Genomic DNA, 222794 nt, shown 5'->3' with positions numbered 1-222794 from the left:
GATGAGGTAGGAAATAATCGGGGCTTCCCTGATGGTTCAGATGGTAAAGAATCTGCCTGCAATGTGGGAGACCTGAGTTCAATCCTTGGGTCAGGAAGATGCCCTGGGGAAGGAACTGGGAACCCGCTCCAATATTCTTGACTGAAGAATCCCATGGACAGAGACATAGTGGTCTAGAGTCCCTGGGGTGGCAAAGGGTTGGACACGACTGAGCGACTAACACACACACAGAAGAAACAATTATTTGTTCCTTCCTGGAACCAATATGGATGAAGTACCTTCCACAGGCCAGGAATGTATAGGTGGCCTTAGTAAGAGCGTTCTGTCTTTTTCTGAAGAAAGGAGGCAGGAGGGAATGGAATAGGTATTAACTGCATAGCTACATCCGCTTGAGTTTGCACACATGCTGTAAGTTACTTCCAACGTGATTCCCACGAGGGAGGTCTTTTCCCTGCTCTACAATGAAGACACTAAGGGACACCCACGGTAACTTGCCCAATGACATCCGGCTGATGAGTAAAGATCCAGATTGGGAGGCCAAGGTCCACACCAGCTTTCCCCACCGACTCGAGGCACTGGGAGGCACTTGTGTTTCTTCCACAGCGTTTTTCTCCTCAAAGCTACCCCGGGCTTCTTGGCATCCACGTAACACCCCTTGGCTCTCCTGACATGCTTTTCCGGATTATTCAGCTGTGATGGATCAATCCACAGTTTTGAGCCCCAGGCTGCCTCTCTAGCCCCCAGGTTCCCCTCGCCCACCCAGCCAGACTTGCGGCTTCCATGGGCGTCCTTGTCTCTGGAGGATTCTTGTGAGTCACCATTTGGTCACTCCCTCTTAATTGCTCACAATTACTCAAGTTCCTAGTCTTATAATAAGCAAGGAAGAGGGTAGCATTTTCTAAGACATATGTGTTTAGTGTTGCTGGCAGATTTGTAAACTTATTACTGCCTCTACATACCATATAATTAAGATTGAATTATCCAAGGCTTTAAAATAGTGCCTGCTGCTATTGTGCTGCTTAAAATGTTAAAGAAAAGATCTTTGCCTTAAGAAAAAAATATGCAGCTCACCTCTCCTCCCCCTTCTTTGAAATTCTCATGCTCTTTAGGGCTATGGGACTGAGTTTAGCAGGCCTGAGGCAGGGGGCTCACTAGGCTGAAATGCTTTGCTTGTGGAAATGCTGCCACATCAGAAGAAAAGGGGCACATTCTAAGATATATGCTGTGCCCCTTCTGGAAGTCACCTGCAGTGCCAGGCAGGTGGACTAATAGGAGGATGGAGGGGTATTCACACAAAGGCAGAGGCTCAGATGTGGCCCATGTCTTGGTGTGCGTACATGCTGAGTTGGTTTGTTTGTGTCTGACTCTTTGCAACCTGTGGACTGTAGCCCACCAGGCTCCTCCATCCATGCAATTTTCCAGGTGAGAATACTGGAGTGGGTTGCCATGCCCTCCTCCAGGGGATCTTCCTGACCCAGGGATTGAACCTGCTTCTGTCTCCTGCATTGGCAGGTGGGTTCTGTACCATAGTGCCACCTGGGAAGTCCCATGTCTTGACAAGACTAGACCAAAAATGTCTCGAGGCTTATACTTAAGAAGAAGAGTGGAGCACGTCTGTGTAGGTTACCAATACTTGATGCCCTGGAGAAACAGATAAACACAAGAGTAACTGCACTGTGGGAGCCTGGAGAGAAAGATGGGACAGAAAAGGACTAATCTGGGCATGTGTACGAAGCGCCCACTGCAAGGAGAAGACTATAGGGCTCTTCCCTGTCCTTGGAGCTTCAAGTGGGAGAGGCAGACAGAAAGGCAAGCACAGACACCAGTGCAGTACATAAAAGACACAGGTTAGATCCCTGGGTAGGGAAGATCCCCTAGAGAAGGAAATGGCAACCCACTCCAGTATTGTCACCTGGAAAATCCCATGGACAGAGGAGCCTGGTGGGCTACAGCCCGTGGGGTGGCAGAGTTGGACACAACTTAGAATGTACCAGGTGATGCTGTTGTGGTGCAGGAGGCTCTTGCAGTAAACCAGGTACACAGGATCCAGGTGAACAAGAGACCAAGGCAGTGGGGTAAGAATGTAGAAAAGGCAACAGATGAAGAAAGTGTCTGGGTGAATCGCTCTGTACCTCTTTCGTAACATTTTCCCACTTTTTAAAATGTCTCCTCCCCTCCCTGAGTTGTGTCCCTGATGTCTTGGGGGCAGAGATCTCATTTTGCCTCAGGCTCTTGCACGGTCCCTGAACCCAAGTGGAGCTCAGGTGAGGGATGGCTGAGTAATTTCACACTGTCTCCCTCAAGACCAGTCCTGGGGCCCAGGGGTGGGGCTGAAACTGTGAAGAGTCCTCCCAGGGGAGGGAGCTAGGGAGGCATGATCCCAGGAACCCAGACCTCCAAGGACACCCAGCCAAAGAGTCAGAGGAGAGGAGATCAAAGGAAAGTGGGAAAAGGGAAGGCAGGGGCTGAAGAAGGAAGAAGATAGAGGAAATGGAGGGGGGCAGGGAAGAGCCAGGAGGGGAGAAGAGAGGAAGGAAGAAAAAGAGGAGTTTAGGGACGGTGGACGGATTTGAACACGAACTCCGTTCTCTCCTGAATCCCAGGACTTCCAGCTCTGCAGGGAGTTGTTCCTGCTGCTCCTGGTCTTGCCATCCACCAGAGTGGCCCCTGGTCACACCTCGACACCCACAGGATGCCCTCTGCAGGCCCACAAGGCCCTGTCTGCATCCTCTGGGATGCCAGCACCAGCCCCGCACGATGAAGCCCCCTTTCCACCTGCACCCTCTGGCCTATCATTGTAGTGGGTTGGTCAAAAAGTTCATTTGGGTTTTCCATAACAAGGAATGGAAAAACTGGAACGAACCTTTTCCCAACCCGATACACAGCCTCCGCTGTCTATAAGCTATCTGAGCAGTATTTAGGAAGAATAAGAACATGGGCTCGGAGTTGAGCTCATATGCTTGCTCTGCCACCTGCTGGCCCCTGGAACAGTGCCGATCATATGGAGGTGCAGAAATGAATGAGTCAGTGAATGGCTGAGTACTCGTTGTGACATCTGGAGCAAGTGAATGATTCTGAGCCTCAGTTTTCCCACCTGTGAAATGGGGATAATACTACTACCTATTACTTAGGGTTGCTGGGATAGTGAACCGCTATGTCTAAGACCAGTTGCTCTTGGGCAGTGGAAACAGGCTGGTTGCATGGGGGGCGGAGTCCCGTAGCGTTTCCACAGCCACCACGGCATTGCTTCTCAGTGCGGTGCTGGAACCACCTTTTTCAAAACCATCTGGGAGAAGGGCTGAGTGTAAGATGCCAGAAAGGGAGATTTTTTGGCTTTATTCCTAACCTACTAAAGGGCTCTTTAAAAGTGAAGCCTTAAACCCTGTATTTCCTCGAGCTCTCCAAGTGATTGTCAGTCAACTCACGCTAATGTTTTAAGAGCTCTGTATTCAGGTTTCCCTTTATAAATTAAAATACAGAGTCAACGCATGAATATAACCATTCATAGCTGAGGACATCAGGCCACAGGGTGGACCTCTCTAGAGTCAAATTTATATATAATGAAAGATTGGAAGTTTTGTAATGGAGTGATAAATGCAGGCTCCTAACACCTGGCACCAGATTTCAAGCCTGTTGGCCCTGGACACTTATATCCAGGGGGCATCAAAGACATAAACAAAACCCAGAAAACAAAACAGAAAAGTAATTGCTAAAACTGTTCTGCATTTAAAACAGATAAGGGAGACAGACAGCAAGAAGGAACAGAAGGCAGGGCTGCAGAGAAACAAGGACGGAGGCTAAGCCATGGTTGAGAAACAACTCAGAAGAACCGGGCTATGTAAACTTGAATTTCAAACTGTTTACATTGTTTTAACTTAAAACCCTTGTCTTCCCAAACGCACTGCAAGGGCTCCCACACCTAGAAAACTAAAGTGTAGGTACATCTGTGTCCTTTCCCCAGCAAAGTACTGTGTCAGAAAAATAGTACAACCTTTACGCAGGGTTTGGTCATTGTGTGTGTGTGTGAGAGTCACTCAGTCACGTCTGACTCTCTGTGACCCCATGGACTATATATAGCCCACCAGGCTCATCTGTCCATGGAATTCTCCAGGCAAGAATATTGGGGTGGGTTGCCATGGTCATTAGTTGCCCTTTTTTCCTCTTCCTCTTGCCTGTCTCTTAACTCAAATGAACCACCAAATCTTGCCAAAGGAATATTTCTACTGGCTCAGATGGTAAAGAATCTGCCTGCCATGCAGGAGACCCAGGTTCAATCCCTGGGTGGGGAAGATGCCCGGAAAAAAGAGAATGGCTACCCACTCCAGTATTCTTGCCTGGAGAATTCCATGAACAGAGAAGCCTGGCTGGCTATAGTCCATAGGGTCGCAAAGAATAAGATAGTGAGTACCTATATTATTATATAGTTTTTAACGTAGAACCCTATATCTAGTTGATAGACTTTTTTTTTTAGACTTTTTAAATGTGGGGCATTTTTAAAGTCTTTATTGAGTTTGTTATAATATTGCTTCCGTCTTACGTTTTGGTTTTTTGGCCACAAGGCATGTGGATCTTAGTTCCCCAACCAGGGATAGAACCCGTACCCTGAGCGCTAGAAGGTGAAGTCTTAACCACTGGACCACCAGGAACATAAAATAAATATACCTACCATGTTATCTGAAGATAATACCAGTTGTCTTTCTTCCTTCCCAGTCCCTATTCCTTCTTCCCCCTTGCCTTATTGCATGGCCTACAGCTGCCAGGACAATGTTGAGTGGACGTGATGATAGTGGATAACCTCACCTGGCTCCTCATTTGTAGGGGGTAGTTTCCAAAAAACTGGGGGACTTACACTGTCAGTATTAAGACCTATTGAAATATGTAATAGTTAAGACAAATATGGTATTCATTCAAGCACAGACAAGAAGACCACTGGTACAGAATAGAGTGTCCAGAGATAATCTCATATATGTATGGTTACCTGGACTACAATAAAGGCATTTTAGTGGATATTGAAGGCGGACTGGAGAAAAATGATCTTTTTCCTTTTTAAAATTTTATTTTGACTGATTTATTGGTATAGTTGACTTACAAAGTTGCATTAGTTTAAGGTGTACAACACAGTGATCCACTTACATATAGCTTATATAACTGAAAGCAAGTGTGCTTACCGCTTCAGTCGTGTCCAGCTCTTTCCGATCCTATGGATTGTAGCTGACCAGGCTCCTCTGTCCATGGAATTCTCCAGGCAAGAATACTAGATCCAGGCAAGATCTTCCTGACCCAGGGATGGGACCTACATCTCTTACATCTCCTGCATTGGCAGGCAAGTTCTTTACCACTGGGAAGCCCTTCAATAGATCATGCTGGATCAGCTTGACATCCACATGGGAGAAAATTAATCATGACTTTTACACCAAACGAAACAACCATCTCCAATGGATCGTATACCCAAGCATGAAAAGTAAAACAACACAGATTTTAGGGAGGCAGAACATTTTCATGACTTTGAAGGAAATATAAAAACAAGATGCAAAAAACAATAGCCATAAAGGAAAAAAATAGATAAATTTAGATTATATTAAAATTAAGAACTGTTCATCAAACATTACCATAGAGAATCAAACGTGACCCACAGAATGAGGGAGGACATTTGTAATATATACCAAACAAAAATTCATATCTAGAATATATAGAAAAAAAATCCTACAAACCTACAAGAAAAAGGAATGCCACTCAATAGAAAAATGGACAAAAGACGTGAACAGTCACTTCAAAAGGACACCCAAATGACCTATAAGCCCATGGAAGGGGCTACACTTCATTTGTCATCAGGGAAATACAAATTAAAACCAAAATGAGATGCTGCCCCATCCCAACCAGAATGGATAAAATGAAAAAGACAGAACATATTAAGTAGATGTAGAACTGAAATGCTCATAGACTGTCGACAGGAGTGTATATTTGTACAACCACTTTCAAAAACTGCTTCACAGCATCTACAAAGCTGCATGTGTATATAATCTATAGTCCAACATTTCTACTCCTAGGTGTAAGTGCCACGTAAAAACGTACATATATTCACCAAAAGACACAAGAATGTTCGTAACAGCACAAGTCATAGTAGCCAAACACTGAAACACCGTAGAATGGGTATTTTACTCTAGGAACTACTTTATGATGATGGGAATGAACAAATACAGCTGCATAACACTGGGAACTCTTTCTAGAGCATACAGTTGAGTAAAAAGAAGCCACACACAAATGATTACATATTGTATGATTTCAATTATAGGAACAATGTATATCAGATCTCTAGAGCTAACTTACCTTGCATAATTGAAATTTTATACATGTTAATTAGCAACTTATTTCCTCTTCCCCCAGGCATCTACTTTTATATTTTCTGCTTCTATGTGTTTGAATGTTTTATTTGTATTTATTTATTTGGCCACACTGCTTGGCTTGTGGGATCTTAGTTCCCTGACCAGGGATCAAACCCACGCCCCCAGCAGTGAGAGCTCGGAGCTCCAACCAGTGGACCACCAGGGAATTCCCCAGTTTGACTATTTCAGAAACTTAATATAAATGGAATTATGCATATTTTTGAAACTCCCTAGAGTTGGCTGTATAGCCATGTTGAGGACACCTGGCACAGTACTTTGCTCCTACCCACAGTATAGTAACAATCATTTAGTATCAGAAGTATTCCTTGCTAGTCTTCTTTCATCAACTAGTGTGCGCTGTCCTTAGTCACTTAGTCATGTCCAGCTCTTTGTGACCCCATGGACTGTAGCCCACCATGCTCCTCTGTCCAAAATACTGGAGTGGGTTGCCATACTCTCCTCCAGGGGAAGCCAACCCAGGGATTGAACCCAGGTCTACCTCCTTGCGGGCAGATGCTTTACCGTCTGAGCCACCAGGGAAGCCTTTCATCAACTATGGGGTCATTAACTGAAGAAATGATGTTCTGTTTATCTGGGTGTCCTCATTGCACAGAAGAACACCCAGCACAGACTGAAAGAGTCCATATATATTTGTTGAACTGGAGTGACCCTTCTAGTAATCATAAAGGGTATAATTTACCATTGCCACCAGCCAGTCAAACTTCTTCAACATAGCTTTTCAATTCTACACACATTTTTAAAGAGTCTGCTTTAAGTCAAACACTGGACTAGTGTTGAAGTTGCAAAGAAGAGGAAGATCAGTCCTCATAGGTAGGTACTCAGTCAGGCAGGGAAAATCCTCGGGAGCACATGCCAGGCTTGATGGAAGAGCCTCATAAGCAGTGATCAGCTCAACTTGAATGGACTTGAGACATTTCCAAGAGTAAGTGATGCCTGAGAGACTAGGAATTTGCCAGTTGGGCAAGAAGAGCAAAGGCATTTCGGGAAGATAGAAAAGCCATGAACCTGAGTAGAACAGCTTGATACCATGTGGAGTGATGGAGGAGGGAGAAGACTGAGAGGTGAATGGCTTGGTATGGAGGCTGGGTACATCCTGCAACCAATGGGAAGGCAGTAAAGGGTGAAACAGGAGGGCAGCAGGACCCAGTGTGCAGTTTCAGAGAGATTACCCTTTTTGCAATGGAAGGCAAATTGGAAGATCACAGACCCACCAGGAGAGGGTGAACGTGAAAAGTGGAAGTCTCAGTAGCTCAGTCAGGTTCAACTTTTTGCAACTCCGTGGACTCTAGCCGATCTTGGAATTCTCCAGGCAAGAATACTGGAGGGCGTAGCCATTCCTTTCTCGAGGGGTTCTTCCCGACTCAGGGATCAAATCCAGGTCTCCTGTAACACAGGCAGATTCTCTTTACCATCTGAGCCACCAGGGAAGCCCAGGAGAGGGTAGGGGTACTGTAATGATCCAGGCAGGAGAAGGCAAGGGCTTGACTTGGGCAAAGACCATGGGGATGGAGAGGCAGGAATGGGTAAGGACCAGGGTAGGAAGATTCCCCACTGTCTCCTGTAAAATGGTTGGGGAAAGAAAGATAAGTAAGAGCTATGTTATACAGGTAATATTCTCTTTTCAAATTTTCCTTCTTGGCACCAGAAAAAGACAGAAAAGCAAAAAGAGAAAGAGGGGGTGGGATTCTGGAAGGAAAGTTAGCCCATATGTTAATGTCACTGGGGAAATGGAACCAGCTCACAACTTCCTTCTATTATGTTACGTGAAGATACATTTTCAGCTGAAAGGAATTATTTTAGAACACGGGTGTGAAATAAATGAGCACATGAGACCATGTTGTCCACAAGGCCTCAGCAGAATGTTTTCCTTAGATAGCAGCCTCGGGCTATCACTGCCAGCGTTCTGCAGTCCCAGCAAGAATCTGTGCTTTGGTCACTCAGGGATTTGTAACAAGAAAAAAGAAAACCAAAAACCCTCTGCTTATTGAAAAAATGTCTCTGAATCTCCATGGCTGGCAGGTGCTTGAGATGGTTGAGCAGATGTCTTTCTGAAGCGCCCAAAGTCAGATATGTACATTGGGAAGCACACCTGCACCAGCTCAATGCTGTTGTCCTGGAAGAAATATTCTAGACATTCAACAAGGGGGTTCTATGCCTCTCCTCCCTGACTTCTCTTCTGCAGAATATGAGCCCAGGTGAGTGGCTGTTCACTGGCATTTGGGAGGGTCTTAGCTAATTCCACCTATGTGGTCACCTCTGAGCAAGACTGAAGCCAGCTAACAAAGGATCCCTGTGCAGCTTCTGGAGCTCTCGACAAGCCTCGGGAGCTTTCCTGGTATTAGTGCTATGTCCTGGATGCCTGCCCCCCTACACTCCCTCTCTTTTGCGGCAGCTGCCTGTCACTTCCCCTTGTCTATCAAGCTCCTTTCCCCATGATGATGGTGATGGTGTAGTTGCTAAGTCGTGTCCAGTTCTTGCAACCGCATGGACTGTAGCCTGCCGGGTTCCTTTGTCCGTGGAATTCTCCAGGCAAGAATAATGGAGTGGGCTGCCATTTCCTCCTCGAGGGGATCTCCCCAACCCAGGGATCGAACCCATATCTCCTGCATCTCCTGCACTGGCAGACAGATTCTTTACCACTGAGCCAGCAGGGAAGTGATGGGACCTTTACATTCTTTCTCAAGCTGACTATACCACCTGATCCCCCTTCCCTTTGACAAGTGGATGGCACCTCTCCCTCCAGGGGAAAAGGAAGAAAAAGGACAGGCACACATTCCTACTCTGCATGGGGTTGTGTTTGGAGCAGCCCCATACGAGGATAGATTAGGAAGGTGGCCATCTGCAAGCCAGGAAGAGTGTTCTCATGCGGACCTGAAGTGGCCAACACCTTGACCAGGGGCTTCCAGGCTCCAGAACTGAGAAAATATATCTCTGCAGTTTAAATCCCACAGTCTGTGACATTTTGTGATGGAAAGTTGAGCAGACTAATAGAGGGGCTTTCCCAAAGGGAGTTCCTTCTGTTACTTGACTTGGTGGTTGGTGGGGCCTCTGTGACCCAGTGGTCAGTGACCCCTCATTTGGGTAAGCACAGCCAGCCTGGCTCTACCTCCTGACGCCTGTCCCTCCAGAGGTGGACACAGAGCCATTCCTCAAGGAGACCATCCTCACTGATAGTGATAGAGGGAAGAACAAGACCCACCCCAACCCCACCCCAGGAGACTGGTATTGGGTAGAGAGGGCCAACAACTGTGGGGAGGGGGAGCTAAGATTAACCCTACTAACAAGCTGGGGAGTTAGCCTGTCAGGTTCCTGCTTGCTGACAGAAGACACGAGACTTCTGGGTCAGAGACAAAGGATGCTATTACTTGGAGCAACAGCAGTACCCAGGGTACCAGCCTGTTCCCCCCACCCCAGTTCCCCGCAGGTGCTGTGATAGGAACCAGCTGCCTGCACAGGCACAGCTGGCTTCACAGGGAAGAAGCTTCATGAACCCAGCTGTTTCCAGTGGGCTGGAGGCTGGTCTGAATTTTGCTCCATGGGGAGGCGTCATCTCTCTCACATCAGATAGCAAACACCTGCCCTTGGTTGCAAAGGACCACACCCCTGTCTCTGCAGGCAGTTCGCCATACCAGCACCCTGGTAGAACATACCATGTCATATAGACTCCAGTGGCTCTGCCGCACTGATCCAGCCCTGCCTGGGCCTGACACCTACACAGCTTCCATTAGCAGCACTATTTCTGAACCACAGTAGATACTCTTTCTTAAGTTAACAGTGCAGAGAAACAGAGGAAAACAATCTCTTCCAGAATGTTAGAGATACCAAGAGAACATTTCATGCAAAGGTAAGGACCTAACAGAAGCAGAAGAGATTAAGAAGAGGAGGCAAGAATACACAGAAGAATTGTACCAAAAAAGGTCTTAATGACTCAGATAACCAAGGTGGTGTGGTCACTCACCTATAGCCAGACATCCTGGAATGTGAAGTCTAGTGGGTCTCAGGAAGCATTAGTGCATACAAAGCTAGTGGAGGTGATGGGACTCCAACTGAGCTATTTCAACTCCTAAAAGTCGATGCTGTTAAAGTGCTGTGCTCAATATGCCAGATACTCCCAGATAGTGGAAATTGCCCAGGAACCTACACTTGAACATACATGGGTCTGACATCCTGAAACTTCACAATATGTCTGCTTTTAAAATGTGGGCATTTATTATGATTCAGGTATGGTAAGGCCAACAGGTCAAGAGAAGACTCACAGTGAAAGAATAGTTTATGACTCACAGGTCTCAAGAGGAGGGAGCACATGACGCTAAGGGGAGCCGCATGGGGAAGCACTAGGGTTGGTCGGGATGCAGCGGGAGAAAGGGGAAGCTGTGGTTTACACGAGGAGAAGCAGGCTGAGGTGGGCTAGTCTGAATAATTTTGGGGGGCACAGGGCGGTCCCTAGTTGTCTGGTACCTGGGCCTGGGGTGATTAGGACAAGGAGACAGTGGCCCAGAGTGTCAGAGCCCAATAAAGGAGGTGGTCTGGGAAGTGGCTGGACGGGTTGGTTTGCACAGGAAAGGAGAGCGCCTGGCCAAGTGGTTTTGTAACCCAGTTGGAGCATGTCCCCACGGGGCCTTGGCAGATTGGGGGCCTGTGGGAACTTCCCCCACATCCTCTGCTTTAGCTCCTCTCTGACCAACCTAGACAGCATATTAAAAAGCAGAGACATTACTTTGCCAACAAAGGTCCATCTAGTCCAGGCTATGATTTTTCCTGTGGTCATGTATGGATGTGAGACTTGGACTATAAAGAAAGCTGAGCGCCAAAGAATTGATGCTTTTGAACTGTGGTGTTGGAGAAGACTCTTGAGAGTCTCTTGGACTGTAAGGAGATTCAACCAATCCATCCTAAAGGAGACCAGTCCTGGCTGTTCATTGGAAGGACTGATGTTGAAGCTGAAACTCCAATACTTTGGGCACCTGATGCGAAGAGCTGACTCATTTGAAAAGACCCTGATGCTGGGAAAGATTAAGGGTAGGAGGAGAAAGGGATGACAGAGGATGAGATGGTTGGATGGCATCACTGACTCAATGGACATGAGTTTGGGTAAACTCCAGGAGTTGGTGATGGACAGGGAGGCCTGGCATGCTGCAGTTCATGGGGTCACAAAGAGTTGGACATGAGTGAGCGACTGAACTGAAGTACCTAGATAACAGTAATTGATGCGCACTTCCTGAGCTGTTTGGCAGACATAAAAAAAAAGACAAAAAAAAAAAAAAAAAAAAAAAAACCTCTCCCTCTCCAACAAAAAGAGGACATTAACTACCTGGTGACCAGGACACAGCGCCAGGCTTCCTGGAGCCTAAGGATTGATACTGTTCAACCCTGGGACACTGCCCTGTTACCTCACCATCAGCCAACCAGAGAAATGTGCATAAGCTGATCACAGACCCTGCAACGCCATCCCCCGACCCCCACACCTGGCTTTAAAAGTGCTTTGCCAAAACTTCAGGGAACGTGGGGCTCTTTTAGGGCCACCTTGCATGGCCCTGCAATAAACCCTCTTCTACACCAAACCCCAACATTTCAGTCTGTTTGGCCTCACTGTGCGTCAGTCACATGAACTTGTGTTAAGTTTACTCCATCCATGAACTGGGTCAGCAAGGCCCCAGATGTTAAAGCATCAGAATAAAAAGACATACTTAAGACAAAGTCAAATAAAGGCAATGCCTCATTCTGAAGGCAACTCCAGAAGAATGTGGAAATGAGGCGGTGTATCAGCTAAGGTACTGAGCAGCCCTGTACCAAGGTCATAGGATGAAAATCTCCAGAATTAACCAAGTCCCACAGTAACAGAGGACAAGATGGTTGGATGGCATCACCGACCCAATGGACACGAGTCTGAGCAAGCTCCAAGAGGACAGGGAAGTGTAGCGTATGGCAGTCCATGGGGTCACAATGAATCAGACACAAATTAGCAACTGAACAACTTTGTAATTGTTGCCATGAGCCTCTGGATCTAAATCGGCCAGTTTCCTGACCTCATTTTAGATAAAATACCCATCGTATAACATCCTAACCAATCAACTAATGCTACCTAGGTGTTCCAGTAGGAATCTTCTCTGTCTTGAGGTCATAAAAATTGGCTACCAGCCCGCGAAAGGGGTCAGCTCTCCCTTGAGCCAGCTCACTGTTCTAACGGTGTCTCCCACTCTAATAAACTTAATTCTCCTCACATTTTGCCTCACATCTGGAAATTCTTTTCTAACCCACACACAGATTATGACAGAACACAAAGGAATAGTCAAGAATTTTCAAGCGTACATTAAGCCCCCCTCCCCACCCCTCCACAACTTTATTTGGATGTTACTCTCATCATGTTATGCAAGCTCTCCTCATCTATCTGCTGAAGAGGAAGAGCCTTAGGCATTTGGGGAGGAATTTTAGAAGCTGTACCAGGAGGATGGAAATTCTGCTGTGTCTGGCCCTGTATCTGGAAATACCACATAAACGTGAACACAGAGAAGGAAAGAAAATGCTTGGAAAATTTTTCATTTGCTGTTTGTTTTCTGGGAGCAGCCGATCTCTTATAGACCTTGAATCAAGAGCCTAGAATCATAAAACTATGTCGGATGACTTCAAGAAAACATTGATATGCCTCCAGAAAATCAGCTCGGCCTAGAGCCTAGACTCCCAGAATTGGTTTTGTTTTGTTTTTCCACCTGCTGCTTCTCCTTGGGAGGGAGGTTTCCCAGGTTTGCTGTTAATTGTTTGTGGTCCAATTATGATTTCCAAAAAAGATAAAGTAAAACACACAAATGGATGGGATGAATGGAGAGGGTAACACAGAAGCATATACACTGCCTACCATGTGTAAAATAGACAACCAATGGGAATTTGCTGTATGACTCAGGGAATGCAAACCAGGGCTCTGTAACAACCCAGAGGAGAGGGAAGAGGTGAGAGGTGGGAGGGATGTTCAAGAGGGAGGAGACACATGTATACCTACGGCTGGCTCACGTTGATGTATGGCAGAGGCCAACACAATATTCTGAGGCAATTTTCTTTCAATTAAAAATAAATAAATTTGGAAAAAATAAATAAAACAACTTCAGGCTCTGCTAGGTTTAGCCCGAGAAAGTGACTCTCCAAGGGGTACCTCTGTGCCTGCCACTGCAGCCCCAACTCCCTTCACTGCTGGAGCCTTCCAAATGCCCTTTCTAAATATCAGGTAAGAGTGAAAGAGCAACGAATACCTTTGCAAACAGCCAGGCTCCCACACTCTGGACTCCTCACCACATTCTCCAAGTGACCTGAGCTATTTCAGCTCTGGTCCCAGTGGACTAGCATATGTCAGCCCTTGCTAACCAAGTCAGCCCTTCCTCCTTCATCATCCAACTCCCACTCTGTGTCTCTTGGTTCCCTTTGCAGGCATCTCCCTGAACCTACTCCTACACCTTTCCTCCCCACCACCTGTAGTCCTAAAACTATCTCAAGAGAAAGAAACTAAAGTGTTATCGTTTTGCTCAAAGGCCAGAGAAGGCTCACCTAAGACAGTAAAGAAAACAATCATAAGGCAGTCAAAAAAATCAGATTTGATCTCTGGACACAATTTTCCATTGTTGAGATTCACAGATTTAGTGGACACTAAAGCTTGAAGTCCTCTTGGGCGCAGGAGGACGGAGAGGAGCTACTCCACCTTCAAGGTCAGGAAAGGCAGCTGTGAGGAGATGCCCTTCATCCAAGGTAAGGAGCAGCAGGGTTGTGCTTTCTGGAGCAACTGTGAAGAGATACCCCAGGTCCAAGGGAAGAGAAACCCAAGTAAGATGGTAGGTGTTGCAAGAGGGCATCAGAGGGCAGATGCACTGAAACCATAATCACGGAAAACCAGCCAATCTGATCACATGGACCCCAGCCTTGTCTAACTTAATGAAACTAAGCCATGCCATGTGGGGCCACCCAAGACAGGAGGGTCATAGTGGAGAGGTCTGACAGAATGTGTTCCACTGGAGAAGGGAATGGCAAACCACTTCAGTATTCTTGCCTTGGGAACCCCATGAAAAGTATGAAAAGGCAAAATGATAGGATACTGAAAGAGGAACTTCCTGGGTCGGTAGTGTCCAATATGCTACTGGAGATCAGTGGAGAAATAACTCCAGAAAGAATAAAGAAACAGAGCCAAGCAAAAACAACACCCAGTTGTGGATGTGACTGGTGAAAGAAGCAAGGTCCAATGCTGTAAAGAGCAATATTGCATAAGAACCTGGAATGTTAGGTCCATGAATCAAGGCAAATTGGAAGTGGTCAAACAAGAGATGGCAAGAGTGAACATCAACATTCTAGGAATCAGCAAACTAAAATGGACTGAATGGGTGAATTTAACTCAGATGACCATTATATCTACTACTGTGGGCAGGAATCCCTTAGAAGAAATGGAGTAGCCATCATGGTCAACAAAAGAGTCCGAAATGCGGTATTTGGATGCAATCTCAAAAATGACAGAATGATCTCTGTTCGTTTCTAAGGCAAACCATTCAATATCATAGTAATCCAAGTTTATGCCCCAACCAGTAATGCTGAAAAAGCTGAAGTTGAACGGTTCTATGAAGACCTACAAGACCTTTTAGAACTAACACCCCAAAAATATGTCTTTTTCATTATAGGGGACTGGAATGCAAAAGTAGGAAGTCAAGAAACACCTGGAGTAACAGACAAATTTGGCCTTGGAATACGGAATGAAGCAGGGCAAAGGCTAATAGAGTTTTGCCAAGAAAATGCACTGGTCATAGCAAACACTCTCTTCCAACAACACAATAGAAGACTCTACAAATGGACATCACCAGATGGTCAACACCGAAATCAGATTGATTATATTCTTTGCAGCCAAGGATAGAGAAACTCTACACAGTCAGCAAAAACAAGACCGGGAGCTGACTGTGGTTCAGATCATGAACTCCTTATTGCCAAATTCAGACTTAAATTGAAGAAAGTAGGGAAAACCACTAGACCACTCAGGTATGACCTAAATCAAATCCCTTATGATTAGACAGTGGAAGTGAGAAATAGATTTAAGGGACTAGATCTGATAGAGTGCCTGATGAACTATGGAAGGAGGTTCATGACATTGTACAGGAGACAGGGATCAAGACCATCCCCATGGAAAAGAAATGCAAAAAAGCAAAATGGCTGTCTGGGGAGGCCTTACAAATACCTGTGAAAAGAAGAGAAGTGAAAAGCAAAGGAGAAAAGGAAAGATATAAGCATCTGAATGCAGAGTTCCAAAGAATAGCAAGGAGAGATAAGAAAGCCTTCCTCAGCGATGAGTGCAAAGAAATATAGGAAAACAATAGAATGGGAAAGACTAGAGATCTCTTCAAGAAAATTAGAGATACCAAGGGAACATTTCATGCAAAGATGGGCTCGATAAAGGACAGAAATTGTATGGACCTAACAGAAGAAGAAGACATTAAGAAGAGGTGGCAAGAATACACAGAAGAACTGTACAAAAAATAGCTACACAACCAAGATAATCACGATGGTGTGATCACTGACCTAGAGCCAGATATCCAGGAATGTGAAGTCAAGTGGGCCTTAGAAAGCATCACTATGAACAAAGCTAGTGGAGGTGATGGAATTCCAGTTGAGCTATTTCAAATTCTGGAAGATGATGCTGTGAAAGTGCTGCACTCAATATGTCAGCAAATTTGGAAAACTCAGCAGTGGCCACAGGACTGGAAAAGGTCAGTTTTCATTCCAATCCCAAAGAAAGACAATGCCAAAGAATGCTCAAACTACAGCACAACTGCACCCATCTCACACTCTAGAAAAGTAATGCTCAAAATTCTCCAAGCCAGGCTTCAGCAATACGTGAACCGTGAACTTCCAGATGTTCAAGCTGGTTTTAGAAAAGGCAGAGGAACGAGAGATCAAATTGCCAACATCCGCTGGATCATTGAGAAAGCAAGAGAGTTGCAGAAAAACATCTATTTCTGCTTTATTGACTATGCCAAAGCCTTTGACTGTGTGGATCACAATAAACTGTGGAAAATTCTGAAAGAGATGGGAATACCAGACCACCTTACCTGCCTCTTGAGAAACCTATATGCAGGTCAGGAAGCAACCATTAGAACTGGACATGGAACAACAGACTGGTTCCAAATAGGAAAAGGAGTAAGTCAAGGCTGTATATTGTCACCCTGCTTATTTCACTTATATGTAGAGTACATCATGAGAAACACTGGGCTGGAAGAAGCACAAGCTGGAATCAAAAGATTGCCGGGAGAAATATCACTAACCTCAGATATGCAGATGACACCACCCTTATGGCAGAAAGTGAAGAGGAACTAAAAGGCCTCCTGATGAAATTGAAAGAAGAGAGTGAAGATGTTGGCTTAAAGCTCAACATTCAAAAAATGAAGATCATGGATCTGGTCCCATCACTTCATGGGAAATAGATGGGGAAACAGTGGAAACAGTGTCAGACTTTATTTTGGGGGGCTCCAAAATCACTGCAGATGATGACTGCAGCCATGAAATTAAAAGACGTTTACTCCTTGGAAGGAAAGTTATGACCAACCTAGATAGCATATTGTAAAGCAGAGACATTATTTGCCAACAAAGGTCAAAGCTATGGTTTTTCCAGTGATCATGTATGGATGTGAGAGTTGGACTGTGAAGAAAGCTGAGTGCCAAAGAATTGATGCTTTTGAACTGTGGTGTTGGAGAAGACTCTTGAGAGTCCCTTGGACTGCAGGGAGATCCAACCAGTCCATCCTAAAGGAGATCAGTCCTGGCTGTTCATTGGAAGGACTGATGTTGAAGCTGAAACTCTAATACTTTGGCCACCTGATGGGAAGAATTGACTCATTGGAAAAGACTCTGATGAGTGATTGGGGGCAGGAGGAGAAGGGGACGACAGAGGATGCGATGGCTGGATGGCATCACCGACTCAATGGACATGAGTTTGAGTGAACTCTGGGAGTTGGTGATGGACAGGGAGGCCTGGAATGCTGTTATTCATGGGGTTGCAAAGAGTCGGACATGACTGGGCGACTGAACTGAACTGAACTGAACTTAAAGCTTGAAGTCACAACATTTTGATAGGCAGGATTAACAGAGGAGGGATGGCAGGCCAGAACTGCTTCTGGGGAGCCAGAAGTCATTTCTGGAGTGGGATCAAGAAAGAGGGTACTCTGCCCACAACAGTCGGCTAGGGCCAGGAACATGAGGGCCGCTAGTTGGTATTTACTGGGCTTGTTGACTTGAAAAAAAAAACACTCTCAGGGACTTCCCTAGCATCCAGTGGTGAGAACTTCCCCTTCCAATGCAGGGGGGTAGGTTCCATCTGTGGTTGGGGAGCTGAGATCCCACATGCCTCCAGGTCTAAAAACAAAACAAAACTAAAAGGTTAAAAAAAAGAAGCAATATTGTAACAAATTCACCAAAGACTTAAAAATTGTCCACATTAAAAAAAAAAATCTTAAAAAAACCCCAACAACCCAGTATGACTGACACATTCTCCTACTCAGTATAAGCAACTGAAATGGGATGGAATTTAAAGCAGATTGAAGGGGGAGGAACCCAGCAAAACCAGACAGTCCCCATCTCCCACAATGGGTAAATAAATCTCATCAAGCAACCATTTCCAGTGGATTGGATCTCAGGGTGGGTAGATGCTTCTTAACTTGTGTTCCTCGTGGGGACTAAGGAAGACATGGCCAGGACTGCAGGAGAAATCCTCCAGGAGCAATGAGCCTTTCATTCTTTGGGCAACAGCAACTAGATCCGATTAAAGCAATTCTCTGAAAATCTTTCAGATTTTGGAAATGATCCCAGAGATCACCCTTTTTTTCATAGATTGGAAGGAGATAGCAAAAGAGGTGAAATGACTTGCCCAAGGGCTCATCCCAAGCTGGCAGCAGAACTTGGGCTTTGTCAGTGTTCTCTGACTGCTCCGTATCCCCCAGCCCTGCATTGTATCCCTCTAGTGCTGCTTAGCAATGAGCTAAATTAAACTGGCAAGATTCAGCTTTATTTCCTATAGATACAATGTTAGTGATATATCTGGAATAGAAAATAAAGATGTAACGCAACACATAATCCTTTTTTGTGATTGTACAGAAATGTGTAGCTAGTTTTTACAACTGTGTGTAATGGGGGGGGGGGCGGTGGGGGGGGGAGCAAGGATGGTATGAGACTTGCCAGAGGTGTAGAAAAGAAGTTGTGACCTTCAGTCCCTGATACTGGTCTTTACTTGCCTGAAGGTAGGGGGATAGCACAGACGACTTACCTAAACCATCTGGGTTCAGTTCTTTGAAGTGTTTTGAAAGTGTTTAATGGCACCCCACTCCAGCACTCTTGCCTGGAAAATCCCATGGACGGAGGAGCCTGGTGGGCTGCAGTCTATGGGGTCGCTAAGAGTCGGACACGACTGAGCGACTTCACTTTCACTTTTCACTTTCATGCATTGGAGAAAGAAATGGCAACCCACTCCAGTGTTCTTGCCTGGAGAATCCCAGGGATGGCGGAGCCTGGTGGGCTGCTGTCTATGGGGTCGCACAGAGTTGGACACGACTGAAGCGACTTAGCAGTAGCAGCAGCATCACCATCATCTAAAGTGTTCTTCATAAAGTATTTTTCTTGAACAGGTAAAAAAGAAAAAAGTATACCTTAACCCTGAGTTCCTTCCTGCCTTTGGTTGTTCCATGGCCTGCTATACAAAGTAAGGCCATCATCAGCCACATCCTTGGAAGCTTGTTAGAAATACAGAATCTCTGGCCCCATTCAACCTGCTGAGCCAGAAACTGCATTTCAACAAGATTCCCAGGTGATTTACTTGCACTTTAAAGTTTGGGAAGCCCTGCTCTAAGCAAGTCTGCAATGAGACTAAAGAATAGAATGGAATGTCTCACACTGTCACCTTCTTTTTACTTATTTATTTATATTTTTTAGTATAAATTTATTTATTTTAATTGGAGGTTAATTACTTTACAATATTGTATTGGTTTTGCCATACATTGACATGAATCCGCCACGGGTGTACACGTGTTCCCCATCCTGAACCCCCCTCCCGCCTCCCTCCCCATCCCATCCCTCTGGGTCATCCCAGTGCACCAGCCCCAAGCATCCTGTGTCATGCATCAAACCTGGACTGGCGATTCGTTTCACATATGATAATATACATATTTCAATGCCATTCCTCCAAATCATCCCCCCTCTCCCTCTCCCACAGAGTCCAAAAGACTGTTCTATACATCTGTGTCTCTTTTGCTGTCTCGCATACAGGGTTATCTTTACCATCTTTCTAAATTCCATATATATGTGTTAGTATACTGTATTGGTATTTTTCTTTCTGGCTTACTACACTCTGTATAATAGGCTCCAGTTTCATCCACCTCATTAGAACTGATTCAAATGTATTCTTTTTATTGGCTGAGTAATACTCCATTGTGTATATGTACCACAGCTTTCTTATCCATTCATCTGCTGGTGGACAGCTAGGTTGCTTCCATGTCCTGGCTATTACAAACAGTGCTGCAATGAACATTGCGGTACATGTGTCTCTTTCAATTCTGGTTTCCTCAGTGTGTATGCCCAGCAACAAGTGGTGCTGGGAAAACTGGTCAACCACTTGTAAAAGAATGAAACTAGAACACTTTCTAACACCATACACAAAAATAAACTCAAAACGGATTAAAGATCTAAACGTAAGACCAGAAACTATAAAACTCCTAGAGGAAAACATAGGCAAAACACTCTCCGACATAAATCACAGCAGGATCCTCTATGACTCACCTCCCAGAATATTGGAAATAAAAGGAAAAATAAACAAATGGGACCTAATTAAAATTAAAAGCTTCTGCACAACAAAGGAAACTATAAGCAAGGTGAAAAGACAGCCTTCGGAATGGGAGAAAATAATAGCAAATGAAGCAACAAAGAATTAAGCTCAAAAATATACAAGCAACTCCTGCAGCTCAATTCCAGAAAAATAAACGACCCAATCAAAAAATGGGCCAAAGAACTAAACAGATATTTCTCCAAAGAAGACATACAGATGGCTAACAAACACATGAAAAGATGCTCAACATCACTCATTATCAGAGAAATGCAAATCAAAACCACAATGAGGTACCATTTCTCACCAAAATGGCTGCGATCCAAAAGTCTACAAGAAATAAATGCTGGAGAGGGTGTGGAGAAAATCGAACCCTCTTATACTGTTGGTGGAAATGCAAACTAGTACAGCCACTATGGGGAACAGTATAGAGATTTCTTAAAAAACTGGAACTAGAACTGCCACCTTCTTTTTAAAAGTGCAGTATCTACTGAAAAATAGTTAAAGTGTTACTTTCTCAGTCGAGTCCAACTCTTCGCGACTCCATGCCCTGACTATAGCCCACCTCTGTTCATGGAATTCTCTAGGCAAGAATATTGGAATGGGTAGCCATTCCCTTCTCCAGAGGATCTTCCCCACAGAGGGATGAAGTCGAGTCTTCTGCCTTGTAGGCATTTTCTTTACCGTCTGAACCACCAGAACTTCCAGCTGACAATTTAAAAATATCAAGATTCTGTAATAAAAAAAAAAAACACCCAAACTTATAACGGTTCTTTTTAGTGGATGTTCCTCATAGATATATCACAGACACACGGAACGCTGAAGTTGAAACAAGCCTTGGAAACCATTAGCCTACCCAGTATCCTCCCAAAGGCAGAGTGCTATGCTGCCCGCACCCCGCCCACTCGCAGCCGCGCGGTTCAGGAGCCAGTCGCGCCTCGCTTACGTCATCAGAGCGCGCCCCCCGCCGCTGGCGTGCGAGTCCGGTAGTTTCAGCTTCTCCTCTTATCAGCCCTGCGGTAATTGCTGTCGTTCAGGTCCCGAGATCCGCAGCGTCACAGGCTCGGCGACATGTCGATGCTGGCTGAGCGTGAGTGTTGGGCGCGGAGGTTTGATCGGGCCCGAGGGTGAAGGTTCCGGGTGACCCGGTGGCCCGCGGCGCGCAGTGGGCTGGAGGGGGCCGGGGGACGGCGTCCTGGAAGCCCATCTCGGCTCTTCCTGGCTGCCGCGGAGATTTCCCAGCTCAGCCTTCCTCCAAAGTTAGCTACAGGTCTGCTGATGAGACCGAGTGTCCACTTGGGACGCTTGTCTTCGCTCTCAAACCTGCACACGTGGGCGGTGGGTTCCAGTGAGGGGTCAGGACTCTGGTTTTGGGAACCTGAACTCTTACTTCCCCAGGCCTCAGCGTCCTCTGGCTAAAAAGAAGTTGTTGGGCCAGCAGTGAAACCCCGTCTTTGAAGATGTATTGAATCAAGAAAATAGAAAAGCCAAGAGCTTAGAAGCAGTAAACACTGGAAGTTCGTGTTTTTTAGGGGAGGCAGGGCTAATGAGTGATTCTAAATGTTATCGTGGTGGTTGTGACTTTGGTAGTTGGAATTAGTAACAGCCTTTTTTGAGAGGAGTGTTGGCCGCAACGCCCGCGGTGCTTGGGTTTGCCCTTGACATTCACTATTATTTTGTGAAGTTCGTCAATTTCCTTCCTTTGGACCGGCTTTTTAACTTTTGAATGGGACCTGTAGTTAAGGCTACCGGCCACCAGAGGGCAGTCATGGTTTGGTCCTGAAAAGCCGGCCGGTCCCTTTGAAAGTGTTTGGTGAACAAGAACCAGAAACAGCTTAACAGACCAACAGCAACTACACAGGGACTCCATGAAATAAATGCTGTCGGCATCCTCTCATCTAAAGAGGTGGAGGAATGGGAGCACGAAACTAAGTGGGTAAGACACCATTCAAATTTTACAGGGGCAGAAGTTGAGATTCAGAGGAAAATAATTCACCCCAAGTCATTGAGGTAGAAAGTGACAAAATCGATCTAGTTGTCGCTGTTTCTTTACATTCTTGTCACTAGGGTCAGCAGACTACTATTGTTTTTTAAATAAGGACTTACGGAACGGAGTATGTATGTGTTCGTGTGACCCTGTGGGCCCTGTTTCTTCATCTGTATAACCAGCGTGGCTAAATCTCTTCTGGTTTTAATATTCTCTGATGTACACTTAGTTCAGCATGTACATGGAAACATTAGTACTAGTTCTGCTGTTCATTTATGTCTCTTTCCGTGATCAGTTTCTCTGTGGCTATTAAAAACATCTTTGATTACGGTCATCACTAGGTTGTCTTAAAAAAGTCAATGAGATGGTGAATGTGAAATAGTTCAAAGTATGGATGCGTGGTGCCATCTGTGGACATCAGAAATTCAGACTGCAGGATTTCAAGAGAGTATTTTCAGTTCTCCCCCCAACCCCATGTCTCCAGATTTTCAAATCTTTGGCATAATAATAGATAACAGGGGGTTGGCCCAAAAGTTCACTCAAGTGTTTTCCACACCCTATACTTTGGCCAACCCAATATTTTGTGTTGCCTTTTAATATGATTTAGTAAATTAGTAGCATCCCCTGTGATTAGACACTTAGGACTGGTATTCTTGTTTTAGAAGTGAGAAAGCAGAAGCTTAGAGAAATCCCAGCCCGCCATTTCACTACCCAGCAATTATTTTCTCTGATCGTTTATACAATTGTAATAATTCTGTAGATACAGTTTTGTAACCTACTTTTTTCCGCTGATTAACCTTAATATTTTCACTTCAGTAAGTATGCTGTTTCCTTTGTTTTCCCTTGCCATATGGACTAGATTGTATTCTCTTTTATCTTCCCAGGCATCTATTCCTGTTTTAAAAATCTAGTAGTTTTCTTTATGTTTCTCAAAAACATCCTTTATCCTGCATTTCTCTAATTGTCAAATATATTTTATTGATTTTCCCCTATTTAAGGTAAGAAATCTAGCCTACCGAAACATAAGAGAAAAATTTCATTTATCATGCTCACTTCTCAGTCTTTAATTTGGAGTCTTAGACCCACTTTTTATTAGGACCAGTTTTTGACACTTGCAATTATTACATTTTCTAATCAAATGACAGTGCTATCATTAACAGATTTTAATGGTCATCGCATTACAGTTTTATACTGCTGTTTCCTTAATCTTGACTCTATGTCAAGATTAATCTATGCCTTAATCTATGTCTCAAAAAATGTTTTAATAAGAATACATGGATGGAGGATATATTTTTTGAGGTCTTGAATATCTGAAAGTGTCTTTGGGCGAAAAAAAAAAAAAAAGACAAAACTTTGCCCCTGGCTCTTGGCTCTCAACACACTTCTCAGGGTAAGCTGAATCCTGGCATAAACTTTGTGGTCCTGGGCGTGGAGTGATTAGACCTGGCACCTCTTGTGTGCAGGGTTGTTTGTTGGGGTTACCCTGAAAATGTCTGGCTAGATCTCCATGTAGGAGGAGTCCCTGCCAGAGGATGGTTACCCCCTTCACCCCAAAGAGTGATTCTGCAGATTCAGGACACTCTGTCCTGAGTCCTCCCCTGCATTTAACATCCTTACTTGGGAAACACTACCCTACTCCATTGCTTTCCAGGTGGTACACTGGTAAAGAATCTGCCTGAAGTGCAGGAGACACAAGAGATGCAGGTTTGATCCTTGGGTTGGGAAGATCGCCTGGAGAGGAAAATGGCAACCTACCCCAGTATTCTTGCCTGGGAAATCCACTGGACAGAGGAGCCTGGCAGGCTACAGTCCATGGGGTTGCACAGAATTGGACACGACTGAGCGCATATGTGTGCACTCTGTTGGTTGGAGATACCTGCCATTTCCCTGGGGAAGAAAAGCTGACCTCAGCCGACTCTCCAGTCTCTTGTGCCAGCATTATAGTATATGCGTTTGTGACATAAACTGTATGCCGTCTTTATTGCAGAGGGTGGGCACAGTCATTCTCAAAAATGTCTCTTTCACACAAGCCCCAGTCAGAGACCCCTGGCCGACGCTAGTTTGGAGACATGCGCTCCAACATGCACCCAGAAGCAGCCTTGCAGAGAGAGCCCTAGTTAGCCAGGCTCATCTCATATGCTGTTCACTAGCAGAGGCGACATGAGGCTGTGTATTTACTAAGATAAGTAAAGTGGTAACTAGTCACCTTAGTAGCATTTTGGGGTCCCCCTTTCCCTGTGAAACATGATACATCTGAGCCTAGCTCATTTTCCTTTTTAAGTGCTCTTTTTCTGCCTGCGTGCCTGTAAAGGTTTACCTGTTTTTGCTACAGTGTGGATGGTTAAGGATCTCTGTATTGGTTTTACCTGCAGTGAATCAATTAGGACACTGCTGAGGCATGAGCCGCTGTTGGTACTCTGCTTCCAGTGGTGCACCAGGCACGTGATGATGACATTTGACCTCCAGATTGCCCACTTGGCCACCGTTTACTTTTGGGTTTCATATGCTTGTGTAAGAAACTTCTGGAGTCCTTTTTCTCTGCTGTAATTTTCCTTAAAAGTGTAGTGGTAAGTTTGAGTTTCTAATGGTCAGTTAACTATATACATTAAAAAACAAAAACAACTTGTAGGGACTCAAAGCAGTTTCCTCAATTCAGTTATCTTCCTTGTTTCCTTTCCCCCTTTTCTTGTCGCCTTTCTTTTTCCTTCCCTCCTTTTTTTTTTTGTTTCTCAGTCATTCATATATTCGATTATATTTTTCCTGAATGCCTGCTATGGGCAAATGCAGTGAAGCATAAGAAAGAATAAGAACATGGGTGTGAGCATTAAAGAGCTTATGGCATAGCAGCATACATGAGAGAGGGATATAAACAACTGTAATACAGAGGAGTGTTAAATAAATGCCAAAGAAAAGAAACAGGGAATTTATCGTGTGAGTTCCGAGAAAGGGTCACATATGGCTGTAGGGAGTTTCAGTGAGATTAGTTATCTGTAGGTCTCGATTAGTATCTGTAGGTTGATTCTCCCCAAGGTCATGACAGTTGTGTGCTATGGATTAAGAATGTGAGCTTTGGAGTTGGTAGGACCTTGGTTTGTATAAAGACTCTGGTCCTTGCTTGGGGGTATTAGGCACATGCTTCCTGAAGGCCTCAGATTTTCTCATCTGAAAAGTACAGATCAGACTGCCTCCCCTCATTGGGTTACTGTGGAAGCTGAGAGTACATGGATGCATTTGGCACTTACCGTGTGTGTGATGACTGCTGATGGTGACCTTGGTGTCACGGGTGCCTTACATCGCTGCCAATCGCTGAATGGAAGGCCCAATTGATGGTACATCACGTATTTCGATTTGTCACATTTGAAACATTTTTATTTCACTTTTCCAAGATCAATTTGTATGTTCAGATTATAGAATGTTTGGGGACGCCAGGATAAATGATCCAAGCTGATACTGTGTTCCAGTGGATGACGAATCTGATGCTATGCTATGCTAAGTCACTTCAGTCGTGTCCGACTCTGTGTAACCCCATAGACGGCAGCTACCAGGCTCCCCCGTCCCTGGGATTCTCCAGGCAAGAACACTGGAGTGGGTTGCCATTTTCTTCTCCAATGCAGGAAAGTGAAAAGTGAAAGCGAAGTAGCTCAGTCGTGTCCGACTCTTAGCGACCCCATGGACTGCAGCCTACCAGGCTCCTCCATCCATGGGATTTTCCAGGCAAGAGTACTGGAGTGGGGTGCCATTGCCTTCTCTGGCCGAATCTGATATCTGTATCTAATAAAACAGTGTATGTTGCATCTATAGAAGTATCGTGTGTATGCCATAGGTATGTGTGTGTTTGTGAGGTGTTTTCTGGGTTTGAAAGATAAGCTGCTGATGCGATACTTTGTCATTGACAGGTCGGCGGAAGCAGAAGTGGGCTGTGGATCCAAGAAACACTGCGTGGAGTAATGATGACTCCAAGTTTGGCCAGAGGATGCTAGAGAAGATGGGGTGGTCTAAAGGAAAGGTATCTTGAAGAAGAGCAAAGGAATTGGAGCCATGCAGAGAGATTATAGATCAGGAAAATATATCTTTCTTAGGAGACTGGGAGAAATTTGTTTTGGATCAATAAGTGATTTTGGAAAAATAACTAACTTTTAAAGACATTGCGATAGTAAAATTAGAATTGAACATAAATGCCAGCTGTCTTTGTTTATTGTTTAACCTGCTCTGATTTTCGTAGATGGTGCCTTTTAGTTGGTTGCATTTGGAATCACACTTAATCATCAGAGTTTTATGTTGCTTAAAGTTTTATTCACCCTTATAACTGGACTACACATTTTCTCCTTTTCCTCACATTTCATTTATTCCTTACTCAAATAGGGCTTCTGCTGACATCTCTATACTTAAACAATTATTGCTAAGGTCTTTAAAGATCTTGTTTCCAAACCCAATGGATCCTTTTTTGGTTCTCACATCACTTTATCCCTTAGCAGCATTGAATGTCATCGACTACCCCTGCTTGGCTTCCACAATACTGCCCTCTGTCCTGGTTTTCCCCTCTGCTTTACCAACCACCCTGAAATGTGTTGCTGGCTTTTCCTCCTCTAGACTCTTGAGCTTTGGAATTCCTTGGGGTTCAGCCCCAGGCCCTTTTCTGTCCTCAGCTTGGGTGAGCTCATTCATTCCATGCCATGCTTTGAATTACCTAAATTCTGAGAGTTGTCACTTTTCTATATCTAGTCCAGATTCAGGTCTGTCCTTTGAGCTCCAAACTTATAAATTCATCAGCCTGCTTGGCATTTTTACTTGAGTTAGCATCTTAAGTCAATTATTTTTATTGTAAAACTTTTTGATCGCTCCCAAATCTTTTTCTTCTCAAGTTTTCCTCATTTTTGCCAATATGCCCCGTCAAGGGTTTATTTACTTAAGCCAGAAACCTGGCAGTGGTGCTTGGTTCCACCACCTCACTCACTTCCTGCCCCTCCGGTCATCGTTCCTCTCTACAGGCCCTGTCCTGGACCAGCCACCACCACTGCCTGTCCTCATCAGCACAGCAGCCTCTCGGCTGCTTCCCTGCCTCCCTTCTTTTCCTTCTCTGGGCCATTTGCCTTACAGCAGCCATTGTGAGCTTTTAGAATATAGAAATTAGATCATGTCATTCCTTTGCTTAAAAGCTCAGTGATTTCCCGTTGTTCTAAAGAAATAAAATCTGGAAATCCCATGGCAGTCCTTGATTAGGACTCGCACTTTCACTGTCAGGGGGCACGGGTTCAATCCCGGTCTGGGGAACTAAGATCCTGCAAGCCATGGGGCATGGCCAAAAAAACAACAACAGTAGAATCCAAATTCCTCCTATAATGTCCAAGATCCTTGAGATGTGGTCCCTTTATATCTCTTATTTTTTTTCTCCATCCACTGTATTAGAGCCACCTTGGGTGACTTTTAGTACACTAAGTGCTCAGGGACAAATGAGTGTTAATGATGCGGGGGACTTGGGATCCCCTTCCTCAGGGTTGTTTTGTAGAATTATTTAATGGCAAGTGCCACTTACTTGTAATGCCTCTGATGGGCTTCTGTTAGTTTGGTAGTAGCATTCTGCTTTTGCGCATCAAGAAAAGGCATGTTCTTTTTAGTTTTTCCATGGTCTTTAAAGTGAGCCTCAGGTTGAAGAATTGGCATTCCCTGGTGGCTCAGATGGAAAAGTGTCTGCTTGCAATGCAGGAGACCCGGGTTCAATCCCTGGGTTGGGAAGATCCCCTGGAGAAGGAAATGGCAACCCACTTCAGTACTCTTGCCTGGAAAATCCCATGGACAGAGGAGCCTGGCAGGCTGCAGTCCATGGGGTCGCAGAGAGTCGGACACGACTGAGCGACTTCACTTTCACTGTGAGTGCAGGGCTTCCCAGGTGGCACTAGTGGGAAAGAACTTGCCTGCCCATGCTGGTGACATAAGAGACACAGATCTGATATCTGGGTCAAAAGATCCCCTGGAGGAGGTCATGGCAACCCACTCCAGGATTCTTGCCTGGAGAATCCCACGGACAGAGGAGCCTGGGGGGCTACAGCCTACAGGTTCTCAAAGAGTTGGATGCGACTGAAGTGACTTAGCCCAGCACAACACTGTAAGTGCCTCCTTGGTGTTACAGACATATCTTGAAAGACTCCACCAGACTATCCTCTTTGAGCACAAGGGTAAAGCCTCCTAATGTGAGTGATGAATCAGTTAATGAAGGAAGAGAGAGGTAATTTCTTTTTCTACCTGATGAAAATGCTAACTCTGTTTATGTTTAATCTCCACAGGGTTTAGGGGCTCAGGAGCAAGGAGCCACTGATCATATTAAAGTTCAAGTCAAAAATAACCACCTGGGACTAGGAGCTACTATCAATAACGAAGTGAGCAACAGCGTGTCTGCTGGGGGGTTTCCTTGCATCGTTGTTACTTTTGTCAGTGTAAAAAAAAAAAAATTAATCCAGTCAAATTGATTGATCAGTTTTAAGCTATTCAAGAATGTACAGTCCATGTTTTGGATAACAAGCCAGTGACTAAGCTTCTGTGCATCATGTAACATGCAGTCATTTTGCCTTGTTGCTTATGCATAAAAGATTCCAAGTAGCCTTATTGCTGAACTTTGCAAAAAGTGTTGTGTGTTTTTTTTGCACTTCAGGACAGAGAGGAATTTTCTTCTTGACCTCTGTTGGAATATTAGATTATGTTGCTAAAATTGGTGGCATTTTGTTTCAGAAATACTGCAAGAGAGTACCGTTCTTTTCTTGTCCCATTGTCTGTTTCTGACTGTTGGTGTATAGCAGTTGAGATAAGTTACATTTCCTAGTAAACACTAACACTTTGCAAATATGACTCTGTAATTAAAAGTTCATGGCTTGCCCTGCCTTTCATTTTTAGTATCGTTGCTCACTTTAGAAAGCATCTGAACTGAAAGCCTTGTTCATACATTTTTGCAGCCAACAGAATCTGGTAGAAAATCTGAGGAATGACTTTAGGTGAACTGGATTACTTTGCTTTGTTCAGGTGCTCTGAGTGGTGGGCTGAGCAGCTAAGATTGTTTGGGCTAACAGCTGAAAGCTTAAACCAAAAGGAAGAGTTTATACATTCATCAAATCATCATGTTGTACACCTAAAACTAACACAATGTTTTTTGTCAGTTGTATCTCAATAAAACTGAAACAATTGCTGTAACCATCTGACAAAATCCAAGACCAGTACTTCAGAAGGTTCACAATGCACACACTTAGTAGTTGGAGTGCGTAGCAATATCTTCTGTATTTTCATCAATTAATAAACATACCGTGGACAATTTTTTAAAAAGAGTTTACATAATGTTGATTTTTGCAGGTAGCTTTTTAGAGGTGGATATACAGATATACTTAATTTTTTAGGAGAAGCATTGCCTATTCAATAGGCTTGAACATTTTCAAAGGTAAACATATTTAAGCATTCTTTGAAAAGTACCTATGAGGCAAATTCCTAAAGGGAAACCCTGCAAGTTGATATTATTCTGGAGATGCTCATTCTGTTTTAAAGTCAGATTCTCTTTATTATGATGAAGTTACTAACTGAGCACCTTATCAGTGGGTGCTAATTGATTTGGGGGACTTGGAGCCCTTCCCCCACCTTTCCCCAGTGGTGTTTTCTCAAATTGGGATGGGTGTAAGCAAATAGAATTGGCATATAGGCTCAAAAAAGCAAAGCAAAGAGCTCTCAAATCTATCCCTGTTTTTTTCCTTTAACCTACATAGTTTTCCCTTAGTGTGAAAAAAATCTTTGTTTTGCTTTATTTTAATATTTAACACAAAGGTTGCCTGCTGTTTATTTGACTATAAGTTGACTTGATAAGTTACCCACATTGGAAATCAGGGCTTAAGCTTCCAAGATGCTCAGGGGCTCAGTAGTAAGGGCAGGAGACTGAGATTTGATCCCTGGGCCGAGAAGATCGCCTGGAGAAGGAGATGGCAACCCACTCCAGTATGCTAGCCTGGGAAACCCCATGGACAGGGGAGCCTGGTGGTCTGCAGTCCATGGGGTCGAAAAAGAGTCGGACACAACAACAAATAGATAAATTAGAGTTCAAATTTATACTATTTCTTCTTCATTCAAATTTATAAAGTAATATTTTGGTGAAACATTTAAAAATTCACAGATTTCCTTGATTCCAATATATATCTTATCTCAGCATAGGTAGATAACAGGTTTGCCTCTAATTGATTTTTTGCTATTTTTCAGGATAACTGGATTGCTCATCAAGATGATTTTAACCAGCTTCTGGCCCAGTTGAACACTTGCCATGGGCAGGAAACAGCAGGTGGGGAAACCTTTGCTTTTTATCCATTAGACGCAACTGAGTGACTGAACTGAACTGAATCTCAATATAAAATATTTTTATCAACATTTTTTTTTTTTTTACTGTTAGTGTCATATCTGAAAGTTAACTGCTTGTAGCTATCACAGATAGTCACTTCTGTTTACATTTCTGGGTACTCGCATTGAATTAACATTAGTCGTAAGCGGAGGCTTTTTCTCCCCGTTAAGAGTTTGAGATGACAAGATCAGTTTACTTGGTTTGCATTTCTCTGCTGCAGTTCCCTTACCCGGCCTTACAGTGTCCGGGGTCCTGCAGTTCAGGCCTTTTGCATCTTCCATCTGCACTCTCTTATTACGCCATCCAGTCTCCCAGGGCAATGTGGTGACCATTGCCACACTTCTCTCTACTGCTTCACCCTCTCTCCTGAACCCCAGACTTGTATTGAGCCCGCTGCTCAGTATCTTCATCAGTTTCCTCAACTTCCAGACTTCAATTCTGCACCTCCCCAACTCCCGCCCTGTAAACTGTTGGACCCGCATACCCCACAACCTGTTTTATCCACCATCTTCCCCAGCTCAGTTGATGTCAGCTTCATGCTTCTAGTTGTTCCAGCGAAAGAACTGTTGTCGGTTCTGCCTCTAAAATATACGCAGACCCTGACTTCCTCTTGTCACCTACACTGTACCCAGCATGGTCTGAGCAGCTGGTATTTCCTGTGGATTATTGCAAGAGCCTGTAAAGCCTTTCTCAGGCATGGCACTGCTGATATTTTGGGCCAGATCATTCTTTGCTGTGAGGCACGTCCTCTGCATTTAGGATGATTAGCAGCATCCTTGACCGCTATCCACTGGACACCATTTGCACCCTCTCCCTAGTTGTGACAAAAATATCTCCTGATATCACCAAATGTCCCCTGGGCACAATGCCCCAACTCTAAACTCCGTCCCCCCGTGGACTTACCTCAAGACCACTAGAGGGTGCTGTCTCCCTGTGATAGTTCAGTCGCTCAGTCGTGTCCGACTCTGTGACCCCATGAACTGCAGCACGCCAGGCCTCCCTGTCCATCACCAACTCCAGGAGCTCACTCAGACTCACGTCCATCGAGTCAGTGATGCCATCCAGCCATCTCATCCTCTGTCGTCCCCTTTTCCTCCTGCCCCCAATCCCTCCCAGCATCAGAGTCTTTTCCAATGAGTCAATTCTTCGCATGAGGTGGCCAAAGTACTGGAGTTTCAGCTTTAGCATCATTCCTTCCAAAGAAATCCCAGGGCTGATCTCCTTCAGAATGGACTGGTTGGATCTCCTTGCAGTCCAAGGGACTCTCAAGAGTCTTCTCCAACACCACAGTTCAAAAGCATCAATTCTTCGGCGCTCAGACTTCTTCACAGTCCAACTCTCACATCCATACATGACCACAGGAAAAACCATAGCCTTGACTAGACGAACCTTTGTTGGCAAAGTAAAGTTTCTGCTTTTAAATATGCTATCTAGGTTGGTCATAACTTTTCTTCCAAGGAGTAAGCGTCTTTTAATTTCATGGCTGCAATCACCATCTGCACTGATTTTGGAGCCCAAAAAGATAAAGTCTGACACTGTTTCCACTGTTTCCCCATCTATTTCCCATGAAGTGATGGGACCAGATGCCATGATCTTTGTTTTCTGAATGTTGAGCTTTAAGCCAACATTTTCAGTCTCCACTTTCACCTTCATCAAGAGGCTTTTTAGTTCCTCTTCACTTTCTGCCATAAGGGTGGTGTCATCTGCATATCTGAGATTATTGATATTTCTCCCGGCAATCTTGATTCCAGCTTGTGCTTCTTCCAGCCCAGCGTTTCTCATGAGTACTCTGCATTTAAGTTAAATAAGCGGGGTGACAATACACAGCCTTGAAGTACTCCTTTTCCTATTTGGAACCAGTCTGTTGTTCCATGTCCAGTTCTAACTGTGGCTTCCTGACCTGCATATAGGTTTCTCAAGAGGCAGGTCAGGTGGTCTGGTATTCCCATCTCTTTCAGAATTTTCCACAGTTTATTGTGATCCATACAGTCAAAGGCTTTGGCATAGTCAATAAAGCAGAAATAGATGTTTTTCTGGCACTCTCTTGCTTTTTCCATGATCCAGTAGAAAATTGCCATTGGCAATTTTATCTCTCGTTCCTCTGCCTTTTCTAAAACCAGCTTGAACATCTGGAAGTTCATGATTCACGTATTGCTGAAGCCTGGCTTGGAGAATTTTCAGTGTTACTTCAGTAGCGTGTGAGATGAGTGCAATTGTGCAGTAGTTTGAGCATTCTTTGGCGTTGCCTTTCTTTGGGATTGGAATGAAAACTGACCTTTTCCAGTCCTGTGGCCACTGCTGAGTTTTCCAAATTTGCTGACATATTGAGTGCAGCACTTTCACAGCATCATCTTCCAGAATTTGAAATAGCTCAACTGGAATTCCATCACCTCCGCTAGCTTTGCTCGTAGTGATGCTTTCTAAGGCCCACTTGACTTCACATTCCAGGATGTCTGGCTCTAGGTGAGTGATCACACCATCATGATTATCTTGGTCATGAAGCTCTTTTTTGTACAGTTCTTCTGTGTATTATTGCCACCTCTTAATATCTTCTTCTTCTGTTAGGTCCATACCATTTCTGTCCTTTATCGAGCCCATCTTTGCATGAAATGTTCCCTTGGTATCTCTAATTTTCTTGAAGAGATCTCTAGTCTTTCTCATTCTGTTGTTTTCCTCTATTTCTTTGCATTGATCCCTGAGGAAAGCTTTCTTATCTCTCCTTGCTATTCTTTGGAACTCTGCATTCAGATGCTTATATCTTTCCTTTTCTCCTTTGTTTTTCACTTCTCTTCTTTTCACAGGTATTTGTAAGGCCTCCCCAGACAGCCATTTTGCTTTTTTGCATTTCTTTTATATGGGGATGGTCTTGATCCCTGTCTCCTGTACAATGTCACGAACCTCTGTCCATAGTTCATCAGGACCTCTGTCTATCAGATCTAGTCCCTTAAATCTATTTCTCACTTCCACTGTCTAATCATAAGGGATTTGATTTAGCTCATACCTGAATGGTCTAGTGGTTTTCCCTATTTTCTTCAATTTAAGTCTGAATTTGGCAATAAGGAGTTCATGATCTGAGCCACAGTCAGGTCCTGGTCTTGTTTTTGCTGACTGTACAGAGCTTCTCTATCTTTGGCTGCAAAGAATATAATCAGTCTGATTTTGGTGTTGACCATCTGGTGATGTCCATGTGTAGAGTCTTCTCTTGTGTTGTTGGAAGAGGGTGTTTGTTATGACCAGTGCGTTCTCTTGGCAAAATTCTATTAGCCTTTGCTCTGCTTCATTCCATATCCTAAGGCCAAATATGCCTGTTACTCTAGGTGTTTCTTGACTTCCTACTTTTGCATTCCAGTCCCCTATAATGAAAAGGACATCTTTTTTGGGTGTTAGTTCTAAAAGGTCTTGTAGGTCTTCATAGAACCGTTCAACTGCAGCTTCTTCAGCGTTACTGGTTGGGGTATAGACTTGGATTACTATGATATTGAATGGTTTGCCTTGGAAACGAACAGAGATCATTCTATCATTTTTGAGATTGCATCCAAGTACCGCATTTTGGACTCTTTTGTTGACCATGATGGCTACTCCATTTCTTCTAAGGGGTTCCTGCCCGCAGTAGTAGATACAATGGTCATCTGAGTTAAATTCACCTTTCCAGTCCATTTGAGTTCGCTGATACCTGTCACACCGTATCCTGTGATAGGTACAGTGCTATTAGCTCTGTCTCCGCGTTAGCTCAGTACAATTCAAACCAGGCCTTGCTAACTGCTAGTCTGAGTACTGAAAAGCCTTTAGAATATTCCTTTAAGGGAAAACTTGGCCAGGGCCCTGGAGAGCTGCGATCATTTTTCTGCCAAATCATCTTTGGTAAATACAGTATCTTCATCCAGATGAATTTTTGGTCATATTACTTGAATTAAAGCTGACAGGATAACCTGGTAACCTATTTTTCTGCTATAATATTTTTAGTTCTTTAAGATTGCTTACCTAATTACAGTTTGCCTTTCAACTAAACAGATTCCAAACTATTTTCTTCACAGAATCTTGCAAAAATTTTAGAAATAACCCTTACTTCTTTGTGGGACACAAGAAAACTCCATAGTCTTTACATTTTTATTTTTAAAAATTATCCTATCTCAAGTAGTTAACATATGACTCAGCTTGGCTTTTTGGTGGACTTACCTCATGGTTTTAAGAAATGCTTTTTACTTCTATCAGATATTTTGTTCCTTGTGATTTTAAATATTTTTGGAAATACATTGGGATGCTGATAGCCTGTCATCCACAAAGGTGGTTTAGGACAAGGATCTTCAAATTTTTTTGCTTCCAGAGCCTCTGAGGCAATTTGAAAACAGTAAAAGACACTTACTCCTTGGAAGGAAAGTTATGACCAACCTAGATAGCATATTAAAAAGCAGAGACATTACTTTGCCAACAAAGGTCCGTCTAGTCAAGGCTATGGTTTTTCCAGTGGTCATGTATGGATGTGAGAGTTGGACTGTGAAGAAAGCTGAGCACCAGAGAATTGATGCTTTTGAACTGTGGTGTTGGAGAAGACTCTTGAGAGTCCCTTGGACTGCAAGGAGATCCAACCAGTGCATCCTAAAGGAAATCAGTCCTGGGTGTTCATTGGAAGGAGTGATGTTGAAGCTGAAACTCCAATACATTGGCCACCTGATGCGAAGAACTGACTCATTTGAAAAGACCCTGATGTTGGGAAAGATTGAGGGCAGGAGGAGAAAGGGACGACAGAGGATGAGATGGTTGGATGGCACCACTGACTCAATGGATGTGAGTTTGAGTGAACTCTGGGAGTTGGTGATGGACAGGGAGGCCTGGTGTGCTGTGATTCATGGGGTTGCCAAGAGTCAGACACGACTGAGCGACTGAACTGAACTGAACTGATACTGTCTCACATTTTTAGATTGATGTCTATAATGTTTTTCATCGTAGTTTTAAATAGTTGCAAAGAATGTGTATCTGGCCTATTTGGGAAATATCGACTTTTGAAAATAAGAGCTTTTCATCAGTCCCAAATGTGTTCAGTAGGTATTTAATACTAGAGCAATTTGATATCCATGGTCTTCTGTTTAGACATAGAAAAGCAAGTTCTTTAATACTCAGCAATATTATATTTTCTAGTTTCTTTTCCTCTGAAATAATTCCATTGTATATACCCCATGATATTTTGTATTAATATATTTTTTGCTTGGATTTTAAAAAACTCATCATCTTGTCTTGTTTTTCTGCTACAAAACAAATACATGTAAATTTTTGGTTTATTTCTAGTAACCTCAAGGCCTATGTGTAAATATTTTTCCTTTGGATTCAGTTGTCATTACTAATTAGTAGGTTATAACTAGCAAACTAGTATTTTTGTCATCTGATGCAAACGGACACCTCATTGGAAAAGACCCTGATGCTAGGAAAGATTGAGGGCAGAAAGGAAAGAAGGCATCAGAGGATGAGACAGCTGGACAGTATCACCGATGCAATGAACTTGAACTTGGGTAAACTCCGGGAGATGGTGAGGGAGAAAGGCCCAGCGTGCTGTCGTCCATGGGGTCGCAAAGAGTTGGACGCGACTGGGTAACTGCACAACAATTAACAAAACCAGGAAATTCAAGTTTTGATAAATAGTTGTTAGAATGGTAAAACCTTTTTGGAACTGCCTCTCTTGATGAGATAGATAGGGTGGGGAGGGGACTGGCTTTGATGAAAGGACCCCTCCCTGACACCAGCTCTGCAGCTTGTTCCTTACTAATCCTGGTGCAAGGAGACCTGTGCTCCTCTGGTGTCAAGTGGGAGGAGGACCAGAGTGATGTATCTGCACAGGACAGAGCAGCTTTAGGTAAGCGTGCGTGTGGACAGGCAGGTAGAAACTGGTGCCCTAGGACGCGTCAGGGCTCAGGTTTGCTCTGGGAAGGTGGTGAGGCTCCCAGGAGGTTCTCCCCTCCCCTGAGTGTGAGCACAGCTCTGCGGCAACACAGTGCACAGGTTAAGGATGTGCACTGTCACACGTATCTGCCTGGCTCCCAGTTCCCTCATAGCCACCTCCTCAGTGGGTCTTACTTTACCCTCCATGCTTCAGTGTCTTGTGAGGTTGGTTTAATAATCATAGCAGCTATCTTCCAGGGTGGTTGTGAGATAAAATGCAGGAATGCATAGAAAGCTTAGCCCAACAGCTAGTACTTAAGAAGCTTTCCATTGGTAAAAACTACTTCAATCTGGTATGCTGCTTGGTGATTTGTGTTTGGAACATCCAAATTGAGAATGTAATGTGCTATATGAAGTTTTTTGCCTGCAAAAAGAGCAGGAGAAATTTACAGGTAGGATGTCTTTGAAAGAAGGTGCAAGTTGTTCTTGGAAAGTGATCATGGAGAATGTTTCAGGCTGTTGATGTGATTAAGCCGTGCTTAATCTGAAAGCTTGAAGCATCTACCTTTATGTTCGGAAACTGACTGTGTAATTTCCTGGGAAGAATTACAGTTAGTTAACATGTTTAATCATGTTAAACAAGCATGTGCTTGTTTTGCTTCAGTATTAAGGTGAAAATTTCTTTTTTTCTCCTTTCTCTAATCTCATCTTTATATATTTCCTTATGACATAACCATAGGAAAATTCAGTGTCTTTTCTACCTATGACATTCTCTTTCTGCTACTTGAATTTGACAAATAGATAAAGATAAGGGCATACAGGCAGCTCGTTAGAATCCTGTCACTGACTCTTACCCCAGATCTACTTGCTTTGATATTTCAGGTGAGGGACTACATTCTCCCCCACATTTTCCTCTTTCGTCAAAGGAATATAACCACATGACTTCATTCCTCAGCGATTTGTTTTTATTGTTGTTTTTACCCTGAAAGGTGAGCCTCCAGCTAAATCTGGAGTTTGAGGTGGTGGCTCAGACTCAGAGCATAGTACCAGCTCTGCTCCTCATCTCATCTCTGACCTGTTTTTGGATTATCAATCTGTCTTACCTTTACTCACTTTCTAAAAGAAGTTTTTATTTTGAAACAATTTTAGGCTTACAGGAAATTGCAAAAATAGTTGTAGAAAGAGTCCTGAATACCTTTCATCCAGTTTCTCCAACGATGACATCTAATAGAGCCATAGCATGATATCAAAACTAGGAAACTGACACTGGTGTTGACTGTTAACTAGACCACAGTTCTTATTCAGTTTTCACCGGTATTTTGGGTTTTTTAGCCTTCATTTAATTGTGTTTGTGTAGTTCCAGTGCAGTTTTATCACATGTATGGATTCGTGTAGCTACCACCACATTCAAGATACGGAACTGCTTTGTCACCACAAAAGAGCTGCCTCACGCTGCCTTTCTGTATTTGTACCCACCTTACCCCTCCAGCTTCCAAACTCCACTTTCATCTTTGTCCCCGTTAAACCTTTCACTGTTCTCTATCTCTGTAGTTTTTCCTTTCCAGAATGTCTGAGTGGATCATTTAGTATGTAGATTGACTTTTTTCACTTAAGCATAATGCCCGTCAGTCACCCGCCAGTGAAGTACATCCAGGTTGTCACACAGTATCAATATCTCCTTCCTCTTTATTGTGGAGTAATGTTCCCATAAAAGGGAGTACCAGAATTTGCTTAGCCATTCACCCATTGAAGGAATTTTGGTTTATTTCCAGTAACTTATTATCACAAATAAGACTGTCATGAACATTCATGCGGAGGTTTTGTGTGAACACAAATTTTCATTTCTCTTCCTCCAGGATGTTACAAATTTCTGGAGAATAGCCTTGCCTGATGGGTAGTACACAATTTAAGAATATTTCTAATCTTTGGTTACAGTTCAGTAATAAATGATAAAGCTCCTAAGGATTTTATTTAGACAAGACCGTGTCACTGTAGGGGATTGAGAATGGAATGCGGAGAGTTTAATGAAATACTTTTCATCCTTTTTTTTTTATAAGACTCCCCAGACAACAAGGAAAAGAAGTCTTTCAGTCTTGAAGAGAAGTCCAAAATCTCCAAAAACCGTGTTCACTATATGAAATTCACAAAAGGTAAAATCGCACATTTCTTTGTTTTAAATCTCTGTGTTCACATCTGGATTTCTTATAGTATTTTTAGCTCTTCACCAGCATCACTTGTCTTATGTACAAAATGGAAAAGGAGGGACTCACTGACCGGCTTGATCCACAGCAGTGCTGAGGTGTCCGCACCTGTGAGTCACCGGGGGTCTTGTTAGAGTGAGGCAGACGCAGCCTCACTCATGCCGAGGTGGGCCCCAGCTTTGCCCTTAGACTGCGTGCAAGTCCTCTGGCAAAGCTGAGCGTGGAAGTTAACATGCTATTAATATTTAGAGGAGAAGACAGACTTTTATGTGGCTAAATTTATCACTCAGTACTTTTAGTTACATTTCTCTTAGTTGCATTAAGCTTTTTTTAGAGTTTAATTTTGGTGTCGAAAAGCTTTTAAAATGGACCCATTTAGAGAATCACATAGAATCTATATGAGATTCATAAACATTCATGAAGTGCCCAATATTGAGTTCTCCAGTATGAAAGATCTCACTCCCGAGTTAACTCTTCTACTGTTCCACACCGTTTCTCTGGTTCATGGAGTGCAGACTTAACTGTTCCACGGTCACTGCAAAGGTAGTGTTAGAAAACTTGTCTTCCTCCATCGTCACCTCCCGACTCCGGTTCCAGGGCTGTACGTGGTCAGTCGTGGGTGCAGCTGTCCTCTATAACCAGGAGGTGGCAGTCTTGTATTGGAAAGAAACCATTTAACTTGACCTCATCAACTCCCCAGATATTTTCCCATTGTCATGTATTAAGCATACTTCCCAGGTATAAACCCCTGTTTATCATATTAATATACTTAAAGTATAAGTATGATGATAATTATGTTATCTAGTCACCTTGTGATGGTTCATCTATGGAAGACTGGATGTATATTTCTACCTCTATATGGCAGGAAAAGCATATCTTTGCTTTAGTCTTGTTGACGTGATTGGGAATTCCCTGATTCCTAGAACCGCCTGAACAGCAGTAGGGAGCTGGAGTTTCCACTGCTCTAAACTCTTCATGGTGGTTCTCATTTGGAGCAGGACCCCACAAGGTAGACTGGGCTCGGTGTGACGGAGGGCTCATGGCAGAGCTGATTAGTTTTGGGGACGTGTGCAGAGAGAGACTGGGGCTTCCCCCTTCCGTCTCCTAGCAGGCATAGTCATCTGGCTCATCACGTTAGCCCCTCGTCTTTCTCCCAGGGTAGAACCTTCTCTGTCATTCTCCGGTATGGCCCTAAGCAGAGCTTCTCTCCACTCCTGACCTGCTGCAGGACAGAAAACAGTCGTTGGTCGCCCATCAGTCCTTTCCAGGAGGGGCTAAATGGTCACTTCACCCCCATCCCTGAAATATCCTTCCTTTTCATTAGACCCTATAGGGGAAAAAAATAGATACAGGAGCAGGGTGCTTAGCAAACTAATGAAATTAAAAGTGCCCTGTGACTTTTGGATAGCATGGCAGCCTTTTAAGCTTTCACTTTTGCAACAGAATCTTCTTCTTATGGCAGCCTGCATGTGTGATTTCACCTGAAGCATTTGCTGAAGCCAGAATAAACCTCTTCGATCTACTTTAATCTGTGGATGCCGGGAGCGTCTTCTTTCTGTTTCTAGTTAAGCCATCCCCTTGCCAGTTCACCCTGTCAGCCTGCTTGGTGTGTTATTCCTTCTTTTTCTCTGTTTTGAAATGAAGTTTGTGGGACTTCCCTGGTGGACCAGTGGTTAAGACTTCGCTTTCCAATGCAGGGAGTGCAGGTTCATTCCCTGGTCAGGGAGTTAGGATCCCACATGCCTCAGGACCAAAAAACATAAAACCGAAGCAATATTGTAATGAGTTCAATTGAAGACTTAAAAAAAAATCTTAAAAATAAAATAATATGAGGTTTGCTTATTAATTAGCTTTGTTTGGGGAGAAGGGGGGCAATGGAATGCAGGGAAGATAATTCAAGATATATTACAAAGATAGAGAATGAGTGGGAAAACAGGGGAAAAGCAGAGTGGAAATCAGTAGAGAACACAGGAGGAGGCAGGAATCCAGGTAGTGAGGAAATAATCAGTTGCCATCTATTTTAACAGTCCACAGTGTAAGTTTATTTTAAAGTGCTTTAATTTATTGAAAGAAGTCTCCCTTGTAGAGCAACTGTTGTCATTGAATGTGAATGATAAACTGTGTCTCCTCCACGGCAGACTATCTTAGGCCACAGGAACCTGGCTTCTGGCTGTGACTCTCAGACAAATCACTTAACCTCTTGCCTTCTGTCAGCCTCAGTCTCCTTTTTTTGTGAAATGAAAGATCTTTTTAAGTCATTGTTGAGTTCTAAAATAGGTTCTTTTTCAGAATTTATCAGAAATGATGCCATTATATGGAAATCATGGGTGTTCAGCATAATGGATGATAAGGATTTTAGCTCAGGGATCTGCTTTTACAGTAACTCACTCATTGGATGAGGAGGGTTCATATTATAGCTCCATCAATGGTCCAGAAACCCCAAACACGAGAAGGCAGCATTTTATTTAGCTCGGTGAGAAAAATGAAGATAAAAATTTCACTGCAGAGAGATTACAGCAGCGAACAGTATTGTAAAATTTGTTACTGCTTAAATATTGGCTGTAGCATTTTAGTTCTGATACATAATTATTCCTTTCTCTCATCCTAAGTTTATCATTTAAAGTCGACGTAATTTATTACATAATTTCAAGATGTTAATTTCATCCATATTTGTTTAAGGGCCTAAACTCAGTGGTGGTTTCTTTTAATCTAAAAAACGTTTGGTGAGGCTGTACCCACAGAGAAAAGAAAATTAGGGAAGATGGCAATTTCTCCAAAGCCACTTTTGATGTTTTTAATATTTAACAGAGCGAGGTTGTCCAGAAAGCCTGGCTTTTTGCTCCCAGTCGTGCGGTGGCTGAGTGGGTGGAAGGTTGTGTAGACAGCACTTGTGCAGCTTCGTTGTATTTAGACTTCTTTTTCCTGTAACAATCTGTGATACTTCACTCCTTAAATAAGGAAAGTACTCGTACTCGTCTCGCGTGTCCTGGTGGTCAGCTGCTCGTCTGACACCGACTTTAGTGTCCTGGCAAGGCTGGCTCCCTGCAGCCAGACTCTGCTAGAGGTGGGTGTTCTCCTTCTTCTGGCTCTTTTGACATTTAAGTGTAAAGGAGCACCATTGCAGGCTTTAAAAAAATATTCCAACTGTCTTATTATCAGGTGTGAAGATCTCATTTCACCCCGTTTCGATTCTTTCAGGTTTCCTGATTTTCTCACATTATTACCCTTTCAGAGAAGTTTCCTCATCTTCCATTCCTCGGCTTATATCTGTTCTATATGTTTTCATTAAAAAACAAAGTCAAAATATAATATTGTCTGTTTTATCCTTCTTGATTGGGGTATGCAAATAAATTTTTGAAGCAAGTGAAGCTAGCTACCTATGTAACACTTCAGTGTTTTTTATTTAACTGGTGTATTTTTCAACCTGCATTTCCTTTCCCTTGTACCTTTACTACGAGTTAAAAAACTCAGTGTTTTGAGCTCTGGTTATAACACAGTGCTCCCTTGTTGGGCTCTGTATGACTTTTGCCCTTGAACTGAGAGAGGCTCTACATCTCCATGATTCTTAAGTTCTTGTGTTGGTTTTTTACAGTTTTACTTGCTTCCCATGTGGGCTTCTTGGTGTTATAAGTGAGTCTGGCTGTAGGGGACATGTTCTTCTCTCCAAATTGCTACACTGATTGAAGGGAACACCTGAAAGTCCTCATTATTAGAAAAACAGCTAAAATGATCATAAGTAAAGTGCTGTTCTCTGAAAGAATCAGGTCATCCTTTCATGACTTTGTTACATCAGCTTGGCTACTGGAATCTTTTTATCCTTGGTTCTTGGAGTATTGTGGCCAGTTGAAGACTAGTGAGTACAGAAACCAAATCCAGGCAGATGTCATATATTTCCTATTCTGTTCAATGATTTGATGTCCTTTTCTCTAAGAGAAGTTCATCAACAGTGTTTGCTGTGAGTTGACCATGATTGAGAATGGAGACCAGTAACTTTCAAACTCATTTTTAATATACATATTGTATTCAAAACTGGCCATAATTTTATAACATTTATAAACTAGTCAACCAGGACCATTAACTAATGACTATTTCAATATCACTTCCATCTTCACAGTTTCATCTGCCTTTAAGTTCCTTTCCTTTGGTCTCTGACTCTTAATTCTTCTCTGTGTTTTGTTTTCCAGATCAAATCCAGAGCAAGGCCTGTAACAGTCCTGGTTTCCACATTTGCTTAAGTGAACTTTGCTAAAGGATAAGCATTTCTGATACAAGAACCCGTCACCAAAACTTTAGAAACACTTGCACTTTCATTGGTACATTCTCTTATTAGCTTGACAGCTTCCCTTTGATTTTTAGCTTCATTTTTCATCTCCGTGTGTTCATGTTTTGACATCCTGTTTTAGAATTGTGATCTTGCATGTCCGTCCCCCCGCTTTCTAATCCCTCCAGCATTCTTTTTAGTTGAGTTGTTGTAAAAGTGATTGTCATTTGCATTTCTTTTAGGGTGTCTGTTCCATTTCAGAAGCTAGCTTAGGGGTGGGTGGCCAGTACGTATTTTGATCCCAGTACAACTCCTTTTTCTGAAATAGAAGCTGCCGCCCTGAATGTTCTCTGCAGTGTGGAACGGGTTACACTGAGGACTAAGCTCAGAACAGACCTCAGGCCTCCTGAGGGTTGCCCACGTCTCCCCTCAGTGGCCAGCTTTATCCTCCACTATTCCGGTTCATTGTCTGCGTTTCCATCTGGGAGGCTTCATTTTGCTCATGAGTAGGCTTCCTCTGGGATCATCTGTCTGGGCTCTATGGACTAAGCAGCTAGAACCAGGAAGCTTTCTTTATTTCCAGCTCAGGCAGAGGGGTGAGAGCAATGCAGAGCCTGCCCTCCAGGTGGTAACAGGTCACGCCGACTGGACTTAGGAGTCTGGTACGGCAGCCTCAGAGACTGGTTTGGGCACCTGGTTTTGCATTACATTGCAGGGTGTTTTTTTTTTTTTTTAATTTCATGGAGTCACTGAGCAATATCATATTTGAATGCCCCAGCGGTAGCCAGTGAACTGGAACCCTTCTGGGTCACGACAGTGCTGTGCCAAGTCAGGTTGCTGCAGGAAGCCAAGAAGATAACTGAATCCGTGACAGTGGAACTCAGGCTTCCAACTCAAAACAGATTCCTGTGTCTAAGCCAGAGCCTCACTCCCCCGGAGCTTCCAGACTTTATATATACATCTACCATGAAGTTGACAAATGGGACTAGATTTGGTTGGCTGCTCACACAGTATTGTCGGTAGAAGTGGAAATTCCATAGAAGTGAGTTTTAAATTAGTTGGTTTGTGGGTTTGAAATTAAGTTAAAGAGTTTAGTGTTTTTAATAAGAATCAAGGGTCCTTTGGATACCAGTTTGCCAGAAGCCATTTAATTTCCTACTTATTACTTATCCTTTTATTTAAAATGATAACACTATTACAGTGAAAAAAACAAACAGAAAAAGTCTGAAATCTTTTCACCCTAATGCAGCAATTTTAATTTGTATTTATAAAAAAATTTCATACATTCAATTAATTACTGAGCTTGTATGTGTCAATACAGAATGTTCTCTTTCCTGTGCACAGGTGGGGTTTTGGAGCTATGTATCTTAGCAGCATATTTTTATTCTGCATTTTGTAACCCTCATTGAGTATAACTCCTGTCTCCTTGAAGTAACAGAATTTTACTGTTTACTAAGGGAACCCAGAGGCCCAGAAATTATACCTTGAAAGTGTACCAGTAGTAGAGCTAGCTTGAGAATTTAGTTTTCCTCTCCACCTGCATGCTCAGGCTTGTTGGGTTCTGGTTCACTTGTTTAATTTTTAAGTTTAATTAATTGTATTTAGTGATTAAACAGTGTGACCCTGATGCTGGATAAGATTGAAGGCAAAAGGAGAAGGGGGCAGCAGAGGATGAGATGGTTGGAGGGCATCACTGACTCAATGGACATGAGTTTGAGCAAACTCTGGGAGATGGTGAGGGACAGGGAGGCCCAGCCTGCTACAGTCCATGGAGCTGCAAGGAGACAGGCAAGACTTGGCAACTGAAAAACAGCAAAAGTCAGTGAAAGGGAAAGAGAAAGTTGGTCATTTACAAAATTGTTTATTTATTTCCCAAACCCAGTTTTATAGTTTATATTTGTGCTTCTTATTCTAGAATGTATTACTGAAGGCATCATGTATTTCTAGGGAAGGATCTCTCATCTCGGAGCCAAACAGATCTTGACTGCATTTTTGGAAAAAGACAGAAGAGGACCCCTGAGGTATGAAACCACCTACGATTGATACGTTGTGTCTCAACACTGATTTTCAACTGTGTATAGAGCTATTTATGTTTATTACTAACAGTACTTTCCAGACAAAGTTACCAAAAAAAAAACTTTTAGAGGCTTCACACAAAGGCTAAATGTGATCCTCTTAGTAATGATTGATAGATGATAATAACAGTTGATAGATTACAAGGAGCCTTAAAAACAGTGTGTATTATCTGGGTTTTTTTTCCTCCTGGTGTGTGGACTAGACTAACCTCAGGGAAGAACACCCTTTGCCAAAAGCCTGAGCCAGAGGCGTGTTGTTTAGAGAAACAGAGCAGGAATGCTGGGGCACACTCTCGATCCTCTATGTGGTTTAGGAGTATTTTCTGTAGTGATAAGGCTGAAACAGGAAACAAGCTGGATAGCGGAAGGAAACTGGGAATGTGGGGGAGGGAAAAATTGAGAGAAGGAAAAAAAAAAAAAGGAGTATCAGGAAGTTCAACCAGATAGGAACTAATGGAAATAGTTTTTTAGTGTCTCCCATTTCTTGCTGATTGTGAAATCTGAAAACTAACTTCCAAGCAGACTTTTCTTTTTTGGTTGGTTAAATTTGAAAAAAAAGAATTATTGATTGATTAGTTGATTGATTTCACATGAGATCTTTAGTTGCAGCATGTGGGAGCTAGTTCCCTGACCAGGGATGGAAACCCGGGCCCCTGCATTGGAAGCCCAGAGTCTTAGCCACTGGACAACCACGGAAGTCCCTGGTTGGTTGGTTGTTTCTCATTAGTTTTGAATTTTCATGTTCTTTTTTGTGAATTGGGTTGAGTTTTGTAAGTGGTTTGCTAGATGTGCACTCTTGAATTTGAATTTCGCTTCCTCCTACAAGTCTCTGTCACTCTGCCTCCCTCTCCTCACCTGGACCTGGCATCACCATTCATGAATTGAGTTGCTTTCCCAGCCTAGAGTTTGCTAAGGTCATTTTACAAGGAAGCACCTTTTGGTTAGCAGTAAAATTAAACTAAGCCCACAAACAAGCTCATTATCACATTTTAGGTCTGTATTTTTTTGCCAGCAGTGATGACTTCAGTAATTTTTATCAGCGTGTTGACCATTGATTTTGAATCAAGATTCACAATACTCTCTCTGAGCTGGGGCATTTGACCAAAGCCAGATAGATCAAATTTGTGAAGATGTGTAAGATCTCATTGAATCTTTGAAAAGAACTCATCTGAATGAGAATTAACTTAGAGGCTGGGAACATGTAAACTGACCACAAGTTTGACCTAAGTCAAAATAAGAAATGCAGTATGGTAACTGTCCTGAGTTCAGGCTTGGGGTGCTTTAAGAGCAGCTGGAAGCAACAGATGTTGGGGGTGTTTTCTGCACTGGTGACTGTATTTGAACTGGGTGCTGTATAAGAATGTGTTTAGAGCGTGGCACTTGGGCCGAAGCGATCTGGAAAGCAAGTTTTGCACGGGGAATTAGCAGATGAGCAGTTAGGAAATTCTGCCTGGACTACAGAGAGACCCTGACTTTGAAGGTGTGAATGGTTTCAGGGGTCCTCTAGGAAAGGAACAGATTGGTTTGGTAAACTTCAGAGGACAGACTGGAACTGGTGGATGAAATTCATAGAAAGATTCCTCCTCAGAGAAAGGAAACAGCGTGGGCTGGCAGAGCGGGCCAGCCGTGCAGGATGCACCACGTGGCCAGCTTCCTGGAGGCCGTCTTGTAATAGGGGAGCGTGAACGCCGTGCATGTGAGCACTTCCGGGTCGAAGGTTCTCTGATTCTGGAGGAAAGCGAACACATGAAATACTCACATTTGAAACGGTACTTGACTTGAGGGTTTACATTTTCCTAGACTACAAAGGAGAGACCGTTACTGCGATTGCTCTTCCTTATCTTCAGGTATGTGGGCAATTTTGACTTTATCTACTTATGTCCTTTTTCCAGGAGATGAGTCTGAATTGTTTGATGTGTTTAAATAAGAAATCAAATAATGTTGAGGTGAAATAGCAGGTTTCCCTCCCAGGGGCCTGAAGTCCTGCGTGACGACACCTCCCAGCTCTCACACACTCATGGTCACTGCCATCCTCGGCTGGTTCTCCCTGCAGCTCGGCCCTTGTCGCTCTGGCCTCCAGTTCCTCCAGTACTTCAGGAGGGCTCCTGCCTTGACTCTCAGCACTTGGTGGCTCCTCTGCATGGAGTGCTTGTCCCCAGCTCACATTTTTGTGCAAATGTCGCCTCAGCTGGCCTTCCTTGACACCCTAATTTATAGCAGAAAATACAAACAATAACAACAAAAATCCCTGATACTCTTGTCCCCTCTCCTTTGCTTTATTTTTCTCCATAGCAGTTGTCACTATCTGAGGTACTAAATAGTTTGCTTGTACCGTCTGTCTTTCCTTAGTAGACTGGAACCTCCTAGAGGGCAGGAGTTTTGTACTCCATACCACCTAGAACCAGGCCTGCCATGGAGTAGGTTCTCAACAAAGGTTTTGTTGAATTGAACTCAGCTGTTGATATATACTTTAATCCTTGGGGGAACAACACAGACTAGGGCATTGTTAACACGACTACTGGAGAAGTTAGAAACAGCTGCAGAGAAAATTGATGCGCCCAAACCTAGAACCAAAGGGCAGGAGTCCCTGAATAGACAAAGCACAAAAAAGAATATGTACCGTGAGTAACAGCTCTTCCCAGGCCTCACACTCAAATGCCAGTGGATCCAGGCATGTGACTGGAAATGTGTGCGTAGTCTGACTTTAAGATGACAGGGAACCAGGGAAACTCATAGCCTGGTCTGAAAGTGTGCAAGATTCACAAAATAATAACCATGATGATGGAGTCAGTGATCTCACCAGACGCAGACTGCTAGTTTGTAATCCTTCACTTACCATCAAGTGAGAAAGCTGGGCAGTGTTATGTACGCAAGAGTGGAATTGCATAGTGGAGACTAGCTGCTTGGACTGTCTTGTTGAGTGTTTTGGCAGTATATACTGAGCGTGTCTAAGATGTGCTTCCTGTCTCCTGGATATGTGAATACTCATATCTGTCTTCTGTAGGAGCTTGTATTCCTCTGATACTCCAAGTTCTCCTTCTCCATGCTTTGCCTGTCAAGGGCACAGAGAAGGGTAAGAAGCTTAGAGCACGTGTAGCACAGTGGGTAGCTGCCTCTCTTCAGGTGTATAAATAGTGCCTTCAATCAGGTTCCTCGCTGGCCGTGTCTAATTCAGAGTGCGGGTGAAACCGTTCCAAGTGAGGAGGAAGCATTGCAGAGCGGGATTTTCTATTGAGCACAGCTTTTGATAAAAGCAAGAAGAGCTAGGTATTGACTTTTTGGTGCCTGTTCTATCAGTGGTCTGTTAATCAACAGAGGATAAATTATTGCTCTTCAGAAGCAGGAAAGGATCCCCGGGCTTGAAGGCATTTCCACCCTTCTTTTCTTTGTTTTTTCTCTTTATTGGTAGAGGATCTTTCCCCCAGCCATTTGCTCCTTGGGGGTTTTGTTAAGGACTGAAGGGAAACTGAAGGGAGCTCTTTTGATTTATCTTCTATCCTTTCCTTTTGGTCACTCCACGGGGCTAAAATAGCCGAGTTGGCTTTAATATGTTGCCATTAGAGACCAAACATTAGCTGGAATAAACCATCATGCCTCACAATGAAAAATGTCCCCTGATTGGCTAATTAATCAGTCAAAGGGGAATGACATGGCTCTCGGCTTGAGGGACTCTGCTGGAGAGAAACAGGCTGTTGATAAATGGTTTTCCAACAAATTCATATATCAAAGAAACTTAGTCATTTTTTAACTATAGTTTGTGTGACTGCAGTTTTTTCCAACTTTTCCTTTTCTGCTGCTCTTGCTGTTTAGGCTGTGTTTTCTCTTGTTGTTGATAGAAAAATATAGGATTTTAGATACGAGAAAATAAATGCTTTCTCCTTACTCGTGTCTGTTAGTCTGATTGCTTTTGATTGCCTAGGCTTATCAGGAGGTGAAAGACAATCAGATAGCTGTCTCCAAAATAATTGATGGATTATAAATTTTCCTGCCTTCTTTCAAAGTTAAGAGCTCCAGATTTGGGTCCACACTGTCTGAATTTGAATCCTGGTTCCAAAGTAATATATGCACATAGATTTAAAAAATTAAGCTGCACTGAACAGCACAAAAAACAACATTCCTCCGTCATACCCCCTCGCCTCTTTATCTCCTATGCCTGTTTCTTACAGCACCTTCATTTTTCACATGGTATCTTATACGGTATTTATCTTTACATTTAAAGCACAGATCTTACATTGACTTTCTTCATGTGTTAGTTCCTGACGTTATCTGGATTTTTATTTTGGTAGGTTAGAATTCAGGCCTTTTACCACTCAAAATACTGATGCATTATTCTTATTATTTATTATAGTGTTATTTTAGTGTTTGGTGTTTATATTTTTATGACTAAATAGTGTTCCCTGCTAAGCCAAGTAGTGTACTCTAACACGTTTGTGATGTTTTCTGGTGGGGGAGCGAGGTGTAACTGTAATTTTCCCCATACTCTCTACTAGGCACAGCATTTATGTCTGATGGTCTGTCAGCTCGGTGTTTTCCCCAGGACACTGCCCTCCTCAGACCCTCCCGGCCCGTTCACTCTGGACTGGCTGTTGGATTTGCCTTGTTCCTATCCCCGTCGATGGTCCACTCCACCTGGCTCCTGTTACCTGCTCTGGCCTGCATCCCGTGTCTGTCTCCTCACTCATCTTCCAGCAGCTTTTTAAGAAGGCCTGCAGTTCTGAAAATCTCTATCAGAATGTCATGGCAGATTGTGTGGGTATAGAATTCTGGACTGAATTTGCTTTCAGAATTTAGATGGTGTTGCTCTACTGTCTTCTGATATCCACTGGCACTCTTCTTATTTCTCTCCATGACACATATTTATTTTCTTTATTTTGTCTTCAAGAGTTTTTAGAATCTTCTTATCCTTGGATTTCGAAAATCTTGTGGAAATGTCAATTGTTGCATATTTTTATTCATCAGACTCTTGCTAGGCCTCCCAGTGTGAAGATTCATATTATTCTGTCAGTTCTGAAAAATTACTTTTTATTCTTTGTTTTTTTTTTTTTTTCTCTTTTGTTTTGTCTGGAATCATTAGGTAAGTGGTGGACATCGGGTTGTTCCTCAGATTTTTCTTATCTTTTGTCTCCTATTTTGTTCTTCTTTTGGGGAGATTTTCTTGATTTTTATCTTCCAATTTTTCTATTAAAATTTTGAGTTTTGCTCTCATATTTTTAATTTCCCTGAGCTATTTTTCATCACCTGATTGTCCCTTTTATTTATTTATCTTTATCTTTAAATAGCATCTTGTTCTTATTTCATGGATTCCGTACATACTCCCTTGTCTCTGAATGCATGATGTTATGAGATGTACAGGTTGTTTTTCTGTCTTTGACCCCCGGGCTCCTTCTCTCTCTTAGTTTTGCCTTGTTTCTTTCGTGTTGGAGGAGTTCCCCACTGTCTGATGTTCCTTTGCTCAGTGGTCTAAGAGTTAGTCAGTGAGCAGCAGATTGAGAGCTGTTTGCCTAGGCAGCACTTCTCAGCGGCTGAGTTGTGCTGTGGAGTGGTCATGGCGAGTTGGCATTTTCCTTAGGGAACCCCCAGAGGTCAGAATTCTTGCAGGTCTTTTCTTCGGTGGGTTCAGCTTCTCCAGAAAGGCGCTCTTGCCCCAGGGGGAACGTGGGGCAGGAGGTCACTGCGCCATGCTCTGTCTTCTCCGTGGCTGTCTCACCCTGCCCTCCAGCTGCGGCCTGGCGGAGCTTTTGTGTAGCTGAGCCACTCAAGCTCAGTCTCCCTGATAGAGTAAGCCTGGTGTCTCCTCACACATTTTTATTTTAAGGGGAAAAAATGTCTGTTCCTCATTCTGTAAGTGGATAGGGACATTCAGCTAATAGTTACTAAAGGAAAGAAGGTTAGAAACTGAGAGAAAGCCCTTTTGCCTCAAAAGAAAACCTTTGTTCAAAATTTAACAACCCTTTTCTTCATTTATCAGTTCCAAATTGTAAGCTGTTCTATCTCAAAAGACTTGGGTAGAGGTGTTGTTTTCATATCCTGGCCCCAGCATTTTTCCAATTCTAAAACAAAAAACCAAAAGCTTGCTTTATTTGCTACTCAGATTTTCTTCCTCATATGAAGTGTCTTTAAACAGGGTTGGTCTAGAAATAATCTGAACTACAGGTTGTCCCTGGCCTCTCCTGTGGACTTCCTCTTCCTGCTCCCCATCCTCTTGAGTATCTCCCACTCCTACCTTCAGAACATGAATCTGGTAAGACTGAAAAGCCCCCACTTCGAAGTGAAGGAGTTTGTGTATTTTTTGTTACTCTTCTCTCCCTCGGCTCTAATGAAAAGTGAAAATGAAAGTTGCTCGGTGTGTCCGACTCTTTGCAACCCCATGGACTGTAATTCTCTAGTCCAGAATACTGGAGTGGGTAGCCTTTCCCTTCTCCAGGGGATCTTCCAAACCCAGGGATCGAACCCAGGTCTCCCGCATTACTCAGTTGGTAAAGAACCCGCCTGCAATGCGGGAGACCCCGGTTGGATTCCTGGGTTGGGAAGATCCCCTGGAGAAGGGATAGGCTACCCACTCCAGTATTCTTGTGCTTGCCTCGTGGCTCTGCTGGTAAATAATCGGCTCTAATATTCACCTTTGTTATGAATTTTAGCACAACTCATTCGCCGAGCTCCTCGGTTGTCTACAGTGTGTCGTGGAAATGTGCAGTTCCCAACTCAGCCCGTAGCGGTGTGTGAGTAGGTGGCAGAAAGCACTCTGAGCAGTCAGAAGTACACTGTTGTTGCTGTGAGCCCGGCGCGGAAGACTCTTAGGCTGAGTCCTGGGGCTGGCCAGCCGCCTCTTGTGTGTTCTCCGTGCACACGTGGGAGGTCGTGGGTCATGTGTCTGCCCCTGGCTCCGGTTTCCTCTCCGGCAGAAAGAATGCACGGCGTTCTGCTGGAAGATAGGGGCCTCGCCTGCTGCAGGCGTGCCTTTCTCAGAATTATAATTGCTCTGTTGGGAAAGATGCGTGGACACTAGTCATGATGCTGAAGTGGAAAGGGTCATGAACTCAGTGACAAGAGTGTCTCCTCTTTAGTCTCAGGTCACTCTTATGACCCCAAGCCAAGCTTTTAACTTCTCTGGTCCTGAGTTTTAGATGGAGGCATTGGCGGGGTCACTCCAGGTGAGAACGACTATGAGTAGATGAAACAGGTACCCCAAGTTATAGGGGGCAAACCGAAGAGCACGAAGCATCTCTTTCATCATTGTGGATCTTATTTACCCTGCATAGTTGGATCATGAACTTGAGGATAATATTTGATTTGTTTCTTTCCTTTAACCTTCATATCCTGTCAGACATCACCAACTCTGTTGATTTTGTATGTTTAACATAGCTATTGCATTATTCCTGGTTTTCCATGTTTACTGATGTCCTGATCATTATTGTCCCTGAATTTCTCTCGGAACTGGAGAAATTCTCCCTGACCCCAGTTTTTCTTTTCAGAGTGTCCTGTTATCATCTGTTCTTTCAAAATCTCTCTCTTGTAGTATTAGTGTCTTTTCAGTCATCGCCTACATCCCCCCCCCACACACACTCACTCACTGACTCCCTTTGACCAGCGCACCAGACCCTCCACCAGCTCGCCCTGCTCTCTGTTCCTGGTGCAAATGCCTGCTTCTCCGAGCTGCAGAGCACCACGCCCCCCACCAAGGACGGTCCCCTACAGCCCCGGGCGGCTTCTGTCCTCACGTCTCCGTGTCCCCACCTCACTGCCTCCACCTTCATTGCCCTGGCCTGGTCTGCTCTGCCTGTCCGAGTCCTTCCCGTGCAGCTCTAGTCTTACTTCCTGCCATCGAGGAAGGAAGAGGGGACACACAGTTGCTCAGTTGAGCAAGCACTGGACTTAGAGTCCTGGCTCGTTCATGTGTTCTGCAGATTTTGACTAAATGCCTCTTTGCTGGGCACTAGTGATGCAGCCGTGGCAGAGCAGACAGGGAGTCCTGCCCTCGGGGGCCTGCGTCACAGCTGCACCTTCAGGAAGGGATTCCTCGCCGCGGCCTCTCTCTTCACCAACCTCTGCAGTTGTTTGAATTTGCTCTCCCCATGTGCTGCCTTAGTGCGTTAGCTCTTCATTTTCCTTTGCATCATGTCTGTCTCACTTCTCCCTTTAATTTTTTTTTTTAACTTTAAGATTTTTTTTTCATGCAGCCACATGGACCATTTTTGAAGTCTGTATTAAATTTGTTACAATATTGTTTCTGGGTTTGTTTTTTTTTTTACGTTTTGGTTTCTTGGCCGTGAGTCCCGTGGAGTCTCAGCTCCCCAGCCAGGGATAGAACCTGCACCCTTGCCCTGGAAGGCGATCTCACCCACTGGACCACCGGGAGAGTCCCTGTCTTCCGCATTCACCCATCAGACCGTGGCCACGGCTTCTGTTCATTCATAGGCCCTAGCCCACTGTCTCTAATAGTTGCTTACTAAGAAACTAGATAACTGTGAGTTAGTTGGTATAATTAAATGCTTAGATAGATTGAACTTTTTTTTTTTAATACTCATGGGAATCCAAATGTATTGTTTTAGTTACAGGTTAATTTTCCTGTTTCTTAATCGATAACTGTACCTAAGAATTGTTAAGCTTCTGGTTACTGCTTTAAAAATTACATTAGCAAAAAAAAAATTAATAAAATTACATTAGCAAAGAACAAAAGAATGAAGTAATATGTGGCAAAACCTTGCTAGTCATTGACAGAAATATTGGGAGTTCATCAATTTTGTATATATCTGAAAGTTTTCATAATATAAAATCTGTCAAAGAACCCGTTAGTTGTAATATTCTTTAATGTTTATTTCACTCTGCTCAAGGAATGGTTGAATTATTTCCTCGGTAGGTCACAATGTCATGGTCATTCTTCAAGTGCAAAGTCGTTAGTGCCTGGTTTATTTTTGTCATAATGTGTCCTAGTTTGCTCCTCCCTTAAATCCTTTCAATAAGTCTTCTTGTCATCTGTGTTAATATTAATAGAAATCAAGGATGGAAGCCAGAGGAGAGAGGGAATAATGGTGGATGAAGGATGCATGCCACCAGAGAATAGATATTTTGATTCTTTCACAGAACGTAATTTGCCTGTTCTCTGAGCACTTCCTTCCCCAGTACCTAGAGTTTGGCCATGGTCCTTACTTACAGTTCATCACCCTGATGGCATGGCACAGAGATGAGGTGTAGAGACAGCAGAGTCCTTGGTTTCTCCTGGGTCCACTCTCCTCTGTCTGTTCGTGCCTGCTTGGGAAATCTAGGTCTGGGAATGACAAGCAGGAAGAAAGATATAGGAGTACAAGGTAACTCATAGGTTTTTGTCATCATTTGGCTTCTGGCAAAGAGACTTTAGTCCCAGAATGGGAACAAGTTCGAAAAATGGTGGTTTTATCATCAGACTTAGGAGTGGAATGCAAAGCTTTTCCAGGCCTACAATATCCAGATTTGATTAGGGATCCACAAGTGCGGGAGACCCTGGCTCAATTCCTGGTTCGGGAAAATCCGCTGGAGAAGGGATAGGCTACCCACTCCAAGATTCTTGGGCTTCACTTGTGGCTCAGCTGGTAAAGATTCCACCTGGAATGCAGGAGACCTGGATTCAATCCCTGGGTTGGGAAGATCCCCTGGAGAAGGGAAAGGCTACCCACTCCAGTATTCTGACCTGGAAAATTCCATGCTCTGTACAGTCCATAGGGTCGCAAAGAGTTGGACACAACTGAGCAACTTTCACTTTCATTTTCCATGAGTGAAAGTTGTTTTCATGGTGAAGTTTACCCTTGTATGTGCAGTGAAAAATTCAGAGGGACTTGTCTTTGACTCGTGAGTTACTCACTGCGTGAAGTCTCAGAGGTTTGTCTCACCGGCCAGGGGACTCAGGTGTCGTTGGCTCCCTGAGCTTATTCCTGAAGCTGTTCCGTGTGCTCCTGGGGAGGGAGTTCCTCTGATTTATGACTTGTCCCTCTGCTCCCCCATCCCCCAAGCTCTTTATTTGCTCATTTCTCTGACATCTTTGGGTTCCTTTCCTTATCTTCACTGTGCGTTTTCAGCTTATTCATAGGACAGAGTCATGACTTGTCAGGCATTTAATACGTCTCTTACTTCCTTTTCATGTTGGAGGGACAGTGTTGTAAGTTGGCTGCATTTCAGTGGCTCCCTTGCAGGATGCAATGTTTTCTTTACCACTCTTACTCTATGACCAGCAGGGTCTCTTGTGGGGCTGTGATGAAATCCACGGTCTGTGATAGAAGTGCTTTTATCTTTTAGGCAAACTTGTTTGGCTGGTATTAGGATTCTTGAGTTACTGATCACAGGTTTATAACATCCAGGATCAGATTAGAAGGACAATGGATGCTGTATTTATTAGAAGGGACTTGGCATAGTTCAGTGAATATTGATTGTTTCAAAAGCCAGAAAACTTAGGTGCAAATCCCCGTTCTTTCATTCAACCCTCTGTGTGACTTTGAGCAGGTTGTAGGGTTTTAGAACAGAAAGGGACCATCTAGTTCTCCCCTTGACTTTCAGAAAAGGAAACTGAAGTCTGTAGAGGTTGGGCTCAACCACAGTCTAGGTAAGAGGATTCCATTCTTCACTTGTGGTTGAGGAACTACACTGTTATCTGGCTACTTAATTGTCCTATGGTTCTGCTTCCTCATCTGGACAGTATGGATAAGATTGTGTGTGTGTGTGTGTGTGTGTGTGTGTGTGTGTGAGAGAGAGAGAGAGAGAGAGAGCATTTTTGAGACTCATTCAGACAAAAAGCAAATGTAAAGAGTGTCATTATCTTTCAAATGATTGGAAAGAAGTACAAACAAATAACCTGGATCATATTCATTTTCTTCTACTTTAGCACATGAGAAATTGACTTTGAGGTGCAGTTGTGTGAGTCTTCAGTCTTTATTCCCACCTTACTTCTCTCTCTGTAGGATGAGGCCAGATTAATCCGTGATATTAGAAAGAATTCACTTAAGTTTTTGCGTGTTCTAGCATTCTATTTTTAGTAGCAGTATGTACATGAAATGTATTTGTCTCTATTTTGCTGAGCTTGTGATACTAAAATGTAGCAGACCTCTGCCACGGATCCAGCAGGGCCACTACGTCAGCATAGGCAGAGGGCAGAGAGGAGAGTTGGGCAGATTCATTGCCCACATGCTTTGTTACGTGGGTTCTGCTGAGCGCTCGCCTTGGTAAGTGTGTGACTGGAGGCTCTGGGGGCCAAGGACAAGAGAGTGGTGGCCTTTCTTTTTGAGGCTCGTGTCATCTTAAGAATTTGTACTTTATTCTCAACCGTCATGTGTAGATGAACTCCATTCTATTGTTTTAGTTAACCATGACCCAGAGAAATCCAGTTTACTCACAACAGTGCTTACAGTAAAAGAGCCAGAAAGTAATTCCCGTTGACATTGTATAATTGTCGGCACTGTATAGAACTCTGCAGTGACATCCGATCGCGTCAGTGTAGTTTAGTGACAGTGATGTGTGCCAGTCGCTCAGGCGTGTCTGGCTCTTTGCAGTCCATGCACTGCAGCCCGCCAGGCTCCTCTGCCCGGGATTCTCCAGGCAAGAACACTGGAGTGGGCCGCCACGCCCTTCTCCAGGGTGTCTTCCCAACCCAGGGATTGAACCCAGATCTCCTGCATTCCAGGCGGATTCTTTACTGTCTGAGCCACCAGGGAAGCCCAGTTTAGTGACAGGGTCACCCTCACATTGCCACTGTTTACATACATTTCCAGTGTCGAAGCAGCCCTGAAGCCCTAAGGCCCGTGCCAAATAACAGACTCTTACTAGGTAATGTACCTGCGCCCAGGTACTTTGTGGCAGTGACATTGTCAGTAGAAAATGCAATTTAAATTAAAACTGAGATGAACAGAAATCTTAAAGAACAGAGTAACAAATGGAAGAACGGTGTGGGGTAGTAGATGAGGTACGGGCTTACTGCAGACCTGGGTCCCAGTCCTAACTCAGCCCTGTGAGCTCTCCGACCTTCAGCAGGAATTTTGCCAGCTTTCCAGGAGGCAGGTGGTGACGATAGCCCAGCCAAGACTACCCAGACTCCAGTTTGGAACAGGTTCCCTCTTCAGCTTTGTTGGAAGTTACCCTAACTTGGAGAAAAAAAACCCCTACTTTTCCCAGTAACATTTCTAAGATCCATGTTCAAATCCATACTCCTTGAACACTGTCCTCTGACCGCTGTCCGCTGACTTCTCATCTCCCGGCCCCTGTGCGTGCTCAGGTGCGTGCGGACATCTTGTTCTGTTCCCTGTGCCCAAGCTGGGAGTGGCAGAGGGGGACTCCAGACCTCTGTGGGCCGCTTGCCCATTTGGCTTTGGCTCAAGTATTTGTGCTTCTTCCTGCATACTTCGTGTGGGCTAGCCACTCACCTGTGCATTTCAGATCCCATCACAGGTGGACTTCCACAAGCCAGGCAGATGTGGTGGGAATGACCTGGAACGCAGAGTAAGGTGAGTAGCAGAGCCAGACTGGAGAAAAGGAAAGCAAGAGCAGACAGGTCCATTTGTCTCCCCAGCAGCTGCCAGGCTTCTGGGGCCTGAAGGGAACTGTTTATCCTGTGACGTAAAAACAACACTGAAATGCTTCAGGCGTTTCGAAGTCCTGTCAGTTTTACTGAGACTATCTTACATAGATAACGTATTCAAATATAGTTAATAGTATAAAACATAAATACAGGTCTGTCATACATTTATCTAGGCCTACCATTTTCTGAAATTTTTTCTTCTGTCCAAATAGAATAGATTCCAAATGCACTGAAACTTAAAATATGGACAAATAGAAAACCTTTCTCAAATCCTGTAGTTTATTCAAATAAATCTGAAACATCATGCTGCACTTATTTTTCTAAGAAAATAGGAATAGTCCCCATCTCTAATTTCTTTTCTGTAAGTGTTTTTAGGTATAAGCTCTCACTTTCTTACAATACATGTGGATGGAAGGGGCAACTTTTCTTAGAGTAGAAAGTGAGGTGCAGGCAACATATGTAGCTCAGCACAGATAGTCCCTAACCAAACTAACAACTGAGGCGAGGGGAGGGTTTTCTCACTGAGGCAAGCCTTTGTGTGTGTGTGGGGGAGGTGATGGTTGTTTTCCTAATATCAAATAATTGTTTCTTGTGCATAATTTGGGAAAACCATTCAGTTCAGTTCAGTTCAGTTCAGTCGCTCAATCGTGTCTGTCTCTTCGCGACCCCATGAATCGCAGCACGCCAGGCCTCCCTGTCCATCACCAATTCCCGGAGTTCACTCAAGCTGACACTAGAGGGAGCTACTGAGCAGTGACTTATTTGCAGCCCCCAGACCCGCATCATATTAGTTGCAAAAGCAATTGATGATGATGTGGAAGGGTTTCAGTTTCCAGCAGCTTACTGCCAAAGGACCTCTAAATACCCACCCAGCACAGCTTTTGAATTTCCTGGTTGACTTTTCATAATCAGGAGTCCAGCTGCAAGCTTGAGCTATAATAAGAAATTTTATTTTTTCTCTTTAATAATTTCCATTTTATGGTTTTATTTTATAAATATATATCAACTCAAAGTATACCTTCATATTGACTTTTCCTTTTTGAAGCACCTGCTATTTAAAAGCTGGTAAAAAAAAAATATATACATATATATATGTAGCCACACCAGCTCATTCATCAGTTATGTTTGGGGCAAATGGATGTGGGAAGGCCTGAAAGTTATCTTTAAATAAGGTCTTGGTGCTGACCATTATGCTTCTCTCAGTATTCTAGTCCTACACACATGCACACACTTCAGTGGGCTTTGAAAGCTTTACCCAGATCACACACACTCTAGGAGAAGCTAATCAATATACAGAAACCTACATTTCTCTACACTAGTAATGAGCAATGAGAAAGAGAAATTAAGAAACAGTCCCACTTATAATTGCCTGAATAAGAATAAAATACCTAGGAACTTTATAACAAGAACAAATTTAACCAAGGAAGTGAAAGACGTATAGTCTAAAAACGAAAACACTGTTAAAAGAAGCTGAAGACAATGCAAATAAATGGGAAGATATCCTGTGCTCATGAATTGGAAGAATTAATATTGTTAGTCTTCATACCACCCAAAGCAATCTATAGATTGAATGCAACTGCTCTCAAAATACAGAACTGTAACTAGAAATCCTAAAATTTCTGTGTATCTACAAAAGACCTCAAATGGCTAAAACAATCTTAAAAAAAAAAAAGAATGAAGCATACTGCAAAACTGTAGTCCTGTAGTCATCAAAACCAGTATGGTGTTGGCACAAACACAGACACACAGACCAGAGGAACAGAATAGAGCCCAGAAGCAGACCCGGGCTTATATGGTCAATTTATCACAAAGGAGCCAAGATTATATTATACACCGAGGAAACGACAGTCTCATCAATAGTGCTGGGAAAATTGCTCAGCTGTATGCAAAGAATCAAACTGGACTACTTTCTTACACCAGATACAAAAATAAACTCAAAATTGATTAAAGACTTAAATGTAAGACCTAAAGATTAAGTAGAGTAGCAGTTGTTGTCTTAGCTTAATTCATCACTTATAGTTTTAACACATTTTAGGGTGACAGATTCTTCTGACATTGATGTGTTAATGCAGATTTCTTCTCTCCATCAGAAACTGAAAGGACATTAGTTACTATTGTACCATTTCGTAATTACCAAATAATTATGAATTTCTCTGTGACTGAAAGTATGCTACAAGTTCACTGTTTCTTTAGATTGTTAGAAATTACCAAAAGATGTCTTTGGAGCTTTTTATCATGATGATGAAGTGCTAGGAATAAAAGTGAATTTCAGATATCTTTGATCCCAGGCGTCTATGATTTAGATTTCTTTTCTGTATCTCTGACTCAGAGCTTCTCTTTTTATTTTTGATAAAATATTTGTGTGCTGATACTCTCAGACTGCAATAATCTACATGACTCAAACTTGTTTTTGTCTTTAGAAAGTTTCTGTTGTTGTTGTGAGTTTTACTGTTGTTGTCATTTGGATAGCAAATATATTGCCTACTATAACCAACCACAGGTTCAAAACTTTCATTGAGATCAGTAGAACTACTATTGACTGGTTCAGACTCTCCCTGGCAGGTCTGAGCTAAATACAGAAGGTCCAGGCTGTTAAACTGACAAGGAGTCGTTCTTGTCAACAGTAATAATAATGCCTTATTTTTTATGGCATTTTTGGGTTAGCGAGTACAGTCTCAATATTGTTTTATTTTACATCATGAGATACCAACTCTGAGAGGTGGGCAGGGCAGGTGTGGAATATGAGGAAGATTCAGAGATTTTATTACTTTGTTGAGGATTCAAACTAGTGTGAGGACCTGTGCCGTAAAACCGGGATTTTGATTTGAACTCAGGAGCATTCGTGCTGTAGTTCAGCCTCCCGGTGCTGCAGACTGACCTAGGGGAGCTGTGCAGAGGGTCAGAGAGACCGGATCAGCCTCAGTTCACACCGTGGTGCTGTTTCTCGTGGTTGGTTCTTACTGTCAACATTGGTGTAAGGGAGGGATCCCCCCAAAGATGTTCCTCAAACACGAGACGGTGTTAATAGATATTTGAGGGTGGAAGTTGATGATTGTCATGTCACATGTTTGAATACATTTGGGAAACACCTGATGAAAAATATGATTACATAACAAGTTTTTGTTTTTGTTTTTTAACTGCATTCTTAAAATTCTCTATGTGGTAATGAACATGGTATATCTTCAAAGCTTCTGTTACTTGTTTGACTGTGGACACCTCTTTTTGAAAAACCACCTGCTTATGCCTCTTCCAGAAAGTTGAGGAACACTGCTCTAGGTCACTAAAAGGAGAAATTACCCATAAAGAAATGTAGCAGAGCAACAGACTTTTATAATCTATCTGAAGTTAATAAGTTAATTTTCTAGGGCTTTCCTATGTCCTAAACATTGTATGCTTAGAGGAAAATTTATTACCAGGATAAAACTAAACAAATAGGACAGCAGTGGACGAGGCGTGCCTCACTCACTGGCTCTTCTGTATAACAGAGAACTACTGGCCTTTCTTTTCCTGTTCTCTTCTCTGGAGTATGATTTGATGGCCAAGTGCATATCAGAATGGAGGCTGTAATGTAAGTTTGAAAGGTTCTGACTCATCGGATTTCTTACAGATTGTCTTCACTCTGGTGGAAATTAACCAAATCAAAATTCCCGGCAGCTCCGTCTGGCCTGGGGGACAGCACCTGCGCCCTCAACCTGCCTGGGGTCCTCTGTCTTCAGATGCGAGCCCTCCTACACAGGCTGCCCAGTCCCTAGATTTTGCATACAGTTCCGTAGAAGTCTTTCTTATCAGTGCAAACAAGCTGCTTTGTGCATTCAGTGGTTATTAGATATGCTTTGCAGCATTAGAAACCTTCCATCTCATTCTTTTCTGAACCCGTTTCTCCATCTCTGAGCTCTTTTACCACTTGGCATCCCAAGTCATCAGCTAATTCTCTTCATGCAGTATCTTTACCTTTCTTCTGTGGGGATAATAGTTTTGCTTAAACTGCAACTGGCAATTAAAGGAGTCTTTATTTTATTCACCCATACAAATTCTATGTTCAGTTGAAAGGAAGGGATGGTAGGCAGTGTGAAAAGGATTCAAGTAATATTTGTGGATAGGGGCCTTTTTGGTTGTTTTTTATGACTGTCATAATATTTGAAACTCCCTATCATAAACTTGAATTTTAAAAACTGTGGGATCACCTTAAATTTAACTTTACCAATTTAGGTATGCTTTGGGAGTCTTGATTTTTTTTTTTTTTTTTTAAATAAGTAGTGACTATAAAGTGTGTCACGAAGTTACAAGGTAAAGACTTTCTTTCACTTAAGGTGACATTGATTGTTGAAAATTTTTGTTGGCACCTTTAGAAAGAACCCTTTCTACCTCATTGATTATAGCAGCTAAGAAAGACAGCATATGGGAGTGAACCAAGTTCTTTGTAACCAAGTCAGAGGAATTCTGCGAGCTTACTTGGCTGAGGAGGAAGCTTGATAACCCTTAGCGCTGTGGGTCTGGTGATATTTTTTTCCTCTGATATTAGCACTTTACCCCCGTCCAAGTGGTTGTTGTTGCTGTTGAGTGCATTAATCTTAGACTTTTTCACTTTTGAAATCAAGAAACTTCAATTTTCTGATTCTCTAAATGAATGCCCACTTTCTAAGTGGGCAGAACATGGACCCTCTGTAAATATTTGGAAATGCGTGGTGTGCTTTTTCTGACTTCCACCTCCTTTATCACTGTTTCTCTTCTACAGTGATGTTAAAGTTCCTGTTCTGACACACGCAAGGAAGCTTGCCCTGAATAAATACAATAAATAAATGGTCTTTCTCTTCCCGGGAAGAATTCAGAGCACTTTTTGTTTTTGATATCACAACACAAAAAATGCCATCTTAAAAATACTGGTGCAGTTGGATTTTAGTTTTAAATTCTAAAAGTCTAATTTGAAGGCATACATTATTTTCCCACTCATTTTAAAACTAATAATAGGGACTTCCCTGATGGTCCAGTTGTTACGACTCTGTACTTCCGCTGCAAGGGGCACAAATTCAATCCCTGGTCAGGAGCTAAGATCCCACATGTAGCACAGCTGAACAAAAGCAAAAGTAATAACAGGCAAAAGGTTTGATGCTTTTTACTTCGCCATATTGCTTCAGCCTTCAGCAGATATATAACAAAGCTACTTCTTGTGGGAAAACAAAAGTTCCTTTTCTTCTTGGTTAAAAGAGGTGTATGTGTGAATGTTTACAGAAGCTATATATTGGTAATTACACATTTTAATTAGTGACAAATTACCAGTCAGTGAGCATTGGTAACTTTGGTTCTTGTGAGACCGTTCCTAGAAATACCCCCTCACGGTTCCGTTGCATTCTTGTTTCTGAACGGAAAAGTCAGTGAAGAGAGTTGTTATATTAATTGACAAACAACTACTAGGCCACTAGCAAATCCCTTTTTTAACAGTTTACATTTGTTCAAATTCCTAAATCTTTGGATGTAGTTTCCTTGTACAAAAGCTATGCTGGTCAGCATAGCTTTCACACACCCTGTTTGAGTTATCTTGCTTCTTGTTTGAATATGTTAATGGATACTCATTGCAATAATATTTGTTTTAAGTTTATCTTAAGTCAGATCTCCACAGGTAATAAGGAAGACACTGAAATGACTCATGTTACCATGATTTGTTATAACAACATTCATTAACTGTATTCATGTTGCTGCTTTTTGACAGAGGTCCCTGAGGCTAAATGACTCGTAAACTTACTCTACTTTTATTTTTGAAGATAGATTCCTTTATGTTTGGTTATTAAAACTAATGACCTTTCACCATAAAAGTTAAAGCAAGTGCCTACGTTCCGGTGGATCTCTGAGTTCCTCCCTTAGGGTTAGCCCATTAGAGGCTCTTGAGTGGGAAAATAATCGCCTAGCACAAGACATTTGAACAGACCAGGCTCAGGAACATAAGTCTTGGCTCAGAAAACTCTTGTGTCATAAATAATCATTTGGCTTGACAATTTTTACAGACTGGCTAATGGAGGATTATATAGACACTTGCTCGTTAAAATAGTTTAGGGAATGCAAGCAAGAGTGGATACACATTTGAGAGCAGGAACTACACAAGCTCATACTTCTAGAAACTCCTCAAGGCAGATCTCCACCTCTAGCAAAGTCTTCGCCTGCAGTAGGCACGCCGCAGATGGTGCGAGGGTTGGAGGTGTGCGTGCATGCGTGCACTGAGAGCCACAGCCAGGGCAGTGTGACTGGGGAAGAAGACAGTGTGGAATGGGACTAGGAGTGCATGGGGAGGGCCAGCGTCCACCTGGGCATGGAAGGTGCCTGCCTGGGGAGGAGGTGGGCAGTGACCTGGGATAGCCTGTCAGATGGGAGTCTCAGTGAAAAGGGGTTTATTTTGTTCAGTTGTACATACGATATATTATAACTATATGTAATTGAGAGTCCCTTGGACTGCAAGGAGATCCAACCAGTCCATCCTAAAGGAGATCAGTCTTGGGTATTCATTGGAAGGACTGATGTTGAAACTGAAACCCCAATACTTTGGCCACCTGATGTGAAGAACTGACTCATTGGAAAATACCCTGATGCTGGGAGGGATTGGGGGCAGGAGGAGAAGGGGACGACAGAGGATGAAATGGCTGGACGGCATCACTGACTCGATGGATGTGAGTCTGAGTGAACTCCGGGAGTTGGTGATGGACAGAGAGGCCTGGTGTGCTGCGGTTCATGGAGTCGCAGAGTCGGACACGACTGAGCAACTGAACTGAACTGAATATACCTTACGACGTAAGTAATATCACAGATTGTAACCACATCGTATATACGTGTGATATCTGTATACACACGTGCATACAATGTAGAATGCCGTTTGTTGCTAATCTGAGTCATGCACACTGTGGGCCGTGCATCACACATTAGAGTGATCCTGTCCTGTCCTTTGTTCGTGCTCAGTTGCTCCAGTTGTGTCTGACTCTTTGTGACCATAGCCCGCCAGGCTCACCTGTCCATCGGATGCTCCAGGCAAGAATACTGGGGTGGGTTGCCATGTCCTCCTCCAGGGGATCTTCCTGACACAGGAATCGAACCCACATCTCCTGCATCTCCTGCATTTCAGGCAGGTTCTTTACCCATTGAGCCACCCTGGAAGCCCACCTGGAAGCACTTAATTAGTGCTTTTTCCCTATTATGTTCACCTGTTGATAAACTGTTAGTCTGAAAGACCTAAAAATATCACGAAACTGCATGAGTCCCTTGTCTGCATATGGCATGCCTTTTGCAAATCCCTCCTAAATCCATTCTAAGACTGTCTTACTGTGAATCTGCTTTACTTCCTTCATTAATCATGAGCAACTCCTGAGTCTGCCATGTGCCGGGCGCTCTTCAGTGCAGGCATACTGGAGACAGGCATCCAGGGAACCTTGTGCAGACACGCGCCGGGAACTCTGCATGCACTTGGAGCAACTGAGGGATCTGAAGCACAGAAAGAGCATGGTCATTTCTGCAATTTAGAAAGATCCCTTGGCTGCAGGAGATAGGAAAGAAGAGTGAAGGCCGGAGGGGGCAAGACTAAACAGACCCCTCGGTGGAGAGGCTGTTGTTCCAGAAGGGCCTGGAAAGCCTGGGCCAAGCTAGAGAAAGGAGCAGGTTTGAGTGATACCAGAGGGCAGGGTGGATGCCCCAGGACTTGGGGTCTGACCGGCTAGGCAGCCGCACGAGTGGACGGTAGTGTAGTTCCCGGGGATGAGGAGTACCGAGCTGGGAGCCGATCTGGGCTACTGATCAGCACAGCAGTGAAGTACTAGCTCAGCATGTGTGCCTGTCGCTCGGGCCTTCCCTGCTGTCACACTTTTTTCTTTGTTCCCACTCACTACGCATTCACTTGCCTCTCATTTCCTTGCTGTTACTATTGTTTTTTCTCACCCTTCACCTGATGGCATGATGTCCTTTTTCTGTGGACCCATCTGCCAAAGCCTCTCTTCCCTTGAGCCATGTCTTCCTGCTAACCCTCCTTCCTTGTCACTGGGCTCCTTTCTCCTGTCACTTCATGTGATTGAAGGCATTCTCCCTTGGGTCTCACCAGAGTCCCTTGTGTCCACCAGACACAAGCTGGTGGGTTTGAGGGGGAGAGGCCTTGGAGACGCATAGGGACTTCCCCTGGAGGTGCAGGGATGCGGGAAGGAGCTGGGCGAGTGGCAGAGGGAACTCAGAAAATGCCTCCTGGGGTTATTAGTTCAGAGTCAAGGTTACACCTGCCACTTGGGATGACAGCAGTCTGCCCTAAGTGTGATTATCCTGGAGGAAAGAGCACTCTGCCCTAAGCTTGTGGGTTTTTTTTTTTCCCCTGTTTGTGTGTGTGTAAATTTCAAATGATCTCTTTATTATAAAAGCAGTAAATATTCACTGTAGAAAAACTACTGCCTATAGGTATGGATTTAGAAGAAGAAAAAAGGCATGATCCAGGGACTTCCCTGGTGGTCTGGTAGTTAAGACTCTGCACCTTCACTGCAGAGGGTGTGGGTTCGATCCCTGGTCAGGGAACTAAGATCCGCCATGCTCCGTGGCCAAAAAAAAGACTTTCTCATTAAATTGAGGGTAAGGGAAAAAGGAAGAAAGCCATCATCCAAACACCCAGAGATAACCCTAATTAAACGTCGGAGTGTGGAGGAGTGTAGGCATGCTGGAGATGGTGTCTGCCACCTCCTGGCATCTCAAAAGCAGGATCACAGCGTACATACCCTGGTGCAGCTTTTTAAAAATGTGCACATGTCTCTTTGGGAGCTTGCGATTTTAGCTCTGCCACTGAGCCTGAGAAGCGTGCTGCTTACGGGCCCCATACCTCCTGGCCAGTTCCTGAAGGCACCCCACTGGACTACTGTTCTTTCTACAGTGAAAGTGGCCTGGCTCCCCATCATTAGCCCACTGTTCTCTTTCCCTGGGGTCCCCTCAGTTCTGCTTGTTAGCTGTGGAGAAGAGAGGCTTTTTCACTCCCCCATCATGTCCCCCGCCAAATGATCCCCCCACCCCCATCATGTTTTAATGGCCTGAAAGTTGTGTGGTAATCCAGGGAGCGAAGGAGCTGGCTGGAAGGGGTGAGGCAGGCAGGAAGCTGTCCTGGGCTGGGCCCCTTTCAGGAGCCCATGGGCAGTTTCCATTCCCCGCCTCCACCTTCATCCTGTGCTCTTCTCTCCCCCTCATCCTGCTTTTCCCAGTCTCCTCAGTTCCCTGGAATTACATAATATTCCTGTTAGAATCAGTTCCTGTTTTGCTAGCGAAGAGGAATTGTGACTCTTTCAGGAAAAACCCTGTTCTAACATTAGTAGTGACTGTCGGTGGCCAATCCATGATCTCACATGGGAAACACACCGCCGTGCTGGCCTCTGTGTTCCTGTCTGAGTCAGCATGCATGTGGGATGACCGCTCGGCCACGGTCGGGTTCCCCTCTGCCTTATCCCTTCTTGGAGCCCTAAGTGATGTCTCTTGGGATAATGGAACCGCCAGCTTCAGTTAGGCCACTTAGTGATCACTTTAACTCACCAGTAGATGCCTTGGGTTACCCACTCTACTCCAGGGACAATTCTCCTTATATACCAGCATTCACTTTTTAAAACATTTTATTATAGAAAACTTAACATGTAAAAATGCAGACTAATCAGAGTCCCTACCTTATCCATTCCCAGCTCAATTCTCAGTGATCAGTTCAGTGGCCAGTATTGTGTCAGCTGTACTCCACCCACTTTTCTCTCCAGTTATTGAAGCAATTCCTAGACATAATATCACTTTATCTTATTATCAGATTTTAGCATTTCATTATACTTCTCTAACAGATAGGACTCTTAAACACACCACCCCAGCACTGTTATCACACCTAAATATTGAACCACAATTTCTGAATGGCATCAGATCCAGTCAGTATTCAAAAATGTTCCCAGTTGCCTTGTAATCTTTTAGTTAGTGTGTGTGTTTGAATCAGGATCCTAACAAGATTTGTATATTGCAGTTAAATGATAATGTCTTTAGACTCTTCTAACCTATAGGTTCTAATTCCTCCTCTCTTTTTTCCTTGTACTTACTTTATTGTTGAAGAAACCTTGAGTTCTTTGACCTACAAGCTTTTTCCATCTGCTGGATCTTGTTGACTTCATCTTCTACATCCTTTAATATATTGACTACATTCAGTTTTTAAGTCCTACAATGAATCCTTTTACAGCATAAATCACCATGCCTGCTGACACCCCTCTTGTATCTAACGGAGCAACTTGCCTGGCTCTTTACCAGGTGTATGGTTCTTGCCTTCATGTGACTCAGTGTATTCTGAAAGACAGTAGTTAATATCATAAGCTCTTCCAAAGTACCAGTGTCCAGAAATAAATATTATAAAGTATAATGTCAAATATAGGCTTCTCTGTTAAAACGCAGTGTGTGTGTTCTTGAAAAATGTTATATTTTGCAGAATTCCATGTTAAAAATAATAGAGTTTGTGGGGAACCTCAGGTAAGAGGTAAACTGCTAAAATCTATGCAGTTTTGTAACCAAGACCACACATGTGGGCCTCCCCATAGCACCTTTCCCCACCCCCCCACACTGTTGCCTCATGAAATAATTCACTCAGACCAAGGAGACTACTCAGGGGGATCTTTAAAACTCAAAAACAGTAGCATGAATATATTGGCTTGTAGCTGCTAAGTTACTAAGGACAGAAGTGGAGCTCTGAACTACGCGGACACCATTAAGCCTGGTTCCCCGGGAAGCAGACTCTCAAATGGACATTAATTAGCATGAAGGAAATGTATTGCGAGCTGCTGTGTGGAGACTTAGCTTTGAAGGGTGCTCAGGGGGAGGAAACAGGATCGGGCAGGGAGAGCAGCTGGGCCTCCATGATGTAGTCAAGTCCTCAGCTGGCTCCCCAGGACCTCCTCAGAATCCCTCCAGATCTTTGCAGGAGCTGGGCCTTCATGGCCCTTCGGTGAGCAGTCACTGGGCCCAGGCCCCTGTCCCCCAGGAATGGGAGTGTGACCTTAGGTCAGGTGGCTGCTCCCAGGAGGACTGACCCAGGAACAAACCCTTCAGTCCTAAAGGGCAGGTCTGGGGATGCAGCACAGCCATTGCTGCCAGAGCTCATCTTAATTTTCTGAAAATAGAGCCAAAAGGGTTCTGCCTGAGCAACAGCCAAACTGAGAGGTTTGGAGGTGTTTTCCTTTACTTCAGGGAGCATATTTCTGCTCACACTGTCCTGGCTCTGCTAGCCTAGGGAAAGTCACACAGCTTCCATGTTTTACTGTGACTGTTTACCTGTGCCAGACAAACTGCTTGTTGTTACAGATGCAGCTGTTGTCACACTACAAGCCAGGCAAGAGAAGTGAAAAGGAATAATATCAAGGCCTCTTCACTTTTTCATTGACTTGAGAAGGTGTCACCATCCACAGACTTGGTCCTGGCGATATTATCAGGCTTAATGGCCTTGAAAAACTCATCTGAAATGTAAGGCTCCTGCCAGGGTGGCACGTGATCAGTTGTAGCTGACTCAGGCATCCTCTCCCACCAGATGGCACATCACAGACTTACCTGGTTGTTACTACAGAACAGCAGAGGAACTGGGAAAGGAGTCGTTTCTCTGGTCATCAAAACTCTCAGCTGGCTAATTCCTCTCAATGACTCTTCACGTATGTTGACAAAGAAGCAAATGATAAAGGGCTAATTCTATAGTATTGCAAGGTGTTTTGGATTAATGAAAATGTGAAAAAAAATGACCAGGGTCGTGAACTCCAAATAGCTTTCCAACAAGTGCTTAGACATGTTTTGTGTGTCTGACTTCAGTAACCTCGATTTGGTGAGGTTTCTGTTTCTATGAATAGGGAAGCTACTTTGCCTAAGAACAGTCTGAACATTGCGTGTCCCGTGGGATCTCTGCATCTTCGTGGTGAATGGGCAGTCTCATCCTTCCGCACAGCGTGTCCTAGTTCTGCCAGGTCAGCCACACGGAAGCCCCTCATCTCCTAGCCATAGCACCAGCCCAGGAGCTTGTAGGTAACCAGTCTTCCATGTTTAATTCGATTTCCCTGGCAACAAATCGCTCCTTGTTTCGCTAAGGAGGAAAGAACTCTTCACGGTACATTGCCATATTCCTGATAGGATGCATGACTCCATCCTCACGTGGAGAATGTATACCCACATATTGATATATAGAGAGATGTAGAGAGTCGTATACCACAACATGCATTCATAAACTTGGTTATTTAAAAATTGCTGTTTCAACACTGGCATGTTCAGTGTTGTTTAAATAAGTATTTCTCTTAGGCACTCTTTGTACTTTGGACTGTTTTGTCATTAAGTCATTTGGAGACTTGATCACTGAAACACTATTGGATGAAGCATAAGAATCTTGTCTTCTGTAGACTTTGGTTGGAAAGTATTAAGGAGGATTCTGATTTGTTAATTTGCCAGGCCATAGAGATATTGTGGGAAGCTTAAACTCAGCCCTAAATTAGTAGGATTTCACCAGGAGCTCTTAGTGTAGTTTAATAGAATTCTCAGTGCTTATCAGTCATTACATCGTAATGGTAGGTAATTCCACTGGATCTACTTTTTAACAGCCAAAAAATTCTGTTTAAAACAGAAAACATTTAACCTAAAGCTTTACAGGAATTTTCTGGATAATTGTTTTCTTCCATAAGGTTTAAATGATAAGTTCTCTGTGTTTACTGGGAGTCAGAGTTCTGGTAGGTCTTTCTTTTTTGGTATTATAATGGTATTCTATTATTTTAATTGGAGTGTAATTGCTTTACAATTTTGTGATAGTTTCTGCTGAACAACAAAGTGAATTAGCTATACATATACATCACTGCAGATGGTGACTGCAGCCATGAAATTAAAAGACGCTTACACCTTGGAAGAAAAGTTATGACCAACCTAGATAGCATATTCAAAAGCAGAAACTTTACTTTGCCAACAAAGGTCCATCTAGTCAAGGCTATGGTTTTTCCTGTGGTCATGTATGGATGTGAGAGTTGGACCGTGAAGAAAGCTGAGCGCCGAAGAATTGATGCTTTTGAACTGTGGTGTTGAGAAGACTCTTGAGAGTCCCTTGGACTGCAAGGAGATCCAACCAGTCCATTCTGAAGATCAGCCCTGGGATTTCTTTGGAGGGAATGATGCTGAAGCTGAAACTCCAGTACTTTGGCCACCTCGTGCCAAGAGTTGACTCATTGGAAAAGACTCTGATGCTGGGAGGGATTGGGGGCAGGAGGAGAAGGGGACGACAGAGGATGAGATGGCTGGATGGCATCACTGACTCAATGGACGTGAGTCTGAGTGAACTCCGGGAGTTGGTGATGGACGGGGAGGCCTGGCGTGCTGCGATTCATGGGGTCGCAAAGAGTCGGACACGACTGAGCGACTGAACTGAACTGAACTGATACATATATCTCCTACCTCTTGGACCTCCCACCCCTCCCCCGCATCCCACCCCTCTAGGTCATCACAGAGCGCTGAGCTGAGCTCCCTGTGCATTACACGGGTTCCCACTAGCTATCTGTTTTACACATAGTAGTGGCTATATCTCAGTCCTAATCTCCCTTGTCATCCCACCATAAAATGGTAGGTCAGGGTTCTGTTACTTTTTAACTGAAACCCAGTGAGGTGCTAGGAAAGTCACTCAGCTTTTTTTTTTTTCTTCAAACAGCACTCAGTCTCTGCAAATAGCACAAGGCCAGAGTGGCTGGGTTTTGTTTTGTCATCTGTTGCCTTTCTGATGTTTTCTGCATTAGAAAGAGTCATTTTAAGCAATGTAGTAGCTATAGTGACAGCCAGCCTACTCACTTGCATCCCCTGACATTTGTCCAGGGCTCCTTTTGTAATTCTCATTCCAACTCTTAAAATCATATGGAGGGTCTCAGTTTTACTTGACCAGTTTTGAAACATTTTGTGGGCCTGAACTTTAAATAGCCTTAAATGCATTTAAGTGCTTAAATGCATTTTATGTCTGGATTTCTGTAACCTAGATTAGATGGGGTTTCAAACAGAGAAGCTGACCTGAGGAAGCTGCTTTCCCTAAGTACATTCTGAACATTCTTGTCGGTGCTATTCCTAAAAGGAAGCCTGTAGGCTTCCCTGGAAGCTCAGTGGTAAAAATCCACCTGTCAGTGCAGGAGACACAGGTTCGATCCCTGGTCCAGGAAGATCTCACATGCCTGGGAGCAACTAAGCCCGTGCGCCACAACTACTGAGCCTGTGCTCTAGAGCCCGGGAGCTGTAACTAGGAGCCCGGGTGCCGCAGCTCCCGAGGCTTGTGCGTCTAGGGCCCGTGCCCCACAGCAACAGAAGCCGCTGCAGTGAGGGGCCTGCACACCACAACTAGAGAAAGCCGTGCTCAGCGGTGAAGACCCAGCACAGCCGAAAATCAATATATAAAAGTATTAAAGTAAATAAAAGGACGCCTATAATAGGGTATCAGTTTTAGATAGTCATCTAATTCTTATTCCAAAATTATTATAGTTTCAGATTGGACGTTGTTTACCTGCCTATCTTGTGATCCTAAGAAATTCTTTTTAAAAAATGTGTAACGTACTTTTAAAACAGTGACATTATTCATTTAGTTAAATCAGTCATCTAATTTTAGATTATCACCCCCCATGTTCATCCCAGCCCTTCCTCCTTGTTACCATGATAAGTACATTTTTATGGAGGCAAAAACTTGGCATTCATACTATTCTGTTTTTTAATGGGCCCCAGTTACTTGGAATTGGATCAGTCATGATGTATGACACATTATCATTGGTTACCATGTATCTTAGACTCCTTTTTAGAGATCCCAAGAAAAATCTAGGACTCTTAGGCTGATATCTTGGAGGCACCTTCTTAAAATTATTGGATAAAAGCAGCTGTCTTTGAGTTGAAGTTACAAGTGAACTTCAGAGCCCACTTTCTAATCATTGAGGCTCAGCCTGGATACTGTGTAGCAGGCCATGTATAAAGAGGCTCCAAGTATGGTCACAACTCCCTGCAGTATAGTCTCTCATTTTATCATTCTTCTTCTGAGTAACATTATTTTAATTGCTTTCTTCCTTTCTAGTTCCCTTGATCCAGACCCTTCCAATTCCTTTTTTTTCTTAACTCAGATGTTTCTCCTTGCCATCCAAGAGCATTGTTGAATGACAGGTGATTAAACAAATAAGACACAACTCTTTTCGAATGATAAAGTATATCATGAGTTTATATTCACATTGCTCATTCAAATTCAGGACCACAAGACTTAATGTTATTAATCTTTTGTTTTTATTTAGCCACAGTAAGAAATCTAGGAATTTCTCAATTCTAGAAATAAAAAGCATTTAAATGCCACATTATTCATTTGCTTATTTCCCATTGAATATATAGTAGTTACAGAATAACATCAATAACTTGATTATCAAAAAAAAAAAGTAGGTTGAGGTGTTTTAAAAAAATTTTTTTTGGCCAATTCTTTTTGTCCCTTATGGTACATCTATTAGGTTATGTACAGTCAAATGACAGTGTTTCAAAGTCATTTGGAATTTTGTTCTGCAAAAGGATTCAACTGACTGGTTGCAAAATCCAGTTCATTTCATTTCATTTTTTCAGAATTTATGTATTTATGTTTGGCCGTCTTGGCCTTCGTTGCTGTGTACAGACTCTCTCTAGTTGTGGAGAATGGAGGCTGCTCTCTAGTTGGGGCGCACAGACTTACTGCAGTGGTTTTGCTTATTGTGGCTCCCGGAGTCAAGGTCAGGCTCAGTAGTGCGTGGGCTTAATTACTCCACGATATATGGGATCCTCCCGGACCAGGGATAGAACCTGTGTCTTCTGCATTGGCAGGCAGGTTCTTTACCACTGAGCCACCAGGGAAGCCTTCATTTTATTTTTAGAAATTGCATTCTTAAATTTTACTTTTGTTATATGTCCACTGATTCCTGATTATATTCTCCATTTTTATTCTCTTATGTTGTAGATTATTCACTTCTGTAATTTAAATTCTGCACAGACTTTTTGCAGGGAGCCTGATTCCAAGATCTTTCTTCTTTACCTCGTTACCCCATTGGTCAGGCTGTGCAGCTGTTACTGCTCGCACATAATCCCCAAGAGAAAACACTGGTTGTCTAAATGAAGACACATCTACTGTACAGTTGAAACTTAAACAACATTGTAAAGCAACTGTACTCCAAGAAAAATTAACTTAAAAGTCAAATAAGTGGAGGCACGGGTGCCTATAGAAACCATTCTGTCTGCAGCCTCTAGTTTACGGGCCTCCTGCCGTGTGCCCCCCATCGCGCCCCCCCACCGCCAGGCAGACAGGCAGGTCAGACTCCTGCTACGTGCCCGTGCCCGGAAGCCAGTAGCACAAAGCAGTTAGGGGCAGGGCTCCGAGCAAGGAAAAGTGGTAGTGCATTCCAACCAGAGAGGAAGTTCTTATAAAAACGTCTACCCCCGTTGCTGCAGTTTTAGCAGAGTGAGATGTAAAATATGGGTGTTTTAAACTTTTTTTTTAAGACAGTTTTATTTGGACCGAACCATTTAGAGATATATTAAAAACCTCATTCTGCACCCCTTCCTACCTCCCTCCTTCCAGTCCCCAAGCTGCCCGCCACCCAGCCCCTGTGTAGGCTGGTTTATTGCCAGTCATGGTGCTCTCCGCTCTGGAAAGTAGCAGGAAGAGCTGATAAGGTGCCGAGGACAGAAATCTCTGGTCTTATCTCTCTCCAGCACACGGTGCCGAGAGTGCGTCCTTTTCCTGTCCTCGGACAAGAGACATAAACCGACCATCTCCTGGCAGCAAGGACTTCAAACAGGGCTCGGGGGCCTGCCTCTACTCTGTAAGGCCAGAAAGGAGAAAGTGGGTCATCACTTATTTGAAGGTTGTTTTAGTACCACTAAATGTGTGTGTCATCTTCCAGATCAACAAAGATACCTTCATAATAAGACACAAATGAAAAAAACAGGAGGAAAGAAAAAGCAGCGAGGGCTGAGGGAAAGAAAGGGCTACTGAACCAGCCAGAGCTGCAAGTCCCTGGGCGGTTTTGTTTGGTTAGACTTTTGCCAGGACGTAGGTTTGGCCTGAAAGGATTAGATTTGGCTTTTTGTTTGTTGACAGATCAAGCAAAAGGTTTAAGAGCTTTTGTGATAGTAAGAAATCGACACATTGATGGCTCAGTGTTGGAGGAGAGGAGTGAAATATTGATACATTTTTCCTTTGCTCCCTCTGGCTGGAAAGCAGAAATAACATTCTCTCCCGGATCGCCATCCTGTGCTGTAATGAAAATAGGATGAAGGGGTGCCTTCCTTTGGGTTAGAGCACAGCCAGTGGCTAGTGAGGTGGCGCTTTGCTTCTCTCGCTGTGGTCTGCAGGGACTGCTGGGGCCACTGGTGACGCAGGTCTCCGAGTTAACCATTTCTCTTCTGGGTCCTCTTTGGAGCCACACTAGGTAGGAGTCAGTCAACCTTGACTTCATCTCAGTCACTTAGACCCTCAGAGTCTGGTTTGCAGCTTAAGACTTTACACTGTGGAAGAGACCAGGTTTGGTACTCTGCTACCGCTTTTGGAAGACGTTGGTCACAGGCCCGTACTCACAAACAGCAGGTTGTTGGAATTCCAAAGGTTAATAACACCTTAAGAATTGTACTTGTTAGGTAATGGTAAATGTCCAATTTTATTCTTGAAAGCTTCTTAGTCTCCTGTTCCTGAGTGCTGTGAAATTATCTAGGCTACAATGAACATTAAAATTGTAATGGACCTTAGCAATGGCTGTTGCTTTTCAAACGGTATTCCATAGAGCCCTGGGCTTGTCCGGGGCCTGGCAAGGGAGAGGAGGTATTTGAGCTCTGGTTCCCCGAGTGCCACCTCAACCACCGTTCCCCTCAGGTGTTACACACTAACCTTCTGTTTAACAATAACCCGGTGTACGAGACAGCGAAAGAGACACTGATGTTTAGAACAGTCTTATGGACTCTGTGGGAGAGGGAGAGGGTGGGAAGATTTGGGAGAATGACATTGAAACATGTAAAATATCATGTATGAAACGAGTTGCCAGTCCAGGTTCGATGCACGATACTGGATGCTTGGGGCTAGTGCACTGGGACGACCCAGAGGGATGGTGTGGGGAGGGAGGAGGGAGGAGGGTTCAGGATGGGGAACACATGTATACCTGTGGCGGATTCATTTTGATATTTGGCAAAACTAATACAATTATGTAAAGTTTAAAAAAAAAAAAAAGATTGTGCTTGGAAAAAGGCACACGCTGCTGAAGCCGTGTTTGGAAAAGTCACTGAGTAGCCCTCCTGCCTTGTTTTGCAAACGATTTGCTTTGAGGTCCCAAAGGACAGATTTCTTGACACATTGCCATTTCCATTGTACCAAACTCAGCCCCTTTCTTTCTTTCCTTTGAATACCAGTGCCGCTCAAAGTATGGCCAGCCTGTGACAGGGCAAGAAATTGAGAGTAAGCATTTAGAAACATTTATAATAGTGTGATATTAATTTTTAGAAATTTGAACTTGTGTTTTATATGTGTTTTTGAAATTTTGTCTTCCTAGTAATTTAAAATTTTCTTTTAAACCAAAATCTTGGTCTGCAACAGATAGGAGATTTTAAAAAAGAAAAACAAGTAAAAAATTGTCCTTCTCCTTAGGGAAGCGCTGTGCTGTAGGCATTGAGTTGAGCCAGTCAGGGGGCTACAAACAAGCGGCAGCTCTTGCTTTAGGAACTTTTTGGGTTCTGAGCAGATAGGGAGGCAGTATATTACTTGTTCTTTCTCTCTAATAATTTTTTGCTTATAAAACTATAGCTTATGTGAAACTAAGAGATTATATATTTACATTATATGTATGATAATGTATAAGAGAAGGATTATATATTTAATAGCAGTAATAATTTTATTTATTTTTTATGAACTCTCTGGAATGGTAATCTCAGTTTAATTGGTTAGAGGTTTTGTTGAATGGAGTTGTGTTGTAGTTAGTTTTCTTGTTTAGTTTCTGTCTATTCTAAAAAATAAATTTTCCTGATGTGTTATTTAAAAAAAAAAAAATATTGTGGTAAGAACACTTCCATGAGATCTCAGACCATCCCGCCCCCCTTTTTTTTCAACTGTGTGTCTCCCGCAGGTGGGAGCTCCTTTCTGGGCCCCAGGCCTGGTCAAGTCAACAGCAGCCACTCTAGCTGCTCCATGCAGGGCTGGATGGCCACATTTTGGGTCCTCAGTCTCTCTTTTTTTTTTTTTTTGTATAATTTACTTTTATTGCATGACTCAGTGACTTCAGAATTTTATCTAATTTACTCTTACTAACTTGTGCATGCGTGTTCAGTCGTGCCTGACTCTTAGCAGCCTTGTGGACTGTAGCCTTCCAGGCTCCTCTGTCCATGGGATTTCCCAGGCAAAAATATTGGAGTGGGTTGCCATTTCCTCCTCCAAGGGATCTTCCCAACCCAAGGATCAAACCCACATCTCCTGTGTCTCTTGCATTGGCAGAAAGATTCTTTACCACTGAGGCACCTTAAATATCCTTTAAACACAGAATTATTTTGCACTTCCAAATTTACTCCTCGAAGTATTTTAGAAATATTTTTATTTGCTATTTTAATTCCTGGTCAATTCAAAAGAGGTCTATAGTAGAGATTGTCATACTGAGTGAAGTAAATCAGAGAAAGACAAGTATGACATCACTTATATGTGGAATCTAAAGAAATGGTACACGTGAACTCATTTACAAAACAGAAGTTGAATCACAGATGTAGAAAACAAATTTGTGGTCATGGGGTGGAAGGGATAAATTGGGAGATTGGGAATGACATATACATACTACTATATTTAAAATAGGTAATAATAACCTACGGTATAGCACAGGAAACTTTATTCAGTACTCTGTAATAACCTATATGGGAAGAAAATCTAAAAAACAGTGGATACACACACACAGATAAAACTGACTTCACTGTACATCAGAAACTAGCATAACATTGCAAATCAACTCCAATAAAAAATTTAAAAAGACGTCTATATAATAATTAACTTTATATAGTACACAAGAACATAGGGAGAGGACTTAATAATAACTTTGTTCACCTAAATTAATTTATCTTTCTCTTAATAATGGTGACTCTTCCAAATAACTGTTCATATGCTATTCCTTGTTTCAAAATACTAGATTCTCTAACATCTTCAAAAAATGCTATGCTTTCTATAATAAGAGGCCTAAATTTGAGTTATTATGATTCTTAAGCAATTTTCAAGTCAGTGGAGTAAAGAAGGAAGAGACAGACCCTTTGTTAGCCGCTGCGTCTGCTTTTGGAGGTCCCGGCACTAGCCTGCAACCACTTATCAAAGCTATTTGTCCTGCCTCCAGAGAGCAGGGAACGGAACCAGTTGACCTAGAATTATTAAATACAGTCAACTTGGATTATTTTTAGGCTTCATTCAAAGCAGTTGGTACCTATGTCACATTGATCATTTCTAGCTTTGGAGGAGCCTCGTTTATCTTGTAACGGCCCGTGTGTTGTGAGCTGTTGCCACACGGATCGCTGCAACTTTCCAAGCCTTGAGACCTTTCAGGGAGGCTGGAAATCTGCTCCTTTCTTCTTTCCCCAGAGGCTGCATGACTCTTATCAGGAGCTCTGATGTCAGTTACTTGAGAGGAGTTGTTGTCATAGAGAACCATCCTTTTAAAATATGTTTATATTGGCTTTTCTTAATAAGTGGTCATTTGAGCAGCTGATGAGGCAAGTGGAAAAACAAAATGAACAGCTTTGTTAGCACTGACCTTCCTATGAAGAATTTGGCATTATTTGTATTTCTCTGCTGTTGTCCAGAGAAAAGCAAAGGTATTTTGTCCCTTCCAGTTCCCATTATCTTCTCTGAGATGTCCAGTTCATTTCTGAGTCTGTAGGTGCCAGGCAGTGTTCCAGCGTTTTAACATTAGAGAGGTTACAGGGGGTTGTGAGTTCCCTTTAACATAGATCACTTCATAACCAAACTTCCTTGTCTGCCAGAAATCAAATGGCAAATAGCAGCCCTCTCCAACACTCACCAGTATAATTCAGTAAAGTAGCAAGAGACTGAGATTAGAACTTCATCAAAACCCAAAGCCCTCCAACTCGGTGTGTGGGTGTGGGGGTGGGTGTGTGTGTGTGTGTGTACTTCACATGCATCTAACATTTCCAAATAGCAGATTATATTTCACAATCAGTGTATTCATTCATTCAGCAGGTATTTACTTAGCTTAGTTACTTAGTTTACTTATATACTGGAGAAAAAACACATTTCCACATTTTTTTTTTTCTGATGAAATTCAAAACTTTAAGTTTGAAATTCACATAATTTTCACATGTCATGAAATAGTCTTCCTTTGATAATTTTCTCCCCGAACTATTTATAATGTAAAAAGCATTCTTAGCTTATGAGGTGTGCAGAGATCTGCAGCGGTCGGATTTGGCCCTTGGGCTGTTCTCTGCTCGCCCTGTTCTAGACAGAGCCCTCCCGGAGACTTCCCTGGTGGCCCAGTGCTTAAGACTCTGCACTCCCAATGTGGGGGCGAGGGGCACTGGTTTGATCTCTGGTTGGGGAACTGAGGTCCGTATGTTGCATGCTGCGTGCTGTGGCAAAAAAAGAGAGAGAACTTGGGCCCTCCTGGAACCCCTGCACAGGCCCTGGATTCCTAGAACCTGTATGCATGAGCAGATACACATTACACACACACGTAAAGTTAAGAGGTACTGCATAATTCTAGTCCCGTTGTGCTTTTTTGTTTTTAACCCCTCTTCAAATCAAACCTTCCCTCTGTTCAGTAGAGTCTGGTATTTGTTTTTAACTCTTAGGATACTTGCCCACCTGAAAGTGATTATGTCTTCCAGGCAGATTCCACAAGGCTGGTTATTTCCTGAGACTTTGTATGTTTAGCCTAACTCCAGATGTGAGTAAATGATAATCTTGAAAAAAAAAAAAAAAAAAACACACGCAAGAGTTCACACTTGAGTAAACTTCTTGTGAGTGCAGAAATAGCTCTTTGTCAGTGAAATACTGTTTTCAATCATGTGGAAACCAAAAAGACACCATAGAAGACAAGAGAAGAGGGGTCGACAGAGTCGCACCATCTGTGTTTTCTAACCAGCGTGTTGATCACTTCTGAGCTTAAAACCTTTGGAGACAAACCATCTTGATGACTGCCTGCCGTCAGCAGCTTTGCCAGTTGTGTGATAGCTCAAGACAGCCTGCAGGTTGCACCTTAACACCCTGCTGTCAAGGTGGGGCTTCTAGTGGAGCTTGACCCGACTGTCTTCTCAGAACATCTCCTATCTCTGCCTCTGATGTACCCTAGAACTCTCTTGCTTTCCAGCCTCTTCTTTTGATGGCAAGAACAGTTAACCCATACAGGTTATTTTATTGCTTGTGTTCAGCTCACCACACATCATGCCTGTGACAGTTCCCCTACAGCACAGCACCTCATTTTGCTGATTTATTCATGCCTAATCTTCTGGAAGGTGGTGTGATAACAAGTGGAATAACAGACCAGAGGAGACACAAATGGATCATTTGGCAGAGCTGTGCATGGCTCAGGACCACAGGGAGTAATCGGCTGATCACATTAAAAAGGCTCTGGGATGTGCCTGTAGTAGTGCCCCAAGAGGCAAGGTGGCATCTGATTAGAGGAGCATGGTTTCATCCTGTAGGAAGAACAGCCACCTCAAAATGCCACCTCTGTCTTTCCTTCCCACTCTTCCATGCACCTTCTAGTCATTCGCCCTGCCTGGCTTGCCAGGGAATCTGAGCCCACAAACACAGAGCTGGTGCAGTGGGGGTGGTGGGAGTGCTTCCCAGCCTTGATCTGCCCGGGGTTGGTGTCTGTTGTGCTTTCCTGGAACCCAACCACGTGTTTGCTCTTGAGGCTGTGCTACAAATGAAAGAGGAATGGTTCCTGCCTTCAGGGAACTTAAAGTTTCCATGGGAAGATGCTTAGAAAACAGACTTTTTAAGACCAGAAGGTAAAAGTAACGAATTGCTAGTCACAGGTAGTAAAGAAGAGAGGTTGTTCCCCAAAGGACCAGCTTCTGGGGGGAGGTGCTTTTGTACTTGATCTTTAAGGAAGTGATGGCCACGGCTGCATATCGAGGGTCTGAAGACCATTGCAGAGAACATAGTGGATGACCCCAGCAGCGTCCTCTGCTCCCTCTGTCAGCAAAGCGTTTCATGCCCCCACAGTCAGGCACCGCCCTCACCTCAGCTCTGCCCTCCTCTTGATGGGACGTGAAATCGCTTCTGACTTGAATTCATCACTGTCCTAAGTGGATGGGTACAATTTCTACCTCCCATGATGACATCAAGACATAATTGTGTTTGTTAGAACTGTCCCGCTGGAAAGCTTAGAAAATATGCCAAGTGTTCTTTCGAACTCCTCACTTGCCAAGCTCTCTTAACTCTTCCCAGACTGATCCAGCGCAAGCTGACGACAGGCCAGGGCGGAAGTGAGCTTCTGTTTATCACAAGCCACAGCACTCAGAGCTAATGCCCCCACTGCCGAGTCTATCACCCTGGAGCTCTGGTGTCTGCTTTTCCTTTCAGTGAGAAAAGCTCACTGAAGGATTACTATCACACCCTGATCTCTGTGTCTTGGCATGGAAATCAAAAGGCTTCAGTCATCTTGTAACTTAAGATCAGCAGTGACACATGAGAAAGGCTAGGTTGCTAAGTTTTGCCTTTAAACTTCATCCTGCACTGTAAGCTTATCACAAGTGGTAAGATTTTAGGTTTAAGGTGCATCTGCCATAACATCTTTCTAAATTCTCCATCCAGACTGCTATGTTTCCCTGCCTCAAACGTTACTAACAGCAGTCTTCTGAGAATAATAAAGAGAAGCCTCTTTATTTGGTCCTTTTACTATTATTCCATCTGATTAGATATGTTTGAGTGACACAGAGGACAAGGAACCCAGGAGAGCTTTGAGTACGTGGCTCATTGAGCTGCCCAGCCTCTAGAGAGAGTACCTAACAAAAGCAAAGAACAACCTCTTTTGAGAAAAGGTGACGAGCATCTTTCAGGCACCTGAGATGATTGTGGTATGTGTGTGTGCTCAGTCGCCCAGTTGTGTCTGACTCTTGGTGACCCCATGGACTGTAGCCCGCCAGTCTCCTCTGTCCATGGGATTTCACACTCCCAGTGCAGGGGGCCCAGGTTTGATCCCCGGTCAGGGAACTAGATCCCACATGCTGTAACTAACACTTTGCATGCCTCTGTTAAGACTGTGCATGCTAAGTTGCTTCAGTCGTGTCCAACTCTGTGCAATTCTATGAACTGCAGCCTGCCAGGCTCCTCAGTCCATGGGATTCTCCAGGCAAGAATCCTGGAGTGGGTTGCCATGCCCTCTTCCAGGGGATCTTCCTGACCCAGGGATTAAACCCACATGTCTTATGTCTACCTACATTGGCAGGTGGGTTCTTACCACTAGTGCCACCTGGGAAGCCTACAACTAAGACAAGATGCAGCCAAATAAATAATAATAATTTAAAAAAAAACAACCTTAAGTACAAAATAGGATTGTTATTTTTAAAGTTACAGCTTCTTGCCACCTTTTTTAGAAACATTGGAATGATTTCCAGGAAGTAAACTTAAAATAGATTCATATTCCAGTTAATAGTCAACCCCAGTTTCTTGCTTTTATTGATTTTAGCTTCTAATATATAGTGTCAATTCTTTTAAATGTATTCTTACAAATTATTCAGTGCAAATAGTATTTGGCCCCTTCTGCTCTCCTAAGTGGTATTACTAGGTCTGTTCTCTGGCAGATGGTTGGTATAAAATATTTTTATACAGGTGGTTAGTATAAAATATTTTTCTGTGCATAGACTTATAAGTGCATTGCTAGCACTTCTACATCTTGATTTGGCAGTCGGGGTGCTAGTCCTCCCTGAGCCGAGCTCGTCCTGCTACTTGCTTGTCCTGCCTCACTCTCCTCCTCTGCTCTCGGTGTCACAGAGGAATGGCTGCCCCAAATATCATTTCAGAGTTCAGTAACTTTTAGACTTTCAAGTTGAATCTAATCTACTTATTTGACTTGCTTAGTAACTGAGACCCAGAGAAGTTATGGGATTTATCTAAGGTTCTCCATTAGTTAATAGCAGGAATTGGAATTTTAAAAGAAGAGGTTTCCTAAATCCCTGAGGTTAAGTCAAATATTTGGTAAAATCATTAGTTAGCCAGACCTCCTTTGCTAGTATTTTGTATGGAACAGGAAGTTTTCCAGTTATTTGTAAACTTACTTTCCTCGTTTTTAGAACACTGCTAGCAAATTGGGATTCTCAAGGTTTATGAAGTAGTGTAAGTCACATGTGGTATTACAGAATTTACTTTTTGAGGTTGTATTATGTGTTTAGTGGAAACCTGGGAAGAAGCGAGTGGATTCTATTTCAGTACTAAAAAGTATCTAGTGCGTTTCTCAGTACTTACTTACTTTGAAGAAGCGACCAGATATGAAAAGTATGTTTTCTTGAAGAAGTATACATTTTTCACATTTGTGGCTGAGACTATAGAAACAAGAATTGTAATCACTGCAGTAAAATTGGGTGTCGGATTTGTAAAAGCATAAAATATGAGACCAGGGCCTTCCTTGCTTCTACAGCATTCAGATTTGCAACCTGTCCCTCCTTTGTTTCCATGGTTTTTAAATCACATACACTCTTGGAGTGTGGGAGGCTGCCCCTGGCATTCCCCAGCTCTCCCCGAAAGTCATTGTCTTGCCCATACTCTCCTTGGGATCAATAGCATTTGGGTGCTGGCACCTCTCTGGCTTGTCTCTATGCCCTGCTGAGCTTGTTGTGCAGTGGCCCGTGGTTATCAAAATTCTTATCACCATAGGAGTTGATTATGAGCAGAGTTATTTTCTGGGACTAGAAAGGCCCGCTGAATTCAACAAGTGACTCAAAAACGATCTTGTATTTTCTAGTAACTAAAAGTGTGATTAATACCAGTAATTAGTTCCTGTGATTTAACTGTTAAAAGCAGGAATTCAGAAGCTAATAAATGGGTGAACAAGGTAAGGAGCCATAGGATATGACTTGCATTTGAGAGTCTAAGACACAGAGACGCTCCAGAGGAGTTGGCCCACATAAGATAAACTCCTTTAATACTGTGAAGCTAAATGAGCCCTGTTTTATATAAACAGGCCACCTTCATACAGACTTGCTGTGTGTGGCTGTGTGCCCTTACTTCATGGAAGGCATGACCTTTCTTGTCCATGAGACTGGGATTGGCTGGGATCAAGAGAGTCTTAAGATTTTTCATCCTGTTCTGCAAAACTTCAGATCTTTTTCAATATTTGAGGAACCAAAAGACAAAGTGACCTTGTTTTTGGCTTCTGTGCAGCTATTTTTAAATTTTCCTCAAAATTACTTCATGGGCTTCCAGGCAAAATCGAATACTGATAGATAACATTTAAAAAGGTCAGTTGGTTTATTCCACCTTGGTTAAACGGTGTTCTACATTTTCCCTTTTGAAGTTTAAAAAACTGACTACATGATTTTGTGGTTTTAGCCCTTCATAAAATTAGGTTTGTGTTGATCGGAGAAGTTTGATGTTGTTGGTAAGGTATCTTTGGTGACAGCTATCCGGGCCAATGGCCATTCAAAGCCCCATTGCCCACTGAAATAATACTGAGTCAGTCAAAGCTTCAGGCTGGAGGCCTCTGGGCTGAGTCTGGAGTGCTGCTGTAACAAGAAAATATGTAGTTCAGTTGTATGTGTTGGTTGTAATAAAGTTAGCTGCGTGAGCAGAGTTTTGCCCACCAAGTTCAGAATAATTTGTGGACTCCAATTGGAAATGGATTTATTTAGAAAACTGTTTTCCAGCCTGGAAAGGGTCGGACAACCAATCTCTTCCTGTGTGAATAAGTGAATATGAAGGAAGAACCTAAGTTTAGCTTAGTTGCTTAATGGCTTGATTACTTTAAAAGACTGTGGGCAAAAGTATTCCAGACACTGAGTTTACTTAAAACACAGTCCTTATATTCTTCCACTCGAAGGTGCTTCCTTTTCTACACACACTTTTTCACCTCCTTACTGCCAGCCAGCCACAACCTATATGGTGTGATACCAGCATTTCATTTTTTCTCCCAACCTATTAAGTTAAGGTTGTTTTTTTTTTTTTCCTCTTCTCAAGCTTTACAACCGGGAGTATATTTATTTAAAATTAAAATGTAAACCGCAGTTAATCCCCGTGGTTACAAGTGAGTAATTCCTCCATTTAGAAGCAGGACGAACACAGCCAGGAGTGTCTAGGTCATGGCAGAGTTGAGGGGTGGGAGGGGACGTCTCCCGTCTCCCAGCCCTGGCGCCTCCTCCCCCAAGCGGCTGCCAGAGGGCCATGCTTTGCCTTTGGAGGGAAAAGAAGGTGCCCTGGACACACCAAGGTCCAGATTGGCACGTCTGGGGTTTACATATACACGGTTTCTAAGCTTGTGGGTCAGGGCACAAAAGCCTATGAATCCACAGCAAGCCGAAGGAGGTGTCTTGATGACACCACAAAGCTCCAGGCTTTCAGGGTCTTTGTTTCTGAGCCTCTAGGACTTTTGTTGCCAATTTTCATGTTGTTGCGCAGGAGCTGTTCATTCAGAATTCTGTCCGGGTAACTTGCCGTCTACCTTGTGAAGTTAGCATCTTCCAGTCCAGCCTCCCACCCTGTAGAGTCCTCAGCCGGTGCATCTGGCCACCTTGTTCCGTGTTGTGCAGCTCAGCTCTGGCCAGCAAGGAGGAGGAAACAAGAGGAGACCTGGTCCCCTAGCTAGGTCTCCGGGCTGACAAGCGTGTGGGTCTCCGGGCAGAGGCTTCCTAGATGTGGTGAAGCATAATTAGCTGATAAATAACCGTTTTCACTCTTCCCCACCCCAGGACCACCCCAGCCTGTCTGCCACGGAGGAGACTGACACCTCCACCACGACCACCAGTGCCTTCACCATCCACGAGTACTTTGCCAGGCGCATGGCGGAGCGGAAGAGCAAAGCTCAAGGCGTGGCTGCAGGGCCGGAGGCTTCAGAGACCCCAGTGGAAAGGAAAAGGGGGAAGAAAAGAAAGAAAGAGGCAAAAGATAAAAATGTGGAAAACCACATCCAACCTAAGGCCAAGAAGAAGAGAAACCAAGTGGAATGTGAGCTGGGGGACCCTCGCTGGGATGAGAATCCTGGGGCTCCTGCTGAGGCTGGAGAGGGTCACGTGGGTCCACTCGACAACCAGGACTCCCCGCCAAAGCCCAAAAAAAGGAAAGAAAAGGAAAAGGGAGCAAAGCAAGTTGAGGCAGCAGTGGATAGTACACTAGATGAAACACCAGTGAAAAAGAAGAAAGGTTCCAAATAAGTTCTCTGGAGCAGCGCCTCCCAGCTCCTCTGCTGTCAGGGCGCTGCCAGGACAGACTCCCCTGGCTGGGCGTCAGGCGGGTTCACCCAGGGAGCCGTGTGCGCACCGCCTCCGACATGCCTGGCCCCTGTCGCGTCTCGCCCACACCACATTTTCCCAAATCCTATTCCCAGAACTTTTCAATGTTCCAAATCATGGCTGTCACACACAAATAAATTCCTTACTGGACTCTGAGTCCTTTGGCACATTTATTCACCTTCATGTGAGCACAGCGTTATATGTACACACACGTGTGTGTCTCTCACCGTCTGTATTTGCTCTTGGTTTCCTTCAGTAACAATGAACTGTGCTCACTTCTGAAGGACTTAGTCTAATTAAAGGATTAAAAGGCATTCAGAGAGTTCTTTTTGTTCTATAGCCAGCCCGCGCATTTTTGCCAAGTCGGTTTTATATGATTACATTCTCAAATCAGAGAGTTGTTTTGGTCTGGTTTGGTGGTGGGGGAAATTGCTTTAATGCTCTCTCTTCCACTGAGCAGTGACAGCCGTGTATTTTGAGGTCTTCTTCCCCAAGACTACAGATTGGAAGCAGTGAGGTGACAGTGGACACAGTTTAACTTCCCAGCTCTCACAGGAGGCCTCTCGCGGTTCCTCAGCGGGAGTCGGTGGTCAGATACGCATCCCTGAGGACAGATCCCCTGGAGAGGGCTCTTCTTCACTGCTGACCATCAAGAGATCCTCAGTACGCTAAACAAAACAAAACAAAAGAATGAGACTCTTAAGTTTATGAAGTTAATTTCATCACGATTGAGACTGCCATAATATTAATAAAATAAATGAATATTACATAAAGTGTAAAAGATACCTTCAGCCTTGCTCACACCAACTGGTGTCACCTCCTGTGTTTATATGCGCCCCGACACACCCTGGCGTGTCTGCCTGTGTGATGGTTCAACTCTCTACACGCGGGTTTCCCCAGAAAACTGCAGACACCGTCACACCCTCTTTGGGACACAGAATGAAAAAGGAAAGTGCAGCTGGTTTTGCGGTCCAGCGGTGGTTGCCTCTCTCCCGCTCTCTTTGTTCTCTTGACCTCTGCTTTCTTCTCTTCTGCGACCTTTCACCCTTGCACTCCCTCACCCCTGCTCCCCTCTTATTTTCAGTTCCCGGTTTTCCTCTCAGCCCTTGCTGGCTGCCTGCTCCCCATCCCGCAGACCTGTCTGGAGCCGCGGGGCTGTGGCACGCGGGCTGGCAGTGTGCTGCCTTCCACCTGGCTTGTAGCTATTCTCCTGGATAAGAGGAATGAAAACTCAACCACCACCTGATGAGCTCGTGCCCTTGACCTGAACCCCTGGGGTCACACATTATATATGAAGAAGCATGGCCTTGAGATTCTTAAAACAGAGAAAGTGCATGAAGTACGTTTGATTTTAGTCTCCTAAGACTCTGAATGATGCTAACTGCTTAAAAGTATACAGACACATACCACAGGGAAAATTCTTATGAAGTCTAGCTTCTGAGTTTATTGTGGCCCCTCAGCGTTCAGAATTCCAAGCAAGGTCCAGTATAATAAAGCACCAAAGATTTTTAAAGTCACTTTTCTTCCCAGAAGGCACATGCCCAAGATATCTCTGCTTGTCCTGTCTTGTAATGAAACGAGTTTCAGAAGGGAGTGGCCATGTAGAAAACCTAAAGATAATTATCTTTATATGTATATAGACTGGGGTGGGTTTGTTTCTTTTTTTGCCTTTTATTTACTTTGACTTCCTTTACCAATAAAAGTGAAGAGTCAGAAGAATATGCTGAATTGTGTGCAGGGGGAGGAAGTGAATGGGCATTTAGGGAGCAGGGAGCTGCACACCAGTCATCTGGGGTTCAGGGGCTGGTGGGAAGAACAGAGGAGGGAGGGGCTGCAGGGAGCTCTCAGAGTTGGAAACCCAAGGCAGTGACATCGCAAGACTAGTTAAGTGTGACTCTCACAGAGAGCACCTGTAGACTGTGATGATTATTTTAATGGGCCACAGAAAGAACCAAATGATTTTAATAATCAAGAGGGCAGCCTGAGAAAAAGGCACACACGCAGCAAAGAGCAGACAGTGTGACCATTTGCTTTGACACAGCATCTTTTATTTTCTCTAGAAATGCTCGGCTTTCATTTTTCTGAAGTAGCTCTTTCTCAGGTCACTTAGTTTTCTGGATCTAAGGTGGAATTTAGAACAATGAAGTGCATGCTCTCTGGACACTTGAATTTCATAGGTATGATACTTTAAAAACAGTTAATATATGAGCCATGTTTTTTGCCTTAGGTTATCTCACTAGGTGAAAATATATTAATACTGTAGCTGTCAATGCTTTCTTTGGCATCCTACAATTTTAAGAGGGGGAATGTAGGTGCCCAGGAAAATCTTTCTGCCATTAAGGGGTTCTTAAATGTTGTCAGTGATGCCCTTCTTTCCTTTACTGTTAATTGTAATAGAAAATAATTATCACTACATGTGGTCTTATGTGCCCGGCCTTGTTCCAAGCACTTTAAATAAATCAACTCGTTTAGTCTTCAAACAACCCAGTAAGATAACTATTATTGTTATCCCCTTTTATGGGTAAACTGTGTTTTATAAAAGGACCTCTTTCAATTTTTATCACTAGGTTGGTGATGCTCCAGTCCCTTCTCTTCCCTGGCCAACACACCCACGATTTTTTATTTAGTCCTCACCCTTGTGATGTCACCTGTCCTAGCAAAAAAATTTTGTGTGTGTGTGGCCATGGCCATGCGACATGTGGGATCTTAGCAAGAATTTCTATGGCTGATGCTCTTCACATGCCCTGGTTACTTTTAAATGAGAATGTATGTGAAAGCAGCTGGCAAACTGCAAAGAGTTTTACAGTTAACTTGAGTTAGTATTGTTTATACAAACTGTGGAAAATACTTTTGGGTTCATGGCACGTCAGAAATTCTCAATAGGTTTTCTTTTCTAATGTGGTCAAGAGGTTGGTGGGATAGTGTGTGAGTAACTCAGCTTCCTTAAACCGTTTGCCAGTCTATGAAACAAAGATGAAATTCCTTCCAATTTGTAGAAAATACTCATGCTACTGAAAGATGAAACCAAAACGAGCATTTTCTTCATACCACAGCGTGTATCTCTTCTCTACTCACCTGCTGGCTGACCCTGGCAGGACAAGCCAGGACCTGCCTTTTTTAGGAACAACATCAGAGAAACGTGTCAGCACCGTCTGCCCCAGCCAGCACAGCCTCTGGTCTGGCCAGCAGTGCCTTCCTTAGATTTGAGTAAGAAATTCCCTGCCGTCACCCTGTTTGTCTCGCAGGTTCTGCAGCCACTGCAGTTTGGAGCCTGTTGCACTGGCTTGTGGAGCTGGCCAGGTCAGATTGGATGCTCCGATATCAGGTTTTATAGCGCTCAGTTATTACTGAGCAAATTAGTATCGTGTCCTAATAAAGAGGATGACTAGACTGCTTGAGGAAAATATGCTCTTCAGTTAGGAAATCCTGAATACACTCAAAAGTCATGCTCAAAGCCGTGATGGGGTCCGCGCAGGAATGCAGATAGAGGCGGTGCGTAGGAAAGGGTAGGTAGGAATGGGTGCATCTAGGTTGCCAGTGAGGAGTGGCTGCAGGGTGCTTTCCTCCCACCTGAGCTGAACTTTTGCGTAAGCGCTGCTGTTTAATCACTAAATTGTGTCCGACTCTGTGACCTCATGGACTGGAGCCCGCCAGGCTCCTCTGTCCATGGAATTCTCCAGGCCAGTATACTGGAGTGGGTTGCCATTTCCTTCTGCAGGAGATCTTCCAGACCCAGGGATCAAACCCACGTGTCCTACATTGCAGGGGGGGATTCTTTACCGCTGCATAAGTAGTCAACTTTTAAGGAAAACTACAGTACAGTGAGTTATTTGACCAAAGGAAGAATTTCGTAATCAGTTTCATCTTAAATTTTCTGTTAGTATGTCCCATGTCGCATTTCCTCAGAGAAAAGTACATGGTTGCTGAAAGACATTTATTAGTTCTGAAAACGTCTACTGAGCCCCAACCTCAGGCTGAGCCCAGGCCAGTTCAAGACAAAGAAACAAATTCACTGCAGGGTCCACCCACCCTCAAGACCTACCAACTTGTGTCATTGAGAATGTGCTGCCATGCCCTGGGACGTACTCTGGGCCATACCTGACACCTGGCTATGTTTACACAGGCTTGATGGTGCTGCACCTTCCTCAGCTTTCATGCGGGTGTTATCAAGTTGGGTGGTGAGCTTTGGGAAATTCTTTGCTGACTCATTTGACCTGAACCTGAAGAGTGACTTTCTCCTACAATCTCCCTTATTAACAACATTTTTAACTCTGTGATAAATAAGCAGAATTATATGCACATCCTCCATATGTGTGTGTGCTCAGTGGTATCTCTCTGTGACCCCAGAGACTGTAGCCCACCAGGCTCCTATGTCTGTGGGATTTCCCGGGCATGAATACTGGAGTGGGTTGCCATTTCCTCCTCCAGGGGATCTTCCCAACCCAGGGATTGAAACTGCATTTCCTGCATTGGCAGGTGGATTCTTTACCACTATCCCACCTGAGAAGCCACATTCCTCCATATGGAGTAATCCAAAAATGTGTTTTGTGTAAGTGGGGAGTGTGAGAAAGACCCCAGCTTCTATCTCAGCCTCCCCTTCCCCTTGTCCCTCCTGTCACCTGCACATCAGGTGAGGGAGCCAGGTGTGGAAGAACTAGAGGGGGTGGCCTACAGGTAGCCTCACTTCACCTAACAGCCGGGACACCCTTTGAACCCAGATGGAACGAAAGCCTATTAACAGGACTTCCCTGGTGGTGCAGTGGATAAGAATCCACCTGCTAACACAGGGAACATGGATTCGATCCCTGATTCGGGAAGATTGCATGAGCCACATGCCACAGGGCAACTAAACCCGTGTGCCACAACTATTGAGCCCACACTCTGTAGCCAGTCCTCTGCAGCAAGAGAAACCCCCGCAGTGAGAAGTCGGCATCACAACTAGAGCACAGCCCTGCTCAAGGAGTCTAGAGAAAGCCTACACGAAGCCACGAAGACCCAGCACAGTCAAAAGCAAAATGAATAGATAATTAAAAACAAACAAGCAAAAAACCCTATTAACAAACATTTGTTAAGAAAATGGAAAAGAGCTGAAGGCAGATCCCAATTCCATCCAGCCTTCAGAACCGGGGGAAATGAAGGTGTGAGAACTCAGGGGCAATGCCCAGCACCTCAGCTGGCAGAGGAGTCCCCTTCTCCCTCATCCTTGGGGCTTTCCCTGGTGAGGGGCTGCATGGGACCCCATGGGCTGTAGCCCGCCAGGCTCCTCTGTCCATGGGATTTCCTAGGCAAGAATACTGGAGTGGGTTGGCAGGCAGATTCTTCACACGAGTGGCACCTGGGAAGCCCAGTGTTACAACTTTGGGATGTATCATTTTCCCCATTCAGGTCGAGGGCCTCTGGAGGCAGAGTTAATCTTTGTATTCCTGGAGCGCCCAGGACAGTGCCTGGCGCACAACAGGTTCAGGAGGACCCTTAAATGAAGAAGCAAATGAAGAGACCACAGCAGGGACCATGCTCTGAAGGCCTGAAGTGTATCCCAAGATGAAGATGCTTAATCAGGGCTGCACTGCCGTAGCCACAGCCCCAACTTGGTAGTTCCTTCCAATTCTCAATACGAGAACCCCTATGTCTGAGACCTCCACACCCAGCCTGAGGGCTTGATCACGAACTTCTCCCCACTTTACCCCTACGCCTTCCTTGTCACCTTGCCACTGGGAGCTCAAATGGCCCCTCTCAGGGCCCCATTCTCGAGGCTCCCTTCCTCCAGTGGTGGTTGTAGAATTAAACGAGAAAAGGACTTAGTGAAACACCTGGAGAAGAGCCTCAATGCAGTTCCTCTCTTCCTCCAAGCCCAAGAGGAGAAATGAACATAAGAGCTGCCTACAGGAAATCCCATGGACAGAAGAGCCTGGCGGGTTATAGTCCACGGGGTCACAAGAGTTGGACACAACTTAGCAACTAAATCAGGCTTCCCTCGTGGCTCAGCTGGTAAAAAATCTGCCTGCAATGTGAGAGACCTGAGTTCATTCCCTGGGTTGGGAAGATCTGGAGAAGGGAAAGGCTACCCACTCCAGTATCCTGTCCTGGAGAATCCCATGGACTGTATAGTCAGTCCGTGGGGTTGCAAAGATTCGGACACGATTGAGTGACTTATCACTTTCACTTCACTTTAGCAATTAGATCACCGCACGAACTGGGGACCCCAGTCATGGGAAGGCACTGGTGGCCCCTCAGAAGAGGAAGTACTGGCAGCAAAGCCAGCTCCCTGGCACCGGGGGTTCCCGAACCCCTTCGTGGGTGACCAGCTCTGGGTGCAGCAGAGGAAGGTGTGGCCAGATCATCCTGAAGACATAAGAGTCCCAAGAGGGCTTAGCACTCCCACTGGGAGGTGAGCTGTGGGCTGGGCCCTGAGGCAGGCTGGGTGTGGTCACATTGACTCAGATTTCTCAGGTGACAGACTCCGGATCCTGCCCTCCCTGGGTCTCCTTGGTGGGCTGAGTCAAGCAAGTTGTTGCAATTCAGCCTGGAGGGATTACAACATCCTGCCATGATGGGGTGAGGTGCTGCCAACCTGAGATGAGCGCACAGTGTGAGCCGGTGCCAGGAGCGCGGCGACAAGTGTACTCAGGCTTCCAAACCAGAGGACCCTTCCAAATATCCGTCCCTGAGAAAAGCAATTCTGCTCTCCTCAACACCATAAGAGCCACTGTATTACATTCCCTGTCTTGAAGAAAGAGGCTTAGAGTTTCTAAGTACCTTGACCAAAGTCATTCGTTCATGAAGTAGCCGTTGGAATGGTGTCTCCCCAGGCCCAAACCTTTCTTGATCCTGGAAAGGTGATGGGTACTACATTTGATTTTTGTTTTGAATAGTTGAATTAGTTTTGCTCAAGGTGTAACTTAGTCCATTTGAGCATGGAAGCCTGGGTCGGGAAGATCTCTTGAAAAAGGAAATGGAAACCCACTGTTGTATTCTTGCCTGGGAAATCCCATGGACAGAGGAGCCTGGCAGGCTACAGTCCATGGGGTTGCAAAGAGTCAGACATGTCTGAGTGACTAACACGTCACATCTTTTGTAGTTGAATCATCGTGCTTGAATATACTGTTTCTTTTTTCTTTTTTCTCTTTGCTTTTCAGTTTGGGGCCTTTTTATTGACATGTCCTCAAGCTCACTGACTCTTTGCTCAGCTGTGTGCAGTCTACAAATGAACCCAAAAGGCATTCTTCACTTCTGTGACAGTGTTTTTGATTTTGAGCGTCTCTTTTTTACTCTTTCCTGGAATTCCCATCTACCGGCTTATATTACCCATCTGTTTTTGAATGTTGTCTAGTTTTTCCACTAGACCTTTAGCACATTTAATCATAGAGATTTTTCTCTGTTTTTTGGCCACACCGCAAGGCTTGTGGGGCCTTAGTTCCCAGATCAGGGGACTGAACCTATGCCCTTTCAGTGGAAGTGAGGGATCCTAACTACTGGACCACCAAGGAATTACTGACCACAGTTGAAATTCCCAGTCTGATAACCACAACATCCCTGTCATATCTGAATTTACTCTGATACTTGCTCCTTCTTTTCAAACTGTGTGTTTTGCCGTTTAGTATAATTTGTAAACTTTTTGTTGAAAGCCAGACATGATGTACTGGGTAAAAAGGAATCTGGTGCTGCTTCCCGAGGAGGTCTATCCTCAGGGTTTGTCCTCTGCTAAGTTACCACTCTTCCATATCCATCTATATGTCTCTCCAGTCTCAGGAGCATCAGTTTGTCCTGTGTTTGGACAAAACCTCAGTGTTTGTCTCCTGAATGTGGCGGGGGGTGGGGAACGCAAACAGACCAGTTCTTCCCTACTGTATGTTTCTTCCCGATGACTCTCCTTTACTAACTCACACAAAACACTTCATTTCTGGTCACCAAAAGTGTGGTTTTTCACCAAGCAATTTTCTGCAATACCACCTGGGTGTTCTACAATTTTAACTCCTGACACCATCTACCCAGAGATAGCATCAAACCCCACAGGTTAAGGATTCAGTCTCAAAAGACTGCCCCCCCCGGGGCCCCCTGCCGCACTTCAGACCCCAGCTGCAAACCCAGGTTATTGCCTGCTTCTGACCAACAAACTACAGATCAGAGGTTCCAATACCCCGCTCCTTGGGTATGATCAAATTGCAAGAACTCAGGGAAACTCTTCCTTATGCTTACCAGTTTATTAAAGGATGAGATAAAGGATACACATGAACAGCCAGATGAAGAGATACATAGGTCAGAGGTCTGGGAGGGTCCCCAGCACAGGAACTTCTGTCCCCTGAAGCTGGGGGTGCATCACCCTCCTGATGTGGATGTGTTCATCATCTTGAAGGCTCTCTGAATACTGTACTTCAGGATTTTTATGGAGGTTTTTTCATGTAGGCATGATCAATTGTCAACTCTATTTTCAGCCCCTTTCCCTTCTCAGGAGGATGGAGGGTGGGGCTGAAAATTCCAAGCTTCTAATTATGCTTTGGTCTTTCTGGTGACCAGCCCCTGTCCAGATGCCCACCCAGAGTTACCTCAATAGAACAAAAGATGCCCCCAGTGCTCTTATCACTTAGGAATTTACAAGGGCTTTGGGAACTCTGTGCCAGGAACCAGAGGCAGAGACCAGTATATATTTTCTATTATCTCACATCCTGTGACCGAATTCTCTGATGGATCTAAAAAGATTGTTGATTTTTGGTTTGTTCATCTTTTTTTTGTATTGTTAGAATGTGACTTGGCTGGTTTAAAACTCAACATTCAAAAACTAAGATCTGGTCCCATCACTTCACGGCAAATAGAAGGGGAAAAAGTGGAAACAGTGACTGATTTTACACTCCTGGGCTCCAAAATCACTGCAGACAGTGACTGTAGCTATGAAGTTAAAAGATGCTTGTTCCTTGGAAGAAAAGCTATGACAAATCTAGACAGTGTATTAAAAAAGCAGTGATATTACTTTGCCAATAAAAATCTGTATAGTCCAAGCTTTGGTTTTACCAGTAGTCACGTACAGATGTAAGATGTGGACCATAAAGAAAGCTGAGTGCTGAAGAATTGATGCTTTTGAACTATGGTGTTGGAGAAGACTCTTGAGAGTCCCTTGGACTGCAAGGAGATCAAACCAGTCAATCCTAGAGGAAATCAGCCCTGAATATTCATTGGAAGGACTTTGGCCACCTGATATAGAGAACTGACTCACTGAAAAAGACCCTGATGCTGGGAAAGACTGAAGGCAAAAGGAGAAGGGGGCAGCAGAGGATCAGATGGTTGGATGGCATTACTGACTCAGTGGACATGAATTTGCACAAACTCTGGGAGATAGTGAAGGACAGGTAAGCTGGCACACTGCAGTCCACGGGGTCGCAAAGAGTCGGACGTAACTTAGTGAGTGAACAACACGAATGTGACTGATAACTTGCATGGCAAACTAGAAACCAAAATTCCCGTTCTTTTACTTTTAATTCATCTGTATCTTTGTGTTTAAAGTGGATTTCTTTACAGTCACCATGCAGTTTGAGTCTTGCTTCTTTTTATCCAATCTGACAATTGCTGCCTTTTAAATGGAGTAGCTTGGTCATAAATGCTTATTGTGATCATTGATATGGTTGGGTTGTAATCTAACATCTTATAGTGTTTTCTATTTGTCCCATATGTTTTTTTGTTTGTTGTTTCTTTTCTCCTGTTTTCCTGTCTTGGATAAATTGGATTAACTGATTTTTTTTTACCCAGTCCCTGCCCTAAAGGAGTTTCAAAGTTAGTGGCAGTGGGAGCAGCATTCTGTTACATGATGTGAGCACTGCTTACGCAGGTGTGGTCCCTGGGAAATCTCTGCCAGCACGCACGTCTGTGCACTTCTCTGTGGGTACACTGAACCTCGGTGCTGCTGCTGCTGCTAAGTCACTTCAGTCGTGTCCGACTCTGTGCGACCCCATAGACGGAGCCCACCAGGCTCCACCGTCCCTGGGACTCTCCAGGCAAGAACACTGGAGTGGGTTGCCATCTCCTTCTCCAATGCATGAAAGTGGAAAGTGAAAGTGAAGTCGCTCAGTCGTGTTCGACTCCTCTCGACCCCATGGACCGCAGCCCACCAGGCTCCTCCGTCCATGGGATTTTCCAGGCAAGAGCACTGGAGTGGGGTGCCAAAACCTCAATGAGCACCTGATTAAAAAACAAAACATAAAATAATGGTAGCTTGAAACCCACCCAGTAAATCGATCACCTAGAGCCAAACAAATTAAGAAGTATCCTTGCTTTCTCACACCAGAATTGCTGGCTGATGACAGAGTGCCCCGTGATGAGATCGCTATCAGTTCTGCCTCACCATGTCACTCATTATCCTCACATGTGTGCACAGAGGCTCAGAAAAGACATATTTCCCATTTTGTATTAATTATAGGCGACCCCTAGCCAGTTTCTCTTCTTCCTCTGAGACATTTGAAAAGAAGAGACAGTAGAATTGAAGAGATAGAAACATACCTCCTTGAACCAGTTGTTAGTTTTTCTTGTCATTTGCTGGTTTTTCATTTAAATTTGTCTGAGAGTTAGCTTCTGACCAAGTAGAGATCATTTCAGGGACTTTCCCTGGTGGTCCAGTGGCTAAGACTCCCAATGCAGGGCGCCTGGAGTCTATCCCTGGTCAGGGAACTAGATCCCACGTGACCCAACTAAGAGTTCGCCTGCTGCAACTAAAGTTCCTTGCTTGCTGCAGTGTAGACCCTGTGCAGCCATCACACACACACACACACACACACACACACACACACACACACACAAATAAACATTAAAAAAATAAAGATCATTTCAGCGCAGTCATTCTACATGCATGCTCCCTTACAGAAGGAAATCTGATCATTGTTCAGAGTGGAGCAGGAGAAAATTAACGTAGAAAATGTCTGTTCTTGACATGGAACTCTCCTGGCCCTCGGTGCTAGGGAGGGGGCAAACACAGATCCCAGGATGAGCACCGCTTACCTGGGCGCTGTCTTGGGTACGTACGCAACACAGGCCAGCCCCTCAGCGGTTCCCTGGGCCTCCGAGGCTTTCCACCCTGTGTGCTGGCTGAGAGACTTGCTCAGATGTGCCCAGATGGGACTGGACTTCTGGCTCTAAGTCAGGATCTGTCCCCTATTCACTGAGAGATGTGACTGATCAGAGATAAACACACAGGTAGAGGGGCATTCTGTAGTAACCAGAGAGTCTGATCTGGGAAACCCCAAGTTTCTCTACCCCTGGGGTTTCTCTACTCTTGAATCCGAACATCAAGGGTTTTGATGTTACCAGGGGTCTCTGCTACCCACACTCAGGAGCAATGTCATCTGAAAATCCTATTCCCACCTCCCACAAGTGTCCTGTAGAGTAGCTGTCACATCTAGGATGCTGTGGAAGTCTGTCCAGGTGTCCTGTGTCCACTCAGGTAACCCTCCAGGTGTATCACACATCTCTGCTGTCTGGTTTAATCCCCCCAAATTATTCTAAATCCAAGAACATGATGAATTTCTCCTAAACTTCTGACTGTGAAGAGATATCTGTTGGCTGAAAGAGAAACTCTGTTTCTTAGAGGGAAGTCAGGCCTGGAGGTGGCGGGGCAGGAGGAAGGAGAAGGCAGCCAGCAGGCCTAGACCAGGTCTCCCGCCTCTTCAGCATGCACCTTCCCTGTAGCCAACAGGGTTAACCCACTTGCTTTTCACCTTACCTTGAACTTCAAGTGCCCTTTGAGGAGGAAAGGTCCAGTGGAACTTGAGTGATGCATCTGGAGAGGGTAGACAAGCAGGGGTTAGAAGCACTTATGTTCTGATCAGAAGCACCAGAACTGGCACTAACCATCAGTGCTGGTGAAAAGCACTTCTGTCTGGAGTGGGGCTCTGATCTGAGTCAGAAGCCGACACAGGGGAGCCCCAGAACTGAGGAGTAGAGACCTGAGGATGAGAGATGTGGATTCAGGTCTCTGCTCTGCCACCTGCCTTATCTGGGAATTAATACTACCATCTGGGATGCCTAATTCACAGAGGGTTGTATGGAGGCAAGGATGAGCTGGGAATGACCTTTACAAGGACTGTCAGTGGAGCAAAGATAAATCTGTGTGAACAAAGGTGATCATCCTGGTGATGATGATTTTGACCTCCAGCCTGGTGTGAGGGACAGAAAGCCCTGATAAGACACGTGCACAAAACCACAGAGGGTAGGGTTGGGAGCTGTGGCAGCCCCAGCTCAGTGTGGCCAACCAGATGTGGTCCTGAGCAGAGTCCAGGGTCCAGAGCCAGGGCTGCTGCCTCGAGGCAAGAATGTGTGCCCCCTGCCTTCTCTCTCCTTCTAGAATCACCAAAACTCTTCAGTTGGGAATAGAATCAGGAAAGATCCTCGAGGGGAAAGTTTTGTGGGCTGAACCCTATTAATTCTATATTTAAGGTCCCATCCGTTCATTATTGTATAACATTTCACAGTTATTTAAGGTGCACATTGAACTCAGTTCAGTGGCTCAGTCGTGTCTGACTCTTTGGGACCCCATGAACTGCAGCACGCCAGGCATCCCTGTCCATCACCAACTCCCGGAGTCCACCCAAACCCATGTCCATCGAGTCGGTGATGCCATCCAACCATCTCATCCTCTGTTTGTCCCCTTCTCTTCCTGCCCTCATCAGGGTCTTTTCCAGTGAGTCAGCTCTTTGCATCAGGTGGCCAAAGTATTGGAGTTTCAGCTTCAACATCAGTCCTTCCAATGAACACCCAGGACTGATCTCCTTTAGGATGGACTGGTTGGATCTCCCTGCAGTCCAAGGGACTCTCAAGAGTCTTCTCCAACATCACAGTTCAAAAGCATCAATTCTTTGGTGCTCAGTTTTCTTTATAGTCCAACTCTCACATCCAATACACGACCACTGGGAAAACCATAGCCTTGACTAGATGGACCTTTGTTGGCAAAGTGATGTCTCTGCTTTTGAATATGCTATCTAGGTTGGTCATAACTTTCCTTCCAAGGAGTAAGCGTCTTTTAATTTCATGGCTGCAATCACCATCTGCAGTGATTTTGGAGCCTAGAAAAACAAAGCCAGCCACTGTTTCCACTGTTTCCCCATCTATCCGTCACGAAGTGATGGGACCGGATGCCTGAGGTTCTTTCAAAAACACCATGTCAGGAATCCTGTATTATTCCCATTTTACTGGCGAAGAAACTGAGGCTGAGATCAGGTGAATGGACTATCATCACACCACTAGTAACTTGAAGTAACCGGTTTCTGACTTCACGTCCTGTGCTCCTGTAAATGCTGTTCAGTGAACTACAGACCTAAAGGAAGATGGGGGGGAGGGGAGAGGGGAGAGAGAGGAGAGGAGAGGAAGGAGAGAGGGGAAGCAGGAGAAAGGGGAAGGAGGGGGGCGGGGACTGGAAAGAGAAGGAGGTGAGCAGCGAAGCAGGGAAGGAGGAAAGGAAACAGAAAAGGGAAGATGGAAAAAAGTCATGTGAGAGAGAGGGGAGAGTTCGCACAATACACACCGCAAGAGTAAGGCTCAGTCCGTGAGCAGACAGGTCCACTGTCCCCTGAATCTTCACATGGGAAACCCTTGGCTCTACTGTCCACGGATGCGGGAACCCGCATCCCATCCTGCGGTGGGTCCAAGCACCCGCAGGACCCGGCACTGCAGACTTATACATCTCAGTCCTTCTTGGCATAATTGCCCTGAATCCACCTCGCTATCTCCACAGATGAACCTCTGCCAACAACTGGCCAGACAGGTCCTGGGCCCAGCGCTGGCCAGACAGGTATGGGGATGCCTCGGAGGACTTCCAGTCCTGGCCCCTCTCGCTCAGCCTTCTGAGCCCCGGGCTTTGGGGACCCTTGGAGCTCAGGTACCGAAGGTCGGAGAGGCAGCCGGGGTCACAGCTACCCAGCACCCCTGAGCGCCGCCCGCACCAGGGCGCGTTTGCATAAAGTTGCCCAGGTGAATCAATGAGTAGATTCAAATCAATGAAGAAACAAAGAAAGGGAGAGAGCGAAAGAGCCCGAGTTCCTGCGTGCTCACAGCTCACGCGGTCTGGGCGGAGCCCCTGTTGGCAACACGGCGTTTAACGCCAAGGTCCTGCACAATCCAGGCTCTCGCGCTCTGTCCGACGAAATGCCAGAAATTATTACTGTAGACAACAACCGCAATACCTATTCTCTCTGCCCTCGCCGTTTTCTCCATCTTGCTGTCGGACTTTGGAATCCTTCTGGACAACTCTACGCTCCCCGGCGCCGGAGCATCTTCCTCACCTGGTGCCTGACTGCGTGCACTCTGCTCCGGAACCGCGCACCGAGAGCGCCCGAGGCTGCAGGCGGGGAAGGGGACGCCCGCGGCCGGGAAGGGGGCGCTGTCCCCTAGAGGCTTCTGATCCTGCGGACCATCGTCCTGTCCGGGAGAGGCAGTGCAGTTAAAAAGGGTAGAGTCCTTCCAGGGGTCCATGGGCTGCCGCGCAAATACCCCTGCGGGGATCCTTTCTCTATCTCTACGACTAGGGTCACCCCTGGCCAGGTGCGGCCCTAGACCCCCGAGGTTCACGGAGCATTCCGGTCTGGAGATTTTAATTGAGAGATTTCTGGCAGAGGAGTTCAACAGAGGAAACGGCCTAGGCGTCCCTAAATACGAAAGTCCACCTAGACCGCGGACACACTCACTATGCAAATCACCCCCACCCCTCCCGGTCCCCTGTGCTAGCCAGCTCCGCCCGCTCCACTCGGGGTGGAGAGCTGGAGCCTAGGGTGCTGCCTCTGGGTCTTGGCTGAAGGAGGTAGGAAAACTAGGCAATCTATTCTACGTGTAAAACCCGGGGCGCTGTAGGTTGCAAGTGGGACTTGAAAACGAGAAGTTGGATTTTTCCTTCCACTTACCAAGTCTTAGCCCTGGTGCTGCTTCCGGAGAGTACGTTGCCCACAGAGGCGCCTGTGAACTCAGTCACTGCACGCAGGGACCCTGAAGTCCAGGCTTAGAATTTATGGCTGCATGTGAACAGTTATATTAACATCAACCGTCATTTATGTATGGAGTTTCAGCTTTCATACACAGCCCTGTGAGGTCAGTCTTATCCTCCTCCACATTTTGGACTGGGAGAGGAGCCCTGAGTCATGCATTAAGTAGCCCAGCATTGAAAACAGGTCCTGCCTCCAGACCCAAACCCATGGTCCTCTCTCCCAGTGCCAGTGCTTTCAGGGTCACCTCTGCGGAGCCCTGCACTGGGATGGCTGCTCAGTAAATACACGGTGGATCCGATTACAGGATCGGATTCCTCAGGACTTCCCTGTTTTATATAGTAGCGTGTGTCTAAGCCATATCTGCTCACTCGTTTATTCATCCACTTATTCGCCCCTATTCACACGATAAAGCAGGATGAGGAGCTGTCCTCTGAGCAGGGCTTCCCATGCCCGATGGAGGGCCCTGAGCTTCCAGCCCGCAAGCCTTGCAGTGGAGGGCAGGCCCAGTCTGGTCTAGGGGGTAAGGTGGGGGGAGGTGTCAGGAGGAGGAGAACTCAGCAGCCCAGGTGGTGCCAAAGTCTAGGATGGTCAGACGGCAGGGGTGGAGGGACAGAAGGACTCTGCTCTGAGAAGCAGGACTGATGGTTAGCAGAGAACAGAGAACACAGGAAAAGGGAATTTCGCCAGAGAAAGGCCGGAGGGAGGGAGCTGGAGGCTGGGACGCCAGAGACCAGGGTGGGGTGGGGGTAAAGGTACAAAAAAAGAGACGACAGAGGCCAGGGTGAATGAGAGAACTGAGGCTGCAGGCATGCTCTCTGAAGAGCCAGGGAGCTGCTGAGCATCGAGGGGACCCTCCAGTGGGTGCCACGGGGAACCCGAAACGGGATCCAGCCCCCCACCCCCACCCCAGTCTCTCTGGCTGCCCAAGTCGGCTGGGGTTGGGGGGCGAGATTGTCGCCGCCCAGGTCATTTACAAAAGCACGAAGTGTGTTCTGTCAAGAAGAGTTCAAAGGCCGGGTGTCACGGCCAAAAGTCACTCGTGCCCGGCCATTCCCAGCGAAACCTGTTTGGCTTCTATTCTTCGTAGGATTCCACGCACGGGAGGAGCCGGCGGAACCTGGCCCCGGGAGGCCGCGGCTAGTCGGGATGAAGGGCTGGAGTCCGGCTCCCGCTCCCCGGCCCCGCGATCACCGGCGGCTCCCTCCTCCCGGCCGGAGGCACCTGCGCTGTGAGCTAGCGGGCCGAGGGGCGGCCCCGGGGCTTCGGGGCACTGATCCCCGGGAACCACCTGGGAGGCGGAGGGGCGGGCCGGGGGCGGGCGCACGCTGGGGAAGCGGCCCGCCTCCCGCCTCTCCTCCCGGCAGGTCGGAGCGGGGACGCTGTGGCCCGGGACGCAGGGAGGGGGCCCGCGCCGTGAAGGAGGGAGGGGCCGCGCCGCCTTCGAGAGTCATTGGAGGACGCGGCCTCTCGAAGCTGATAAATAAGGGGCCGGGCCGCGGCTGCCGGCCAAGTTGGACGCCCCAACCGGTGCGAGGGCCAGGTCAGCGCCGGCCCGACGACGCGAAGCGAGCCGACCCCCGTGCGGCCATGGCCTCGCTGCTAGGAACTTACCCGTGGCCTGAGGGTCTCGAGTGCCCTGCCCTGGAAGCCGAGCTGTCGGACGGGCTGTCGCCGCCGGCCGCCCCCCGCCCGCCGGGGGACAAGGGCTCGGAGAGCCGTATCCGGCGGCCCATGAACGCCTTCATGGTGTGGGCCAAGGACGAGAGGAAACGTCTGGCGGTGCAGAACCCGGACCTGCACAACGCGGAGCTCAGCAAGATGCTGGGTGAGTGAGCAGGCGGGGCGCGGCCCGAAGTCGGCGGGCGGGGGTCTGGCGGCTGGAGGCCGGGCGGGTGTAGTGAGGGCGCGCGGGGCGAGGGTGGGACAGACTCGGCGTGCGGACCCACGGGGGCGCGCACCGTGCCCGCTGGGCATCTGGGCGAGCGTGGGTGTGCGCGCGGGGACTGGGATTCCGAGCAGGGACGCGTTGACCAGGCCCAGAGTGAACTGGCACGGCCCGCCGGGGTGGCCGGGGAGGCCCACTGTAAGAGACGGGAGCAGAGTTAGGGGCCCTGGGGCACGGGCGGGTCCGAGCTGCGGCCTGGTGCGGGGACTCGGCTAGGGAGATCCTCGCGCGCACGGACAGGTCGGGTGTAAGGGAGCAGGAAAACCCATCATCCGCTGAACTTCACCACGGGCACAGTCACAGGAAGTCGTACCTCTCATTAACGAATATTGGTGAAGAGAGACCTTGCGGTGGCGCATTCCTGCTTTAACTTAATTATCAAACCAACAGCAAAATGGACTTGATTCGAGCCTCTTTCCCAGTCGCAGGAGTGTAGAAAATTTGATTCGGATGCTTAGGACGGCCTGTGCGGGTATGTCCGAGAACCCGGCCAATTCCCCAGGGCTGCCCTGCGGTCCCAGCCCCGGACGCTGGACTGGGGACAAGTCAGGCCAATAGAGAAAGGATGTTCTGGAGGCCGGGGGCTTCTCTCTCCACTGTCAGAAGCTGGGCACTATATCAGCTCCAGCCAACACCTAATCTCTTTGCCCTTTGTGGTAGTTTTTATTCATTTTGACGGATGGGAACCTTTCAAAGCACTTTGTGTGCCCAGCAGGCGCCAGGCCCTGTAAAAAAGGACAGTGTGTGGTCACCCGAGGCTGGCCCTGCCCCCAGCAACCCCACCCGGCCCATCTTGGAGCCTTTTCTTTTTCCTTTTTCCGCTGGAGCTTGGGGCTCCTTCCCCAGATCGGTGGAATGAGGCCTGACACCCCTCTTTGTGCTGTCTGAAGCCACAGGCCCTCTGGCAGAAAGGGTCCTCTTGCAGTTTGATTGCCCTTTCAAAGCAGCTGATAGAGTGCCGGTTTCAAAGAGTCTCCCACCCTCTGCCCAGCCCCCTTGGCTAGCTGTTCCCAGGACGAGTTAGTGGGCCAGTGTGTCTTAGCCAGCCCTGTCCCAGAAAAAAAATACTTAAAATCATACTTTATAATGTGTTGGCATAAAGACAAATATATTAAGATATACAATAATAAAACAGTTTCTTAAAGCAGAAAGTTTATATTTTTCTTGAGATTTCTAAAGCAATGAAAACATTTTTTTTTCGGTGAGCCCCTAAATGTAATTTTTGGTGTGACCCAGGTGCTATGCCTGTTGCCCAAGCACAGCTCTTGTGACGAGGATAGAGCAGGCCCAGCCAAGGGTGGGAGAACTCAGTTTGGAGAGCCTTGTAGGACTGGGGCTGCCTGCTCCCAGGGAAAGGACAGGCAAAGGGACTTGGGTGACAAATGCCTCCTGTGAGCTGATTCCTCTTGGCAGTTGGCACTTAGGCTTCTAGAGGTTACAGTGCATTTTGCAGGAAAGATATGGATTCCTTCCTGCTTAACCACACAGCCCCTGGCACTAGGGAAAGGAAACTGACCTAGTGTTGCTTTGAAAAATGTGGATTTTCTACACCTGCTGAAGCGGAGGGGGCAGCAGGATGATCTATTTCCATCCCAAGCCCATGATCTTGCCCAGCCCTTTCCTTTCTGACTTAGGAAAGGGAAAGGGCTGAATGCGAGAGCCCAGACTTTTTTGACTATTAGCTCTCCAGTCTTTGACTCTAAAAACTTCACACAGTAGCACTCATGTATGTTATGGATGAGAAAGCAGGTAAAGACAGTTATACATTTAGTGGTTTTTAAAATGAACCTATATTTTATGAATACTACAATATCTCGGTACACTCAGAAACTTTGAGTCACATTTTATATTCAGTCCACAGTCAGGGTGTGGGTGTGTCTGGGTCTTGGACCTCTTGCCACAACTTGTGGCCTTAACCACAGGCTAGAAACTAATGGCCAACTCCAAATCTGGAGTTCCTGACAGTGCTCGCTTCGGCAGCACATATACTAAAATTGGAGTTCCTGACACTTTTAAAGTTGTCTTTTCAAGTGAGAGCTAACTGTATTAATTGACAACTTCACTGGAATAGTGTTACATACTTTCATCCAAACGGTACTGGATAATCACCTTCCTCCAGCCCCCTCTGTGTACCTGACACCCAGGGCCAGCCCCCATGAAGGGCACCCCCATGAAGGGCAACCACATACATAGCTCTGGACTTGGCCCTGTGCCGAGGGCTCTGGGTGGGAGATGCAGCCCCTTGCCTTCCAAGATTTGGGGCAGGGGGCTGCCCTCTGAGCAATTTGTCTCAAACTTCAGGATACAGTAGAGTCATAGGGGAACTTAAGTTCCCAAGCCTACCCTAGGAGGTAACCATCTAAGGTGTCCAGAAGTGACCTTTAGAAAACCTGCAGCAGGATGGGCAATATGCTTTAAGAAAGAAAGAGACACTAATCTACACAATAACACACAAGTGAAAAGGATGAATGGAAAATACACATGAGAGCAGCATTTGTGCACCAGTGGGACACAAGTGTGGGATGCTTCTTCAGAAGAGCATTTTGGGGAGCATCACAGTATATTTTTTACTGCAGGGAAAACAAAGATCCAGGGAAGGTAAGGGGTTTACTTCTACATGGAGAGTCAGTGACTGATAAGGTGCCCTCTCCCATGGTCACAGTAAACAGTTAGAAGCCATAGCTTGTGTGTGTGTGTGTGGCATGAAGGTTCTGTTTGACCTTCAGATATAAGAGCTAATCCTCTGTTGCCATAAATGAGATCCTGTAATTTACATCTTGTAATTTTACCTCCATCTGTGAAGCTGTTGACTGATCCTGAGTACCCTCACAAGAAAGCTGTGATAGATGTATGCCACAAATAATATAGTGTCACTTCCCGAAGGGCAGCGATAACCTAGGAAGGCAGAAGTTTCATTAGGATGCACAAATGATAAGAACTGACCCTCAGAAGGTAAAAGGGAGCCCAAATCAATGTTGTAGTCTACATATTTTTGTCCTGTGGGTGATATTGGGTTAGGTGGACCCTTCACTGAGAAGCTCACACTGTTTATACATTCCTGTTGTCCGGTGGCTTTGATAGGAGAGGTGCCATGATCGTGTGTGTGTGTGTGTGTGTGTGTGTGTGTGTGTGTGTGTGTGTGTCTTTTGCTCGAGTGCCTTGGAGCAGGCAAGTGGGAGAGGTTGGTTTGGCCTTACTGCACGTGCAGGATGTGGGCTGAGAAGAGGGTGCGGAGTGTGGGGTGCCTTGTGTGAAGAGGGGGCACTGGGTTGGGGGGAGGGACAGGGGACTCGAGGCAGCAGGTGTGTGCGATGCTCGGCGGCCCCAGTCGAGACAGGTGCACCGGGCGCCCCGAGCCGAGCTGCGCAGAGGCTGACGGCGGCCTTGTCTGACTTGTGTGAGCAGGAAAGTCGTGGAAGGCGCTGACGCTGTCCCAGAAGAGGCCCTACGTGGACGAGGCGGAGCGGCTGCGACTGCAGCACATGCAGGACTACCCCAACTACAAGTACCGGCCACGCAGGAAGAAGCAAGCCAAGCGCCTGTGCAAGCGCGTGGACCCAGGCTTCCTGCTCAGCTCGCTCTCCCGCGACCAGAACTCCCTGCCCGAGAAGCGGGGCGGCTGCCGGGGGGCGCCAGGGGAGAAGGAGGACCGGGGTGAGTACTCTCCGGGCTCCGCGCTGCCCGGCCTGCGGGGCTGCTTCCACGACGGCCCGGCCGGCGGCAGCGGCGGCGGCGGCACCCCGGGCAGCGTGGACGCGTACCCCTACGGGCTGCCCACCCCGCCGGAGATGTCACCCTTGGACGTGCTGGAGCCGGAGCAGACCTTCTTCTCCTCCCCTTGCCAGGAGGACCATGCGCACTCCCGCCGCATCGCCCACCTGCCGGGGCCCCCCTACTCCCCGGAGTACGCCCCCAACCCCCTCCACTGCGGCCACCCCCTGGGCTCCCTGGCCCTCGGTCAGTCCTCGGGCGTCTCTATGATGTCCACCGTGCCTGGCTGTCCCCCGTCTCCAGCCTATTACTCCCAGGCCGCCTACCCGCCTCTCCACTCCAACCTGCACGCCCACCTGGGCCAGCTCTCCCCGCCTCCCGAGCATCCCGGCTTCGAAGCCCTGGATCAGCTGAGCCAGGTGGAACTCCTGGGGGACATGGATCGCAATGAATTCGACCAGTACTTGAACACTCCTGGCCACCCAGACTCTGCCGCTGGGGCCCTCAGCGCGCAGGGCGCGGTCTCTCAGGTGACACCGACGGGCCCCACAGAGACCAGCCTCATTTCCGTGCTGGCTGATGCCACGGCCACGTACTACAACAGCTACAGTGTGTCATAGAGCCCGGGCGGCCCATCCGGCCGGCCTCGCCGCCGCCGGTCCTTCCCGCGCCGAGCGCAGCGCCCCGGGGTGGGCACACACTTCCACGAGCCGCGCGCCGACAGGCTCTGCGGGTCCGGGGCCCCTCCCCCGCCCCTTCCCCTCCGCCCCGCCCCGCTGCGGCCAGTGTTCTGAGTATATTCCTTCAAAAGAGTTTCCATTGGCTCCACCCTGGGAATCAGGCGCGGTCGTTGCTGAGGACGCTATTTCCCGGTAGAGTTTTCACTGACCTCTCCTCCCAGTTTTCAATCCGGAAACAAATTCGGGAAAAGCCCAGCAACATTCGCATCCCTGCCGCTTCTGACACAGCTGCAGGGGTCCTGCCGTCCTGACCTTTGGTCTTGCAGGTGAGGAGAGCTCTGGGCTAAGATTCGGGGACTGGCGGCCCAATCCCAGTTCTGCCTCCGGGGGCTGGGGAGCCCTGACTCCCCTCGCCTCTCCTTCCAGCCCATCCCCCCATCTGCGGAGTGAGGGACAGACTCCGTATCTTAGGTACCCTCCGCTCCAGGGTTTTCCGATTTAGGATTCTTTCCAAAGGAAGCTGAAGCTGGCCTCAGTGAACTCATTCACGTGCAACCTGGTGAGGATTCCGTGCACTGCCCAAGGACCTCAGGCTGCTGCACTTGGTCACCATCTTCCAACATGAATGATCCTAGTCTTCCAAAAGGACCCTTTAAGAGTTTGAGAAAAAACACTCATCGTGATTTGGGGAATTAACGCCGGGGGTTAACTGCATCACTGACAACGAAATTGAATTCAAGCTGCTTTTTAAAAAACATATATATATATATATATTTAAAGATAAGTTCTTTGATAGCTCAGTTGGTAAAGAATCTGCCTGCAATGCAGGAGACCCTGGTTTGATTTCTGGGTCAGGAAGATCTGCTGGAGAAGGGATAGGCTACCCACTCCAGTGTTTTTGGGCTTCCCTTATGGCTCAGCTGGTAAAGAATCCACCCGCAATGCGGGAGACCTGGGTTCGATCCCTGGGTTGGGAAGATCCCCTGGAGAAGGGAAAGGCTACCCATTCCAGTTTCTGGCCTGGAGAATTCCATGGACTGTATAGTCCATGGGATTGCAGAGTCAGACATGACTGAGTGACTTTCTTTTCACTTTCATACATTTCAAAAGAAAATACATGTCTGAATATTTACAGTGTGTATGAGACACACACAACACACACGCCTTCACGCTCAGCCGGAATCAGATACAGTTTGCTGACCTTGGCAATGCCTTGTCAGCCTTCCGTTCCTAATGACCCAAAGAGCAGGGAGCTGGAAAGAGTTTCAGCACTGGAGCATCAGTGTCTTTGAATCTGAATGTGCTGATTTCTTGAGCAAAATTTTACCGTGCTCTCCCTTCTGCAGATGCAAAAAGATTTTCCTTTCCTCTGTCTCCATCTTCCTTTCCTGGACTTTCTTTTTTCTCTTCTTTTCTATTCTTTCTCCACCCCTGAATTGGCTACTGATTCAAAGATCCCTTGACTTAAAAATCCCAGGCATGGTTCCTATGGCAGAAATGGGAATTCGTTCTCCTCACCAGCCCTCTGGTTCTTCAGGTAAGATCTTCGGCCAACACATCAAAGCAACTTCCCTTTATTATACTTACTTCCCAAAGAATAGAAATGCACTGTGATTCAGAAAATATTTCTGAGCCCTGACCCCATCCCAAAAACATTTCCATCCTTCCTCCAAGTCTCTGTTGAAGGAACATACCTATCAGACATAAAAGACAGTTGTCTTATGATTTCAGCATTTTATGCCTGTATGAAATATGTAAGTGTTTTTATATATTCTCCTATTATTTTCACCTTATATTTTGTATTGTTGAAAGATCCTTTTTTTTTCCTTCCAAGGAATTCTCTTGTAAAATCACTTATAAAATATGATTAATCTTTATGCTATTACTGTATGTGACTTTTGGTAATAAATAGTAAACCATGGACAATATGATTGGTGCAGTCCAGAATGTGTATTAATAATCTTATAAAACAGTATCACAGACATTAAGCTAAACTGTTCCACTTTCTGTAGGAACTATATATGCTTTGGAATGGTTGTAGATATTGGTTTGCCTAAAATATTTAATTTAAATAAACATTTTTGTACCACGACCATTCTGTCATTTGAAATACAGTTTGGTGAAGGAAGAAGTTTTCAAGTGAGGCGTAGATATTATGCCAGTTCTCCTTCCGGTGTTGGTCAAAATGTTCTCTCCATCATTTTTTTATTTTAAAAAACTTACCTTGTTGGAGTGGTTGATTGGTTGATTTTATGAATTATGGTAAAGAGATAAAGCCTAATTTTACACCTTAGAAACAGTGTCATTCTTCTTGATATTGAAAGAAAAGACAAATTCACAGCCTAGTTGCAAAACAATTTTCTCCTTGGATAGGATGACTTCACACTTGTAAGGTGGAATGCAGTGGTTGTCAGACTGTCTCAAGATGGGAAGTAGGGCCCAAGTATTTGCTTCCTTAAGGGGAAACTCCATTTTCCCCTTCTTTTTGAAATCATCTTTTGAAGACTATTTAGATTGTCCTCTTTCCTATGCATCTAGGGATGTGGTCTTACAAGAATCATGTGCTCTCAAAGCTCCCTGGAATGTTGCAGAGAAAACAAGGCAACACAAGGGTGGGTAATTAAAGGATGTAATATCTTGTTAAGGTTCAAGATGAAAATCCCAGCCAAACAGTGTCCGGAAAAAAGCGATGATTCCTCAGTCCCCAGGCCATTCACTACATCTGGCTCCTCTCTGTGGGAAAGCCGTTGTAACTTGTTCATGTCAATAGAAGCCCTGTGTTCTTCCAGGGCCTCTGGGCCAAGGAGTGGGTCTTGGGAGGGTCCGATCAGGCAGACGTTCTTTCTGCAAATTTGGATCGTAATCTCTCGTCATTACTTTAATAGCACTTTATAGATGTAGGGAGTTTTACAGCAAGTTTTATGGTCTGTTTCTCATTCCCAGCCCCAGATGGGGCCCATCATCACTCCACCCCATTGCACAGTCAGGAACACTGAGGCCCAGGGAGGGAGGGGGCACCCTGGGGTCACCCTACTCAACTGGTGGAGGCTGGGGTTTCGCTGGCATTGACAGTCTCCCAGTTAGAAGGCTCATGCCTTTTATAGAGACTCACCAGACGTAGGATTACATCTGGCCGGTTTTTACCTCTCACATCCCAGGGAAAAAGGATGGACAAAGGGGAAATGACAAGGCTAACATTAGATGACACCCGAATTCCTTGCTGCCGAGGCCCACCACCGTGGCCAGCCGACAGTGGCCGCCTGCAGCGTCATCGCCTGGCGGGAGAGCTTGTCCTGCAACGTCCACTGGCCCTATCTATGTGTCAGCGTCAGTGTCCGGCCCTGGACGGGGCCAGAGGGGCGTGTGTCATTCCGGGTCATACTGTGGGGGCGAGGGTGGTGTCCCCCGCCTTCGGGAGGGCAGGGCACTGACCTGCGACAGGGAGCTTTCTCACTTTTGCCCAGCTGTGAGTAAGACGGTCATGCCCGGAAGCCAGGGGCATTATAGAGTTCTGGCCGCCCCTCCCAGGTACCCAGGTCTCCTGCCTGCCCCTCCTGGGACAAGCGTACTTTTGGCTTTGGCTGATGAGAATTGATGTGCGTGCACTGTTTTATGGGTTGTTTTCCTAAAACACGAATGTTACCACGTCACACTTCCTTAAGACCCTTCGGTGCCTGTCCGTCGCCCATGGCACACAGGGTCCCCAGGGACCCCGCGAGGTTCATGGATCTGAGGAGGGGCCCTGGTACTGTGTCCACACGGCCAGCCCCCACCCCCTGCCCCTTCCCCACAGTGTAGCCACGGCCTGGAAAGCCTATTGTTCTCTGAAAATGCTTTCTCCCCCAGGCTTCTGTGCTTTTCCCAGCACTGTTCCCCGACCAGGGAGACCCTCACTCTCATGGCCTGTCTGATGACATCGACCCACTGTCCAAATCCAGCTCAGACACTCCCACTCGTGCTGGCCGGGGGGCAGGTCACTCTCGTCTCTGAGCTCCAGCGGGAACTTGATGGGATCTAGCACTTACAGCTGGTGTTGGTGTCATCCATTTGTGTGAGTCTTCCCCAGCAGGGCAGATACATAGTAGCTGCTCAACAAGTAAGTGGATGAATAAATGAATAAGGTAAACATCTGAGAAGTCCTGTAGGTATTCCAGTGAGTCCTGGTGCTAAAGACCTGAAATCTTCTGGGTCCCTAATCTCCTCACTCATCTCTCTGGAAACCCAGACCCTGGAGCCCATGTGTGTGCAGTTCTCAGGGCTCTGAGACAGAATGTGATATAGCCATGGCCATATAGCCTCCCCTGTTACAGAAGTAAATGAGTCAGGAGGTGGACACAGAGGACCCAAGCATCTCCTCTCCCGTCTTATCCTAGAGTACCAAAATAGAGCTGAGGGCAGGTGATTTGTAGCATTTTTAACTTCCTACCTTTCCTTTTGAAAAGCCTTTGCTGTTGATTTCATCCCCGTGAAAGGGATTTGGACAGAAGGAAGGAAGGAAGGGAACAAAATATTTATCTGTATTATCTATCCATCCATTGAGCCCATCCACCTACTTCACTTACTTCATCTTTCTACCCATCCATCCACCCACTTAACCATTTATCACCTATCTAGCTATCAGTTCAGTTCAGCCGCTCAGTCGTGTCCAACTCTTTGCAACCCCATGAATTGCAGCACGCCAGGCCTCCCTGTCCATCACCAACTCCTGGAATTCACTCAAACTCATGTCCATCGAGTCGGTGATGCCATCCAGCCATCTCATCCTCTGTCGTCCCCTTCTCCTCCTGCCCCCAATCCCTCCCAGCATGAGAGTCTTTTCCAATGAGTCAACTCTTCACATAATCTACTGATATTTTAATTTTCAAAAGAAACATAGTCTTTGTAGAAAGTTTAGTAAAAAGTAACATCATAGGTAAAAAAATAAGTCATCTATTGTCAACAACTTAGCAACATTACTGGTAATTTTTTTTATACACATCAGTGTATTTTGTTTGTTTACTCAGACCAGTCCTTTTTTGTTCGTCTAGCTTTACAGAGACACGGGTATTTTATGATAGGCATTTTTAGTCATTAATATTACATAGACATTTTCTTGTCCTTAAAGTTTACCTTTCTGCTAAGAGTGTTGAAAAGGGCAGTTGAAAAATCAACATGAAAAAAAATATTAGAAAAAAAGAAAAATTACACACTCCATGACCTTGATATAACTGGTTCATTTTTGTATACTCAACTCCCCAGTCCTGTATTCAAGCATTCAAGATATAGATACCATTGGTATTTGGTTTTATCCTTTCAACATCCTATTATAGAAATTTTGCCACATTGATAGCTGTCTTCATGTTTATCACTTTTGATGACAACACAGTACTTCAGTGTATGAATGTGGCTTGATTTACTTAGTACTAGATAACTAAGTTGTTCCGTTTTCGTGTTTCGCCATTATAAACAGCACGGCAGTGCACATTTACTTGTTTCTGTCCTTGGCTAGATTCACAGTCAGGTATCGCAGGTCTGAGCTATGAGTGAGTTTACAGCTTTTCATCGAGGCACAGAATGGCTCCATGCAAGCAGTCCCCAGAATGAACTCTCTCCTACGAGGAAGAAGGCAGGCTCCTGAGGACAGTTTTTACCTGATTCCAGCCTGCCCATGCTCAGTGGTCTTCCCCTGTCACGGCAGCTCATCTTCCTGAGGACCAGTTATGAGCTTACCGTCGCTTCACCGACACATTGGAGGTATTCCTTTCCTCGGTCACCACAGTAGATGGTACACCCTTCCTGAAGCACCAGTTTACTCTATGGAAGAAAGGCTTCCTCCGTCAGTCAATGTGGGAACCGAATTGGTCCTCAGAGTCCCCCAGGGCACAGGGCAGCTGGCTGCATTCACAGGGCGCTCAGAGCTCCAGGAAGCAGGAGAGGGTCTGGAAAGAGCTGGGAACCAGGGCAGGAGTGACCTCCCCCCATCCCTGGATTTTGATTGGAACTTGGGCTAATCTCTGGACCTGTTCTCTCATCCAGGACAGATAGTGAATTTCTGGGCTTGTGAGAAGTTGTAAGGCTTTATACACACGTACAGAATAGCTGTTGTCTACTTCAGATCTCTTTAAGCAATTTTTATTACTTTTAGCGCTGGAGGCTGGTACTAGATTAAAAAGCCTGGATCCACGTGTTTGTCAGTTTATCACACTGAGACCGATTGTGCAGGAGACCTCACGATGTGGGAGAGGGGCTTGTAGAGAGGAACCCTCCTTCTCTGGCATGGAGCTGGGATTGACAGAGACAGTCTGGGTCGTTGAGTCCATTTCCCTGTCTCTACTGAGGACTGAGTCTTAGCCATTCTTCTTCAGACGGGTTTCTAATTGATTTGAGTCTTCTACAGAAAGAGGTTTTTCTCTCTTAAGAGAGTCGAATGAGTTCCGTCATCAAAAAGTTCTTTCTCAGGACTTCCCTTGGCAATCCAGGAAGATCCTTGACTTGTTAAGACTCTGAGCTTCTACTCCAGGAGGCGTGGATTTGATCGCTGGACAGGAAACAAGATCCCGTATGCTGCACAGTGCGGCCAGAAAGTTTTTAAAAAGTTCTATTTTGTACCTTTTTGTACCTCGCCTAAATCCCTCCTGGCTCAGTTTAAATCCATGTACGCTTGATGTCATCTGCAGAAGTTAACGGGACTTGTCCCCAAGTGATCCTCCCCCTGGAGGCTGTTGGTCATGCTCTTCCCTTCTTCATCATGGGACCATGTAAAGGCCCCGATGCAGCCTGGATTTCCTCCAGATCCTCTCAGGCCTGCCTTCCCTTGAACCAGAGGGACATGGGATTAGGGTGGGATGACAAGGAAGGTCCCCCTGTTATACAAACCATGAGCGAGGAAGGCGGGGGATCACCCAAGACTGGGAGAGGACTCTATTATGGGCACTTCTGGGATGTTCTACGTGTAGGCACGGAGTGTAGCCATCTCTCAGAGGGTCACACCTGGGCCAAAATGTGAGTCCCCTAGCTCTGCTCACTGTCCTTTCACTGGTCACTCACCTTCCATCCATCCAAGAGGCCTTGGGGAGGCACAGTTCTAGGACAAATTCAGTTCAGTTCAGTTCAGTTCAGTCGCTCAGTCGTGTCCGACTCTTTGTGACCCCATGAACAGCAGCATGTCAGGCCTCCCTGTCCATCACCAACTCCTGGAGTTCACTCAGACTCACGTCCATCGAGTCAGTGATGCCATCCAGCCATCTCATCCTCTGTCATCCTCTTCTCCTCCTGCCCCCAATCCCTCCCAGCATCAGAGTCTTTTCCAATGAGTCAACTCTTTGCATGAGGTGGCCAAAGTACTGGAGTTTCAGCTTTAGCATCATTCCTTCCAAAGAAATCCCAGGGCTGATCTCCTTCAGAATGGACTGGTTGGATCTTCTTGCAGTCCAAGGGACTCTCAAGAGTCTTCTCCAACACCACAGTTCAAAAGCATCAATTCTTCAGTGCTCAGCTTTCTTCACAGTCCAACTCTCACATCCATACATGACCACAGGAAAAACCATAGCCTTGACTAGACGAACTTTTGTTGCCAAACTAGTGTCTCTGCTTTTGAATATGCTATCTAGATTGGTCATAACTTTTCTTCCAAGGAGTAAGTGTCTTTTAATTTCATGGCTGCAGTCACCATCTGCAGTGATTTTGGAGCCCAAAAAAATAAAGTCTGACACTGTTTTCACTGTTTCCCCATCTATTTCCCATGAAGTGATGGGACCAGATGCCATGATCTTCGTTTTCTGAATGTTGAGTTTTAAGCCAACTTTTTCACTCTCCTCTTTCACCTTCATCAAGAGGCTTTTTAGTTCCTCTTCACTTTCTGCCATAAGGATGGTGTCATCTGCATATCTGAGGTTATTGATATTTCTCCCATCAGTCTTGATTCCAGCTTGTGCTTCTTCCAGCCCAGCATTTCTCATGATGTACTCTGCATATAAGTTAAATAAGTAGGGTGACAATATACAGCCTTGATATACTCCTTTTCCTATTTGGAACCAGTCTGTTGTTCCATGTCCAGTTCTAACTATTGCTTCCTGACCTGCATACAAATTTCTCAAGAGGCAGGTCAGGTGGTCTGGTATTCCCATCTCTTTCAGAATTTTCCACAGTTTATTAGGACAAATTGGGGAACCTTAAAACAAGGAACATAAGCCCCTGGATTCTGAAAAAAATCAGTGGATTCTGATGAGTGAAATATCTTTGCAGCAGGGACCTCAGGGCCATTGTGTCTTAGAGGTTCTGTTGATGGGATCTGAGAGATGTGGTTGACTTCCACAGGTGGGGGTCCCGCCACGAGGATGGGTGCCCCAAGGTGTCCACGTGCTCCATACGTGTCTCAGCATGCTGGCTTGCCCTTATGACATCAGAGAACTCAAGAGAGCTGTGTAGCTCCTCTGCTCCAATTTTGACGAGCCTTATGACTTCCTTTTTCTTTATCCCCTTTCCTGAAAAATAGAAGCACCAGCTGCCACATCTCAGGGTGCTGTGAAGTTCCAGGAAAGCATGTGTAACATCCTTAAGATCTGCAAGACAGGGTATAATAAGATAGATTGATTTGTTCCGATGTGGGCCATCAATCGAATTAGGTATCCTCATGTAAACAAAGCAGTTACAATTTTACTGGAAAGAATTCTCATCCTAGCTCTGTGATCTTGAAAAAAATCAGAGGTCAGAGCTGGAAGGAATTTATTTTTTTGGCTTTATTTATTACTTATTTACTTTTGGCTGCACTGGGTCTATGTTGCTGCACACAGGCTTTCTCTAGTTGCAGACTGTGGGGACTATTCTCTTACGGTGCAGAGGCTTCTCATTGTCGTGGCTTCTCCTGTTGTAGAGCACAGGCTCAGTGGCCATGGTGTACAGGCTCCTTGGCATGTGGGATCTTCCTAGACCAGGACTTGAACCTGTGTTCCCTGCATTGGCAGGCAGATTCTTATCCACTGGACCACCAGGGAACCCCAGGAACTGTTATCGTGTTGTCAATCCCCAGACTTGATGAAAAAGGAACTGGAGGCCAGGAGAGGTCAAGGGATTCACTTGAGAGGGAGCAGCTTGGAGCAGAAACTGGTGAAGGGCCTTGAGTGCGGAGCTGTGAAGGGGAGGGGCCAGGAGGGCCCCGCCCTCAGGACCCAGCCTGGTCAGTCATCCTCAGCAGTGCTGGCCCAGGAGGCTGGCTGGGACAGGGCTAGGGGAGACCTCCACCTCCATGGCCTCTCTGCTGGACTGGGGGGTCTCAGCCTTGAGTGGGGGTTGGGGGGGTGGCTAGTGGCACAACAAGGACACGGGTGATGGGACAAAGTGTTCCTCGGAATGCAGCCGGTAGGGGATGCAGGAGCCTATGAGTGGGCATGCCCAGGAGACTTCCCAAGAAGATTCTTCCTGGATTCCTGCATCCTCCGGGTGCTGACCCAGGAGAGGGGGGCTGGGGATGAGTGTCCTGGGAAGGGAGAGCTCCAGTCTGCTCTGGTGGGAGGTGGGCACATGGCCCTAGGCTCTCAGGCCCTTCTGGGAATGGGGGAGGGGGCACAGAAGGAGCCGGACGTCTCTGGGAGCCTGGGCCCCTTTGTTGTGTTTCTGCCACCCCTACCTGCCCCCTGTGACCTGGCTGCAGGCGCCCAAAAAGGTAGTAGGTGGTTCAGGGTTGGCAGAGGGGCTGGGAAGCCGGGGCAGAACCCCGAAGTGGCCATCATAGCCCAGCACTGTCTGCCGCCCTGGTGGTTGGGGGACTGAAAGGAGGACGAAGGGCTGCAGGAGGGGCCCGGAGAGGGCGGAGGAGCAGCCTGGTGCCGAGTGTTTTCCTGCCCCTGGGAGCTGCTGTGACCAGGAGGAGGAGGATGTGGCCTGAGCCCAGTGTTTCCTGCCTGATAAGCCGGCCCCTCCCTGGGAGCCACGGCCAGGCTACCTTCGCGCCCAGAGCCCTGCCCAGGGAGGGGCCGGCCGAGGAGGAAAATCACTTCTCCAGATTAGCTAGCCCAGGCCGAGCCTTCCTTCTCCACCCCGTCCCGAAGCAGCCACAGGAAACAGGGCTGGGGCCAGCACGCCCAGAGGTCCCCACCTTCAGAGCACTCAGGCTCCAGGCCCAGGGACTCTGGCCTGTCTTGGGGCCTCAGAGGCCACGTCCCCCGAGAGCGGACGCCTTCCTGCTCCAAAGTCAATCATCTCCAAGGAGGGCAGGGAGTGTAAATCTTTTTATGCGTTTGTCAGATCTCATGCCTGGGGTTCAGGCTGCAAAGCTGGTCCATTTCTTCAGTGTCAGTCCACGCACCAGCCCCCTCCCACCTGGCCACCATCCGAGGGCAGAGGGTGGACAGTGGTGGGCTGGGCAGGCCCGACGCCAGGCTGGCGCAGAGGGAGGGGCCAGGGCTGCCCTGGGCCCCAGCTGCTGCCCTGCTCTGCCCTAATGGGCTGTGTGGCTGGAGTGAGATTCTGACCCTCTCTGAGCCTTGCTCCCTTCTAACTGGAAGGGTGAGGAGCAGCAGCCACACAGGAGCAGAGGGTCTCCCTCCCAGGGACTTGGGGAGCTGCATGGGCAGTGACCACCCCTCTGAGAAGGGCTGGCTCTCAGAGAGCAGCCCATCCCCACTGAGGGAGGGAAGGAGGGCCTGGAGGGGCAGCGCCTGCTCATTAATGTCACCTCGAGCTGACTTGCCCCTGCTCTGCTTTCCTCTCCCGTAGATAATGTCCTCTCTGGTCTTGTTCCCACCATCCTGTCCCTGGGCCCAGTCTCCTCCCTGGGAGCCAGGATACCTGGGACTCCAGGTTGGGGGCAAGGATTATGCCTAGGACCCCAAGGCAGGCAAGAGGGGGCTTCTCAGAGACACCAGTCCTGGAGAGGGTTAGGGGGCTGCTCAGACACACAGCCATCAATGGGGACCCCACCAGGACTGCAGGCTGCCGACATCCAGGCATGCCCCCCCGCCTCCACCAACCCAGCAGCTGGCTTTCTCACAGGCCCCCCGCTCTGGGTACTCTGCCCCCAAACTGGGGTGCATCTCCTCACTCAAGCCCAGACCTGCTCCCTAGGCCCCTGATAAAGGCATCCCCTCCACCCTCATCAGGAAGCCAGTTCTTGGTCATTAAAGTGCACAAAGGGAGAATTTAATGTCCAGCACAGGTGAACATGTGCTTGCCTTGCAGAAAACATGTGCATAGGTATTGGCAGACACCCTAGTGGGCACGTGCACGAGGAGACATAGGCAGCACTCTGCTCTTCACACTTGCGGGCACTGTCTACAAAGCGCTCCTGGGTTTGGTGTCTCCCGTGACCATGGCAGCCATCCCAATGCAGGTATGATTATACCCTTTCACAGGTGGAGCTGATGCTCAGGTGAAGTAAAGCAGGACTGAGTCAGGTCCCGTCGCTGATAAGCAGAGATGGGGATCCCGCCGATGAAGCAGGAGACAAACGTGCCCTCCCTGGCTCCTGCCTCGGAGGACGGACTGTCTCTCGGCTGTGCCTGGGGTGAGTGTCCACCCACCACAGCTGACCCTGAACAGCTGGTGGGCGGCGGAGAGGAAGGTGGGGAATTCCCTGGGCTGCTAGTCGGCTTGCAGCCTGGGTGATGGTGCAGGGCCACACGAGCTGCCTGGGCTGTGCTGTCCCCGGATCTGGGGTCCCCTGGTCATGGGAGGCCTATTGATAGGAGAGGAGGGTGAAGGAAGGAAAATTGTATTCTAAGCCTTTCCATTTTATGCTCTGCAGAGCTGGCTCAGCCATTTGTCTGCTGTGTGACCTTGGGCAAGTTACTTTCCCTCTCTGGGCCTCTGTAAATTAGGAATCTGGACTTGAAGTTTCTAGAGGCTAGAATACCTTGGTTCTCTGAACCTGTGAAAAGGAGCAAGAAGAAGAGGTGTTCCCCTCCTCTCTACTCCTGGCCTCAGCCTGGAAGTGGTCTCTAGGGAGGTGGCAGTTATGGGGGGCCCTGGATGGGGTCCCCCTGAGCTGCACACATCTGTGCTGGGGGTGTGGCTCCCACATTCAGGCCCTGAACACATCCCTCCTCATCATCCCTTCTTGCCTCAGCTGCCTTGGGCTCTTGCCTAGCCTTGTCACCAGGCCACGGCCTAAGGCCCCCAGACACCTGGCTGGGCCCCAGTTCTATGTGTCACCAGGCGTTGGCACCACCTCCTTGGAACTCTGCCTCACCTTGCCCAAGTCATCTGATCCATCTACCTATCCACAGAGGGTGTTTGGCCTGACAAAATGAGGCAAGAGGCCCCTGCTGTCAGAGCCCAGCCTGGTAGGTCCCCACGTAACCCTGATACCCAGGAGTGTCCCTCCTGTCAGGTGGGACCAAGTGAAGTCTGCAACTGGGTCCTCCGTGGCCAAGGGGGACTCCAGGACGCCATCCTCCCAAGCCCACAAGTGCTGTCCACTCCCAGGCCTCCCCACAGTCACTTGACTATGGTCCTGAGGCCAGCCAGAGGGGCCCATAACGTCTGCAAATGTCCCTTTGGGACAAGCTTCTGCCTGCCTGCTACCACCAGTAAGGTGAGGCCCAGACCTCTCTGAGGGATGCTCAGGCCCCAACCCAGCTAGCAGCCTCCTCTCCCCTGACTTACTGCCCATAGAGCACACTGTGTTCTGGGCACAGCAGATTTCCAAATGGGGCTTGTTTCCTCATTCCCCCATGCCTTTGCTTAGGCTGTTCCCTCAGGCTGAAATGCCCTTCCCCACATTTTCACTTGGTGGACTCCCACTCAAGTCTTAGGACGCAGCTTGGATGTTTCTCCTCTCAGAAAGCCTCTTCCACACACACTCCACCCATCCAACCCACCTCCGCCAGCCCGTGTCCCCAGAGAGTGTGTGCATGTTCCCATCAGCCTCTCATGCAGTACCGAGCATGTGATAATGCAATCTGTTTTCCAGCCTGTGTCCTCCCACTAGTCTAGGAATGGATTTATCTGGGAAAGGCATCTTCTTTATCTTTGATTCCACGGGGCCTGCTCCATGCCAGGCACACAGTGGATGCCCCGTCAGCGTCTGCTGGATCATAGAAGCTGCTCAGGGCTCGAACACTTCTGGTCCGCCCTCTGCTCAGTGTTTGATCTTAGACGAGTTGCTTCATTTTTCTCTGGGACTCGGCTTTTCTACTTGTAAATCGGTTAGTACTCGCTTATGTCGAGAGATTTCAGATTACGGTAATTAAAAATAGAAACTCAGGAGATGGTCGATGGTGAGATTTACATTCATAATGCAATCTCTCTCTCTCTTCTTTTTAAGTTTGGCTGCACTGGGTCTTCGTTGCTGTTGGGGCTTCGTGTAGTTGGGGTGCAGTGGGCGGCTCACTGGGGCGGTGCCTCTTGCTGCGGAGCGCGGGCTTCGCTGGTTGCAGCGTGCAGGCTCACGACTGCTTCACTAGGTGCAGTAATCGTGGTGCATGGGCTTCGTTACTCCTCAGCACGTGGACTCACCCTGATCCAGGGAGCGAACCTGTGTCCCCTGCGTTTGGCAGGCAGATTCTTATCCACTGTACCACCAGGGAAGTCCCACAATCACCTTTTGATGATCACTGGAAAATTTTAATTCTACACTGGCCGTCTGCCACCTTTTAGTCTGTCTGTACCCCACCCTTGGCCATCTGTCAGGAATGAAAGCTATTTGTAATGTCCCCAGAGGAGCAGGTCAGGAAGAAAATCGGTGCTACGTGTGGGGAGATGATACATACAGATATATATTACACAAACTCATCTATATACGTATATTACACACACATATGTATTATATACACATATATTATACACCTGTACACACATATATTGCACACAATCAGTTATACATAAATACATATTGCACACATATGCATACATATCATGACTTGCCAAGGCCTGATACAAAAGATTTTGGGACAGCTTATTCTCCCACCCCAATGGGCCAATCCAAGCAGCTGACTCTAATGATTCCTGTTGCTGCTGTTGTTCAGTTGCTCACTCGTGTCCAACTGTTTGTGACCCCATGGACTGCAGCACGCTAGGCTTCCCTATCCCTCACTATCTTCCAGATTTTGTTCAAACTCATGTCCATTGAGTCGATGATGCCATCCAACCATCTCATCCTCTGTCACTCTCTTGTCCTGCCCTCAATCTTTTCTAGCATCAGGATCTTTTCCAATGAATCAGCTCTTCACATCAGGTGGCCAAAGCATTAGAGCTTCAGCTTCAATGTCAGTCCCTCCAATAAATATTCAGGACTGATTTCCTTTAGGATTGACTGGTTTGATCTCCTTGCAGTCCAAGAGACTCTCAAGAGTCTTCTCCAGCACCACAGTTCAAAAGCATCAATTCTGTGGTGCTCAGCCTTCAAAGTAAGGAGTTGGCTGCTAATTCTATAGTAATAAGGTTGTAAGTTCTCTTTGGAAGTAAATTTAGCCCCTTGGTAAGTTATCTTTTCCAGGCCTAATTTTAAAACCCTTTATTATTTTTTGTTGTAGTCCTTCTAGACTTTTCTCCCCCTAGGTCTATGTATGTGTTTACCCACGTATTTTTAAACTTTATTTTAGGATATTGGGATTACATTGTTTTGTAAATTTGCTTTTGTAAAAAGTGAAAATGTAGCCTGAATACATTTCTGCAGCACTGCAGGCCTCTGAACAGGTGATGAACTCTGTTGTAGGCTCTTCTAGAAGTCACGTTTCCGATCCCCATGTTACGGAACCCCACAAATGCCCCACAGTTTGCTGAGGAAGCCTGAATTGCCGTAAATGAGGATCCACTTCCTCAACCAGAGAGTTGACCTGCCGGTCACACTGAGGAGGAAAGGTGTACAACCCCAATCTTTGGGGTACCTCAGCCTTCAGCAGGGCCCCCTCTGCAGAAGCCATCCTACCTCAGGACTCTCTCCTGAGCATGTGTGCCCAAAGAGTGTGTGGGGCTTTCTTGCCACAAAGATAAGGAGGCACACGTTCACTTTCTGAATGTGGGTTCTGGGACTTCCCTGGTGGTCCAGTGGTTAAGACTCTATGCTTCCAATGCAGGGGGTGCAGTTTCGATTCCTGGTTCAGGAACTAAGACCCCATATGCTGGGGAGCTAAATAAATGAATGTGGGTTTTGTTTGCAACTGAACGTCTATTCTCAAATGACATGTTTCCTGCTCCCCGGAGTCATCTGCCAGCCGGATCTCAGGGGAAGGCCCCTAGGGCCCAGGTGCAGGCTGCAAGGATGCCCACTTGCAAGGCCAGGCCGGGCACCCAGAGGGAAGTGACTTGTCCGTGGCTGCGCAGTGAGTCAGCAGCTTGGCCCGGCTGCCCTGAGTGCTGGGAACCGGCCCGGGCCCAGCACGGCTGCCCAAGCCTCTGACGTGCGCCGTCTTGCTCAGGGCGGAAACCTCTCTTCCTGGGAAGGAGGGTAAAGGCCCAGGGGTGCCCGGGCTTGGAGGTGCCTCCTCTGCTAGAAACGGCCTAGTGACTTTGGGGTGACCTTTTCCTGTGCACTTCCCCTCGGTTCAGCTTGGCTGTGACTGTGCAGGACATGGTCTTCCTGTCTCCTCGATGTCGGGGAAGAGTATGCCCAGAGGGCAGGGCTCCCCCTCTTGCTGCCTGTGGGGCCTGGGGTGAGTCACTCACTTCCTCCAGCCTCAGTTTCCTTAGCTGGAAGAACAGGGATCCTGAAGACCCCCTCACTGGATGAGAGGGTGGATCGAGATTCCAGGTTCTCATTAAATGACTCAAAGGTGGTGCTTAATAAATTCGCGCTTTTCTTTTGGCTTCATCCTGTTACTGCCCATCCGCGGACACGACTCACACTGGGGGCCCTTTTCCACAGTCCCTCCCAACCCTGGTCTGCACCAATCTGGCCTGGTGGACGGCGCCTGGGTGCACAACAATCAAAATACAATAGGGTCGCTGTGCAAATGCAACTTCAAGACAGGCTCCCTTATTTCCCTTTAAACTTGGACTCCAGGAGGCCCCCAGCACCCCCTACACACAGACATTCTGAGCTCCAGATTCCACCAGCCAGCCTTTTCTCTGACACTGCCACCCACCCTAACCATCACCCTCCTCCCAGCAGAAGCCCTTACTCAAGAGCCACCTGTCGCTGAGGCCTCCCTTCTGGTGCCCTCCTGACCTGTGTGCCTATAGGCTGTCACCCACGGTCACACAGTGCCCTATGGACAGGGTTCCTACTCCTTGGGGCTCACCTCTAGCTCCAGCCTCCGAGAGGGGAGGGGTTGCATTGCTGTGATGGCTGGTTTAGGGAGAAGAGTGGACGCTTAGGGTTAGGTGTGAGGGGCCTAGGCTCAAAACCCAGCAGGTCACTTATTAGCTTGGGGACAGTAGGTGAGTTCTCTGACTCCTCTGAACTTCAAATGAGGGTATTGAAATAAGGTCTTAAGTTAGAGATGATCTTCACTGTGCTATTTTTTGAAGTCTTCTCTGTGTCTCATTCATTCCAGGGGTTCTACAAATACTCCTTGAATGGAGTAGCAGCCAGCATGCTTGACTGGGTTGTGTGCCAGTGATGGTCATGAACATGGTGCAAGCAAAGCTGTTCCTGGAGGCCTTTTTGGTTCCAGTCTGAGCTCCTTCCCCGAGTTGAAACCCTCAGCCCTTTCACAGACTCCCTCCTGTGCTACACGTTTGAAAAGTTTTCAGTAGCTGTTCACAATAGATCTGAGTGTGGGATTTCCGGGGACAAAGACCTGATGGCAGGGAGAAGGCAGCCCTTCTGGCACCCTTCCACCCAGCATTCCAGGTGTTTGAGCCCTGAGTTGATGTCATCACCAAAGACCACGATGGTGACCTTGGGCAATTTCCTTTCTCTCCCTGTTACTCATTCTCCTCAGCTGTACTGCAAGGTGGCTAAAGTGGGTACCCCTAGGATCCCTTCATCTCTGCTGTTCTACATCTCTGAGGAAAAAAAATCCTCCTTATCTCAAATAAAAGTAGTATTTTATTCTCAAATTTCAGATAGAATGACAGTAGCCATATGGGTTTCAAGGGATAGTAATTGCTGAGTATTGGTGGGTAGCATTAATTAACAAATTTGCTTCTGTAATTAACAGTTTACTTAACTCTTCATTTATCCTGTGTTCTGGGTCAGTGTGGCAGATCAAAGTTGGTTAAGAATGCTTTGTCACTCCTTGCCCTGAAAGGCATGTCTATTTTCCCACTCCCCTGATTCTGAGCTGGATCTAGCACTGCTTTGACCAATAGGACAATAGAATACAGTTCTGCTTTAAGAGGATTGTCACCTTCTATTTCCTACTGCTTGGAACCTGGTTGCCATGTTGTGAGGAAGCCCAAGCAACCATAGAGAGAACCCACATGGAAGGTCAGGGCTCCGAGTCAACAGTCTCAGCTGAGCTCGCAACCAGCCACCAGCACCAGCATACCCGCTAGCCATGCAAGTCAAGCATCTTTGAAGTGATTCCTTCAGCTCAAGTTGAGCTATTTTAGCTGATTCCATGTGGAGCAGAGACAAGCAGTCCATATGAACCCTGCCCAAATAGAACGATCCTGATTATTGTTATTTTAAGCCATTAATTTTGGAGATAGTTTGTTACCCAGCAATAGTCACTGAAACTTCAGAGTTAGTGCTAGTGTGGTGGTGGTGGTGGCGGTTCAGTTGTGTCCAACTCTTGTGACCCCATGGACTATAGCCTGCCAGGCTCCTCTGTCCATGGAATTCTCCAGGCAAGAATAATGGAGTGGGTAGCTGTTTCATTCTCCAGGAGTGCTGGTATATGGAAACCCAAAGATAAATTCATGTCTTAGCCTATGTTCCTTTTAAAACCAGAACCTAAGACAAAGGCTTGCTTGCAGCATATAGCTTCTTTGAGAAGTGTCCTCAAAAAGAAGAAATGAAGCCCAAAGAGGGAAGACAGAGGAGGAAAAGCCAATATTTAGGTGTGTCTCTGAGTTGTCCGCTACTGGGAGCAACTAGTGCTTCATCCCATGGGACCTTCTGAGAAGCCCCCATAGATGGTGTCTCAGAATGGTCTGCCTGAGAGATGAAAGGAAGAAGCATTTAGCCACAGGCCCCCTCCCCCCACTGGCTAGAGTGTTCTATGGGATCTTAGGGATCCCACACTTCCAGGACGTGCATGGTTCCTGACAGTGCCTCAGGCTGTGACAGGAGCAAAGTCCCGGGCAGAAAGCAGGGGACATTTGACAAACACTGGAGTAAGGACAGGCACTATGGAATGGACAAAATTGGCATGGAGCAGTTACTGTAGGCTTGGCTGGAATCTGAGGTGAGGCCCTGAGAATGAGAGGTGGCCCCACAAGAAACGTATGGGATGACACGTTTGAAGAAGCCGAACAGCTGGGGACCTTCTTAGCGCATGCGCCGTGGCTACTCCATGAAGTTGTCAGTCTCTCTCAGTTGCACCTGCAGGGTGGGGATAACTCTGGGCTTTGAGTCCCCATTACCAGCAACCTCCTGGTTCAGAGTTTGAAAGTGAGTCTCCTCAGGACACTAAGACGTCCAACTGGCTTTGTTCTGGAGGCAGTAGCTGCTGGCCCACGTTAGTGCTTCTTGCAAAGAATCTTGAGTAGCGCTGCCCACCTTTCAGCAACAGCCCTATCCTTTTGCTAGGGGAGTTCCAAAGCTTTTGTTCACTCATCTGGCCTAAATTATTCACAAAGACGATAGAGGCATTTGGAGTCTTCCAGAAGAAAACACCTAAGGCCGGTTTACAGAAGAGACTCTTTCTAGCTGTACCACTTCCTTTGCACGGGGATCATGGAGGTGGCATTTCCAGATTGTGCTGGGAATCTGAACTCCACAGGAAGGACAGCCTCCCCAGAAACTCTTCTGAGATGATGGTGTCTGGAGAATACCATCTTTTTTTTTTTTCCAATTGGAATGTAGTTGCTTTACAATGTTGTGTTAGTCTCTGCTGTACAACAATGTGAATTAGCCATAAGTGTACATAGGTCCCCTCCCTCTTGGCTCTCCCTCCCACCCCTCATCCCATCCCTCTAGGTCATCACAGAGCACCCAGCTGAGCTTCCTGCACTATACAGCCGCTTCCCACTAGCTATCTATTTTACACATGGTAGTGTCTACATGTCAATATTGTAGCAAGTTCAGAAAACTATGTCTCTGCTCTCATTCTGCCTTGGAACCTAGGCTGGGAACTACATGGCCAAGTTCTCAGAAGACTGGAGTAGGCGGGATCCTCAGATGGTAAAGAACCCACCCCAATGCAGGACATATAAGAGACGCAGGTTTGATCCCTGGGTTGGGAAGATCCCCTGGAGGAGGGCATGGCAACCCACTCCAGTATTCTGGCCTGGAGAATCCCATGAACAGAGGAGCCTGGTGGGCTACAGTCCATGGAGTCACAAAGAGTCAGACACGACTGAGTGACTAACACTTTCACTTTCAGAAACGTTACCAGGGTTATCTTGCTCCTCATTTCAAAAATGTGGGCACTGGGGATGGTCTCTGTTTCCTCAACCTTTGGAGCTGGTATGAAAGAACTTTACAGAAAATGTCAGAAAGTCCTTTGGAGGACATTTTAAAAGTACCATCACAGGGAGTTATAATAATAAAGCGTGAATGGTTGACAGAAGTTTGGACTTAATGAATTTTATAGCAGAGATTACTGAATGAATAGGGTATGATGACATTGCTGTTGGGGTGAATGTTTTCTGAAGAGGGAATGATAATGATGGATAAACTCAGGTCAGGTCAGTTCAGTTCAGTCACTCAGTTGTGTCCGACTCTTTGCGACCCATGAATCGCAGCACGCCAGGCCTCCCTGTCCATCACCAACTCCCGGAGTTTGCCCAAACTTATGTCAGTTATGCCATCCAGCCATCTCATTCTCTGTCATCCGCTTCTCCTCCTGCCCCCCATCCCTCCCAGCATCAGAGTCTTTTCCAATGAGTCAACTCTTCACATGAGGTGGCCAAAGTATTGGAGTTTTGGCTTCGGCATCAGTCCTTCCAATGAACACCCAGGACTGATCTCCTTTAGGATGGACTGGTTGGATCTCCTTGCAGTCCAAGGGACTCTCAGGAGTCTTCTCCAACACCATAGTTTAAAAGCATCAATTCTTCAGTGCTCAGCCTTCTTCACAGTCCAACTCTCACATCCATACATGACCACAGGAAAAACCATAGCCTTGACTAGACGGACCTTTGTTGCCAAAGTAATATCTCTGCTTTTCAATATACTATCTAGGTTAGTCATAACTTTCCTTCCAAGGAGTAAGCGTCTTTTAATTTCATGGCTGCAGTCACCATCTGCAGTGATTTGGGAGCCCCCCAAAATAAAGTCTGACACTGTTTCCACTATTTCCCCATCTATTTGCCATGAAGTGATGGGACCAGATGCCATGATCTTAGTTTTCTGAATGTTGAGCTTTAAGCCAACTTTTTCACTCTCCTCTTTCACTTTCATCAAGAGGCTTTTTAGTTCCTCTTCACTTTCTGCTATAAGGGTGGTGTCATCTGCATATCTAAAGTTATTGATATTTCTCCCAGCAATCTTGATTCCAGCTTGTGCTTCTTCCAGCCCAGCGTTTCTCATGATGTACTCTGCATATAAGTTAAATAAGCAGAGTGACTTTAAAAGTCCAGGTTCCCACAGAAGAGACTATTCAGATTCTGTCCCCTGGCCCCTGAATAGTCTTTCATCTAAGAGTGGATACTGTAGTCTGGCTGAGAGTCCAGAGTAAAAAGTGTGGCTTAAACCCAGGAGCCATCACACATGCAGGCAGAGCGGTGGTCTTGGCTACAGGGACCCTGCCTTTTGAGATAGTAGAGAAGACAAAAGCTCTCTTCTAGAGGTTGGAGCTCTGGATGCGTCTGTCATGACTTCAATCTCCACCCCCCCCCCCACCTCATTAGTCAAGTGACCTTGAGTAATCATTTCACCTGTGTGAGCCTCAGTTTCTTCATCTGTCATGGGAGAAGCATTCCCTGCCTTGCCAGCTTCCTAACGTCAATCAAATAATGGGTGTGTGCTCCTTGGCTCAAACCACTGACAGGGTGGAGCTGCCTCCCAGGCGATTGGATTAAGGAGCAACCTCTCTTCTGTCTCTTCTGCTTCCCTTTGCATGGTGTCTTCCTTCTCTCAGCCTGGAATCTTAGCTGCTAGAATATCAGTCTCCTAGAATCCTTATAGCCTCCCACCAAAAGGAAGGGAACCCTGACAGCTCTAAGTGGAAAAACACCTGAATCAATCACCAGGGCTGGAGGTGTGGTAGGTGGGGTGATTAAAGAGCATTTTGATTGGTCTAGCTTGGGTCATGTGCCCATGCCTGGCCCAATCACTGTGGCCCAGCACAATGGTGTTCTAGTACTGGTCCACGTGTGAAATGTGCTCCTCCTTTGGCCAGGGAGGGAGGCATTAAGGCTAAGAGCCTCCATCAGAACCCTGTGGTTGGTGCAGGCAGCAGAGACCAGTTTTTCAAAGAAGTTGTTGATCTGTGCAGTCAAAACTGTATGTGTGCGCTGAGGCATAGGGCTATTTTGTAAGCCAATAGGTGCCAGGTCCCTGTAAAGTAATGTCAATATTTCTGTTGTTAGCCCTGTACCTGAGTTTCTGTGAGGATGACCAGGGACTGAGACCCTGCTCCAGTCTGAGTATCCTGGCCAAGAAGGTTGAGGACTTGATTTATTGCCTATTAATGAAAATTCCATGTCTTATTGATACAACAGTTCTCTCATTTAAAAACAGAGAACACTGTGCAAGTGCCTTTAAAGGACTTCTCCCATCGTGGTTTTCTTTTTCTACTCTATCCACACAGCTGTGTTTGGCTGAACTGGTGGTTTTTGGCAATGCTCTCAGGTCTACAGACATACAATGTGCCTGACACCGTGTGACGGTCTAAGAAGACATCACAGATGTACAACGGCTCCTGGCTCTCAAAGGAGTTGTAAGCTGGCAGGACTTGCAAACGAGGACCAGGAGTGCAAAATGGTGCAAAACAATGAGTGCTCAGGAGCTGCTGGAGTGGAGAAGAGCAGGGAGGCTGTGGGACTCAGGATGTCTGGGCTGGGGAGAGAAAGGCCCCTGCTTGTGGACTTCTCCCTACCCCCTGCCACTGCCAGGCCACCGATACTTGAAAGCCAGTAAAATGGGGAGGTGAAGAATATGACCTATGTCTAGACTCCCTGGTGTTTCTTAGCCCCTGCCCATCAGCTTCCTCATCTGTAAAATGGTGATGGTAATAACAGTACCCACTTCATAGGACTGTCATGAAAATAAAATGTTACTACACATCAAGTGCTTACAGGAGTACCTAGCACACAGCATGTGTTCAACTCACGTAACTTGTCATCATGTTACATCAAATATTTGCTTGTCGATTCACTGACTTTCTCTCGTCCCACCAGATTATAAACTTCATGAGCAGGGGCTCTTTTTTTACTGTTTGGTGCAGTATTCTCAAGGCTCAGAATAGTTGCTAGCACACAGTAGGTACTTACTAAATATCTGTGTACTACATACCTGATAGTTAATATTATACTTGGCTTGCATTATTTTAATAGCTTCCTTCCTGGTCTCCTCTCTTCCAGATTCTATATCCCTCCAATCATTTTGCTCTTACTCGAAAGGTCAGGGGTTTTGGTTTATTAAGCCTTCAACTAACTGGACAAGGCCCACCCACATTAGGGAAGGCAATTTGCTTTACTCCATCTGCAGATTCAAATCTTAGTCTCATCCAAAAAAAAAAACACCCTGTCAGAAACATGCAGAATAATGTTTGGCCAGGACTTTAGACAGTCTTTTGAGTTACATGCTGATGATACTAGAGCAGATTTTTGTCTTGTTTTCAGTAACACCGGTATGGTTCTCAGGGTGGTTGCTAAATGCAGAGAACCATTTGTATTAACCTTCTTGAAAAAGAGGAAGTCTAGATCCTTGCATTTTCCTAACTCACGCACTTTCTTGTTGAACTCATTGCTGTTATAGGTGTATTGGAAAACGAAAATGCAGTTGCAAATACCAAGAGAAATAGTTGCAGGTTTACACCCTCCAGTAAGTGGCAAAGTTGCTGCAGCAAGTCTGCTCCAACTGCTCCCTCTGAGCCCTTCATCAAGATTCCGCCTTTGAGGTCCTGCACATCACGAATATACCCTTTGCCTGCCACTCCCGCTTCCCCACTGGCCTTCCGGTGGCCAGGTGGCCTCGTGACTCTTACAGGCCAGCCACCACCGGCTGGAGCAGCAACAGTCCATCCCTTTGCCCACCCCAGAGCAGGAGTCAGCTCTTCTGAGTTGCTTGTACCCGCCAGAATTCCAGCATCCGAGGGAGAGCCGCACACGCTGTCTTTTAGAGGGTTACACCAAGGCAGGAAAAGCTTGGGAAGGAGACAGAGGTCAAGCCTTGTCATCTTCCGGTTTTAGCGTCAAGTTTACTGAAAACTCACTCACTGCCCATGTGACTCACAAACCAGGAAGCTGGCAGGAGCTGGAAGTCCAAGTGGAGGGGTGTCAGTCTTGTCCTGGCTTCTCATACAGAGATTCTGAATAACACTCCACTGAACAGTGACCCATCAGGCAGGACTCCAGGACAATAAAAGTCAACCAGGACTGTCCTAGACCAACCGGAGCAGATGGTCACCTCACCTCTGGAATGCTTTATTCTTGGGCTCTCGGGGATGATTCATCTCTCTCTGAGGATGTTAGTGTGGGAGTGGGCCTTCCACTCTGGCCAGCAGGTCTCCCACTTGACAGGAGGGAGCGCTGGGCTCAGAGACAGAAAGGACATGGACAAGGTCACAAATGCCAACAGTGCTGGGTGCAGCGCTGGGTCTCTGGCCTCCAGGATGGTGCCTGTTCCCCTGTCTCAGGCTAAACAAGATGGATTCTCACAGAAGGAAGTGTTTTCCAGAGGTGTGGGCTCTGTGCCCTCCAGCAGGAAAGCCGGTGGGTACAGCAGGCTGCATGTGGTAGATCCTCAGAGAGGAAGGGGTCCCAGCACCTGTTTCCCTGACGGTGCTGCAGGGGAAGCACCCCACTGAGGGACAGGACCACCACCCTCCCTCTTACCTGTTGAGACCTTCTTGGGGCTGTTGTATTGTTCATGTCTGTTGTCTGAGCTCAGACTCAGTCACCAGTGGTGTCTGACTGGCCTCATGGGACAGCCCTCTCCCACCCTGCAGGGAAAATCTATTTGGATTGGATTTTCAGGAGGTGAAAGGTGGTATCCAGCAAGAAGATACAGAACATGCAATAAGTGTTGTGTCTTCCCCGTCCCCACCTCCTTCACCCACGTAACTCAGTTACACATGAAACAGACATTCAACAAGTTCTGCAGCCAGGACTTCCGTGTGTTTCTTTTAATCACTAGAGATCTCTGACCTATTGGGTGCCGAGTGCATCACATAATCCCTTCATAATTGAAAATGGCTCTTCCTCAATCAGAGTGTTCAGACCGTAGACATCAGGGGCCTTCTACTTCTTTGCTTTTGCTTTCTTCCCTTTGTTGGTTTTGGACAACTTAAGAGCTTCGTCTTGGCCTGACTGACCAGCAATGGGGACCAAGGGAGGGATGGGAGCGTTGAGGTTTAGAGTCTTCTTCTGAAGTTTCAGGTCCAAAATATCAAAGGTTATCTGTATCTCATACTGCAGCAGCTCCTTGAGGCACTCGATCTGGATGTGAATGGCCTCAGTGATGAGTTTCTCTAGCTCCTGCAAGAAACAGAAGGTGGCTGGTAAACAGGGCCTGGGGAAAGCTGAGGCCACCTGCAGGCAGAGTCCCACCTCAGGTGCCTCTTCTCAACCCAGCTGTCTCCTTTCTCAGTATGCTGGGATCTTCCATTCCCTGCTCCCCAGACCTACTCTCTGTCCATCTCCACCCTACTCTATGCCCCAGGAGGCTGACTTTTAAGAGCTGCATCAACCAGCTCCCTTGACCTGTCACTACCGACTGGGTTCAGCCAGTGGGAGGCCCTGGCAGGAGATCGGAGGGCGGGGAGAGGATGAAACCCCCATGGCCCTTCCTCCATCCCCCAGGCCTCCATGAATGCCAGCTCTGCAGGCAGACAGGGCACTGCGGAAGTCTATGGTGGTTTGGAACCTGGGGGGCTCCTTTGGTGGAATCTGTGCTAGAAAGAACTTGGACTTTGGGGTCAACCAGGCCTCAGTCCAAATGTAAACTCGGCCACATGCCAGCTCGGGAACCTTGGGTTAAATCAGTTAAACTCTCTGAGCCTCAGTCATCTCATCACTAAAATGGGGGATTGAATACATCTGAGGGATGTTTCATGAAACATGTGCACAAAACCTGTGCCCTCCTGTGCCCTCCCAAGGGTGAGGACCCCAGGGTCCCGCCCGCGGGTTCTCTTGGAGGGAAGGGACATAGACTGGGGCAGGAGAGCCTCCCCCTGCCCCACGGGCCCCTCTCACTTCTCTGTTCAGAGTCTGGTGCCGCCGCCCAGGCAGCTGGGAGAATGTCTCCTGCAGCAGGTGCTGCTGCTCTAGGCGCAGGGCCCCCTTCAGCAGCAGCATGTTGGTCTGCTTCTGCACCTCGGCCGTGCTCAGCTCCTCCAGCTGCTGCTCGTGCTTCCAGACTTCCCGGTCCTTGCCCTCGGCCAGTGGGAGCGGCTGGGGCGGCGTGCACACCTCCAGGTTAGTAACAGTCAGGTTGACATCCTGGTCCTGGCCCAGCACATACTGGTAGAGTTTGTAGTGGCGGATGAAGGTGTTGTGGAAGTAGTCGCACAGGGCCAGCAGGTGGGTGGTGTTGAACTGCCCCTGGTAATCTCTGAGCTTGTTTCCCAGGATTGTCACGGCCTCGGTGATGGAGCAACCTGGGGGCACAGAAGGGCTGGGCAGCAAGTATGAACCAGACCAAAGTGGCAGGGATGGCTGATCAATATGTGCTCACCCCAGAGTCCATGTCCTATGAACGGTTGTATGTCACCAATTTTTAGCTCGAGAAAGCCATGGAGTGTATCATGTTTCCCTTTTTCCCTTGGCTCCTGGGAAGGTCAGGGGGCAATTTTATACAGTAACTTACATTTATCCTATTTTTTTCTTATATGATTATCCCACTCCTTGCCTATATTTTGACATTTAGCTCTTGTTTTAAAGGCTGATTTCAGCTATGCTTTATGCTGTTTCCACTTCAGACCCTTCAGGAAGGAGGTGAGAGTATAAAAGAGATTCTGATATGAGTGGAGCGTGAGATGGTTGCAGAGACAGGGACATTATACTGGCCACTTGGGTCACTGACTTAGGCAAGTATTGTTCAGACCATGTAGAGATCAGCTCTGAGGGTAGCACTGGGCAATGCTCCTTGGAGGATAAGCCATCTTCTCCCACCTTCTTCCTTTCACATCTCTCTCTTTTTAATTTGTTTACTTTTCAGCTGCACTGTGTGGCATACAGGATCTTAGTTCCCTGACCAGGGATCGAACTCATGCCCCCTGCAATGGAAGAACAGATTCTTCGCCACTGGACCACCAGAGAAGTCCGCCTTTCATGCCTCCTGCTCACAACTCCATCAGAGGCTCAGGGTAAGAGTGTGGTCAGGAGGGCAAGACTCTCCCCAGCATATGACTGCATCTCAAGACAGAGGTGGTTCAGTAAAGGGTCTTGCTGAGTGAGGTGCATGCCCTGTGGACAGATCTCTGGCAGGGAGAGGACAGGACAAGTGACAGAGAAGGACCCTGGACCCTCATATGGATGCCAGCACCAGGGGCACCGTGAACTCAGCCATGTCTCTCTCGCCCCCTGTCTCAGTGTCAGCTCTGCAGGACAAGAGCTTGGGCACAGACAGGGGTATTCCACAGCTCCCTCTAGGAAGATGGAGACCAGGTGCTGCACACAGGGAGCCTGGCTTTTCTCCTGGGGTGGAGGCCAGCCTGCTTGCAGATCCCCCCCACCTGGTGACCACCCTCTTCAGGGCCCTGCCAGAGTACCCCTGGGGCCTTCAGGAGGGGCTGTCTCTGCCCAGCCCATAGGGCTGTTTTTCAAGCCCTCCCCACCCGCTGATTCTGCCTTCACTTTGGCTCCTCAGTCTTGGCTCTGCATGAGTGTTTTTACCTTAACTCTCCCCAGAGTCTGAGAGAGCAGGGCTTTACACAAATATTAGCACACGGAGCACTGCTCCACCTTGAGCCTCAGCAGAAAGTGCTGTGAAGTGTCACTAGGATTTAGGCTTCAGTCTCCCAGGGGAGATCAAGCCCATCTATCCTAAAGGAAATCAACTCTAAATAGTCATTGAAAATACTGTTGCTGAAGCTGAAGCTCCAATACTTTAGCCACCTGACAGGAAAAGCTAAGTCATTGGAAAAGACCCTGATGCTAGAAAAAATTAAGGGCAGAAGGAGAAGAGGGTGACAGAGGATGAGATGGTTGGATGGCCTCACTCATTCACTGGACATGAATTTGTGTAAACTCCAAGAGATAGAGAAGGGCAGGGAAGCCAGGCGTGCTCTAGTCCATGGGGTCACAGAGTCAGACACAACTGAGTGACTGAACAACAGCAACTCCTGGGGGAAGGGGGGGGCTTCTGCATCGTGCAGAATTAAAGGTTAGTGGGCTGTGTTTTTCCTTCCTTTCAAGGCAAATCAGCGACTCCAGGGTCCAAGACAGTACCCTGTCTGAGGATGGGGGAGGGGAGGGTGCTGGGTGGATGATGGACACAGCTCTGGCTCCTCCTAGTTGTGACTCCTGGACCACCACTCCCTCCAACGTAAAATGGGGAATAGGCGTGTTTACTTCATAGGATTGTCAGGGGGATCAAGTGGGATGGTGTGTCCAAGTGCCTTATACAGAGCCCACTGCAAGGCAGTAGTCAATGAACGCTGTAGGAAAAGAAGTGTTTGTTTCTGCACTGTGGGAAAACTCTCCAGGCCGCATCTTTGCATCTCTCCATAGGTCTTTTCATTCATCCATCCCTCTCTCCATCCATCTATCCACCATCCGAATACTCACTCGTCATCCATTCACCCATCTCTCAATCCATCTATCCCCCATTCACTCATTGTTCATTCATTCATCTCTCCACCCAACCATCTTTCCATCCATGCATGTGCATCCATTCATTTATCCATCCACAATTAATCTGTCAAGCTGTTCCCGAGGGCCTGTTAATCACTAGGCACTGTGCTAAGTTCTAGCAACATTAGGATGTGTCTTGTTAGACACATCTCTTGCCTTCAGAGTTCTCACAGGAGAGATACACAAGCCGATATTGACACATGTGTAAAGAGGAACAAAATCAGGTGACGGGGAATGCTCCGTTGAGGATATGGGTTCTCCTGGAGAGGACGAGGCTTAAGCGACATCTCAGTGGCTGAGTGGGACTGAGCCAGGAAAGACTGTGGGGGAGGCACGGCGTGGGTGCGGCCTGCCTGAGATCCGAGGGGCAAGGAGCCACATGGCACGGGTGGGAAACAAGACTGAGTTTGTTGTCGTTGGCACCTGTCGGGGGAGGCAGAAAACCGCATGTTGAGTGGAGAGGTGGGAGGAAGGCAGCTGGGAGGGCCGTGAGTGCTGTGTTAGAAGCCAGGGCTTTGTACTCCAGGCAGCCCAGGGCCTGCCCAGGGAGACCGTGGTCATGTGGTGGCCTGCGGGGAGACTTCGGCCCAGTCCAGACAGGAGTCAGTGTGGCCTGAGAGTGCCAGGTCAGCAGGCACGGGCAGCAAGGGCAGATTTGAGCGGCAGGACCGATGGTCGGGTGTGGAGGGGGATAGAGGCCTGCCTGACCGCAGCCTGTCCCTGGGGACCCTTAAGGAGCAGGAGGGCCACCAAGAGAATATGACGCAGGTGGGACGTACCTCTGTCGTGACCCCTGCCCTCAGAGAGCTTCCAGCCTGGGGAAGAGGAGACAGCTGGACAGATGGCATCCCCTCTTTTCTCTCAGTCCCCAGCTCAGCGCTCTGTGCTCAGTGAGGGCCAAAACATGTCTAGTGAGTAAATGGACAAATTGTGACATGTGAAGTGTAGTAATGGAGCTATTCATTTATCCCTTCAACAAGTGTTCATTAGGGGCCTTCCTTCCACGGGTCAAGAACTCATCTGTGGTCCAGGAAGGTGGTGAAGTCCTGGGGGAAACACGCATAGTATAATCCTGCTCAGGGCTGCTTAGTGCTGGGTGGGCACCGTAGAAAGAAGGGACTTGCTCGAGGAAGTCAGGGAGCAGGTCCCTGAGGAAGTGGGGAAGGATGGGCTGTGTCAGAGGGGATCACTGAGCAAAGAAAGGTGGAAAAGGAGGAAGCAGACAGGGGAAACAGCGTGTGCAAAGGCCCCATTGGAGAAAACGTGGCTCATCTGAGGAATGGGAATGCTGAGGACTGGGGGCTGGTGGCCTAGAGGGCAGCCAGTGGGGTCCCTGGTTCTCACAGAGGTCTCCTAGACCACCCACCCCACATCCCTTATCAACTGGTTGCCTCGCTGTGTTAAGCAAAAGTTGAAAGTTAAATTTACTGAAAATAATTTTAAGGAATTAATTTTGCCCATTGTTTTCCCAGGAAAATAACAGTTTTGAATGACATTTTAAGAATTGTTTGCATTGCTCTTGTCATGATATATTTATATAAATTGTTTCTTTGCTTATATAAATTGACAATTACAAATTAGGTACATAAATAAGCCACATTAAAAGTTACTCAGAAAGTACAATTAAGTTTGATGTTAATAGTTTTTCAGTTTTAAATTTAATCTTAAAATGTTATTTACTTATCTTTAACCTTGCATTGAATATAAAGAGTAAGCTTTATAATGTATAAAGCAGATATAGTATATAATCAGACATACAGAATACCTATGTTATTAAAATTTGATGAGGTTGGACAATTAGGGAAAAAATCTCCAAAATGGTTTCTCAAAAGGCTCCAGCAATCCCACTTCAGAGTATACATGCAAAGAAATGAAACCAGGATCTTGAAGCTGTGGCTGTACCCCTATGTTATTCACAAGAGCCAAGGTATGCAAACAGGCTGTGTCAGGCCAGGTCTGTTGACAGATGAATGGTTAAAGGAACTGTGATACACACACATACGATGGAATACTATTCAGCCTTAAAAAGGAGGAAATCCTGTCATTAGCAACAACATGGACGGACCTGAAGGGCATTATGCTAAATGAAATAAGCAAGACACAGAAGGGCAAGCACTGCATGATTTCACTCATATTTGGAATCTAAAAAGGTGGAACTCGCAGACGCAGAGGGGGACACGCGGAGCTGTGAGTCAAGGACAGAGCTTCAGTTACACAGGACAAGAAAGCCCTGGAGATGGACCACGGAGGACGTCCCCGCAGCCAACCACACTGCTCTGTGCATTTGAAATGTGCTACAAGAGTATGTCTTGAGTGTTCTCACTACAAACTGAAGTGGTGACTCTGTGAGGCAGTGGATGAGGAAATCGCGGGGTGTAACTGAAGCACTTATTTCTCATTTATTGACAAATTGATACATTTTGATTTGTCAGGAGACTCAAGTTCGATCCCTGTGTTGGGAAGATCCCCTAGAGAAGGAAATAGCAACCCACTGCAGTACTCTTGCCTGGAGAATCCCATGGACAGAGGAGCCTGGAGAGCTACAGTCCATGAGGGTCACAAAAGAGTAGGATATGACTTAGCAACTAAACAACAAACAACCACCCAGAAAAATAAATAAGTACGACAGCTTCTCAGGGAAATGATGGTGATAAAACTACATGGGTGGAGACACAGCTCCGGCAGCTCCAGAGCAACGCGCTTTCCTCCTGTTTGTAATCAAGCCTCATGGCTACCTGCCTGTGTCACAGAAACCAGTGACCCATGCATTCCTTGGAGTGTCTCTTGTGCCAGGAAATAAGCTGGCTGCTGATCCTGAGGTCCCCTTCACCCCTGAACCTCTGCCCCAGGGACCAGCAGGAGCCCTGGGTTCCATCACCACCCAGAGCTTTCTAAAAATACAGCACCCCATCCCTCCCCATATACACATACTCCCAACCACCTCAGAGAAACAACCACTGACTCCAGGATGGGGTCTGGCTCGAGAACTGCTGCCTGACTTCCATCAGAGTTATGAGGCAGATTGAGCCAGAGAACTCAGACTTCCATACCCAGGGGCCATCACAAATTGACCAACTGGTAGAAGGCTGGAGCCAAAGCCCCATAACACTCTTCTCTGCCAAGAGACCGTGACACCTGGCGCCTGGTCTCTTCCTGCAAAGATGTGAGCTTTGCACTGCTCGGATTCGGTGGGCATCTGTACTACTCTTTTTTGCTTTTGTGGAGGGATGGATAGAAAATGACAGTCTCTGGTTTAATTCTTTTTTATTTTTTTGATCATAATACTGCACAGCATGTGGGATCTTAGTTCCCCAACCAGGTATCAAACCTGCACTCCTTGAAGTGGGAGCGTGGTGTCTTAACCAATGGACTGCCAGAATGGAGTCCTGTTCTTTTTTTATGACACTTGTGTACATGACATAATGACATAGCAGGAACTGAAGATTCCTCCAAAAGCAACATGCGAGCAGGTGCCCAGGCTTAGGGCAAAACCAGGCACCAGGAGGAGAGATGTTCACATGGGGGAAATGTCCTGACCCAGGATGCTGAGTGTGGGAGCAGGGGAAGCTTTCCTGCAGGGAGGTTGTGGAGTCCAGTGTGGGACAACGAGGAGGAGTTTGGTGGGAGTCGGTGGGAATAGGCAGTCCCGATGGAGGGTCAGCAAGGGCAGAGACCAGAGGCAAGTGGAGTGCACTCTTTGCGTAAAGGGACCACACCTGGTTTGCAGTTTCTGGGGGGCAAAACTGAAGTCTGAGAGTCTGGGCTTGGGGACAGAGGGCCTGAAGGCTTCAGTCTGCAGAGGGCAAGCTGTATAGATTATGTGAGAGCACTGGACTTCATCACAGAAGCTGGGCTCTTGAACTGGAATTCACGAAACGTGAGGACATCCAAGGAAGGATCTCAGGACTGACCGGAGCCCAGAATTGCATCTGGAATTTGCATGCACATTTTTTTCTGGGGAGAGTGTCCATAGAGAGAATGGTCAAATTCCTAAAAGAAAGGTTAAGAATCTCAGCTGAGAGCCCTGGGCCACTCAGAGGCCTTAACTTGAGAAGTGAGATGCTGGGTGGGTATTTCAGAAGGAGAGCATGTAGGCCACTCAGAGGCCTTAAGTTGAGAAGTGAGATGCTGGGAGGGTATTTCTGAAGGATGGTGTGTGGAGGATGATGGGCAAGGCCAGCAAACGTGTCCCAGAGGGCAGGTAGCAGTGTGGGGTCATTGGTTTCTGATGCTCAAAGCTGAACTGCAGACCTGTGTGGAGGCACTTGTGTGTGGACCTGGGGAGGTGAATTATGGAAGTTGTTCTGGGCTTTGCAGAGCTGAACCTGCCGGAGGGTGCTCTGATCTCCTCCTATCTGGCCGGGCAATACCTGCGTGGAGCTGGGGTCACCCGCAACCTCCCAATGGGGGCAGCCATCACTGTCCCATTCGGCCAGGCCAGCAGCCAAGCGCAGAGCCCAGGTTTGAAGTGAGAAGTCCTTGGGCCCCGTCGTGCTAACACCCACAGGTGTCCCAGCTGCCTGTCATCCTGGCAGATGCCCTCCTACAGTCTTGGCCATGACCTCAGCCTTCAAACGCAAGTGTGGGCCTTGTCCTGGGTGGAATTCTAACTTTCAGCCCCAAGACACTCTTTGGACCAGTTCTGGTTTTTAGCAGAGGTTGTCCAAAGCTGGCTTACGAGACACACTTGGCCCCTAGACCACCCTCCGTTTTGTCTCGAGCCAAGAAGCCCCCGATGACTCAGAAAGCTAAGGATTAAGTCTCCTGGAGAAGCCTCCAGCTGCCAGGCGGCCAGATCTGTCCTTGCAAGTTACTCTTCAATTACAGGGAGTGGCTGGCTTCATTTGCATTGGCTGCTGGGAACTTCCTGAAGACGGTCCCCAAGGGCCTGGAGGCCAGCACCTGCGCGGAGCTGGTGGGAGTGGGGAGGGGAGCTTGGGGAGAGCGTGGGTGGGATGACAGCCTCCAGAATCAGGACAAAGGGGTGCAAGGCCTGGACCAGACGGGCTGGGCTCCCTCCTTTCCCCATCCAGACTGTAGGATCTGGGGCTGAGCAAGGGGGAGCACATGGAAGTGGGGGTTTGGGAAAGGAGAAGAGGGGCTGCTCCTTCTGGGTGGGCATGAGGGGGAGAATCCAGGTGCCACTGGTGGCCCTGACAAACCAGTTTGGTTGCCCCCGCCTTGGCTGCCAGGGGAGGAAACCGGTCAGGCTGCAGCCTGACCTGGCTTACAGTTCCCAATACCTGAACTCCTGCCAGGGCAGCCTGGGATGGTGGGAAAGCGGAAGAAAGCCAGGACCCTCCACCCCACCCCCATTCGGGGTCCCGAATGCTGCCCCTGACAAGCCCCTTTCTGCCCTTGAAAAGGTTCTGCCAAACTCATCCACCCCAGGGTGCTGGTGCCAGCTCAGAAGAGGGTGTGTGTTTTCTTTGGGCAAGAGAGGGCTCTTGTTCAGGGAGTTCCCTTTGTTGGCCCGCATGCCCTGGGTCATCTCAGGCTCTGCCCAAGACCTCCTGGCAAGGTGAGCAGGTGTAACCACCATCACCACTTTACCTTCAAAAGAAACTGAGGCTTCAGGAGGTCAAGGGATATGCTGCAGGGCACAGAGGTGGCCCTAGTGGTAAAGAACCAGCCTGCCAATGCAGGAGACATAAGAAACGCAAGTTTAATCCCTGGGTCCAGAAGATCCCCTGGAGGAGGGCATAGAAACTCACTCAAGTATTCTTGCCTGGAGAATCCCATGGACACAGGAGCCTGGTGGGCTATGGTCCAGAGTGGCAAAGAGTTGAACACGACTACTGAAGCGACTTAGCATGCATGCACACACACAGCTGGGGAGTTGCAGAGCCAGAGTTCCAAAGTTCCAACCCCAGCTTGACCTGGGGAGGCCTCTTTCAGTATCCAGATTGAGGTGGCTTGGACTTGCTTTGTAAACCCTGGAGATGGACACTGGAAGGGGCCTCCAACACTCTCGGTCATAGTTTTCCAAAGGTTGTTTTGCAACAGGTATTACGTAGAAATGCGTGGCCTTGAATATAGGTTGGAGCCAGGGAAATTAAACGTGTGTCCTTAATATGCTCATGAGCACAGCAGAGTATGCTAACAAGCTCAGCAAATGGCCAGAAAGGGTTGAGTCTATGCAATATTTCTTAGATTTATTGGAGGCCAACACACGCAGATCTTGGAGGTATATTGAGGTCAGTTGCAGACCACTGCAATGAAGTGAACAGTGCAATAAAGTGAGTCACCTGAATTTTTTGGTTTCCCAGTGCTCATGAACATTACACTGTCTGTAGTCTTAAGTGTACAGTAGCACTCTGTCTATAAAATAGTGTGCAACTCTTTAAAAAAAATATTTACTTCTAAAAATGCTAACCATCACCTGAACCTTCAGGGAGGTGTCATCTTTTTGCTGGTGGAGGGTCTTGCCTGGATGCTGATGGCTGCTGCCTGACGGACACCGAGACCACAGTACCTAGGATCCGGTCACACTGCACCTTGCCAGGCACGTGCTGTGTTCTCAGCCACCACTCAGAGTCGTGAGGAGGCCACCTGGGAGTCCAGGGCAGCCCCTGGCCTGAAGATGGCCTTGATGCTGGGGCCGTGCCTCAGAACTTTCTGTGGTTGTAAGAGCATAGACTGGGAATTCAGGCAGCTGTGAGCTCCTAGCTTGTTTCTGCTCCTTAACTACTTGCGTGAGTTATTTTGCCTCTATGGGCATCAGTGTTCTCATCTGTAAAATGGAAGCAGTAAAAACGTCTAACTCGTAGGGTTATATGTGAGCATAGGGGATAGAGCTCCCACAGTGCTTGGTACACAGTGCGTGCGTGCGTGCTTCACTTCAGTTGTGTCCAGTTCTTTGCGACCCTATGAACTGTAGCCTGACGTGCTCCGCTGTCCATGGGGTTCTCCCAGGCAAGAATACTGAAGTGGGTTGCCATGCCCACCTTCAGGGGATCTTCCTGACCCAGGGATCGAACCTGTGTCTCTTACATCTCCTGCATTGGCAGGCGTGTTCTTTACCACTAGTGCCACCTGGGAAACCCTGGTACACAGTGGCACTCAATAAATCACATGGTTGTCATCATTGTCATTGTGAAGATTCCAGGCATCCCCCACTCCCCGGGGGGCTGTTCTGGGATAAATCTGTCTTCCCCAAGGACTCCGAAGACTCCTAGGGCAATGAGTTCCTAGAGGCTGGTTTTCCTCAATCCACTGTTTCCTAGGTCTTTACCTGGAGTCTCTCTCTTCCTTGCTGGGGGTGGGGCATGGGATGCTGATGTGCTTTCTCTCCTGGCCACACCGGCTGCTAAGGGTAAAGGATGGCTGGGAGTTGGCTAGAGGGTTGCAGAGGACAGAAGAAGAGGCAACCCTTCTGGTCAGAACATGTAGTGAGGACCCAATAGTACACAGTTCTCCCCAGATCTCTGGAGTATTCTCTTCTCTCCCTGCTACTGTGAACTTCTCAGTACCTGCTGGAAAGGACTAGATTTCTCATTTCCAAAGGATCTTTCCAAAAAGCTCTGGACATGTAGTTGCTGCCCAGGATTCAGCTCTTAGTAAATAATAATACAACCAGCCTGCACAGGTGTGCTACTTTATAGGTTTAAAGCATTTAATTATCCATCAATTTATTTAATTGGTCACAATCAACCTATGAAAGAGGTAATTGCTGCCATTTAACAGATGAGGAAATTGAGGTTTAGTGTATGCAACCAGAATCAGGACTCAAACCCAGGTTCTCCAGCTCCAAGAAGTATGCCTCAGCTACTGGGGTATTTTTAAGGTGTGAACAGAAGACATGGGCTCCGTAGAACTACAGTACTTCCACTAGAACTTTTTAATTTTAATTTTATTGTGGTAAAATACACACAACATAACATTTACCTTTTTAACCCTTTTTTGGTGTCAGTTCAGTGGCATTAAGTCCATTGTCGTTGCTGTGGAACCATCACCACCATCCGTCTCCAGGACTTTTTTCATCTTGCAAAACTGAAACTCTGTATCCATTAAACACTACCTTCCACTTTCCCCTCCTCACAGTCCCCTGCAAATCCTTTTCTGTTTTCTGTCTCTACAGATTTGATCGCCCTAGGTACCTTATATAAGTGGAATCATACAGTATTTGTCTTTTTGTGATTGGTTTCTTTCCTTTAGTAGAAGGTCCTTAAAGTTCATCCATATTGAAGCCTGTATCTGAATTTCCTTTCTTTTAAAGGCTGAATAATATTGTATTTTATGTATAGACCACATTTTGTTTATCCATCCATCTGTTGGTGGGTTACTTCCACTGTCTGGCCATTGCTGCTATGAACATGGGTGTGCAAATATCTGCTCCAGTCCCTGCTTTCACTTCTTTTGGATGTATCCCCAGAAGTGGAATTGCTGGAACATAGGTAATTCTATGGGTAGGGTAATTCTATGTTTAATTTTTTGAGTAAGTGCTTAATGTTTCCCCGTTCACTAAGCTTTTGTGTTTATCTTAAAGAAAAACCAATAGCCACATTAAAGGAAAAATCTACCCATACATTAAGATTTGGAAAGATTTTGTTGTCCTTTTAGAATTTTCTTCCCTGTTCATTTTCTTGGAACTCAAGGAGCAGACACAGGATCAGGTATTTTAAAGATTGTTGAGCTTTTGCCTAAGCTCTTCTCTTCGTCCGTAGTGGCCCTCTTGCCTTTTCTGCTCAGCAAATACACTCTTCACCATCCTTCACCCCTAGTCCTCGAGAAGTTGGCTACTGCTAAATAGCTTTGGCAGGAAGGACAGACTCTGGTGCCAGGCAATCTCGAGGTTAATACTGGTATTATTTTTCGCTGTGTGATGATTTGCAAGTTACCTAACCTCTCTGAACCTCAGTGGCATCCTTGTGAAATAAGGACAATAGTACCCACCCAACCGAGCTTGGTGTGAACATTAAATGAGATGATCCATGTGGAGAGCCTGCGCATCACGACTGCTGAGTGGATGCTTGCTCTTCTCCACCCACTGGTGCAGAGCTCTGCCAGTGCTGGCTGGAGGATGGCTGAGTGAGTGGAGCAAGGATTAAGCTGATTTGGAAAGGTTCAGAGGTCAGAACAGGAGCCATCAGATGGAAGCATCAGAGAGACAGATTTCAGTTCAGCAGCAGGGAGAACTTTCTAGAAGTGAGAGCTTTATCAGTGGAGGAGTGAGCAGGCAGTTAGCTGGGAAGAGAATTCCTGAATAATGAGTGTGTGGTGGTGGTGGGAGGGAGGGAGGCTTGAATCAGGTGACTTTTGGGGTCCTTTTGATTCTAAGCAGCCGTGGTGAACTCCACCAAGCTCACAGTCCCACAGTCTAGGGTGAGGTGGGGGCCTCCTGCAGCCATCTCAAGTTTGCTGAAGGGCCGCTGACTTTGGATCTTCATCCTCCTACTCTTCATCACCCCCAAGGTGAAAATGACCACGTAATCTCACTGTCTCAGGGACAGGGCACTGTACCAAGACTAATATTTGGTGACTTCATACCATTCTTTGTCCCTTCTGCCGGTGGGGGACTCGGAGACTGACCAAAATGTCCACCCAGCCAAGGAAAGACGTGGGAAGTTAGAGGTAGGGGAGGGGGTCACTCCAAAGGGCCAGCAGTCTGGTCCCAAGGACACCAGCATCACCCCCCACCCCACACAGGGAGCACGTCCATCCAGAACACATCAGCTGATGCTGAGGGTGCAGTCTCACTCCTGGACATATACTCCGAGAAAGCCATGATTCAAAAAGACACACGCACCCCAATGTTCATTATAGCACTATTTACAACAGCCAAGTCATGGGGCAACCTAAATGCCCATTGACAGGTGAATGGATAAAGAAAATGTAGTACATATATATAATGGCATACTACTCAGCCATAAAAAGGGATGAAATTGGGTCACTTGTAGAGACATGGATGGACCTAGAGACTGTCACACAGAGTGAAGTAAGTCAGAAAGAGAAAAACAAATATCGTATATTAACGCACGTATGTGGAATCTGAAAACCGGTACAGGTGAACCTTTTTGCAGGCCATGAATAGAGACACAGACGTAGAGACTAGACGTGTGGATTCGGGATGGGGAAAGGTAGGGTGGGATGAATAAGGAGATTAGGATTTACTATAGACACTACCACGTGTAAAACATATAGCTAGTGGGAAGCTGCTGCAGAGCACAGGGAGCTCAGCTCGGTGCTCTGTGATGACCTAGGGGGTGGGTGGGAGGGAGGTTCAAGAAGGAGGGGATATACGTATATATAGCTGATTCACTTCATTATACAGCAGAAACTAAGGCAACACTTGTAAAGCAATTATACTCCAATTGAAACAAATAATGTCTATGACAAGGTCACAGTGAGGCTTACAGACGCTACATGTGAAAACGCTGAGATTTCTGTACCTTCCTCTGCAGCAGGTGCAGCCTCTCAGGAAATGTTCCAGCGGCACCTTGATTTCTGGCTGGTCGACTGATTCAGCCCCACCTGGTGGTCTGTGACCTCTCTCAGTATCATGGGCTGTATTAACTCAGTGTCCCCCCACCCCTAGTCATTCATGGAAGTCCTCACCCCCAGGATCCCAGAATATGACTGTACTTGGAGACAGGGTCTTTACAGAGGTAATTAAGTTTAAATGAGGTCATGAGGGTGGCCCTAATCGGCTATGACTGATGTGTTTATAAGAAGAGATTAGGGCACACACACACACAAGAAAGGCCGCATGCGGTGTATAGTGAGGAGACGGCCGTCTGCAAAGCCCGAGAGGCCTTGGAAGAATGCAGTCTTGCTCACACCTTGATCTTGGACTTCCAACCTCCAGAACTAGAGAAAATTAACTTTTGTCGTTGAAGCTGCCCAGTCTGGGGAACTTTGTTATAGCAGCCTGAGCAAACGAATACACTCAGGGGAAAATCTCTAAGAGTTGCCCCTTTGATGTGGAGTTTGAGATGGACATGTACACACTGCTGTATTTAAAACGGATAACCAACAAGAACTTAATGTACAGCACAGGGAACTCTACTCAACATTATGTGGCAGCCTGGATGGGAGGGGGTTTGGGGGAGAAAGGATACATGTGTATGTATGTCTGAGTCCCTTCCCCATACACCTGAAACTGTCACAACATTGTTAATCGATTATATGCCAATAGAAAATAAAAAGTTTTTTAAAAAAAGAGTTGCCTCTTTGCCCCAAGAGATGGTCTCCTAAGACCTCAATTAGTGCCCTCTGTGGGAACTTCCATCCTCCATCAGCAAAGTTGTCTCCAAGAGTTTAGTCCGAGGGGTGTGGTGTTCTGGCTGCCCGGGAGAAAGCCGCTAGACGGACAGGCTCTCAGGAAGGCAGAGGGCACCTGCTCTCTGCAGCGCTGGTCCTGAGTCACCGGAGGCTCCCCCATGTGGGCGGATGCTTAGGGGCTGGCGGTGTGGCTCCTAGGCATGGCTGTGAGTGCGCTGGGAGGGAACGTTCGTGCAGGGAGCTTGGGGGAGTCATTACCTCCCGCCAGCCCCCTTCCACCCTACAGCTGCCTGGATAACATTTCCTGGAGAGTCAGGCGTGGCTGTGGGTGGGACCACAGATGCCAGGGCCGTGACGCAGTTCACTGGACCCTTGCCTGATCGCCTCTTGCCTCCACTGACTGGTCATCAAGGCCCACTGCCTCCCGGACTCATGATTTGGGGGCCAGGTCAGCAGGAAAGAGGTGTTCCCCAGCCCAGATGTGCACACGGAACCCCAGAGGAGGCCGATGCTTGCCAGATGTTGATGATGACAAGAGATGGAAGCTGCAAAGTGGCTCCAGTGATGGTGGGCAGGTGTTCCCAGGTCCCGGGTGAGCTTGGGTGCCTCCAGCCTTCAGTTCCCCACTGAGCGAAGCCTGAGTCAGAGGAGGCTGCTCCCTGCTCCCCTTCTCCTGCTGCTATGGGCCCACTGGAGATAGGAAGCTTGGGGTCTCCACGGCACTCTCAATCTCTGCAGCTCCCTGAGGTCCCCAAATGCCCCAGTATCTCTCCTCTCTCCTCTCCTGGAGCTGAGGTAGGGTGTGCAAAATCTGCCACTTCCTGCGGTTTCCTCCCACCGGGCTGGAGCTGGCAGGCTTCTGTCCCTCTGCGCTGAGAGTGGTGACTTCACCCTGGGCCCCAAGGACACGGCAGGATAGGATCTGCCTGGGGCTTCCCGGAGCCTGGTAGAGGAGGGGCCAACACAAGGACTCTTTCTTCTGGCTTGGAGCTGAAACCCAAACATGCCGATGAGCCGTTTGCCGAAGCGGAATCAGCTTCTGCTTTTGAATAAAGGGCCACCCTTTCCCTCTCAGTTCTGGGGCCCGATTGGACCTGGAGATAAGCTGAGCTGGCGGCCAGCCTGGCGGAGCTCTGAATCACTGTTGTGCAAACATGACCCTCCTTAGAGGCTGCCGGCCAACTTTGTTACCTTGTCTGCAAACAGAACTCAACCACCACAGCCCCAGATTAACTAAACAAAAACAAACAAAAAAATCACCCTCAGAGAAGCTACCTTCCAAGAAAAGTGACAGCCCAGTGTGGATTTTAGCCGAAACAGAAGCTTGAAGGTGAGATGATAGCCAGTGGGAACCCTGGCTGTTGGCGTCTCGCACCCCACAACCTGTGATGGGTGGGCCAGGCCTGGGGGCAGGAGGCAGGCAGGAGATGAGATGAGGCACGAGGTGAGGAGTACAGCTCATCTGGAATCTGACCTGCCTGCCTCTCATGGCCTGGGTCCCCTAACAAGGGGAATGAGTGGTGAGCACTGGGGTCTCCTTGCCTGTGTGCCAAGGGCAGGGCAGCTGCCTCACAGGCCAGTCTGGACCTCCCTTCCCCCGGCCCCTGACTTGAACCCAGCTGCAGCCCTATCTGCAGGGAAGGAGGAGACAAGAAATGGGCCAGACAGCGAGCCCCCCACTCTCAGGGGTGGGGAGGGGGGGAAGCGTGCAGCAACCTCTGGTCCCGGACCACAGTCTCTGCTGTGTGACCCGCTTCACCTCCACGCCTGGTTGGGGGGCTGACCTTTGCCAAGCACTTCCTGTCTGTCACGCTATCATCCTCTGCAGGCCTGTGTCTTTTTCCAACCCCACTGTGTGTGGGAACTCTTATGGCCTTCATTTTAGAGATTAGGAACTGCAGGCCCAGAGAGGTAAAGTGATGTTTTCAAGGTTGCACAGTAATACATGCTGGAGATGGACTTGAACCCAGGTCTATGGACTGAAGAGTTCGGTGCCTCCTGGTTCTGCTGCGTGGCCTTTGGCCCGGCCCAGCCTGGGCCTGGAGCTGATGCAGAGTGAGAAGGAGTGCCCTGGAGTGGAAGGCACTCCCTGCTTCAGAGGATTGAGGTGCTTGTTCATGCCCTTGAGTGTCCTGAGGATGGGGTTCTGGGAGGCAGTACGGACATAGCCCGATGTCTGGGCTGGCCTGGCTGCCTTCTGGAGTGGCAGATATCATCTGTTTGGCGCCATGGCAGGGCTCGAGTGCAAGGGCCCAGCTCAGGAGGCAGAGTTCTAGGGTGGCTCCCACCTGTGGGGTTCCCTGCTGCACCCCACTGTCTGCACCCTCCAAGCCCAGAGCCAGCCAAAGTCGGCACTCGTGGCGGGTCCATTACCCGGGACCGTCTTTTCTGCCTCCTTCCTTGCGCCCCCACTTCAGGGGTGAGTCTGCCGTTTGCTTTACCTCTAGGTCCTCTGCCCATTGTCCTGCCCCCTTTCCTCTGATGCATCTGAGGAGAAAGGGTCTCGGGGCCATCTCTGCTGATCCTGAGAAAGGGCTGATGACTTCAGTATGTTTGGAGGCTGATGAGAAGCATACCTGGCCGCGCTTGATCAGGCCATCTCAGAATCACATCACCCACCTCGAGTCTCTGGGTCCCTCCTGAAAATAAGAGCCAGTCCTCACTGAACCCCTCCATGCACCGAGAGCCATGCTGTAGGCTTCATCTTCATAACCTCAGTCCTACCAATTGAGTGCTCTTTTTTTTTCCTTTTGATGTGTAATCAGAGGCTCAGTGGTGGTGTGGCTGCCTAGGACCACACGTCCTACAAGGGACTGAACTAGGATTTGAGTCTTCCGTCTGGGCTCGGAGCCTCCAGATGAATTATAGCTTCATTGAGTTCAATTTCAGGCACTAGGAGCCCTCCCAAGAGCTTGTTTCTACTTGATATTTTTAACAACCAAGTTTCACAAACTTGGAGTGGATTTAAAAGTAAGAGCAAGATCTTGTAAGCTGGATGTCCCAGGATCAAGATTTAAAAGCTGCCAGAAGGAGGAAAAGACGGGTCAACAGTGACAAATGGAATCAGTGGGAATGATTGTAAAGTCCTGCATGTGTATTCCATATCGCCAAGTGCAAGGGCAGGATGGGGAACAAGACTATGGGCGTGCACTGCCTGCCCAATATGACTGTGACATTGATGCTGACAAAGTAAATGTGCCCATAAGCTATAGAAGCAGGAGCATCACCACTAGGATAAAGGGTGATGATAGAATCCCTCATCACTGCATCGATCAAATCGCAGGTGGTATTGTGTTGGGATCCGGAAGCCATAGTTTGAGAATGACATTAACAAACACAAGGATGCTCAGAGAAGGGCAGCAAGAGAGGGGGCAGGATGAAGAGGTAGGGTAGAGGAAGGAAAGTGAAAGTGTTAGTTACTTAGTCCTGTCCAACTCTTTGTGACCCCATGGACTGTAGTCCTCCAGGCTCCTCTGTCCATGGAATTCTCCAGGTAAGAATACTAGAGTGGGTAGACATTCCCTTCTCCAGGAAATCTTCCTGACACACGGATCAAACCCAGGTCTCCTGCATTACAGGAAGATTCTTTACCATCTGAGCTACCAGGGATGCCCATGCGGTGGAGGGGTCTATGGAAATGACATCATGGTAAGAATGATAAAATGCACTCGGGTTGTCCAGTTGACATGTGAAGACATGATGATCAGAGTGTATGAAGCCCATTGAGTATTTGCAGGGCCCACCCACTGCTTCTAGAGGACAGGCTTTGGGCATGTGAGTATGAATAGAAGGTGTCAGAGGAGGGTGTAACTAGATATGAGGAGGAATTTCGAATAATGAGAGTGGCTGTACAAGGGAGTGGACTTCCTCAGAAGGAGGGAGCTCTCTGTTGCTTACAGTGCCATCAGAAGCCAGGAAAGCCTTGCTGGCTTGTTGAGGGGGAGTCCCTTCAGTAGAGGGAATTGAGTTTTCTGATCACCAAGTTTCCTGGTAACTCTGAGGTTTAGGAGTCTAGAGATATAGATAGACCGTGTATTGGCAAGGTATGCAATAGCCAGAAATGCTGAAAGTGCCAGAGCGATCTAATCTCCTCGGTTTGAAGTTGGGTTTGCATCATCGTCGACTGTTTCTCAAGGGCTCAGCCTGTGGAAGGCTCTGATGGAAACTTGAAAGAGCCCGAGTTCCCACCTGCTCGGGGCTGACATTCTTCTCCTGCTCGTCAGTGTTTGTTCTGGCCGTGAGCCATGGCAGAGCTCAAACCACAAGGCTGAACCTGGTACCCAGGCATCGCTGTGAGCAGCGGGGAGTGGGATCCAGAGGGATGCCAGGAAGGCTCCAAAGGGCAGGGGGTTGTCTGCGGTGGGATGAAATTTCCTAAGGATCCCGGAAACCAGCCCCTGAGCGCTGCATGTCTTGCTTCAGCCTTTGGGCTGTGATCACTGGGTTGGAATGCTGGCCTGAAGGACAGGCATGGAAGGGTGCCCACCTGACAGCCCCAGAAATAAAAAGGAAGGGCTGACGCAAGTGCACGTAAGATATACAATAGGAACACTGAGTGGCTTGAAGTAGAGGAGTGATGGATTTTATTTGTGTCTGAAAAGAATCACGGAGCGGTTTGGTGAACGGATGCATGATGTGAAAGCTGTGAACTGGTTGAGAGACGGAGATAGGTTCGGAAGGGTGGTGGACAAGGAGGCGGTGAAAAGTGGCTAAGACTGGACGCTGAGGTGCAAGACATCCTTCAGTAGGTGAACGGACACATCAGCTGTGATACATCCAGACAATGGAATATTATTCAGTCCTTAAATGAACTATCCTGCCATGTAAAGACACAGAGGAAACTAAAATGCATATTACTTGTGGAAGTAGTCAATCTGAAAAGGCGACAGACTGTGGGATTCCAACTATATGACAAAAGGCAAAAACTACAGAGGCAGTGGAAACATCTACTTTCTACTGGTTGAGGGGAAGGGAAGGAGGATTAGATTGGACTTGGAGAATTCCTAGGGTACTGAAAGCATTCTCTGATACTGTAATGATGGATACATGCCACAACACATTTGTCAAAACCCAAGAACGCATAACACCAGTTCAGCTCAATTCAGTTGCTCAGTCGTGTCCGACTCTTTGCGACCCTATGAACCGCAGCACGCCAGGCCTCCCTGTCCATCACTAACTCCTGGAGTCCACCCAAACCCATGTCCATCGAGTTGGTGATGCCATCCAACCATCTCATCCTCTGTCATCCTCTTCTCTTCCCGCCTTCAATCTTTCCAGCATCAGGGTCTTTTTAAATGAGTCAGTTCTTTGCATCAGGTGGCCAAGTTACTGGAGTTTCAGCTTCAACATCAGTCCTTCCAATGAACACCCAGGACTGATCTCATTTAGGATGGACTGGTTGTATCTCCTTGCAGTCCAAGGGACTCTCAAGAGTCTTCTCCAATACTACAATTCAAAAGCATCATTCTTCAGGGCTCAGCTTTCTTTATAGTCCAACTCTCACATCCATACATGACCACTGAAAAAACCATAGCCTTGACTAGACAGAACTTTGTTGGCAAAGTAATGTCTCTGCTTTTTAATATGCTGTCTAGGTTGGTCATAACTTTCCTTCCAAGGAGTAAGCGTCTTTTAATTTCATTGCTGCAATCACCATCTGCAGTGATTTTCGAGCCCAGAAAAATAAAGTCAGCCACTATTTCCACTGTTTCCCCATCTATCTGCCATGAAGTGATGGGACCAGATGCCATGATCTTAGTTTTCTGAATGTTGAGCTTTAAGTCAACTTTTTCACTCTCCTCTTTCACTTTCATCAAGAGGCTCTTTAGTTCTTCTTAACTTTCTGCCATAAGGGTGGTGTCATCTGCATATCTGAATTTCATCAAATCCTGAAAGATGATGCTATGAAAGTGCTGCACTCAATATGCCAGCAAATTTGGAAAACTCAGCAGTGGCCACAGGACTGGAAAAGGTCAGTTTTCATTCCAATCCCAAAGAAAGGCAATGCCAAAGAATGCTCAAACTACCGCACAATTGCACTCATTTCACACGTTAGTAAAGTAAGGCTTAAAATTCTCCAAGCCAGGCTTCAGCAATGCGTGAACCATGAACTTCCAGATGTTCAAGCTGGTTTTAGAAAAGGCAGAGGAACCAGAGATCAAATTGCCAGCATTCGATGGATCACTGAAAAAGTAAGAGAGTTCCAGAAAAACATCTATTTATGCTTTACTGACTATGTCAAAGCCTTTGACTGTGTGATCCACAATAAACTGTGGAAAATTCTCAATCTGCCTGACTTCAGGCTCTACTACAAAGCCACAGTCATCAAGACAGTATGGTACTGGCACAAAGACAGAAATATAGATCAATGGAACAAAATAGAAAGCCCAGAGATAAATCCATGCACATATGGACACCTTATCGTTGACAAAGGAGGCAAGAATATACAATGGATTAAAGACAATCTCTTTAACAAGTGGTGCTGGGAAAACTGGTCAACCACTTGCAAAAGAATGAAACTAGAGCACTTTCTGACACCATACACAAAAATAAACTCAAAATGGATTAAAGATATAAATGTAAGACCAGAAACTATAAAACTCCTAGAGGAGAACATAGGCAAAACACTCTCCGACATACATCACAGCAGGATCCTCTATGACCCACCTACCAGAATATTGGAAATAAAAGCAAAAATAAACAAATGGGACCTAATTAAACTTAAAAGCTTCTGCACAACAAAGGAAACTATAAGCAAGGTGAAAAGACAGCCTTCAGAATGGGAGAAAATAATAGCAAATGAAGCAACTGACAAACAACTAATCTCAAAAATATACAAGCAACTCCTACAGCTCAATTCCAGAAAAATAAACAACCCAATCAAAAAATGGGCCAAAGAACTAAATAAACATTTCTCCAAAGAAGACATACAGATGGCTAACAAACACATGAAAAGATGCTCAACATCACTCATTATCAGAGAAATGCAAATCAAAACCACTATGAGGTACCATTTCATGCCAGTCAGAATGGCTGCGATCCAAAAGTCTACAAGCAATAAATGCTGGAGAGGGTGTGGAGAAAAGGGAACCCTCTTACACTGTTGGTGGGAATGCAAACTAGTACAGCCACTATGGAGAACAGTGTGGAGATTCCTTAAAAAACTGGAAATAGAACTGCCTTATGATCCAGCAATCCCACTGCTGGGCATACACACTGAGGAAACCAGAATTGAAAGAGACACGTGTACCCCAATGTTCATCGCAGCACTGTTTATAATAGCCAGGACATGGAAGCAACCTAGATGTCCATCAGCAGATGAATGGATAAGAAAGCTGTGGTACATATACACAATGGAGTATTACTCAGCCATTAAAAAGAATAAACTTGAATCAGTTCTAATGAGGTGGATGAAACTGGAGCCTATTATACAGAGTGAAGTAAGCCAGAAAGAAAAACAGCAATACAGTATCCTAACGCATATATATGGAATTTAGAAAGATGGTAACAATAACCCTGTTTACGAGACAGCAAAAGAGACACAGATGTATAGAACAGTCTTTTGGACTCTGTGGGAGAGGGAGAGGGTGGGATGATTTGGGAGAATGGCATTGAAATATGTATAATATCATATATGAAACAAGTCACCAGTCCAGGTTCGATGCACGATACTGGATGTTTGGGGCTGGTGCACTGGGACGACCCAGAGGGATGGTATGGGGAGGGAGGAGGGAGGAGGGTTCAGGATGGGGAACACATGTATACCTGTGGCAGATTCATTGTGATATATGGCAAAACCAATACAATATTGTAAAGTTAAATAAAATTAAATTAAAAATAAATAAATAAACTGTGGAAAAATCTGAAAGAGATGGGAATACCAGACCACCTGACCTGCCTCTTGAGAAACCTGTATGCAGGTCAGGAAGCAACAGTTAGAACTGGACGTGGAACAACAGACTGGTTCCAAAACAAGAAAGGAGTACGTCAAGCCTGTATATTGTCACCCTGCTTATTTAACTTCTATGCAGAGTACATCATGAGAAACGCTGGGCTGGAGGAATCACAAGCTGAAATCAAGATTGCCAGGAGAAATAACACCAGGTGCGAACTTTAATGTAAAGTATGGAGTTGAAGTGATAATCACGTATCAGTGTCGGTTCATCAATTAGAACACAAATACCCTCCCTGGAGGGGGATGTTGATAATGGGAAATGCTGTGAGTGTGGGTTGGGGGAAGGCAGGGTTTCCGTGGGGAACCTCTGTACCTTCTGCTCTATTTCACTGGGAACATAAAACTACTCTAAAAAACAAAGTCTATTAAAAAATAGTACAACCTGAAATCATAAAACTCCTAGAAGAAAACAGGTGAAAGCTCCTTGACATTAATCTTAACAAATAATTTTTGTGGTAAGACAGCACACGTAAAGGCAACAAGAGCAAAAACCAACGAGGAGGACTACATCAAACTGAAAGCTTTTGCACGGTAAGAGAAATGATCAAGAAAACAAAAAGGGCCGCCTGAAGAGACTTCCCTGGTGGTACAGTGGTTGAGACTCTGAGCTTTCAATGCAGGGGGCATGGGTTTGATTCCTGGCTAGGGAACTAAGATCCACCAAGAAAAAAAAAAAAAGCCAATATCATCACCATAAATATTTAAATAAATAAAAGCAACCTACAGGATGGGAAAAAATATTTGCAAATCATATGCCTGATAAGGGGTTAGGACCCAAAATATGTTGAGAAATCATAGAACTCAACAGTAAACACTCAAATAAAGTACTTGAGTATTTTTACTCAAGTAAAAATGGGGAAAGTACTTGAATATACTTTTTCCCAAAGAAGACATACAGGTGGCCAGCAGGTACATGAAAAGCTGTTCAGCATAACTACCATAAGGGAATGCAAATCAACCATAGTGAGATCTCATTTCATACCTTTTAGTATGGTTATCATCAAAAAGACTAGAAATAACAAGTCCTGGAGAGGATGTAGATAAAAGGGCACACTTGTGCAATTTTGGTGAGACTGTAAATTGCTGCAGTCACTACAAAAAATAGTATAGAGGCTCCTTAGCCAGTCAGTTCAGTCGCTCAGTTGTGTCCGACTCTTTCCAACCCCATGGACTCCAGCATGCCAGGCCTCCCTGTCCATCACTAACTCCCGGAGTTTACTCAAACTCATGTCTACTGAGTTGGTGATGCCATCCAACCATCTCATCCTCTGTCATCCCCTTCTCTTCCCACCTTCAATCTTTCCAGCATCAGGGTCTTTTTAAATGAGTCAGTTCTTCGCATCAGGTGGCCAAAGTATTAGAGTTTCAGCTTCAGCATCAGTCCTTCCAATGAGTATTCAGGAGTGATTTCTTTTAGGATGGACTGGTTGGATCTCCTTGCAGTCCAAGGGACTCTCAAGAGTCTTCTCCAATACCACAATTCAAAAGCGTCAGTTCTTTTGTGGTCAGCTTTCTTTATAGTCCAACTCTCACATCCATACATGACTACTGGAAAAACCATAGCTTTGACAAGATGGACCTTTGTTGGCAAAGCAATGTCTCTGCTTTTTAATATGCTGTCTAGGTTGGTCATAACTTTTCTTCCAAGGAGCAAGTGTCTTTTAATTTCATGGCTGCAGTCACCATCCGCAGTGATTTTGGAGCCCAAAAAAATAAAGTCTGTCACTGTTTCCTCTGTTTCCCCATCTGTTTCCCATGAAGTGATGGGACCAGATGCCATGATCTTAGTTTTCTGAATGTTGAGTTTTCAGCCAACTTTTTCACTCTCCTCTTTCACTTTCATCAAGAGGCACTTTAGCTCTTCTTCGATTTCTGCCATAAGGGTGGTGTCATCTGCATATCTGAGGTTATTGATATTTCTCCCGGCAATCTTGATTCCAGCATGAGCTTCCTCTAGCCCAGCGTTTCTCATGATGTACTCTGCCTAGAAGTTAAATAAGCAGGGTGACAATATACAGCCTTGACGTACTCCTTTCCTGATTTGGAACCAGCCCATTGTTCCATGTCCAGTTCTAACTGTTGCTTCTTGACTTGCATACAGATTTCTCAGGAGGCAGGTCAGGTTGTCTGGTATCCCCATCTCTTGAAGAATTTTCCAGAGTTTGTTGTGATCTACACAGTCAAAGGCTTTGGCATGGTTAATAAAGCAGAAATAGATGTTTTTCTGGAGCTCTCTTGTTTTTTCAGTGATCCAATGGATGTTGGCAATTTGATCTCTGGTTCCTCTGCCTTTTCTAAATACAGCTTGAACACCTGGGATTTCTTGATTCATGTACTCTTGAAATCTGGCTTGGAGAATTTTAAGCATTACTTTGCTAGCATGTGAGATGAGGGCAATGTGCGGTAGTTTGAACATTCTTTGGGATTGAGATGAGAACTGACCATTTCCAGTCCTATGGTCACTGCTGAGTTTTCCAAATTTGCTGGCATATTGAGTGCAACACTTTCACAGCATCATCTTTTAGGATTTGAAATAGCTCAGCTGGAATTCTATCACCTCCTCTAGCTTTGTTCGTAATGATGCTTCCTAAGGCCCACTTGACTTCACATTCCAGGATGTCTGGCTCCAGGTGAGTGATCACACCATCGTGATTATCTGGGTCGTGAAGATCTTTTTTGTACAGTTCTGTGTATTCTTGCCTCCTCTGCTTAATATCATCTGCTTCTGTTAGGTCCATACCATTTCTGTCCTTTATTGAGCCCATCTTTGCATGAAATATTCCCTTGGTATCTCTAATTTTCTTGAAGAGATCTCTAGTCTTTCCCATTCTGTTGTTTTCCTCTATTTCTTTGCACTGATCACTGTGGAAAGCTTTCTTATCTCTCCTTGTTATTCTTTGGAACTCTGCATTCAATGGGTATATCTTTCCTTTTCTCCTTTGCTTTTCACTTCTCTTCTTTTTGCAGCTATTCATAAGGCCTCCTCAGACAACCATTTTGCTTTTTTGCATTTCTTTTTCTTAGGGATGGTCTTGATCCCTGTCTTCTGTACAATGTCACAAACCTCCATCCATAGTTCTTCAGGCACTCTATCAGATCTAATCCCTTGAATCTATTCCTCAACAAATTACAAATAAAGCTACCACAAGATACAGTGGTCCCATTTCTGGGTACATGTTCAAAGGAAATGAAATCACTCTCTAAGAGATATCAGACCCCCATGTTGGCTGTGGGCTTCCCTAGTGGCTCAGATGGTAAAGAAGCTGCTTGCAATGCAGGAGACCTGGTTTTGATTCCTGGATCAGGAAGATCCCCTGGAGAAGGGAATGACTACCCACTCCAATGTTCTTGCCTGGAAAATTCTGCAGAATCACCTGGTGGGCTACAGTCTATGGGGTAGCAAAGACTTGGACATGATTGAGTGACTAACACTAACACATATTCACTGTGGCATTATTCACAATAGCCAAGATACAGAAATAACCCCTGTATCAAATGACAGACAAATGGATAAAGAAAATGTGAATATACACTATGTATATGTGGGTATATACACATATATGCATTGTTGATGTTGTTGTTAAGTCACTTTAGTCTGTCTGATCCCATAGACGGCAGCCCACCAGGCTCCCCCGTGCCTGGGATTCTCCAGGCAAGAACACTGGAGTGGGTTGCCATTTCCTTCTCCACATATATGCATACATGTGTATAAATGCATGCATATATATAAAGGAATATTCAGTTCAGTTCAGTTCAGTCACTCAGTGGTGTCCAACTCTTTGCGACCCCATGATTTGCAGCACGCCAGGCCTCCCTGTCCATCACCAACTCCCGGAGTTCACTCAAACTCATGTCCATCGAGTCAGTGATGCCATCCAGCCATCTCATCCTCTGTCGTCCCCTTCTCCTCCTGCCCCCAATCCCTCCCAGCATCAGAGTCTTTTCCAATGAGTCAACTCTTCGCATGAGCTGGCCAAAGTACTGGAGTTTCAGCTTGAGCATCATTCCTTCCAAAGAACACCCAGGACTGATCTCCTTTAGAATGGACTGGTTGGATCTCCTTGCAGTCCAAGGAACTCTCAAGAGTCTTCTCCAACACCACAGTTATTATTCAGCCATAAAAGAAGGAAATCGTAGCATTTATAACAACATGATGAACTTTGAAGTCATTATGTGTTAAGTGAGAAAAGTCAGAGAAAGACAAATACGGTATGATTTCACTTACATGTGGAATCAAAACAACCCTCAACTTCATCATGGAAATAGTAAAGACAGGTGGTTGCCAGAAGCCATGGGTTGGTGCATGGGTGAAATAGGTTAAGGTGGCCAAAGGTACAAACTTCCAGTTATAAGATAATTAACACCTGAGGATATAATGTAAAACATGATGACTATAATTAACAATATCCTATTGTGTATCTGAGAGTTGCCAAGAGAGCAGACCTTAAAAATTCTCATCCCAAGGAAAAAAAAAACTAGGTGAGGTGGTGTTCATTAAACTTATTGTGCTAATTATTTCACAATATATACATATATCAAACCATGTTGCATACCTTATACAATACTGTATGTCAATTATATCTCAATGAAGCTAGAAAAAAATAGTACAAAGAAAAATTTCCTGAAGTACTTAAAGAACAAGTGATCCAGTTAATGCCCCATCAAGCAGGATCTTTTTGTGTGCATTTCCTACACAAGGACCTTCACAATCACAACCACCAGAGTTAGAGATCACCTCAACACAACACTAGTGTGCAATAACCAGACCTGACCCAAGGTTCTCCAGTTATCCCAGTGACATTCTGTACAGTGAAAGGACCCAAACCGGGTCCACCTGTCACGTTTAGTGGACACGTTCCCTCAGTGTCTTTCAGTTTGGAGCAGTTCCTCTGTCTTTCCTTGGTTCTCATGCCCTCTGTGCTTTGCAGCTTACAGGACAGGGCCTTTGTGTAGTGCTCTTAATTGGAAGTTTTTCCCGATGATGTCAGGCTCTGAGTCTCTGCTACAACCATTACAGAAGGATGCTGGCTGCTTCTTTCGCATCCCACTGGGTGGCACGATAATCTGTGTCCTCTTACTGATGGAACATTGATTGAGGAGGTGTCCCCCAGGCTCCCTCACCCTAAAAGTATTCTTTTCCCCTTTGCCATCAGTAATGACGTTGTGGGGAGACTCTGAGGAAGTGTGTAAATATCTCATTTCCCATCAAGCATTCAGCCTCTGACTTTAGCACCTACTGATGATTCTTGGTTGAGTATTACTACAGTGGTGGTCCTGGAGGGGATGCTCCATGTATCTGCTTAATGAATGAATCTGCATCTCAGACAAGGAGTGGGAAGTTGTGGCCACACCCCCTCGTGCTGTGGATCACAGCGAGAGAGGCTTACCCTCTTCTTCTGAAGCCCAACACAGGGTAGGGGTGGGAGAGATGCTCTTTCCACAACCTGACTCTGGTTCCAGCATCCCTGCCAGCAAGCTGACATCCATAGAGGATTCCTCCAAGACATTCAGCAGAGCAAAAACGGATGCTGGGAACAATTTGCAGTCTCTCAGGAGTACAATGGAAATTCAGTGAAGGATTTTAAGCAGAATAGTGACACATTTAAGTTAAGCAGGACCAAAACAAAACTTCTGAATTATTATTATTCCTTCTCTCTTTTCTAAAACAAAAATTGACTTCTCTTGGACCCTACTCTCAACTCACTGCCCCAGAGATATAGGTTTAATGATGAAGTTCATTGCTGTTGTTTATTTGCTAAGTTGTAACTGACTCTCTGCAACCCCATGGACTGTAGCCCACCAGGCTCCTCTGTCCATGGGATTTCCCAGGCAAGAATACTGGGCTGGCTTGAAACTTCCTTCTCCAGGGGTCTTCCCAACTCAAGGATCGAACCTGTGTCTCTTATGTCTCTTGCATTGGCAGGTGGATTCTTTACCACTGAGCCTCCAGGGAAATATAATGTAGTTCATACTAAAGTATAAATGACTGACTGAAAAAACGAACATCCTTGGTTGCTTTGTGAATAGCTTGGCGTGGTGCAAGAGTTCCCACCAGGGTGATCAGGAACAAGACTCAGCAAGAACATTCTGTTTGTTCCACTTTTCAGAAAGTCTGGACAGGGCCCTGTTCTGGACCATATGAAGAGGTTAAATGCCAGGGAAAGAAAGCAAGTAGCTTCAGGCTCTTTGGAGCGCCCCTAGGGCTGTGAGCCCTCCCCAGGCCTCACTGACTCCTGCCCTGCCTGCCCCGTACCTTTGGTTTCCTTGAGCAGCTCTTCCGTGAACTTGACCACCTGCGCCACCTCCCGCCATGGGAAGCCTTTGCCCACAGCGAAGATGATGCTTTCATAGAGGGTGTCCAGCAGGATGCTTCTGCGGGAGTCTCTGAGCTCGTCAAACTCTTCCCAGTTCAGCAGTCTCCGCAGGTGCTCCCGACCTTCTGGTTTCTGCAGGGTGTGATATGAGGGGTGGAGGGTGAGACTGAGGAATCAGAACAACATCATCACTGGGAACCCATGCTGTGCCCCTGGATCCTGAAGAGTGACCAGGACTAAGGGTACACTTGGACAGAATTAGTCTTTCATTTCTGGACAGCTTTCCCTCACCCTTCTAGCCCTGCTCCTTCCTCTGGGAGTTTTCATCCTAGCTGCTACAGCTCCAGGTTTCTACCCTGCCAGCAGCCCTCAAGTCCTGAATTAGTATGATCCTCTTCCCTCAAACAAAATTTGACTTCCCTCTGAGACTGCTCCAGAGATAGTGATGTGACCATGAAATTCATACTAAAGTGTAAATGACTAGCCAAGAAGAAGCTTGATGAAGCAATGCTTTAGCAGAAGGAATGCATCTTGCTTGGTGAAGCTAGGGCCTCAAGACTGGTTAAGGTACCTTTTAATCCTTTCTTTAGGTTAGAATTAGTTTTACTTGAGAGTTCATCTGGCCTTTCTAGAAAGTTTCTTAGAGATCACCAACACATGTAGGAGAATCAAGTCCCTTTCAAGGAGGGGGTAAGAAAAGGTGTGGCATGAATGGGGATTCAGTGAACACAAGAGTGTTGCTCCCCTGGGGGGAGAGGAGTGGAGAAGTGATGGTAGACAGCGCTTGAGGGAGGCCCAGAGCCTGTCTCAGCCCCTGGGGATCCTCTCCCCTCCCCCACAGCCCCTGTAGACCCCTAAGTCAGCATCTGAAAGGACAGCTGGCTGGAAAATCCAGGAAAGATGACGAAAGCACCCGTCCTGGGCCAGGGAAGGAAGCCTCAGCCGGGGGTGCCTTGCCTGCTGCCTCCCCGTCAGCTCAAGACTGCTGGTCAGAGGCTGACCTGTGCACACCGCTGGCCCGGGGTGGTCTTGCCTGAGTTCTACAGCAGAGCCTTTCTGGATGGACCGGAGGCCCAGGCCCTGCAGGCTAGAGTCTCCTCCATCCACAGGTGTTCACACTGCTCATGAATTTTGGCCTCAGAAATGATTCTGAGCAACCATCGAAATCTGCCCCCTTCTCTGCCTTAAAGACACAGAGCCCCCGGCTCCCACCATACCCACAACCACACACATATTCCATCTACACATTGGCCTACAATCCTGACAGGCTCTCAGGGCTGGAGGGCTCTGGTGAAGGTGGCACCCCTATGACCGGCTGCAGGGGACTCCCAGGCCCTTCCTGGAGTGTAGGCGGGCACAGCACCTCCACGCCCACCTCCTCTGTCCTTCCATGCAGGCTCTGCTGCATCAAGGGCTGTCACCGCAGGCCTGGAAGATAGCCCTCCAGCTCCAAAGACTGGGCTAACTTTGGCCTGGCATACACCTGGCACGCACATTCCCTGGGCCCACACCTGCCTGTCTTGGGCCTCCGAGCTGACACGCAGGGACAGGAGAGCTGTCCAGGGGTCGCTGGGAGGACACACCTCCCTCTTAGGCCAATAGGAGCACACTTTCTCTTAAAAGTCATATGTTCTCTTCACCTGAAATTGGAAGACTTTTTTCACTCCCTGGGCTGTTAGGAGTGCCATGGCCCCTGCATCCAGTTGCTAGGAGACCTAACCAGGACTGCCTTGGAGCTTCAGGAACGCTGGGCTGAGGATGCCTGCTTTGTGAGGTCATGAAGACCCACTTGGAGGTGGCTCTCCCAGCTTCCCTCCTCTGGTCCCACTTCCCTCCTCTGGTCCCCCTTCTCCAGCGGGCTCTGGGCCCCCACAGCTGCTCAGTGACCTGGAGCCCTTTCTATTTCTAGCCCCGTTCCTTGAAAGTTGTTCTCCTTCAGGCAGTGAGCCTTCTCAGGCTTTCCGGCACACATACACATGGCCCCTCAGGTGCTACATCTTTCTAATCCAAGCCCGAAAAAATCCTTCCATAGTCGGGGATTTTTTCTCTATGGAGAAGCTGGCTTCCATATGCCATCCTCACCGATGCCTCGTCCTGCCAGGATCTGGTTTCTACCCACTTCTGCACTGGCCAGTGGAATTGTGACTTCCGGTTTTGTGCAACCCAGTTTTGTCTTGGGTACAGAAAACAGCTCTGTAGGGGTGTCCCTGTGCAGTGCCCAAACACCCCAATGTGGAGACCCCGTGGGGATCCAGTCTCTTTCCTGGTTAGCCTCGCCTCGCTCTCTCCTGGAAACCCAGCTGGTGACCCGTGGGTCGAGTCCTGCTCCCTGCTACCCCCCGCCTCCCTGCCTGTAAGCCCTGACTGTGCACAGGAGCATCCTGGGGAAAGCCTGGGATGTTGTAGGGAGTTGGTGGTTGAGCCCTCGGGTCCTGGGGCCACCCCCACTGATACCTGCCCAGTTCCCTTGGCTCTTTTGGGGGTGAGAGGGGGGTCCTGGCCAGACGTGAGCACTCCCAAAGGTCCCAACCACACAGAGCCAGCATCCCCTTTGGCCATATGACTCCACCTTCCTTGACCTTGTGGGCAACTCACTTAGGATCTCTGATTATTTTATGTGAGTTATATTGTCCCCTCTCTCTGCACACACAGATACACATGCACTTAAAAATTAACTATGTCATAAATATTCAGGCAATTGTCTGAGTATACTGATAGATGGAAAGATAATTGATAATATGAAATAACAATAAAAATTAAAAATTTTAAAAAAAATTTAAAATAGGGTCATACTGCCCATGCTTTGAAAATTCTATTCTTTATAATTTTTACTGATACACAATTTCAAAATACAATTAAACGTTTACATCAGAGGAAAAAAAAATGGACTACGTCAGTTTCTTGCTTCAAACCCTTCCATGGTTGTTTGTGGAGCAGCCCCCTTATAAAAGACTACATGGGGCTTACAAGGAAGGCCCTGTGATTTGAGCCATTCTTCTCCAGCCCCTTCCTCTCCCCCTTCCAGAACTTTACACGTACTGCTTCTCTTCCTGGAAGCTCTTCTAACCTCTCTCTGCCTTCATCCTTCTGGTGCCTCGGGTCTCAGCTTAATCATCTCTTTCCCAGGAAAACCTTTCCGGGTCCATGTAACAGGGTCCGTAGCCCTGAATGCATCATCGGCAGCACTTCACACTTTGTAAGTGTTCACTTAACCCTTTTGATGATTTGTTTTGATGCCTGTTTCCTCTAGGTTGTGAGACGCGAGGGCATTTCCTCTTATTGATGACTTTTACTCACCACTTAACATGCCGCGGTGTGTTCCACTGTATGCTGAATGCCCGTGACTGTCTATCATGACCCTATGATGTGGCATTTCACCTTAAAAAATATATATTTATCTATTTGGCTGCACTGGGTCTTAGCTGTGGCCTGTAACTCTTAGATGCAGAATGTGGGATCTAGTTCCCTGACCAGGGGTTGAACCCAGGCCCCTGGCATTGGGAGTGTGCAGTCTTAGCCACTGGGCCACCAGGGAAGTTGCTGAGTGGCTGTGGCTATCTTTATCATGACCCTAGGACGTGACATTTCACCTTTCTACTGAGTGGATGCCTCCCCGTCCAGCCTACTTGTCCCTTGAGGGTGTGGACAATGTCTTCTTCACCCCTGGGGCCCTGGGGCCTAGTGGACAGCCTGGATGGTGGCTGGCACCCAGTAAATTTTTGCTAGGTGAATAATTGGAAGCATCATAAAGTGATACCGATTGAATGAAAACAGGCTACGGACAGAGTCTGCCTAGGCACTTGACTCATTTTCCCCATATCCAGGAGGCATCCCTTGTGGCTCAAACGGTAAAGAATCTGCCTGCAATATGGGAGACCCGAGTTCAATCCCTGAGTCAGGAAGATCCCCTGGAGAAAGGCATAGCAACCCACTCCAGTATTCTTGCCTGGAGAATCCCATAGAGAGAAGAAACTGGCGGACTACAGTTCATGAGGTCACAATGAATCAGACAGGAATGAGCGACTAACACTTCCAGGGTTCTTTTATTAAAATGGACATCCTTGAATCCTGCTTGAGATCCATACAAAAGCCACATAGTCTGGCTTTGAACTTATTAACCTTTAAGGTATCTTTTTTATGTACCATTTGTGGAATGAATATATCTCAGCTTACTTATCCTAAAGGCCTGTTTAGTCATAGAAACAAAACAAAAATCTCATAGAATTACCAAACAATGCTAAAGCGTGTTTTCAGTTAGTAAATAATGGAAGTTATAGTCCAGGAGTGTTAAATACATTATCTCTTTTAATCTTCACAATTCCATGAGATAGGTATAATGATTATCATTCCCGTTTGACATATGAGGAGACTGAGTCCTAGTGCGATTATGTATCTTGCATAAGATCACAAACTAGTGCTGGCACCTTGGTCTTAACAACTGGCCATAATGGGGCTTCCCTGGTGGTCCAGTGGGTAAGACTCTGTGCTTCCACTGCAGAGGGCGCTGGCTGGATCCCTGGTAGGGGAACTGAGATCCACGTACAGTGCAGCCCCAAAAAGAAAACCACAGTTGGCCATACTAAATACTACTGCAGACTTCAAGAGTCTTCTAGATAAGTTCAGAACATTCAGGCTTCATAGACTCTAGTTAATGCTCAAGCAGAACTGACTTAACTGCTTGCTTCAGTCTACAATAGACATAATCACCACCAACAGATTTTTGACTACCCTTGAATGATTCAGGGCAGATTTGGCCATTATTGTTTCTTTTTATCCTTTATCAGCATCACCAACCTTGGTTTTATTTTTCTATTTTTTATTTTACCGTCACCGTTAGACTCTCAGAACTTACTCATCATACAGCTTAAAGTCTGAACCCTTTTACCAACCTCTCCCTGACTCCCCCACTCTCCAGCCCCTGGTAACACTTCCTATTCTCTGTTTCTATGAGTTTGACTTTCTTTTTAGGGTCCACATATAAGTAGCTTCCATGCAGTGTTTGTCTTTCTCTGGCTGTCTTATCTCACTTAGCATAATGCCCGTAAGTTCCGTCTGTGTAGTCATAAATGGCAGGATTTTCTTCTTCCCAATGGCTGAATAATATTTCATTGTGTGTACATACCATTGATGGACACTTAGTTTGTTTCCATATCTTGGCAGTTGTGAAAAATGCTGCAGTGAACATAGGGGTATAGATACCTCTTCAAAATCCTGTTTTCATGTCCTCTGGGTACAGACCCAGAAGTGGGATTGCTGGATCATACGGTAGTTCTATTTCTTAATTTTTTGAGGAACCTCCATACTCCATAACGTTGATTCTCATCAACATCATTTTTATCATCTTAGTCATCAGAATTGAACCCCTACTAAGACATGAGTTAGGATGCAAGACATACATACAAGAGTACATGCTCAGTGCAGTTTAGTTCACTCACCCAGTCATGCCTTTGTGACCCCGTGGACTGCAGCATGCCAGGCTTCCCTGTCCATCACCAACTCCTGGAGTTTGCTCAAACTCATGTCCATCGAGTCGGTGATGCTATCCAATCATCTCATCCTCTGTCACCTCCTTCTCTTCCTGCCTTCAGTCATTCTCAGCATCAGGGTCTTTACCAAGGAGTCAGTTCTTCGCATCAGGTGGCCAAAGTATTGGAGTTTCAGCTTCAGCATCAGTCCTTCCAGTGAATATTTAGGACTGATTTCCTTTAGGATTGACTGGTTTGATGATCTTACAGTCCAGGGGACTCTCAAGAGTCTTCTCCAACACCATAGTTCAAAAATATCAATTCTTTGGTGCTCAGCTTTCTTTATGGTCCAACTCTCACATCCATATGTGACTACTGGAAAAGCCATAGTTTGACTAGATGAACCTTTGTAGGCAAAGTAATATTTCTGCTTTTCAATATGATATCTAGGTTGGTCATAGCTTTTCTTCCAAAGAGCAAGCATCTTTTAATTTCACGGCTGTAGTCACCATCCACAGTGACTTTGGAGCCCAAGAAAATAAAGTCTGTCATTGTTTCCCCATCTATTAGCCATAAAGTGATGGGACTGGATGCTATCATCTTCATTTTTTGAAGGTTGAGTTTTAAGCCAGCTTTTTCACTCTGCTCTTTCACTTTTCATCAAAAGGCTCTTTAGTTCCTCTCTGCTTTCTGCCATAAGGGTGGTGTTATCTGCATATATGAGGTTATTGATATTTCTTCCGGCAATCTTGGTTCCAGCTTGTGCTTCTTCCAGCCTAGCATTTCTCATGATGTACTCTGCATATAAGTTAAATAAGCAGGGTGACAATATACAGCCTTGACGTACTCCTTTCCCAATTTGGAACCAGTCTATTGTTCCATGTCCGGTTCTAACTTGTTTCTTGACCTGCATACAGGTTTCTCAGGGTCAGATAAGGTGGTCTGGTATTCCCATCTCTTTCAGAATTTTCCAGTTTGTTGTGATCTACAGTCAAAGGCTTTGGTGTAGTCAATAAAGCAGAAGTAGATGTTTTTCTGGAACTCTCTTGCTTTTTCTATGATCCAGCGGATGGTGGCAATTTGATCTTTGGTTCCTCTGCCTTTTCTAAATTCAGCTTGAACATCTGGAATTTCTTGGGTCATGTACTGTTGAACCCTCACTTGGAGAATTTTGAACATTACTTTGCTAGTGTGTGAGATGAGTGCAATTGATTGTGTGGTAGTTTGAAAATTCTTTGGCATTGCCTTTCTTTGAGAAAGGAATGAAACTGACTTTTTCCAGTCCTGTAGCCATTGCTGAGTTTTCCAAATTTGCTGGCATATTGAGTGCAGCACTTTCAAAGCATCATCTTTTAGGATTTGAAATAGCTCAACTGGAATTCCATCACCTCCACTAGCTTTGTTTGTAGTAATGCTTCCTAAGGCCCACTTGACTTCACACTCCAGGATGTCTGGCTCTAGTTGAGTGATCACACCGTTGTGGTTATCTGGGTCGTGAAGATCTTTTTTGCATAGTTCTTATGTGTGTTCTTTCCACCTCTTCTTAATATCTTCTGCTTCTGTTAGGTTCATACAGTTTCTGTCCTTTATTGTGCCCATCTTTGCATGAAATGTTTCCTTGGTATCTCTAATTTTCTTGAAGAGATCTCTAGTCTTTCCCGTTCTATTGTTTTCCACTATTCCTTTGCACTGATCACTTAGGAGGCTTTCTTTTCTCTTCTTGCTATTCTTTGGAACTCTGCATTCTGATGGGTATATCTTTCCTTTTCTCCTTTGTCTTTAGCTTCTCTTATTTTCTCAGCTATTTGTAAGGCCTCTTCAGACAACCATTCTGCCTTTTTGCATTTCTTTTTCTTGGGGACGGTCTTGATCACCACGTCCTATACAATGTCATGAACCTGTGTCCATACTTCTTCAGGCACTCTCTCAATCAGATCTAATCTCTTAAAACTATTTGTCACTTCCACTGTATAATTGTAAGGGATTTGATTTAGGTCATATGTGAATGGTCTAATGGTTTTCTCTACTTTCTTCTATTTATGTATGAATTTTGCAATAAGGAGTTCACCATCTGAGCCATAGTCAGCTTCTGGTCTTGTTTTTGGTGACTGTATAGAGCTTCTCCATCTTCTGCTGCAGAGAACATAATCAATTTGGTTTCGGTATTGACCATCTCATGAGGTCCATGTGTAGTGTTGTCTCTTGTGTTGTTGCAAGATGGTGTTTGCTATGACTAGTGTATTCTCTTGGCAAAACTCTGTTAGCCCTTGCTCTGCTTCATTTTGTACTCCAAGCCCAAACTTGCCTGTTACCCCAGGTATCTCTTGAGTTCCTATTTTTGCATTTTAGTCCCCTATGATGAAAAGGACATCTCTTTTTTTTGGTGTTAGTTCTAGAAGGTCTTGTAGGTCATCACAGAACTGTTCAGTTTCAGCTTCTTCGGCATTAGTTGTTGGGACATAGACTTGGATTACTGTGATATTGAACGGTTTGCCTTGGAAACAGACAGAGATCATTCTGTCGTTTTTGAGATTGTACCCAAGTACTGCATTTTGGACTCTCTTGTTGACTATGATGGCTACTCCTTTTCTTCTACAGGATTCTTGCCCACAGTAGTAGATACAATGGTCATCTGAGTTAAATTCACTCATTTTCATCCATTTTGGTTCATTGATTCCCAAAATGTCGATGTTCACTCTTGCCATCTCTTGTTTGACCACTTCCAATTTACCTTGATTCATGGAGCTGACACTCCAGGTTCCTATGCAATATTGTTCTTTACAGCATCCGACTTTACTCGCATCACCAGTCACAGCCACAACTGGGTATTGTTTCGCTTTGGCTCCGTCTCTTCATTCTTTCTGGAGTTATTTCTGCACTCTTCTCTAGTAGCATATTGGGTACCTGCCTACCTGGGGCATTCATCTTTCAGTGTCATATGTTTTTACCTTTTCATACTGTTCATGGGGTTCTTAAGGCAAGGATACTGAAGTGGCTTGCCATTCCTTTCTCCAAGCAACCACATTTTGTCAGAACTCTCCACCATGACCCGTCCATGGGTGGCCCTACATGGCATGGCTCATTGGGTCCTGCATTGAATGTGGATTCTTTACCAGCTGAGCCACCAGGGAAACCCGTTTATCTATTTAGCTATCATTTAATCAAATTATCCATCAATCATATATCAATCTATTAAATACCTACCATCTGTCTGTCTATCTCCTACCTATCCCTCTATTATCTATCTATCTTCTTGGTTGTGTTCCTCTGAAGACTCCTGACTGATAACACTGCTGTAAAGGGACTTACATGGCATACAGAGCTTTCTGTTCACATATATGTTGTTGCTGTTTGTTTTTAAGTCACTCAGTTCTGACTTTGTGACCCTTTGGACTGTAGCTCACTAGGCTCCTCTGTCCATGAGATTTCCCAGGCAAGAATACTGGAGTGGGTCAACATTTCTTCCTCTACAGAATCTTTATGATCCTGAGATAGAACCCACATCTCCTGCTTGACAGGTGGATTCTTTATCACTCGCCAGTGCAGGAGATGTGGGTTTGATCCCTGGGTCTGGAAGACCCCTTGGAGAAGGAAATGGCAATCCACTCCAGTATATTCTTGCCTGGGTTAAACCCATGGGCAGAGGACCCTTGCAGGCTATAGTCCCTGGGGTCGCAAGAGTTGGACACAATTTAGTGACTCAACAACAGCAGCAACTGGGTCTCACAACACCTGCGGTCATGTTGTAAGCACATGCATGGGAATCCCATCCTGGGGCCCCTGGTGATACAGCTGAGGTCTGCTGCACCAGCCACTGACCACTGACCTCAGGAGTTTTTGTGATGTGAGAGGAAAAACCACCCACATTTTGTTAAGCCACTGTTACTTGGGCTTTAGAGTTACAGGTAGCTATATGCAGTCTCTCGGTGTATGGAGACTGATTTCTGAGCTCTAGTTGGGTCAAGCCAGGTCATAAGATAGACCAGGCCGAGAAATGTTCTTGTTCACAGAAGTAAAGTGATTTGCCAGAACCAGGAAGTGGGGGTGTTTTGGTTGCCGGATATGTCCCCTGGTCACCAAAGTGAGCTGCACGTCCAACTTCCTGGCAGGGCCCTGAGAAAGGGACAGTCTTGGGAGATTTTCCCAGGGCTGGGGAGGGTGGGAAGTCTGCTCATTAACAGAAAAGGAGCCCCATGGAGGGCAAATCATGCTAATGAGACAGGAGTCTACCCTACTGTGGACACTTCTCCGAAGGCAGATGTAAGCCTTGGGAGTATGCAGCCCTTCGACAGATGGGAACCCTTGGTTTCCTGGGGGAGGACCCCGAAGGGATGGGCAGATACACAGATGACAAAGGTCATTTTTAAGACACCTCAGCCTGTTAATAAACCTCTGTATGACTCCAAGTTTGGTTCATTCATTTACTCAAAGACTGAATGGAGCACAGAAGAGCCACCAGCCTGCTAAAAGTGTGAGATGCAGACACAGCCTCCAAAGTCTGCTCTAATGCGGCTCCTGCCTCCCTCTCCCATCCTGTCTGCGCTCACTCTCCTTTACTTTATTTGCACTGCTGGACTCTCTAGGCCTTGATCATGTCTTCTCAGGGCTTTTGTGTTTTTCTTGCCCCTGTCCTGGGGGGTGGGGGGCAGCTCATCTCCCAGGTGCCTGTTTGGCCAGCTCACTTCACTCTGGCCTTAACCACAGATCACAGCCCCAGAGATGCACCCTTTGACCCCGCCTTTAAAAGGCCCACCCCCTCTGCTCTCTCTAGCCTGTGTACTGTGCTGTGCTTAATTACTCAGCTGTGTCTGACTCTTTGTGACACCATGGACTATAGCCCTCCAGGCTCTTCTGTCCATGGGGATTCTCCAGACAAGAATACTGGAGAGGGTTGCCATGCCCTCTTCCAGGGCATCTTTCCAACCAAGGAATCGAACCCAGGTCTCCCACATTGCGGGCTGATTCTTTACCACCCAAACCACCAGGGAAGCCCATGAATACTGGAGTGGGTAGCCTATCCCTTCCCCAGGGGATCTTCCCAACTCAGGAATTGAACCAGGGTCTCCTGAATTGCAGGCAAATTTTTTACCAGCTGAACCACCAGGGAAGCCCTTCTAGCCTCTGGTCCTGCTTTATTTTCCTTCCCAGCACTTACAACCACCTAACACATATGGATTTACTCTGCTTTCTCCCACAAGAACGTAACCTCCATGACGGCAGGGTCTTTGCTCTGTTAGGACCCAGTGCCTAGAACAGGGTCTGTCGTGTGGTGGACACTCCATGCATATTTGTTGGAGGAATGGAGTCAGGCCTTACCGCAGATGCTTCCTGTCTTGGGCAAGAGTGGATCAAGAGAGTGGCTGAAGCCATGCCCGAGGGTGCTAGACTGGTACAGAGTGTTCTCAAGCTAGGAGCGGGTGACGGGATCGGGGAGGGTGGCTATAGTTGGCTAAGAGTGAAGAACGGAAGTGGCGGGAGAGGAAGAGCCAGAGCAAGACGGCCGGGCCGAGACTCCCCCCACAGGTCGAGGCTTCCAGAGTCGAGCCTGAAATGAGGGCCGAGTCCTGGGCAGTGAGCTGGTGATGTGGGGTGCAGACACAGGGGATTGAGTCAAGGGAACGTGAGGCCGGGTTGTGGGCTGGGTGCCACACACACCCCAGTCTCACGGGACTGTGGCAGGACTGGAGCGGGAGCGAGGATCTCCATCACAGGTGCCCAAGGCGGGACTCCCCTAGTGGTCCAGGGCTGAGACTTCATGCCCCCAGGGCAGGGGGCCAGGGTTTGATCCCTGGTTAGGGGATTAGATCCCACATGCCACAGTGAAAAAAAAATTTTTTTTTCCTCATACCGCAACTAAGACCTGGCACAGCCAAATAAATAGATACATAATTTTATTTATTTATTATTATTTTTTTTTAAAATGTGCCTAAGGAGACTGAGAGAGTGCACAAGTCTGGACAGGCTAGGTGGTGAACTCCCCAAAGGGACAAGGCACTTTGCACTAAAGTGAGAAATGGGGTCTGGAGGCTGCAGTTTTGTCGAAGACCAGTCGGTCCCTCGGAAGGCACGGGGTCAGGGGTAACATGGGGGTCCCCTCGAGGATATCAGGAGGGCGGGGCTACAGTGACAGCGAGGAAGTGGAGGGCTCATGCCACAAAAGAGTGGACAATGCAGCAGAGCTGACCTCAGAGAGCACCGTGCTTGGGGCCCAGCATGCTCAGGCTTGGAAGTTTCTACAGATGACTTATCAACCTGATTGATTTCCAGTGAGGAAAACGTTATGCTTCAGATCACATGGTTATCCCTGCCTGCAGGCAAACCCGGACAACCTAAACACAGTATTTTAAGAAAGAATCAATTTCTGCCCTCAGAGTGTATTTGAGAATGCTAGGTTTCCCCCAAACTGCTGCCAACATAAAACCCAAATGACCAATTTACTCTAAAATAGTAAGAATAGTCCTCCCAGGAAACTGGTTACTCAGTGTTGGTAGAGAAAACAGCTGATGGATGGGTCAACATGTTAGCTGGTTCTTTCAGGGCTCCGTGTACATTAAGTCCCCACATCTGAACGAGTTCTGTTGTAAGAGTATGTTTGTAAATCCAATTTGTTTGTAGATCCAACAACATTTACCACTGAACCAACTGGAAAATCCCAACCCGTGCCTGTATTCTTGCTTGGAAAATCCCACGGACAGAGGAGCCTGGTGGGCTGCAGCCCGAGGGGTTGCAAAAGAGTGGGACACAACTTAGTGACTAAACAAGAACAAACAAAACCCAGCCACAGTAGCCTAGGAGTCCATTAACACAGTCGGCTGTGTAGTACTGTACTGTCACAGCTTTATGACACTTTTCACACAAATGATACATTAAAAAACAAACACAGAAAATAAACATTTGTAATCTTACAGTATAGTACCTTGAAAAGTTCGGTAATACTTACAGCAGGCATACAGGGGCTGGCATCGAGAGAATGGCCAAGAAGAGTTACTGACTGGAGGAAGGAGAGGAGGTGGGAGATGGTAGAGCTGAAGGGTCATCAGCCATATGAGACGGAGGGCAAGCTGTGCTTTCACTCATGCCTGACGCTGACGCGCTTTGAAAGCTCTCAACTTGAAGGTTCATACGTAGGGGACTCAATGTACCTAATTCCTATCTCGTGTACGGCAACCAGCCAGCTACCTCGTCCCCCAGTGTCCCCCACTCAGGACTGGCGTTTCCATGGGGTGGGTGTCCTGTGCCCTTTGCCAGCACAGGCCGCTTGTGGGCCATGCAGGCAACTGGAATCGGGGCCGAGGAGAGCCCCTTTTAGCCCTGGTGCTTGGCGGGCTCCCCTACAAGCCTGTGTTTAACTGTCTTGAAGAGTGTACCCTTGGGCAGAGGGCCAGGAACAGTCTGTGTAGCCTGCTAAGCTAATTACTCTCTCTGCAGATGGCGTCCCCCTAATCCTCCTGGGTTTGTCGTAATCCAGCTCTGTTCTGGGGAGAGATGCTGGGTGTCTGGCCTCAGTGCAAATGGGCAGAGGAGACCAGGTACCTGCTCTCTGGGGCTGGGACTCTGGGCTCTGGAGACAAGGAGAGCGGCTGTGAGTACGCCAGCCCTGCGGCTCCAGGAGGCTGAACCACGGCAGGTAGAGAGGCGTGACTTCCCTCCGCTGGATGTCACCCCCGCCCCAGGGGGCTCAGAGGACTCAGGGGAGCTGGCCTGCCCTTGTGCTCTCTCAGAGGATGGTGAGTCCCTGTCATGGGGTTGGTCAGCCCACGGGCAGAGTATCTGGGGTCTGGGCAACAGCCAACAGGGAGGTGCTTGGGCCCAAGACTGCGGGACAGATGTCCTGAGTGAGATGCTCGCATGACAGAAGGCCGGGTCTCTTCCCCCGCTGGCCGGGCTGTGTGCTAGGAGGTCATGTTGCAACATGGCATTGCTGAGATGCAGGTTCCTGCTTGTTGACGTACAAGTTGTTACTATCAGAGCCTGGACCTGGAGAGGGAACAAGACAGTCGCTAGAGCCAGAGAGGGAGAAATCTCTCCTGAGGACCCTCCTCGGGCTCCTGGAGGAGGGAGACTGCCCCTCTTCTATACCTGCAGGGGAGCAGAACCCCCGTGTTGGGGGTTGAGCACGTTTGCTTTTCGGAGGACCCAGAGCCAGGGCGACAGAAGAATGGCAAAGAGTGGGTTGGGGTCCCTAGGGTTGGGGCCCCTAGGCATTGCCTCTACATTTTCTGACTTTAAGGCTAGCATCGCTGAGCCTGTTTCTACAGAAGAGGAAAGGGTGGCACCGAAGGATTAAGTTACGGAAAGGCCACCAAGCCCAGCCCATATCTGCCTGTGAGCTCTTTCCTCCTTGTTCTTCTCACGTTCATGTTCATCCCTGGGTGGGGCAAGTGCCATCCTCCTGTCCCAGGTTTGCCTACAGAGAGACCCAGGCCAGGGGACCAGGGTGATTGGCAGAAGGCGTTCAAGCAGTGAGGACCAAGCCCAGCACGACTGACCCTAAGTGTGCCTGCACCCTGGCCTGCATCCTCTTCATGCCCCCGCTCATGGCTCCTTCCATGGAGGAGGAATCTGCTCCGCAGTCACGGGAAAGGGCAGAAGCCATTGCCTCCTGGTGGTGTGACTGTGGAGGAGGCCCTGGGCGGGCATTTGGTCCTTCCTTCAGCCAAAAGAACCACGTAGATAGTGCGAACATCCCCTCGTGGGGCAGCCTCCAGAGAAGTATAACCTAAGTTGTTCCCTGTGCCCCCTCTAAGATGCGTCATCACAGATTCTTATCAGTTGTGGTGACCTGGGAAGAGCCTTGGCTAACCTTGGGGAAACAGAAGAGCTGGTTACCATTCTCAAATGCACGTCTACGTATGTGTGTGTGGGGTGGGGGGGCGGGGTGTGCAAGCCTGCACGTGTGTGTATGTATGTGCAGGGGTTTCCTTGTGTTTGTGCATATGTGCATGTGCAGGCGGGGAGACCTGGCACTGGGGAGATATGGTTGCTACCAGCAGCCACAATGCCCAGCCCTGCTCTGGCTGCTTGTGTGGTGCCCGTGCTCTCTGGGGCCTGGCTCCCAGGTGGGAAGAGGCTTGGTTAGATGTAACCAGCCATCATTTCTTTCCAGCAAGATGGCCTGTACATGCAGTGTTCATCAGCTTCTCAGCTTCAAGTTAAATAACCCTTGTCCCTATAACCTTTCCCTGTAAAGCACATTTTCCAATCCTTTAATCAACTTGGTTATTTTCCTCTGAACTCCCTCCAAGACACCGATGTCATTGGATAAGTATGTCGTATAAATTAGTCAGTAAATCAATCTGTCAACAATATTTCTTGAGCAACCACCCTGTGGCTTGCAGGAGGTGCCGGGCTGATACAAACCAACCACACAGGAACACAAAGAATGTTCACTCCGGCTCGGATTTTGGGTGCATTTGTCTGGTTGCGGCCAGAGGCACCGGGGTCATGCTGGGTGGACATTGTTCCTTTTAATGAAGAAGCCCCAAAGAGCAAGACCTTCCCTCAGTTTCAGTGTCTGAAAATACTTTAAGAAATCATTGAATGAATCACTGCAAGGGTTACAGAGTGGAGGGCGTGGAAGCAAAGAGGGCTTAAGACGGTCCTCACTGGGTACCAAGCCAACCTCAAGGTTGCAGATGAGACGTTGGCGCTAGGCTGCTTTGGAAGGTTTTCTCCCAAATGCAGTATGATCAATAATAAAGTGAAACAGCAAAAAAAAAAAAAAATTCAGAATCTGGAGAAAACCAGACCTTTATTTGAATAGTGATTTCACCATTCATTAACTGAGTGAGTCTTGGGTAAGTTATTTAAGCTTTCTGAGCCCCAGGTACTTTAAGCATAACGTGGCAGGATTATACCTACCAGGAAGGATTATTTAGGCTTAGATGACATCACATTTGTAAATGGCTGGTGATCTGCATTTATTATCTCTTCCCCACACCAAATTATGGATCCGTTTCCAAAGAGTGTTCAATTCTTCTGGGTGGATATACTGTTATATTGTTGGCCATCCCACTAGCTGGATTCTCATACATCGTATGATGTATACGATGGCATTGCCTCTGCTTTTTGATCTGAGACCATTTTCTTCAAGGTTGAAAGACAATCCTCTTTCAACAGTAGAATGTATGCTTCATAATTTTACAGTCTCAGGTCAGTAGCTGTGAACTTAGCTTTTATCTTCTGGATCGGGATCCAAATTCCTTTTTGAGTTTAACCTCAGTTTTTTGTGCTGGGCTTTCCTGGTAGCTCAGCTGGTAAAAAATCTGCCTGAAATATAGGAGACCTGGGTTTAATCCCTGGGTTGGGAAGATCCCCTGGAGAAGGGAAAGGCTACCCACTTCAGTATTCTGGCCTGGAGAATTCCATGGACTGTATAATCCATGGGATCGCAAAGAGTCGGACACAACTGAATGACTCTCACTTTCACTTTCTGTGCTAGAAAGAGCACTTGGCCTTAACTGAGACCCCCGTCTCACTGAGCAGGGGAACTTTGGACCAGTCAGCCAAGAGACACTTGCAGCTGCGGAGCAAACGTTTCTCACCTGTGAGTGTGCATCAGAGTCACCTGGAGGTCTTAGCAGAGGAGATGGCTGGGCTCCACCCTGGAGATTCTGATTCAGTCAGTCTGGGTGGAACCCAATAATTTGCATTTCTAAGATGTTCTCTGGTGATGCTGAGGCTGTCTGTCCTGGGCCTGCACCGTGAGAACCACTGAGGTAGGAAGAACAGCCTGGAGCTTAGTGGAGCTCGGCCAAGTGAGCCGACCCTCCGAGCCAGCCTCTTCATCTATAAAATTCCACCTTAGAGATGGGATTTAAAGGTAATAATTAGACAAATGATGATGTGCAAAGCACTTTATAAACTATAGAACACAACGTATTTGTTAATGGTTTAATACCCGCCATCAGCTTTAGCTTACTCACCTATAACATGGGGATAATAATAGTAATTTTTGTAAAGATTAAGTGTGATGATCTATATAAAAGCAATTTGTGAAATATAAAGAACTATGGATTCTTGTTCTTTTAATTTCCTCATCTGTCGTATGAGAGGATGGCCTCCACGTTCACGGTGTGTGCCAGTGCTGTTCGCGCGGCAGTTCACTGCTCTAGGTGTAGATTAATGCAAGTTCGTGTTTGATATCCTGGCTGATGCCACCCTGGGTCCTTGGGTCCCTTTGGTCAAAACTGCATGTTGGGCCACTGTTGCAAGTTAGGACGCTTCTGCCTGCAAGAAATAGAACTTCAGCTAAAAGTAGCTTTCAGATACGGAGTTTGCTGTCTAACTCCATATCATCTAACCAGAAGTCCAGAGGCGGGTGGTTTCAAGGTTGCTTCTTTCAACGGCTTGACCAAGACTTTGGAATTCTTTTTTTTTTTTTTTAAGCTTAATTTTATTTATTTATGTAGCTGTACTGGATCTTCACTGTTGAGTGGGCTGTTCTTTAGTTTCAGGCCGAGTTGGGGCTACTCTGTAGTTGTGGTGTGTGGGCTTCTCACTGCCAGTGGCTTCTCCTGTTGCAGAGCACGGGCTCAAGGTGCTCGGGCTTCAGCAGTTGTGGCACATGAGACCATCCCCGTGAAGGGGAGAGAAAGAAGCAGGATGGGCAGGAGGAGCTAGGTTGCCATGGAGTCTCGATGGCAATGCAGCCGTTTCACAGGGAGTCTGAAGGCAGGACAGCTCTTCAGTGCAGCCCCCCTGGGGGCAGGAGGACAGGCCTTTAGAGCCGGGGAGTGGGCCTGTCATTGGTTGTGCTCTTTCGCAAGGGTGTGGCCTTGGACCAGGCTGCCTTCCACGGAAGCAAGCTCTAAGGTGGGCGACAGCTGAGAGCTGTTATTTGAAAAAAAAAAAAAAAGGATGCAAAGTGCCTAAGAGCAGAGGTGCACCATAGGCTTTTCCTACCCATCTTTTGTCTTCATGTAGCAGTCTCAGAGGCAAGCAGTGTCTCCTGGCTTTGTATGCAAGGCACCCTGCAGTGAAGTCTCTTGCATGGCCTCAGAGCTAGGGAGTAGCTGAACTGCTTTAGAACTCCCACCTCACCATCTGAGCCCAGGGTTCTGCCTTCCACCCTTAGGCACCAGCAACAGAGGCTCTGCCTTGGGCCCTGGACATTTGAGGGGCTATCTCTGACCTTCCTCTATCTACACCCCTTCCTGGGGATGGGGAGTCCAGAGGAACAAGGGGATGCGCCCCACCTGGACTTCACATCTTTCCCTCCCTTCTGACCAGGCACTGGGAACACGGAATTTCTGGGAAGTTTCTAGGGCTTGGATCACCTCTTCTCTGGGTCCATCCCCCCCAGGGCCCTGGTAAGATACATAAAGTAAAATCCTTCAATGGCTTGAATAAAAGACACGGTCTAAACAGAGCACAGAGGGCACTTATTCAGAAAACCAGCATTGCTCTCCTCACTTTCCGGTTCCAACCCCAACTTCATTCCTCAGTTGTCGCCTGCCTCCAGGTAATTTCAGTCTCCCAGCCTCCATTTCCTCCGTCATCAAGAAGGTGATAACGTGGGTCCTGAGGTTAAAAAGGGATGCTGAGGTTGTGAGATCAATATCACAGCAGACTCTCAGCAACAATTCAGGGTCCGTCTATACTGTTCACATGGCGCCTTTTGCTGTTCCCGTCGCAGCCCGGCCCTCATCTCTCTGCCAGACTAGACCCCAAGCTCCAGGTGCAGGGGAGGTTTCTGTCGTGTTTTCTGCGGTGGCCCAGTGCCGAGTCTGGGGCTCAGTCTGTGTCTGTTGAGCAGAGGAATGAAGATGGGGCAGGAGAGTCCACAGGGCGCTGAGGTGACCGGGCTTTCTGGGTGAGATGAGGGGCTGAGCCAGTGTGGGTGTGCGTGGGGGAGAGCGGGGAGCCAGCCAAAGCCAGCAACAGCATGGAATCTGAGTCCACTAGCAGCCTCCACTCAGGCCAGTTGCGACAGGGCTTTAAGACGTGTCTGTGTGCTTGCGTGTGCTAAGTTGCTTCAGTCGTGTCCTACTCTTTGTGACCCCATGGGCTGTAGCCCGCTAGGCTCCCCTGTCCATAGGACTTCCCAGGCAAGAATACTGGAGTGGGTTGCCATGCCCTCCTCCATGGGATCTTCCCAACCCAGGGATGGAACCCATGTCTCTTACATCTCCTGCACTGGCAGGCGGGTTCTTTACCACCGGCGCCGCCTGGGAAGCCTGCAATATGGGAACTGCACGACAGTAAACCACCTGCTGGCTAAGACCCCGAGCACCACCAGAACCCATCTTTCACAGGATCTCATTGCACAGTTGGAAACACGAAGGCCCAGTTAGCAGAACCCGAAGGCTCACAGCCACACAACTTCTTCCCTTCCAGGAAGCCCTCTTTCCCGGCAGGATGTACCCATCCCAGAAGGTGTTGGCAGAGGTTCTCCAGCCTGGCTGTACTTCAGAACCACCTAGTCCAATGGCTCATACCCCTTTCCCACTCAGAGGTTTGCATTCATTCTGTGGAGTGGAGTTTAGAAAACCTGTAACTTCAACCAGAACCTCTGGTGGTTTAGATACACACTTAGTCTTGAAGACTGATGATTGGGAACCACTGGTTTGAGATCTTTACAGAGATTAAGATTTTGTTTTTTCTATTTGTTTATTTCCTCATTTCCAGGAGAATCTGAAGCATTGTAGTCACTCAGTGTTATGTGAAACAATGTTAACATAATCATTAGGAGAGAAATGGAGTCACACTGGTTGTTGCTGTTGTTGTTCAGTCGCCCAGTTGTGTCCAACTCTTTGCGACCCCATGAACTGCAGCACGCCAGGCTTCCCTGTCCTTTGCTGTCTCCCGGAGTTTGCTCAAACTCATGTCCATTGAATTGTTGATGCCATCCAACCATTTCATCATTGGTAGCCCCCTTCTCCTCTGCCCTCAGTCTTTCCCAGCCCATCGTGGTCTTTTCCCAAGGAGGTGGCTCTTCACATGAGGCGGCCAAAGTACTGGAGCTTCAGCGTCATATCTCTCCTTCCAATGAATATTCAGGATTGATTTCCTTTAGGATTGACTGGTTTGATCTCTTTGCTGTCCAAGGGACTCTCAAGAGCCTTCTCCAGCTTAGTTTTATATAAACTAAATAATTGCTTGACTGAAATTTCATCTTTATGGGTGTTAATAGCCCCTACATTTACACAGAGTTGAAGAGAAGTATTTCCCTGGCTGTACATTAGGATTGTACATTGGGAAAGTGCCAGTTTGGTAGGGGTCTCTGAGGAGGCTCTGGATGAATTCTAACACACAGCCAAGTGTGAGAACTGCTCTGCATCAACAGAGCTCCCACCATCACCAGCTTCATAACATCCTCAGGGCAAGCCTGTGAAATAGGCAGAGATTTTGTTTTTATTTTACTGATGAAAAAACTAAGGTCCAGATAGTGAATGGGCCAGCTAAAAGCTAAACAGGGAACGGGCAGGTACTGTGTCTCTCTTGGAGGATATGGTAACCTCGCCTTGAGCTGGTCGGTTCTCAGTCACCATAGCTCTCTGTGTAGTGGAGAACAGGGGTGAATTGGGCCCATGTAGCTTCATGGACGCCTTCTAAGGACAGGATGTGGCAGGGATGGATGGCCATCCCTGAACATTCCCCTACAGTTCAGGAGAGCCGCTGCTTTCCTGCAGAAACACAGACTGGAGATGGCCAAGATTTTTAGGGACCATGTTGTCCAGCCTCATCACTTTTTGGAGAAGAAATAAGAAGTCCAGAGATGTGGTGTGAAGTCCCTGAGCCCTCACCACCCCAGGGAGACAGCATCGGGGTCGCTGACCCCCAGACCTGAGCATTCTCTCTATGGTGCCAGTTGCCAGCCCTTGAATGCAGCTTTGGTCCTCCGGGAGAAGAGAGGCAGGAGCAGCCAAGTTTTCCCAGAAGGCAGAACGAGGCTGGGTGCTCTTGGAACCCAACAGGGCCTCCCCAAATCCCAAACCAGTTCCTGGCAACACTCGCCCTTGCTGACAGATGCTGGAACATGCTGCTACCCTCCCGGGCTCCCTCCCACTCTCCTTCCACACGCCCCTGCCATGTCTGCCAGAATGACACACACAGTACCCAGTTTTATTGCTCTGGTCTTGTAAATCAGTCTCTTGTAAACTTCCACTTGCTTCCATCCACTGAATTTCCATGGATCTATCAACATGCTCCTGGAACAGGAGGCTTTGCCACGTACCATCACCTACCCAGGTGAAAGGTAGCCGGCAAGCCCCAGGGCGAGCAAGGACTATCTTTCCACCACCCATGTTAGGTCTAGGTCGTTGGCTGAACCTGGGTCTTCTCTTTCTTGGTGCAAGGATTGGCTTTTCTCTCCCAGGCAGGAAAGACCACATTCCAGCTTTTTCCAGACTCTGTTACCTGGCCGGAGAAACAGATGGAAAGACAGGGCTTCTCCCGCCTCCCTCAAGACATTACTATAAATACTTTCTCCTCCTTTCTGAGAAGCTGAGAATGTGTCCCTCAAGTTACCAGGTGTGAGATTCCAGAGGTTGGGGACCCCTGCCCTAAAAGGAGGGAAATGCCCCACGGCCTTTGCCCATGCCATCCTTTTACTCAAAATGCTTTTCGTTTCATCTTTGCCAAGTTAAATGCCCTTCATCTTTTGCATTTGTTGTCTGGGGATATTTTGATGGTTTGGTAGCGTAAGTAGTGTTTAGCCAAGCTTTCCCGGGAGTCATGAAATAGAAAGGCTTACATTTTGCAGTAAGATGCTCAAATAGCACAGTTTATTAAATAAATTGAAAACATCAACAAGAAGCCAAAGGAAAGAGATGGGACACACCTAGGATAGAACTGCTTTAGCCGAATCCTGGATTATAAACTATCTCCAAGTCCTGTCAATCTCTCTCTCTCTCCCCTTCACTCTCTCCTTCTCTCTCTGCTGCATCAACTTTCCTGGTGATAATGGAGTAACAGGGACCAGAACTGGAGATAATCCAAGGGCCTCAGCAGAAACGACACGTGCCTGTTCTATCAGAGAGCAGAGGAGCTGAGAATGACTGGCCCCAAGTGCCCATGTGTATTTCCTCCATCAATCTGTGGAACAGTTAACAGGTTTTATCTGCATTCCTCGATCTGGTGAACCTTCTTATTTGTCCTCAGCTCTGGTCCCAGTAGTCCAACCCTCGAAAAATTTGAGCAGAAAGTTTGATCTAATTTTGTGAGAAAACAAAAAATCAAGGCAATGTATTACTGCAATTCTTTCTTCAACCCTTTTCCTATGTGAATCAGTCTCAGATTCTTGTGGAAGTCCCAAGCATCCATGGAAAGTTCCTACTTCATCCTTCCATTTATACATTTACCTTCAAGGTTAACCACATTGCTTTAGTACTGGTTAGAACTCGGTAGAGCATCACAAATGCCTGTGGATGAATGGAAATGTGTCCGAATGTGTTTACTTTGCACAGGCAAGCTGAGCCGATAGTTTCGTGTTCATGTATAGCATTGACATAAGCCATACCTGAAAGTAACAAAACATTACAAAGCAGGTGCTTTTTAGATGTTTCTTGTTGTGGATTTAGGGCTTCTTCCAGGTCTGGGTTTGTACCACCTAAGCGGCTCATGGGCTCTGGGAGGGGGTGCATCGCTTGCTCTCGCTGCCGAGGGGACCTGGCCCTGGGGCTTCAGACAGGAGGGTGGGGCCATCCCAAGAACTAGTTCCTTATCAAGAGGATACAGAGTCCTGAAAATCCCCCCACCCCTGGAGCTTGTATTTCCTTTTGGATCTCTGAGCATCTTTTGATCTTGAAACTAATCCATTTTTCCTCTCTCTCTTCCTATTCCCCCCCCAGCCTTTCCTCTGCTGTCTCAACCAATTTAGGGAAATAAGTGACCACAAATAACAGCTCTATTAACCCCTTCCTTGCAGGAAAGCTCAGCCGAGCTGTAATTAACTAGAGCACGTAGTACACATCTAGTGGGTTGCCTGACTAAATGGGGAGTTCTTTCAAGTATATATACATGTAACTTTTTTATTTATACACTTATTTCTCTGTTTAAAGGCTTCTGTGGTGGCTCAGTGGTAAAGAATCCACCTGCCAATGCGGGAGATGTGGGTTCAATCCCTGGGTCGAGACGATCCCCTGGAGAAGGAAATGGCAGCGCGCTCCAGCATTTTTTTTTTTTTTTTGCTGGACTCCAGCATTTTTGCCTGGGAAATCCCATGGGCAGAGGAGCCTGGTAGACTATTGTCCATGGGGTCGCAAAGAGTTGGATACGACTTAGCGACTAAACAACAGCATAATTCCTCCAATTAATGCCACAAAGACCTGGAGGACTCTTCTGGTCCCCACACAACATCACACACAGTAAGTGTGGCTTTAATGTGTCCCCTAATTGGCTTGATTTCAGTCATTAGAGAAACACTGAAGGAGACTGTGAGCTCCACTCAGGGGCAGACTCTGTGATAAGCCTGGAGGGGCCGAAGCTTCCGACCATCTGAGCCCAGAAATCTGATCCAGAAGGCTCTGCTCTCTCCTTACCTGCTCTGTGGACCTTCAGTAGACGTGTCTAATCTCTGGGCCCCAGGTTCTCTCCCTCTAAACACTCTGCCTATCTCCCTTACGAAGTAGTTGCAAGGAACAGCTGAGAGTGGGTGAAAGTGCTTTGTATATTGCAAAGGGCCTCCCTTGAGCAGGGTTTTTGTCATGACCTCAGGTTCTGAGGCTGGGCTGCCTGGGGAGCTGTCTCAGGGAGCCGTGTGCATGGGCTGACCCTTGCCCTGGTCACTGTTTGGGCATCTGACATCTTCCCTGCTGAGAGGCATCTATGCCCAGCTCAGTCCCCGTGTCATCAAGGATGGGTTGGTTCCGACCTGCTGCGGGCATCAAGCCCAGCTCTGAATTACCTAATCCCAGCTAAAAGCACTTCTGATTGCTTGACCACTGACCTCCTGCAGCTGGATTATCAGATGTGGCTTTGGGGAATAGGCTTGTTTATAATGCTGGAGACAATGGGAGGAAACGCAGAGCAGTTAAAACAACAGTCCTTCCTGTTGCCCCAGTGCCTTTCATCCAAGGAGGTCAGTACGAAGCAGGCTCCTCGGGGCTGGCGGGGTGGGGGTGGGGGTGCTGAGATGCTATTCGAGGAGGGAAGGGGAAGAGGGAAGGCACTGCGTGGGCAGGGAGGGCTCAGGGAATCCCCAACAGAGCCCTGAGGGCAGGTGCTGACATCACCACTTCATACAGGAGAGGTGACCAGGTGCAGACAGGTTCATTCATTAGCCCAAGTTCACGGTTTTACAGCTACCAAAGGGAAGCCCTGGACCTTGGAGGGGTTGTGGCTGACCTTCCTGCTTCTCTCCTTTTTGCCTTCTTTATGCTGGACAAAGCTAGTCTTAACCTTACTGCGAAAGTCCCCAGCATCCGTCTTCAAGGACCAGACATGAGATGGCCTGGAGCCTTTCTTATGGGTTCAGAAAGGGTGAGCATTAGAAAGACCCACAAACATTACTGAGTCCAAATAACTCATTTTAGAGATGAGGAAAGCAAGGCCTAGAGAGGGAAAGCAATTTATCCACACCCACACAGCACTTAACACCATACCTGGTAGCAGGCAGGTCATCCACGGAAAGCTGCTGAATAAAGGATGGAGTTAGCGGCAAAGCTGAACAGGAGCCCAAGCCCCTCCCCCAGCCTGTGCTTCCATGGGAACAGTTCTGTCCACGGGTCAGTGCAATGGCCTGACTGGGGAGGGGGGCATCTTCTCATGTCTGCTGCCTCCACCCAGTGGTCTCCACCTGATCCCAAGTCCATACTACTTGTGCTCTTTAAGTGACCAACACTTAATTTGAAGAACTTCCAAAGCTACAGAAAAGTTTTGAGAACAGTACAAGGAGCTCCCTCATCCTCTGCCTTCTCCACACATGCCCCATCACCCCCATTAGCCGCTTCCCTGACCAATACTTTGTGCCAGGAGGGGAAGGGAAGAGACCAGAGGAGATGGGAGGCTCTTTGTGTTGTTTTCAATCAAAGAGTTTCCCAGTTCCCTGGAGAGTAGAACCTTAAAGAACTCCTCTGTCCTGAGAAGTCGCCTGGTCCTTCTTGACAAAGCCCAGAATGTAGCAGGTCTTCAGTAAGTCACTGCCCAGTGAAGGCATGGATTGGTCTCATAGGATGACGTCAGTTCTACTAGTCACATTCTTTTAGGACGCTCGAGAGAGGATAGAAAGCATATGAAGCTTTGGGTTTCTAGGGTGGGTGGGGATGACAAGGTTTGGAGTCCCTCCCACCTGTTGTTCTAGGTTGATAACAGATTCAAGAAGGATTAAAAAAAAAAAAAAAAAGATGTCATTTGGCTTCTCTGCCAAGTCTGTGGACTCCTCTGGGCAGGCTTCTGACTCCCCAGTGTCTGGCAGGTAGTAGGGTTATGGAGCATGTTTATGGAGCCGAAATGCACTCAGAGTCTTAGATGACCCTGCCCAAGGCTTCCTCTGGCTGGAAGCTGATCTCATTTGGGGCGTTTGGCTTGTTAAATCTCCATCTGCCCTTCCTGATTTATTCTTAGTCCTTTGACCTAGGAGTTGACCTACATGGTTCACCTCATGGGCTCCCTCGCCCTCTGGCTTCCGGTTGGGTTTGACCAATGGGAAGCGCCAGCAGGAGATGAGAGGCAAAGAGGAGAGAGAGGTTGGAATATTTCATTCCCCTTCCTTGCCAGGCAATAGCTTAGGCAATGTCTGTGTTCTTTTACTCAGAGCCATGTGGTGGCTGCTCCATAGCTTCAGCTCTCATTGTTCAGCAGTGCTATCTTCTCCCTGGTGCCCCTTGAGGCATAGCTTCCCACTGACACTGTCTCCTAGGCACATCTCTGTCCCTTGTTGGACACAGAGTGTTAGACATGCTCCCCCTTGTTTATTCCCTGCGTAGTCACTCAGTTGTGTCGACTCTTTGTGACCCCCAGATTATAGCCTGCCAGGCTCCTCTGTCCATGATATTTTTCAGTGAGACTACTGGAGTGGTTTGCCATCTCCTACTCCAGGGGATCTTCCCAACCCAGGAATTGACCTTAACCCTTGTCCCTGAATTGCAGACAGATTCGTTACCACTGAGTAAAGACTCAGGGAAGTCCTGTTTCTTCCCTAAACAACCTTCAATTAACCCTTGGACTGTGCCCTGTGTTTCCCATGGGGACCCTGAATGACACAGGTATGCACAACTTATTTCTCCTACTGTACTAGGAGATGGCTGGGGGTGAGAACTAGGACATTTATTTTGGGGTCAGTGCATGGCACCTTGGAGGTACTCAGGAATGTGTGTTGAGCAACTGAATGAGTAAATGATGAGCACTCATTGGACAGAGTGGCCTGTGATTCTCCATCTGAGATTGATCTGGTATAGAATCAGTGAGGTCAAGGTTAGGGTACTTCAGAGGATGAGCCTCTCTCTTGGAATGGCACTTGGGATTCAGCAGCCCCAGGCCCTGAGATGAGGGGGGTGGTGAGGGCAGCCAAGCATAACAGATAAACCAGGGCAGTGGCTTGGGTACCACTCAAACAGCACAACCTCAGCCCAAAGAGCAGACAGTAGAAACTGATATCTCTGATGGATGAACCAAGCAGTCTCAAAGGGTAGGTCATTCTTGGTTCCAAATAGTGCCAGAACCATCAAAGGGCCCTCGAATGCTTTGAAATCCCAGTGCTGACCTCACTGACTCTGTATCGGGTCAACCTCAGGTAGAGATTCATAGGCCATTACTTATGCACATACTCAACACATATTTCCTGAGCAAACATGCTGCCAGGTGCCATGCACTGGGGACCCCAGAACAAATGCCTGATTCTCACCCCCAACCCTCTTTTAATACAGCGGGAGAAATAAGCTGTGCACACGCATGCACACACACACACACACGACAGCTACACAGTCAGCATGAGAATGAGACAGGAAGTGCTAAAGGAGTTTAGGGCAGAAACAGGAAATCAGGATAAGGTAGAGCATCTCCTCTCCTGAATTTTGGGTGGAGATAGTCACATACATTGATTGGGTAAGTTGAATTGCATAGCCAAGAATTTAATGAGCTAAACTGAAAGGGAGACCTAATCTTTATTGATGTCCTACTGTGTGCCAGGTGCTTCGTAACATCATCACCAACTTCCTGGTAAACACTGTTGTCCCCACCACACAGGGGAGGAAACAGCTTTGACGGTTGGATGGTTGCCCAGCAAGCTCCAGATTCAAGGCCTGTCTCCCTGCAGCCCCTTCCACCTCCAGACTTCACACACAAACTGCTCCCATCCATTGTCCAGAAGAGAAAAGACTCAAGTAGCATGTTCTGCCTCCATCCCACTGAAGGGTCATGAGTGGAGTGCTGGCCGGGTGTACCTCCACCTGAGCAGGGGACGGGGATTTCCCACTGTTTTTTTTTTTTTGATGTGGGCCATAATTAAAGTCTTTATTCAATTTGTTACAATATTGCTTCTGTTTTACATATTGGACTTTTGGCCAGGAGGCATATGGGGTCTCAGCTTCCCGACCAAAATCAAACCTGCACTCCCTGCCTTGGAAGGCAAAGTCTTAACCACTAGGCCGCTAGAGAGGTCCCTCTCCACTATTCTCGCACCCCGTGGCTTCCCCAGGTTATTTTAGGTCATTTGTTAGAACCGGTGTGTGATGGTCTATTTTGTGTGTCAACTTGGTAAGGTCAGTGTGTGCCCAGTTAGCGATTAAGACATTGTTTCTGAGTGTGTGTTTGTGAGGGTGTTTCTGGAAGAGATTAGTATTTGAATCATCAGCTGAATAAAGAAGATGGTCTTCCAACGGGGTGGGCACCATCGAGAGCCTGGAGAGGACAAAAAGGCTGAGGAAGGAGAATTCTCTCACTGCTTGCGCTGGGACAGCCCTTGTCTGCCTTTGGACACCCAGCTCCCGGTTCTGGGCCTTCTGCCGCTACCAGGACTTGTACCTGCTGCTCAGGCCTCGGTTGTCTGATGGGATGGCACTCCTGGCCCTCCAGCTTGCAGACAGCAGACTGTGGGACTCCTCAGCCTCCATAAGTGCCTGCCCCAATCCCTCATGATGAATCTCTTTCTGTGAATCTGTATACATCCCATGGGTTCTGTTCCTCTAAAGAACCCGGACTAACACAGAGATAGGACTGTGAACTCAGAGGCACCCCCACCCTGCCCCCCGCCAAGCCTGCACTCCTCGACCTCCCCCGGGGCTGGGTACCCGCATCTTCTCTGCCTTTCCTTCCTCAGCAGCATCTGGCTCAAGGTGACCCCTCCCCTGCCCCTTCTCCCTCCCTTTACCTCTCCCCCAGAACCTCCCACTTTGCCCCCCTACTGCGAGAAGCCTGATGACAAAATGACAAAAACATTTCCAAGGAAACGAGCTGCCCCGCTCACGGAGGCCACCGTGAGTGTCAGAGAAAGCAGGATTCGGAGTTATTCATTCCACTTCCATGGAACAGTTCCAAATCGGCCCTGCGCTGGTTTCCCCCTTCCTGTTTTTGAATCTGGACACTTGCTGTCACAGTAGCTTTCCCTCGGTGGATGCAGAATCGTTTAAGGGCCAGGGGTCCTTGGTTTCCATTTTGTCAAGAATAGACTGCTTCTCTTTTGCTTTCCACCAACCCTCATGGACGGGTGGGGGCCTTGCTGGGGATGAGAAGGCAGGCTGAGGGAAGCTTCCCAGGGCGCCTGCAAGCTGGGGCCAAGAAGTAGCAGAGCCTGGCACTCTGCCCGTCCAGTTTCTCCTTTGTTCAGGGGGCTTTCCCGGCCCCTGCTCTCTGCGTAGGTCATTGCAGGAGCAATGAGATAACACTTGCGTGTATGTATTTATCTTATATAAATGCTATTATATTTATACATGATTTCAAGACAATTCTATAAGTAAATATTAACTTACCTGTATATATTTATAGATTTATGGATACAATCACTTTGTAAGCTGATAAGAGCTTTATGCATGTTGGTTTTTAAGAGTTCTTTGAAAATTTTTTTGTGTTTACAAGGCCATTTATTTCAGTGTCGTCTATAATGACCTCAGAGGGAAATGCCCACCCTTAGAGTATTGGTTGCATATTTGTAATAAATCTCTTCAATGGGACATCATGAAGTTTTTTAAAAAAACTTTTATTTTGTGCTGGGGTGTAACCGAGTAACAAACAATGCTGTGATGTTTCAGGTGACCTGTGAAGGGGCTCAGCCATTCACAGGCATGCACCCACTCTCTCCCAAACTCCCCTCCCGTCCAGGCTGCCACTCATGAAGCTTTTTGAAAAATTAAACTTCAGGGACTTCGCTGGTTGTCCAGCGGTTAAGACGGCACCTTCCAATGCAGGTGGCGCTGGTTCAGTCCCTGGTCTTGTAGCTGAGATCCCGCATGCCTCTCAGTGTGGCCAAAAAAATAAAATAAAATTTTGTTCTTGTTGAAATACAACATACATGCAGAAAAGCATATAAGTTGGGAGTAGAGAGCTGGATGTATTATCACTTAGCAGGCCAGTACAACCACCACACAGATCAATAGTCAGAACATCACCAACACAATACTGTAATTCAATGATACTTTAAAAAAAAACTAAAATTAAAATAAAATAAAAAAAGAACAAGAACATCACCAGTATTCCAGAGCGGTCCTCGGTGTGTTTGCAACCTTCAGCCTTTCCCTCTGCCTTGCATAGGGCTACTGTCCTCTCCTCTAACTCTGCCTACAAAGGTCCGGATAGTCAAAACAATGGTTTTTCCAGTAGTCACGCATAGGTGTGAGAGCGGGACAATAAAAAAGGCTGAATGCCAAAGAATTGATGCCTTTGGACTGTGGTGCTGGAGAAGACTCTTGAGAGTCCCTTGGATTGCAAGATCAAACCAGTCAATCCTAAAGGAAATCAACCCTGAATATTCATTGGGACGACCGATGCTGAAGCTGAAACTCCAATACTTTGGCCACCTGATGCCAAGAGCGAGCTCATTGGAAAAGACCCTGGTGCTGGAAAAGACTGAGGGCAGAATGAGAAGGAGGCGACAGAGGATGAGATGACTGGATGGCATTGCCGACTCAATGGACATGAGTTTGAACAAATTCCGGGAGATGGTGAAGGACAGGGAAGCCTGGTGTGCTGCAGTCGATGGGGTAGCAAAGAGTCAGACAACTGAGTGACTGAACAACAACAACCTCTCTTTTATTTACTATTTTTTTAAATATTTATTTATTTGGCTGTGCTAGGTCTTAGTTGCAGCATGTGGGATCTAGTTCCCTGACCAGGGATCAAACCTAAGCCCCCTGCATTGGGAGCACAGAGTCCCAGCTACTGGACCTCCAGGGAAGTCCCTCTCTTTTAACAACATGGATGCATCATTCCTATTTTGAACTACATAAAGGATTGTATACTGTATGATTTCTTATGTCCAGTTAAGAATTCTTTAGGTTTTATGAACTCTTTCTGAGCTGTGGTTCAGATTCACCGAGTGCTCTGAAGAAGTGCCCCTCCCCCTGTGTGTGTGTGTGTGTGTGTGTGTGTGTGTGTGTGTGTGTGTGTAAGTGCGCACGCACGGCTACTGTTGCCGTGAAAACATCCCCACCTGGCCATTACACTGCGTTGGCCCTCCACACGATCCTGCTCATTGATCTTGGGCGATCACCATATTTACGACATCTCGCCCCTGCTCAGAAGCCTACCATGGCTCCCAGCTGCAGTGTCTGCTTTCTCTTTCCCTTCTTCCCCAAGCCAGGCAATGCCACCCTCCTGAGAGGCACGCATTCGCTCTATCAAGCAAGGCCCTGCTTGCAAAGTTGCTGGAGGCCCCACCCTGCTCTGTCAATGGACATCTTCCCATCCCCCCAACCCACTGGAAAGCCTTTGTCAAAGTCTCTGGTTATGTCGGCCGGACGCTCCTTCTATGAACCTCTGTTGGACTTCACCTCATCGTGTGGGCTGGTACCCTGTTGGCATCGTATCGCGTCCGGCTTTTCCTTTTGCTTAGGGGTGTTCCAGTCAGCTGGGGAACTTTAAAAAAGAAACTGAAAACACTTTTAAGTACTAAAAGCTAATTTGGGCCTCTGATCAAACCCAGTCTCTGGATCTCTGAAGGTGGAGTACGGATGTCGGTACTTTCAAAACCTTTCCCGGAGGTATGGGCTTAATTGCATACGCCCCCCTGGCTCCCCACTACAGTCATATTCTGAAGCGCTAACCCCAGGGCACTCTGAGGAATGCGACTGTATTTGGACACAGGGCTTTTCAAGAGGTAATTGAGTTAAACGAGCTGATTAATTAAGGTGGGCACTAATCCAATAGGACTCTGTCTGGATAAGAAGAGGAGATTAGGACACAGACACACAGAAAGAAGACTGTGTGAAGATGTGAGGGGAGGATGGCTGTCTACACAGCCAGGAGAGAGGCCTCGGAAGAAACCAACCCTGTTCACTCCTTGGTCTTGGGCTTCCAGCCTCAAGAACTGTGAGAATGTGTCTGTGTGTGTGTGTGCACTCAGTCATGTCCGACTCTTTGCAACGCGATGGATTGGAGCCTTCTAGGCTCCTCTGTCCATGGAATTTTCCAGGCAAGAATACTGGAGTGGGTAGCCATTTCTTTCTCCAGGGGATCTTTCTGACCCTGGGATTGAACTAGTGTCTCTAGAGTCTCCTGCAATGGCAGGCAGATTCTTTACCACTGAGCCACCTGGGAAGCCTCCTAGATTCCACGTTCCGCAGCTAAGATCAAAGAACTCACCCCACTCTCATCACTGCATGGCCTTCCAAGCATCATTTATTCTGCAAACATGGGTCAAGCACTTATGATGTGCCAAGAACTGCCTGGGACAAGAGGGCCACAGTCACACTTCCTGCCTGCAAGGAGCTCAGCTGTCCCACACTGCAGTTTAAGCTCTGTAAATGCAAGCCTTCTCATTAGCCTAATTCCTTGTTGATAAACTGTCTAGAGAATATTAGCAAGTGTGTGGGGAGCGGGTCAGGAAGATACTCTAATGCTGGTGGGTTTTTTTTTTTAAAGACTTTCCTAGGATTCTCCTTCCTGTTTCAATATCAGATATCTGGGTTCTTCCAGCCCTGAGTCTCTCTTCCTGAGTTGCCATGAATGTGTTGGCGTGTGTATGTCTTTCCATTATCACCAGAAAGAGAACCATCTTTGTGAAAACTTTTCTCAGGAGCTATGGTTAAACAAGTAGGTTTATATTCACAGACACACCCTCTTTTTAAGCCACACCGTCCGGGTATACTGGGAAACCGGAGCGCCGCGTTTTTTTTCTCTCTATTGTTCCTCCTCTCTGGTTTCCTCGTCTTCAAGGACTACATCAAAGGTTCTTTTTCACTGTTGTTGTTGCAAACATTTAAGTTCTATTCTCTCAGCAAATTTCTATTATACAATGCAGTGTCAACTATAGTCACCATGTTATATGTTAAATCCTTAGACTTAGATCAAAGGTTTGTAACTTGGGCTTTGTGATTTCTGGCGGCTTTCTGTGGGTGGGTTTTAGATGCCAATGTCCCCTGAAATTGTATGCAGCATTTTGCACATATGGGAATGTGGTCATTATTTAGAAGAAGGTCACTGTTCAAGGTTTTACTGGAATTTTGAAAGGATAACATATTACCTGGAAATTTTTTATTTTTACTATTTTGTTTTTAATATTTATTTTATTTGGCTGTGCCAGGTCTTAGTTGCGGCATGCAGAATCTTTAGTTGCAGCATTCAACTAAAGATTATTAGCTATAGCCTGTGGGATTATGTTCCCTGACCAGGGATCAAGCCCAGGATTCCTGCATTGGGAACTTGGGGTCTTAGCCACTGGACCATCAGGGAAGTCCCTCATGTGGAAAAATTTTTAAACGAACGCCTTTGATGTTTTTCTCAACAGGTCTTCCGTCAAGGGTAATCATTTTTACCATGGTGTCATCTGCTGTCTTTTCCCATAAACTCCTAGTGTAACCTCAGCGGCCCTTTGGTTTAGCATCTTCATTTTAGGATTAAAGTAACGGAAACTCCCAGAAGTCAAGTAGTTTGCCCACAGCGATTAGCTAGTTACTGGCAGAGTAAGGTAGGCTCTTGATCCTGTGATCGCCTGGAAGCGGTGGTGGGACCAAAGAAGGAGGACTCGGGTGCAGAGCTTCTGTTTTCTTTCCTGGGTTTTAAATTTCGTGAGGCACGAGCCCATCTCAAACATTGAGCCTAATTCTCTGCGTCTAACACGTTTCTAGCACATTATAGCTCTCAATATGGGCTGTAAGATTACTTTACACCTGTTAAGTAAGTTCTACTCTTGTTAGAACTTTGTTCACTAGAACTCTGTTTATTTCCTTCCTGAATCCTCCACTCAGAACCTTGAATATAGGAAGTCATGTAATTTATTTATTTTAGATTTGACCACATAAAATTTTACCAGCTGAGCTACTGGCTCCCCTGGTGGCTCAGCTGATAAAGAATCCACCTGCAATGCAGGAGACCCCGGTTTGATTCCTGGGTCGGGAAGATCCGCTGGAGAAGGGGTAGGCTACCCACTCAGGTGTTCTTGGGCTTCCCTGGTGGCTCAGATGGTAAAAAGAATCTGCCTGCAATGCGGGAGACTGGGTTCGATTCCTGGGTTGGGAAGATCCCCTAATCAGCTTGAGTGTTTTTGCACACTGAAGTTTTCTGCCTGCCAAGCCAGCCCTCCATCCTGCCTGGAGACTTCTCTCACCACTCCAGTATTCTGGCCTGGAGAATTCCATGGACAGAGGAGCCTGGCAGGCTACGTTCCATGGGGTTGCAAAGAGTCAGACATGACTGAGTGACTTTCACTTCACACAAAAATCATGTAGTGTCAAATATTCTCACAAATATATCTATATATACACAAAATAAATGGCAAGCATTTTGTGGGAAAAAAGCCTCCAATTCTTTTTGAATAATGCTATCAAAGACATGAATGCAAGCACCATACTAAGGATTTTCACAATTTTTGTTTAAGGGAGCAATGACTAACACACGGTTGTACATATACCGCTTCACAAGCTACAAAATAATCGCAAAGTAAAACACTTCAATGTAACCATTTTCACATGTTAAATTTATATGTGACTATCCAGGAAGGAGATGTTACTATGACATATTTGTTTCAAGGAATATTTTTGCAAGGCTGTATTAGCATGAATCCCTTGGTCCAATATTTGCTTTTCTCTTTCTGACTTACTTCACTCTGTATGACAGACTCTAGATCCATCGACATCTCTACAAATGACCCTATTTCTTTCCTTTTAGTGGTTGAGTAATATTCTGTTTTATTTATGCACCACATCTTTTTTTCTCCATTCATCTGTCGATGGACATTTAGGTTGTCAAAGGACACACGTTCTTTCGTAAGCTGTGAAGCCGTGTATGTGCTCTTCACAAGAGCCAAGACAGAAGCAACTGCAGACTGGGTCTTTCTCATGGATCTGTGTGCAGTCTACATTCAGCTCCTTGTCCTGCTATGACTCACTGACTTTAAAATGCAGATTTCCTGTCCCCCTCCTGCTCCCATGTTTAAATATCCCTGAAATCAGGATGCACCTTGCAATGAACAGCATGTCTTCGTCTGTCACCAATTTTTCTTTCTTTCTTCTTGACTCATAAAATAACAGCAAATTCGAGTCACTTAAATGCGGTGTTGAAAGTGTCTCCAGACTCCAAACAGCCTGTGTAGACCACGCAGTACTGGAAGACCCCAGTAGGGGCTTAGGTGCCTCTGATCATTGGCGGTTCTCCTTGGAGGCTACATGCGTGCTGCAAGTGTTTTTCTGTTCACATTTACTGTTCACATCATCCTCACTCCTTGCAGCTGTTTATTTGTAACCTCACTCAATCCACCTTCAAGGTTTTTTCACAGCAACCACGCCCCGCCGCCAACTCCCACCCGTTCCTGCTCCCTCCCTCTTAGGTCAGATTTAGTGTCTGCACACTGAAGTTTTCTGCCTGCCAAGCCAGCCCTCCATCCTGCCTGGAGACTTCTCTCACCCTATTTATTCTTTTCCTGAATCCATCACTCTTGCTGACTGCCCTGCTCCCAGCCCTTCACCCTAGCCCCCTGGAAGGACTGCCGACAAGACCATTTCCTCCCGTTCAAGCCCACTCTGCCTAATTCCTCCACCAGGGCTGTAACCTTTCTGAACATTTCCTGAGACTTCTATTTTTTTCCCCCTTTTGCCCCTTAATCTGTTTTTCTCCACTTCCCTCCCCTGCCCACACACAGCTGGAAGTCCTCCTTGGCTGGCTGTCTTCCTCCTGAAATCCCCTGGCACCCACCCCCATCCTTTGCTGCCCCAAACCAGTCCTGACATTGCTAGGACGTGGTACTTTGGGTCTGGGTTTTGCTGGGACCCATGAAGGCTGAGTGCCGAGGAATCAATGCTTTCTAAGTGTGGTGCTGGAGAAGACTCTTGAGAGTCCCTTGAACTGCAAGAGATCAACCCTGAATATTCACTGGAAGGACCGATGCTGAAGGACTGATGCTCCAATACTTTGACCACCTGATGCAAAGAGCTGACACATTGGAAAAGACCTTGACGCTAGGAAAGATTGAAGGCAGCAGGAGAAAGGGGCAACAGAGGATGAGATGGTTGGATGGCATCATCAACTCAATGGACATGAGTTTGAGCAAACTCCAGAAGACAGTGAGGGACAGAGAAGCCTGGTGTGCTGCGGTCCCTGGGGTCACAGAGAGTCCGACACGACTGAGTGACTGAACAGCAGCAACAACACTGAGCTCTAGTGATTTGCCCTCCAGTTTGTGGGTTGACCGAGCCCACTCACCACAGCCTAACAGCCAGACCCTGGTCCTCCCAGGGGTTCAGGAAAGCTCACCATCAGAGCCTCCTCCAATCTGCTCAACCCAACATACCCTGAGGCTCTGTCCCGAGTGGGAGGGGGTTGGGGGGTTCAAAAGGAGGTGCCCTTTACTGCCCAGTCACAGGCATAGCTGGGCAGAAACCATTTGCTATCAGAGTGTCTCTCATCTTATCCAGTGGAGTCCACCACTGGTCTCCCCCAAGTGACCCCAACTGGGGGATATCTTTTGCTGTCCCACAGCTCTGCTCCCATCATCTCTTTGCCCTTCTCCCCAGTACTTCCTTGTACTCGGAAGAGTCGGGCTCCCCACTTCCTCCACAGCCTTCTCTTGCTGTCTCCCTCCCCGCCTCCCACCCTCACTGTGAGTTAATGGGGGAAGGACTGTGAGGGGGGTCTCCTGACCATGTGGCCCTCCTGGGTCATATGTGGTAACGAAGACCTACATGGACCCTCCGCATGGGCCAGACCTGGTACCCTACCTGTCTCGTCTTGTTAAAGAGATCAAGTCCTTCCACTCCTGCTGAGAGAAGAGAAAGTGAAAGTCACTCAGTCGTGTCTGACTCTTTGCGACCCCATGGACTATATACAGTCCATGGAATTCTCCAGGCCAGAATACTAGAGTGGGTAGCCTTTCCCTTCTCCAGGGCATCTTCCCAACCCAGGTATCAAACCCAGGTCTCCCGCATTGCGGGCAGATTCTTTACCAGCTGAGCCACAAGGGAAGAGGGAAAGAATTAAGACAGAGAGAGAAACCTTTTGATTTTGAAAGGAAGATAGTGACGATGAGAGATAACCCCATACAAGTGACTTTGCATATCAGCTGAGCAGTAACCCTTTTCCTCTCCTTTGAGGGCCTGTGTGACACTTCCCCTTCCCCCATCAAGGCATGTAGGAATATGGGACAGTTATCTCCAACTCTTAAAAGAAAATGGAGTAGCCATTATAGTCAACAAAAGACTCCAAAATGCAGTACTTGGATGCAATCTTAAAAAAGACAGAATGATCTCTGTTCATTTCCAAGGCAAACCATTCAATATCACAGTAATCCAAATCTATGCCCTGACCACTAATGCTGAAGAAGCTGAAATTGAACTGTTCTATAAAGACCTACAAGACCTTCTAGAACTAAAACCCAAAACAACATGTCCTTTTCATTATAGGGGACTGGAATGCAAAAGTAGGAAGTCAAGAAACACCTGGAGTAACAGGCAAATTTTGTCTTGGAGTACAGAATGAAGGAGGGCAAAGAATAATAGAGTTTTGCCAAAAGAATGCACTAGTCATAGCAAACACCCTCTTCCAACAACACAAGAGAAGACTCTATACATGGACATCACCAGATAGCCAACACTAAACTCATATTGATTATATTCTTTGCAGCCAAAGATGGAGAAGCTCTAGACAGTCAGCAAAAACAAGACCGGGAGCTGACTGTGGCTCAGATCATAAACCCATTATTGCCTAATTCAGACTTAAATTGAAGAAAGTAGGGAAAACCACTAGACCATTCAGGGATGACCTACATCAAATACCTTACGATTATACAGTGGAAGTGAGAAATAGATTCAAAAGATTTAATCTGATAGACGAGAGTCCCTGAAGAACTATGGACAGAGGTTTGTGACATTGTACAGGAGACAGGGACCAAGACCATCCCCAAGAAGAAGCAATGCCAAAGGCAGAACGGCTGCCTGGGAGGCCTTACAAATAGCTGTGAAAAGAAGAGAAGCAAAAGGCAAAGAAGAAAAGGAAAGATATACCCATCTGAATGCAGAGTTCCAAAGAATAGCAAGGAGAGATAAGAAAGCCTTCTTCAGTGATCAGTGCAAAGAAATAGAGGAAAACAACAGAATGGGGAAGATCAGAGATCTCTTCAAGAAAATGAGAGATACCAAGGGAACATTTCATGCAAAGATGGGCTCAATAAAGGACAGAAATGGTATGGACCTAACAGAGGCAGAAGATATTAAGAAGAGGTGGCAAGAATACACAGAAGAACTATACAAAAAAGATCTTTATGACCCAGATAACCACGATGGTGTGATCACTCACCTAGAGCCAGACATCCTGGAATGTGAAGCCCAGTGGGCCTTAGGAAGCATCACTATGAACAAAGCTAGAGGAGGTGATGGAATTCCAGTTGATCTATTTCAAATCCTAAAAGATGATGCTGTGAAAGTGCTGCACTCAATACGCCAGCAAATTTGGAAAACTCAGCAGTGGCCACAGGACTGGAAATGGTCAGTTTTCATTCCAATCCCAAAGAAAGGCAATGCCAAAGAATGCTTAAACTACTGCACAATTACACTCATCTCACATGCTAACAAAGTAATGCTCAAAATTCTCTGAGACAGGCTTCAACAGTACATGTACTGTGAACTTCCAGATGTTCAAGCTGGAGTTAGAAAAGGCAGAGGAACCAGAGATCAAATTGCCAACATCCGTTGGATCACTGAAAAAGCAAGAGAATTCCAGAGAAACAGCTACTTCTGCTTTATTGACTATGCCAAAGCCTTTGACTATGTGGATCACAACAAACTGTGGAAAGTTCTTCAAGAGATGGGAATACCAGACCACCTGACCTGCCTCCTGAGAAATCTATATATGCAGGTCCAGAAGCAACAGTTAGAACTGGACATGGAACAACAGACTGGTTCCCAAATGAGAAAGGAGTACGTCAAGGCTGTATATTGTCACCCTAGTTATTTAACTTATATGCAGAGTAAGTCATGAGAAATGTTGGGCTGGATGAAACACACGCTGGAATCAAGATTGCCAGGAGAAATATCAATAAACTCAGATATGCAGATGACACCACCCCTATGGCAGAAAGTGAAGAGGAACTCAAAAGCCTCTTGATGAAAGTGAAAGAAGAGAGTGAAAAAGTTGGCTTAAAGCTCAACATTCAGAAGATGAAGATCATGGCACCCGGTCCCATCACTTCATGGGAAATAGATGGGGAAACAGTGGAAACAGTGTCAGACGTTATTTTTTTGGGCTCCAAAATCACTGCAGATGGTGACTGCAGCCATGAAATCAAAAGATGCTTGCTCCTTAGAAGAAAAAAGTTACGACCAACCTAGACAGAATATTAAAAAGCAGAGATATTACTTTGCCAACAAAGGTCCATCTAGTCAATGCTATGGTTTCTCCAGTAATCATGTATGGATGTAAGAGCTGGACTATAAAGAAAGCTGAACGCCAATTGATGCTTTTGAACTATGGTGTTGGAGAAGACTCTTGAGAGTCCCTTGGACAGCAAGGAGATCCAAGCAGTCCATTCTAAAGGAAATCAGTCCTGAATATTCTTTGGAAGGACTGATGTTGAAGCTGAAACTCCAACATGTTGGCCATCTGATGCGGAGAACTGACTCATTGGAAAAGACCCTGATGGTGGGAAAGTTTGAGGGCAGGAGGAGAAGGGGACGACAGAGGCTGAGATGGTTGGATGGCATCACCGACTCAATGGACATGGGTTTGAGTGAATTCCAGGAGTTGGTGATGGACAGGGAGGCCTGGTGTGCTGCAGTCCATAGAGTCACAAAGATTCGGACACGAGTGAGCAACTGAACTGAACTGAACTGACATCTATCCCTGGGGATCTAGTGGGAGGATCTGGCAGGGGCCTCAGAGCCCTGCCTCCCACCCTCAGGGGTCCCCTAGCTCAGAAATCCAGTTTTGGAATTTGGGAAATACTGGGTGTTCACTGGTGCTGCTCCCTGGAGGCTCTGTATCCCTTTCTGTTTCAAACGACAGAAGCTCCAGCTCAAATTCCTTAAGCTAAGGGGAGAATAGCCGGCTGGTATATCCGAAGAGACCAGTTTTCCAGTTTGGGTGCTGTGTTCAGGGGCTTCTCTGGTGGTTCAGATGGTAAAGAAACAACCTACAATGCAAGAGACACGGATTCAATCCCTGGGTCAGGAAGATCCCCTGAAGAAGGAAATGGCAACCCACTCCAGTATCCTCACCTCATGGACAGAGGCGCTTGAGGAGTCGGACTCGACTGAGGGACTAACACTCACTTCACTTTCTGGGCCCAAACAGTGCATCCAGGGGGGCAGCCAGGTCGTTAAGACTTGGTTTCCCATCCTTGGTGGCAGCATCTTTTTCCAGCTGCACGAGGCAATCAGCTCTTCTTGGCCTCACTGCCAACCGGGCCAGTGCCAGGAAGAGGGCCATCTGATCCTGGGAATCTATCAGGGGACCTGGGGTGGCAGGGGAGTGGGGAGTCCCAGCACCAGGGCCCTTCAGTGCTAAAGCAGGAGCAGTCCAGGTAAACTCAGCCTGCAGTGACGCTTGCTTATTTCTCCTCTGCTTTTTAAAAAAATTTATTCATTTATTTAATTGGAGGATCATTGCTTTACAATGTTTTGTTGGTTTCTGCCCTTCAACAACATGCATCAGCCACACATATACCTATGTCCCCTCCGTCTTGAATCTCCCTTCCATCCCGCCCCAACCCCTCCAGGGCATCACGAGCATCAGACTGATGTCCCTTTGTCATATAGCAACTTTCCACTAGCTTTTGCGAGACTCAGTTACCATCCCCTTCTTCCTTACTCACCTGTTTTGGGATTAGAGGTAGGAACCCCTGAGTTGGCTTTTGCCAGCATCTCAGATTTCAGTGGGGAAGGGCTCTGTGTTCTGCTATTGTAGTTCTAGGGGCCAGAGCTGACGTTACTGTCAGTGCGGTTCCATCCCCCCGGAGCCTCTGTCAGCTCCATTAATAGAGCCTGTCAGATGCTCTGCGTCCATCCACTGAAGGCCCTTCCAGAACATCTGATCTTTCTCTTTCCACCGCGTGTTTGCACATAGGCCGCCGCCCCGACTCCTGGGAGCAGAGCATGGATGGGAAGGCCAGGCACTGTGCGGCCCGTCCGCCCTGATGCTGTGTCCACACTGCCATCTGATCACAGCATGCAGGAAGCCTGGCACCTCCTCTGCCCATCCTGCCAGCCTATCCAGCAGGTCAGAGTTGGCACCAAGGCCGTATCTATTTGCCACACCGGTGCTAACTTCCTCCTTCTCTGGCTAATCCTCAAGTTGTCCTGCAGGTCTCTGCTCAGGAACTCGGCACGTCACCTCCTTCAGGAAGTCTTCCTTGACTTGCATTCCCCTTGATCTGCTTTCAGTCACACCCTGTTTATAATACATCTGTATCTGTATCTCCATCTCAGATCATGTCTTATGCTGCATCTTAATTATCGCCTACTTGCCACAGTAGAATTGGAGAAGGACATGGCAACCTACTCCAGTGTTCTTGCCTGGAGAATCCCAGGGACAGAGGAGCCTGGTGGGCTGCCATCTATAGTGTCACATGCATGCATCGGAGGAGGAAATGGCAACCCACTCCAGTGTTCTTGCCTGGAGAATCCCAGGGACAGAGGAGCCTGGTGGGCTGCCGTCTCCGGGGTCGCACAGAGTCGGACACGACTGAAGCGACTTAGCAGCAGCAGCAGCAGCGCCACAGCAGAATGGGACATCTTTGAAGATGAGTGCCGTGTCTCAGTGATCTTTGTATTTCCAGGGCCCAGCATAGAGGCTGGCACATAACAAAGCTCAAAAAATCTTTGTTGGGTACACAGATGAGTGAATGAAGGAGTGACTGAATGAATGAATATCCTGGCCAGCATACTTTGAAGGTGAAAGAATCAAAAGTTCATTGTCTCTTTGAAAAAGAAAATTGATTGGCTTCTCCCTTCCCTATGGCTGAGGAGGAGGTGGCAGTTCTCAGTGACTCACCGTGCAGGGGAAGCAGAGCCTGTTTGTTTCTGCCGAAGAGGCTGCAGAGTAAGAAGTTACCCCTAGAATTTTCTAGAGGGATGTCAGAGGGAAGGGGCCGTCGGCACTGGGGGGTGCTGACCGCAACGTTGCCATGAGACTCTTGAGCCCGAGTCTCCTGGGAGCCGGCATGACCTCTGCCTTCACGGTCTCTCCCATCCCTGCAGAGCTGCTGTTGGGAGGTGTTGAGGAGGGCTCTGTATTCAGAAGTAGACTGGGAGGAGCAGTCCTTGGAGGTGGTGGGGACACTGGAAGACATGGGGACACTGAAGGACAGAGTGACAGACTGCAGTGATCCTGGGGGCATAGCAATGCTGGGGATATGGTGATTATGGGGGACATGGTGATGCTGGGGCGCATGGCCACACTAGGGACATGGTGGCACAGGGGGACACAATGACACTGGGAACACAATGATGCCGGGGGACATGGTGGTGACTGCAGGAGACACGGTGACCTTCTTCCCCCTCTCAGCCCTTCAGTGGGGCCGAGAAGGATGTTCACGGTCACAAGTGGAACCGCCAGTCAAGCAGGAAGCAAAGTAGCCCTCTGGAAGGCGTGCCTGAGGGCCAGTGCCTGGCAGCTACAGGGATGTGCTGGGTCGGAGGTGGGGGGTGCTGAGAAAGCAGCTTAGAGGGCTTAGCTGGGAGGGAGGAGGCTGAAGAAGCTAATTATAAAGTTTGTGCCGAGATGAGAGACGATTACAAGTGCTCTTGTGCACCAAGATTTTGAAAATGAGAGCAGAGCTCTTTCCCCAAAAATGAATTGGGGGTACATGGTGAGTCAAGGTAAAAAGGAGATGTGGCCTCTGGCTGGACCGTGAGTGAGGAGAGATGGCTGCGGCAGGGGAGACTGTGGTCACCTGCCACGTGCATGGCAACACAGGTCCTGCTAGGTCTGAGCCCATGTAATCAGGGGAGACCCCTCACTGGATCCTGACTGTGTGCATGGCGGTGATTGGCAGGCCTGGGCTCTGTGGGGCAGCTTGTGAAGCCTAGGTGTCATCAATCACTAGTATTTTTTGGGTCCCTGCTGTCTCTAGCAGGGGGCTGGGTGCCCTGAGGGTTACAGATTCTGTGCCCCATGCCTTTTAGCTATTGATGCTTGCTTTGTATTCGTAAATCCATTGAATTGTGTTGTACAGATGAATATGGCTGCATTTTACCAAAACCAGACTAATCATCAACCTCTTGGGTTGCACAGGCAGTGAGAGGGAGGTGGGGGGTTGGGATTTTAATTCATATCTTCTGATGCCAAACCTTTGCTCTTCCTTCTACTCATCAAAGGGCTTTCAGGGTGGCTCAGTGGTAAAGAATCCACTTGCAATGCAGGAGATGCAAGAGACATGGGTTCGATCCTTGGATCAGGAAAATCCCCTGGAGAAGGTAACCCACTCCAGTATTCTTGCCTGGGAAATACCATGGACAGAGGCACTTGGCGGGCTACAGTCCATGGGGTCGTAAAGAGTTGGACGTGACCGAGCAGTAGTAGCCGCTCATCAGAACGAACGAACGTGCCTCTCCAAGACGGGGTGGGGGAGATTTTGGGTGGAAAGGGAGCACCTCTGGGCCAACGCCAGGAGGAAACGCGCAGACCCTCAGGTTGCTCTCTGACTTTCCTTTCTCCAATCCCTTCCAGCTGCCTGGTCCTCCCCACCATGAACAGCACTCCGAGGGACGCCCCGGCCCCCGGCCACCGCGAGTGCCTCCTGCCTTCTGCAGCCCGGACCCCCTCTGTCACCCAGGTCACGCCGGCCAAGAAGATAACCTTCCTCAAGCGAGGGGATCCCCGGTTTGCTGGGGTCCGCGTGGCTGTTCACCAGCGCGCCTTCAGGAGCTTTGGGGCCCTGATGGACGAGCTCTCTCAGCGGGTACCGCTCTCCTTTGGGGTGCGCTCGGTCACCACACCCCGGGGCCTGCACGGCCTCAGCACCCTGGAGCAGCTGCAGGATGGTGGCTGCTATCTCTGCTCCGATAAGAAGCCCCCCAGGACTCCCGGTGGGCTGGGCCAGCCCCGGGGGAGAAGCCCTTCCGCTCAGCAGTTGAGGGAATTCGAGGCACCGGGAACAGCCTCTACCTGCAAAGGTCTCAAAGCCTCGAGGAGGATCACACTGGTTAAGAACGGGGACCCTCAGCTCCAGCAGACAGTGGTGCTCAGCCACAGAAACACCAGGAACCTGACGGCCTTTCTCAGCAAAGCGTCGGACCTACTGCGCTTTCCCGTGAAGCATGTGTACACGACCGGTGGGAAAAGGGTAGGCTGTCCAGGATACCGTTTCCTTAAAAAGATGTCCGGATCTCAGCTCGAAACACTTAGATGGAACTGGACAGTTATTCCTTTAAAAGAGGCACTGACACAATTGATGTGTGTGTGTGTGTGTGTGTGTGTATTAGTTGCTCAGTCGTGTCTGACTCTTTGCGACCTCATGGACTGTAGCCCGCCAGGCTCCTCTGTCCAAGGGGCAAGAATAATGGAGTGGGTTGCCATTTCCTCCTCCAGGGTATCTGCCCAATCCAGGTATCAAACTCAGGTCTCCTGTATTGCAGGCAGATTCTTTACCATCTGAGCCACCAGAGAAGCCATCAGACACAACTGATACTGTGTATTAAATAGATAACTAATGAGGACCTACTGGCAACCCACTCCAGCACCCTTGCCTGGAAAATCCCATGGATGGAGAAGCCTGGTAGGCTATAGTCCATGGGGTCGCAAAGGGTCAGACACGACTGAGCGACTTCACTCACTCACTCACTGTACAGTACAGAGAACTCTACGCAGTGCTCTGTGGTGACCCGAATGGGAAGGAAATCAGGCAAGAGAGGATGGATGTATATATATGGGATTCCCAGGTGGCTCAGCGGTAAAGCATCCGCCTGCAAAGCAGGAAATATGGGTTCGATCCCTCCCTCTACCTGTGCTTTGCTGGGCAGAAGGGGGTCCTGCAGACCGGGCCCCTTGACTCCACACTCTCCTTCCCCAGGTGGACTCTCTGAAGGCTCTGCTGCGAAGCCCCTCTGTGCTGGTGTGTGCCGGTCTCGAGCCCTTCAGACCGCTGGTGACGGAAGATATCAGAAGAAAAGGAAGTGAACCTGCATCGGGGCAGACTTCAAGGAACAAAAGTGGTGAGTTGGGTCTGGAGGATGCCCAGTTTATTTGCACTGGATGGTGGTTCAGGAGGGTCGGGCAGATATCCTTTGTAAATCATTTAGGAAACCTGCCTTTGGCCCCACACCTGGCATCTCAGTTCTCTAGAGGTCTCTCTTGCCCCTTCCTCCTTCTCATCACATTAACTGAGCTGGACAGTTGACTGGGATAGGAGAGAGGGGAGTCTGGTATTTAAAGAGAGCAGAATTAAGAGACCTTGAGCTCTAAGATTCTAGGCTCTAAAATAAGCTTTTGTTAAGGACCACAGTGGGTATACCATTATGGGCACAGTGAATCGTGGGTATGTGGCATTTGCATCTTTCAAGAGTCATGACTCTCTTAGGCAACAGTGGGGATCAAACAGACCAAAGAAACAAATCACAACCACGGGTCACCCATCCATCCATCAATCTATGCAGCCAGCCATATACCCATCCAAAAAGTCTATGTGCCAGAGGTAGCCTTGGTTATTAAAAAAAAAAAAATTAAAGCACAATCAACAAGTACAGAGAAACATTTCAGCAAAATTATTGGAATTACTATGGGCAAATTTTGGTGAATAATCAAAATAACACCCTTTGTGAAAAGCTATTAAGAGAATGACAACAATGGTTTCTGTGATTGTCCATGCCAAGTTCTGGACAGAGACATGTCAATCCCAGCCACTCCCCTGGGGGAACCCTCAGTCTCACTTGATGCTTATGGAGAAGCAGAGCTTGGCAAACCTTCTCCTACCCAGCTGGACTCAAGTGAATCTGCTCTTTTGCTGGCCGTAGGCTCAGCCTCCACCAGCCACTCCCTCTTTGCCAAGTGTTAGCTCAGGAGATAAAATGAGAAAGTACTAGGGGTTTCCTTTTTTCTCAGGGTCACGTCTTTCTGTCCCCAGTGACCCCCTCTTTTTCCCTTTTTCATGCTGAGGGACAAGTTTAGCTGTCATCTGTGTAGGCCCTTCCTTGCCATCATTTATCAACCCCAAAACTTGATGAGTGTTAAGATGATAAATGATAAATCACCAGTTGGAGAAGGCAAAGGCACCCCACTCCAGTACTCTTGCCTGGAAAATCCCATGGATGGAGGAGCCTGGTAGGCTGCAGTCCATGGGGTCACTGAGACGGACACGACTGAGCAACTTCACTTTCACTTTTCACTTTCATGCCTTGGAGAAGGAAATGGCAACCCACTCCAGTGTTCTTGCCTGGAGAATCCCAGGGACGGGGGAGCCTGGTGGGCTGCTGTCTATGGGGTCGCACAGAGTTGGACACGACTGAAGCAACTTAGCAGCAGAAGTAATTGCAAACCATCTTACAGTTATACAATCAGGGGTGTATGCAGCAACTTACTGATTTTATTTCCTGCACTGGGGGTGGGTGTGAAGAGGGCTAGAAGTTAACTCAGGGCACTGATGCTGTACAGCCCACCCTACTGTCTATGAAGAACCTACTCTGTGCCAGCAACTCTGAGGAAGTCTTATATGCACTGCCTTGCATCCTCAAAATAAACCTGCCAGATAGATCTATTACTTTTACAGTTCAGGAAAGAGGTCCTGCCAAAGCTTACACAGCTAGGAAGTGGCAGGGTTGAGATTGAACTCGGACTTCAAGTTCATCTCTCTGGGCTGTACTGGTTCACCACCCGGGAACTCTGCAAAGATTCATTCTAGAATGGTTTCTGTCCTAACTGCTGGTTTGGGAGGTGGCAGGAGTATACAGTATTATTGCCTGGAAAATCCCATGGACACAGGAGCCTGGTGGGCTACAGTTCATGTGGTCACAAAGAGTCAGACACGACTGAGATGGTAGCGTACAGAGAGGGGTGTACAGGCTGTGGAAGGCTCATGACCTTGACTCTTCTGCCCTGAAGCCCCCACCAGCAGCTTATTATCTTTCCCTCTTTTCTCTTGCTCGTCATTGTGCGCCAGGGAGCTGGGGGCCCAAGGCCAAACAGAGCGTGATCCACGCACGGTCCAGGTTGGAGAACAGGCCACGGCAGTTCTCCTTGATGTCGGAGAGGTCGGGGCACAGCGACCCCTCGGTGTTCCCGCATCGTGCCTGCATGTGCCCTGCCCCGGACAGGCACCCTCTGAACACTCCTGCCCAGCTCGGCCCCTTGGTGACAGGTGAAGACATTGAGAAGAATGTGAGCGTGAATGAGGATGGCAGCCTATCTGTAGAGATGAAAGTCCGCTTCCACCTGCTGGGGGAGGACCCGCTTCTGTGTTCCAGGAGGCTCGGGAGGGCCAGCACCCTCACCGCGACCAGTGGGGAGGGCCCTGATGCTGGGGAGGTGGATCTGCTTGGCTGTGTGTGGAAGGGCCACGCTGGGGACCCCTCAGAGCCTGGGGCAAGGGGACTGGGGCCCTGCGAGGTGGGAGGGGTGGGAGCCTTTGACCAAGGCCAGCGGCAGCAGGGGTCTAGATACGAGATCTGGATGAACCCCCTGTACATCTCCCAGGGAGAGTGGTCAGCCTCTCGGTGGAGGTCTGGGCTGACCCAGAACTGCCACTCCAGGGCCCCCCGGAGCCAAAGGGTCGCCAGCAGGAAAAGAGGGAGCAAGGACAGGGCCAGCCCTGCCTCCAGCGACACACCCCCTGGAGGCTCTGAGCTAAACTCCTCCTGCTGCTCTGGGTCCCTGGAGGATGCTGTGGCCAGCTGTGGCCCACATCTGGCCTCGGGGGCTGGTGAAGGCAAAGGCGAGGGAGCAGCGCTGGGCTGCAGGGACCATGATGGCTGCCTGAAACCCAGGACCCGCGGCCTGACAGATGCTCTTCCTGACTCCTCCGCAAGCGCCAGGTCTCATGAGAAGTGCAGCAAAAGGGACAAGCTGTCCCAGGGCCGCCCCAGCGAGACTCCCCAGGGGGCCACCCAGCAGGGAGTTCCGGGTTCCCCTACTGTGAGCCCCTTGTCTATAGCGAACAAGGACCCACAGGCAGAGGAGTTTGGACAGGGAGCAGGGCACCCCCAGGCCAGAAATAGGTCTGGGGTGAGGCCACCCTCGACTCGGGGCCCGGCTGCTTCTGGGGATGATGCGGGAGGCTACACCCCACCTTCTGCCTGTGCCTCAGCCCTGGGCAGAAGCAGAAAGCAGGAGAGCAGAGCCAGCACCCTGTATTCAGCCAGCAGTTCTGTTCCCAGCCAAGGGGCCCAGAGGGCCTGCCCCAGGCAGCACCACAGCCCTAAGGACATTCACTGCCCAGTCGACTCGTCTGTGTCCCGGCCAATGCCGGGGCTGTCCAGCAGAGACAGGGCCCACCCACACGGCCCCCCACCCAGCCTTTCTGAAAGCCCACAGGGCACCTGGAACCAGGCTTCTTGGGACCCAAGGCCACCCTTCTCAGGCTCTCTTTATTCCCAGGACACACGCAGGCTAAGCAGCATCCCCATTACCCCTGGGAGCAATTCTGACTGTGTTTCCAATTTCTATCTCCCCGATTCTCCCTCTCCTGAGACTGAAGGGGGCCCTGAGTTCAGGCCGTGCTCACCGGCTCTCACACCTTCAAACACATCCGGCCCTTTCAGTGCCCCAGCTGATGGCCTGGGTGAAAAGACTGGGGGTGACAGATTCCAGCCTTCCTGGCCCTTGGTCCTGCCAGCTGGGTGGCCTGAGGGAGGGAGGCTGGGAACACAATGGGGCAGCTGCTGTTCACACCTGGGAACATCCCTGGCTCACGGAGCCTCCTGTGGGACGATACAGACGATACCAGCCCCACAGCTGCAGGGCAGCCAGGGGCCCTCCTCCAAGGCCTGCTGGGTGTGCAGCAGGTACTGTCCTACGCCCCCCAGGACACGGCCCTTGGGCAAGAGGCATCCTTCAGGCAGCCGCAGCGAGGGTGACCGCAGCGCTGATGGGAAGCCTAGCGGGGAGCAGGTGGGGGAAGAAAAGTTGGATGCATGGCATCCGCGACCCCCTGGCTCTCAGGGAGCAGCCTCGGGGAGAGCAGTCAGAGCTGTGAGAAGGGGCAGGCCTCGCAGCGGTCCCCAGCTCAGGAGAATGGTCCAAGGGAAGCTCTCAGGCAGAGGAGGAGGCCTGGAGGAGCCAGAGGAAGGTGGCAGTGAGCTGCTGGGAGCTCTGCCCCGAGCCTCCCCAGAAGCTGTGGTCCGTGCGTGGCTGAGCAACATCCCGGAAGAGCCCATCAAACACGAGCTGGAGGACAAGGGCGAGGATGTGGCCGGGCATGGCCTGGAAGGCCCCCAAGAGGACCCTGTGGACAAACATTCCCCAGACAGCCTGGAAAGATCAGTTTGGGCCAGACAACTGCCCCTGGAACAGGCGGCCAGTGAGGAAGCAGAACCAGATAAAGCCTTTCCAGTGGCTAGCAGTGCCAGTCCCAAGTCAGGAGAGGGTATGCCTTGCCGTGGAGTGTCAGAAACCCCTACGGAGGCTGGAACAGGCTGTGGACGGTGGGAGGGGCGCGTGCTGCCCAGCAGGGTCTCCACCTCCTTACAGATCATGAAGGCACTGATGGGGTCCCGGCCGGGCCGGCCCAGCAGTCTGCCTGAAGTGTCCCACTCAGCGGGCAGGAGGCTCAGCCGCTCGGCCCAGGCCCTCATCACCTGTCTCGCCAGGCTCCACTTCTTTGATGATGATGATCTTGGGTCTCCCGCTAGCAAAGTGAGGTTCACAGACTCCCCTCGGTACCAGGAGCTCCTAAGTACCTTCCAGGTCCTGTGGCCAGGGAGTGGCCTCAGGAACACTGAGCTGGAATTGGACCTCCGGGAGCTCAGCTGGCGCCAGGCCCTGCCGGCCCTCGGGCCCCACATTGCAACCGAGGACTTCAGGCCCACGTCCTCCTCTGGGGTGGATGTCGGCAGTGGTTCTGGTGGCTCGGGGGAGGGCAGCGGACCCTGCACCGTGGACTGCAGCTTGGTGTCTGAGAAGATGGAGCTGCCCTTAAGCATCTCCTGCCAGGGGCCTGATTCCAGAACCTTGGGGAACCCAGAAGTTCCGGGAAACCAACAGCTGAGTAGTTATGAGGCTGAGGGTGCTGCCAGTGACAACGGGGCAGAAAAAAACGGCAGGGAGCAGACGCTTGGGGGTGACCCAGACCAAGGAGATAAAAACACAATGCAGGAAGAGGGGGTACAATTGGAGGAAATAAAAGAAGAAAAAGAAAGAGCAGAACTGCAAGTAGAGGGTGTCAGAGGGTTTCCGGAAGAGGAAGGAGTCATGGAACTAGGATTGTCAGGGGCAGGCTCTCAGGATGGGGCTGGTGTCTGGGAAAATAAGAGCCTGAATGAAGAGGAGCCAGGAGACCCCACTGCCGTTGCCACCCAGAGCTCTTCAGAGAGGAGAGGGAGCCCGCCAGAGCCCACCAGGAGCCTCAGCGAGAGGTACCTGGATGCCAGTGGGAGTCAAAGTGGCCCCAAAGCTGAGCCCCCTTTGGAGAAGTTGCTCGGAGCAGCTGAGACTGGCTGTGGGCAAACCCTGGACAAGATCACCCAGGGGGCTGGTGAGAGGGGCACTTGCAAGGGCCGCAGGGGGTCTCTGATCTCGGACCCCGTGTGGGTGTCCAAGTTGTTGAAGAAAATGGAGAAGGCCTTCATGGACCACCTTGCCACTGCCACGGCCGAGCTCTGCACCCGCTGGGGCCTGCAGGGCGACCACATGCTGGACCAGATGGTGGCCGAGCTGCAGCGGGATGTGGGCCAGCGGCTCCAGGACAGTGTGGAGAAGGAGCTTCTCAAGGTCCAGAGCTGGGCAGGGGGCGCGGGCACGGGGCTGCCCAGGGAAGCCCTCCACTGGGAGGCGTCCCTGCAGACCGAGCAGCGCAGGCGGCGCCTCCAGGCCCTGCGCAACCTCTCGCCCTTCTCCGAGCAGATGCGAGGCCGGGGGCCCCCCTCCTTCTCCCTGGAGGACCTGCCAATCTTCAGAGGAGCCCTGGGGACCCAACTTGCGGTAGAGGCCAAGGGGGAGGAGTTCTGTCCCTGCGAGGCCTGCGTGAGGAAGAAAATGGCTCCCGCATCCCCAGTGGATGCTGCGGGGTCAGCCAGCGCACCCATCAGAAAGGCCTTCGACCTGCAACACATTCTGCAGAAGAAGAAAGGAGGGTGTGCTGATGGAGAGACAGTGGAGGTGGCCCCCGCTGTGGAGAGGGAGGTGGAGCCCCTTCACAGGGACCCCTCGAGGACAAGCACTGTCCGGGGAGCTGATGGAGACCCTGAGCTGGGATCAGGCCAGGGCCCCAGAGCGGAGGAGGGGGACCAGACCCTTGGCAGGGATGAAGACCCCTGGGGGACAGAGGAGGAGGCGGGTGCTCAGGAGGAAGAGAGGAAAACAGAGCCCTGTGTAGGCAGCGACCCCTGGGAGGGGCTGGGGAGGGGGGAGCAGGGCATGGGTGGTGAGGAAGGAGACCTGGAGGCGGACTGTGGGGCTGAGGACACTGGGGAGGCTCATGGCCTGGGGGGAGGTGGCCCGGGTCCATGCGGACAAGATGCTGGTGCTGAAACAACAGAGGCCCTGGAGGCTGCAAGGGAGGAGCGGTCAGAGACAGGAGGAGGACATGGAGGTGACGAAGAAGGGGGCCTTCAGGTTGGCCTGGGATGTGGCCAGTCCCGTGAGGCTTCTGGAGACAGGAGCCCGACCCCAGGGGCAGATCCCCCTCAACAGCGGTCAGGCCCCAGGTCAGGCCTCTCTTCCTTCAGCACGTCCTCTCTGGGGAGCTGCTCTCTGCTCTCTCAGAAAGGCTCCGAAGATGAGCCATGGGACAGACGCATGAGGAGCACTGAAGACCAGGCCATGGACATCCCTGATCCAGAGAGAAAAGTCACAGGCATGTACCCAGAAAGCTCCGCTTCTGAGCAAGAAGGAGCCCCATCAGGCACCAGAACTCCAGAGCAAGGGACAGAGAAAGGTCTGAGTCCAGAGCAGAGCAAAGAGGAGGGCCCGGGTCCAGAGCAGGAGGGAGAGGAGGGCCCGGCTCCAGAGCAGGAGACAGAGGAGGGCCCGGCTCCAGAGCAGGAGACAGAGGAGGGTCCTGCTCCAGAGCAGGAGACAGAGGAGGGCCCGGCTCCAGAGCAGGAGACAGAGGAGGGTCCTGCTCCAGAGCAGGAGGGAGAGGAGGGCCCGGCTCCAGAGCAGGAGGGAGAGGAGGGCCCGGCTCCAGAGCAGGAGGGAGAGGAGGGCCCGGCTCCAGAGCAGGAGGGAGAGGAGGGCCCGGCTCCAGAGCAGGAGACAGAGGAGGGCCCGGCTCCAGAGCAGGAGACAGAGGAGGGCCCGGCTCCAGAGCAGGAGGGAGAGGAGGGCCCGGCTCCAGAGCAGGAGGGAGAGGAGGGCCCGGCTCCAGAGCAGGAGGGAGAGGAGGGCCCGGCTCCAGAGCAGGAGGGAGAGGAGGGCCCGGCTCCAGAGCAGGAGACAGAGGAGGGCCCGGCTCCAGAGCAGGAGGGAGAGGAGGGCCCGGCTCCAGAGCAGGAGGGAGAGGAGGGCCCGGCTCCAGAGCAAGAGACAGAGGAGGGCCCGGCTCCAGAGCAGGAGACAGAGGAGGGCCCGGCTCCAGAGCAGGAGGGAGAGGAGGGCCCGGCTCCAGAGCAAGAGACAGAGGAGGGCCCGGCTCCAGAGCAGGAGACAGAGGAGGGCCCGGCTCCAGAGCAGGAGGGAGAGGAGGGCCCGGCTCCAGAGCAGGAGGGAGAGGAGGGCCCGGCTCCAGAGCAGGAGGGAGAGGAGGGCCCGGCTCCAGAGCAGGAGGGAGAGGAGGGCCCGGCTCCAGAGCAGGAGACAGAGGAGGGCCCGGCTCCAGAGCAGGAGGGAGAGGAGGGCCTGGCTCCAGAGCAGGAGGGAGAGGAAGGCTCAGCTCCAGAGCAGGAGACAGAGGAAGGCTCTAACTTAGAAGCCAAAAAAGTAGTGAAATGTCTCGCTTCCACAGAAACACAGTTTAGAAACCTCCCCATGGACTGGACAGATGGCTTTGACCAAGATGACTTAGATTTCTAGAGCACTACCTGGGAGACAGTCCTGAGTCAGAAGTTCAATCCACTGAAGATGCGCAAAGGACACAGGCAAAAATCAAGGACTTGCCAAGGACATGACCACCCCTCACTGCCCTGGGTTCTAAATTCTGAGGCCCCATTGGCCCATCCACCCACCAAGTGAGGGAGGGTCTCAGATCTGCCTGGCTATCAGAAGTCAGCTCCCCTCCATATGCCTGCTGAACCCAAGAGGATGGAACTGGCTGGCTGTAGTCCAGGAGAGATTTTGTTTGTGTGTTTTTTACCAGCTAGAGTTTCCCTCCTTCTTCTGCCTATTGATCTCCAGTTATTTCTCTCCTTGGCCTCTCCTGGGCAATGACCTCGCTCAACTTTGAAGTGCTTTTTTTCTAGTCTTGACTATATTTGGTGACTCTGGAGATATGGATGCTTGGGAGAAGAAGATAAATTCAGTGTCATTGGACAAAATTTGTTCTTGGCTCCAAAGGCTGTATCTTTCCTTAATTCATATATATATATATGCTTTTGTAATGAAAAATATTGGAAAATGCAAAAAAGCAGAAAGAAGGGAAAGTAGTCACGCATAATCCCATCCCTTAGGGATAACTGATATTAGCAATTTGATGCATTTCTTTCCCATCATTTTTCTAATTGATAGTTGTGCTCATCCTTATTACTTCCTTTTTTTTTAAACTTAACATAAGAAATTCCCCTTTTAATCTCAAAATCTTCATAAACCTATTTTTAATACCTGGATAATGTCTTTAATGCCCAAATAACATGAGACTATAAAATGCTTTTTCACCATTTCCATTTGTTGACTATTTAGATGATTTCCATTATTTTTTCCAATATATATGGGATTTTCCATATATATAATTAATTGTATGTATGTGTGTGTGTGTGTGTGTGTGTATACACAAATTTTTTTTTGCCCCGAATGGCAGATGATTTCCTTAGGATAGTTTCCCAGGCACGGAATTACTAGGTCTAAAGATACCAACTTTTGAAAAGTTCTTCATATCTTCCGCCAAATTGTTTTTCTAAACATCTAAGTTGTACTAAATTACATCACCTGGCCCACTACATTCTCATCTGTGTTTGTTAGAGTCATTAAAAATGAGAAATCCTTTGCTAATTTTATGGGCAAAAACAGTACCTCATTTTGAGTTGGAATTATTTTAGCTGTATTTTATTGCTAATGAGATTAAAGAGTTTTCTAGTCTTTATAAAAAATCTGTTTACACATAGATTATATGTGTATGTCTTTCGCCCATTTTCAGCTAGGATTCTAGCTTTTTTAGATAAATAGATTTACATGTGTCCTTTATAATTTCAAAAATCTCTATTTGTCATTTTTGAGGTTGAAAAAAAAAATGCCCTTTCTCAGCACATTTCTCCAGCAAGCCTTGAACTGGGGCTGTCCTTGCTGGTTCAGAATCTCCTTCACAGGTTCTCACCAGCATTCCCGTCCACACGGGACCATTTTGTGTATTCAAAATGATTAAAATGAAGGTCTGTGCTACAAGAACAGGTACCGTTTACTGGTTGTTTAAATATAAATATAAATGTAAAAAATAAAATAGATATGTTAATAATAGAAAATAAAGCAAATGTTGAGTGTAGGCTGTGTCCTCACATCACAGTCATCTGTTCTCCTCTATATCTGAGTGCTGGAGATGTTCTTAATTTGACATGTTTATAAAAGTTCTTTCGGAGGAGAGTTTTTAAAGTTTTTACATGGAAAGTATATATGAAAAAGAACATGTATAAATGTACGTATCACTGAATCACCTTGCTGTATACCAGAAACTAATACAACATTGTAAATCAACTATACTTCAATTTTTAAAAATAAATATTTAGAAGTATATATATATACCTAAGTGTATATGCACACACACACTTACGTATATATGAACTGGTTAGGCTTCCCTGGTGGCTCGGATGCCTGCAATGCAGGAAACCTGGGTTCTGTCCCTGGGTTGGGAAGATCCCCTGGAGAAGGGAATGGCAACCCACTCCAGTATTCTTTCCTGGAGAATTCCATGGACAGAGGAGCCTCGTGGGCTATAATCCATGGTGTCGCAAAGAATCGGACACGACTAAGCGACTTGAACTCACTCATCTTGGTCAGAAACTCCTAGTGAAACACATTGCCTTGTAAGCTTGGATTAGATACAATGGTATTTAGGATTGTCCAGACCTTGTAACTACTAGTTGACATGGGGCTTCCACTGTGCACCTCTTCTGTGACCTGAGGTCCTCAGTCATTTCCCAAGAGATGTTTCAACCTCTTTGCTTTATAATCTGCTATCTCCTCAAGTGACAGAGACAACCACCCCAGCTCTTACTGACCCAGCACGTCACTAAAATGGCATGTTCGTCTCTGGTCAAGAGAAGAAAACGAAAAGGTCGTGGGACTTGGAGACAGATGACCAAGCTCATGTCGCAGTGACAGCATTAGTGAATGGGTACCTGGTGGTGTCCCTCCTCTGGGCCAGTTCTGTGCCCTCCCCTTGCTTCCACACCCTCACTCTGAGTCCCCACCAGATCCCACCTGTTCCTTTATTCCTAGCAGGGTTTACAGAGCCCTGCCCTGTCCTCCATGTCCTCCTGGGTTAAATGTTTAGACCTGGTTGGCGGCGGCGGGGGAGGGGGGCACTCATAGCTCAAGGCACCCAGTCGTTAATGAGGAAACCAGTTGAAGCCCCTACAGGTCAAGAGAGCACCTAGCCCTCACCACTACACCCCCACTTTCATCTAACCTCCCATCCTATCTCAGCTCATCACACCCCTCTACCCTTGGTCCTGAAATCGCTGCTGGTTGTGGATCTTCCAAACACTAGTAACCCTTTCTCCTGAGATGGTGGTGGCCCACAGTCCTAATGATGCCCCCTGACTCAGTGAGTATCTCCCCCTCAAGCCCCTCACCAGTCCAGCTCTGGCTTCCCATCCTTTCTGCCTGCATGTTGCATCCAAACACCGACGTCTCCTCATTCCCAGCCCGCTGGTCTTTTTCCTTCCTCTCCCCAGAGGACCTCACGCACTTTTGCTGTTTCTGCTCCTTCTTTGGTCCGAGGACTCCCAGTGAAAACCCATGATCCCTTACTGCACCCCTGAAGCATATCCAGAAGATACTTTTATGCGTTAATACACGGTCACCTGCCGCGCTTTCTAGCTGAAGAAATGAGTTCAGAGGGGAGTCACTCAAGGACATGTGCTGGATAGATCCTGAAGCCATGTCCAAACCCAAACCTGACGCTCATAGGCCCGGTCCCTTCTTCCATGCAGCCAGGGCCTGAGTCAAGGCCTGACAGACTGCTTATACGCACCCCTTGGGCTGGGCTTCAACCTCCGGCTCCTCCCTTTGGATCGCCATTTCCAGGGATCACCTGGGGGAGGTTGGGCTCCACTGAGCCACACCTCTGGCGACCTTGCCTGCCCTTGGCTTGGGGGCTGACCTTCCGAGTTCACACCTTGTCCTAGCCAGCATCTCCCTACTCCAGGGCTCACCCTCCTTGGCCCGTTCCTGATAAACAAAGGCGAATTTATGGTTTTCCACCTGTGGGCAGCCTGGGAAAAGCATTGAATATTTTTGTCAATCCCAGCAACTGGTGTTGCGGCATGCAGGGGCCAGCAGGCTAAACGCCCGGCAGCTCTGGGCCAGTCTTTTACCAGGATGAGTGGTCCCACCCCAGATGCCACGGGTATTACGACTGCTGCACTTTACGGCCGGCAAGACTGAAGTTCGGTACAGTGGATTCCCCAGAGCACAGGGCCAGGGCACACACAAGCATTTCTCTCCTGAGTCCTGACTCTCCCATCATATCCGAGAAGGAATGAGATGGCTCCCAGCCCTCCCGGCTGAGTTGGGAGCACCTGCCTCAAGGCGAAGGGATGAACTGGGTGACTTCTCAAAGCTTCATCATCATAGCAGTTCTGGGAAAAGACAATCCTAGGGTCAGATGCCCTCTGGTGCAATGAATGGAAGGTGGGAAGGATGAAATTTGGAAGTGACTCATTTTCTTGGAAAAGGCTGAATTCCACATCCCATTTTGTTCTGCCCTAGCTTGGCAAGCTCTTCCTTGCCCTGGAAAGACAGGCCCCAACAGGACAGACGGCTCCAGAAAATGTTGGGGACCCGGGGATAAATGGAATGCTTTGCAGATCCTCTGTTCCACCATCAAGGAGCCATGGTCTCTCTTCCCTTATTTGGTCTCAGCCTTCTAAGCCCACCTGACCATCTCAAATGCCTATCAGAATCAAACCCACAAAAGTTCTGAATTTAAGGGATGAGGGTGAGGAGAAAAAACATCTACAGAGTAAACTATTCCCTTTTGTGTCTGGAGCTCTTTCCCCCTTCTACAAAGCTGTTCTTACAGACAGAGATTATGACTTGTGTTATGGATTCATTGCAGTCACATGTCCCAAGAGCAGAAGCTCCTTGAGATAGGGTTTCCCCATGTTACCCAGGCCCACGTTTCAGGGCACACTACATGCCAGGACCATTGACATTTGTTAGTTCTTCTATCCAGCCTATGATGAGCAGCTCTGCTGGGCCAGGCCACATGGCAGCTGCTGAGGACGCAGAGATCAAAGACGGCCCCTGTGAGCCCCACTCCTTGGACCTACTGTGGCCCCTCCCTGGAGCTCAGCAGTCAGTGGGGCTGCCCTCCTGATGGACAAGTGAAAACAGAGCTATATTCCTGTTCCGTGTGCTCAGGGGTGGCAGTGACAGCCAAAACCCAGACAGTGGCTAAGGAAACTGGGAGATGCATGGAAGTGGATCCGGTATCAACCATGGCAGCAGAAAGACCGGTTTGCCTGAGTTGTTTTGACTAGGGACAGTGGTGGTCTGGGTGTTCTCCAGGAAGAAAGGACAGGAGCCAGGATGAGGTACATTCATCATGAGCTGAGACTGGGGGTCAGGGGCTGTAGAGTAGGGCTAACAGCAATTAGGAGAAGCCTTCAGGAGTCATGTGGTGTGTTGGGGGGTGTCTTTGGGCAGGAGGGAAGTAGAGAGTCAGAGGAATGCTGCCTGGTTGAGAAGGAGGCTCTGTTGACCCCCAGGCCAATGACCCGAGAGACACCTGTTCTGGAAGGAGGAAGAGTTTTATTAGAATGGAGGTGGGTGGGAGTGAAAATCTTAGGACCTCCCCAGGAACTTCCAATTAAATAGGCTGGAGCTTTGGCCAGTACAAGGGCAAGGCATCCTCCCTGCCCTGTCTGCTCAAGCAGGACCAGAGCTCCGGTTGGCCCGGCTCAAAGCTGCACTCAGCCAGTAGGGCCCCAAAGCACAGGAAGGGGCGACAGAGGATCTAAGAGAGGTGAGGACTGCTGTCAGACTGGGGAGTCGCTGAATGGGACTGGATGAGAGAAGCGGGAACCAGCAGGACCTTGAGGTTGCATGGGGGAGGGGTCCCAGAGAGGCGTGGTCTTCTCTAGTCCGGTGTTTCTGCCTGGAGACAGTCCGGGTGGCCTTCCTGGCTGCACTTGGTTTCTAGTCCTTGGTTTCTGGCTTTGTCCCTAACTTCTAGTCCAGTGCTCCAACCTGGGGCATTGGAGGGTCATTCCTGGAGGTCCTTGGAGGGTCCAGACTCCCCTCCCAGTGGAGTCACAGCAGACGGGCCAGAGGAGAAAGGCTGACTTCCCACCTTACCCAGAGATGCTTGGTTTCTGGGGCGGATGATGGTGAACTGTCGGAAGAACACTGCTGGTCTCCATCTCTCTGTGTCCCAGGAGCCAGAGGCTTTCGGACCAGGAAGACCGTATACCCAACTCCATCTTCATTCTGCCATTTTTATCTCTGTGTTGTTCAAGAGATACAAGCGCAGAGGTTCAGAGGTGCCCACCCTGGCCCAAGGTCACACAGTGGGTCAGTACAGAGTCAGGCCAGGAAGCCGAGTTCCCTGGATTCTCAGGCATGAGTTGATTCCACAAAAGAAGAGCCTCAGAGCCCAGGCGGCGCTGCCTCCTCTGCCTGGGTGGGTGGACAGCAGGCAGGTAGAGCAGCATCGCAGCCTAATTAGAAACTGTAGAGGCGCGGGGACACGGGGGGCCCTGCTCGCACATTAGTGCCCCCTCCATAGATCATAGGCACGCCAAAGACATAATAAATAATCTGCCCAAAGGTTTTAAAGGTAAAAATCAGCAAACCATTAATAATGTCCCCGCCACCATATATCACGCTGAAATCTTCCCATTATGCTGCTCCCTGAGCCAATTCGCATTTTCTGGGCTGTTGTATTTTTTTTTCCACCCCTTCCCTTTCCCGTGTGTTCTGAAGCCCCTTCCCCACAACCTGTGGCCCAGAGGGAGGGGGGTGTGGAACCTTCTCAGATTTAACATCTGGGATCTATTCAGGCGTGTGGCATAAAACCCATGTCTCTGCCTACATTTGTTCTTTTAACAGATGGGGTGGAGCTTGCCTACCTCCCTGTGCCCTCAGCCCAGCTTTAAGTAGGAATAACTCTCTGCCCTCTTCTCTGAAAGGCCAAGGAGGCTTAATTATTGGGTTGGCCCAAAATTTCGCACAGGTTTTTCCGTATCATCTTACTGAAGAACGTGAGTGAGCTTTTGGGCCAACCCAATAATTACTATAACAGAGTTACTTTGTTTCATTTTATTTTTTCCTGTGTCTATTCCCTAAGCATTTACTTTCTTTCCTTTTTTGATTGGGGTATAGTTGCTTTACAATGTTGTGTTAGTTTCTGTTGTACAGCAAAGTGAATCAGCCATGTGTATACATGTGTGTGTGCTAAGTCACTCCAGTCACGTTTGGCTCTTTGCGACCCCATGGACTGTACGCCAGGCTCCTCTGTCCATGGGATTCTCCAGGCAAGAACACTGGAGCGTGTTGTCATGTTCTGCTCCTAAACATATACATATATCGCCTCATTTTTGGATTTCCTTCCCATTTAGGTCACCACGGAGCACTGAGTAGAGTTGCCTGTGCTACCCAGTAGGTTCCCTGTTTTATACATAGCCGTGTATCCATGTCACCCCAGAGTCACTTTGAATAAGAAAAGGGCTGATGGGTGCACGTTCCAGCCCTTGGTGTTCTCTGCAGAGAACTCGGGTCCAGCTTGAATATTTGGGTGAGTTGGACGTGTTTTTTACTTTGGAGGTAACCTGTGTTGTCAGGAGCTGGAATGAGGAAAATTAGGAGGAGAAAAGCTAGGCCAGAGGCCTGCCAGGCTGTGGTGTGGGGTGGTATGGAGCTGTGTGACCACATGGTGAAGGATCCAGGAATGCGTCCAGCATTGGAGTGTCACCCCCATTTGGTTTCAACTTCCTCAACTGAGTTAGAAAAGACAGCCCTTTGCTGGGGCGAAGGGCCACCCTGCATGAGTCCTCTGAAGGGCGAGTGGGTTGAGTGACTCCCCAGCTGCTTCAGAGAACCGGTTTCTTAAACTCGGACACCGAAAGCAGAGGAGAAGCTCTGTGCCGACTGCTAGCTGTCTCCTGGGAAGATCCCCCTGTGGGACCACCTTGGGGGGAGGGGCCTCCCATCCCGGCTCTCTGGCGGTGAGCTGAGGGGGTGGCTTAGACCAGCCCCTCCCCTCCTCCAGGCCCATGTCCTCATCTGCAACACTCCTAGAGTCCCTTCCAGCTCTGAGGCTGGGCTGAGCGCCCTCCTTGAACTTCCCATCGGAGAGCCAGGGCCGCGTACTTAAGAGTCATTCTGCAAAACGTCTTGAGTGGTTCTGGGTCCTGAGTCCTGGGTCCATTCTGTGAGCTGCCAGCCTCGGCCATTTTTGACTTTGATCGAGACATACACCTCTCAGGCTTGGGGGTTCTGTTCCCATCCCCCTCAGTCCCACAAAATAGACTGTGGGGCTCCACCACACTGCCCTTCACACACAAGGGGCCCATTTTACGAAGCACAGCCTGGTTTCCTTAGGCCTTCAGAATGACCCAGTGAAGAAACAATATAAGGTCTGCTGTACCCATTTGATGGTTGGAAAAACTGATACAGACAGATGGATGAACAGGGTTGAGAAATCCTCCAGTAAAAGGCCTCTGATGGAGAGATGCTCAGAAAGTAATGGACAGGAGCCAGGTTCTGAGAGCCGAGGGGACAGATGGCTGTAAGGTGAAGCTGGCCCCTCCCCATGGATGAAGTGTCCTTCCCTGGAATGTCTTGGGGTTTGGTGTAAGCCATGCACACTGTGTGTGACTGTAAGTGGGCATCATATTTTACAGGAAAGACTCAAATTCCCTAGGCCTGGAGTGACATTCCAAGTTGACTCTACAAGGGGGACTCAAAATCAGGCCCCCAAAGCCTAAAAGGAGCTGGGGACCCCTGACCAGCAGACCTGTGCTGGCCTCCTCAGGCCCTGGCAGGTCCTCCTGCAAGACCAGCATCCTCCTGTGACTGGTGGGACTTCCAGGACGGACCTCATCTTCCTCGTGTCCCAAGTGAGCGCTCCATCTAGTGCAGAGTCCCCAGGAGCAATCAGTAGATCCTGAAGAGTCCACTGGTAGATCCCTATGTCATGCCTTCCTTTATACCCACAGTTTGCCCATCTGCCACCCCCTACTCACCAATCATGTGTTCTGGCCAAATTACCAATGTCTCTGAGCCTCAGTTTACCCATCTATCAAAATGGGTCCGATGCCCACATATTTAAGTGGCTATGAGAATTAATCGGTATGATAACGGTGGATGTGCCATACTGAGTATTTAATACATCAATTATTCTTGGGACAGGTTGGAAATGAGTTGTCTGGGGGTGGGGGTGGTGCAGAGGTTCCTGGAAGCCATGGGAGAGAAAGCATATTCCCACTGGAAGGGAGTAAACTGGGGAGGGTTTTACAAAAGAGAGTGCATTTCCTTATTTTATGTCCCTGGATACATTCCAGTGTCTCCTAGTTTATAGTCTATGGGAACTTGAATAGGATTTGTACCCTACTGTTGTGTGAAAATTTTATAAATCTCAGTATGACTTGGTTCATGGTGCTTTTCAGGTTTACCATATCCTTTTACTTTTCTGTATATTCATTCCATTGATTTTTTAATATTGAAATTCCAACAAAAATCTTAATTTATCTACCTTAAAAAATAATTGTAATTTATAGTGGAACTATACACAACTTCGTTTCTGTATTTTCCAAGTCTCCTATACATATCTTATCATACTTTTATAATTTAAAAAATAAAAGAAGAAGGAGGAAAAGAAAGAAAGGAATTTTAGGGCTTTATTCCACTAATAAGTATGAATTATTTTTAGATCTGTATAACAAGTTCGTGGAAGTCACACTTACCCTAGAACTTCTATTGTCTACACTTTTAAATGCATGAAAGTTATTACATAAATTATCTATTATTGTAACTGAATAAAACACACATGGAGTTACTGATTAAAAAAAAAGAGAGAGAGTGCATTTGATCAGCACTTTGACGAAAGAGAGGGGCTTTTGATGGAGGCACTGGGAGCTGGGCTGGGGCGATTCCAGGGGGAGGAAACAGAATGGTCTAAAACCCAGAGGTGTAGGAGGCAGGCAAGATCCAGCATGGCCAGAGCCGGCCCGTGGGGGAGGGAGGGCTTTTGGTTTGGATGCCCGGCTCCAAAAGTCCTGGTCGTCGCCTTGGCTCAGCGCCGCTGCCGAGGTGGCTGCTCTGCTGATGGAATGCACTTTCCCAAGCAGCTGTCCTGAGAGACCCTGCCCCCTACCCCGATCCCTGTCACCGTGACAGACCCCCAGCCCACTCTTCTCAGACCTTGATGGATGGTCCCCATGCTGGATTTCATACATCTCCGTCTTCTCTAGAAGCTGTGACACGAGTAATTGGTGTCACCTCTGTGGATTGCGTGCCAAGTGCTGACAAAACAGTCCCTAACAGGGAGCTCCGGGGCGCTGGGCTTGATTGTGTGGACGAGGAAACCACAGGGGACTGAGCCAGTTGACCCAGGGAGAGGCAGTCAGCCCGGCCAGACCTGTGGGGGTCAGTGCCAAGGTATCCTGTCCCCTGACCTAGAGGATGTGCCGGAATCCTGCTAAACTGGGGCAGGACAGTGTTCGAGAGCCGCTGGTTCACCCCCAAGGCTGCTCTGGGGGCTGGACACACACCTCTCTGATCATTGCAGTCCACGC

General features: G+C 47.3%; 4 protein-coding genes and 1 long non-coding RNA gene across 6 annotated transcripts; 3 read left to right on the top strand and 2 right to left on the bottom strand.

Annotated features, from left to right (window-relative positions):
• The first annotated feature begins 21181 nt into the window (after positions 1-21181).
• On the top strand, positions 21182-86691 carry PINX1 (PIN2 (TERF1) interacting telomerase inhibitor 1). The gene is made up of 7 exons (XM_005910596.3): positions 21182-21316; positions 26110-26219; positions 28495-28587; positions 30437-30515; positions 38501-38593; positions 44853-44926; positions 85380-86691. Exons 1-7 carry the CDS (start codon positions 21298-21300, stop codon positions 85839-85841), a joined length of 930 nt encoding a protein of 309 aa, XP_005910658.1. The 5' UTR covers positions 21182-21297; the 3' UTR covers positions 85842-86691.
• On the bottom strand, positions 86473-102071 carry LOC138988928 (uncharacterized). Of its 2 annotated transcripts, none has more exons than XR_011465199.1 (6): positions 101934-102071; positions 100790-100897; positions 100175-100310; positions 97621-97677; positions 96900-97059; positions 86473-86587 (listed from the first exon to the last, which is right to left on the bottom strand). It is a non-coding gene; the product is annotated as an uncharacterized lncRNA (long non-coding RNA). The 2 variants fall into 2 exon arrangements; XR_011465200.1 differs by lacking the exon at positions 86473-86587 and adding an exon at positions 94088-96086.
• Positions 102072-102317: 246 nt separating this feature from the next.
• On the top strand, positions 102318-109298 carry SOX7 (SRY-box transcription factor 7). Its single transcript, XM_070376015.1, has 2 exons — positions 102318-102695; positions 106221-109298. Exons 1-2 carry the CDS (start codon positions 102458-102460, stop codon positions 107144-107146), a joined length of 1164 nt encoding a protein of 387 aa, XP_070232116.1. The 5' UTR covers positions 102318-102457; the 3' UTR covers positions 107147-109298.
• Positions 109299-131578: 22280 nt separating this feature from the next.
• Positions 131579-162312, bottom strand: C8H8orf74 (chromosome 8 C8orf74 homolog). The gene is made up of 4 exons (XM_070376150.1): positions 162265-162312; positions 160564-160756; positions 132533-132936; positions 131579-131815 (listed from the first exon to the last, which is right to left on the bottom strand). Exons 1-4 carry the CDS (start codon positions 162310-162312, stop codon positions 131579-131581), a joined length of 882 nt encoding a protein of 293 aa, XP_070232251.1.
• An 11297-nt stretch (positions 162313-173609) lies between these two features.
• RP1L1 (RP1 like 1) lies at positions 173610-212700 on the top strand. The gene is made up of 5 exons (XM_070374949.1): positions 173610-173816; positions 203272-203887; positions 204614-204755; positions 206696-211804; positions 211937-212700. The coding sequence occupies exons 2-5, from the start codon at positions 203291-203293 to the stop codon at positions 212698-212700; spliced, it is 6612 nt and encodes a 2203-aa protein (XP_070231050.1). The 5' UTR covers positions 173610-173816; positions 203272-203290.
• Positions 212701-222794: the final 10094 nt, after the last annotated feature.

The sequence above is a fragment of the Bos mutus genome, chromosome 8 (genome assembly GCF_027580195.1).
Source record: "Bos mutus isolate GX-2022 chromosome 8, NWIPB_WYAK_1.1, whole genome shotgun sequence".
In the NCBI taxonomy this organism is placed as follows: domain Eukaryota; kingdom Metazoa; phylum Chordata; class Mammalia; order Artiodactyla; family Bovidae; genus Bos; species Bos mutus.
This window is presented reverse-complemented; position numbering and strand designations above follow the sequence as displayed.

Bases quoted from the DNA above. Each gene is read 5' to 3' on its own strand.
- PINX1 (XM_005910596.3), top strand. The intron at 26,220-28,494 runs GTATCTTGAAGA...TAATCTCCACAG, and splicing joins TGGGGTGGTCTAAAGGAAAG to GGTTTAGGGGCTCAGGAGCA. The intron at 28,588-30,436 runs GTGAGCAACAGC...GCTATTTTTCAG, and splicing joins GAGCTACTATCAATAACGAA to GATAACTGGATTGCTCATCA.
- SOX7 (XM_070376015.1), top strand. From the start codon at position 102,458: ATGGCCTCGCTGCTAGGAACTTACCCGTGGCCTGAGGGTCTCGAGTGC. The intron at 102,696-106,220 runs GTGAGTGAGCAG...TTGTGTGAGCAG, and splicing joins GGAGCTCAGCAAGATGCTGG to GAAAGTCGTGGAAGGCGCTG.
- C8H8orf74 (XM_070376150.1), bottom strand. From the start codon at position 162,312: ATGGCACTCCTAACAGCCCAGGGAGTGAAAAAAGTCTTCCAATTTCAG. The intron at 132,937-160,563 runs GTACGGGGCAGG...CTGTGCCCCCAG, and splicing joins GCTGCTCAAGGAAACCAAAG to GTTGCTCCATCACCGAGGCC. The intron at 131,816-132,532 runs GTGAGAGGGGCC...TGTTTCTTGCAG, and splicing joins ACCAGACTCTGAACAGAGAA to GAGCTAGAGAAACTCATCAC.
- RP1L1 (XM_070374949.1), top strand. From the start codon at position 203,291: ATGAACAGCACTCCGAGGGACGCCCCGGCCCCCGGCCACCGCGAGTGC. The intron at 204,756-206,695 runs GTGAGTTGGGTC...ATTGTGCGCCAG, and splicing joins GACTTCAAGGAACAAAAGTG to GGAGCTGGGGGCCCAAGGCC. The intron at 211,805-211,936 runs GTCCTGCTCCAG...GCCCGGCTCCAG, and splicing joins AGAGCAGGAGACAGAGGAGG to AGCAGGAGACAGAGGAGGGC.